Source organism: Harpia harpyja, chromosome 17, assembly GCF_026419915.1.
Source record: "Harpia harpyja isolate bHarHar1 chromosome 17, bHarHar1 primary haplotype, whole genome shotgun sequence".
In the NCBI taxonomy this organism is placed as follows: domain Eukaryota; kingdom Metazoa; phylum Chordata; class Aves; order Accipitriformes; family Accipitridae; genus Harpia; species Harpia harpyja.
In genome coordinates, this window is record NC_068956.1 from 20,079,669 (window position 1) to 20,359,793 (window position 280,125).

The 280,125-nt window shown below is 39.6% G+C and overlaps 7 protein-coding genes and 1 long non-coding RNA gene across 14 annotated transcripts; 4 read left to right on the forward strand and 4 right to left on the reverse strand.

The window, feature by feature from the left end:
- Nucleotides 1-2,085: 2,085 nt before the first annotated feature.
- Nucleotides 2,086-23,757, reverse strand: SLC35F2 (solute carrier family 35 member F2). Its single transcript, XM_052813066.1, has 8 exons — nt 23,561-23,757; nt 16,839-17,014; nt 16,154-16,281; nt 10,821-10,980; nt 8,996-9,152; nt 8,147-8,199; nt 7,312-7,466; nt 2,086-3,437 (listed from the first exon to the last, which is right to left on the reverse strand). The coding sequence occupies exons 1-8, from the start codon at nt 23,755-23,757 to the stop codon at nt 3,219-3,221; spliced, it is 1,245 nt and encodes a 414-aa protein (XP_052669026.1). The 3' UTR covers nt 2,086-3,218.
- A 27,431-nt stretch (nt 23,758-51,188) lies between these two features.
- Nucleotides 51,189-52,710, reverse strand: LOC128153467 (uncharacterized). The gene is made up of 2 exons (XR_008238966.1): nt 52,626-52,710; nt 51,189-51,675 (listed from the first exon to the last, which is right to left on the reverse strand). It is a non-coding gene; the product is annotated as an uncharacterized LOC128153467 (long non-coding RNA).
- Nucleotides 52,711-53,252: 542 nt separating this feature from the next.
- On the forward strand, nt 53,253-63,348 carry RAB39A (RAB39A, member RAS oncogene family). The gene is made up of 2 exons (XM_052812870.1): nt 53,253-53,673; nt 61,880-63,348. The coding sequence occupies exons 1-2, from the start codon at nt 53,351-53,353 to the stop codon at nt 62,304-62,306; spliced, it is 750 nt and encodes a 249-aa protein (XP_052668830.1). The 5' UTR covers nt 53,253-53,350; the 3' UTR covers nt 62,307-63,348.
- A 7,786-nt stretch (nt 63,349-71,134) lies between these two features.
- Nucleotides 71,135-105,956, forward strand: CUL5 (cullin 5). 5 transcript variants are annotated; one of them, XR_008238902.1, is made up of 20 exons: nt 71,135-71,478; nt 78,421-78,530; nt 80,875-80,974; nt 82,347-82,523; nt 85,970-86,111; nt 87,167-87,312; nt 87,389-87,469; nt 88,750-88,843; nt 92,207-92,337; nt 93,069-93,176; nt 93,786-93,850; nt 96,040-96,172; nt 96,722-96,853; nt 97,495-97,618; nt 98,367-98,542; nt 98,661-98,822; nt 99,509-99,627; nt 100,947-101,070; nt 102,273-103,813; nt 105,357-105,956. XR_008238902.1 is itself a non-coding variant. In XM_052812358.1 (20 exons), the coding sequence occupies exons 3-20, from the start codon at nt 78,460-78,462 to the stop codon at nt 102,465-102,467; spliced, it is 2,280 nt and encodes a 759-aa protein (XP_052668318.1). In that variant the 5' UTR covers nt 71,135-71,478; nt 73,849-74,072; nt 78,421-78,459; the 3' UTR covers nt 102,468-105,956. The 5 variants fall into 5 exon arrangements, 4 of the variants coding, with proteins under 4 accessions (XP_052668318.1, XP_052668316.1, XP_052668317.1 ...); XM_052812358.1 differs by adding an exon at nt 73,849-74,072 and having other exon boundaries at nt 102,273-105,956; XM_052812356.1 differs by having other exon boundaries at nt 102,273-105,956.
- Nucleotides 105,957-111,929: 5,973 nt separating this feature from the next.
- Nucleotides 111,930-128,897, forward strand: ACAT1 (acetyl-CoA acetyltransferase 1). 2 transcript variants are annotated; one of them, XM_052812361.1, is made up of 12 exons: nt 111,930-112,050; nt 114,097-114,144; nt 117,229-117,346; nt 118,301-118,396; nt 119,724-119,824; nt 122,359-122,502; nt 124,354-124,504; nt 125,077-125,172; nt 125,867-125,980; nt 126,378-126,442; nt 127,066-127,223; nt 128,519-128,897. In XM_052812361.1, exons 1-12 carry the CDS (start codon nt 111,997-111,999, stop codon nt 128,637-128,639), a joined length of 1,266 nt encoding a protein of 421 aa, XP_052668321.1. In that variant the 5' UTR covers nt 111,930-111,996; the 3' UTR covers nt 128,640-128,897. The 2 variants fall into 2 exon arrangements, with proteins under 2 accessions (XP_052668321.1, XP_052668322.1); XM_052812362.1 differs by lacking the exon at nt 117,229-117,346 and having other exon boundaries at nt 111,994-112,050.
- A 1,361-nt stretch (nt 128,898-130,258) lies between these two features.
- On the reverse strand, nt 130,259-156,799 carry LOC128153253 (protein NPAT). The gene is given in 19 exon segments (XM_052812363.1): nt 130,259-131,616; nt 132,517-132,918; nt 132,920-133,673; nt 135,783-135,840; nt 136,907-137,015; nt 137,109-137,224; nt 138,965-140,659; nt 141,450-141,581; nt 142,112-142,208; nt 143,980-144,067; nt 144,151-144,242; nt 144,741-144,873; nt 146,039-146,123; nt 146,612-146,842; nt 147,866-147,906; nt 149,902-149,974; nt 151,502-151,562; nt 153,169-153,287; nt 156,607-156,799. Coding segments are annotated over 19 exon segments (4,401 nt in total). The 5' UTR covers nt 156,644-156,799; the 3' UTR covers nt 130,259-131,538.
- A 101-nt stretch (nt 156,800-156,900) lies between these two features.
- Nucleotides 156,901-237,584, forward strand: ATM (ATM serine/threonine kinase). 2 transcript variants are annotated; one of them, XM_052812354.1, is made up of 63 exons: nt 156,901-156,953; nt 158,802-158,903; nt 158,989-159,101; nt 160,353-160,498; nt 160,904-161,068; nt 166,435-166,600; nt 166,888-167,126; nt 167,951-168,114; nt 168,503-168,672; nt 170,047-170,418; nt 170,988-171,182; nt 171,517-171,612; nt 172,634-172,859; nt 174,735-174,866; nt 175,623-175,748; nt 175,870-175,959; nt 176,953-177,124; nt 178,326-178,525; nt 179,056-179,138; nt 179,250-179,405; nt 179,864-179,939; nt 180,052-180,182; nt 181,527-181,647; nt 182,795-182,971; nt 183,751-183,920; nt 184,153-184,399; nt 184,977-185,095; nt 186,426-186,552; nt 187,762-187,961; nt 190,140-190,314; nt 192,290-192,454; nt 192,732-192,864; nt 195,309-195,404; nt 197,238-197,409; nt 197,905-198,046; nt 198,687-198,863; nt 199,148-199,322; nt 202,162-202,249; nt 202,605-202,760; nt 203,699-203,807; nt 204,598-204,686; nt 204,782-204,884; nt 205,945-206,093; nt 208,142-208,246; nt 208,747-208,866; nt 209,946-210,180; nt 212,062-212,229; nt 217,838-217,957; nt 218,977-219,194; nt 219,955-220,162; nt 221,127-221,240; nt 221,645-221,803; nt 222,897-223,035; nt 223,405-223,487; nt 224,796-224,936; nt 225,927-226,043; nt 228,565-228,714; nt 229,957-230,122; nt 231,463-231,549; nt 231,628-231,742; nt 233,309-233,372; nt 234,144-234,280; nt 234,415-237,584. In XM_052812354.1, exons 2-63 carry the CDS (start codon nt 158,832-158,834, stop codon nt 234,596-234,598), a joined length of 9,210 nt encoding a protein of 3,069 aa, XP_052668314.1. In that variant the 5' UTR covers nt 156,901-156,953; nt 158,802-158,831; the 3' UTR covers nt 234,599-237,584. The 2 variants fall into 2 exon arrangements, with proteins under 2 accessions (XP_052668314.1, XP_052668315.1); XM_052812355.1 differs by lacking the exon at nt 175,623-175,748.
- Nucleotides 237,585-259,886: 22,302 nt separating this feature from the next.
- On the reverse strand, nt 259,887-278,146 carry POGLUT3 (protein O-glucosyltransferase 3). Its single transcript, XM_052813080.1, has 8 exons — nt 277,894-278,146; nt 270,880-271,077; nt 266,506-266,792; nt 265,875-266,091; nt 264,294-264,490; nt 263,100-263,294; nt 261,381-261,485; nt 259,887-260,516 (listed from the first exon to the last, which is right to left on the reverse strand). Exons 1-8 carry the CDS (start codon nt 278,129-278,131, stop codon nt 260,391-260,393), a joined length of 1,563 nt encoding a protein of 520 aa, XP_052669040.1. The 5' UTR covers nt 278,132-278,146; the 3' UTR covers nt 259,887-260,390.
- Between the last annotated feature and the right edge of the window lie 1,979 nt (nt 278,147-280,125).

The window sequence follows — 280,125 nt, forward strand, 5'->3', positions numbered from 1 at the left end:
GCTCAGGCCCAGGGGAGAGCAGGTATAGGTAGGGGAGGCATGGGCCCACAGTGGGACCTGCTGGGGGAGCATGGCAGCTGGAGGGACCCTGGCGGGAAGCAGAGGATCTCCACTGTTTTCAGGACAACAGGATTCAGTGCCGCCTTCATCAATAAACAGGATTTCCCCAAAGCTTCCTACTCACGCCAGCAGTTTCTCTTCAAAACAGCCTCAACTCATGCATAGAGCCATGAGATGCCTTCTCTTTTTAGTCATTTCTTTCAGTTGCTTGCTGACTTGGGTCCCTGCCTTCAGCATTTGTTCTGCCCCTTCCAAACGCCTTTCAGGCTGTCACCTCTTCCCTCATCCAGGCACAGGTCGCTCCAGATGGGCACCACCGCAGATGCCTCACCCCACTTGGTCCACCCCAAACGCGCTGTAAGAGCTTGTGTTAGTTGGTGCTAATGTAAAACCTCCAGGGCTGTCCCTGGGGAAGCTGCCATGTCCCCTCCTGTTCATGCCAGCACTACGCAACACCAGCCAAGCAGCATCCTCTGGTGGAGCTGCTACAACATTAGCAAGCTGGTGGGCCAAGCGTTCCCTTTTATTCCTTGCTTTGGCACAAAGGAAACTCCCCCCCGCCCCCGCTTTTCTCTCGATGGGAACTATCAGAAGGGATGCTATGAACTTAGGATCTAACTTACCTTTACTTTTTCCATTTGCCAAGGTAAAGCTTTTACCCACCGACACCAGCCTTTGACTGACCACACTTTCCATTGTGCTTCTATTGTAACTCCAGCTGCTGCCTTGTGCTTTCTCTTCATTGCACAGCGATTCACAGTCGCCATCTGTGCAAAGGGCCCTGCTATTTTTCCTGAGGTGCATAAAATGAGACCGATTTTCATGCTGCACTGCATATGGGACATGCAGGCACACCAAAGAGCGCTCTCAACCACTGGACACACACAGCTAGCTGTTGTGGCAACCACCACAGAGGTGCTGAAATGCCACCCAGCGACCACAGAAAGAACATACTGCAGGCTGGGCCATAAGCTTCATCTGGGATTCATCTCATCCAATTTTAGCTGTGTAAAGGTTAAGCATCTAAAGTAATCACATATGGCCCCACGTGGTCATCAAGAAAGTGTTGAGTTTCTCAACCACAGGCTGCAGTGCCATTTCAGAGATCCTAGGGCACCTCATCTGGCTTCCACAATCTGCTCCAGGTCACATGTCTCCTCTAGACCCTGGGTCCTATCTGCCAGCCCCTAGAGATGCCACAGACTCCACAGGGTGTCTCAGCTGACACCGAGGCAACTGAATCGTGCCCCACAGAGAGGCACTTTAGACAGGACCTCAGTGACTTTTTTGCATAAAACACATAACTAGCTACATTTAGGAGCCAAATCCCATCATGCACCAATAGGTGCAGAGTTCTGGAACATTCACCTATAGACCTATAGGTTTGCTTGCTGCTTGCTTTGTTACCACACACAGTTAACTATTCACACAGCTAACAGTGGGTGGGACTTAGCTCCAGGTTGTAGGCCACTCAGATTTGGCATGGAGAACTACAACTTCATCCAGATGGCTCCTCTTAAGCATCTACTGCCATCAGACTTCCTTACCCCACCTGGTCTCCAGCTGCTTGTTTGTTCAGCTTTAGATGTACAGATGTCTACAGATGCACCAGTTTAGGTGTCTTAATCTGTGACCTGAATCTTACTCCAGTGGTAAAGCAAAGGACAACTGGGCCCAAATAGCTCTGCATAAAACAACAGCACCTCTTCACCCTTCTGTGCATGAACTACTCAGTGAAAAGGCAACGTTCATTGCTGCAGTATCTGCTGAACGTTTGGTTTGCTATCGCTAAATAAAGTCAGATAAGATTTTTGCTGAATTATTTTGCTTGAATAAACTATACCAGAAGTACACAAAACCAGTCGTGTCATTTGATCACCAATATCTTCAGAAAACGTCTTATTTACTTCTTACGGCAAAGCTCAGCCATTAAAAGAATCATTTGGTCAGTAAAATTAATTAATATAATTTTGAGCAATAAAGAAATTCTAGCTTAAAAAAAATAAACAAACCAAGAGCCAGCTCTTCAGCTGCTGAAAACTTTATTATTTTGTTGCTTCATACACCTGAGCTATGAAGGCTTGTACAAAAAAATAAAATCAAATAAAATCCCAGTATGGTTTTACTGATGTTAAAACCGCAGCCTCATATTTTTTTAATCATTTACTGTAAATAGGAAGAGGGGGAGGAAAACTGCCAATGAATCTACTGAAAGCACTTAACCTTTTGGAGATTATGTCATTATTGTTGCCATGAGGATTGGCTAAGGTGCTTCAATTTTTTATGAAATGCCAATTGTATTCAACTCTTTATGCAGAAATGTGTCCCATTTCAGAGAAATTCACTGAGAAGTGAGCTTCACTTCAAACCCTTTAGCTGTCTGATGTAGAAAAAACATCCAGTTCTTACTGAACCGAGCAAGGGCTTCACTTTGTCTCCTCCACCTAGTGGGAATGCACCAAACAACAGGCCACTGACAGAGAAAAAGAAGGGATTATAAAAACACATATTCAAACTTCCCTTACCAGCAAAATTCAAAATAAAATACTTGTAGCAGCCCCAGCTGCGACAGGGAGTGCAGCAATATGAAGAGATGAACATTTACGTGCAATGTACGAAGCAAATCCTCCAGTGGAGGAGTAAGTCCATCAGCACGTGGAAGCTGTATGTATGTAATATGGCTTGCAGAACCAGATCCCATGAGAAGCTGACTGGCTTTTGGATGATCCTATTTGAGGGTACTCAGCACTGAGGTGTGGGAACCATGGAGCCCTCAGATAGCATCTTGCAGATTTAGGTCCCTAATGCAATATAAAACATATTTGCTCCACTTAGTGACCTGGGACCTTGCTTTGGCTTAGTTTCCCCCCCAGGCATTTGCTGTTAAGTTAATTAAGCATTTAAAAAGAAGTGTCTCTCACTTTCCAGAGACTCCACATAAATACTACTCTGTCTTCTTCTAAGGGCCAGATTTTCTGCAAGGGTAAATCAACACAGTTTCACTGATTGAGGATCTGGCCTTAAAAGTCTATCCAGTGCATTAAAACCAGTGCAGCATGACATATGCCTTGGCAGTAGAACAATTCTCCAGATTAATATTTGAGGGAAATTTGGCAGTAAAATAAAAAAAAGCTCTATGTTGAAATGTTGCCATTTCTTTAATCAGTGCTGACCACCACAGCTTCTCCTCTTGTGAACTGTACAGTTATGGCTGGAGTTTCACTGTCATTCTCCTCGAGCTTTAGTGCAGCGTTGTCCAAGCCAGTGCTGCTGGGCTGTGGCAAGGCAGTGGGTTCTGCTGTCCGAGTTGGAGTGGAGCAATACAAGATGAAGCCCACCATGATGATAACGAAGGACAGGATATAAAGACCTGAAAACTGGCAGAGGAAAGAAAGAGATGCATCAAGTCTTATCTGATGTAAAAACAGTCAATGCTGCCTTCTTTTAAGAATGTGAAAGCCACCCTTCCTTTTTAAAATTATTTTAATGAGGATTATCACCACAATCTGTATTCAGGTCTGAAAATCAAAATTCAACAGCTCCATTCACTGATAGACTCAGGCTGCTGGCTGGTTTTCTCTGCACCTCATCCTCAACACTGTTGGACAGGGAATTTCCTTAGGTCTACATACAAGAATCTTAACAGAGAGAACAAATGGCTTTAAACATGGTGGTACTGAAGGATAGCTGTTTACACATGTGAATGCTGAAACACTGTACCCCTAAGAGAATTTTGTTTCAGCACAGCCAAATATTTCAGGTCCTGGCAAGAGATGAATCTCTCCATCCTACTGCAAGTCACCAGAGCAGCTGGTTCTCTGCACAGCTCTCTTAACCATCTGCAAGGCTAGATAAATGTTATTACTGGACCAAAACCAGTTTGCTCTCTACACCCAGCAAGTCCTTGAAGAGAGGGAGGCTGGGGCTCCTTTTACAAGATCAGCATTTGTGCTCTGTTAAGAGGTGTGTGAGGTAAGAGTATGAACTGCTGAGGTACATCAGGTATTTGATTCACTATCATTCACTTGCCTGTTAAAAGTCCAACAATTGCCGAGATTTATCCACCTTGACAGAAAAATAAATGCTTACTTCATAACATCAGATTCAATAATACAAAGTGTTCAAGTTATCCACAGCCAGGAACACTTTTTCAGCAGACTTGTTAAAATCCTCCGCACTGCCTTTGCCAAACCACACTGATTAAACAGTAGGATGAAGGACATAGCACATCCTACATCCCACTGTCAATATTCCCTAACCTCCCAGGCTTCCTTAGATGTCCTTGAAAAATATGTTCTAGTTTATCAAGCAGCAGAGCTGGATGAAATGAATGGTAGGACCTGGACAGTGGACTGATCCAAAAAAGACTGAGGCATCTACAATTAAGGCACTGCAATTCCTAGCTGGCAGTCACTTGGCTTGGAAACCCTTGGACAGCACCATGCAAAATGAAAAGCAGACTGAAACACAGTGGCCTTGCAATACGTGCCCTCCCTCCTCACCTTGCAGGCTGTTTGCCTGGAGGAGCTTGGACTCAAGCGTTCACTCTGCACAGGAGGAAGCACCAGGCTCTGAAGGTGTCCTGATGGAGGTGGCAGCAGTGCCCGTGGTCCTACCCCTGACTGACCCACTCCCATCAAATGGGCAGAGCTTGGGTCTGTACCAAGGCACCGGCACGACTTCCCTGGAGCGCAACCTAAGGCCATGAGTGAACATGTGCTCATATGCAAGGATGTGCGAGACTGGGTAGTCACAGTAACTGCCAGAACCCCTCTCGCAGTGTGTACAAGGCAGTAGGTGTCTCTGACCCTGCTCAGAATTAATTCCTCCGTGAGTGGATACACAGTCACCGAGCCAGGATGCCAAAGCTGTTGCAGTGTAGCTATGATTCAAGGCTCGCCTATGTGTTTGCAGCTATTGACACAGGTGAACCTTAACCATGCTGCTCCAACAGGCCTACGCTCTTTCTCTCTGTTTTTTTCTTTCTTTCATTTTTGGGAGGGCTCAGTGGTCTCTTCCTGGTTTTTTTTTTTCCTTTTTTTTTTTTCTCATTTCAAATATTGCAGCTACTTCATCGCTTTAGACACTGATTTCAGTCGTACCTGTGCAGCTTATGTCCTCATCCTCACTATCAAGCCTAAAGACTACTTTAAATGTTACTGGAGCACTGTAACTCCATCTAGTGTCTGTATTTGCAGTATACTCCCCTCCATAGGAGCTTATACAACAAAAGCATTTGGAGACCTTTTTTAATATCTCTTGAGGTAACGAGCTCATTAGGAACAACCACAGCAAAGATTCATTATGGAGTAAAAGAAAAAAAAAGAGCTCATCAAAACAGGTATGCAAAATTCACATTTCACCTTAAACAGACATGGTTGGGGCTGAAAAGTTGAGTGCATTAGCAAAACACCATGCACAAGTCAAAACCTTATAAATTCCTGGGCCCAGTCCCTGCTGTAGCCGCTGTATGTTTGTGCTGTTCCTGTTTCAGAGCAGGCTCAGAGCACAGCAATTCAGAGCTCTCCATGGCGCTCTCCACTCTGCAGCCCAGCCAAACCTTCAGTGGCTGGCTGTAAAATATTATCTGGTAATGGGGAATAGAGAGTGATTCCTTGCATTTTTGTTTGTAGATTCCTGTGTCCAGGACGCTTTTTAATCCAGGAAATGTCCTGCCTGGTTTCTTTGCCCCATAGGTAAAGAAACTATATGGTTAACTTGCTAATAAGATTATCTACTGCTAAGTATTATGTTAAAAGCTGTGTCAAAATCAGGCGCTCTCACTTCTTGATTCCTAAGCTATCTCAGATCCTCTGATTACAAAAATGTGGCATTATTATTGCTACCCTTTTTGCTACTTCATTGTTTCTAACCATAGATGCAAGTTCCTATTTTAATAAATATCTGAAATTCTCTCATAATACCACCCCAACGTCTTTTCTTATTCATTTTTCCTTTTTGCTACCAGAATATCCCACAATTAGTAATTAAGGGATGATCTGCTCTCAGAAAAACCTCTCCCCAAAATAAGCTAAAAATCCTGAAGAATAAAAGTTTATTATATCCCTTCCAAAGCTCTTGCTTACTTCTTCCTCTTTACTATTATGAATATAAATTTATAATCACTTCTTGAGTTAAGTTACCTGGGTCCCAAAATACATGTTTGAAAGTGACTTAGAAAGGACTTTTTTTAATTGTTAGAATATAAGTATGGTTCACTTCCTACATTCATTTTTAATGGAAGCTTTCTAGCTTGGAGCAAATTTTGGAACCCAAAACAGGAAGGAAAGCTGAGCTAAGAGACTCTTTAAAAGGAAAATCTAGCTGCTCTCAGACCTTACCATTACCAGACCTCTGTGCTGTAAAATAAATTGGCCTTCCTTTTCAGAAACAAATCTGACCTAAAAGCTTCTGGCTCTTCATAAAGCTGAAGAGAAAGCAACCACATGGAATAATATGAATTAAGTTCTTAAGCAAAGTTCACAATCTTCTCACTAAGCCCTCCCAGTCACCAAGCAACTGACTCAATTACTCCAATTGCTATAGCGAACTAGGTTCCCACGATAGATTCTGGATGAAAAGTGTAGGGTGGAATGAAATCTTTTTAGCACTGTAATTTAGCTTGAATAGACACTACCAAAAATATTTTACAGCTCAATAAAAGTAACTGCCTTTTGGAGAGCATACAGAATAATACATTTATGTGCATTTTTTTTCAGTTCCTTTAGTCTCTCCTTAGCAGTAGCACTGAGAGCGCTTGATTCTTATCCCAAGATGTTGGTAATGAACAGATTAAACTTCTAAAAGAAAATATTAATTTCTGGAAATCAAGCCAAACTGCTCCTCTCTCAGACACCAAATGCCTTTCAGGACAGGGAGATTCAAACCTTCTCTTTGGACACTTGGAGAGATGAACCAGATCTAACATCCGGTTCCACATAGGGCTCATGGCAAGAACTCTACCATTGGAACACCTCGGGAAATTATTTACTATCTCTTAACATTAACTCGTAACGTATTCCATCAAGTGTGAAATCGTTTGAAAATCACTATCTGCCTAATGGTGCAATGCTACATAATTAACTAAGTATGACTCCTCCTGACTGACATCTGCCAACGATGAACGATACAAACTGCAGAAATGTACAAGCGCAAACGACTGTTCGGAGGCTTTTAAGAACATTATGCTTTACTTACAATTTTGGAGTAAAAAAGTAACTGAAATTACAGTGAAAGAATGAAGGTACTTACCTTATAGAAAAAGAGGAAAAGCCCAAAGAACAGACTGTAGAGATCCGCAGTCAGAATACCCAGGTTGACTGAGGTTGCGCTGGTAACTTTAATCACTACTGGCATGAAGCTATACAGCCCAAACATACACAGGGCAAAGACTGTGAACAGTAATGCTGTAAAACAAGATGACAATTTACTCCTAAGGCATGGAATAATGACTTTAAAGAACACCGATATTCTTCAGATGCTTTAAAACTACGCATTTTTAACTTTTAGGATAAGGTGTCCTAAAAGATATGGGAGTGTAAATTTAAGAAAAACATGGAAGAAATACTTCTTTTCCAAGACTACTCTGTATTGCAAAAATTACTGTATCTATACAAGAAAGTTCTTATTCTTTCCTAGTTTAACCTAAGAGCTGACTGAAGAAATTTAGAGCCACATTTCTTAATAACACACAGTTCTGTTGAGGTCAAAATGTGTTACAAAATCCATTTTTCCAGTATTTTATTTAGGAAGGACAACAGAAAAATATTCTTGTGATGTTCCAACACCAAACACATCTGTAATTAAACAGGATTAATTTTTACTTATTTCAATTTATTTTGAAAAATTATTTCATGTTATATGTAAAAAAAAAAACCTGAGCTCAAAGGTTTTAATGTTCAATCCTGCAAACCTTATCTCTTTGCTGAGCTGCAAATTTTGCAGAAAATAAATTTGTGACAATATGATATGAATGCTTCTTCCAGATATCCAGAGAAAGAAAATGAAAACCCCAGCATTCAAAGTCTAAATGATTATCATTTTCCAGTGTTCTGTAAAAATGCACATCATTTTGTCATACACATACCAATTTTCCAGTTCCACTGAATTCTCATTATCTCCCTATGTTCCACAATGGCTCTAGAGTTAGAGAAAAGATATAATACAGTAAAAAAGAAAAAAAAACATATTCAAATAGAAAAATTAATTATCAAAAGATTTAGGAAATATTTTTATTTATAATACCTTAAATTTTTGTTTGAAATTTTATTGAATGACACTAACTCCAACATCTAACAAGCATGAAAAAAAAAATTGAAAATTAAAGTGCTTGACAGTCAAGAGCACTTTTATTTAATTCTTATGCTTACTTCCCAGGCTTTTTCATCCTTTTTCATCAGTTTTACTTGATATACCATTTAAGGAAATTATTAACTGTAATGATGAGAAATGAGGGACATAAAATTCATTAGACAGACTTAAGTGCACGTGGTCTGTTACTCTAATGTGGTTATTTATAAGAGTATACACGGCTTCATTTTAAACTGAAGTTTAATATGGAAGACCTTCTGCTAACAATTATCTCCTAAGCTTTTCCACAGAGAAAACCCATTAAGAAATACATTCTTGTGAACAGTCCTCAGTATACTGAGTGTCCTTGTGAAGATCAACAAAATCAAAAATACAGCCAAGTATCATATGTGTTCAATGCAGGATTTCGCTTTAGAATTGCTGTAATAAGAGTAGTGCAAATACAAAGGATATAAAACGATGCTGATCAGCAACAAAAATAAAATTCAAGTGGAAGGACTCCCATATAGGCCAAATGCAGATGTAACACAGAATTAATTTAATAACAACAACATCATTTCATGGTAGACAAGCAATCATCTGTAGAAATTCTTAATTACTTTTAAAATAAATATTAGATCCTTACAGCTGTAGACCGCTGATAATAGTCCCAAACAAGCCCACCATTCCTAGAAACTCCACTCTGCTCAGATTTTTCACAATGTACTCCTCACTCACATTAGAAATGGCATACAAAGAAGCACCAAGAAGCACTAAGACATCTCCAATCACCACGTCACTACCTGTACAGAAATATTAATCCACAATAAGGGTAATGCTGCAAACACTTTTTAACTTTCCTTAAAAAGACAAGCAAATTTATCTCTAACATGTCTACCTTCCTAGCACCTTCCAGGGTAAGGGGAAAGGAAACATCTCCTGTGTGTACAGACGAGCGGCTTGGTGTCTGAGCATGGACTCTGCTACCTGCTCACCTCACCCTGGAATGAGCTAAACCCAGCATTTAAATCCCATCCTGACCAAGCCAACTGCTGTATAGCCTGGTCTAATTCTACTTCTGCTGACCTTAGGCACTGCAGGGATCTGAGAAAACTCTCAGCTAGAGAAGCTCTCCGCCTTTCTGAATATTGCCCCTGCTTTTGCAGTAAGGCCTGATTCAAGTCTTGCTAAAATCAGTCTATTGATTTCAGCAGGACCTGGACTCAGCTTCAGGTTTACGACAGGTCTTAAGTGGGCACTGCAGATGGGTGGTACCATGTGTCCTGCTACGATTTATTTATACTGTGCAAATGGGACTCCCTCCGATACAATCACTCATCAAGTAAATGCCATTATGCATCAGCTAAATAGCAAGAGGATCGCTGTTGTTTAAATCCTTGAACTGATTTAAAATTTCATTCCCTGAGCCAGTTGGCAATCAGTAAAAAAAATATGTCTAAAATATGAGGGTAAGCAGTAGTAAGGACACCCAGGTCAGCAAATAAAGCACAACTGTCTTAAAGCCTCGGGGAAAGAAGGTCTTTCTCTCTCAGGACTGAGATACTTGTACCACGCAACATTAAAGCTAAACCTCAGTTTGTCTTGTCTTACCTACAGCAAGGCCCCAAAATAACGCCAAACAGGCTTATCCCTAGGCTGCCTGATAAAGGCAATGCCCTGAAATTTTCCTTGCTGCATACCCCCTGGGTCTGAAAATTCAAAATTCTTAAAGTAAGATTGCTATGATACAGGTTGATTTAGGTATCTGCCATAGAGAAGACGAGACCTGCCCTTATCTGCACCCAGCTGGATCCTGGTCCGCAGAGCCCAGCCTCTCTCCCAGAGGTCCCAGGAATCCCAGCATCCTGCCCATGTCTCCTCTTGCTCTCCCGTAGTAAGCCCCTGCTTTCCAGGCTGTGACCTGTGGGCCTTGGGGATATGTGGAGCATTTCTGTTGGGTCTGCCAAAGATAACTCAGAGAAGTCAGCTGTTGCTGAGTAACTTTTTATTTGCTACTTGTGCTTATAGAAAACTGCAAATCAGAGAAGTCTGGCTGCCAGCAGGCTGATATCATGTACGCAAGACAAGGTTTGCAGGGAGAGGCAGTACCTTTTATTAGACCATCTCACATAATTAGTAAAAGCGAACAAGCTTTCAAGAATGAGGGCTTTCATCAGGTCTGATGAACAGCAGCAAAATTTAAGCTTAACACAAGTGTTTCTCTTTTAAGGTGGAAGAAATAATCCAAACCTACAAGCAAAGAAATTCAACAGCTCCCTACAAAATCAGCATCTCCTCAGCCACTATCTTCTTGGACAAGAACTACAAATAGCAGCATGGCTTCTCCTCTTCTCTTTTAAAATAAAACTACATCCACTCCCCCTGCATTTGCTCCTCTTACTCCTTTACAAGTTAGCCCACCACGGGAACCGTCTCTCCGCTCTTCCCCCCCACAATAAAGGACTCCTTACCTTCACTGTCCTGCCTCCCTGCCAAAATGTCTGCACCCACCATTGTTCCTACACCCAGCAAACAGACAGCAACAGCAAGAAAATGGATCAGCCTGTATCTTGCACGGAGAATGAACCACGACAAAGCCATCAGCACAGGAATCCCGAAACAGTCCAGCAGCTGTGTGTACAGAGAAATGGTTTGCATTAGAAACCCACCCCAAATCTGGATTGCACTATCCTGAAAGCGAACGTACAGGATCTTACTTTCCATCACTATCAGATGTTATTGAAAGCCACAAAGCAACCCCAGCAGATTCATTTAAAAAAGGGGTCAGACCCACATTTTACCATTAAAAGCATTTTGCAAGTGAAGGAGGAACTGGGGTGGGGGCCCACTGTCTCCTGATAGGAAAGCACTGATCCAGAAACTCTTCTAATGATAGACCTAATCAATCTTTGCAGCTTTACAAATGAATGCTAGGATGTCGCTCTGAAATCACATTGCTCCCTGTGACACCAATGCAAGGAGGTGGTTCACCGATGTTTCCTTTTCTCCCCAGCAGGTTTCGTCTAGCTTGTCTTTTCACTACTCAAATCTCTAGAATTTAGGGCTCCATGTACAGAAAATAAAAATCTGGAACTATTGAAGGATACAAGTAATCTGATTTTACATCGAAGTGATTAGGACAAGAATCTGACCTTGCAGTTTTGGTTTTGATTTTTGGTACATGTGCTGGAAGCCATGTGCAAAATCGGTAGAAGGAAGACAGGAAGGGAAGAACAGCTTTCCTGAAGTCACCTTCCAAATCTTCCAGCTTCCCACAAAAGCACATACAAGCCATCAGTGCTTTTTCATTACTCTGATAGAGCTGACTCTCGACTGATCAGAAGTAGGTAACCCACTCTAATTCACCCATGCCCCAGCAGCAGGACACACAAGGCAGCTGGAGTTTCAAAGCACTTCAGATGTGTTTGCAGACATTGCCCCGAGCAGACTGACCAGCTATGGTTCAAGGATGCCTGCACTCCATAACAAGAAGCGACACTGACTTCTCTTTCTTTTATTATCCCTTCTGTGTTTGTTCCTAAAATCCTATGTCTCTCTGCCTTGCTGCTAGACTCACCCATCTTCCACCCATTCTCCTTTATTACAGAAAATATCAAGAGTTAGCCGTGTACTTAATACAGAAAAATACGCCACAGCATAAGATGGGCATAATGTTCTAGAATAATCAAATAATACCAAGAACATTGAGCTAATCGTAATTGGTTTAATATTTAATTGGACAAAACAGACTTTATTTCTGAATTTTTCTGGAGGAAAAAAAGGGTGTATTTTCTGACCTGCCTTGGTAGAGCGCCATGAAACTGTGTAAGGGAACAGTCTACAGCAGAACATACAGTCAGCCTTCCAAAGACTGCTCACAAATTACTCTCAAATGTCAGCCCTTAAATCTTGGCCTCTTGAAGTCCCTACAAATTGTTAGGTCCACATCAATAGGACTGGGCCATAATCATTACAATCAAGACAAGAGCCCTTAGTCTTTAATGTTCATTGCCAACCTCTGCCTGCCTAAGTGCACCACTGCAGTCATCTTCTGTGCTGGCTTCCGTTAGTTCAGCCACTGCCCCCAAGGGTTTTAACCAAACCCGTAAGACTTTTATGATACGTCTGGTTTTATTTGTTCATAACTGCATATATTAAAGTCTTATAAGCATAGCATGAAGGGAAGTTATTACAGATTAAATCCATCTATTTGTCTTTGCTCCTTGGATTGCCTCTAGCTTGTCCAGTTTGTAAAGCTCAAAAGCACTTGTATGTACTGTATTATGAGACATTGCAACCACACAAGTCCTAATAAGTGATACCACATATTCCAATACAACTTTGCTCTACTGAAAAATATCATGCTGCGAGTTTCTATCTAGTCATAGGCCTTTTTCTCTATCTTACCTTTTCTTTCTTCTCTATTCTTACCTCAAGAAAAACCTTCTAACATTTCCTCCAAATTTGACTGTTTTGACTAGTATCAAACAAGAAATACTGCAAACATTAGAAAGCAAAATGTATACCTCCCTGGTAGTAAACATCTCTTCTACTAATAAGTAAGCTTTCACTTCCCCATTAACTGAGATGTTACCACATAGCTTTCCAACCTCCAAGCAGTTTTTCAACCCAAACAGAAAGAGTGGAAGAAAAACCCTTTAAAAAAAAATTCTTAATTAGGATGTAAGGGAGTAGTACATAATGAGCCAGAAGCTCTTTCAGGAACACCAGATGGTGAATTGCTGCATCCAGACCAATAACATACTGTACAGCTCCAGCATCCTGGTTAGAGGACTTGCAGCCAGGACACACAGGCACCAAATGATGAAGAACACACTCTAGTAATCTGTTGCAGGGGACAATTATACTCAATTACAGTCAGAAGAAATCTGATTTCCAACTCCTGGATCTTGGCTTCCCTTCATCTACTATGTTACAGAGCTCTTTGGTGGAAAATGCTCTCTTCTGTACGGGATCAAGATCAAAGAGGTGCAAAGCAGATGTAATACTGCAATGAATTGTATCAATGGAACCATTTAAAAGAATAAAGTGTATTTATTCAAGTTTTATGACATTCACAGCAGTACTGCAGTGCTGATTACTACTGCTAGTAGAGCCTCAGCAAACTCTCATCTTATTCAATTCTAGCCTGTATTTTTACAAGGGAAGAAAAAAACCCTGGTGATTTGATTTACAAATGTGTTGACTCAAGCCAGGCTTTGGCCACACTGTTTATAGGAGGTTTTAAAGGCAGGGCGAGTAAATTATTAATTAATATATGGTTAATAAATTATCATAGACTATTGGAGGTCATTGGTTTGCTTATAATTGCCAGCTCCAGACAGCTTTCTGAGCAAGAAAGCTCAACAGCTCATCCTGCTTGCTACCCTGCAAGGCTCCCTTAGGGCAGCCTACAGCTGAGCCCCAGGGGCTCATCCTGCATTTTCTCCTGTTGAGGTTAACACTCTTCCACCAGCTGCTATTCTGTCAATAGCCGCCTATAAAACGCCTCCACTTAAATTATCTACAGAGCAAATGCTAATTGTGCCCACTAGCATGTTAACAACATGAAACCACAGCGATGCTGCTTTTTTTTTTTTTTTTTTGCCATGATGTATGTGGTCAAACAACAGCACAGTCAAGTCCTGCCACAAGACAGAAGGACATCAGCAGCAAGAAGTCTCCATGGCATTGCCTCAGCCACAGCCAAACAGAAAGAGTTCAGTTGTGAACCAAAGTCTTTTTCTTTGTTTACAGAGAAATGAGAGCTGCCATCCCAATGTTATCTCCTTAAAAATCTCCCAACCCCTTCCGTGCAAAGCTGGGATTTGATAACTAAAGGAAAATCAGTTCTGTTCTTGTGTGCATGTGTGAGAAAATACACGGAAGTTCCCTACTGAGGTGAGAAAACTTATCTTTGAAGAAAAGTTCCATAGGGCTGAGCTGAAGTTCCAGCCAGCCAGCATTTTAACAGTGATTACCCTGTATTCAGGAAGGTGCCATGTACTCCTGCGTTGCTTTTATACTCCCTGGGCATCCACTCACAGCCAGTACTGCAGACAAGCCATCAGGCTGGGTCCTCCAAACCACAGGTTCTGATGTAGCTGCAGAACTGCTTGCTACTGACAGACAGCAAATGCCTTGCACTAGAGCAAATCACAGGCTTTTTTTTTTTGTCCTGTATCTCATTTCTGACAGTGGTGAGAAACTGGTGACTTCAGAGAATGTGCAAGAAACCTTACGACAACAGGCAGTTACAACAAATTCGCAATTACTGAACTGACACAAAGCAGCATCAGTCTGAAGGTTACCACACGGAAAAAAGGTTCAGCAAATGCTTGAGTTTGGCAACCGGACAGGACAACCTACTCTATCTATTCTTTCTTAATTTCTATGAAAGAAATCATGGGAATAGCTTTACTACTTCTGAGAACTTGGATCAAAGTCCTGGCTTTTTCAGCTGTAAAGTAGATGATCAAACAGTGTCTCAGTTATCAGCTTAACATGATCCTGAGACTGAAATGTCTCTTAAAGCTTTGATTTCTTAGGCATTATTTGTAGGGAAATTAATGGCCCAATGAGTCATAACACATATGTATGAAGTGGAAATGTAACAATAATAATCCAACAGACACATGTTACTAGTCTTTAGTAGCACAAAGAAAAGTTACTGCAGTTCTCTAAAGGGAGCCCAGACTACAGGAGTTTATTGCTTTTCAGGTAATTCTTTTAAATATTAACCCTGGTTAGTTTGACTCCTAAACGCTCCTTTCCAACTAACAGCCAATTCTGTATGGTACGTTATTTTTCTATTCAGGTAAGTGGGGCCATGACCCCAGCCACAGATCCACCACCAGTCAGAGCAGGCACAGGCTGGCACGGCCCTAGATACACTCCCTCCTTGCTTCTGCATCGTTCCCCCCCCTTGTTCCAGCAGCAGCTGTGGAGCCACACAGCGAGCTAACTTGGGCCTGACACCGCTTGCCAACAGTCCAGCAAAAGGCAGGGTTTACTCTGACTTTACTCAGTGCCCTGAGCCAGTTTGCTCATGGGATATGGCCGTGCAAGCTCAGGAGCATACAGCTGGAAGCAGGAGGAAGGCACCAATCTTCCAGCCGCTTATGTCTGTGTAGGGTGACAAAGAAACCCCAGCCCTAGCCCTCCTGCTTGTAGAGCTATTTCAGAACCCAAGATTCATCCTAGTACGACAACGCAGCACCAAGCACTGGCGTTGCACAGGACGTCTACTGTCACTTCAGGAGCCTGGCACGCTGACCTCCCTTCCATCTCTTCCAGAGAGGGGCCTGAACTGAAGCGCCACATCCAAAAGCCAAAGGGCTGGTCCCTCACTGCATGGTCAGCAACACCAGCTAACTATCAGTATGTCCTCACGTGTGGGGTTACATCTCACAATGCCTCCCACAGCTTCTAGGACCAGGCAAGAGATCTACCTTGCTCTCATCAGCAAGAACCTGTGCTGTGTGAGTGTTACCTGGTCGTAAATCTTCGTGCCAGGAGAAAAACCCTGAGTGGCTGTCAGCAAACTCTTAGAAGTGCTTTCTATCAAAATAATTAGAGTTCAACTCAAGAGCTGGCACTGGGTAATACCAGCCAATTTTCTCTGCTTCCTGGAAATGTTATTCATGAGGCAGGATGCTCTTCCCTGTGCTGCAGGGAGAAAATAGGTATCAGAAAGTTTTTTCAGGCTTAAATAGCTTCCATGTCTGTCCTATGAATCTCATTTTAGAAACTGGTCCAAAACTGCAATGAAAGCAGCAGTTCAAAAAGAGAGATTGGTTCTTACCTGCACACTTGTGAGCGTCGTGTATTGGTAGGCTTTTACAATCATGTAATTGGCTTCAACATCAGCCAGTCCCAAAAAAATATACTTCCACCACCTCTGTTTCAAAATTTGCCAAAGACTGTCACTGCCTGTTTAGAAGAAAGCAGCAATCAATATGTGTTTCTTTCCAACCAAAAGTTGCACAGAATGTTGTTGTATGCTTTTTAGAAGCATAAATAATACTGAGATGTTCAATTTCAGTTGCCCCTGCTCAAGAAAGATACAATAGCAGCAAAACGCAGCCTGGGATGAGACAATGCAAATGGTGAAAGGCACAGAAATTCTTCCACATGAGGGAAAAAAACCAAAAGACCACAGTTGTTTAAAGAGTAAATTAATAAGAATAGGACTACTAAATGGCCTCTGGTAAAGAAGCGTGTTACAACAAAGCCTATTTTCCCTAATATAACATAGGAATTGAAACCAAAGAGCACATAATTTTAAACAGATATGAAATGAAATCAAATTAAATGCATATTTAACCTGTGAAATTCATTTCCACGTGTTATTACAAAGCAGGAATTTCAGCAGGAACTTTAAAAAACTAGGATGAGTATTGAGTTCTTTAGTTTCAAAATCTGAAAGGGAAATGTAGACAAGAAAAAAAAGTTATGAACCAGAATCTCCCGTCCTATATTTCACATACCAGTCCTAAACGCCAGCATTGTTGTATAAACTAGAAGCAGCAAAGAATAGTTGATAAAACTTTGAAACATTGGAGTATTCACTTGGTATTGTTCTGCTAGATACTGGCTTGTAACAGCAGTCCCACAGATAAACAAGGAGAGCATCTGGCCCAGAATTATCGTTTTCAGAATATGCCTGTGAATATAAAAGACAACACAGTAAGCTTAGAATTAAACATTCAAGGTTTTAAAAAAATATTTGCTAGTTGTTAAGGGAAAATGCCATTTTTTAGATTGACACTATTCTTTTTCTACTCCCTATCAAAGTTGTTCTGATTTACCAGTAAGCAGGGTTTTGTCTACACAGAAGATCTAGCCTAAGCTCATGACAGCCATATAAGAAGTGAGGCGAGTTCAAACTGCCAGTGATGGAGACTGCAATAATTTGCAAGGATCTTCAAGCAGCTCACCTGGGCAGGCTCAAACCAATGGCAGGATCTATTCTCATCAAGAGAGGTTTTGTTACATGTGGCCTGAGTTAAATCCTTCGTCCTCCACTGAATCCCGTGTTGACTTTGGTCAACAGAAATCTGCAACATGGAGATAAGGCATGACTGCCTTCAGGCCGTTCTGAGACCTGAGTCTTTGAAAGTGAGCTGAGACCCTAAGCTGAGCAGTGCTGAGGAAATACAAACAGGTCCGAGGAAGGACCTCGAAAGATCATCTGGTCCAACCATTCGTGGGAAAGGGAGCCTGGATGAGATTACCTAGCATCCTGTCCAGTCACATCTCTAAAACCTCCAGCAATGGGGACTCTACCACATCCCTGGGGAGGTTGTTCCAGTGATTGATTGTCCTCATTGTAAAAAAATGCCTTCTTAAAATAAGAATTGTTATAATTAATACTTATTGTGGATTTTTTTTCCGCTATATTCCATCATACCCTGCTGTAATTGAGGATGACGTTAAGAACACATTTTGGCCAAAGATCATGTTAGCTTTTAAAACTCCTTTTAAGTCCAACCCACAGCTGGGCAGGGCGGGTGAGTAAGCTCATACTCTTTTAGTAGCAATTCTTCCCTTAATAGAAAGTGAACTTTCCAGAGGCTCCTAGACAAACAGGGGTACACACAGATTGCTGTGTAACTTTTGGCTTGCTGTTTTCCCTGCCAGTGGAGCTATGCAGATTTGTACCACCCCAGTCTCTGCCTGCATACTCACAATATGCAGTGAGAGGGGCTCAGTGCTGTGCTGTCTGTACAGGTCTGCAAAGTTCACGCCTAAGTTGTTTACTCTGAAGACTACTGATGAGAATTTAACTGCCTGCACAACTGATTCATTTGTTCCTACTCAAAGTAATCAAGCAAGGGAAGAAACGATCCCATTAGGATTCTGGACTTGCCCTGTGCCCACATCTCTCCCTGATGATTTCTGGCAGGGCACGCACATGCCACGCACACCACGTGACAGTAACACTGGTTGTTTTCCCAACGTGGGTGACTTTAATGTAGTAAATATGAGCTCACCTAGCTATGCTGTGCAATCCAGCTGTCAGGCAGTGAGAAAGGTGTGTTCAGGGGTGCTAAAGCCAACTACAATCATACAGTCCATCTCTCCTTTTGGAAGGGAGACATCTCCTTTGCACAGATTCTATATTCAGCTGCATGAATCTCCTTTTCAATTCAGCCTGACACCAAAGCTCTTCTGACTTTAAAAATGCTGCTAGGCACATTTTTCTCTCCAAGGCCATTTTGATGAGACAGCAGATCTCTGTGAAGTCCAGCCATGCTGCACTTCTAAGAGATTCACGCCCCACGTATTGCTACAGCTTGTCTTGCCAATCGCAGCAATGGTGCATATCTACACTAAGTATTCATATATCATGTGGCAATCTTGTAAGGTCCTATCCAGCCTCGTGTGAATAACTCACTCTGGTGCATGAAAGAATGAACTTTCTCATTTCTAGCATTTTGAATGCTGAAGTAAGCGACAGAGACTGTATTTCAGCTAGAAATTTATCATGACTACTTTATAGCACAGCATTAACTATAAATGGTGCTGTAAAATACATACATGTCTTACATAAATACATACATAATATATAAACACATACATGTATTTTTTATATATATGTATTTGTATGCAAAAAAAACCCAAAGAAAAAAAAACAACAAACTTTGCAGCTACCTCACTTCTATTATATTGAACTTCTATTTATTCTGGTGAAAGATTTGATTGCACTATTTGGTGAACAAATCAGCAATGATTGTGACAAGTTCTGGCTGATTATTCTGACTGATGCAGAAAGGTCTTTTTACATTCATCTAAAGAATTAATTTAATCAGGTGCTGTTAAGAAGATTTAACATATGTTAGCTAAAATTTCAGGGATGAGTCTACCTCCTCCCTCAAACAAGCATCAACGATGGTTCCAGCTCACCCTTTGCCTGCCCTGTGAACTCTGGCTCCTTTGCAGGAGGTAAGACCACAGAAGATCCATTCAAACGTCAAGGAAGAAATAATGTGGTGAACAACACATGAAAAACGTGGTTTCAGGGATTTAAAAAATACATATATACTTTTTATTATTCAAATAGTTTCTTGCTCCAAACTAGCAGAAAATATTTCTTCTTTACCCTCAGTGCAGGAGGCACAGAGCAAGCCTTTAGCTTGCTAAAGGACTTGGACTAAACTCACCCTGTGCTTGGACTAGCTGGGACGAGGGTGTGGAAGTGGGGATCATACCTGAGCAGAACTGCTGCAATTTTACAGGAGCAAAGCTGTGAAGCCTGCATAGTCCACAAAATGAATTGCGCTCATCAATACATTACCAGGAGAGGTTAAAGCTGCCTTGGTCAGCAGAAGCCCTGCTCTCCTGGATGCAGACTCCCCTTCACCCATCTCCTGGGTGGTGGGTGCCACAGACGGGCAGAAGCACAGGCAATAAATACTACTCCACAAGCATCTGGCTTGTTTAACATGGACTTCTGTGGGGGGAAGGTTTTAAACATCTTCCTCCAGGACATGATATGCAAGGCGTAGCTTTGCTTCTCCTGAACTACAGCACCCTCCCTATAGGGGAGGCCTGGACTCTACGTGCCCAGTGTTTTGGCAAACTGGATAGTCACCATGTTCCAGCGAGAGGGTAAAAGGGGGAAAATCTACTGTCATTCAAATTTGCTAACAATTGATCAGCTTCAACCATCGTTTATTAAAAATAAGAAAGACCCAATTGCCCTCTTGCAGGGGAATAACTCCACTAAGCCAATCCTCAGCTTTTCTAATAACTAACTTTCTCCAGTTTAAAGTACCCAGGGAATTATCTCCTTGCATTTTTGCATATGGGAAGAGACGCAGGTCCAGAATCTACAGAACTGTTTGCTTAGTGGTTACTGCACCAGCAACCATTGCTATTTAGTTAACATCTGTCTCGGCAGTCCTGCAGCATTTACTTCTACAGTACCAAAGGCATCTGATAAGGCAAGCAGGCTTCATCCTGCCTCATTCCTTATTTTTCTCTATTTTAATTCAGTGATTTTTTCCTTCCCTGAATAGATTCAAAACATTAAGATCAAAACAGCCACATAAAGACATTGTTCACTGACAGTGGAAGGCTGCCTTCAAAAAACATCCTCTATGAATCCCAAAACACTACATTTCTGGCAACTTTCTCAGCTGTGTGTAAAATAACAGCCTCTTGCCTTGACAACAGACACACACACACACCACCCCCCCAACACCAGGTGCAAGCCTCAGCAGGAAGCAGCAATGGTTTCCCTCACACCATTTGCCAAGGTGTCAAAATGAATTTCTTCAAATTGGGAAGGTGACACCGTGTTCCCAGTGCAATGCACTGGGCTCAAGGCAGCAAGACAGCAGTTTGAACAAAGTAAGATGACCCTCATTAAATATGGGCTCAGGAGCCTTATTATTTCAGTGCCCACTAAAATCCCATAGCAAATTTTAAAAAGAGTATTTGACCCTCTGTAAAACTTGAGAGCAAACTTTAAATCCTATTGGTTTCATTTTGCAAGACAATTTCTTATAAGAAAAATACTTCGAAGACATAAGTTTCCTTTCATTCCGGTATTGACAGGAATATCGATGACAATAATTTCCTTATTAATAATTTATCATCATTTTTTGAAATATATTAACTTTTCTGTGCCAGAACTTGATTCTGTCCGCTTTTTTTTTTAATGCATTGGTAAGGAGTAAATCACTTTGGACTCTCAGATGACACAAGGTAACTGGTCTGAAATGGCCTTTTAGTTCTACAGTTTGGGGTTTTTTTGTTGTTTTTTACTGCTTGGTGGTTGGCTGCTAAGAAATTACTCCTCCTCTCCCTTCAGCCACCATATCTTAGCTAGCTATATCTATGGCTATGAGCAAAACTAGGAGTCATTTGGGGATTTTTTAGAACGTGAAAGTTTGCCACAAATTGGTCTAAAGCTAATGCCGAACAACGTGCGGCTCTTGACATCATGAGAAAGTCAGGCTGGCTTTCTTCTGCATTTCGCATGGAGCCAAAGAAAAATACCCCTAGATATCAAAATACAATCAGAGTCTCTATCTGAGGAAGCCAAAGAAAGTCTAATAAGCCCACAGTTAACAACTTTATTGGCTATTAGTTTAATAAATCCTATAATTTTAATGTGATTTTTTAAATGAAAATATAGCTTTTCAAAAATTAAATTTGTTTATGACACCAGTTAAACACTAACAGGCAAAGCCTGGCAACACTCTTCACAAAGAATTTACTTGCACTTCAGCTTTAACTAATGAATCCTTCCTGAATGGGGGGTGGGGGGAGGAAGAGACCGTTTCATTTGAATAATCTCACATTTTCATGCAAGTAGTTAAAGGAAAATGCAGCTTCAGACTGAAGCCATATTCCAACATGATTAGCAGATAGCTCAGGACAGGAAACCGATATTTTTAAGAACTAACATTTTTAGAAGTTAGTGTTTCAATCTTCTGCTTTGAAACTGAGTTCAATTTAATTTGTAAAAGCTAAGAAACAGAAAAGACTTGTTTTGTTTCAAGAATCAGAAAGCATACCTCCTACTGCTTTTACCCCCCCCCCCCAAAAAAAATCTAGCTTATTACATACAAGTATTAAACCTTCCTATGATTCAGAAAGGCCTCTAACAAAACTGAAGTGGCTGAGCCTCCAGCCACCTGGGAAAAAAAAAAGAAGGAAAAAAAAAAAAAGCAGCAATTCAGTATCTCAGACAACACTTTGCTAAAGTCAGTGAGAGCTCTTTATTTTCTTTCAAGTACCACCAACAGATTCACTTAGTATAGCCCTCTGGCAACATTTTGGCAAAACTACTAGCACAGGTGAGGTTACTGAACAGTTCAACAAGTTCCTATCTTGTCTTTTTGGGCATTCCTGACAGGCAGGAGGAATGAAAAGAGAAAAACTTATATCCAAAAGAGAAAGGCAGGCTTTGGCCTCTGGAATAAGACTCTGCTTGGCCAGCACACACCTCCACACAGTCCCGTCACCAGACTCCGGCTTTTGAGCGCGAGGCTGGCAGGACAGCCAGCACCCCGTTTGTCAGCCAAGGATATCTGATGCAATAGTTATTAGAGACCAAACCTAGAGCCCCCCAAAAGCCTTTTAAACAGGGATTTTTTTTTTTTTTTTTTTTTCCTCAGATGGAAACCAAAGCTGTGAGTGAACAGTAGCTCTTGCAGGCTGGAAGTCAAAGGAGGTAGTTCTGCTCTCACGAAAGGCAGTGCTTTGCAAGTACCAGCTTTGGGACTCATGCGATGCCTGCACAACTTGGCAGATTTTTTTCCTCAAGTTTTCCATGCTTAACCAGTGCTCGCATTTTAAGTTATATACTTGAACGGGTCTCTGTCCTAAGCTGATTCAAGGAAGGAGGGAAAGGGGATATTGGTCATTCTGGACTCCACACCTCATCTCAGCTATTTTGTTCTGTTATCTTCTCCGCCCCCCATGACTTGTTCCTCACGACAATGTTGATAAAAGAGGACAGAACAGATAAAAGTACAGAAAGATAGGAAATAGATAAAAAGAAAGAAAAAATAGGAAAACAGGAAAATATTAAGCCAGAATTACTAAAAAAATCAAGTGTGTGCATATGGGAGATCACACTCTCAGTTTAACAAAATCAAATACTTCACTCGCTAATTCTACACTTATCTTAGCTGGAGTGACTCTTCACACTCTCGCACAACAGCAGTTACGGGCTGCAGCCCGGCTGTGCTTCCACAGCAGCCCGGCTATCACAACACCCTCTCCCCGCAGCCCTCCACCAGCGGAAGCCAAAACTCCGCCGCCTGCCGCCCGCACCCCGCCGGCCTCACCTCTGCCAGGGCGACGGCCTGTAAAGGCTCGCCCGAAGGTCCAAAGCCGTGCTCAGCCCCACGCCCCGCTCCCAGCAGCGACCCCGTGCCCGCACCCGGGCGTCCTCCGCGGCCGGTGCCCCACGGCGGCGCTGGCTCCGGGCCGCGCATCAGCCGGCTTCTCCCAGCGGCACAGATAAGCCACCGCATCCTCACCGCCTTACCGGCCGAGGACGCAAAGACTCCTTCCCCCTTCCTTCCGCACCTCCCGCCGCCCGGGGTGGCGGAGGGGGGTGGGGGGGCGACCCCGGCCCGCGGCACGGCCCCCCCCCCCGCCGCCCCGGCCGCGGGGGCAGGCAGGCCGGCGCTGCCCGGCTCCACGTCGAGGCCGGGCCGGGGAGGGGGGGCCGTGGCCGCGGACTCACCAGGTGCAGAGCTTGGCCCCGAGCAGCGCCAGGAGCCGGCACGGAGGGGCGGCGGCTGCCCCAGGCGGCGGCTCAGCCCCGGCAGCAGCGGCCGCCGCCGCAGCAGCACCGGGCGGCGGCTCAACCCCGGGAGCAGCGGCCGCCGCAGCAGCAGCGGCAGCACCGGGCGGCGGCGCGCCGGCAGCGGCCGCCTCCATGCCCCGGCCCTGCGCCCGCCGAGACGGAGGAAGGAACGGAGGGACCTGCGGAGGCGGCGGGCGGCGCCCGCGGGAGGGAGGAGCGGCGGCAGCGGGCCGGGGGAACAGAGCTCCAGCGGCGGCAGCCGAGCTTTGTGCCCGCCGAGGGGCCGCCCCTAGGAGGGGCACGGCTCGTCCTGGGGCGGGGGGACGGAGCTCAGCCGCCTGCCCTGGGATGCCTCTCGCGTTCCTTCCGCTTAGCGAGCCGCAGCCCCGCTCCCCAGGTTCCCTTGCACCGCTGGGCGCAGGTCGGAGCGGAAGAGCCGCCAAGGGCTGCCCCAGGAGCGCTCAGCGCGAGGTTCGCGTTCCTGCTCTCCAGCTGAGGCAACCTGCGGGGCTTCCCGGCAGCAGCCCCAGTCTGGTGCCCGGGTGCGGGTCCCTGCAAGGCCGCTTTGGCCCCAGCCCCGCCGCAGGCTTCGACCCCCAAGACACGTGGAGGCCTGACTGCAGCTGGCCCCGTGTGCAGGCAGTGCAGGTCTCATCTTTCTTGCAGTTACATGAGTCAAAGAAGTTACTCTAAACCCTTAAATTTTAGTTTCTCCCTGCTTTGTGCGCAGCCTTGAGCTCCTCTATTTCTAAGGCTTCAGCTCCCACCTTTTTGCTCCCATGCCTAAGGATTTACCTCATCCTGTTTGTCTTCACCCACATCTCAGCCCAACTCACCTGGAGAACCTGGTGGCATTTTGCATACCCTGCTGGGTTTTTTTTAATGATTCTCACTTTTATTGGTGCTCTGTATGTGTCACAGGTGATGGAATTAACCCCAGAGGTGCCTCCAGGAAGAGCAATCTCCTGCCCTCGTTGGTGCATATATTTGTCACTGTCCTGGCTATGCTGGCATCCTTTCTGCCACAAGACACTGCTTCTCTCTGCCCTCGCCTGTTTCCCCCAGAGCACCATGGTTTAATCTTTCTCCCCCCAACACCACAACGTTTTTTTCAGACGTGTTTTTCTCTGTCACAGTTCTCATGCAAGCTGTGTTTAGCTCCCTTTGCAATCACCCAAATTCATCCTCGTAGGATTTGATTTAGGAGTGTAAGAGAGGCATTACTCTGCCATTTTCAGGTCATTTTTATAACTTCATGTTCTTGCCAGTCCCATTTCAGCAGCAAGGTGAATTTCAGTCTCCCACTTCCCAAGGGCCAAGCCCTAAACCAGTAAGGTATCGGCTATGTGGGAGAGGACTGGTCCCCAAATCCCCTCTTTGACTCTGTGATCGTGTAATATTAAAGCTGTAGGTCAATGTGAGAGAAAAGCTGTATAATTATATGTCTTAAAAGAGCATTCAAACATATATTTCTATATTTATAATATACATAGCCATTTCTATATTATATTGAGATTTTATGTATTTTTCCTTCACTTCTATAACAGAATAGTTTATGGATACCCCACATATTTCATCATACCTAAGCTCCACAACTGTGATACTATTATCTTCGCCTTTAATTTTATTCATCCTGTATCTGCAATCTGCTGCAGACTCTCCAAAGATGGAGAATCATGTCCTTGGTGCTTTTTCTCTCCATTTAACCTCAGCTCTTGGAATTCCTTGCTACAGATAGGCTGCAGCAGCCTCACACCAGAAAGCCACTGCCAGGCTGGGGCTTTACACCAGAGCTGCTCAGCTGCAGAAGGATTGCCATCCCAGAGGGGTATCAGTGTACCGTGAAAATATGAAACAAAGCAGTAAGAGTTTAAACAGGCAGGGACCTCTTTTTAATTTAATTTCTTTAACAAAAACAAATATTAAAAATAAAGGTTTAAAAAACAAACAAACAACAGCAACAACAATTTTTAAAAGTGCCCTTTGTTAGACTTTGAGGAATAAGTTCATTTCAGACTATGATAAACTTTGCCATCTCAGGAAATTTTTATGGCTTGTGGACAACATGGCCATGAATGCAGAGATACCTGAGATGTCTAAACATGACTTTGTCTTCAGCTACTCCTGCTCCAGGCTCCTGCTTTTACTACAATTCAGGGTTCACCTCAAGTGTGACCGTGGCTGTTAGTTTCTGGATTCTTGTCAGCCTGAGTTTGCCTCCTGCCACAGCGAAGTGATACAGCTGCCTGGAGTGTGTGCCGGCCAGGCTGCCTGGACCCGGAGACACCCTCCATTCAGCCCAGAACTGGTATTATCGCTCCCCCACACTGTCTCACCAGTGGAAACTTGGGAGCATGTGCATCCTCTTTCACATATAGAAACTCCGTTCCTGGTGCTCTACAAAAGTAACTAGTTCTGCTGTAACATGGTTTCCTGTGTCTTTTCCAGGATGAGTGAAATCCCTGGGAGTGGCTATAGTTTATCTGCATGCAGGATGTATTTGGATGCTTAATGGGCCTGTAGACTAGAAGGCATATACCTCTTTTTTGACTTAGAAAAACTGTTGACAAAGAACTATTAGCAATACATTTGTAGAATTCTTTAAAAATTAATTCTTTCTATTCAAAATTTGTATCTAAAATAGCCAACTATTTTCAAGTGTGATTGAAAGGGACTAAGAATCTAAATATTTCTTACAGTTGGTTATCATCTAGAATGGTCAAAGGATAACCCAAAAGTAATGGCATAACTTTTTTGCTGCTTTTCCCCAGAAATTACTTTTGAGCTGAGAACAAATAAAAGAATTAGCACAGCCATAACAAACAAGACACAGACATAGCTCTCGTATCCTCATCTGCTTTCAACTCCTTCTTGTTAAACAGTTTTATTTCAGTGTGTCCTATCAGGCTGTTCCTCTGCTAAGAAAATCATACATTTGAGTAGGTGATAAAAGTAGATAACAATGATAGCAAGTAAAAACACAGAACATAATTTGTAAGTTGAGAGCATCTGCTTTAAGTTTCAGGGAATTTAAAGTGCAATACCATTGTACACCTAGACACCCTACTGTATGTTGCTATAATGAAATTATATTTTCTGCATTTACCTTATCGACAAAAGGAAAGACAAAAAATATCACACAAATTGAACTTAAAATCTGAAACTGCAGAAGTGATTCCTTGTAAAATGATGAGAAGCATAGAGTTTTTATTGGAAGTATTTATGCCACTAGAGGTCCTTCATGTTCAGATTATGATTTCCTCCACAGTGGGGTTTGGGGTTTTTTCTGTACTTCTTTATCCGTGCTACATACAAGAATTACTGTCTCTAAAGAAATTTATTTTGTTTAATGTAATACATTCTTAGAATAATAGAGTGATTTTTCCTTGATTAAGCTTTTTCTGGGAAAGTATCAAGGTAAGGATTTTTCAAATAGAATTTCTTTAATAAAAGCCCCTGTTTTATTATGATATAAAATGTTATTTATTTTTTAATTCAACAACTGCACATTTTCACATTTCCAGTTTTTCATGATCTTACACCACCTCTCCAACATAACCGCTTTTCTCTTAGAAAAATAAAGGAAGGAAGCAAAGGTCAAACTAATGAGTGAAATTAAGATAAGCAACTGGAAAATAAAACAGTATGTAAGGTAGTTTTTCTCTGCTGCTTCATTATTTTCTTCTTATTTTTCCTAATTAGAAGCCAGTTAAAAATATTTGAAAACTATTTGGAAGAACTGTGCAGCCTTGGGAACTTGAATGATAGGACTGAGATTAAACTCATCACTACGGAACTCAATGTCATTTATCAGGAAACTAGTAACAAAGATTTGTAGCATAAGCTCATCATTTGGAAATTATCAGGAACTAAGGCAAAGAAATACTTGCTCTTTTCAGGATGGCCATCAGCTGAAAAGGCCTAATAGCTGCACAAAGGGCAAATGTAGTCCTAGGATGCATCAGCTGGAATCAAGACAGAGATGTGTTAGACTATACAGAATCCTGAGGAGACTTTTTCTGAAATACGGTGTATGTGCTGCTTACTCATATTCAAGAAAAATGTGCAGAAAGATGCAAAAGGATTTATAGGAGACCATGGGAGCTTGGCTTGTTAGTCTAGCAAAGGACACTGAGATGGGATAGGACCACTGTCAAAAATGCACTGAGAGCAAACCCTAGAGAAAGAAAGAAACTTCTTTAAATAAAAGACAATGTTAGCACAAGAACAAACATGTATATATGAAATATTATTAGGTTTAAGCTGAAAATGAGAAGGCAGCTCCTTACTAATATTTGCAATACAGCTGTCTATTAGGACCATCAGGGCCTGGAAAAGATTTTCCATAGGAGTGGCAGAAACAAGAAAATAACTACCTGGCAGCAGGGCATTAGCCCTGATAGCTGAAAGATTCCTTCCCATCCTGTATCTACAGAAAAAAAAGGATTTGCATATGAAGGAAATCACAATTTTAAAATTAAAATATTCCAATAGTCTTTAAAATTAGCCATAAACAAATTAATGTGAGAAACATCATGGTAAGGTGATGATAAGGGCAGAATCGTGTGCCCTTGTCCTTGTGGGGGACTTTAACTTTCCAGATATCTGCTGGAAATACAACACAGCAGTGAGTAAACAATCTAGGAGGTTCCTGGAGTGTGTGGAAGATAACTTCTTGACACAGCTGGTGGGTGAGCCAACCAGGGGAGGAGCCTTGCTAGATCTGTTGTTTACGAACAGGGAAGGATTGGTGGGAGGTGTGATGGTCGGAGGCCGTCTTGGGCTTAGTGACCATGAAATGGTAGAATTTTCAATTCTTGGTGAGGCAAAGAAGGTGGTCAGCAAAACCACCGCTATGGACTTCCGGAGGGCTAACTTTGGCCTCTTCAAGGCACTGGTTGAGAGAGTCCATAGGGAGACAGTCCTGAAGGGCAAAGGGGTCCAGGAGGGATGGGCATTCTTTAAAAAGGAAATCTTAATGGCTCAGGACCAGGCTATTCCCATGTGCCGCAAGTCGAACCGCCAAGGAAAACGACCGGCCTGGCTGAATGGGGAGCTTTTGCTAGGACTTAAGAAAAAAAGGAGAGTTTATCATCTCTGGAGGAAAGGGCGGGCAACCTGGGAGGAGTACATGGATCTTGTTAGATCATACAGAGAGAAAATTAGAAAGGCAAAAGCTCAGCTAGAACTAAATCTGGCCACTATCGTAAGGGACAACAAAAAATGTTTTTACAAATATGTTAACAGTAGAAAGAATCCCAAGGAGAATATCTTTCCTTTAATAGATACAGAAGGGAAGGTAGCAACCAGTGATGAGGAAAAGGCCGAGGTACTTAATGCCTTCTTTGCCTCAGTCTTTAATAGTGAGTCCAGTCATCCTCAGGGTACTCCATCCCATGAGCTGGAAGGTAAGGATGAAGAGCATAACATACCCCCCTTAATCCAGGAGGAATTAGTTAGGGACCTACTACGCCATCTGGACACTCACAAATCTATGGGACCTGATGGGATCCATCCAAGAGTACTGAGGGAACTGGCAGAGGTCCTTGCCAAGCCACTCTCTATCATCTATCAGCGTTCCTGGTCAACAGGGGAGGTCCCAGAGCACTGGAGGCTTGCCAATGTGACTCCCATTTATAAGAAGGGTCGGAGGGAGGATCCGGGGAACTACAGGCCTGTCAGCCTGACCTCGGTACCGGGGAAGATTATGGAACGGTTTGTCTTGAGAGCACTCACGTGGCAAGTCCAGGACAAGCAGGGGATCAGGCCCAGTCAGCATGGGTTTACGAAAGGCAGGTCCTGCTTGACCAACCTGATCTCCTTCTATGACCGGGTGACCCGCCTAGTGGATGAGGGAAAGGCTGTCGATGTTATTTTCCTAGACTTCAGCAAGGCCTTTGACACTGTCTCTCATGGCATACTCCTTGAGAAGCTGGCGTCTCGTGGCCTGGATAAGTGCACTCTTCACTGGGTGAAAAACTGGCTGGATGGCCGAGCCCAGAGGGTTGTGGTGAATGGGGTGAAATCCAGTTGGTGGCGGGTCACAAGTGGTGTTCCCCAGGGCTCGGTGTTGGGCCCCATTCTGTTTAATATCTTTATTGATGATTTGGATGAGGGGATTGAGTGCACGCTCAGCAAGTTTGCAGATGACACCAAGTTGGGAGGCAGGGGCGATCTGCTTGAGGGTAGGGAGGCTCTACAGAGAGATCTGGACAGGCTGGATCGATGGGCTGAGGCCAATTGTATGAAGTTTAACACGGCCAAGTGCAGGGTCCTGCACTTCGGTCATGGTAACCCCATGCAGCGCTACAGGCTTGGGGAAGAGTGGCTGGAAAGCTGCCCAGCAGAGAAAGACCTGGGTGTGCTGGTTGACAGCCGGCTGAATATGAGCCAGCAGTGTGCCCAGGTGGCCAAGAAGGCCAACGGCATCCTGGCCTGTATCAGAAATAGTGTGGCCAGCAGGAGCAGGGAGGTGGTTGTTCCCCTGTACTCGGCACTGGTGAGGCCGCACCTCGAGTCCTGTGTTCAGTTTTGGGCCCCTCACTACAGGAAAGTCATTGAGCTGCTGGAGCGTGTCCAGAGGAGAGCAACCAAGTTGGTGAGGGGCCTGGAGCACAAGTCTTATGAGGAGCGGCTGAGGGAACTGGGGTTGTTTAGTCTGGAGAAGAGGAGGCTGAGGGGAGACCTTATCGCTCTCTACAACTACCTGAAAGGGGGTTGTAGTGAGGTGGGTGTTGGTCTCTTCTGTCAGGTGGCTGGAGATAGGACAAGAGGAAATGGCCTCAAGTTGAGGCAAGGGAGATTTAGATTGGATATTAGGAAAAATTTTTTTTACTGAGAGGGTTGTCAAACATTGGAACAGGCTGCCCAGGGAAGTGGTTGAGTCACCATCCCTGGAGATATTCAAAAAGCGAGTGGACAGGGTACTCCAGGACATGGTTTAGGGGGCATGGTTAATGGTTGGACTCGATGATCTTGAAGGTCTTTTCCAACCGAAATGATTCTATGATTCTATGATAAGCTACTCAGTGCAAAAACACACTTTATGGCTGCACCAACATATCCTGCAGTGCAGGGGTGGGTCTGCTGTCTCTACCAAGAAGGAAATAAGAAGCAGAATGCATTTCCACATCGCAATGTCAAAAAAGGTATTAACTAAGCAAAAGCAACTGAACAAGGAGGGGTGAGAATTTCAATATGTGGAGAGTTTTATTTATGAGAAAAGATCAAGAATGGAATTTAGGTACTTAATGGTCATTGAAAATCATCAGAGCCAATGGAAATGGTAAGACAGAGGGTGGCATTCTGGGGGCAATCAATATGAGGTGATATGAGTCTTTATGCATCAGTAATTCTGGTCTCGCACACCATCCTTGCTTCTTGTTCATATGAGATGTGACCCCTTGCTTGGAACTGTACCCAAGCAAAAAAATTGGGGTTTATTTACAAACGTAGTGCCCCTGAGGTCTAAGTAAACTGATGTGGGTGCTAATTTCAGTAATAACTATTAAAATCTCGAAGGACGCTGGCTTTGCACCCAGTACAAACACAGCTCCCTCAAATCTTTAGCCTTCCAGCACTGACACCAAAATAAATGATATTGAAAGAGCTAATGGGAAAACTGGAGATTACAGCTTCAAACCACAAGCTATGTCTCAGAAAGGCAGACGTAATAAAGCCCAAGGACCACCAAAATTTAAATCTGCTTAGCACATGTTGACAGCATGATTTTTTTTTTTCCAGAACTGTCTGTCTCTGAAATGAAGGAAACTGTTCTTCAACCCTCTGACAGATTTCTTTCTCTTAAGAGAATTGTATTCTCCCGGTGGTTTCATGGAATAGCATTTAACACCTCTGGCTTTGCAGCCGCAGTCTACAATAAGACCTCTTCAACAAGCATCTTCTGCTTTTTGGACTAAACAGAACAGTTTTGATTTTTTTGTAGTTGATCACTCTGGTGACTATGAAAATAATACTTGAAAAGACCCAGCAAATTGCCTAGAGTTTCCTCTATACAGACTGGGGTACAACCCTATCTGAAAGCTTTCCACATTATTTAGCAATTATAGCCCAATGAATATTCCCAGAGTTTGGGAAGAGTTTGCATTTTGTTTTCCAGGGAGAAACTCCTGGCAATACAAATTTGGTGTAGATCACATGGGTGCACTTGACTGCATTTCTGTCAGACTGGCCAAAGCACACAGAATGGTTATTCTGGCCTGCACTATAGGCCTGGGATCTGATAATCTGGTGTGTGTTGTGTCCACCATTCAGTTCAAGCCTTCAGCATGAGATCCCTGCCCCACTCTGGTATGGGGTGTTGGGAGTCTTACCCTCCAGGAGACTGACTGGCTTTCCTTTTCTTGGATGAACCACTATGCTGAGCCTTCCACCTCTGGCTGCATGGTCCTGGCCCTTCTCTTACCTTCTTTCTTCTTAAATAAGATCAATGTGTTATTGACTCAGCTCTCTGAATCAGATTCCTGTCAAGGGGAGGACCTCCAGTTCCAGTGCAAAGGCAGAGGCATACTGGGTAAGGGGCTGGGGTGACAAGAGCAACCCTGATGTAGATCCATTTTGTCAGAATTGGGTTCTTCCTGGGGAAGCACATTTTAGCTGTGGTCCCACCTTATTTTTGATATAACCAGATTAGGAATTTTAGTCTTTAACAGAAAATCACTAATGAAGTAGTCTGTTTACTACATTGATCCCATTTTTTTACCAAAATACCCTGTGACACTGCACTCAGCCTTGATATTACAGGAAAAATACAATCAGTGTATATTTAATTGCAAAACTTGCCATTCTGAGATCTTTCTTAAGTAAGACTGCGTTGTTCCTGTAGTATTCATTTCAGATTACTTGCTTGTTTGTGATGTGATATTGTCATAATGATCTAGACTAAACTCACCGTGGCAAAGGCCAGAATCCACAACTGAGCCACCCTGCATGTGTGTGAATGCCAGACTTTGCATTGTGTGATTTACCTTTAAATCTTACCACTTGTATACAGACTAGGGCTGAGAAGATACTAATCAGGTCCTGCCAGAAACAGGCAGATGAGACCCCTGTCTCCACTCCCAACCTAGCGGAAGAGTTGGGACAGTCTTTCAAAGGTTGTTTTTACACCTTACTGGCATTATCACTTTTCCTTCACACCGTGACAAAAGAGCTGTGGCAGCATCGTGATGGTCCACCACAAACAAAACATGGTTTCCAGGCAGAAGAAATTGTTTCATTAGATAAACTAGTATAATTTGAAGACACTTTAGCCTGACACACAAGCCGTTCATCCAACTGGATTTGCACTGTTGCAGACTTGAGCTGCATCAATGCGATATTATTAAGACAGGGAACTGAGAAACTGTTTTTCTGAAAGAGCTTGCACCAGCATATTTTACCTCATCAGTGAAAGACTGGATGTGAAGTAGCATATCACGCAGATGTACAGTGTGTGATGCACGGATAAATGGTCATATCTGAGAGAAGTGAAGAAAAGCTAATTCTTTCATTCCTGTCCATTTTTGCCATACTCTTTTTTTCAAATACTGAATACAGTGTCTCTGTATTGCATGTATTTAAGGCATGATAGCTTCCCTTTAAAGAATCTGCCTATCCTGAAATGCTCTGTGTAGTATTTGTGGGGTTTATATTGTTCATACGAACCCAGATAAATCATTAGATTTCCAGTAATCACACTGTGAGTCTCTGTAGTCTCCAGTATTAACACTATCAGTACAACAAATATTAAAATATGCTCTGAATTTTATTTATTTTGCACATGAATGTCCTAATTGTTATAAGGTAAGCACATATATGTAATTCTCCAACTGTTCCACCCTAATGAATGTTCCTTTCAAAGTGTTCCTTAGGGTTTATCAAAAAATATGCATAGAATTGCAGAATAATTTTGGTTGGAAGGGATCTCTGGAGGCCATCTAGCACAACCCCCTGCTTAAAGCAGGGTCAGCTAGAGCAGGTTGTTCAGGGCCATGTTAAGCTTGTTTATCTCCAAGGTTGAAGATTCCACAACTCTCGGGGTCCCTGTGCAGTGTTTAAGTACCCTCATGGTAAAAAAATAATAATAATAATCCTTATATCTAGTCAGAAATTCTCTTGCTGCAAGCTGTGATTGTCAGCCTTTGTCCTTTTGCTGCGTGCCTCCAAGAATGTTTCTTCATTCTCTTTGCTGTTCATATCTATATTGAAAGAAGTGTTACTTATTCTTAGGAAAGACATTATTCTTAAAATCAAAACATGCCTTCTGACATTTTAAACCATACTTGGAGGAAAAGCATTCTGTAGAACCATATTAGGTGTTACACAAGAAAAAGCAGAAATTGAGTATCAACTTCAGTGTGGAACTAAGATCAAATTATTTTTTCTTCATTTTAGTTTTTGTCAATATCGACAAAACACGAGTAATACCAGACATTTGAATGGTGTAAAATAAAACTATTCTATATACAAAAAGATACTGTAGAAAACAGACACTATAAGGTTATACAAATAATGCAGAGGTAAACAGCTTTAAATTATTTTTCCTAAAATTCCTACATATGCAAAAGCCATTTCATTAAAATTTCCTGCTTGAAGAAATTCTACTTAAATAACATGCTCATGTTTCATATAAATTACTTCTTAGAAAAATAATTACCTTTTCTCAAGAACATTCTGTTTTGGTATTAAGTATTTAAAGATTTTTTTTTTAAATATGTGTTCTTTTATCTTTGTTGGAGTTTAGGTCTTGGTATTTTTATTCTGAACAGTTCCTAAACACTTTCTTTAAGTGAGAAGAGAGAGGAAAATGCTTTGTAAAAGTAGAATAAAAGTTAAAGAGGTTAGGTGTCAACCAGACCCGTGGAACAGCATTCCACTCTCTGTTTTAATCTTGGCAAGACATTCCACTAATGAGTAAATGATGTACCTTTAACATAGCATTACTTTAGTTGAACTTTCACCGTGTGGGAAGATATTGGAAGACATTTTGAACCTACAGTTTAATATACATTCAAAGGGAAATTCTTTAGTTGTTCTCATAAATTAACACAAAATAAGCAATGCTAATTCACTTTTTTTTTTGTGTGTGTGTCGATATGAGTGTCAGAAAATATTAGTCTTCCAGACACTTGCAGAGTTTAGTTACCAGGTTAGGAAAATGTTAAGTACCCACTGCGCTTCATGTGTTGAAGTGCTTTCCTAAACATTTTTACTAAGAAATGTAACCTGATAGTTGTAGCCATTCCTATTCCTTTTCCTATTCCTATTATGATTCCATTAGGACTAAGATTGATCACAGAATTCTCTTTACCTGACAGTCCTAACATATATGCAACCTTAGTAAAATCAATGTTACATTGAAAAATAAGTTAATGATTGAGGAATTATTCATCAAGTTTTGTTGGGGGAGAGTTTACAAAAATAAACTATGTTCTTAGCTGTTTCATGGTAAAGTGTTCTCTACGTTTCAGAATTCTCTCTCATTTATAACAGTGTAACATAGCAATAAGTCTATGAAATTTGCTAGTCTTATCCAAAGATTTGCAACTTATAACATTGACCAGAATTTTATTTGTTTTTTTTCTTACAACTTTTCCTTACCTGGCCTTCGGTCCTAGAAACTCCGAGCTAGGTCTTTCCACAGGAAATACATAGGCAAAGAGTTGGTATCCAAGACTGAATAACCATGTAACAGAGTACTATGATTGTTGCTTTGTCATTCTGTTTGGGTATGATAAATGTAATATCCCATGCAAGAAAACTAATTACTATTACGTCTGTGAAAGAAGAAAAAGAATGGCTAGACTGATTTACAGGAATCACTTGCATGATTTTTTTACAAAGTCACTGTTTTATGAATACTGTAATTTTTGTAGTGTGTCCTGTTTCTTTTGTTTACTTTTTTTTTCTGTGTGATATCTCTTTGGCATACAAATTTTTCAGGTACACACCCCCCCTCCCCCCAACAACCACTTGATCCACCAATATCCCTTAGTCCACCACTACCACTCAGCCCACTTACACCACTAAACCCTTTGCCACCAGCCTACCAAACCAGGCAGTGACATCAGCCATAACCTTCAGCAGTTACATCATGACACCTCAGATTACGGTGACCGCTTCCAAGACACCTTCTGATTCTATAACCAGTATGTACAAATCAGTGGTTGTTCAATTCTCTCAGCATGCTAAGGTATGCTCTCCTGTTATCTACATTGCATTAACAGTAAGTTAAAACTTTTTCAAACAGCTCTGATTACTTTTGCATTATGAAAAGATCATTGTGCTTCCTGGAGTTGGAAACAGTATAATATCTTAGACAATGCATACTTAAGAAAAAGAACTTTCTAAATTTGTAGTCAAATATGTACTTACTTGTATTTTGACCCACCTGGAACTGTCAGAACATTTCCCATTTCCTTACAAGTAAGTCAGAACTTTACCAAAAGAAAGAAAACGGCATTCTGCTATTTGGAAATCACAAACCAGGTTTTTATTTGAGTTAGATTGGAATAAATTCAGAGTGACTGCCAAGACTGTACATATACATCTAAACTCGAACTTTGATCTAGTCATACTTCAGGATCATCACAAAGGCTTGCAGAAAAAAATGACCTAAATCAAAGGACCAAGTAGCTGAGCTGGCATGGATGTAGGCAAAAAAGAGATAGCAAAAAAGTCTCTACAAATGTTTGACATAAATGCATCTCCTTGAATGAAATATGAAGACCAGATTGTTTTGCAAGACTAATGAGTCTTAATAAGTGTTGACCAAGGTAAGCTAGTTTTTGTCTTCAGGCCTGGCTCAAAGAGAGCTGGTGATTGACGTGTAATGCCAAGAGCTGCGCATGCTTAGCACTTCCTGGAAAGAGGGCCTGTGTTCATAAAATAACCCTCTTAAAAGCAGCTGGGTAGTTGTCTTCTAAACCGTTTGGTAGTCTCATATGGACAACTGCTTGTACTAAATAACATTCATTATGGTGTTTCTGTTAGGGCAGTGAATGTGATACCATCATTTCAGGAGACTTCAGAGAAGATGGTGGGGGAAATGCATCTTAACCACAGCAATTAGAGTTTATTTCTGGAAAAGGTTTTTTTGTAAAGATGATCCATCTATAAACCTGTCTGTGGATCTGATCCTGAAAAGCACTGAGAATCTCCTAGGCACCAAGGGTTTTCCCTTTGGATTCAGCAAAAAATAGTTTGTCAAAGTGTTTTTTCCATCTTAAAATGCCATTGGTCACAAACATGTGGACCCGTCTCTGGCATAGCACACCACTAGCACAACACATCATCGTAACTTCTTACCAAGTTTAATTATTGCTAAAGCATCCACATAAACCTAGTGGGTTCCATAAGACACGATGGGCTAAACACAACATGCTTTTAAGGCAAGGCATAGATTTTGTCAGGTGAAATATGGACTTTTTCTATAATTCTGTGTGAAAACGTTTGTTTTTAAAAAGTTCTACTTGAACTTTATTACGTGTTTTCAGAACTCCAGCTCGTAATCCCACACCGAGCCTCCCCGCTCTCGACTGAGGCGGCTGAGGACTCCCCTCAGCGCGGCGGCGGCGGGCGCCCCCTCGCGCTGAAATGGCGCCCCCACCGGCCGCCCGACGGCTGGGGGCGGGGCGGGACGCGCGGGCGCAGCCCGCCCTTCGCGCTCGGCTGCCCGCCGGCGGTGGGCGCATGCGCGCTCCCCGCGCCCCTGGAATCGCGGCGCCGGCTGGCTATAAACGAGCGGCGGGCGGGGCGCCCCCCCCTGCCTTTTGCGCGCGTGCGCGGGGGCGGGCTGCCCGTTCCGCGGGGCTGCGAGGGGCGGAGGGGCGTCGGCGGGCCTGCGGGCCTGCAGGCCCGGCCTGAGGTGGGCTGCCTGGGGCCCTTTGTCCTCCCCGTCGGTGTCTGAGGAGGGCTTGCCGTAGTGGGCAGCCTGGGGCGCTGCTCCGTGGCGTGGGGGTGCCCCTGCGTGGCTGGCCTTGTTCTTCACAGCGCCGGGTTTGTGCGGTGGGAGCCAGCGCGGTCCCTGTGCCCCAGCCCTGCGCGGAAGCTGTGGGAATGTCTTCCTGCAGATTCCAGGGGTCTGTGCTGCGCAGGGAGGAGGTGAAGGTAGCTTAGGAGCAAAGCCAGACTCGTGCAGGAGATGCACGCAAGCCTGTTCGATAGGAAGTCTCTTCCTGTGCCAGTGCACCTCTAGGTACCATGGAGAATGCTTTCTTCGCCAGTTTGTCATTACACGTGTGCAAGGGCTGGTGGGCTGCTTTTGGGGCAATACTGCCTATCGTGACAAATGCTGATGCTGAAAGTACAAAACTATCATCAATTGCTAGCAGCTGAATGTGTGTGTATGTATATTTATATGCATATTTGTGTGTGCCGCGGTTCACTAAGAGTGTTCAGAAAGTTGATACGTCAGTTTTAGACTTCATCCAGTTAATACTTGTTGATACGTTCCGCACTAATGGTTAGCTCTTATTAATTGTTATCACCAAATAGTCAAAACAGTCCTCAGGATTATATCCAAAGTTAGATACGGGTGTACGATATTGTGGAGCTGATAACTGTATTGTAAGCACTGATGACAACAGTAATTGACGGTCTTAGTCACCGAGGCAAGAGCGGTTAGGTTCAAGAGCTCTCTAATGAGAAATGCTGAAACCAAAGTGTGCTTCATCTTCTCCCCTCCCAGCAAGTTTAGGATCTTGTACTTTTATAAGACTGAATTTCTAGCAGTGCCACTTTTCTCTGCTTTGGCTACACTAGCAGCCATATTGGGCTATGGTCTGTGTAGAGAAGGGCCACTCAGATTCAAAGGGAGATAGAAAAATCATTGTTAGTTGGGTATTTTAACTGCTTGGGGTTTGAATTCTTTTTCTCTGGCAATAAGACACTTTGAGGCAGGGGTGAAATAAGCACTGACAAAATTATGAAATTGCAAAGGTCCTTACAGTTTCAAAGAAACCACCTTTCCTTCCAAGCAAGAAAGACAATATGCATGGCAACTTAAGTGATAATCAAGAAGATAAAAGCCCAGAGCTGTAGTTTGTTTGTGCAGGGAGAAGACACAAAAGGCCAAAGCTCAACTGGAGTTGAAACTGGCCAGTGTTGTTTCAGTTAACAAGAAGGACCAATAGTTGTTGAGGATGGTCATCCAACTAACAGGGATGAAGAAAAAGCAGAGGTGTTCAATGTGTTTTTTGTCTTTGTCTTTAATAGTGCTGATAGACCTTGGGCTGCCTAGTCCCCTGAGTCAGAGAACCATGAGTGTGGGAACAGTGACATTCCATTTGTGGACACTGAAATTGTAAGGGACCAGCTGTATCAGCCAAATGTTCACAAGTCCATGGGGCCTGATGGGATTCATCCCAGAGTTCTGAAGGAGCTATTGGATGTTACGGCAGGACCCCTCTCAATCATCTACCAAAGGTCTTGGGAGTCTGGGGAGGGAGGTCCCTGTTGACTGGAAGCTAGCCAATGTTATTCCAATCTACAAAAAGGGCATGAGGGAAGAGCCAGGGAACTACAGACCTGTTAATCTAACCTCAGTTCCTGGAAAAATTATGGAGAAGATTATACTGCATACTATTGAAAGGCATTTAAAGAATAATGCAGTCATCAGGCACAGTCAACATAGGGTCACAAAGGGAAAGTCCTGTTTAAGTAATTTGATACCCTTCTATGATAAGGTCACCTGCCTAGTGGATGAAGGGAAGGCAGTGGATGTAGTTTTCTGGATTTTAGTAATGCTTTTGATACCGTCCCTCACAGTATCCTCCTGGACATGTTGTCCAACTGTGGGATGAGCAGGTTCCCAGTGCGCTGGGTGAAGAACTGGCTGAAGGGCATAGCTCAAAGGGTTGTAGTGAATGGGGCTATATCCAGCTGGCAACCAGTCAGCAGCGGTTTTCCTCAGAGTTCAATTCTAGGACCATTTCTGTTCAATATATTTCTCAACAATCTGGATACAGGAGTTGAATTGCACCATTAGCAAGTCTGCTGATGATACCAAACTGGGAGGTGCTGTTGACTCTCTTGAGGGACAAGTTGCCTTGCAGAGGGATCTAGATAGATTGGAGCATTGGGCTATAATTAATGGGATGAAACTTAACAAGACAAAATGCTGGATTCTGCACCTAGGATGGAGTAGCACCGGGCACAAGTATAAATTGGGAGAGGAGTGGCTGGAGAGCAGCCCTGCAGAAAGTAATCTGGGGGTGCTGGTCGACAGCAGTTTCCATGTGAGTCAGCAGTGTGCCCTGGCAGCCAAGAGGGCAAACTGCATCCTGGGGTGCATCAAACACAGCATAACCAGCAGTCAAAAGAGGTGATTATCCCGCTGTATTCAGCGTTGGTGTGGCCTCACCTTGAATACTGTGTGCAGTTCTGGGCCGCACAATTTAAGAAGGATGTGAAGGTCCTTGAATGCGTCCGGAGGAGGGCAACAAAGATGGTGAAAGGGCTGGAAGGAATGTCCTATGAGGGGCGGCTAAGGACTTTGGGCTTGTCTAGTTTGGAGAAAAGGAGGCTAAGGGACAACCTCATTGCTCTCTACAGCTTCCTGAGGAGGGGAAGCAGAGAGGGAGGTGCTGATCTCTTCTCCCTGGTACCCAGTGACAGGATGCGTGGGAATGGTTCAAAGCTGCACCAGGGGAGGTTTAGACTGGACATTAGGAATTATTTCTTTACCAAGCGGGTGGAACACTGGAACAGGCTGCCCCAAGCCTGTCAGTGTTTAAGAGGCATTTGGACAATACCCTTAACATGCTTTAACTTTTGGTCAGCCCTGGATTGGTCAGGCAGTTGTACTGTCACTGTAGATGATCATTGTAGGTCCCTTCCAACTGAAGTAGTCTATTCAAAGTTCCTATAACAATCACTGGGGGGGGAGGGGGGGGGGAGAGAAAGCAAATGCTGTTTTGTTAAAAAGTTCTCTGATATTCTGAGTAAATAATGGTAAATAATAACTATTTATTTGGTAATGTTTGATTTTTAAAGAGTAAAGAGCAATTTCCTCAGTATATATCACACTTATTCAGCATGCCAGAACATAGCATAGTTTTTGAGGAAGGAAAAGTAGTTTCATTGTTTGCTTAACCAGGAAAATCTTAACATTCATCACCATACTCTAAATGTTAAAATGTGAATTCTGCCAAATCAATAATACACACACCCAGAGGGCACACATGGAAATACTACAGATACCCAGATGTGATACCTTTGTTTTATGGAGTAGGTATATTTTAAGAACTGTGAATATGTTGGACATACTCCAGAGATCCTTAATTTCTCAAGTTAGCTAAAATTACAAGTTCTGTCCCTGTGCTTCCACCCTATAAATAAATACTGTGAGTTGAAGTTTCAGCACTATTCTGCTGCATTGCATTCATAGTGACCTTTTGTTGGTGGATTAAATGGCTATTGCACATGTAATACAGACAAATACTCATCTGAATAGAGGCTCGGGTGCATCCACTTCTAGCATGAGGATGGTGTACTTTGTGCAGAGTGACTCATCTGCAAAGGCTGGAGCTTCTTTCTATATTGTGAGAGAAACTCTTTGGCTTGAGGATTGCTGAATCTGGTAGCCCAACAGAGGCAAAGCTGCCATGGCTCCATGTTGCCAGATGCAGTCAGTACTGAGGTGGACTATTGCATGTATTCCCAATAGCCCCACAGATGCTATACTGCTGTGTGTATGTATATATGTATATATAGACATATACATGCATATATACATAGCTGATCACACAAACACAGATGGCACGAACAGCCTAATCCTCCCCCCTCTTTGGCAGTTAAAGGTTTGTTAGTGTGTAGTGGGTACATATATACAATGTGGATCCCTCCAGTAGTTGGCCTTAGATGTTCAGTCTGTCCAGTAACTGACCCTGGACTCTTTGCCTTTCAGTTTACTTTGTGTGACCACACACAGACTAACATCTACATATATGCACTATGGATCTCCCAAGTAACTGTCCCTGGATGCCCTTGTCTCCCCTTGACTCGTGCTTGGAGACCTATACAATGCAGATGGGTCCCAGTTGACACCTGAGCTGATAGTCTCTCCAGTAACTGGCTTGGACCTCTTGGTCCCTCCAGGAGTCAACTGTGAGACCACGCTGGTCTCCCTGTTATCCAGCCTAGACCTATGTGAGCTCCAACACATGGCTCCCAAGCCTCTTATCCTTCTCACCAGCTAATCCAACTTGATGTTTGCAGGGGTGCATACACTGACATACACCCCTGCACAGTACACAGTCTTCTCCAAAAAAGAAGCATCCTCCCTCAATCCAAAATTATTTTGCCTGCACTTGCTCAAATCACACCTCTCAGGTGAACTTTACAAAGACCACTAGAATAGGAGTTGCCTTTCACTTACAGTATCAAGTGAGATCTCAGTGTACAGTGCAACGTCTCTGAAGGTGGATCCAGTGTCCTCCACTGCATTTGCCAGTGCTAACATACTTTTGCCTACAATCTCAGGAAAGATCGTGGCTTAGATGGACCCCACACCAGAACAGGTCTCTTATACCTTCTTATCTGCAAAAAACCCACACAAGAGCTTCTCACTATTGCTGCCTTTAACTTTTGTTCTCTATTGTTTCTTCCAAGGGCTGAATTTGCTAGGAACCATTCCAGAGCAGATCTTATCTTAAGGATCCACATTCTGCACCAAATTCCACCTTTGCAGCCAGTCTGACTCCTGAATAGAGCATAATCTTAAGAAAGATGAGCACTTGTCTTTTCTAGACTGTCCAGTTGTCATGGGAAAGTAGTCTCATGTTGGAAATTTCACTGATTTTTAATTTATTGCCAACTACATATTTTTTAATTACTGATTCAGGGCTACTGAGAAACAAGATAAAAATTAAATGCCTAGGGAAAACACCTCAACTTCAATCCAGACACCTCCTCCCCCCTTTCTTGTTTCCACTCTGCTTGCTTTTGCGAAATGTTACACTCAGTCCCTTCAGCAAGGCACCAGGTAGCATAGGAGATTGACATCAGTGCGTAGTGGTTTCCTTTCTTGGCACTCCATGTTTCTTATGCTTTTCAACTGCCCCAGTGTGGATTCCTCCCCAGGCTGCAGTCCCCTTCAGTGTAGTATCTGCTCCTGCAGGGATTCCTTCATGGGCTGCAGTTCCCTCAGGATGTATCTGCTCCTGTATTGTCTTCTGTGTGTCGTTACATGTATCTTCACACATCTCCTCCCACCAGCTGCTCTTCTTTATTAAACATGTTTTCACAGAGGTGCTATATGCTTCTCTGACTGGTTTGAGTTTTGGCACATGATGGGTTGGTGTTGTCTGTTGCCAAGCCAGCTGGAACCAGCTGTGGCTGAAGGGCAGTGCATTGACCTTCTCCTACACAGGTCACCCCTGTAGTCCCCCTGCTACCAAAACTCTGCCAGTTATGCCCAATATACCATTTTCTTTCAGTCTTGGGCAATTCAGGGTCTTTCTAGTTAGGGGCCGTATTTAGGCAGAAACATTTTCAGTCTCACCTCAGGTTTCCCCAGCCTTTCACTGACCTCCAGTGGATAGTGCTACTTGTCAGCTTTCTCTACCATGGGCACATAAGACAACTTTAAGGAGCTTTCTTTCCTTCAACACTGTATCCTTCAGCAGATAAAAAGAACATGCATGTGAGTAGCAGCATTCCAGGATTTGCACATTGACGATCGCTAAATATCTTTGACTGATTGCTGCAAAACCAGAGAGCTTTCCTTTTGAACTCAGACACATTCTGGGCCTAAGAACTGAAGAGCTGAGAGCAAAGATGCTCAAATGGTCCTTGAAAGATCTCAGACAGGTGTTAGGGTGAGGGTTTGACCTGTTGATAATAGTTTTCATTTTCATTCCTGAGGTCAGAAATTCAAAGTATGTTTTAGCTGGGGTCAGGAGCAGGACCTCACTGGTGGAAGGCTTGTCCGTATTTCTTTCTAAACCAGAACAGTCTAGTTTGGAGGGACAGTAATATCCCTGACAGTAACACAGAATGACTCAGAAGGGGTAGTGGAAGTGAAACCTTCTTGGGAGCGAGTTCAGAGAGCTAGTTCTTTAATGGAGCGCAAAGAAACCCTCATAAAAAACACACCTTCTTCCCTCTGCACACCTCTCTCCCCTCTTTCTCTTCTCCCATCCCCTTACTGCACATTGCACTCAGTCCCTTTGGTGAGGCAATGGGCAGTGCAGGAGATTGGGGTCAGTGTGTGCTGGTTCCTCCATCAGTAGCAGTCCCTTTAGAGTCATGCCTCATGGGCCCTGCTCAGGCAGCTCTGTGGCTCTGGCCCCTGCTCAGGCATGGTTTTCTCTATCCTCCTCCTCCAACCTGGTCATTTTTTCTTTTGTGCTGGTGCTTTCTGCCCTTTCTTAAATGCATCTTTAGCAGAGGTGCTACAAACCCACCTCACTGGCTTAGAGGCACCACCAGCCTGGTTAATGTCCTCAGCTGTGGCCTGCAGTGGGTCAGGTGGAGCTGTCTGGAACCAGCTGTGTCATGGATGGAGTGACACACTTCACTTGTAAGAGAGAAGGAGCAATATGTTTATTGATATAAAACAGACATTTAACAAAGTTTGATAGTAAATGTGACCATGGTTTAACAAGATTCGATGGCAAGGTTCACTTGATATTTACTGCATAGAGGACAGGGTCAGACAAAACTGTCAGGGACACCCTCCCATTGAGTCATGAGGTTCAGAAACCCCTTGCTTTCTAAACTCCTCCTCAGAGAGGAGTTTAGGTGCAGCTGGATCCAATCCTAGTCCCAGACTTGGTCAACAGTTTATGTCTAAAGTATTGTATATGCACAATCAATCCTTTATATCACTTAGCTAAGATTTCAAAGTTTAGCATGCTATCAATTGCTTACCGAGAATCTGTTGCAGCAAGGAATCTCTCAACCTTGAGGACTATCCTTGAGAGGCGTCCCTACTCAAGGGGAGATCCTGGTGTGCAGCCCGCTGCCATGCAGGAGAGCTCAGCAGGCCCTGGGCTGTCCACTATTTATGGAGTAAGATAATTAACTCATAGTCTTATTTGCATACTGAATACAGATGTTAGTTTCTTCCAAATTTGGCTTGAGTCAGACATTGACCAGCACTGTGGTTAGGTGGGTGCATTGCTTAAATTAGCCCTTGGCTATTGTGTTGTTATCTGTCTCCCCCGAATCCACTTTGAGCTGGATGCAGCCATCATGACCAGATGCATCCATTACAACTGCCACTGGTGGTTATCACTTGAGCAGGATTACGGGAAATACAGGTTAGGTTGGGGGGTGGCAGGGAGCACACTACCACAGTCCAGCATGGCTGTGGCCTTTCCACATCTGCTTAATAGACAGATATATGAAATTTTACAAATTACATAACTTCCCTGTACCATGGGAGAGATGGTGCAGTGAGGGAGGGACATTGGGCGGGCTGGCATTGTGGTTTCTTTCGCAAGCCTCTTGTTCTGCGGGAGAGATGGTGCAATCCTGGAGGGAGGCTGGGTGGTTCAGTGTGGTGGTTCCTAGCACAGGGTCATGGGTGGGTCTTGGGTTTCCCTGGGCTCTTTTCTGCTCCCTGAGTTCCTCAGAGGTTGCAGAGATGGCACTGCATCCTGGAGCAAGGTCATAGGTCCTCCCTCCCCAGGGTCTTTTTTCAGCCACCTCTAGTTAACCCAGTATCTTTCCATGTTCTTAGTTACAGGATTGGCTAGAGAATACCTCATTGATGATTATACCATTTGTTTTCTGATTTGTTGTTGTTTTCTGGTTCTTGCTTCAGTTACTTCTGGATGCTTTTGCACTTCTTGATGATCATTGGCACAGCTTGGCTATCTGTGTCCTTGAGTACACCAAAACCATCCCTCCCAGGGATGGAGCCCTGGCTGGCAAAGGCTCCGGCCCTTGCTGCACTTCAACACAAGCATACTGACCAGTAACCTCTTTACATATGTCCAGCTCCTTTTATCCCCTTTCTTCTGTATTTTTCCACACTTGTTCCTCCCCAGTCCAATTTGATCTTTCCCTTCCTGTGTCTTTGGTCCTTCCCTTAAACATCCCATAGTAAGTCTTGCAAACCCCAAAATGTTCTTTCCAACTTCCCATAGTGAGTCCCATGCTCCTGTAGGCAGTAATTCTCTCAGAGTCTGTAATGGGATTGATGCGGAGTTGATGGGGAGTGTCTTCCATTGACTCAGCTGGGGGTATCCCTGCAACCCATGGGGCTGGTGGCTCCCCTGGGCCAGCCCTGGGAGCAACCCTGTCAGTGGCTCAGCCAGCTCTGGTGCAGTTACTGGGGTTCCCCTGCCTGTCATTGTGCCTCTGCTCCTTTGTGTTCGTGGGGATGAGCCTTCAGTCGCATAAGCTAACAGTCTGTAAATTCTGTCCTCATTTAGGTTCATTTCTTGAAGTTCTTTGGGGTAAAAGGTGCATGCATAGCTCTGTGACAGCAGTCTTTTAAGCAGTACAAGGAAAGTGTATCTAACCCCTTCTGATGATTTCATCTACTATGAAAATTTAATCCATGAATGTCTGCTAATAGCCTTTTACAAACCTCTTATTCTAAATATCCTCGTGCAATGCATGCTTTTTGAGCAGAGGCATGGTCTTTTAAATTTTTAAGAAACTTTATTCACTTTTAAATGGCTTTAAATTCCCATGGGCAGAGGGAAGACTCCCTGCCCTAAAGGCACTCGGTCTACCTCCAGTGTAACCAGGTTGGGGCTCCAACTAGAAGTGTAGGGGATGGCATTCAGGGTGAAAGACCATGGGACCTACTTTGAGTTACAAAGCCTAAGACAAGCCTTTGCACCAGAAGTAGGGGTGCAGGGCAGCTGTCACTTTTTTGGAATGAAAGTTGTTTCTAATCTACACTGTGCATCCTGTGGTCACAGGGAGATTGGGGGGTGTGATACTGTACTCAGTGATACACAGTCTAATATGTATTTGCCTGAGAGGAAGGGTAAGTGGATAATGATTCCTGTTCTGCAAACACATCACAGATCAGAACTTCAGCCCCACCAGTCTAGTTTAGACCAGTCCTATACCAGTAACCCCAGAGGAACAGATCACTCATTCTGACTGGTTGACATGCTGGGTCTATGTATAACAGCTTAGCTTCTGTGTGTTGCAGTTCTTGGGCTTCAGCTTCTACATGGTATCAGATGACTATGTATGGTGGTCAATCCCAAAGGGCTATCATCTTAACCATTTATTACCTTTTATATAAGATCATTGATATAAGCTGGCAATGGCTCTGATAATCACATGGCCTGATGCCCGATCTCTTTGACATCCTCCATCCCTGAGGGCAATTAATAGTTGCCACCGCAGTTTTGATAACCCTCCAGCCTCTCGGCCAAGTAATTTACAAGAAAAGAAACATTAGCTGTGTTACCAGCTGATACCAGATTAATCTAGTCAGTTCAAGCTTGGCAGATGTAATCACAGCTCATTTGTCTGGGCAGTTCTTCCAGGTAGGCTAAACTCAGTGGCATCTACCATACATGGAAGTTCTTTGTTTAATTTTTGCAAATCATGCAGGGAGACTTGTCTGCCCATTCTGAATTAGCTCAGCAATTACATTTATGTATCAGTGTCTTCTATGTCCTTTGTGAGGCCTGCAATGGTATAAAGCATGAGAAGAGTTGCAAGCACTGGATAGGACAGAGACATTGGGAAGGCAATTAGAAATAATACTTCTTTAAGAAGTTATCAGAGAATGTGTCTGGAGCAAAAGTGGGAATCTGGGAAAAACAGATGACCATGACAGTAGGCAATGAATTGTAGGGTTCCTTCAGAGATGCAATGCTTATAGAAGAAAGTACCTCTTTGATCAACATACCCAAACGGTCCGTGGCACAAAGCTCAGACAAAGAGCGTTCTTTATTAGCAGAAATCTATATTGTTTCACACACCAGCATTTCCCAAACAGAAAAGAAATGTAGGAGATGGACCTCATCAGAGCAAGGAGAGCATAGAATCCTAGAAGGAGTCATTCCAAATGACAAATGGAAGAGTGAGGTGTAAGATTGATAAATGACAAAAAGAAAGGCATGAGAACAAATACTTCACTTGTTTTACGTAGTAGAATAAATTGCCATTTTGGGTTTGGTTCCTGGCCTAAAGACAGATTCTTACACAGTTTAGGCATTAACTCTGAAATGTCAATGTCCATGAATTCAGTTCAGTATTTTAATGGAGCAGGTTGCGCGTTCCTGTATTTTCCTGATGCTTCACTGAGCTAGATGTGCTTCTGTAACTAGGGCTATCTAAGATGCCATCTTAGATGTCTAAGATGGCAAGATTTGCAGAGATAGATACCATCTATTACACTCGGAGTAAACAGATATTTGGGAGGGAAGTACAATTCTTATTGTACGTCTCATCTAGACACAGCAAACATCAAGCTGGGAGTGGTTGCCCTGAGTATAACATAATATTACTAACATTTTGAGGGAGGAGATAGTTGGCAAAGAGAGGTGAGACAATGATGGGCCTGTAGATCAGATAGATGTTGTTTACGTGTGTGGAAGAGGGATGGCTTAACAGTTGGTGAGATGTGAAGAAAAGTATAAAAATATTTAATGGTTATAAAACGTTTATTGAGCAAATACTCAGTCCTTGGTTTTTAATATTCTGAAAAGTTATGACTTTTAGTTCCCAGGCTTGTCTTTGAAGTTATGTTGTAGGTCCTTCTGGAAGATCAGGTGTGAAGAGTTAGGAGAAGTTTTCCTTGTCCCAGCTGGGTGTTTCTGTTCTTCACTGACTGCCTCTGTGAGTTCATTATGCTGCAGAGTAGTTTCACTTGTATCATCTCCACAGAGCCATTTTAATGCCACATGAACAAAGTGGATCTGTACGTAGATATTTATTTATTTACTTATTTATATATTTATTTATCTATAAATCCATCCATGGATTCTGATTACTTAGTTGTGCAGCTTTTTTTTTTAATGTTTATACTGATGTTCTACAATGCACATACCTATCTGAACAACATAAGGAACACCCTCATCCAACAAGGACCTCTTCTAGGAGGTCAGAGTGTACCTTTGAATGAACAACCACATTATCACACAGAGACTTAGGACACTATAAAAATACCCTTACCAGTCATTTATTTGTTGAAATTTATACAGGAGATCATTAATAATACCATAAACAGAAAGAAGCTTATAGCTCTTAACCATGTTTCCCTAGAATATTCCTTTCTCCTTCACCTGTGAAGAGCTCCAGGTGTTCCAGACACAGTATCAGAAATAAACTTCCAGCACAAAGAACAAATACAATAAGATGATGCTAAGCAATAAACACAAAACTTTCCAACACATTTCCCTTTACTCAAGGTTTTTTTTCCACCATCTTGCCAGGTGAATATTCTCTCTGTGCTTCTTTGCTATCCTGTCACTTCTTACCACTGTAAAACTGGCATAGTGAGATGAGCCCCAGCATAACATGGAGCTGTAGCCACAGTCCCACAGAGAGCTCAGAGGTGAACCCTGGCACCTTGGTGCGAGATCGAGAAGTTGAACCTGGGCAGCTGGAACATCCCATTGCTCCTGTCAGTACTGGCAAGGATTTCTGTGGACTGTGGGGTTAGCAGGCCTGGTGTCCTGCAGGTTTCCTGTCCTACCCAATTGCCTTCGGTGTCTGAGGACATATGAGCACTCTTGGAAACTTTCAGAAGGCAAGGCTTACACCAAGAGTGGCATTAAAATCTTGGCCTCAACCTGCCGCTCCTGCCAACCTCCTGTGGCTCTCCCAGCCAGCGTTGGGAGCGTTAGCTTCAGCAAGGTTTGGCGTGACTCACTAATTAACACCACAGGGGGAGTGTGAAACCCATCAAATACTATGAACTGCAAAAAGTAAGAAGGGCAGTAGATCTGTTCTCATACCACTTACGAGATTTTAGGGCAGACTGATCACTTCAACATATTGCCTGTTCTGCTACTCGGATACTAAATTTATATGTGTGCATCAAAGAAGTCTGTGGAAGAAACATTACCAGAATGTTGTGGTTTAAGAAATGTCCTTCCCACCATCAGGTGAAACCTACCTGGCTTGATGACATCCTAGAGGAAGGAAAGTCATTGCTCATTAGTAGGGAGTATCCCACTTCCAGTACTACTCTCATAAAAAAAAAAAAAAAAAAAAAAGATAGCTGGCAGCATCTTCCAACAGCTTACATCTATTGAAACTTTCTCTGTGATAAAATGAGCAGCTGTATCAGCCTCCAGACCAATAGCCTCGGCAATTAAAACAGGCATGGATGGCATCTTGCTTCCACACTGGTCCCTCAGTTCTCTTAGGTTCTTGGGTGGCAGCAGAAAGCCTAGTTTCTCAGTCTCAGGTTGACTGGGGTTGAGAATCAATTACCTTTGTCTGTGCTTCTCTAAACTTCCATGTAATCATGTGCACATTCTTCAGGAGCACTGTGATCTATGTAATCCCTGGTGACCTACCCACTTACCAAAGGTTGAGAAAAATCCATGGCAAGTCAAAAATGTGAAAAGAAATGAGGAATTTTTGGATTGAAAGGTCTTGGATTTATGGCTTAGTGCAGTAATCTAGCTAATAATGCAGTAGATTTGGAAGTTTGGGTTGGTTTGGTTTTTTTATTATTTCCCAGAATTTAGGTTTGATTAGCCGTTCCTGGGAAGAGCAGGTTCAAGCTGCCAATGCCCAAGTGGTGGAAACTGTCTGCAGGAAAGTCAGGTTCATGTTGCTGCTTTAACCTCTCTGCTTTAACCATTCCAGGTCCTCAAAGCATACCCATCTTTGATTGCTTCTTCTGACTGCTGGTCAGAGATCTTTGTGATGGACTGCGTGCTGTCAGGGCTTCTGTACTCACTGGTAAACTAACAAAAACTGAATGACTTGGAGGTAAATTTCACCCAAGTTGTCCACTCCACAGCAGACACAACAAATGGAGGTTCCCTAGGTAGCATTTAACATATGACACTCAAAAGGTCCCAAATAAAGGTATAAGGTTGTCCTTTGGATATATGCAAATTTATATACCACTGTCTCTCTACAATGACAAGCTTAGCTGGACAGACCAGACTCTGGAAGCCTGAAAATACTTGCAAACATATTTAGCTCAACTGCAAATGCCATAGGCAAATTGACTTTGCTCACCTGTTAGGAATGAAATGATCCGTGTAACTCATTAGTGTGAGGTTCTTGCAGCCCAGATGTGCAAAGGACAGCAATCTGCTGTGCATCTAAGCTAGAAAGCACATACTTGAGGCTTTGAAGACCTATGGTGTTAGCCAGGGTGGTGATCCATGCAGGATTTAGGTATTATATAATGAGCAAAGTCTACTTAAAATTTTGCCCTATTCACATTTGGCAAGTATCAGAGCTACTGATATCACATACCTCACATCTCTGTTTCACATGCAAATACTTCTTGTATCTAAGTGCCACTTTTGTCAAAACACTTAGAAAAGATCCCTAGGAATCACCCATGTAGAACTGCAAGAACTGGACTGATTTTACCCTTCTGAAGGTTCATTTATCTGAGTTAACATTGTTTTATTTTAATTGTTACTCAAAGGAGCAACTAGTCAAGTAAAAGCTATGTTCAATTTATTTTTCACAAGAATAGCTGGTGAAAGTAGAGGGGAGAAATGTTCAGGGTTTAGGAGGAAAAACACTCGGAGACACATGCAAACACACAATCACTAAGTCCTGGGGACTGACTGGCCACCCAAAAGGTCCGTGGAGAGTCCAGATTCTTGGAGCAGGCAGCATCCTGCAGCTTCAGCTCAGTGTCCGCAGCAAGATAAATCCCTCTGGCAGCTCCTGGCTGTGCCTTTTATAGATTCTGGGCTGCCAGGCCAAGTCTCTGCTGGAAGCTTCTGGGGTCACCTGGCCAAGTTTCCCAGGGCCAGCCATGCTTGCATATTCCAGCCAGACTCATTTTGGGGCTGGAGGATGTGATCTCCCGAGCAGTGCATGCAAACCCCTCTTCTGACTTCACCCTGCCCTTGGCCAGGTGAAGGGCCAAGGTGCCCTTGGTCTCATCCATGCTGTGGAGCTGCAAGGTCTACCTAAGCCTACAGGGGGAAACATACTGGTCTCAGACTGGTGACCACGTAACACACTGGAATAACAAAACCAGACTCAGGCAATGAGAATACGCATCATAACAAACTGCCCCAGAGAGTTACAAAAGAAATGTGGTTTCGAATACGCCCCTAACCAGCCACAGGCAGTTATGGTTTTAGCTGCATCTGTGCCTGACATTAACAGAGGAAAATGGCAGGCTATGTGAAAAAAAGTCACCCATCTCCTCTCCCTGTCCTTTTCACTATCAAAGTGCCTATTCATATGAGTATCTACTTGCTGCTGACCTTCTGCCAGCAACAACCTACTTCCCAGCTCACCCAGCCTACTCTGCTTGGTTCTCAGGCTCTCTGGCCCTGGCTCCCTCACCCCAGCCCAATCTGCAGAAGAAGCTGCTGCAGTTCTGTTTACCAGAAGTCCTAGGATTTCTGCTTATTTGGCTCTAATGCCCTTACCAGCCATCTGAGGACTGTTAGTGTTTGTTATCCCATGTGGTTCTGAGATTTTAAAAGAAATCTGAGGAATCTATTGCTCAGCAGATTTACATGATACTTAGCTGAAGATCCCAGGGGGGCAAAGAAATTTCTCGGGTGGGCATCTCTACTGACAGGATTGTTCTGTTATTGTAGAAGAGGGTACTTTCACAAAGGCCCAATACATGTAGTTTGCTCCACTGGGAAATGAAGAGTGTATGTTCCTGTCATTTCCAGTATTACGCCTTTTCTCAAGACAGTTTGCAAGGTTCTCTCTGGGATTATCTAGATAGCTAACTCTCCTTTTCCCTTTTGCCACTTGCCCAGCCCATCTTTACCACTTGCCACTTGCTCCTCTACTCGCTGGTCTGTCTCTTTTCCAGGTCGCACTCCTGCGGGCAGCCCCTGCCCAGCTCCCACCCCACCCCACCCGACAGCTTCTTTTCAGCTCCCTGCCCCTCTTTCACCTGCCGCTCTGGTTCCTCCACTCCTTCCCCGGTATTTCCTTTCTGGTCCCGCTTTTCTTTGCAAGTCTCACGCTTCACCCGCCCGGTTCTCTCTCACCTGATTTTCCAGGCCGGCCTGGTGTGTGTCCCCCCCCGCCCCAGCACCTCCCTTCTCCTGGCCCACCCCTACACTTGTTGCCCACGGGAGGGGCTGCTCTCCTGGGTGAGCTGGACCCTGGGCACGGGCCGGAGCCGCAAGGCAGCCTCCTCGCCGCGCTGCCTGCCCGCCGCGCCGCGGGGGAGGGCCCGTCTCGCCGCGCACATGACGGCATGGTGGGAGGCCCCGGCGGGCGGCTCGGCCGCGCCACCGCAGAGCGGGCGGGAGAGGCGGGCCCCAGCGCGCACCCCGCGACGGGAGGGCCGGGCGCAGCCGGGGCGGGGGCGCGGAGCCGGGGCCCCAGGGCCGGGGCCGGCGGCGGGCGCGGGGCAGCGCGGTGCTGAAGGGACAGCGCCCGCGGGCGCCGCCCGCCCCGCCCCGCCCCGCCCCGCCCCGCCCGGGCAGCCACCGGGAGCCCGGCGCGGCGCCCCGGGAGCCGCGGGGGGGGGGGTACCCGGCCTCCGTCCGCCCGCCGCCCCGCCCCGCCCCGCCCAGCGCGGCCGGCACGGGGGCCCCGTCCTGCACCCGCGGGAGCGGCTCCCCGGGCCCCGCGCACCCCCCGCCGCCCGCCCGCCCGCCCGCTGCGCCGATGCCGGGCGTTGGGGCGATCGGAGCGCGGTGCAGGCACCGGCCGCGCAGGAGCCCCAGGAAGAGCCCCAAGGCGGAGCCGGGCCAGGCCGGGGCCGCCATGGACGCGGCGATTTGGATCTACCAGTTCCGGCTGATCGTGCTGGGCGACTCCACCGTGGGCAAGTCCTGCCTCTTGCACCGCTTCACCGAGGGCCGCTTCCCGGGGCCGCTGCACTCCGACCCCACCGTGGGGGTGGACTTCTTCTCCCGGCTGGTGGAGATCGAGCCCGGCAAGAGGGTCAAGCTGCAGCTCTGGGACACGGCGGGGCAGGAGCGGTTCAGGTACAGGACCCGGCATCTCCCGCCCTCCCCCCCCCCCCGCCCCTCCCGTCCGCCCCCCCAAACCGCCCCCGGGCACACGCTGCCCTGCAGCCCCGGCCCCCGCCGCCCTCCCGGCACCGTACGCTCATCGACCAGCGCATCTCCTGCCCCAAGGACTTTGCCTTGCCCCCCAGCACATCTCACTGCACCCACGTGGCTGCTGTGCCCCAAACAGCCCTCCACCCCATTGCCACCCAGCCTCACCACCCCATCGCCTGCCGGTGCCCCCCCCCCCAGCCCCGTGGCCCACCCTCCCTCTCCCCCCACCGCCCACCAGTTCCCCCCCCAGGAGCTTCCTCCTTCCCCACCCCTTGCCTTCACACCCGCCAGGGAACAGCTGCCCTTCCCCTCCCAGCTCACGCTAGGGGGTAACAAGTGGCCCTGTCCTGTTTCTCCTTCCCTCCCCCATCTTTGCCCTGAAGTCCTGGACCGAGGGGAGCAATCCCTCCTCTGCATTTTTTTCCTTCTTTGCAGCAGGAGGCCCCTGCTTCACTCCGCATTTCTTACTTTGTCATCACCTCCAAACTCATCCTCCCCTGCAGTATTTCCCTCTGCCATAACTCTCCCTCCATGCAATCTGGAGAGACCAGGCCACCTCCCTGCTCTTCCTCCTTGCAGCACAGCAGCACCAGTGCAGCCTTGGCAGCGTGGAAGCCACCGGGCAGCCAGCTACAGTCCCTCATTAGTGTTTTATCTGCCTTCTGCACCTGCTCTGCACTGATGGTTGCCAGGAGCCTTCACTAATACCTCTATCATTTATAGTGTAGCTAAACTAGCTCAAATGCTGCACTGAGTATCAAATCCTCTCCTTTCTCCTCTCTGTCATGAACAGGTAGTAAAACTACCCTCTTTTCCTGCCCCAAAAGAGTCACGGTCGTTCCCCAACACACAAACTGGTACTGTCATTCACTCACTCTTGTGGCTGTGTTGTATCTGTAGTGCTTGCGACTTCAGGCAAGTTGTGTATGGATTTTAGTTTGGACTTGGGGTTCAGTAGGTGTGAACTCAGGTGAGAGGCTAATGTGTAGCCCATCTATGTGGTACCTGACCCACACACTTGTTGTTACTGGGATGCTAGCAGGAGGGTTGAAATGGGTCTCTTCACTGGGCAGAATCGATTCTTTTATGTTCCCTGTATTCCACTGCAACAGTTGTGCAGATTCTTGCACTCAGCTGAAGAAGTGGGATTTCACTGTCTTACCAGGGAACACCAACCCTTTTTTTTTTTTTTACAATAACAAGTATTACAGTGAAACAACAAAAAACTTTCCTGGGCTTCCATGAGTCACAATTTCATGCATATGTTTGCAGGCAGGCCTCTGAAGGGTTAAGAAAGAAATTAACAGTGATAATAGCAAGCTCTTAGCATTTTTCACTCTTCTTGTGCTTTCCAGCAAAGAACGTAAAATACTTGTAAACAAGTGACTAAGAATGTATAATCTCTTCATTTTGAATTTGCTGACAAATAGCCGGGATGGCCAATGACAAGGCACTTGACTGAAAAGAATGCAAATGCAGAGAGTTTTGCATACATTTAAAATCAAATGATAGCCATCCTTTAACCTGGGAATGCTCAGGGGATATACAGTGATGAGTCATGCAGTCAGTTGGCTTTTAAATTTACCATTAGTATACATCTGTGTTTTTTCTAATACCCAGAAGATACAAACTGAAGGAAGTAGGTTTAAACATTTGGTTTTCTGCTAAGAGTTTCTTGTCAGTTTGTGTACCAAACGTCATGGTGTTTATTGTATAGTCTGCTTTACGCTTACTCAAGTAAATTATAAATATTTTACTAAGTTATACACCACAGGTTAAAATCGTGCACATTCTTTTCTCTGCTAGTGGAGAAGACAACAGATCACAAGCAAAGATGGTCTTGGGGAAGAACTAATTATTCCAAGAAGTAATCTAATTTTGTGGAACGCCAAGCAGTTTGCAGTTCTGATTCCCAGTTCTGCTCTGGTTCACTTGCGTTGGGACTTTAGAGGAGGTAAAACCTGTCTTTAAGGCTCCCTGGGGAGTTCCCTGTGTGCAGGGCAAACTACTGGCTCCATAATAACACCCTTCTTTTGGTCCCAGGCATTAGGGACATTCCCAGAGGAAAAGTAAGGTGTGACACACTTGCCATCCCACTCTCTTGACAGAGAGCACTTTTTTTCTTGGAGAAATTGTTTTGGAAAAATTCTTACATGTGTCTACTTCATTGATGCTGCTGTATTTGAACTGGATTTCACGCATGGTCTTAGAAATCATCTTTAGCATGCGCTATTTGCATTACTTCTCAAATAAAGTAATTCTCACCACTTCCACATGAAGGGTGAGCAGGCTGCAAACACTGGTGCCGGACAGTTTACTTATTTTGAGCTCAGGGCAGTTACTGACTATATTTACTTTGACATCAGTAAGGCATCACTAAGCAGAATCTCCCATTGTGCTAGGTGCCATATGGACAACAACAAAATAATAATTTTAACACCTTAGTGGAACACGAACCTGCAGACTTCCTTAGTATAGAGTCAGGTCCGTAATGCAGACTAAAGTAAATGAGGGCTACACCCTATGTTTCTTTCTAACTTGAAATTAGTTGTCATTTAGAGCGGTCTGCTGCTTTGGCTGTGTTTCACATTTGTTTGTTTGTTTGTTTAATTTGCCTGTATTTAAATCCAACGATATATTTAAATCATGAAACTTCCAAGGCTATAAAGTACTTGGTAGTGGCACTGAGACTGAGAGTTCATTTCAGGAATGTAGGAGCAAAATATTGTGGGGATGCCTCAATTATATTAACCCACTTTTTAGTAGACTATGATATTAGATACATTCTGTTTCTAACGCACCTTGAAAATAAAACACCACCATCCTCATTCTTCTTTTTGAGTAAGCAATATGTATTTTCAGAATTAATACCATTACAATGTAGTCCTTAGTCATAGTTTAAAAATAAGTCTTCAAAATTAGGTAAAGCTTTTAGTGAAAGTTTGGTTTGTCTGGTAAAGATCAGTAAGATCATAATGAGAAAGAAACACTATGGCTGATTTAAAGGCACCCTAAAGCCATAGTCTGATGTGATTAATACATCTTGTCATTCATTTTCAGAAACAATTGTTCAGTGGCCATCATCTTACCAAGGTTTTTCTTGAGAGTATTAATTAGGGTCTTACATCTTGAACCTAATATTTAGGTTAAGGTAAGAGAATGACTTCTGTTCTAGACCGTATTTTCCCCTTCCATAAAATGGTAGTTCAGGCAGAATTAATTAGCAGAACCAACACATGCTCTACATGGGAAGTCATAATTTACAAAAGAAATTAGGATCTGCATTTAACAAATATTCCCAATTAAAACTAAAGACTTCAAAGTTATCCTTTGGAAAAACATTCTAACTTATCATTATTGTACATCACAACATATAACTTCTTGAGGAGCAGTCTCACCTCCAGCAATTTCAAATACAGAACCATCTGGAGGAACCTTGCAGCATTCAATATCAAAGTGTCATGGTTCCCTTCTAGTACTTAGTGCAGTCTTACCTTTTTAGCATGTTCTAACAGGGAAAAACTGATTTTCTCCAACCCTTTATCTGTATTTACCTTTCATTTATTACAAATGCCAAGCATTATATGAAATGAGCAAAAATATTATTCATACAAATATTCTTCCTGAAAATAAAAACTTAGGATGGTCTTGAGGATGCTAGGACAGTCCATATTTAACAACAGCATAGTATAACGAGCTTTGTAATCTCTATTTATATGGAGTGGGGGAGAAAATAAGAATTACTTTTCCAATAATGCTTATGTCTCAATTTTTGTAACTCTCAGGCAAAGATGGTGTAATAGTTGACATGTTTAGTGTGAACCAACTGGAAGCTGTAGCACACCCATCATCAGTGGCTGGCGTGACATGCATACTCCGGTGTGACATGCATACTCCAGCGTGACGGAGGAGGAGCTGCACAGCCCCATAGGCCTCCGGTCACCAGGGAGTTACAGTCGCCTCTGTTAAGTAGGAGGGTTGTTGCCTTTCGTTTAGGGTAGCCATGGGAAGCCGGCACACTCCCTCCTCAAATTCCAGCTTGCACCTTGAACAAAGGCCCAGGCAGACACGTTGGTTTGGGCACTTCCACTAGCTATGCTTGGAGAAGGAAGGGTTCAGAGTCTAATGTGAAAGAGGAGCTGAGAGAGGAGGCAGCAAGGAAGTACTGGGCACAAAGGAATAGAAGAAAAACAAAGTGTTTTAGGCAGAGAGATAAGACACGTGAATAAAGACAGATGCAGGAATGGATTTAAGAGGTCAGTCCCCCTTTCATTCCAAGTCACAGGCAGCTTTGCCAGATTCTAAATCTGAATGAAGTTCTGCTTCCGACCAGCACCTCTTCTTAACAGTTTCCTGGAAGGAGATGGCAGGCTGCATTGCTGTCTCCCCAGGTTTAGAAGAAAGGCTGTTCTTTGGCCATTACTTTTTCACCCTAAACCCACCCTGTCCCTAACTTAAGGCTTTCTCTCTACTAAAGGAAGTACTACCCTCTACCGCCTTCCCCACAGAAAATTTATCATGGTGCTGCAAGTAACACATTCCCTTCCGTAATGCTAGTTTAATGACATTAATTAGCTGAACCAAAGTTTACATGAGAAGTCATCATTTCAACAAGAATTCTCCTGAGTACTCTGCTATCCTGTACTTTCAACTTGAGGGACTTCTGGAGACTGATGCAGTTTTTCTATCTACTAAAGCTCACTCAGTCTCTTGTTCAGGACTTGCTCAGTCTAGCATGGAATACAGATAAACTCTTTACATTCATTACATCTTTCCCAAGGAGATCTACAAGTCTACCAGCTGTTGCATGAAGAGCCTTTTACTGTCAGCCCTCCTTATCTTTTGTCAGCTACCGTGCACTCTCATCATCAAGCTTTTCGGTGAAGACATATGCAGTACATTGACATGGCCTGTAAAGTCTATAAAGCTGTGCATCTTCTGAGCAAAACCCCTCAAGCGGCCTCTGTAGCATGGGCTCTGCGAACACTGACCTGTGCCTTGTGAAGCAGTGCACGAGGAATCTATGTGAAAGACAGGTACCTCCGCTGTGCTAAAAGAAAGTTCCTCTGCATTTTGTGAGGAGCTTGAACCCACCTCATGCTGTTGGCATGCTCTGCGGACACTGTCCCAAGCAGAACCCTTGTGGGCACTCCCCTGGAGCAATGGTTTGTTTTCAGCTGGGATCTGAGCTAAGAGGGAAGGCAGGGCTGTCGCACAGAGGCAGAGTGCTCGGCTCCCCAGGGAACTTGTTCAGGCACCATGGGTAGATACGCGGCTGAGTGGAGCACAACTTCAGATGTTGGTGTTATAGTTCTGTCTAAGCCTTATTGAAGGCACTTAGAAGTCCTGCAGTCTTTAGCGATAATACTAACAAGAGGCAAAAATTGCCCTTGCACTTAGTTTTATAGAGAAAAAAGCAAACCAAAACAAAAGCAGAGAGACCTACTAGACCATCTAAGTCAATGGTCTTTTATTCTTTCTAGGTGTGATACAGGGCATAAGTGAGCAGAAGCACTTCACACAGTTCATTCTCCAAGTAACTCTAAGCTGTCTACTAAAAATACATGTCTAATACTTAATCTACTCTGATTGTCATATTTAAGTGAAATATTTTGCGTCTGTAAGATGTTTCGGATACTTCAGATGAACAACCTACCACGTTCATGTGCCCAGACGTTTTTCCCAGTTGATGGCCTAAACTTTCTGCTTCAAAATTTTCTCTTATTTGTCAGGAATAATTTCTTTTAAAACATAACTGCAAATAATAACTCACCTTAATAGTAAAACTATTCAAATATTTGTAGACCATATTTTAAGAAACATAATCCTTTACTCAGATAATCACATAACATGGTATCATATGCATCATAGGTATCTTTAAAACTTTTTGTGTTACTTTTTTCTTCTGTTACTGTTTTCTAAAACCTCTCTAGGATATTAACCTTTTTTGGTAATGAGAAAACTAATTTCAAATTATGCATACCAAAAATACAGAAAAAACGACGGCTGTCTCTCTCATATATTCACCCAGTTTTTGTGATGTACAGCCTGAAGTTACAGATGCTTTTTAATCACCTCCATTACAGGCAATACATACATATAATTAAATATAATGGCTTAGATCATCAGCTAGTGTAAATTAGCATATCTCTGCAGAAGTGATTTACAACAGATGAGGGTACCAACTGCTGCGTATAAGCACCCAGTAACATATGCTGGGCTGTTTTTCAGTACTCCTGTTCATAGATACATGATTTAACATTCTTCTATATAGAAATACTTGGTAAATGATGCACTGCTTTTTCAATACTAACCTACTTTCTCTCCTGGCTAATGCATTTCTTTGGCGTAACTGTTGTCAAGATTTTTTTTTATGAAAATAGGTTGTATCAGCTTCCACTTCTCCAAATTGAATCCCATTTTTGTCACCCATTTCCGCTCTTTCTAGAACCACTTGAATTACTTGAATGTACATTTGTGTTTGCAACAGCTCTACAGCAAAAAAATGCTTAGGAAAACCTGAAACAGATCTTTTTGGCACCTTTATTTAATATTTCACAAAATGTGACACCCCTCATTCATTTTTCATATCCAGGCTATTTGAATTAATCTGAGGGTAAGATCCTGTTGTCTTCCTATTCGAACTGTTCAGGGAGACACTCCATGGACTCTATTGCTGGGAATGTAGAAGAGATCTTTCTAAACATTAGGACAAACAATCCCTCCCTGTTATCTAAATAAAATCATTTCAAATGCCATTTGCTGTGGCTAAATGAATTTAGATATGCCAAGAAACCTAAGCCTTATCTAGCTGTGCACTTACCTATCTGTAATATGACTACTGCTGCTAATTATACCTCTATGTTCAAATTGTTATAAAACACTATATGAAATGCGATGAACTGAAAATCAGAGGGAGCTACTGTTATGGAAAGATGTGTTACTGTATACAGTTCATCCTGATTCCAAAAGTTTTGAGGCTGCATCCTCTTCATAATTATAAGATAAAATGGAATTAATTCTTGGCTAAATTATAATTTCAAATAATAACTGTGCATCTCATTTCAGTTGGAGAATACTTATATATACACTAGCTATGTGTTTATGCTAGTAACGAGTGCTTGCATCCACTCCTTGGTAGGCTGTCACTTCCTTTAAAATGTCTCTTCTCACCCTCTCCATCTTCCCGTATTGCTCGTGATTAGAGACTTACAATCATTTTTTTAGTCCCTGTATCCTTCTCTACATTCTAACAAACATTTTTTCTTCTTCCAGAGCATATTAAAAATCTTTTCAACCAGAGGAAGGGTTTCCTTCTTCCAAAATTCCTTCCAGTGAATGCTATGGAATGTAGAGGGCTCAGAAGTAGAAAATATCTGTTGCCAGTCCTGGAAGACTCATGCCAAAAAAGAGTAAATGCAATTATAAAGAGGTTTTGAACAAATGTGAGAGCAATGCTGGAGGTAGAAGTGTTCCTTGCCAATGCTTTAACAAGTGTGTGTTTGCCCAGCTCAGTTACTTTTGGACAGTTTGGTTTAGGGAGTTTCCTTTCTTAGTCTGTTACCTGTTGACTTCTGCAAGCACAAAGAATTATGATTATCTGTACAAACTTTTCTATCAAAGAATTTTTCTGCAAGGAATACAAAAGGATGTGCTTGTACATTGGCAAGCTTAGGCTCTAGGTTTCTCGACATCTGCCTACATATTTCAGTTTGAAATAATTTATTAGAACAAAGCGAAGTGCATGTTTGTATAAAACTGAAGGACTCGGACTTCAACGCCAACAAGTATTTGACAAATAAATATATATATTTTATTCTGTGAACATGTGCCACGGTTTGCTAATAAAGAGTACTTTGCAGAATAATTCAGCATTCAAAATTCACACTAGAGATGTTGGCTTCAAGAATGTTTAGAAAGTGACTTTTGAATGTAAGAAAAAAATTAAAAAGGAACATTTTTGTGTGTAGAAAGTAAATTAATAAATTCCAATTAGTTTTAAAAAAGCAAAGATATTTCATAAAACTTACAGTAGATAAAAACACATTGCCACATGGAAAAGTAATCTATTTATGAATAAAGTGAGAATGTATTTTAATTTTCCTTTTTCTTTTTTTTTCCTTCACAGATCAATAACACGCTCTTATTATCGCAATTCTGTGGGTGGCTTACTAGTGTTTGACATCACAAATCGACGATCCTTTGAACATGTGAAAGACTGGCTAGAAGAGGCAAAAATGCATGTGCAGCCCTTTCAGATTGTGTTCCTGTTAGTAGGACATAAATGTGACTTAGTGTCACAGCGTGAGGTTACAAGAGAAGAAGCTGAAAAACTGTCATCTGACTGTGGTATGAAATATATAGAAACTTCAGCAAAAGATGCTACGAATGTTGAAGAGTCCTTTACAATTCTCACACGAGACATCTATGAACTTGTAAAAAAAGGAGAAATCTCAATACAAGATGGATGGGAAGGTGTCAAGAGCGGCTTTGTTCCAAATGTTGTACATTCATCAGAAGAAGCTGTAAAGCCCAGAAGACAGTGCATCTGCTGAATTTGTAGCATGCCAAAGAGCACATCAGGTGTTCAGAAGATGATGCCAACCTAAATAACAGAATAATAATTTTGAAACAATATTAGATCATGACATAGCTGAATCATAGAATGGTAATTTGGTTTTGTATCCTTCTGTCTAGGTCATAACTTCATAAAACTTTAAGTGCTTTTTTTCTTTTCAGAGTACAATAACTTTGTGTGGTCTTCAGGAGAAGAAATTATATATTGCTAAAGGAAAAACTAATCCTGTAGCAAGACCCTGAGAAAGTGCAATAATCATCGTGACAACATCCTCTCTTGGGCTTTGTATTTTGAATACTGTTTAAAATCAAGGCTTGGTAGGTGAGGATCAGATGAGCTCATTACTTTTGTTCATCCTGCCTTAGTTTTGGACAAGAAAATATTATACCTTATACTTTTTTAATGTGATTCTTTACTCAAGTGCAGGGTTGCTAATGACCATTAAAGTTTAGAATGCTGTAGAATTTCGTAATAAAGATAACTCTAAAGAAAGCAAGCTGAAAGGTTGCTCCAATAGCAAACACTTTTGATATGACTATGAATACAAGCCTTACTAAAGAAAAAGAATGTTTTAGAAAAGATGATTTATTTGTATACAAAAATGGGGAATAGAAGCAATGAAATTTATTATTAAATATTTTCTGAATTGCCAATGAAACTAAATGTAACATCACATATGATCCAGCTGTTATTTGACTTGTGTACAAAACAGATTTCTCAACCACTGGAGTTACATTTCGGTGGCCAGATCCTCAGCTGGGTAATTATCATAGCCACACTGATGCCTAGGGAATTATGTTAATTTACAGAAACAAATTACATATTAGCTTTAAAAAATAAATCTACTTCTATCGAGAAGTAAAAGTAAGTTAAAAAGTGCTGCAATCCATGAGGACCCAGGCCTTAAATTTGAATAGAGCAAGGATTGTTTTATTCTCAGCCAGCAAATGTTAAACCATTGTCTAAAAAAATGAAGGTTTTAAAACCAAAACTGTTATGAATAGAGTGTTTGGAGAGGAGAGAATAGAGTGTTTGGAGAGGAGAGAATGTCTAAAATAATGCTTGGCTACAGAGAGCAAAGTTGGAGAACCCCTATTCTAGGAAAGCAACACATAATAGCTTTTAATAACAGTAGGAGAAATCTGTGATCATGTAGCATTTTACTGAGCTTGAGGTCATCTTCCTACTCCTCTGAATATAACACACACTAGCTTTATGCAAACTATGCCCTATATGTCTAGCACTTAAATACCAAATAAGTCTATTTCTATTTTATTGTAGTAGTATAACAAGACGACTTGATCTCCAGAGTTGATAAGCATCTACAATTTATCTGGGCATACTCATAACCACCAAACATCAAGCCAGTTATCTTCATATGAAGGTGTGTTATCATGTTACAATTCTCCATTTTCAAGACCAGGCAACAAGTCTATCTAATCTAACTTTTTTCTTCAACAAACATATAATTGGTTTTCCCTCAGGTTACTTTTAGGTCCTTTTACAATCCTTTTGTAAATATTCTGTAGTATAGAGACAGGTTGCTTGGTTCCAGTTATTTTATTCATTTAGGGCCACTAAAATTATTGACTTCAAAGGGAACTGAAAGGTTAATTTTTTCAATAGCCTGAGTCTCACTTGCACTGAGGCACAGTTACACTGTCATAGAAGGATACAGAGGCCTTAATATAAACAGGAATCAGCCTTAATTCATTAGCAATTAAAACAGTTAATTCTAGTCTCAGCATGCCACAAAGTAACTGCTGTGAGCCTGATTCTCTATTAAACTACATATATTAGTCATTTACACCAAATCAGTTTCGATTTGAGGGCATTTTAGGCCCTCTTTATGAAGTAAAGGTGACTACAGATGCCAAAAGGTATTGCAGAATCAGGCTGTGTGCATTTGACACTGATTCCCCTGTGATACTAGGCCCATGCTGTGTATCTCAGAAGATCTTCTCTTAGTTGTTTAAGAGGACAGAATGGCCCAACGAATAAAGCGGTGGCTGGGGAGTCAACAGAACCAAAGTCTACCACTGGTTCACTGTGTGTTTCTGAGCAAGGCATTTATATTTTCTGTGCCTCACCTTCCATATCTCAGAAATAGAGATGATTGTTCTTCCTTGAATTCACAAAGACTGCTGAGACCCATTCTGACTGTATGATCTTCAGTCTGGACTCTTTTCTCTGTGTGCTACCTGCTGTAGAGTGTATAGCACCATGGGATGTGGATACTGGTTTCTTCTGCCATACCAAAAAAAATAATTAAAATATTAAAACAGCTTTATAAGTACCAGGTATTGCTATTACTATGAATCTACATTTCATTACACATTTCATTACTTTCAGGTTAAAATCTTTTATCTTAAACTTTTCTTCCTGAATACTCTGGAGCCAATGAGCTTTTCATTCTGTATGAAAAAAACGGGGTGTGTTGGGAGGGAAGGGACTGGGAGAAGAGCAGAGTGGAGGGGAGGTATGCACAGAGAAATAGTCATCAGAACAGAGCCTTAATGATCTCTGCTGTCAATGTTGTACCTGTAGTGTCACATTTATTACACTGGGAATAGAGCTTTTAACCAGATTCAACTGTGTAAGGAACTGGTATTGTCAATGCAACTAGAAGAGAAGTTCACTGCATTTTAAAGTACTGTGCACATAGTTGTCTTATTTGTAATTCCTAAAAATGTAGATTAACATGTACATTCAAACATTGTGTATCTTGATGATATATTAAAACACTACTGTACCCTCTCACTACACACTTGCAGTTAATAGAAATGTCTGATAAATAGATTTGCTGAAATACATCATTTTGTTTTCAGATGTTTTGCAGTACAGTATATAAGACCGTGAATAAGCTGTAGAACAGATTATAGTTCAGTGCATGTATCTTCTTTTTTGCCCCATGGAAGGGCAAATATGGATACCAGAATGAAATTTGCAGAAATCACAGAAATTAGAGAAATCTCATTTGGCAGCCAAATTAATAAGTAGAAGTTTTTTATGAAGAAAACATCACAACTTTGCAAATTAAAGTTTGGTAAATCCCAGTTAGGAAAAGGAAGAACCTGTGGAAACAGTACACAGTTTGTATTTGGATTCATAGGCCTGATGAATGGATATAAAGTATTGTTCTGGACTCCTCGAAATGTTTAAACTTTCATTGCTTTTATTTTAAGTCTGATAAAGAGAATAAATATCTTCCTCTAGTCATTTAAATATTTTACACATGAATTCTTCAGATATTTTGGCTTGCTTATAATTGCTTCTGTCCCATGTAAGACGCAGAACCTGGCCACACACCATAGGAATCAACCAAGGAAAAATTTTTGAGGTAGCATACGTTCATACTATTCATTTAATGCCTTCGGTATGGAATAGACTTACCAATCTAACTTCAAGCTGGTGTCTGTCCTGTGCTCACAGAAAATAATACAGGCTTGACTGAGCACCCAAGTACAGTGCAGTTGCTCTGTGCTGACATCTCTTCTGCCACAGCCAAACTGTTACTGGTACCCAAGTTGCCAAACTTAAAGCAAAGATAGGTGGGTGCACCATGCTCACAGATACTTCAGTCTCAGTGTTTCAGCTCCTTTATAGAATACATGCTTCACTGGCCTCTTTTTACATAATTAACATCCAGGGAGAGCACTTTTCCCCCAGCTGTAGACCCCAGCATGTGACATCAGCTCCTCCAAGTCTCCACCCTTGCCTTTTGCCCAGAGCTGGCACAGCAGTCTAAGCAGCCTTTATTCAGCCTTGGAGAGAAAGAAGGAGGGCTGGAGGTTTATTCTCTACATGGGTATAGAACCATACCACAAGCATGCTGGACTGTTCAAGAAGTCATTAAACATCAAGACACAATTGTCAATAGCAAACATTTGCATTGCTCATTTCTCAGAGTCCAAAGATAATCTTTTAAATAAGTGAATGAAATTAAAATTCTAAAAGAGGAATCTGTAACATCTAAATCTCTCTAAAAAGCCTAATGGATAGGACTGCACAACAAATAAACAGATTCTAAAAAAACAAGGCCAAGCATTTGTGTGATGATCCTTTGCTCTAGTACTTAACTGTATGCGGTAGCACCTACAATGCCTGGGTTTCTTAAGGATGATAATGGTATCATCGAATGTATTTAAAACATAGAAGAATTCAACCAAAAATTCATCTGCCTGATCCTCAGAGAAAAAAAAAGACTGTATCTCATGAATGCATGTATACTTACTTCCCAGCTCACTTCTAGTAGTAATTCAATGTCTGGATTTACTGCTACATTCCATGAGGCTCTCCTCTGAAAACCGACTACCAACATATGCTGCCATTTTACTCAGCAATATTTCCTCCTCTGAGAAGCAAATACAGCTGTGGAAAAGATGAATTTTACTTTTGAGCATGGCAGAATTGTTTATCGCGTTTCAATGAATGTGCAAATCAGATGAAAGTAATGTGATTGAAGACATGCCAGCTGAGCATAATATAAAGACTATGAAGTTGTACCGGTTCCTGAAGACAATTTGCCTTGCATAATACTTAATTAGTGGGAGTGTAGCATACGTGTGAAGAAAACTAAGTTGGTTCTGCGAACCCAAAAATATTTTGCTAAGGAGCACTTTTGATGTGGAAGAGACACGGGACTCCACAGAGCAATTGTTTTTCTTCATGGAGTTGCTCCTTCCACAAGCAACCAGTGGAACAGCAAACACATGGCTAAAATGCATCCAGGAAAAGAACTTGATAGCACAAATCCCCCCAAATGTAATATACACATTGTGGGCTTTTCACTCCTGGGGAGACAGGGAACAGTTGTTCGGCAGCCGACACCACCACAGCACTCCCGCGACTGCCCATCACCCACAGAGGCCAGACAGGAACGGGGAGTAGCAGGCTCTTTATGTAGGGACAGGTAAATCTTCATTTAAACTCAAACTGAGGAATCCAAAATCCCAATCCTGAGCTGCTAGAATGGATCACCATCTTTGAAAGTATTTAATTGACTCATTTCTCAGAGAAAGTTGCATTTTAGGCTAGGCTTGAGCTCCTTGGGGACGGACACTTGGTGTATAATCTGCTGAGAGACTACTCCTCCATGGGAGCAGTGCTGTAAACCAGCTGACACCAACCTTCAGCAGCCTCACAGGCTACAAGGGCAGCTCAAACTAAGAGTAACCCTGATTACCTTCACAGGCTGCTAAAGGCCCACCTTGCAGCTAAAGAGCTTCTACGGAAATGTAAGAGCAGGAGTAACAGAAAGAAATTCTATGCATTGTAAATAAAATCAATGCTTAGGTAAACAAGCTGAAGTTTCAGCTATAGTTCAATTACTGTGATTCCTCATGGCTGTGGCTTCAAATCTGCTTGTGTGTGAACTGATTTTTCCTGCTCTGTGAAAATTGTGGAGGGACAGACCGAGCCTCCTGTAGCAATAAACTCAGTCAGCAGGGAAATGAATGCATAAGATAAGGATTGAAAGGAAGACACAGATCATTTCTTCCATCTCTGCACAGCCCCGGGGGAGCAGTGAGACTAACCACTGCCAGATCCCTTAAGACCCTACAGAAATTTGCATTGCTGTTACGGGACTTGCAGGATGAAGGAAAGTGCCAAGGACCTGGAGTCGGCACAGAGACGCAGGCTATTGACTCCCCAACTCCAGCAGCTCCCGAAGGATCGGTTCATTCTGCGGGACAGCTGCAGGAGAGGAGCGGTTGGGTATAACTCTACACCGGCACGACACCTACATTGCAGGCTTCTTCCCCTTTCACCTTCCCCCTCGCATGGTTTCTTTGCAGGAAGGGAATGCCAGAAGCCGTATTTGGCACCAACGGCTGACAATGAGCAAGGCAATAGCTTAAAATGTTAGTGGTTGTTGCTAAGTATCAAGGTACTAAAACTGAGGGGAGGAATTGTGGAAAATATTTCAGTCATAGTCTTAGTAATAAAAACCTTGCAGGGCTGGCACTGCTCTGCAGCACTTTTGAGAATTGTCCGTTTTGGTTAAGTTTTCAATGCCAAGCAAATAGTTGAGCTATTTAGTCATAATTTATATTAATTTGCTATTTTAAAATAATTACTGCTTATTATTCAGGGGAAAAAGCCTCCTCTGTGGACATCATTTTTCTCATTTCCCTGACATATAGCCAGTGTTATATGCATTAAAAGACCAAGCTCTGCCAGGACATATGTTTAGAAGATGTAAGTCTCAATTCCAGTCAGTCTGACCATTGAAATTCACAGTTACACTGTTCATTTTATTGGGATTTTTCTTTGCCCAGTTCTCTGTGGAAAACAGAGTCTGATTCTCACAGGAACTTTTAAAACAAAAGAGAAACAAAGCTTACTGAGCACTGAAAAAGAGCTGCATATGTGAACAAGTGTCAGAAAAACAGCCCATGAAATCATAATTTTTCATGTTGTATCCTCTTTCACTATACCATGCTTCGCAGACCAACTGTAACTCCCCGAGTATAGAGTGAATGGAACAGTAAATTTCTAGCTGTCCAAAAAAGGCTAGGAGAGGAAAAATTAGATGAGATGTAATTCCCTGCAGCGGCTCTCTGCAACATTGTGCCTGGGCATGGAACAATAGCCACATTTTGCCTGATGTCTGCCACGTGCTTCTCCATGTCCTGGGAGGAATTCGGCCTCAGCAAAAAACCTCCTGCAGGTTCTGCCTGCAAACAGTCGCTCTGCACCCTGCATCCTCAGGGCAAAAAGTGCAAAGTTTTCCAGCAAGGAAACTGCGAGGCAATAGCACGGGTGCCTAAAAATACATCAGAGAAGAATAAACACCAGGGAGAGAAAAGTTATTTAAGCTAAAGGACAATGTTGGCATAAGAACAAACAGGTCATCTTGAGATGCACAGGATAGGCGGTTCTGGTGACGCTAAGATACCAAAATCTTAAACAACTTTAAGAGAAAGCAACAGTAATCTTTACTCCCACAGGCAGGCAATTTCTCCAGAAGGCCATTGTTATTAACTGAAAGGGTGACGTGAAGCCCAGATAGCAAACACCAGAAATAAAAGTGTTTGCTTTCTTGTTGCAATAGAACCAAACACGGAAGAAGTTGTTTTGTGTGGTCACTGACAGGGCTTCTTTTTTTCAGCTACAGGTAGGTGTCGGTGTGTCCCTGGCCTTTTAAAAGGATTGTCTTCAGAGACTCTCATGGCACAATTTGTGCATAGGGTCATTGCGACTGTCCACGGCAGTGATAAACAAGACTTTCCCACTGAAGGAAAAACCTAAGTTTTAGTATCGCTACTGAACTGATTGGAGAAGAGTCTGAAACTGACTAATCAACCATCAAATGCTTTTTGCCATCATGGACTAAGTGAAGATCAGAAGAAACTATGTACGTCTCACTTGTACCGTGTGTTTCAGGGCACTAGAAGAGAACAGAGAAGCGCCTATTTCTCTCTGATGCAACTCATTCAAAGCCAACAGATTTGTGCCCGGAATCAATTCACTCCAAGACATCTAGGATATTATGCACGGTATTAATTTCACTGATAATCCAAATCTTAATGAGCTGTTGCTTGCAAATCACTTTGAACCTGTGGACAGCTCTGGGATTAAGGGTCATTCACTCTGTCTTTCACAATCCATGCAAAGGATATAAAACTGTAGGCCAATGTAGTACCATTTGCTAATCAATAATTAATATCTTCATTACCATCAGAATTTAGTAATAATCCATTTGCAATAGAATTAAAGCAAATAAAACAAGATTATGTAACACCGTGTAGCATCAAAGCACCCTGAAGTGGTACTAAAATACCGCAAAACCTCGAGGCTCATGGATGTCCTTACTTCCCAGAAAATTAACGCACAGATCTTCGGAAAAAAATTACAGTCATTATGTAAGCCATGCAAAATGAGATGCACGTTATTTTTAATATCGGTAAAAAGTACCACTGTTTCCTTGTCTCACTGCTTCTCAGGTGTTCAGGTTCTCCTTATTCCTTGGCTAGCACTACTCGTAAGTGCTGCACAAGAGCGCATTTGGGCAGGATGCAGGAACTCTCATACTCAGTACTTTCATTCCGTTTTCTATAAATAAACCCCGAAAGTTTCCAAATCCCCCCTAACAGGTACCTATACCCAAACATTCCCTCCAAGCAGAAAACTCGTGAGAACAGTTTGGCAAGGCGAGTGACGGCTTAGCCCGAGACGCAGGTGCAGGGAAGTGACCGGGCTTCACCAGCTACGGGTTTGTGCCGGTGACCGGTGACCCTCCGGTGCTTTCTGCCGTGAGGGCCCCGCCGGCCGGGCCTGCGGGGGGGCCGCTGCGGCGTCACCGTGGCCTGGCGGGGACGGGGACGGTGAGCCGGGGCGGAGGCCCACGCTCGCCAACCTCCGCCAACGGAGAAGTGGTTTTATGTCTCTGCCGACAAACCACGCTATTCAGCCGCGCTGAATTCGCTGCTCTGTCCGCGGGGGAGAAGGGGTGGGGGGGACCGGGAGGAAAGGGGGGCGGTTTGGGCGAGGGGCGTCCCTGAGGCGGGGGTGGAGCGGGGCCGCGCGGGAGAGCAGCCGCGCACAGCCGCCGCCCGCTGGCTTCGCGGGAGCTGCCCGGCGGCCGGTGCCTGCCGAAGGGGCTTCGTGCCAGGGCCGGTGGCCGCGGGGCCGAGAAGGCGAAGGCCTCCCGGCGGCGGGGGCGAGCGGGGCGGGGCGGGGCGACGGGGGTTCCCCCGAGCAGCGCGGCGCAGCGGCGGGCCGCCAGGGGGCGCTGCGGGCGGAGCCCGCAGCCCGAGCGCCCGCGCTTGGCGGCGGGGCCGGCTCCTCGGCGCCGCATCATGTGGGCCGGCCCCTTCCATGGAGCCGGGGCTGCTGCCGAGCGCCTCCTGGGCGGACGCCGCCATGAGGCTCTGAGAGGCGGCTGCGTGCGGAGGACCCAGCCGGTCGCGCTGCGGAGCGCCCCGAACCTGGCGCCGGCCTCGCCCCCGGGCAGGGGAGCCCAGCGCTGCGGCCGCCGCTACTGCCGCCGCCGCGGGTCCGGCCGGGCGGGCGGCCCGCCCGGGGCCATGTAAAGCGGCAGCGGCCGGGGGGAGCCGAGCCGAGCTCGGGGAGAGGAGCCGTCGCCGCCGCCGGCCGGGGAGGCCCCGCGGGGGGGGATCATGGCGACGTCTAATCTCTTAAAGGTGAGAGCGGGGCCTGGCCGGGCCCTGCGTGAGCAGAGAGGCGGCGGGGGCCGGGCGGCCGGGGCTGCCCCGCCGCCGGCTGGGCCGTGCGCGGCTGGCCGGGGCGGCCGGGCCGGGCCGGGCCGGGCCGGCGGGGGCAGGCCGCGGGCGCCGCTCCCCGAAGTTGTTGCCGTTCCGCAGGCGCGGCGGGGGGCGGCCGGCGGCCCTCCCTCAGGTGAACGGCCTTGGCGCCGCGCCCGCGCTCGGTGCGGGACCGCTGGCCTCGGCCCGGCCCGGCCCGGCCGGTGGCCTCTTGGCTGCCGGCACCCCCCCCTCCCCCCCGGCTCTCCCTTCCCAAACAGGCGCCGTTGGGAAACAGCGTTGCGTCGTGCTGCTAGACGGGGCATGGTGTCTTCCCTTTGTTTATTTAAGAAGACCGCGGCGTACGGAAAACGAGTTTTAAGTTAAACAAAAGAGTTGAAAAACGTCTTCGCGGTGGGCAGGTGTCGTTATTTGGGTTGCTGCCGTATTCCAGCTTTTTCGTTCACTGCAGTTCTTCTGCAAAGGAAGAACTCCTGGAGGCCTTTCGCTTGTTTTAAGCAGCTTTGCTTTTGCAGTCAGATGTTTTCAAGCACTTTCCCGGCCTTTGATGACAGATGTCAGTCACCCCAAGCTGCTGCAGATTTGAACAGAACTTTTCAGTATGACAGTCCAGTATTTGAGCTCAGGACTGCCTGTCCTGATATTTGTGGCATGTGTGTGGAGAAGACTGTGTGTGGCCTTTGAGGCCATGCCAGCACATGGAAGACGGGCCTACTTTAAACAACTGTTACTAATGCCTCCAGTGTTTCCAGAACGTCAGTGTAGTTGGGATGAAAGGCCTTGGGAAGGCTGTCAGCTTAACTTTGTCAGTTAGCAATTCAAAATACGTAGAAGTATGGAAATATACATGTGTTCAGCACCATGTATTATAGTTAAATGTGGTTCTGAAGAAGTGCTGCTTATGTTTTAGCAATCTGACCCGTTTTGGATGTATAGATTTGGCCTGAAACTGCTGGTTGTATTACTCTGAGACACTCAGTGTGAAGAAATGAGAAATAATTGACAGCCTTGTTTCTTCCTGGTATCCAAAAAAAGGTTTTAGTTTTAAAAAGATAATTAAAAAAAAAACAACTTTCTTGAAATTGAAATGTAGCTAACATGAATTTTAATTAATTTATCTATATTTTTTGTGCTGAAGTGGGTAGTTAGATTATTAAGCACATAAGACTTAAGTAAAAATCTAAAATTTAAGAACCCAAGAACACTGGTGAAAAAAAATAACGTCCCATAAGAAGAAATGTGATTTTTGTGGAAGAGCGTGGTTTTAGAGCAGGGCTCAGACAGTTTATCTGCTTGTTAATGTTTTAGTCCATCTCTCTGCTGTATGTTTAAGGATCTTTGGAAAGACCAACATGTGCTTAGACAAGACATGTGGTTGTATAGCCCATAGTAGAGAGAAGAAACGTAGGCCTGTGAGATTTGTCAGCATCCCACTTCAGCTATTTTGAAAGAATAGGTGTACAGTAAGTGAAAATAGAGTTAAAGGCCTTGATTCTGTGAGATGACTCTTGCTGAACTGAAGCCCTTGCGTTGACTAGTCATGTTTTTGCAACTGGCCTTTGAATCATTAATATTTTATATTGACAACAAGATATATATGCATAGTGTGTTTTAGGAAAAATGCTACAGAGATACCTGTTCTAAAATAGGCCTTTCTGGTCACTTGGAGTGTTTTTAAGCACTAAACTTACTAATCAGTGAGTTTTCTAAAGACAATAAAGTATGAGTCCTGCATTACAAAAGGAAAGATTATACAGTGATTTGACTTTGCTTATAATGACACAATAAACCAGTGCAAGAATTGGAACTAGATAAGGTCTTTTGTTCCCCAATTCTGCTCATCAGAGTGCTCTCAGAGAAGCAAACTGTTGATTCCAGGTTAGTGTTAATTCTTTGAGGCTGTGAAATGTACTTCTGCTTTAATATTTAGGGGAAAAAAAGCAATGTCTCGGCACAGTAAAAATCCCTGGGTAAGAAAGGAGAGGTGTTAAAATCTGTAAGGTTTTTCCATATCTTTTCCAAATAAGCCTGCATAATCAAATCTAGGCTGGGTTTAGACAGGACTTGGTTTTGCGGGGATAAACAGGAACTAAGAGTATTTTCTGGTTTTCCCCCATCCTCATTCGACTTTATACATAGTTGAGAAAATGAAGTGAAATATTCTTTTCTTATTCTAGTAACAGATACTAGCTGAATCCAAATCTGACTGGCTGTTGTAATTTTTTAAAGGTCATCATTTAAACTCCACTAGTGCATAATTTTCCTAATTGTAAATTATTTTTTTTTTAGTGAGAAGCATATTCTCAGAGAGCCTTCTTTAAATGTAAAATTAGAATGATCAATCATATGTTGAATCCTGGTGACATACAAAAAATCGTAATGTGATGAAAATATTGAAGTACTTAGTAAGAGCTAGCCATTACATGGTAAGCTAGTGCATACCCTACCTGTAGCAGAACTGCTCTCCCACGTTGAGGCTGTGGCTTTCCTGTAGATGACTGAGCCATTTCTAGGTGAGTCCCCTAGGTTTCTTCTCTCAGCATACATGTGACTCTGGCATTTTTAAAGTGGAGTGCTTTGTTTCAGGGGGCGTGTTGGACTTGTAACTTGTTCCCTTTGCAGTGACAAGGTAGTCTAAACTGATTCGCTCATGTGACATGAAGGTACGTGAGTTTTTCTGCAGTTTCTGGAACAGAAAGCACCTCAGCTTATTGCAGCACAAAGAAAACCTGTAGATGTATTCATGCTAGCAGATCTTGACACTTGTGTAGTGCTTTACTGGAGATGCCAGCAAATGCAAGAGTCTGTCTTTGCAAGATAAATTGCAAAGAAAGCAGCAGATTTTCCACAGACTTAAGTGAAATGAGAACCATTATTTACCTTTGCATTGGTTTCAACTATTTTTTTTATCTCAGGCCTCTGTCACTGGCAACTGGAAACATACCTGGAGTTTTTGAATTCTTCAACTTAAAGTACATATTTCCAGATCTGTATTTTAAGTTTGTCTATTGCTTCCTGGCTATTTCCAATTAGGATGTTCTTAAGGATATCAGGAGTGTTGCATGCTAGTTAGTTACACAGCAAAGCTTTCCCTCTGGCCACTGTTCTGCTTTGTGTAGTAGCTTCGCTACAATCATTGCACTGATTTTTAGAGCTGCTGGTAGCAGAGATTAATCAGACAGTGAATTTTAAGCTGCAATTCAACAATAAGTAAAACCAACTTCCTCAAAAGTTTTCCTTTGGAGTGAAACTTCAGAGTAGATCCCGTAAGTTTGCTGGAAGAAGTAAAAAGCTTGTTCTGCAATTTTGGGGAAGTGCAATTCAGCCTGTCGCTGAAAACAGTTGAAGATAAAACCCAAATGCTCTATCTTTGTGAATAAGACTAGTTTCACAGTAAAACATGGTGCTATTTCAGTCTTAATATATATATAGTGTCTGAAAACGGTGAAGTGTTAAAGGTGAAGATGTTACTCATGTAGATGAGATGTACAGTCAAATGTAGAGGATGTTGCTTTTTCACAGTACTGGTTAGAGCATCTGACAGATCAGGGCCGAATTTGTATGTGGCTTGAAATATATAGAGCACACAGTAAAGACGGCTGAATGTCCAAATAGACATTTCAAGGTTCAGAGGGACAGTAGCACGAAAGTCTTGTTATAGTGCCTTGCCCTTGTTATATTTCACGTTTATTTAGGCTCTTATACTATACTCTGTGCCTGCTTCTGCTCCACTTCTCTTAAACTTGCTTACAGTTAAGGAGAGGAATTTTGTGTTGTGTGATAATACCCAAATCGGGAAAACTGATTAGTGGTTAGTGGAACAATTCCACTTGCATCATTTTACTAATTCTGCATAATATCCACCAGCATAGTCTGGGAGTTTTTTTTTTACCTGCTATCCTAAAATATTGTGTTTAGGTCCTTATGCATAGAAGTGAATAACAGGAAAAAGTAAGTTTGAAGAGTGAAGTTGTAGTATATATTTCAATATAGTGTGTGAAGTAGTATATATTTCAAGTAAAGTTTAATGTTAAAACGGAACTTTAAATCTCTGAACAAATTTAGTGAAGTGACTTTTGAAACATAAAATATTTCATAAGTGGAGTTATTTTTAAAAGCCTTAGATTTTAAAACTCCTAGAATGGTTACTTAGCCAGGGTATGGCTATCAATGTAATCAAGGTAATCCATGTTTTCAGAGAAGATTTGATAAGTGGAGTAATCTTATTTTGTCACAGGTGTGACTTATGTTCCTGCTTACCTTCCTTTGGGAATGATGGTTTAAGGCAACAAGCTAAGAAAGAAAAGTTACTAAGGAAATATTGCTGAGAAATTGCATAGGTTTGTGGGTGGCTCAGTGAAGTGGGGAATGGATTTGTTGTGTTGCCTGGGTCACTGGTGTATGTGTGACTTTGGTAACAGCTAAGAATTACTACTATTTGACCTCCTCTTCTACTGTAAAATTTGGTTTTCTCGTGCACTAATGAGGTAGAATTAATGAAAGTGAATGTCACAAAGTAGGTGGTATTATGCACCCTTTCTTCTTCTAATTTCAGTACAAGAGTGTAAGATTAATGGTCATGGAAGCCTGAATCTGTCTATAAGATGTTGAATTGTTTATTGAAATTAAAGAATAGTTTAGCTGAGTAGGATTTTTAATCCATTGATTTTATTTCCTCTTCTGCTTAATTTAGGAATAAAGGAGGAAGTGTTTAAAAAAAAAAAAAAGTTTTACTCCTATGTATAGCAAACAAAGTTCTAAACTCCCCTAATGGCATTTTCTGTCAAACTTTATTTGGGGAGTTCTTTTTAAGTAGGTATATGTTCATTACAAGTGAACATGCAGTTTTTACAACTGAAATGGAGTTTTATGTGTGCTTCTTAGTATGAACTAGTAAATCGTATAAACACTGGTGTTTGCAATATTCCCCCCCCCCCCCCCGACCTCGTGTTTTACAGTGAAACTAGTCTTATTCACAAAGATAGAGCATTCGGTTTCTATCTTCAGCTGTTTCCAGCGAAGGACTGAATTACACTTCTCCAGAATTGCAGAACAAGCTTTTTACCTCTTCCAGAAAACTTATGGGATTTACTCTGAAGTTTCACTCCAAAGGAAAACTTCGAGGAAGTTGGGTTTACTTATTTTATAATGCCTTTTCTGGAACTTCTAACTGTTCAGCAGCTGGTGTTTCAAGTTCATTATCCTGCAAAGAGGGACTGGGAACAGAAATATCTGGAAGTAGAAACTAATGGTTTTTACAGGAATGGGAAAGGTTAGAGCAATGCATCAAGGTTCAGGGAATAATTGTAAACCTAGCTCTATGCAGGGGAAGCATGTAGTTGATGATTTTCAAAGATGATGCATTCAAATTATTATTATTTTTACTTTTTTTTTTTTTTACAGTGGAAGAGAACAGGAAAAACTGTCTCTCTGAATTGGAAAACAATTTCTTTTTCTATTTTTTTTTAATGTTGAAAGAATTCTAAACTTTATTGAACAGGGGCTGCTTCTGTGAGACCCATATTCAGTACCTACTGGAATGGTTTGATAATGCTGTGAGGCCTCCAGGTGCTATTGCTGTAAAAATAGTTACTGTGATGCCTGTTGCATCTTTATAACTTGAAGATGAGACATCTTTGCACTTAAGAGCAGCAGGGGATACAGTTTCCAAACTGTGCTTATCCTGAATATTAAATAACAGATTTAATTGTAAATTTCCATGTAGAAATTAATCAGAAGGAGATGGTTGAGAGAACGTGGTGTGCTGGTTGTGCTTGTTTATCTGGAGAGATGTTAGTGGCAGAACAGTGTACTTGTCAGAATTTCAAGTAGTTAGACTGTATTATTTGCTGTATTTGAAGTGAATTGTGTCAAATCATATTATTAGCCAAGACAATGATCTGTTCAAAAGTAAGCAGTGCATTAGAACATAACGCTGCAGATAACCAGTAGTCTTTCTGCCACAGAACTCTATATCAACATTTCTTTTAATTACAGGTTTTTCTTTTTATAAAATGTGGAGCTGTAACCCAACAGGATTACAACATGTGCAGTAGAACTGTTGTTTTTCTCTTAAAGTTGTTTGGTTTTTTTAATAATGGAAGACAGCCTGTATACTACGGTGAGATTTTTCAGAATAATCAGAATGATATGGGAGCACTTCGTTTCTTTAGCTTTCCTCTTAATTTGTATCATAAGTTTGAAAAAATTCACCTTGGATTAGATTTTTCAGCGTGGTGTAAATCATTTTTATCTGCACCAACTGTAGTCCTTGCTGTCAAACTGCCTATGGCCAGTTAACCCACAGGAAGGGAGTCTGTGGTACAACAGCTCCTACATTCTCTGCTTCCTTCCTCGATCTCTGCTGCGGATGCCAAATGCACAGTGGAGAAAAAGGGTATGTGGCAGCATCCACAGGTACTACTCCTGATTCCTTGCCGCCATTTTGGTAGGGGTAATTTATTCAAGACTGGTTTGCAACTCTGACTCATGAGTTTGATTGTATGTGTCTTGGCTGGGGCAATGAAGGTGACCGAGTATCGTTCATGTTGTCCATGTATAACTCCATTAACAGGTGAAGAACACTTGCTAAAACTTGTTGCATTGTAGCTAATGCAGTGAATAAAGGAAGACATTGACAATCTACTTCTCTAAGAAACAAATAATAGCTCTGTCACTTTTCAAAGTAATACTTGCTGTGAAGAGTGTTGTTCAGCTGTGGTGTTGTAGCTCAAATGCTAGCTTATGAGGGACACCTCTGAGAAGAAGGTGTTTTTACATTAACCATAGAAACGGCAATCCTTAAAGATAACTTTAAATAGGAAACTGTTTAATTAACAATAATTTTTTTGTTCCTTTTAGAATAAAGGTTCACTTCAGTTTGAAGACAAATGGGATTTCATGCGCCCTATCGTTCTGAAACTTCTTCGTCAGGAGTCTGTCACAAAACAGCAATGGTTTGATCTGTTTTCGTAAGTAATTTTTTAGTATCTTACTTCCTTCTGCATAATGGCAATACAGTTATGGTACTACTTCTGATACAGAAGTCACATATGGTGTGGACTATGTGGGAACATACAGAACAGTACTAGTTTAAGTTGTATTAAGTGGTAAGTGTGCCTTTATTACTGTAAATGTGCAAAAATAGAGTTTTGCTGAGATTCAGATCTTTGCAAGTAGGATGGAGAAAGAACAGCAGAGCTTTTGACTTCAGCTGATCATAGTAAACAAGTTTTGTACCTGCCCACAAAGCTTTTGTTAGAATTAGAGAGAAAGTGTTGTTTACTGCTTTGGCAGTAAGTTAATTTAAAGGCAGTTTGCTGAATGTTACATTATTCTGATTTGAATGGCTTTCTTCTAAAATAACTTAAGAATGCTACTGAAGTAATGGGGTAGTGCAGTTTAACTGGTATAATTTGCATAGTTTTATACCCTAAGAATAATATATATATTTTTCAGACAGTGTTTGCATTATTGTACTTTCTAAAAACCCTGCTATTTTCCTCCTTCCAAAAACCCAGAAGTTGCTTCCTGTTAGGTGATGACTTTTTTCTTAAAATACATCATGTGACCTTTGCCAACATAATATGGAAGTGAGTTAAAACATATGTATCGAAAGTATATCTAAAATAATCTTTGTCTCAACATAGTTATTTTCCCTCAAATACAGTTGTAGCTTAAATCTGTAGTCTCTCCTGCTTTTTAAAATTTGTCACAAAAGTGTTTTTTATTTAAATGTAGTCTTGTTGCAGTCTGTATCTTTATTGCTGTTTTTAATGAGGATGGTGCAGTGATTCTTTTTACACCCATCTTAACTGCACCTGTCACACTTTTCTGCCAACCAAAAGGAAAGGTAGTTTATCATGTAATGAGTTTTAATATCTTATGATGTCACGGCTGTAGTAGTTGCCAGAAGCATGGTATAGTTAAGGTACAAATTCAGTTCTGAGTCATTGCTTTCATTTTTAATAACTAGTTCAGTAATTCTGCATTGGTATTGAAACTTTCAATTTATTATTTTGCTTGTAGCTGAATTATTGAATAGAACTTAAGTAACTTTATGGCTAAATTAAGGATGTTGAGGGAAAGGATCCCACTCTCCTAGGTTCATATTTTTGGACAGTGCTCTTTGTTAAGCTTTTTAATAAAATTTCAAAACCTGTAGGTGTCTTCTACCTGCCCTTTGAGTGTAATTATCCAGTGCTGCTTTTTCCACTACTGTCAGGAAACAGTGGCATTTTAAATACAGTAATACTTTTTCTGCATGTGAAAGTTGCGTGAGTCTCACAAGGTAGGTAGACCTCTGTCCTGGGCCAGCACCTTTGAGCTGTGTCAAAGGAATTTTTTCCTTGTGAATTTTGTCTTTTCAGTTAAACCAAAAAAGATGCTTTTGTATTGAAATAACCGTATTGATTCAATAGGAACAAAGTCAGACCTTTAGAATATATAGTTGCTTTCCTGCTAAGATGTGGCCTTATTATTGAAAGGAGGAAGAACCGGAAGAAGGTAATGAGTCAAAAAAAGGCTTGCTAGGCCACATTATATGTGATGTATGGTTAGGAGTGTAACGTGCTTTATTTAGTCTTCATTATGGAAAGAAAATAGGAGTTAAGTTACACTTGCTGGGCTGTCAGCTAGGAAAACCAGGAATTTATTTGAATGTTGATTAAAACTCATTAATAGTATTTTGCTTTGCGATGCTGTTTGGTAGCTTTTCTGCAGTAGGGTTTCACTTTAAAATGCTACCGCTGTCATGAAACGTTTAAGTGATGTTGTTAAACTAATTAAAATGTCCTTTAAATTACCCGATGCCCCTGAGCTCAAATTTCTCACAAGAAAGGTCTGTTTCCTTTGTAGCACAAGAATGTTGTACTGCTTGGATTGTGAATCTATGAGTGAAGGCTGCGTGTTAATGAGAGTATTTTAGAATAATAAGGGCTGAGTACTAATGCTTCTATTGGCAAGTGATTTCTGTCTTTGTCAAAGAAAAGCTTTCAAAATTGTCCTTAATGCAGTAAGGATTATTGAATAGATACTGAAAATGGAATTGCCTTCTACATCTCCTTCTTGACCATAGCCTTTTCCTAGATAGGTTGCTGTTACTTGCTTCCAAGACTTCCTTATAGCTTCAGTCTTTTCTCCAAACATGTTTTCTTGCATGCATCACTGGGATCTAACCATGTATTGTTTGAGAATGATAGATAAAAAGTGTATTAATTTCTTAGATATACTTGAATTAGGACTGTTTAAGCCTCATACATTACAGCATTAAACTTTGAGTAGCTGATACTAAAAGCTGGATAAATTGTTTTCTAGAGATGTACATGCAGTTTGCTTGTGGGATGATAAAGGTCCAGCAAAAATCCATCAGGCACTGAAGGAAGACATCCTTGATTTTATTAAACAGGCACAAGCAGTAAGTTCTTAACGTTTCATAACTTCGTGTCATTAGAAGAATAACCAAATAGTTCTGACTTCCATTGGTTCTAAATGCATTGCTTTTTTGTTTGAAATTCGGTGATTTTCTGGAGATCATAATTATCCTGCAAACTTCAATTGACAAAAAGAAGACTTAGCCTTGAGCATTTGCCTTGGCTCATTGTTTTCTCACAGTCCTGAAACTGGGGCGGGCAATGATTTTTGTGTTATGTTAAAAAAAACCTAAACACACCATTATTTTTGTTTATCCAACAGTACTTACGGAATCTTCTTCCATTTGAAAACTTCTTGAGGCAAAATTTTCTATAAGAAATTACTGTCTGCAAAAAAAGTAGTTGTTTGTCTAGCTTCAGTGCTATGCTGACATGTTCATGGATGGCTTTAAAATAAGCCATATGTATGGCATACTGGAAATATCCATGCTATCGACTCAGCAAGCTTAGCTGTCCAGTTTTATGAGCTTCCCCCCAAATGATTGAAATCATCAATAGATTCAAAGGAAATTTTTCTGTTTGTAAAATGTATAGCAAAGGATGTTTTCTGTAATAAGGGATTTAAGACGGGGCTGTTGTGAGATTAACAAAAAAATTTAAAGTCCCATGACAAAGGTTTGGAAAGGAGAAAATGAAAGTCTATAAAATCTTTCTTTAATGAAGAGGCTAAGGCTACTAAGGCTTTGCTTAAAGGAAAATAGTTTCTTATATAGGTCTTTATATAACCAGGCATGTAAATGTTGAATTTTAAGTTCCAACAGCTTGCTTGCATACATGCATAAATGTTATGCTGAACTGGGGCCTTCGATATGGTCTGCATTGGTTGTTGTTTGAAGGGCATCTTTTTAGGCACTATGATAGCTATGGTACAATGTAGTTGTAGTTTCCAGGCATTAATAAAATACGCATGTTAACTAGCTGTCTGGGTCTAATGAAAGGTTAGTAGATGCCATTGAATTAAGCTTTTCACTGTATAGAATATAACATAGGCCTTATAGGTTTGGGTTTTTTTTAGATACGGTTGTACCAGTTACATGCCTTTGGACCAAAGGTTTTGATCTTTTTACTTGCAGATAGCTTAAAAGAAAAAAAAAATGGTTCATTTGGAAAATTTAAATGTACTGACTGCTTGTTTGCTGTTACCTTTCTTTACCCTTTAGAAACGGTCCATATGTCTTGGGTTGATAACTACTGCCCTAAACTAAATGGCACTTAAATATGTAGACTTTCTTATTCTGATAGACCTGTATATTTGAATTTTATATGGGGAGTTATTTTCAGTATAAGCAAAGTCAATCCGTATTTTGTGCAGAAAATCATTTATAAATTGCCTCCTCTTCTCCCATCCTCCTCCAGAGAGTGCTGAGTCATCAAGATGATACAGCTTTACTAAAAGCATATATAGTGGAGTGGCGCAAGTTCTTCACACAGTGTGATATTTTGCCCAAGCCATTTTGTCAATTAGAGATTACTTTAATGGGCAAGCAGGGCAGCAACAAGAAGTCTAATGTAGAAGACAGTATTGTTCGAAAGGTAAGTGATAGGTATTAAGAGTTTTGTTGCATGCTGTTCTGCCTACAGTAATAGTACAGAAGGGATTCTGTAGCTGAAGATGAAATTGCACCAATCGTGTAATACGATGCATCACTTTGCTTCAGTGTAAGGGTCAGAACAACCCTGCAACTTTTTTTTTTTTTTTTCTCTCCACAATAATTTCACTCTGTTTCTCCAGTTTTGCTTTGGCTATCAACAGTTTTGTTCAGGTGATTAAAGCACTTCTTTGTTGGGCTTTGGGTTTGTTTGGGGGTTTGGGGTTTTTTTGTTTTTTTTTGTTTGTTTGTTTGTGTGTGTTTTAATTATGACTTGAATCCTGGGATGGGAGGTAGTTGTAAATTCGCCTGCTGTTTCTATACTTGTGAGTAGCAAGTGTACTTGTATATACAAGTGAGTAGTTTTTCTACACCTAGTTTATTTCCCTAGGTGAAAATATAGCTATTGTCTCCTAATTTCCTCTTCTTCCTCCAAACTGTCAGCCATATCAATGAAAAGATTGGACGTGTAGAATCTTGTGAATGTGATCTTTTTACTATTTTATACCAAACATGTAAAGAAAGTCTAGGGTTTTGAGTATGGAGTGCTCAGTGTTCTGAGTCCCATGAATAACGATCCTTGAAATTGCTTTAGTCTTTTTATTACAAGAAAAACGGAACCCATGAGTTGTAAAGTGTTAAGTCCTTCAGTTTAACATCATTCATTATCCCTTTTCATTGCCCAAAGTACCTGTAGGGAAATGAAATTTCTTTAGCAATCTTTCAGTACTGAAGATCATTTTAACTGTCCCCCTATCTCCAGGATGGGAAGATCAGAATAGTTTGAATGCATTACTTTGGGCAAGGTTTTTTTCTTCGCCCTCCTATTTTGACGTTTGATCCTCTATACCTCTTGAAGAAAACAAAGAGAGAACTGCAGCAAAGAGAGGAGTCACCACCTCAAGTTACTTTTTTGTTTTCATTGTTGGAGAAAGCATGTGATCTCATTAGGCTGTCCAAGATCTGGGAAACTTGAACTTTTAACTCTGCTGTGTGCAGAAGTGTGGAGAACTAAGAAATTAAAGGAAAAACAAGGTGGAGTGGAGAAAGTAGTGAGGAGAAAGCGGGAGAAGGAACTGGTGTCTAAAAATTCAGATTTTGTTCAGGACTGAAGCTGATGGAGATGTGTCTTATCTCTCATATGCAGTCCAGTTAGGACCATCTCATGATTGGGACATCAAAGCCCAGAGTCTCCAACCTATTTTACTTCATATTCATTGCTGAAGGTCACTTCCTGTTTCTGGCATCTTCTCTGTAGTTTTCTAAAAAGCGCTTTGTGAAAACTTTTCCCATGCTTGAGAAGTTCATGTAGTCACCCAAAATATGTGTGTTTTCCTTCAAATATCTCCATAAAATTTCCTTATCCATAATGTCTAAGAACAGTTTGACCTTGACAAAGCTGTTAACGTGCCTCCCAGATTGCTTGACATTATCTCACTGTTTTCTTCTCCATTTTTTACTCATTTCAGCTCTTGTAAACCAATTACATAATTGTACAGCGCAACCATAATGTGCATATCAGTAATGTTAAAATAATGAAAAAATTAATTAAGGAAGCATAATCAAATAAAGCTTTGCTTCTAAGAATGTGCCAATGTTTTGAACAATAATTCGTTTCCAAGACATATGACTTCAGTGTCAGAAATGGAAATTTAGCTGAAGTTGAGAAACAGTTACGGAAAAGTTAAGAATAAGGGATGGTAAACTCTCTTGAAAGGTTATCTGACTTTTATTAGGTGCTTGGTCTGTTAAAATCTAAAACTTACCAGGCAAGAATGGAACAAGACCATCTAATCTTGAGCACAAGTCTTATGAGGAGCAGCTGAGGGAACTGGGGTTGTTCAGTCTAGAAAAGAGGAGGCTGAGGGGAGACCTTATCGCTCTCTTCAACTACCTGAAAGGGGGTTGTAGTGAGGTGGGTGTTGGTCTCTTCTGTCAGGTGGCTGGAGATAGGACAAGAGGAAATGGCCTCAAGTTGAGGCAAGGGAGATTTAGATTGGATATTAGGAAAAATTTTTTTTACTGAGAGGGTTGTCAAACATTGGAACAGGCTGCCCAGGGAAGTGGTTGAGTCACCATCCCTGGAGGTATTCAAAAAGCGAGTGGACAGGGTACTCCAGGGCATGGTTTAGGGGGCTGGTTAATGGTTGGACTCGATGATCTTGAAGGTCTTTTCCAACCTAAATGATTCTATGATTCTAATCTTTACTATTAACTTTGCCATACAGCTGTGTCGTCTTCCTAAGCTCGTTTTTAGTAAGCTTATTCACATTCATGAGATAATGTTTGAAATGGTAAATTTTATGATTCCAACCTGCTTTCCACTGCCAGTGTGGACTGACAACTGGCATGCTTAAATTACATTCATAGCAGATACTATCATATTTGAAGATATTGTAAGTTTGAGCTTTCTTCTAAAGCAATGAAATGGCACGAGTTAGAAAAAATAAAAATTATCTTTTAAGCTTTGGCATAATTTCTTTAAGTATTCTGTGGCGTATAGAAAGAGCCAGATCCAGTGTCTAAGGGCAAAAAAAATGACCACAGTAGCTTGAATTCTAAAGCAAGTTAAGATTTTTAGCAAACATGTAGCATGCTTTGAGTATTTACTGCTGAACAACTGGTGGAGCTTAGGTGGATGTAAGCATGGCCTGGCCTGCCAGTGAGCTTTTCCTGTTGCTCAGCTGCAGCACATTGGGTCTGGTGATAAGGCATAATGCAATACATTTGCAGCAGTGTCAGTAGCAATCACAAAAAAAAAGAAAAAAAAAAAGACACAATGGAATATGAAGGCACCCTTTGAGGATTTTGTTAGGAGCCTCCATAACTAATTTTATAACTTTGCAGTGCTTAGATGAGGTTTCCAGGTTTTTATAAATTACATATGCATTACTTGCATACTGAACTTTCATGTTAGATAAATGCAATCCAAAACCATCAGTCTTTTTCTTTACATAACTGTGGTGTTAACTGAATTTTTGGTTTTGTTTAAGACTGAGCCTGCCAAATAGTGAGCTCTGTTTGGATGTTTGGCTCAGAAGAACCCCCTGATATTGCAACTCCTGACATATTGCATTGCTGGGAAAGTTACTTGACTGATTACTGAGAACTGTAGAAATAATACAGAATTATGGGATTAATATATGAAGCAAATACTGATTCCCTTAGTTGTCTGGTTACATAACTTAAGCTTAGAATATAAGCTCAATATTACTTCTATAACAAGTTCAGAGCAAGATCAAGTTCTAAGGTAGTTGAACTGCTGTATATAACCTGAAAATTACATTATAAATTGCTTGATTTCTTTTTCTGATCTCTTGTATTTCTTTTGCACAAACTTAGGTTTGCATGTACCTGACAGGTTTGGTTTTTTTTCTTCCTGATACACAGCTCATGCTAGACACCTGGAATGAATCCATATTTTCAAATATAAAAAACAGACTTCAGGACAGTGCAATGAAGCTAGTTCATGCTGAAAGACTAGGAGAAGCTTTTGACTCTCAGCTTGTTATTGGAGTTCGAGAATCATATGGTATGTCTTGCACAGACTGATCTCTATTGCCTCCTTGCTTTAGTAGGTGAATTTTCATCATACAAAGTTGACAATTATGGCAGGGTTGGAATGATTATCTCAGCATTTTGTATTGATTTTTTTGTGTTTGATATGTGATACCAATTCTGTTTAAAATCTTTAACTTCTAAGTGATTTAGCTACATATTGGTTACTGTAAAATCAGTGTTTTCAAAGAGCAACTACTTTTTGACCTTTAGGGTTGCAGATAAAACTTTGTGCTCCTTTCTGTACTGTTTCTGATTGTTCAGACACTTTGAAGAGGAAATGCTAAACAGGCTGCATCTGAGACTCTCAGTCTTCTTTGCAAAACAGATCTGTGTATCTGAAACTTCTATGATATTTCACCATTGCCTCCTGCTTCTTCAAAGCTTTGCAGCCTGTTGAATTAAACTTGTGGCTAATACTCTCTCAGATGGCTTTATAGATGTCCAATTCTAATTTTTTTTTTTTTTAAAGCATATTCCATTTAAGGACTTTATTTATTTCTCTTTAACAGTTGAGAGGAAGGTGGAAACTATTTCAAATAGTGCAAAGCACTGCAGTAAGTTCACTGTCTCCATTCTTGTAAAACAGAAAAAACCCAATGCAAAAAAAAAAAAAGTCTAAAATGAGGACATTGGGATTCTAAGAACAGTGTGTAAGAAAAGTTGTTTGCTCAGTCAGGTGGAAAAGTTTTCACTTCATTAGGCATTATGCTGAACTTTTTTTTTCTTTTTCTTTTTTTTTCCAATTTTGCAGTTGTATGTGTATTTCTCGTTACCATGTTTGAATTTCTAAAATGCTGGAGATAAGTATGCAGTTCTTTCCAGTTCCCTATAGTTAATCTAAATGTTTTTGGAGCAAAACCTGGACAATTTTGGTTACCTTTAGGGATCAGAGTGCATTTGTAGGATACTTCAAATTGTTCAGTGCAACCTTTAAATACAAGACTGACTTCAATGAGAGAGATTTGCTTATTATTAGCAACATAATTTTCCAAGACTTGAGAGTAAGTTTGGACTTTCTCTTTGCAGTTAACCTTTGTTCTAATCCTGAAGATAAACTTCAGATATATCGGGATAACTTTGAAAAGGCATATTTGGATTCAACAGAGAGATTTTATAGAACACAGGCTCCTTCTTATTTACAACAAAATGGTGTACAGAATTATATGAAATATGTAAGTAAAAATTCTGTTGTAACTTTGTTCTGAAAGTGTTAGTACTTAAAATGATTGCTGTTCTACTTTTGCGCAGGCAGATGCTAAACTAAAAGAAGAAGAGAAAAGAGCACTACGATATTTAGAAACAAGGCGTGAATGTAACTCTGTAGAAGCAGTAAGTATAATGTGTAGAAAAACTGGTGTATTTTATATAGTATTATTACATTGCAATTTTTATTTTTGTGTTTGTTACAGTATTATTTGGTAGCAGTAGATTGATATGAAACTGTTAGGTTTATGTTTTTTAATCATCCATTATATTTTTTTCTTGCAAAAATCTGTATTACTTTCCAATCTGGCAATTTACAGTTTCTATAGATGTTTTAATAGTAAATGTAGATCAGAGTTCAGATTGAAGGGCAGGTTTTTATTCAGGTTGATTTTTATTCTTTCACTTTGGGACTGGTATGTTTTGTGGTTGGGATTTTTTTGTTGTTTTTTTGTTTGGGTGTGGGTTTGTTGTTTTTTGTTTGGTTTTTTTTTTTTGCTATGCTTAACAGTAGATGAGAATGATGCTTGAAAATAAGCTGGCCAGCCTATTAGGTAGAGGGTTTCTCAGTGCTCATTTAGAATACCTGGGAGAGTTATTGTTCATTGCAATCAAAAGGAGCAATAGAAATTTCACAAGAACTGTTCTAGATCTGTTCTAGATTTCCTCTTAGGCTGAAATAGGGCCACTTAATATAAAGGATGGGGGGTTTTTTCCTTCCCCTTTGCCCCCTTGAGCAGTATTCTACACAGTTCAGATTCTGGAGGAGGATTTAACTGCAATGAATAGTTCCTAATTGTGGTGAAATTAGTTCAGGAAACAGGTTATTTTAAATAAATACCCTTTAAATCTGAATTTTTTGCAGTGGATCAAAATGTATTTTATGTCTTCTGTTAAGTTGTAAGTCATTCATTTTGCACAGCTATAAATTGTAACTTGTATAAAGAGGCTGACAAAAGAGAGATGGTCCTGACACATACAAGCAGTTTCTGTGCCAGATCTAGCCATAGTGTCTTGTTCAAGCCCACCAGCCTGGTCCAAATCGGGTATGCTGGAAGGAGAACTATTCTTAGCTCTTGGATGTATACTTGGAAACTAAGTAGGGTAGTTGGTGTTCCAAAAGCGGTGGGTCCCTTGAGAGAAAAGAGGTGACAGAAATATTAAGCTCATTACTGGTTTGGAAGAGAGTTTACCACATTTACTAACCTACACATTTTTAAGAAATATGGTTTCCTGTATAGATTTTATTCAAACTACACATACTTTTATGAATCAGTAAATAAATTATTTTATAGAGCATAGCTGTAGAGAACAGACTAGATTGTGTGTCATGGTAAACTTGAGGCAGATCACACTTTGGTGTTCAGATGGCTAAATGAGCTAATTCTGTGTTTAATATATTTCAGCTAATGGAGTGCTGCGTCAATGCCCTCGTGACATCTTTTAAAGAGACTATTTTAGCTGAATGCCAAGGCATGATCAAACGAAATGAAACAGAAAGTAAGTGAAGCTTTAAGAACAGTACAGGATGATCTCAGCATCATCTGCATAAAAATAGATTTGTTTGTAGATATATCAAATTACTGTTTTTAATAGATGGTGGCAGTGTTTCGCAGCTAAAACATTACTGCCCGTGGGCAATTTTATCCCATAAAAAATGACTGTCATTGGTTAGTATTTTTTCATATGGCTTCTGAAATCTGTATGTGCAATACCCTAAGTTGAATGACTGGCTAGCTCTGATTTTACTTGAAAGAAAAGAATATTCTGCATTCTCCTTTCTTTATTTTTCTTACAACTTATTTTCTTCATGTTCACCAACTCTGGTAAATGTTGCATATGTCCTATTTTCTATTTGAATCGTTCAGATACAAACACTCCCCCTTCATTCCACCCCCACTGCCTCCTTCCCCCTGGAAAAAAAGTGAAGCATCTCTTTACAAAGCTGTTTTTCTGAAAACCAGGGAGAAAATTTTCTTATTCTGGTTATTGGTGCAGGACCAGTAGGTCAATGAACAAAATCTGCAAATTTTTCATCTGGTTTTATAGCCAGTATGTCACTGTGAGTATTGAAAGTTAGCTCTGCATGCCTTTTTAAAGTTTTGAAAAGTTTTTTTTAACTCCGCTACCATAAATCGAGAGGTTAGGGTGATTCAGAAGTCTTGTGTTGGTCCTGTATGATAAACCAAACTAGATAAGTAATAGAAAATGTCATAATTCGAGGCGGGGGGGGGGGGGGCGGGGGGGGGGGGGGAGCTGAAATCACAGGTTAATTTTTCTTTTGAAGTCTTGGTATACTGCAGCCAGGGAATATTTACTAATGTCTATATGAAGTTTTCATTTCTATGCAAATGTGAAAACTGTTTTATGACTTAGAACAGTGTAGAAAATACTTCTAAAGCTAGAATTTCAGAAAATATTTGACCTCAAAACTATGTCATACTGATCTGTTCATCTAGCAACATGATTTCTGGCAGTAGTCCAGAGCTAAATCTAGAAAGTCACCTAACTTCTTATGAGCATATGTTACAGCCTTTGAGAGAATACAGGAGGCTTATTTAAATGTAGAGCTTCAGAAGGGTTCATCTATAGCATCCAAGGCATCCTTCTTTAGAAACTTCTTGAAGTATTCACACAGTCCTCTCTTTCCTTGTGGCTATGTCTTCCTCGTGATACTGCTTGGTTGCAAAATACTTCTGTTTAGTATATAAGAACTCAAGCATCTCTTTCAGTTCTTTTTTTTTTCCTAGACCTACTTATGCTGTTTAAAATGTTTTAATGAAGGATGCAGGTGCAGGTGATTAAAAATGTATTTAAAGACTGGAGCTATGCATAGTAATATATACGTCTGATAGTATCCTCTGCTGTACTTTGCTTATGTATGTGTCTTCCTGATACTACTCACCCCAAAGAATTTCATGATGTTTTCTTTATTAAACAGCATCTGACAAAAAAGGACTGGGTTTTTTGGCTATGAGCTGGGCACTGCTGTAAAATACTCTGTTACATTAAGTACTTAATATTTACATGCTATCAAAGGAAGTCAGGTTTTCCAACTAAGAACTATAAAAGATGTCATAACTTGCAAACGCTTTCCAGAATTGGCTTAGTGCGTTTTTCTTTGCTTATAGTATTGGGGATGGGAGACCTAAATTTTACTCTTGAAGTACTTCATAAGAAATAAAAGGTACACTTGGCTTTTATGAATATAAAATGAAAACAGAACTTGTTTAAGTGCCCCAACAACTACAATACGGATTTTTTTACCTTTCAGTGTCATAATGTATGAGAGACATTCCAGTGAAATGTTCCTTTTGGTTTTGTTACTTTGAAATCTGTCTTTGAAGAATCTGGGTTTTTTGGGTTCCTGCAGTTTTTGGGATGTACCTGAAGTCTTCCTTTGCCACTGTTTGTTAGGAGAAACCACTGACTTTTTTTCTTGAATTATTTCATGCCATCACTAGTTTACAGAAACAGATATAGAACCCTTTAATACATCTTTTGGTTTCTTTTTTTCCGCCATCTCTTCCTCCCTCTCACCCTTTTTTGAAGCACAGATTAAAAGATCCAGTAAAAGTTGAGTGAGCTTTTTGGACTTACCCTGTGTAAAACAGTGCTGCCATCGCTTGCAGTGCATCTAAATTGCACTGAGAATACCTCTGACTCAGTTTTTTTTTTTTTTTTCTGGTTCCTGAAATCCCATCGTTTAGCCCATTTTGAGTTGTCTCTAGTAGCACTGCAAATCCTTACTGAAGGTTGGTTGTAGCTTCCATTCTTTAATTTGCATTGTTAAATTCTAGAAGGATTTTTTCTTCCGTGCATTGCTTTTCTATTTGGTTCTGCAACAGTTGTTGGGCTACAGAAGTTGATAACATATATTTCATCTTCATTGGTGACAGGATCTTGATGTTGCTGACAAAAGTATTGTAGAGGAGAAAACAAAGACAGGGCCTCTGGCTTTTGTCCCCCTTCACAGTAGATATAGCATTGAGGAACTAAGCGCATCTATCAACTTTTTTCCTACTGAAAAAAGAATCGGAGTCCATGATCAGTTTTTTCTACTTCATTAAGCAGAGTCCTTTGCTGTGTTTAGTTCAAATCTCTGAGGTCTCTCTCAAACAATCTGGTGGCCTTAATCCGGGTGTTCCTTTGTGGACAGCTTTGTCAAGATGATTATTGATGTTTCAGTACGTTTGTTTTTTTGTTTTGTTTTTTTTTTAGCAGTGTTGAAATACCTTCACAAAAAGTAGACAAATAAACCATATCAGTTTTTAAAGTTTCTGAACTGGTAACTTTCAGAAAAACTAAATAAACTCTTTGGGAAAACAGAATGGAAAAAAATGCTGCTTACCTTAGTCAGTTTTGGTTACTTTAGAATTTGGCACGCTTTTGATTAAAACAAAACATTGTAGATGGCATTGGAAGATACACAAAGACAGCTCTGTTTGGCTTTAATTAAAAAAAAAAAAAAATTCTTGAATCCATACAATTTTCTGCATAAACTTCTGTAGGCTTCCAACTGAGACCCACTTTTTGCCAGGGATTTTAAGGCAGTTATACTGACAACCTGGACTTAATCCAAATAGCCGTTGACTTTAGGGGTTTTTATTCAAGCTTGTGATGCTATATGCATAAGCAAGTATTACGTTTCAATAAATATCTCTCTTTGCCTTCAGAAGAATCTTCCTGTGGGACCAGAATTAGGACAGTATTCAAAACATCTTTCCTTTTAAGGGATAAATTGGATTATCTGTTCTTTACATATTCCATGTTCCACTTGAGATATCCCTAGCAGAAATGCAGTATCTTTGGTTTTTATACAGGTCTTTGACTGGTGGCTTTATCAGTATTTGTATCTTTCAGAGTTGCATTTAATGTTTTCACTGATGGATAAAGTTCCAAATGGCATAGAGCCTATGCTAAAAGACTTAGAAGAACATATTGTTAGTGCTGGACTTGCAGATATGGTAGCAGCTGCTGAAACTATTACTACTGTAAGTGTATTGTTTTTTCATTGTTATTTTATTAAAAAACAACTTCGCAGAAGTTAAATACTCTATTTGTGGCATGTACATGTGAATGGAAATAAATTTTGAAGATTTTATGTTTAAACATCAAATTTTGATCCACTGAAAGTTTTAAGTGTCTTTAGAATAATTTTTTATTCCTTATGTTTTCAGTTACAGCTTTAAAACTTGAGTTAAATTTGCAGTAAAGAAAAGGTTATAAATTAAGTGCTTGGGGTGCTTATACGGTAGGATTGTATTAGCATCTTAATTAAAAGGGCATAATCAATTTTTTCAGATTCTAACTTCCTGATGAAATCTGAAGTTTGCTTTCAATATAAGAGTGGTTGGTCAGTGTGGAAATCAAAAGCTTTTTTTCCCACTGTTCTTTTTCAGCTCTTTATCATCTTTTTCTCTGGGTCTAAGAGGCCTGAGTATCTGCAGCAATTAGGGTGTGCCTTTTATTGGTCCTTCAAAACTTTTTTTTATTTTGGAAGTTATTATACAGTATGTGAAAGTTATATTTTTTTTTTTATATATATATATATATTTGTATATTGGAAATACTATCCTGAAAGTCCGTGTTGAGGCTTACAAGCTGTAGAGCTCTTCAGTACAGAGAATAAAGATAAAATGCTCATTCATAGTATGCAGGCTTGAAGATACTAAATTCTGTAGAGCCTTATTTTTTAATTTGATTTTTGCCTCTTTAACTTTAGGATTCTGAGAAATATGTAGAGCAATTGCTCACACTATTTAATCGATTTAGTAAGTTGGTTAAAGAAGCTTTTCAAGATGATCCAAGATTTCTTACTGCGAGAGATAAGGTATGTGTTTCTGCTGATCATTTGTTTTCAGTTTAGGAATTGTTGTAATTCAAATTATGATGTCTCTGAAATCCTTGTGTCCATTCACTGTTAAATCTAGAAGCTGCTCTTACTCTAGTAAATATGCAGACTAAAATGTTGATGAAACTTACTACCAACTGATTAGCTTTTAATTTGTGTTGTAGTCATGCATAAAGTTGCATTTGTGTTCAGCTTTGTAATGTTGTAAAGGACATCAGAAGATGATCTTTGTGTGGAGCACCTTAATGTCTGATTCAGCAATATATTTATGTTTAGAATTTACTACATATTTGGGTGTAGTCTCATGACTTCACATATGCAACCTGCTCCATGTAATCCCCTCCTAAGCCGTTGCTTAAAGGAAAGTAGTATGTTAATGGAAAAGAGGAAAACGCAAAACATGAGTTAATGGGAAATTGAGTCATAGGATTTCAACTCTCATATGAAAAATCACATCTGCAAACTTCGGGCTAATAAAGAAATCCGATTAATTACATGTTACAGTAATCTAGAAGGGGATAAAACCTTTGTGATCCATATGTTAAAGAGAAATTGAGTGAAGCACTAATAAAACTAATTATTTTTCAGGCGTACAAAGCAGTTGTGAATGATGCTACAATATTTAAACTTGAATTGCCATTGAAGCAAAAGGGGTAAGCCATATAAACTTTATGTGAATCAAGGTTTTTAAATTGTTAAAGATTGAGCTTCTCTCAAAATCTCTTCAAAAATTAACACTGTGTTTAAAAGTGCTTTGTGTTCTTCGCGTTATGGAATTTCAGATTGCTTATCAACCTCTGGTAAAACACTTCACATGGCAGTGGATCAGTGAATAGCAGCCTGTTTAAAATCAAATTTATTTGTAGTAATTGGGGATCTATTATTTTATAGTAGAGTAATGAGTCAATTTGTAAGCTGAATTTAATAACACCTTCCTGGGTTATTAATTCCAAAAACCTGAGCTGTATAACTCTTCCGTAACTTCAGTAAAAGTCCTGGGGAAGACAGGCAGTAATCTTCATGGGAATAACTGTATCTGATTAAGGTGTAACCATCCACAAGCTGTTTACCGTCTCCTCTTGTGCCAGCTGTGAGTGTGACCTGTCTGGGTGTTACATTTTTGTTTTGGTGCAGCATTAACCAGGCTAGTTTAAACAACTTCCAGTAGATTAAGCAGACCTGTGTGACTCAGGAAGAAAAACAGTACTTACAGTGGCCTCTAACTCAGCCAAGAGAAGGTAGCAGTCAGTTAATTGATTGTTAACATTTAACATGTGATGTGCCACTTGAGTAGGAATCTCTCTATATATTTAGGTGGTTGGGATTGCTTATATATAGTTTGTAGTCTGATTTACTATGGAAACAAAGCTTACGTAGCTGCACTGCCAGCTTCCCTTTCCAATAACTTCTAGTTAGGGGTGACTGGGTATAAACATCTGTTCAGCATTCTGGTTCTTCCTCTGTGTTTGGTATTGGACTAATGGTAAGCTTGGAGAGGGATTAGCTTTGCTGTTTTTATGTTATTGGAGGAACGCCTTCACAAAAGACTGGATCCCTCCTTTGTGTACTTTGTATAGATGTAGGCAAGGTAGAGGAGTTTTTTGGGTCTCTGCTAATGTTTCCATTTCCCCTGGGAGCATCCCAGATCAATACCTCATTCAAACTGTGTTTCAGTCCTAAAGCTAAACCTGCCTAATGGTTTCTTGGAAACCACCATGATGGCAATGGTCTTCTGTTCAGCATTCTTCTTCCCAAGCTCTTTCAAGTTGTCTACTTATGCAGCCTGGTTTAAGTAAAATGAAACTTCATCCTGCTTAACTTGCGCTATTAAGTTCAGCCTGAGAATATGGAGTTTTGTAATTTTTCATTGCTGTCAGGATCTTGAAGACTCCTGTTCAGAAATACCTGGGAACACATTGATTAAATAAGGGTTCTGTCTTGTAATAACCAAAAGACTAGTGATCTGCTTTTACTCCAAATGGTGTTCAGGAGGGCAGAAGACACTAGCCTGCAAGCTGCTTCGTGAATTAAAAAGGACAGGTTGTCTGAAGAGTTTTAGCACTGTCTACACTAGTTGATGAGAGGGTAAGAGAACAGGCAACACTGGGTTCCTGAGCATCCCCACAGCTTCTTACCTGCTGTCTTACTTGCTGCCTTTGTTTTGGGCCCTTGAGACTAGCAATCAAGTCTGTGCCATCTGACTCTAGAAATAGGGATTGGTCCTTGGCGCTATTTTATTCACCAGTCTAGGCACGGGCTCAGAAAGCAACCTTGTGCTTGCATGCATTTTGAAGAACCAAAGTCTGTCTACTGTAGCATATTCTGGTTCAACTTTAATCTGGTTTTTATCTCCAAGCTGTTAGTCCACTGTTTATACCTGTTATAAAATAATTTTATCCTGTTACTATGCGATAGATGTGTTGGGTTTTGCAGTCTGTGAAGTGCGGTGCAGGAGGCTGTTCTTGAGACTTTTGTTGGAGCATAATGATGAGTGAAATATTTCACTGCAGCATTTGTTAATTCACTACTGGAATACTTATGGCTGTGCAATAGTTGGTTGATTCAAACTGCAGCTTCAACATAATCCTTCATTGTTAGAGTTCTAAAATTAAAAGCAGTTGGAATGATCAAGCTGTCTGGAAACGTTTGGTAGTATTTATTCTTTCAAGAAGAAAAGGGAGTTATTCCTAATTTTTCATTAGTTTAACAACGACATGAATTCACCACCAGGATCCTTGCCAAGGGGATCAGGAAAGAGTGGCCTGTCTTGTTAACAGTGTGACTACTCCAGAATAGCAGGATTCTATACAGTTTGAAGATATGTTGTTGTTCTTTTGTTTAGTGTTGGATTGAAAACACAGCCTGAATCCAAATGCCCTGAGCTTCTTGCTAATTACTGTGACATGTTGCTAAGAAAAACACCACTAAGCAAAAAACTAACCTCTGAAGAAATTGAAGCAAAGCTTAAAGAAGTGGTATGTTTTTGCTTTCTACTTCTCAATTACTCTGAAGAATGAATTTGTTTTATTTCCTTATGTGGGTTGAAGCTTTGATCTTCAAAGACGGTTATGCAAGGTGTAATAATATGGAAAAGAGTTTATTATGTCATCAAGTGTGTGTGTGTTTAAATCTTGTAAATCATGCAGTGCTTCATGTCTCTGTGTCAGTTCACAAAATTAGTATGCTAAATTAATGGCTATATCAGACTGTAATGTAGTACAGTAACGTTAGTCTAGGAAATAATACAGGAGATTTTTACATACCAGTGTCAATGTCCTTTTTGATTTAAGAGAAGATTCTTGATGGTTGACAAATGAAGAAATTGGGGGGGTGATATTATGAAAGGTTCATAGCTGATGCCTGTGATAGTATTAACACAGTTGCTCTTAAGGCAATGTCAAAAAGCCTTTTTCTACTTCATAGTCTACAGTGGCATCAGATCAGCATTCAGAGACTTGTCTGACTGACAATGCAAATAAATGTATTAAAATCTACCTTTTTTTTTTTTTTTTTTTTGGTTACAGCTTTTGGTACTTAAATACGTACAGAATAAAGATGTTTTCATGCGATATCACAAAGCTCACTTAACAAGACGCCTGATATTAGATATATCAGCTGATAGTGAAATTGAGGAGAATATGGTGGAATGGCTCAGAGTAAGTAGCCTGACATCTTTCTTTGTGCCTCTTGCTTGTGGTATGAATTCCCACTCTTGAACTTAGATACCCTTCTTGCTTAGGTGAGTTCTATCTTAAATTGCAGGCCACTCAGGATATCTTACACTTCCGTTTTATTGCAATACTTTGTGAAAGTAAAACAATTTATCTCTTTTTGAAGAGAAATGTTGATCCTAATAGTGGTAGTGATAGATTTTAAAACATTTCACATATTATCTGAAGGCTTCATATAGTCCATATGCAAATGAGCAAAATGTACTTGTTTAGGTATGTAAATAATTTGAGATGTTTCTAATTGTGAAATCTTATTGTAGATTAGAATATTGTTTGCATGTCTTAAACATTCCTTCAAGTCTCAGAATTCATTGATTTCTTAATGCATGCATATGTTCTTCAGCACTTGGATTTCTTTAAAAGAATCATCATATGCCCTTAAGGGGTAACTACTTATGATCCATGCAAAAAAACTTTATATTGTGTTGCAGATTAACTGTTACTGTAAAGTGATGATACGTGTATACTTTAATGCTTTTCATTTTTTTGAGTTTATTATTTTAAAAATAAAGCTTTTTGTTCATAGTTGTCTATGTAATAGTTTAGTGTTCTGTTTGTTTATACAGGAAGTAGGAATGCCAGCAGACTATGTAAACAAGCTGGCTAGAATGTTCCAGGATATCAAAGTGTCTGAAGACTTGAACCAGGCCTTCAAAGAAATGCACAAAAATAATAAACTTGCTTTACCAGGTATTGTTTTCAAATTATTGGCTATTTTTCATTTCTCGTAGCGAAAAATAATTCTGTTGAATCTTGAGTTAAAAATTTTATGAACTGCAGGTTGAACATAGTCTTCAGGGTATTGTTACCCCTAGATTGGAAGTGTCTGTAGACTCTGCTTTCTTTTACGGTTGACACTGAAGCTATATCATTCTGTAAGTTATTGTGGGTTTTCATTATGAGCAATCTTGTAGATACAGACTCCCTACTCTTGTAGATAAATTCCAAGCAGGGACTTGAATCAGTATCAACCAGGTGAATGCCTGAACTACCCCCTTCTTTTATGCACTCATCATTCGTCATGAGTGCTTCATGCTGTGCTCCTCCTTTATCTGCCAGCAGGAGGGCTGGATGCATGCTATGAAGAGCTTAAATCACATTTCTAAGATTAAATTTCACTGATGGGAGAGGCTGAGGAACATCCAGTTTTGGACCTGCTACTGCTGAAAACCCTTGAGTAGTGCTTACAAGCATCAGCTATAAAGCTGCATCAGGGTTTAAGGAGCTCAGCAGAGGCAAGCCAAAAAACCAGAGATTTCAATCAGTGTTGCTGGCAGAAAGCCAGTGGTGCGTAGAGTACCTTAATGTTTAAGTAGGTAGACACCCTGCTACTTTCTGAAAATTCAGTCCTCCATAATTGTATTTAGAAAAAAAAAATGCATTTTGTTTATCTATCTGTTATACCTGGAAATTCACATAATCCAATATTGTCTTACAGCTGACTCTGTGAATATTAAAATTTTAAATGCTGGCGCCTGGTCCCGAAGTTCTGAAAAAGTGTTTGTCTCGCTGCCCACGGAATTAGAAGATCTCATCCCCGAAGTTGAAGAGTTTTATAAAAAGAATCACAGTGGTAGAAAACTGCACTGGCACCACCTCATGTCCAATGGAATTGTAAGTGTATAGTTTTTGGTGTATCAGTCTCAATGACTGTACTTTCTGTGTATTTATATTAGTTAGAAAGCTTGTGATCGAGAAAGGCTTATAAGTAAAATTGTCATTCTATTCACAGATAACATTTAAGAATGAGGTTGGCCAGTATGACTTGGAGGTAACAACATTTCAGCTAGCTGTGCTGTTTGCATGGAACCAAAGACCCAGAGAGAAGATCAGCTTTGAAAATCTTAAACTGGCAACTGAACTCCCTGATGCAGAACTTAGGAGGACTTTATGGGTATTTCCCTTTATCTTGAAACAGATTTCTTCTTGATTTTTGTACTCTGAAATACTGGATTAGTATTTTTAAAGTGCTGTCAGATAACACTTTGAAACGTGAACGCCTTTATTGCTGATTAATCAGTTGTAATGCTGCCTCCTTGCACCACTGCTGAGCACACACAGCCTTTACATTAATACATTCTCTCTACCCAATATTATCTAACTTAAGCTTTGGGAACAGCAAGATCTTTTTGACCATATGCTGCCTAAAGCACACAGTTATGGTCGTGGTTTGTGGAGTGGGACTGGTCTAATTCTAGGAAATCAGTGGCACCTGATAAATAAATGTTGCTTAAAAATAACTTCAGTGTTTGGTCTATCAAACTTTTAATTACTTAGCTCAAGAATAAAGAGAGAAATCACATAAATTAGACTTAACACCACTTCTGTAGCTATGAGTTCGTGCGTTTTACTTCGTGTGATTTTACTTATGCTAACCCATTTCAGAAGGAGATTTGCTAAACTGTGTCCCCTCTCCGGTTTTACTAGTATCTTCGTGTTGCCCTCTAGCTCCAAACAAGGCTACGTGGTTCCCTCACTACAGTTCACGGCTGTGCAGACTATGTTCTTAAAAAGTAATTGTTTCCATTTAGAAAGTCTGGTGTTTTATTTTCATTCTCCCCCCTCCCCTTTTCTCTGTAGTCTCTTGTAGCATTTCCAAAGCTGAAACGTCAGGTTTTATTGTATGAACCTCAAGTCAATTCACCCAAAGACTTTACAGAAGGAACCCTCTTCTCGGTGAACCAGGAGTTCAGTTTAATGTAAGATGATGTTTGAAAAGTAAAATAACAATGTACTATTTTATAACTAAAGGAATTTACTTGAAGTTAACCCTTGTTCTTGAAAGTTTTCAAGATTTGGCTAGACACCTGCTTTGCTGCCCTATCCATACATAGTTTTGGCAATAGTCATGCTTCAGCAAGTGGATGGACTAGATGACCACCAGCAGCCCCTTCAGACAAACATTGCTATGATTCTGATTTCTGTGAAATTAAATTTCTTGAACACCTAGGGATGAGGTGCAAAATCAGAGGCTTTGCTATCTTCCTGTTACTAATGAGCCCATGAAATTTCACATAGGAAGAATAGCATGTAAGCAGAGCCCTAGTGCTGTATTGATGATTATACACACACACAAACACAGAGTTTCAAAAGCAGAGTGATAAGTTAAAAAAGGAAGTGAAACTACTTAATAATATGTTATGCTGTCAAAAGCCAGGCTTTTTGGTGTAGCTTTCACTGGAGAGGAGTGTCTTTATTTCAGTGAGAATTGCAGTGCTCTTTTACTGGTGCTTTGAAATCCTTCAGACCATAAGACAGTATAGAGAATATCTAAATGGTACATTCAGCATGTTTTACTTTGGTTTTTGCCTCTCTCTGTTATCAATGACTATGATTAGAACTGGCTCCTTGCTAGTAACCTCAGATTCTGGACCTCATACTCAGCAGCCGGATATCTGGATCTGTGGAGAGAGAAAGAGAGAGAGGTGACGAATCTGCTTTCATGGGGCTTAGTTTCTTGCCCATGGCCACGATGTTTGTTCCTGTCATCAGGATCATGGGCTTTGGGAAATGATGAGAGGGCATGACAGAAGAGACAGGCTGTACAGAAAGTTTCTGTGTGACCACTGAAGAATGCCATCAGCTTTCTTTGTTACAATAGCTGTTTTTTGTCCTCCTTTTCTGCTAGACAGACAGTTCTTTTGATGGAATATTGACTAGTCCAATTTCCTGATATTTGTTGTAAGAACTTCCTCCAAAGAACCCTAGTTTTATATAATTAAACTGAAATCTGTTTCTCTGAAATTTTATTCTTTAAAATAGTACTGGTAACTTTTCAACTTCAGACACTGTCAGTTTCAGCTGATGGATTTTTTTGTAATGCTAGTATATTCAGGTTTTATTATATGGAGACATTGGCATTGAGTCTTTTCAGCCAGTATCTCACTGCTGCAATGCTAATAGCCTATAAATATCTGATATGTGATGCTACTCCTTGCTGATGTAATTTAAGTTTAACAGGAATTCCTTAACTTAAAATGTATTTTTTGCTTATTTTCATGCAATACAACTTTTTCAGAAAAAACGCTAAAGTTCAGAAAAGGGGCAAGATAAATTTGATTGGTCGATTGCAACTTACTACAGAGAGAATGCGGGAAGAGGAAAATGAAGGAATAGTCCAGCTAAGAATATTACGAACCCAGGCAAGTAAACTGCCAGAGGAATATAAAATTACCCTATTTCTGTTGTTGTATTATCATTACTGCATGCTGTCCACATTTGGACGTTGACGTATGAAACGAATGCTTTTGAATCCTGTTGGAACTTACTGTTGCTATTTGGCTTATATCCTTTGTGAATACTGGATTTTGCACGTGTGTTTGTGCACTTTTAGTTATCAGCCTCCTGTTCTGATGTACCAGGTCATAGTTTTTAAAGAGGACAAAGCAGATATTAAGCAAGCGGTGAAGGCACAACTGTGTAGTGGTGGGTGGCAGCAGCAGATGGTAAAAGTGGACTGACTTGAGCCACCAGCACGAACAAACAGCATTGTTGATCTTCACATCTCTTTTGACTGCTCTGTATGAAGAGAGTAGAGTGATCTCAGAGATGGGATCATGCTTTAGTAATAGCAGTGTGACTTTGAGAGGCCTCCTTTTCAGAGGGAAAGTTTGTAAGTACACCTTAGGTGTACAAACTGCAGCTTCCTGCTTTGTGGTTGGTTGTCCTTCAGTCAGGTACTCATGTCAAATCTTTTGAGCTGACAGTTCTAAAAAAATTGAATTTTTTCGGGCATCAGAGATCATTACCTACAATGGAGTCTCAAAATTCCCTTTTTACCTTCAAGTTGCAGGTTTGTTCTATCAGTCAGGTTAGATTCCAGGCCATGCACATTGTGAATTGTACCACCTGAGTTAACATCTTGGCCATACTTCCAGCAGAAGGATTAATGCCTGGTTGCATTTGTGAAATGAGAACTCCTAGTGAGTTCCAATTTGACATTAAGCTTGCATTTCATGAGGTATTCACAAGGTATGTCACAAGTCACATTGGAAATGGCGACTTCTGCTCAGAGAATGAATGAACATTAGGTTTTACGGAGTAATTTACACTCTAGTGATAAGATTTAACTGCAGATTCTCCTTTGACTGGACTTGTCTTCTATCTCTTGCATCTTGCCAGTGCTTCATTCTTTTCCTTTACCAACTTCTTTGTAAAACTAGTTCAGTATCTACTTAGGCTAAGAAATGCAGCATATATCTGATTTTTAAGGCAAAATACAGATTTCCTTGCTGTCTTGCCTTACCAGGAGGCCCCTGTTAATGCTGTGTTCACTTTGTCACTTCACCCAGGCATTTCAAAAAAAAGTAACTTTTTTTTTTTTTCCCCTCTTGTCCCCTACCAGGAGGCTATCATCCAAATAATGAAAATGCGAAAGAAAATTACTAATGCCCAGCTTCAGACTGAACTGGTAGAAATATTGAAAAACATGTTCTTGCCACAAAAGAAAATGATAAAAGAGCAAATTGAATGGCTTATAGAGCACAAATATATCAGAAGAGATGAGTCGGATATCAACACCTTCATATATATGGCATAATTTGAGGACTCTGCAGGATGCTGAGAACATAAATGGAAGGGTGCTTGGACAGACAGCTGCAACAGTTTGTGCTGCAGAAGGACTTGTTTTGACTTTCGTTACGTATTAAAATCCCTGCCTTACCTTACAGAGGACTATATTTTGCCAATCTCATTCAGCTAGCATGATGGCATTCCCTTCATGTTGCACACTTTTAACAGCATGCTGTTTTGTGGGAAACTTGCATTCATGAAGAGCCCATTGTGAACTTCTAAAAGTAGATTTGATTTACACCCACCAGGAAGAATACAGGTTTGGGTTTTTAGATGACCAGTACTTGCACAAGGAAAAAATATTCAAATATTCATGCACTGAGGAACTGCTAATTAGTTTTGTTTTGGGTTTGGTTTTTTTTGTTTGGTGTCCTTTTTTTTTTTTTTTTAATGCAATTAGGACTAGAAGTAGCACTTTCACTTTTGTGTTTTGGATCAACAGAGTAATGTACTGTCCACCTTTGATCCTTTTTGTGTAATAACGTTTGAGAGACACAAACACATGCATCACAACTGATATGTATTTGTTGCAGTTAAAACCTGTTGGCTAGAGCAGTGCTTCAATCTAGTAACTGGATTTTAATAATTGACACATAAGTGACATAAAAGTAATTCCAAGTCATGGGTGATATTTTTCCTTAAGCAAGAGATCATTGTTTTTAAATTGTTTGCTGTAAACAAGTGGATATACGTTATTTGTTACCTTGTTTGGATGGATGATTTGCTACAATCCTTTTTGAGAAGGTAAAGCTTTCTTCAATGATACTTCACTCTAAAAGCAGTTTTCATGTCTGTTATACTGAACAGAAATATTAAGTGTATTTCCTTGTACATTTAATATTTGTATTCCAAATATTTAAGTATGACTACATATATCTGAATGCATTAAAGAGTAATTGATGCACAACTCCCCCAGAAAGAAAATAACACTTGAAGATCCCTGTACTAATTCCTCATTGGTAACTTCATATGTACGTGCAAGGTTAATGCAATTGGACTGGTTTGTTGCTTAGAAGTCAGCATCTTTGTATGAAAAACAAACCTTCTGGTTTTTATTTTGAAACTGGCAGGGTAGGAAATATAATTCTAATGAAAATGGTAAAAAGCTAAGGGAAGATACCTTGGTCAGTGTATGCAGAGAGAGTGCCAAATACACATCAGGAATTTCAACTTTTTAATGTTACCTCTTCTATTTTCAATCATCTTAAGTAGTCGTTTGGCACTGCCTGCCTCTCTGCTGCTCTAAAATGTCCCAGCATGTATTGGACTGATAACATGAATCACTGGAGCAGAGTGCCTGTCTTGGGACAAAAGGTAAGTTGAGCTTTACTCAGTTCTGTATGAATATTCTATAAATTGCAAGTGTGTGAATTTTTTTTTTTTAATTAACCAGTTCAAGTTCATCATCTGAAGGTCTCATTTTCTTTGATGATTGAAAGGGGGAAGAGGATACAATTAACTTTAGTCAAAAAGGAGAACCTTCCAGTAAGTAAGAGGAGGAGTTTTGCTTTCACATGGTTGCAGTAAAGTATACAATAAGAGCGGTTTAAAAGCAAACTCTGCAAGAATGGCTGTTTGCACCCTTAAACAGGCTGCATGCTCTATTACTAATGTAAAAGCCAATGTGACTGCCTGATAACAGTGTGTACTTGGACATCTATTTGGGGAAGAAATTTTTGGTAGTGAGGGTTTCATGAACAAGAGATGGAGAGAAGTTGAGACCTGGCCAATTACAATTGATTAAAATCTCACAGCTTATGTTACATGCTTTTTTTGATACTCAAAAGCAGATGCTGTTTAAAAATTGCATCTTTTATGTTGGCCCTGTAGTATTGCAATTCAGAATCAAAAGCAAGTGGTGCTCTATGTAGTTAACCAGTAAAACTATTTGAACATTAGAAAACAAAATTCTAATAAAAAACTTTCTGCTGCAAGACTTTCAGTCTTTGTAACTTAAAAGTAATAAATGCTCACTTGGGTTAATTGGGGGAAAACATGGCAGTCTGAGCACACTCTTTTCAACATGAAAAATTCCAACCCTTAACCAGAGAAGAACAAGTGTGAAACTGTCATGCAGAAAGAACTGCAAAGGGGGTAATGCTGATTTTGAAGCCATTGATTTAGATTTGAGAGAGAGAAGTTTGAGAGGCAGCATCTCGGATACAACTGTTTAGGAAGCTGGAGTGTATGCAGAAAGCAACAGGTTGCTAAAAGCTAAGGAGCTACATGTTCCCTCAACTATTAAATATAAAATAATACAACCCAAATGTTATCTATATATTTCTCAACACCTGGGATGCAGAAAGAGAATTGGTAATGTGCCTATGACATGGTCATTTTTCATTGAATACATACCGGAAATGGATGTCAGGTTTTTTATTAAATCTGAGACTCACACCAGCAAATTTGTTAAAGATGCAGAATCACATTTAGCGTCCTTCATCAGGTCACTTTCACCAATATGCACTTAAAACTAGTATCACCTGGGGCACAGGGAGATACCTGGGGTAAACTGTTCTTTTGGGGAGGGTGGAGTTCAGATCTAAATGAAAATGAACTATTCTTCACTTGCAATATGGCAACAACGCACTTTTAAGGCTGCAATTTTTAGCTATGAATATATATGTCCAAAGACCTAGCTTAAAGAGGTGCTGCATCTGAAAAACATGTTGCCACACACACTGCCACGGTGAATAGCTATGGAGTGAAATCTGGTTTAGAAGAGGTTGGGGGGTGGGGGAGGGAATCACTCTTAATGGGTTTAATTAAGAAATACTGTTAAATCTTTCTCTGTCCCAACAACTTGATGAGGATCTCGGTTTCGATTCTGAAGTCTTCCATTTTCCTCTTTCTACAGTTGGTGTCCCTAGCTTCTAATTTTATTCATCTGTCTTTCATTTGTTACGACTGTAATACAATTACATTTCCAAAAGACAATGTGACTTTCTTGTTTTCACCTTTTTAAACTTAACGCAAATGTTCTGAATGTTCATATGTTGCATTTATTTGCATTGGGATGCCATTGTCCTGTAAAGTGCAAATTTTAAAAATACAATTGGCAAAATGATTTGATAGTTTTACAGGAAGATTTGCTATCTTAAACTCAAACTGTTTTCTATTTTCATCTAAATGACTGGGATGCTATCTTTGTAATTCTTTGAGGTCATATTTGTGAAATAAACAATACATGAAAGCTTTCCTGTCATATACACTATATGTAGTCTGGAGTGTTGAGCAAACTTGAGTTCCTGAGTTGTAATATCTATCTACGTATGGTATTTACAATTTTGAATGTGTGCCACTACCGAGATAATAATGCTGTACAATTTTGAATGGTGGTAGTTTCTGTATGGCAGTCCAGCTGAACTATTTTGATGTACTGCTTAATTTTTGAATTTTATTTTTTAAGTTGTATAATTTATTTTCTTGCAAAATAAAAATGTAATATAAAAGACTACTCATTTAGCAAGATATTTTGGTGTCTTCCCCTGCAAAATTTTTTAAGTTGAATTCAGGTGCTGCTCCTGAAAAATGCTACTGTATGAAATTTGCCTGATTCCAAGTCCCAAAGTCTGTTATGATTAGAGTACTAAAAAAAAAAAAAAAAAAAAAAAAAGGCAAAGACTTCCAGTTCTTTCCTTGCTATGATTTTTCAAGTACTTAATGTTATATGTAGAGCTATTTAGTCTTCCAAATTCTGTTTAAAAATGCGCTTTAGTCTTTCAGTTTGAATGTCCGAGAGCCTGCCATGCCAAAAGTGGCTGGGGGTGCCAACTTTCTGTTCATGGCATTTTTAAAAAGGGTTATGTCTCTGTAACTCACTGGGATGTACTTGGATTGCTGAATGTTTTGGTTGATTTGTCTCTGAAATGACTTACAATGCATGTCACTGAAAATTACTGGTGGTGTCACCAGATTATTGGGACCTTCAGGTACCTGATCCTGCAGTAAACAGTGACGTGGGAACAGTCGATGGCCTGAAGGAGTGCTTTTACTGTAATGGCTTTTCTTCTCTGATTGTCCTTGCCTTTTAATGTGAATCTCTTTTTACATTTCAACTCCTTTTTTCTTTAAGTGCATCACCTAACATCGGTGTTTTATGCTTTCTGGTATATGCAAAGGTTAGAACTATTTGTATGGAATAAATAACTATTTTTGAGTGACTATTCAGTGCACATGGCAATTCGCAAACTGGCAGTTCTTGCAGGCAGAACTTTGATAGCAGGCTGCCGTTATTTCCAAACTTTTTTTTTCTCCATTAGGGCAAAGCGTAGTCTTTCACAACAATGGTTTTCCAGGTGGAGTTGTTCTCCAGAAATAAGCCAGTTGTCACAGGAGTTGCTTAGCTGAATTAACTCCTACCATTGTAAATTGGTCACAGTTTAGAATCATTGACCTAAATATGAAAGGCTCTAAACCTGCTTCATTCTTCTGATAAACTAAGAACTTGGCTTTCCTTCCTTCCTTCCTTCCTCCCTCCCTCCCTCCCTCCCTCCCTCAACAGAGAATCATAGAATCATGTCCCCAAGCACCACATCTACACATCTTTTAAATACCTCCAGGGATGGTGACTCAACCACTTCCCTGGGCAGCCTGCTCCGGTGCGTGACAACCCTTTTGGTGAAGAAATTTTTCCTAATATCCAATCTAAACCTCCCCTGGTGCAACTTGAGGCTGTTTCCTCTTGTCCTACCGCTTGTTACTTGGGAGAAGAGACCAACCCCCACCTCACTACAACCCCCTTTCAGGTAGTTGTAGAGAGCGATAAGGTCTCCCCTCAGCCTCCTTTTCTCCAGACTAAACAACCCCAGTTCCCTCAGCCGCTCCTCATAAGACTTGTGCTCTAGACCTTCTCTCTCGGTATCTCTCTCTAGGTGTAGGCATGGTGCCTGCATTTCATCCTCATTTATTCTAGTGATGGAGGTCCACTATGTAACTTCAGTTGGATCCTGTGCTCCAAGTCCTGCATGTAATCTGAAACACCTGTAAGAGAGAAGCATTGGGGGCATGTAGGCTCCTGCTTCAATCTGCTGATCTGGGGCATCACCAAAGCAAATTTCATCTCCCGAGCTAAGGAAGAGCAGCACAGTGTGGTTAGTAGTAGTCTAAAAGACTGAACACCAAAAATCAGCGACTTTGAAATTAGTACATTATAGCTGTTCTTGGTTAGAAGAGATGCTGAAAAGATTAAAGAAGGGAATGCAGTATGGTTTTCTTTCTGTTTTTAAGACCATGGTCTAATATGTACGTACAGCTTGGGATTTGCGATCAATGTGGCTGAGCTTTACAAAAGCAGAAAGGCAGAGAGTAAGGCAGAACTATTTTCAGAATCCTGTAACATCAGCACTAGGGCTACTTGATAAAACCAGCAGAAGATTGGTTTAAAATGCTAAAAGAGGACTTGTTTCCAGGGGATGCTAGGGATGCAGATCACGGGTACCAGCAGGTTCAAAAAGGGTTAGACAAATTCATGGGTAACAGATAATAAAGCCAAGCACATCCCCTCTAACATGACTAAACAGCGAAGGTGGATGCTGTGGAAGTCCAGAGACAGCACCCTGGCTCTTCTGCTCAGCCTCAAGCGGTGGCTGTAGGGGGTGCTACTCTCCTACAGTTCCTCTTGAACTCTTGAATTCTCCTAAATATGAATTGTCCTGAAAAATCTTAAAGCCCTCCCAGAAAAAAAGGGGCTGCAGAGGGAAGGAAAAAAAAAAAAAATTGACTAACTGACTAGAGGCAGCAACAGATGCAGGGGGGAGGAGGAAGATGTAAGAAAATCACTGGACCAGGACCAAAGATGTAAAACGTCGGGGAGCACCCAACCGAGCACCCTTGTCAGTGCTCACCATCTCCTGGAGGTATGCAAGCAGCCCCTGGCCCCTGCCTCCTGGGAAGGGATGTGGATCCCACAGGCAAAAGGCTTTCTTCCCTACTCCCCCTCCAGCTTCCTCCTGCCGGTGGTGTGAAAGGCTGTTTGCCCAGGGCTAGAAGGTGGCTGGCGAGGGCACCCTGCCACCGGCGTGGGGTCAGGACAGGGAGGGTATAAACGAGCAGGTGTGGGGGAAAGTGCAGGCCAGACTGGTGGGAGAGGGACTGCGCCATAGTGCGTCCCGGGGCACTCGCGTGCGCACAAGGGAATGCTGGCTGCGATGGATTTTTTTGTTGGACCTACTGAAGGCATTCTTTCTGTATTTTTTGATATTGCATTAGAGGATTTGTATCCTGAAATATATTTATTAACTGTGGGGAGGGGATATTTCTTTTTTCTTTATTTAGCTGCTCTATGCACTGGAGTTCTTATGCAGCTCCAGGCTAACTTTTAAACTAATGTTATTTCAAGAATATCTGTCATCCTTTTGGAGACTTGAAGTTGCAGAACAATTAAATAATTCTATTATAGTGCTATGTCATATCTTCTAAATTCCCACAGAGTTAATACCTACGTTGCTGAAAACTGGTGAGTTACCCAATAACCTTGCTCACCCTTTAGGCCAGGGACATGATGCTCTGTATGTTACAATAGTCGTATTTCAGTAGCGTCCTAACCAGAAGACTGTTGTACATCAAGGAGTTAATGACCCACAGACCAGTTAGCCTAAGAAGGCGCAGGTTATGTTACTGCACAGGCTATGCCGTGCTGTGGCATGGGTGCAGCTTGGCCTTCTGGCCTATCCTGTGCTGCACCTATACCCCAGCCTTGGAAAATACCTGGCCAGCTAAACATAATGAAGTAACCTGTAGGAGCTCCCTCCTGGCACTGGCAATTACAGCACCTGCATGTTGTCTTCATCTCAAAGCGAAGCAGCATGTTCTCATGTGAACATCCTTTTGTTTGGCAGTAGGAATGATGACCAGAATTGTTTTCTTCTCATAAGGTCCTACAAGAGCTCTAAAGACCAAAACGTTGGGGAACCTCTTCATGGATGGGATCTGCACCATGGGCTGTGCCCTGACTGGAGGTGTGTCTGATGCTGCACAGCTTGGGGTTCCCAGTGTCTGAAGGGAGGTAAGACTACCTTTACTGTCCTCTTTTTCCTTCTCATGTGAGCTCCAATAAATGGCCTATTTTTTATTGTGTAAGTGGTTCTGCAGGGTGATACAGAATGAAGTGCTAAGGGAAATTCTCGGTGCTTGCAACAAAGAATTGGCTGCAGGCTTACACCGGCACATCTGAGAGCAGACAGCTCTCCACGTTATGCAATTACTTCTCTCAAGTCACTCTTCTTTTAGGAGAGACAAAATACAGGGGGCTAAAGGTGGTGGTATAGCCTGCTTGCCACGATAGTAAACCTAAAACAGCACTTACATACTCCTGCTTTATTTTCTTCATCATCTGTCTAGCACACTGTGGGGATTCCCAAGTGCCTTTCTGGCTGAGATGATACGAATGTTAGTCGTGGTGCATTAGCAGGCTGTATCCCTAAAAAAGGGCCTTATACTGTAGGAGTAAAGGCAAAGTTAAATAAGAGCTTTCCCTTGTTTTGTTCTATATGTTTTTGGCATTATGCATTTCTGAAATATATCCTTATCCAACCAAGTTAGATGTCTTTCCTATGTGATACATCTATATTTTCAGGGTAAAATCTTCAGTTCTTTCTGAGTCAATATTTGTCAGTTCCTGTGTTATCTCTGGTTTGTACTTGAAAACTTTGGCTCTAAATCAAAGGTCTAGACTAGATTGGTCAAACTCTCAGAACATCAGCTACCGACAGTCAAGGAAGCAAAAGAGTACAAATGCTTCCTTCATCTGCGCCAGTCCCAATCAGCCTCTTACCGTATGTCTGGAGAATCTTTAGACATCTATGGAAAGCAAGAAGTATTTTACTTTTGAGAGCAGACAGAGAAAAAGTGAAATCCTCTCTCTCAAAGGGAAATGAATGAGATGTAGAACAGAAAATGAGCCGAAGCAGTTTTGGTGAATGTTCGTTTTACAATGTGAAGAGAAAATAATAAAAAGATCAGTCAAGATAACAAGTGGATGGTATCAAGTTGTTGAGATACTCTTGCTTTCCAGGTGCTATATCCAAAGCACGCTTCTTGGCATTTGTTCCAGTTTGTGGTTCGAAGGGAAGCAAAGGTCCAAGTAAATGCTGCTTTACCTGGCTTGTAGACATCAACTCCAGGGAATGCAGCAGTCATGTGTTACTGTAACAGATGGTATGCTAACTCCTTCAGGAATTAAAAAAGTGGCTGAGGAGAAGGTAAGCAAGACTGATCAGAAACATACAGAACTGCTGGTCCTAGACAGTGTGCAGCAGCACAATTAACAGAGAACGTCACCTTGTCTTTTGAGCCTGTTCTTCTGAGATCTAAAGCTCAAGACCAGGAAGGCCTAGGCTTTTCCTGGCCTAGTCCCGTGCATGTTGGATAGACCCAGTGGAGAGAGGCACCGTCAGGCAGACAGCTGTAGAGATTTAATACTGGCCTTCATCTAGAAATCCAGATTCAGAGGCAGAGAGCATGAGGGGGGGAAAGCAAAGTGCAGGGAAGACTGTGGAACATGTATAGGCAACCTGGGATCGAGCTGCTTTCAAGCGGGTACCAACCTTTCTGTAAAGGCAGCTGCTGAGACGGTTCTCAGCCAGGTTTGAATCCTGAGGTAACACTGTTAGATGTTTATGCCAGCGCTAGACAGGAAGGAGTTCTAGGGGAAATAAGTTGCTGGCTTTTCTGAAAACAGCACGCAGCTACAGCACAAGGGCACGCTGGATGCAAAGTGCCCCAGACTCAGAAATACTCCAGTACTTGCATCCCCACAGACCTTGTAACTGCGCAGGTATGTTTCTGGTATGGGTTCCACACGGGGATAGATTTCTGTGGCTCACTTCAGCTGAACACTGAAGCGTGGGTTGGGCGAGGGGCTGGGCCGAGGCTCGGCAGAGCGCAGCCCCGGTCTTGCTTTGCCTTCCCTGGGGAGAGGGGACAACCCGGGGAGCTGGTTCTCGCCCCGCGAGGATCTCCCACGCCGTCTTCATACCGGTCGTTAGTAGCCATTTGTCTTCCTAGCACGGAAACCAAGGTTGTCCGCCCCGCACCCGGGGCTGTCCCTCGGCAGGCCCCTTCCCTCTCCTCAGGGCGGGCTGCGGCGCCCCTGCCCCACCCCACCGCACTCCGTCCCCGACCAGCAGCACCGGCGACGAAAGCAATGCGCCTGTCACTGCAGAAGGGGTTCCCACAGAGGACGGAGGTTCCGCGGTCGGCGGCAGGAGCTGCCAGGCACCGCTGGGACGCCCACCCCCGGCGCCGGGTACCCCGCCGCCCGCCCGCCCTGGCCGCCTCAGGGGCCGCGCACCGCCCAACCTCAAGCGCAGGGCAGGCACCGCCCTCTCCCAGCTCAGCCCTGCGGCCCGCCTTCCAGCCCAGCCAATGGCAGCGACGGGGCTGGCGCCCCGCCTCGGCCCCAGGGCCAACGGGAGCTGGGAGGGAGGCGGGGCGTCGTCGTCTATAGGCCGAGGTGGGGGCGGCGGTGAAGGTGACGGGGGGCGGCCGGCGGGAGCATGGCGGCAGTGGCGATGCTGTGCTGGCGGCGCCCGGCCGCGGAGCTGCTGCGGGTGAGGCTGGGCGGCGCGCCGGGCGGGCCCCAGCCCTTCCCCTCTCCCTCCCTCGGCAGCCCCGGCCCCGCCGCCGGGCCCGGAAGGACTTGGCCAAGGTCACACCCGCGTCTGCGGCGGGGAAGGCTGCTCCCCTCCCTCCCCTCCCCCCTCCTCCCCCCTGCGGCGCTGCGCGGCGGGAGGCAGCCCCCAGCCCGGCGAGGAGCTGAGGGGAGGGAGCGGGTCCTCGGCCGGGGGAGCGGGGGCCTGCGAGGCCGGCCGGGCCGAGCCGCGCCGCTCCGGAGCCGCCTGGCCGGTGAAGGGCGGCTCCCTGCCCCCTCTGCCCGGCCCCGGTGGCCGGGTGGCGGGTACCGCGCTAAGCCCGGCGGGACCTTTAGCCGCGATCCTGAGAGCGGCTTTTTCCACTGCCTCGTCACCGCCTGTCAGCGCTGGGGGTGCAGCGGGCTGGCCAGGGCCCTCCTTCGCCGGTTCTTCAGCTCGTTCCCTCGTAATTCGTTGCCCTACAGAGTCCCTATATCCGTCTGTTATCCGCTTCAGCCATAAGGATGCGTAGCAGCCGTCAAAGGCTTTCTCTAGCCAGGGCCAGGAGAGGAATCAGGTAGGCAAATGTACTGCTGTGGTATGCATAAGGTAGGTTCGTCAGGAAGACAGCTGGGAGGTGAGATACTGAGCGCTCCTGCCCAAAAAGCCTCTGTGCAGGGTTGCATTGAGGCACTGCTGACTTTATTGGTAGGGGTGTCTGGAGCACCAGGGATCCCGTTACTGGTACAGAGAGCTGTATAGGAAGAAAAGGGCAGGTGAAACATCTGCATGGTGCTGGACTGCATCCGTATTGCTGTATGCAAAGCTGAAGGTTGTGTTTTACCAGCTGTAGAAGTGTTTTGTTTTGTTTTTTAAAAAGTCTGTAACTGACACAGCATGAACACTACTAGCAGATGCCATTTATGCTTAGTGCTGGGCTCCTCAGCAACAAACTGTTGTCTGGTTTGTCCAGTTTACTACACTTCAGGTGTTGTCCAGTAAGGGCATGTTACTTTGCTAGGGTTTTTTTTGACACTAACCCTTGAGAGCCCTGTTATTAAAGCCCTGCAGGGACATAATTCATTTCCAGGGAGAAGTTTAATTTAAACTTTCTGCTGGCTATTACAACCTGAGCTGGAAAAAAACAACAAAAGAACTAATTGAAAAACAGTAGGAAAAAAATCTGTCTTTTGTAAGTTGAAGGTTGTCAAATGAAGAGAGAAAGAGACTAAATTTTCATATTGTAGACACAATACCACAAGGCATTCTTTGATTTATAAAATTGATGGTGGTTTTGTGGTGTCCTTAAGTGGTTATTTTTAATTTGTATTTATTTAGCTGTAATTCAGTAATGATCACAAGTTTCTAGTGTGCTGAAATGTTGTCTAAGGAAATGGCTAAGAAAGTGGCTTAAACCACTAATGGAAATATCATTCTCTTAATACGCGAAATGATATCTACAGATGTATTTCTGTATCTTTATGCTGCTTGATTAGATGAAGCTAGTAGCTGGTGATTTAGCCTGCTCAGGTGATACTTTTTTCTTTTCCTTGGTTTTGTTTTATTGTCATGTTTTGTTGTAGCATTCTGAATTCATTACCCTCATTTTTTGTGAAATGCCAATGAAATGAAGTTGTAGATGCAAACTGCCACTTTTAAAAAAAAAAAAAGTTAATGATAGGACTGAATGAACCAAAGTCCAGAGAAGCAGACAGAGGGACTAGTAAACTTTTTCAAGATAGCACCACTCACTCCCTGGTTTAGACGTATATGTGTACATAACAGACTTAGCCAAAATGAATTGTTTCTTGTTTTTAAAGGAGTATCTGTTTATTTTTCAGAAAATATTTTATCACAAGTATTATGGTAACACTGTGTGCTGGTCTACACTTTTTTTTAAAAGGCATGTTATGATTTTTAATTTAATATTTTTTCCAGTGTTTCTTAGATACTATTTTTAAATAATGACTTCTATGAAAATGGTACATTACTGAAACATCATGGTATTGGCTTTCTTATTTTCAGGCTTTGAAGTATACAAGCCGTGGCTATGCATCACAGCGTACTTTAAATGTAAGTATAAAGCACCATCTGACTGCAATAAATGACTGTTTTAAATTTGTTTCTTAATCACTGAAGTTTTTAAAAAGTTATCACAAAAAATCTGCACTGAACACAATGTGACTTGTGCCAGTCACACCTTACCGCAAAATCTGGAATAAAAGTCAGATTTTCTTTCTTATTTTGGTTTGCTAATTGCTAGGTAGTGTGGGACAAAATAGGTTAGAAGTGTGTCAGATAACTTAAGCTTAATGCAACTATCTACCTGTTATTGGAAAATACAGCTGATGCTAACTTATCCCTTTGAGGTTATTTGTATGTTATCCTGCAACTTGCTGTTACAACGTAAAGGTTGAGGACAAGTATGTTACTATCACTGAAGTCAATCATGATGAAGAAGGGGTTACAGAAACAGACCTTCTTAGTTTTAAACAAGTATAATTTGCCTTTTTTGTTGTTTGTTTAATTTCTTGTGTCTAACTTCCACTGAAACCAGGACAGTTGGAGGTATTCATTGCTGCTTCTCAGTAGCTGCCCAGGGCAGCTAGAGGTCTGAAATGTGCATCTTTTTGATGCCAGGTCCTCATGCTACTCTCACAGGGTTAGCAGGTAGACATGTTCATGTAGCACTAAAGCTAAGAGGCAAAATAAGAGTAAATCTGTTTTGAGGGGCTACTAGGTATAGAGCTGAATGTCATACCATGTCTTAAACTACTGCTTACGCATTATGCTGGGACCTGGGCTTCTGAATGTCTCCAAGGATGGAGACTCCACAACCTCCCAGGGCAATCTGTTCCAGTGTTCGGTCACCCTCACTGCAAAAAAGTGTTTCCTGATGTTCAGAGGGAACCTCCTGTGTGTCAGTTTGTGCCCATTGCCTCTGGTCCTGTCATTGGGCACCACTGGAAAGAGCCTGGCTCCATCCTCTTTGCACCCTCCCTTCAGGTGTTAATATAGATGGATGAGGTGCCCCTGAGCCTTCTCTTCTCCAGGCTGAACAGTCCCAGCTCTGTCAGCCTTTTCTTGTATGTCAGATGCTCTAGTCCCTTAATCATCTTTGTGGCTCTTCATTGGACTCTCTCCAGTATGTCTGTGTCTCTCTTGTGCTGAGGAGCCCAGCACCAGACACAGCACTCCAGGTGTGGCCTCACTAGTGCTGAGTAGAGTGGAAGGGTCACCTCTTGACCTGCTGGCAATGCTTTGCCTAATGCAGCCCAGGATACCCTTAGCCGCCTTTGCTGCAAGGGCTCATTGCTGGCTCATGTTCAACCTGGTGTCCCCCAGGACCCCCAGGTTCCTTTCTTCCAAGCTGCTTCCCAGCTGGGTGGCCACCAGCATGTACTGGTGCCTGTGGTTGTTCCTCCCCATGTGCAGGACTTTGCACTGCTCCTTGATGAACTTCATGAGGTTCCTGTCAGCACATTTCTCCAGGCTGTTGAGGTCCCTCTGGATGGCAGCACGACCCTCTGGTGTATCAGCCACTCCTCTCAGGTTTGCATCATCAGCAAACCTGCAGAGGGTACACTCTGCCCCATCATCCAGATCATTAATGAAGATATTAAACTGGACTGGACCCAGTATTGACCCCTGGGGAACACTGCTAATTACTGGCCTCCAACCAGACTTCTTGCCACTGATTACCACCTCCTGTTCCTGGCTGTTCAGCCAGTTTTCAATCCACCTGACTGTCTGCTTATCCATCCCACACTTCATTAGCTTCTGCATGAGGATCCTATGGGAGACAGTGTTGAAAGCCTTACTGTAGTCTAGGCAGACAATATCCACTGCTTTCTCCTCATCTACCAAACCAGTCATTTCACTGTAGAAAGTTATCAGGTTGTTTGAGCGTGACTTCCCCTTGGTGAATCTATGCTGATGACTCCTGATGATTTTCTTGCTGTTCATGTTCCTGGAAACAGTTTCTAGGATTAGTTGTTTAATCACCTTCCTAGGGGTTGAGGTGAGGCTGACTGGCCTGTAGTTCCCTGGGTCCTCCTTCTTGCCCTTCTTGAAGATAGGAGTGATGCTTGCTTTTCTCCAGCCCTTGGGCACCTCTCGCAATTGTTGTGACCATTCCAAGATTGTTGAGTGTGACCTTACAAAGTCATCAGCCAGCTCCCTTAGCACTTGTGGGTGCATCTGAGCAGGGCCCATGGATTTATGTATGTCCAGTTTGCTTAAGTATTCCCTGACCTGATCCTTTTCCATGAAGGGTACATCTTCCTTGCTCCAGCCTTCCACCTGGTCTCTGGGGCCTGGGATTCCCGAAGGCTGGTTTTACTAGTGAAGACTGAGGTGAAGGCGACATTTAGTACCTCAGCCTTTTCTATGTCCTGTGTCACCAGGTCCCCTGCCCCATTCAGCAGCAGGCCCACGTTTTCCCTAGACTTCCTTTTGCTTCCTAGGTGCTTACGGAAGCCCTTCTTGTGGCCTTTGACATCCCTTGTCAGTTTCAATTCTAGCTGGGTTTGGCTTTCGTAACCTCGTCCCTGCGTGCTCGGACAGTGTCTGCCAGGTTCCCTGTCTCTGCTTCCACCTTTGGTATGCTTCCTTTTAGTGTATGAGTTTTGGTCATCCATGCAGACCTCCTGGCATTTTTACCTGACTTACTGCTTGTTGGAATGGGCTGCTTTTGAGCTTTGAGGGGGTAATCCTTGAACGTTAACCAGCTTGCTTTGACTCCCCTTTGCTCCAGGACCTTTGAGACTCTCGCAAGCATCATCTATCTCAAGGCTGAGCTCAATGCATTCCAGCTGTTCTGTCACATAAAGGGCAGCCCTCCCCCTTGTCTTCTTGGCCTGTCCTTCCTAAAGAGCCCGTATCCCCGCATGGCAGCACTCCAGCCACGGGAGTCACCCCACCATGGCTCCATGATCCTAAGATTGTAGTCCTGCAGCTGTACACCGATCTCCTTATGTTTATTCCCCATGCTGCATGCATTAATAAAGATTATTTTATTGCTCTGACACATTTGCAGGATAAAAGGGAAGCTGCAGCATCAATGAAAGAGTAAAAGTGGATAAATTTAAAAAATACTGGTATATGTGTGCATATGTGGGAAAGACTGTGACTTTTACTCCATGCTTCTCCTCTTAGGAGGTGGTGATAGCAAGTGCTGTAAGGACACCGATTGGATCTTTCCAAGGATCTCTTTCGTCATTGCCAGCCACTAAACTTGGTTCCATTGCAATTAAGGGAGCAATTGACAGAGCAGGTATATGTAAATATTTTTTCTGTGACAAAGAAAACCTCAAGTGGCTCAGAACAGTATCAGTCTGTGTCTTTTAAATTGCTCGGTAAACAGAAGGTCCTGGATTTTTTGTTCCTGTGGTACTCTTAAGTCTTTATCCACAAATGGTATTTAAGTAGACTGTTGGGCTTTGTTTCAATCTGAATGAAGTCCTGCTTCTAGGAGCAGAATATTACTTAAGGATATCTGTGCTAATCCGTATCTGATTGAACATGCTAATTGTTTTTCTGTGGTGGGGTTTTATGACACACCTAAGCTGATGCAAAAGCTACTTGTTGGTGAAACCAGTGGCCCTTCCTTTCCTTGCCCAGTTTTCACATGGGTACTTATGCTTGTAGGACACCCTTGTGAGTATATTGATGGATTCAAATTAGCAAAAAAAGTCTTTTGCGGGGAGAGGTGGGTTAATTTTCTACAGATTTGGCTTCTTGAAACAGCATATTACAAGAACACCAGGGCTGTTGCAAGAGATGCAGCAGGAGAGCAGGCCTCTTCTGTCTGGTGGCAGCTAGCTGTGGCCTTGGCTCACCCCTGTTAAACAAACAAACAAACAAAACTGTTTCTTTAGACATAATTATGGCAGGTAGAAAGTTTTGTGCTTTTAACCATCCATGGAAATTGAGCTTCTCGGGTGACTAGTGAGACTTGGAAATGTTTGCTTTAGTTAGCTAACTGTAGCTTGTTCTGCAGGGTAGCAAGGGAATTCTGCTCTGTGGGGGTCACCAGTTCACCATGTTCCATGAATATGAGGGTAGAGATCTGGGATGCCCCCAACAGGGGCCTGTGTGCTGTTAGCACACAGGTTGGACATGGCACATTTCATCAGTCTTTGACAGAAAACTTCAATGGGAAGGTTCGTAAAAGGGAGTTGCATCTTCCGTGCAAAGAACCCTGAATTGAAACAATGTTGTTTTATAGGCATCCCTGCAGAAGAAGTGAAAGAAGCCTATATGGGTAATGTCTTGCAGGCTGGACAAGGACAAGCTCCAGCAAGACAAGCAGTCTTGGGTGCAGGTATTCATTCTTTTGGTACCGGGGTTAAAGATTTTTTGTCTTTATATAGACAGTGTAGATTATTGAGCTATGAGTTAAAAGAGAGTGGTCCCCAGCCTTTTGTCAAGGCAGTCTGTGTATGCTTTTTTTCTCTGTGGTGGGTGAAGGGTGTATGTTGTACTCACGTAAGCAGGCCTAATTGTGCATCCTCAGGAATCAATTTTCATATGCACAATGGACATTACTGCCTATGGTGTTTGCAGAACCTGGAGAAGACGATACTGGAGACTGGGCCTCTACTTCCAGAGCACTTTACACTAATGATGGATGCTGCTCTTTGAATCTTTCATGAAACAGACTTTTTTTCTTCAGTGTATCATTACTCTTAAGCCTTACTGGATAAGGGGTCAGTGAGTTTCCTTGAACTGCAGATAAGAGTATGTCATTACAGTCATCTTCCCATGGAGTTTGGAGCTGTCACTGGGAGGATTCACGCTGTAATGTTAACTGCAACACAAATGTTATTGGGGTGCAGGAATTATTTTCTTCTCCCTTTTGCTGTGGGGATGGGATTCCATACCTTAGTGTGACTCTAGGAAAGTCTGTGGGTCAGGGAAGAACTGGATACGTTCTTGGCTATGTCCCTGTACTTTTTTGAAAGAGAAGGAAGTGCTTCCATATGAGGCAAAAGGATGAATACAGCTCTTTTCTTTCCCCTGGCTAGTTTCCCCATCTCACTGCTGGTATGGAGGTGATGTGCTGGTAGCAGAGCCATAATACTGGAGAGCAAGCCTAGGGTGGAGGCAGTGATGCAATGGTCTTGAGCCAAGCTGCACACAGCAGAGCCCAAAGCTATTGTAATGAACACTCAATAATAACTCAATAATGACTATGTGAATGACACGGACACCTAGCACTTTTGGTCTTGTTCAGTATTGCGTGTTTTTAGAGTCCCTGTACTTCTGGGGTCTGTCTTGTTGCCACTTGCTAAATTCTATAGCTTGTTTATGCCTTTTCAGTCTCGAATGCTTCTTAGAGGCAGGTATTGGGGTGTCAGGAGGAGGAATAGCTCTGGAGCTGCTTCCCTGATCTTCTGTCTTTATGATTCTTCACTTGCTTGCTCCTTTACCACAAGTCTGTTGTTGGAAGGGGAGAAACAGCAAGAGTCTCCAAGAAGCATAGTAACTAGGGGTGAGGGTAGGTAAATTGCCCTGGCAGGCTGAATAGTGCAAGCTGGACACCCTGGGCTTAGATAAAAATTGGTCCCATATGAAATATTGCTGAGACACCAATAAAGTATTAGTCTACCCTTTAAATAATAGTTGTTTGTACAATTTCCTTGACTCAGGTCTACCAATATGTACTCCTACTACAACTGTCAATAAAGTCTGTGCTTCAGGAATGAAATCGATCATGATGGCAGCCCAAAGCCTGATGTGTGGGAGTCAGGTATGTGAATTTTAGTGCTGTTTTATGGAAAAAACACACTACTAATGTTGTAGATACTGTCCTACTAATGACTGTGCTCTTTGCTTTGGGACTGTGTTTTGCCTTGGGATAATAAAGCTAATTAGCAAGGGTTTGTTTTGCTTATGCAACCTTAATCCTTAATTTTGTAGTCACTTAAGTGTGTTTTGGTTTAAAACAGAAAAAATTTGTAAGTATTATAGTTAGGAAGTTGTCAGATGTATTTTTAGAGCTGAGGAAATAAGCTGGATTTTTTTTTTTTTTTTAATTTACATCCTCTTCCTTCTGCTCTTCCCCCACCCCACCTCCCGCCCCACCCCCAAAAAATAATTAAGGGAATTTTCAACCTTTCTGGTTTGAAAAAATGAAGAAATTTTTATAGACTTAGTTTTTGATGAAATACATTTAATCTTGACTTTCAGACACTCTCAAGACTTCAATGAATTAAATATACATATTAAAGCAATGTTGTTTCCAAGTACATTAAAGATGTTTCAGGCTTTTTTTATTGTTTTAGAAGAGGAGGAATCTATTGTTGCTGAATAAGCATTTTAATTGAAGAGAGCCTGATGGAGGGGAATTGCTCATCTCTGCCAACTGTGTTCTAAGATTCTCTATACGATGGGGAAAAATAGTATCACTTAATGGGAGGATGGCAGAATACACCATCTTCAGCAAGCTGTTAAATGCTATGCAGCAAAGAATATGGGAGAAGTGTGAATGTGAAGACAGACATTTGAATTTTGTTTTTAATTCCATACTCAAAAGCGTTTTGGCAACATTTTCCCTTCTCTGAAGTGAAAATATTGTCAGTTCAATACATATTTTTGGTTTACAAAGTAAGCGGCTCATAAGTGAGAAATGTACTTACTATTCTTTTTGTTTGTTTGTTTAGAACAAAAGTAAAATATTTAAGTTTTGTTGTCCCTTCTGTGAAAATAACAGTATAGCTGAGTTAAGCTTACTCAGCTTACTTATTGCTTTGGCCTTGCTCTGCAGAGAAAGGCACTTTGTCCAGTGCCTACTGAAGTCAGTGGAAGTCTTGTCACTGGACTTTGAACCAGGCCCAGCATGTCTGTGTAAACAGCTACATTTGGATTTACTAATTTACGTCCAATTACTTTGTGAGAATGGTTGTGCATTTTTTTGGTTTGACAGATGCAGGCCATGAGCTCTGAATATAGTTGGAGTTTTCAGCTGAGCTAATCATACATGCTGTGCTGCCAGGCTCAGCAAAAGCAGAGACTTGGCCAGTTATTAGTCTCTTAGAGCTATAAATTACAGGGGGGTTTGGTATTTGTTTGTTTTTCCTGGTTGCAGACTGTGAGGTATCTGTGGTGTGAAAGTCAGTGATGGTTACCAGTGGCTTGAGTCAGCATACATCATCGTATAAACAATTGTATTAACTGTCTCCAAGTCTTTCACTTTACACTATTGAAATGCCAGGGACTCTTGTTCCTCTGATCTATTGCTGCTTCCATATCTCAACTGCCTTTCTGATTTATCTGCTTTCCCAGTTTGTCTCCCACCTTTCTTTTCTTTATTACTTCATGTCACTGTTCCTGGATCTAGTTTATGATCTATTCTGAACCAAACCATTATTTCTCAGAGTCTTAAATTAAAGAAACCAAAAAAGCTTTCATCTTTTTCTTATTGCTGTTTTGATGTAAAATCTTTTTGAATTTATATTAACAGCACTATTGAACTCTCAAAGATTCACACTGCTGTGTGTGTCTTTTTCCTACAGTTATCCATATTTCAAATATGCCATGTATTAACCCAACTGTGTGTATTCTTCACATGCTAAGATCCTAGGGATTTTGGGGGTATAGCCTGATGAACAGTAGGTGTACTTACGGTCCTTATAGCTTTATTGTTTGTATGTTTTCTGTTTGTTTGCTTTGTCTCAGCTTGAAAAGTATACTAATTTATAAATGCCCATAATGATTCAGCTTAATTCAAGTTCAGTAATCACTAATTATTAACATCTCTTTTGCTGGCCTTTTCAGATGATAAAACCATATTACAAGTCATCTCTTTTTACACAGTAAGATGAAACAATATTATGTAAAACTGCAGGTACTTGTAAATCTCTGTCTGTTCTTATTGGTCTCTTAGATTCTGACTGTTGCTTGTTCCATAGGGATATGGAGCTGTGAATGAAGAACAAAAGTGAGAAATTTACAGAAAAAGAAACTGTTTAAAGCAAAACTTATAATTTGATCTTGGAAGCTTTTGAAGTAGAAGTGCAAGAGACTGATGTGGCTCTTGCAGCTTTCTAAAACTGCATACATGACAAAAGTCCAGTTTTTCTGTCAGGGTGGATTAACTGTCTTCAGCTGTTGTTCCTGCTGTTTGCTTTTTAAATGCATAAAGATTTTTTTTCTTCTTCTTTATCTAAGACTCCTTAGAAATATAGTGTCCGTGCTTAAGCTTTTGCTAATATTTGTTCCAATAAGAAGTCATAGAGAACACGCTGCATTATTAGTAATTTTAACTCGTTGTCCTTTGAGCAGGATGTAATGGTTGCTGGTGGAATGGAGAGCATGTCTAATGTTCCCTATACAATGAGCAGAGGATCAACACCTTACGGAGGAGTAAAGCTGGAAGACCTGATAGTAAAAGATGGGCTGACAGATGCTTATAACCATATCCATATGGTAAATATTCCTGCACAGTACTAAAGTATCAGCCATAGACCTGATGCAGCTTTGAAGAGCTTGCGTGTAATTATTATGAAACTGCTTCATCTAGCAAACCTAGAAATGAGGAGTAACATTAATGGAGGAGGAAAACGTCTTCTGTTTCCAGGCTTCCTGTAGTAACTGTAATGGAGGGGCTAGACAGAAGACCAAAACAGAATAGCAAACTGTGTTAATATTTATCTGTCTCTGAAGTCTGAACAGCCTAGAGCAGGGATTTAAAAAAAAAAAATTGCTACTGATAGGTTGCTGTTGCTCTGTCTGTGGGAGAGAGCAATCAAGTTACTTGGCGTCTTTGAGGGTACCTACTCTGTACGATTCAGCAGGCTCTTAACATTTATTTTCCCTCCCTCAATGTACGTATCTCATATCTTCCATTGGAAGGTTTGAGTCAGCTGATATGCTTACTCATCAGCATGGTAACTTAAATTGGACAAACAACTGCAAACTTAGGATGGGTTTCAAAAACAACTGATATGAAGATGGTGAAGAACAAGCATCAGGGAAGAACAGTTTGAAAAGAGAATGACTACTTTCAGTTTACAGATATTTCTGACCTTTGCCTGTGGTCATTCACAACTGTCGGGTATTACTGATTGATCAGTTAGTGTTCTTGCTGGTGTACAGGAAAACATGTCATGAAGAACATTCTACTCTGATCCATATATTTGATACAGACCTCACTGCTTCTGTGTGTGTTTATTCTTTTTGCAGTATGGTGCACTCTGCTTAGGCTGTTGGTTGAAATCCACTCCCACATTTCAGCTAAAACGAGTTTGATTGTGAGGATTTTTATGGGAATGTAAATAGTGGCTTTGCTAGTGTCTGTATGTGGGGGGAAAAACTCTAGGAGGTGGTTGTAATGCAGAAAGTTTTAATAGATTGGGACAATATTTCAGAACCTTTTGTCTTCATTATAGCAGCTGTAGGTTGCTTGGAAAACCTTAACAGCGAGAATACACAGGAAGGCTTTAGGAACTTACTTTTGTCCATGTTTTGGCAATAGACTAAGTTGCTTGTGCTATGAAGACTTTAAATTCTTTAACTGCATAGAAGTGAACTTGCTTGTGTGAAGAACTGGAGGAACATGGTACTAAAGGGGTTTGTGTTGATTCATTGAGTTTTCTACAGAAAAGAGAGGTGGAACAAAACCTGTTTAAGAACAAATCTTTCAGGCTGACTGTATGAGGTTTTTTTGGTTGGGGTTTTTTTTTTTGTCATCACAGGTATTTAGTGTTGGTAATGAATTATGATCGTATAATTATGATTGACCTATATATAAAATTATTTGATTGTTTCATTCTACTTACTTCATTCCAGTTATTAGACAAAAGGTATACATACTTCTATTTGTATAGTTTTTAGAGTATCGGATCCTGAAGGCTAAGTAAGCCCTGTGTGTTCTTGTAACCTTTGGACTAGGCAAGCTAATAATGGAATGAAAACACTAGTAAGATGATGTGAACATACTGTTCTGTGGCTGAATAATGATCTTCAGTCTCTGACGACATCAGCCCTAAGCACTTTAAAACTTACCTTTGCATGCAGTTTTTTTAACGTAAAAAACAAGCCTTGTAAGGAAAGTTCCTTCGTGCCTTTAATAATCTGGATCCAGAAAACGTTCGCTAAATCTGAAGATCATATTCCAAACCCAGAAGTTACTGTTTAATCATGACTGTGTAAATTAGAAATGGACACAAAATATTAGTCACATTCAATTCTGGAAATCTGCTGGTTGAGCTTTTTTAGTTACATTTCTACTTCGTATCTCCAGAAATACCAAACCTAACGTGCCTGGTTTTCTCCAAGGGCAACTGTGCCGAGAATACTGCGAAGAAGTTTACTATTTCACGAGAGGAACAAGACACTTACGCCATAGGCTCTTACACTAAAAGCAAAACAGCCTGGGATTCAGGAATATTGAAAAATGAAATAGTTCCTGTCACTATTTCAAAAAAAGGTATTATGGAAAGGTGTGATAAAATGAATTGTGTTTCTCATTGAAAGCTGTAACATCGTCTGTGTTCAGTGCAAATTGTGTTGTTTAAACATGCAGATCTCAGGAATGCTAATTTTAGATTAGCTAAGAATTTTCTGTTACGCAGACTTTCTGGTGAATAGCAGTCAGTGACCTGTGATCTGGTTGTTTTTAAATTATTCTTTAATGTTACATACCATATCTTCTTCCTTTTTTATGTAAGTGGAAGACTAGCTATTGAATTTAGCTAGTATGGCTTGAGGACATCTGTGTTTTAATTTCCCTGTTAATTACCTTACAGATACGTTCTTTCTCCCTTTCATTCAGCCACCAGGAAGTATAAATGGATTTGCTGTGAATAAATTGGATTAAGGAACAATTTTTTTTCATTTTTCGTAAGCACATTTCTTGACATGCATTTTACCGGTGTTTACATTTTTTTTTTTTTACTGAAATAAGTTGTCTAAATAAGGCAGCTTTTAATCAAAGTACTGTGTTAGAATGTCTTAAGGTTGGACTGTTCTATAAAATACTAAACCAAATCTGAATTTCAGGGAAGCCAGATACAGAAGTGAAAGAAGATGAAGAATACAAACGTGTTGATTTTAGTAAAGTTCCAACGCTGAAAGCTGTTTTCCAAAAAGAAAATGGTAAATATTGTTAAACCAACTGCTTAACTTTCTACCAAGTGCAAGGATACTTTGTTATAGTGAAGAGTACTGTTCACAAGAGCTTGAATGCCCAACAGTAGTCCATTAACTTTTAAATGTCTGCTAAGATAAAGAAACATGCTTCAGAACAGCATGAACTGGCTTGGATTAAAAGATGGTCCAAGAACTTTAAACCAGTGAAAACCTCTGTTTTGGACATTTATTTTAAAAAGACTGAAATAGATTGGTTTCAATTTAGCTATTGCCTTGGTCTCCACCAAGTACAAGCTTTTGTTTCAGTGGGAGCTGGAATGCCTTTACATAGCTGCCTGTTACTTCCCTGACGCTGTAATTGATAAATCCTTCTGGCTAAATCAAAGTTGCCACTCATTCACAACCCTTTCTGAGCTGGAATTCTGTGTTAATGCCAGCAATGCAGCTGACATGGAAGGCATGATCTAAACTGCCAGTTGGATGAAGATACGAATACATGTGAATGTACTTGTTTAATCAAACTGATTTAAAAAAACACAACTTATTTTTAGTTACCTCAGTGCAACAGATATCACCGTATTGTTGAGACCTTATGTTCAAGGGCCTAAGGTTAAAAAGAAAAAAAAAAAAATCATTAACAGGAAGTAGGTGAGCTGTATCACACTTCCCCTCCATATAAACAATGCTTTCCCTTTTCTAGGAACAGTTACAGCTGCTAATGCCAGTACTCTGAATGATGGAGCAGCTGCTTTGGTGCTGATGACTACAGAGGCAGCCAAGAGACTGAAAGTCAAACCATTGGCACGGATAGTAGGTAAGATTTTTCTTTTTTTACCTTTGAGTACAGTCCTGGAAAATACTCCCATAGTATGCGCTCAGACTGGGAGCCCTCTTATCTGACTGACGTTCATGGGATAGAAAAGCTGAGCCCTTGGGCATTATGGCTGCATCTTCTCAATACAGTGCTTGAAATTTCAAGTGCTGTACCAGCAGGCTTGTGATCATAAACAGAATTTTCTATATGGAATAATATTAAAAATCTGAAAATGTTATTATGTGGCTCACTTAAGGCACTAAACTTTATATGTATCTATTTCATGGACCATTATATTCAGAATTTTTCCATCTTGGCTGGGTTTGCTGCTTGCACAAAGAAAAATCATGTGTGGTAAAAACAAAAGGTCTTTAAACAGCTTTTGCAATTTTTACAGCTTTTGCAGATGCTGCTGTTGATCCTATTGACTTCCCAATTGCACCTGCACATGCTGTTCCCAAGGTAGGAATAAAACTGAGTGTTTTTTGAAAAACAACAAACTTCCTTAGCACTGAGCTTTGGTTCAACCCTCTGCAGATCTTCCTGTAATTAGGATCAAAATTATGATTACTTCATAAATATGAAGGAACACGTTTTTCAGAGGATCAAGGCTAGAATGCAGTTTTTGGAGTAACAAATTTCTCACACCTATTTTGAAAGAGAATATTGTTTTATACTGCTTTGGGCTTGTTTACACTTTTGAAGCTTTGCAGCTAGTATGGCTAAAAGGGAAAATAAATACGGTTATACAAGTATAGACTAGTTCAAAAAGGAACTGAAGATAAGTATATGGCATGAGGCAATACTGTATCCGTTTAAATGTACTTACTGTAGCAGTGGTCTTAGTATTAAGTGTGATGAAAACGTATTCTTGGCACAGGGTACTCTCCATTTCTTCTTTTGTGAAAACACAAGTTTGTGCTTCAGTACCTCAGTTTTGCTTTTTCCCACCTGACAAAGGGGTTCCAAAATGTGAAGTTGAATCAGACTATGGGCAGCCTGAGTCACCGACTTCAAAATAGACCTAATTATTTCTATAATTAGCTTCCTAATTTTTTCACAGTAGTAATTATTTTTATTTCTAGATTCTAAGTGCGACAGGCCTGAAAAAAGAAGATATTGCAATGTGGGAAATCAATGAAGCATTCAGTGTTGTGGTGCTGGCCAATATTAAAATGCTGGGTATTGATCCACAGAAAGTAAATATTAATGGAGGTGCTGTCTCTCTTGGACATCCAATAGGGTAAGTAAGTAAAGCGCTGGTTTCTGTTCTGCACAGAGGCATTGTTTTCTAGACATACTGCTAACACATTTACCTTTATTCTCAAATTTAATGCAAGTAGGAAGGCTAGTAGGAATTTGCTATCAAGTACATAGTGACTTAATTCAGGTGTTAAATTTCAGGGTACCTTGAAAAGAGCATGATCCCATTTTTCTCTTCACAGTTAGTTATCACCTACTTTTATAAAGAGCTTGCTTGTTACCATAGCTATATGGATTTATGAAGTATTAAAACCAAATCACTATTAACATGACAGAATAAACAATAATAATTAATCAAGTAGTTAAGCTAATAAAATTTACAGGTAAACTTGGGAAAATAGTGAAGGATATGGTACAAGGACTTCTATGTTTCTTACATGCACAAAGTGAAATTCCAGGTCTTGTCAAAGCATTTTTGGCAATGAATCCAAAAGTCTCCAAGCACCTAATGCAGCAGACAGGGATAGTCTGGGGATGGTGGTGGGTCTGTTGTTTGAAGTTCTGTCATCTGGTTAGAGGAGTTGGGTCACCTGCTGTGTTCCCCAACAGCTGTATACTTACTCATGACTTCAGTATATCCCATTCATCCTCCCTAAGAGTGATTGTGCTGCATGGTGCTGCTCTATGAGGAAAAACCCATTCCAAAACCTCTCAGTAAACATAGATGTGAAGTAACCATGGTGTACATCAGGAACAAGTAGGAGTACTTCATGGTTCATAACAAGCAGTAATCAAGGCATAATCCTGCAAGACATGCTGAGGAGGGAATGTTATTTTTTGTGTGTGTGTGTTAAAAGTTAATTTTGACAGTCTAATGACAGAATTTAAATGTCTGATTTTGCACATTAGGTGTATCAAAGTAGGATACTGCAGTATATCAGGTTGTAAGCAAATAAAAAACCTGTTGGAAAGTAATTGTTACTATTGACTTGATTTTTGTGGTAGATTTGTTACCTTCTTTGAGAGGGCTTTGCTACAATGTAGAGATACTTTGTAGTATACAGACTGACTTAGAGGCCACTTCCAGAAGCAACTTTTGATAAACATGGAGTTTCTGTATGTATAAGAATCTTTCTGTTTGTTAAGTACTGTAGCTAGAGAAGAATAACCTGTATTACATCTAAATGTAGATGAAAGGGTTTGTTTGGTCTTTTTGTTGGTGGTTTTTTCCCCTCCAGTGAATCAGTACTATATTCTACCAAGTGTCCTGTGTGGGTCAAATTAAGATTAATTTCCTTTAGACTAAGCTATATACGTTTTTTTTCTTTTATTTAGAATGTCTGGAGCAAGAATTGTTGTTCACATGGCCCATGCATTGAAACAAGGACAATATGGTCTTGCAGGAATTTGCAATGGAGGAGGAGGCGCTTCTGCAATATTGATAGAGAAGTTGTAGGCCCAAATCGTGTTGGGAACAAAGCCTTAAACACTCTCTGATCAAAATGATGAGTGGTACCTGTTACATCTTATTTATCAGTAAGTGGATGAATTCCTTAACTGCTATTCTAAAATTTCTTAAAACATCATTATTGATACAGACAACTGGGCTTTTATTACTTTTGACTCAGTGCAAGTTTTTGTACAGTACAAATAAAAAACGTCAAATTACGATAATGTCTTGAGACCTGACAATAAAGAATGTTTGTTAACTGTAGCTCCTCTGTCACTGATGTATGGTTTCTCAAATGCCACTGACAATGAATTCTCTTGGTAACTCACATAGCGCTGCTACTAGAGGCAGCTAGTTTCTTACACTTTTGTTGCTTATTATTCCTAACTACTAAGTGATTTTCATTGGAAAAAATAACTTCACTCAGAGGTTGGTTTTCTACTGTTGCATACCTTGAAGGCAGGTCACATGCACAGAAGGAGCCCTGCTGTAGCACTTGCTTACCCTGGCCTGAGTACCCAAGCAACCTAGAAGAGATAGTGGCGTAACTTACACATGCAAGTACTAATATGGCCTCAAAAGCTACTGCTTTTTTGTTCATTTAAACCTCTGTGATGTACAGTTTTGTCAATATGCTTTGAAGTACAGGCAGATTCAGGACCAAAAGAGTACAACTGCTGTTACTGCTTCTTCCCTAGGAGCTGCCCAGTTACCTGGCTGCACTCTGGCATTCACAGTTAAGTCTTCAGGAGTAGAGGGTTAAGCATTCCTATTGCTGGTATGGGGAGCTAGAAAAATACTTTCCTGGGATAATCTTGTTCAAGACTTCAGTGAGATGCTTATGCAGTTTCTTCAGCAGGCTTTTTACCAGAGGGCAAAAATTGGCTATTTCACCAGTATAAAGCCTATTCCCACCTCACCCTTTTCACAAGGGATAAATGTCAAACACTTTTAAGTTTCTTAGCTGGGATTTAGGATAACTGCTTTCTTATTTTGACACTGATTTCAGCAGGAAGTCATCTTCACCCACTGATTGTCCTTGCATTTTCCTCCATAAAGTAGGGGTAATAAATACTTTGACTGGGATGTAGTGGGATCTGTTTCTTCTGGGAATGAATGTACTTGTAGCAAATGAACAGTGGTGTTTAAATGCTACATTCTAAGAAAATTAACCTTCATTCATGCTCTGATACCTGTTCTTCTGAAAATTATTTGCCATATGACAGGAGCTTGGAACTGAAGATGCTGCTTCCTTTGAAAGAGTGTAAGTAAGTAAGTGAACTGATTGATAATTCACATCTTTACTACTACTGGATCACCTGAATTGAAAGACTATGGCGGATACTGGCTGTCCCATGAAGAGCTACACTATTGTCTCAAATAAATAGCAAATATATTTAAAAATATCACATATCAACTGTCAGAATGCTATTACGCATAAAACGCCACCATGTAGCAGAGACAATTGTTTTTGCCACTCTGACAATTGCTGCTGTTAGAACTTTGTGTTTAATACTGAGCTCTTCCTCTTAAAAAATGACTGATCAACATAACTTTTCTATACAATATCTGCAAAGCTGCTTAGTGGACTGACTGACTTACAAAACATTAGGCAAGGCACACAATTTTTTATTAAAACAAAAATATTTATTCAAGCTGTAAATGCTATGCAGTATTTAGTTATTGGATGGGTTTAATATAAACGTCTACTGCATAATATTGGTTCCTTAGGAATCCTTGTACACTATTTATCTGAAACATTGCCCTGTTGCTGTACGGATCTCTTACAAGAAAACTTGAGTTTTTTAAGACCTCAACAATTTGAGACCAAAGGAGGAAATACCAGTAGAGAAAATTCTGCAGTACTGGAGCAAGGCTTAGTGTGGTAATTTTCACCCATGCTAATTATTACTAAAATGCAGTCTGAGCTTCTCCTGTGCCTGTTTTGAAGAGTGTTTGTATAATAGCTATGACAAATTCTACATTAAGCAGAAAGATTAGATGCAATTTCTTCCATGTCTGGCTAAAAGCATAAGTGATATTAACAAAAGCTTTCTCAACACAGCACAAAAAGAATTGACTTTTGCAACAGAACACACTGAAATTCTTGTCTGGCTATTGCTACAGAGTAAGTATTCATACTGGAGTATGAATACAGGGGTTAACCCACAACAACGTACATTGTTTGAAAAGAGCTTTTGCATTCAAAGGACATCCTATGTATGCAGCAAATACTGTAAACAGATGAAGCCCTTCCAAATTAAAGTTCTTACCTGAATGACTGGTTGGGAAAAGCTTCATTAGATGAGAAATACTTTTGGAGGTTTTATTGGCTTTAATGTTTAGTTACTGGTATTTTTCTTAACTCATTCAAAGCCTTACAACGTGGTTTTGACAGTTGCAGGAGAAGAGAGCATTAGTACAAGCCAGTTACAGCTGAAGATTTAAGTCCCTTTTGGATTCAACAAGACAACGGGAAGTGGCCAAGTTGGCTGCCCGTGTCTTACAACAGTGAACTACAAACACCGCCTTCAAATTCACAACCTTTTCACAAATCAGCTAAGCGGTTCAGATGGGTAAGTAGAGAATGCAGCAGAACACAGACAACGTGGTGTAACAACAGGAAACATACAACTTTTCTTACATTACATTTATACAAATTTACAATTTTGCAAATTCAATGGCTCTATAATTACGCAAGTGCTTTTTCAAAAATAAACATATACCAACTCAAATGATATTTACACTTAGCAACCTGCTTCAGAAACAGCATGATTTTGCTATAAAGTGAAACTTCAGTGCACTGAAAGTGCAACTCACCCATTAGAATTAACTTCTCTTCCCATGCAAAACCTCAGCGTAACACCACCTAGCTTTAGACAGTCACAGTTCAACTTCTTTTTTTTCATTCATCGTAATGCAAAGACAACAAGAACTTGTCCACATCCATTCCTGCTGGGAAAGAATTTGGTAGCTTCTTTTTCTGTAGGAGAGGAAAAGAACAGTTGTGTTTGATACTAAGAACCTGAGGATACTGAAGAGTCTGTAAGCACTCCTTTCTTCCTCATCCTTCCATCTACCTTGTAGGCATAACTGCACAAAGCTCACCTAGAAATCGGACACTGCAATGTGTATACACTTACGTGTACCCCCCAGGGTACAAATGGCATGGTTATGGGACAGGAGTAGCTGAGCTCTCGGTTTCAGCAGTAGCCCACCCAGACCAGACCGGCACAACCTCTCCACTCTTGTCATATACGCAGTAGAGTAAGCGAGCATTTTCCAGTTACAGTATTTCAGGAGTATGCTATATCTAAGTGTGGTGAATTACAAAGTTAGACTGTGTCTCCTTTTTGATTATTTACATACGTCACCATTTCATGTCTCCCACCTTTGCTATTTTCCATTAAATCCCCAAGTCAAAGGCATGGTGCTCTAGACTTTGGAGACTGGGAACACACAAAATGTGGATTCCTAGTCCTGGGGGTGAACAAGGATGCAAGAATAGCTTGAATTCTAGTAAGGCCTAGTTTGAGTTTGGCTTAATTCCTACATTCCACCTAAAAACTGAAGTTAGAATTTAGAAACTCATTCATGTTTTAAGAGAAATAATTTGATTTTCATAGGTATGTGCAGAGAGTCAGTAGGAGTTGCTTGTGTGTATCTGAAGACTATACTAATCTTAAGAAAACTGTTAGTTCAGAGTAGGCTCAAGAGGCAAAGTTAGTAAAACTGACAAATATAAACAGGATATTGGGGATGTGGACTAGCATCTCTGAACCATCCCATTATATATTATATAGAGCGAGCTATAAATAATATATATACATATGTCTAATATATATTTAGAATTTTAAATTAAAAAGTAAATGCCTGTACTTGCCTTTATTTTTTTCTTCTTTGATGGTGTTGGAGAGCTTTGAAGATCTTTTCTATTTGCAGAACGAGAATTTCTCTCACCCTCATTCAAGTCCTCCAGTTTCCTTTTCTTTACTGTGCTCCTTAAAGATCTGAACTGCTGAGTATTGTCCTTCAGGGGGGTTGCAGTGCTAGTCCTTGCAATAGCTGCCCGTGACAGTATCATCAGCGTGTGAGCAGCCATGCTGACACTATTTTCACTACCTGTTTCACTAGCCGGGCTGCAGGCAGGCAAGTCTGGCGTAGCAGGGGGTACCATTATTCTAGGGGTCGTGCTATCCTCGTTGAAGCGCCGACAGGTCGGTGTCCGTACACTGTCTGTAGTATCATCTGTATGTCTGTCCCCAACTCCAGATGGCGTACGGGGGTACCGGCAATTCTCCATTTTCAACTGTTTTACTAGTTGGGCTATGCCACTGTATGTCTTGCAACATTTCCACACATTGTTTAGTGAACGGACTTGACAGGCAAAGGCCTTGGCTGGAAACTTTAGCTGGTTCCCGCTTGGGCTCCTTCGAAGCTAAAGAAATGGACACTGAAGATTTGCCATTCCCATTCGACAACGACCCTTGCTTTTTGTTCAGCTCTTGCACCGAAGCAACCGTTTTCTCATTCCATAAGCTAACAGTCTGTTGGCCATTTGAGAGTTTGGCAGTGTCCTGGTTCTTCTGTTTTTCGTCAGTATCCCTTCGTAATTCATTTTCTTTATTTGCTGTAGTCTTGTGGAAGGGATCTAACGGAAGCCCTGCAGTTGCCACCTTCCGCTCGGGCTGTGGCTCCTTTGCAGCTGCACTTCTGTTACTACCAACTTCTGGCTTACACAGAATTCTAGGCAATGTTTTATCTTTCTCTCTCTTTGCTACCTGTGCTTTAGCAGAGGATGATGCAGAGTCAACAGCAAATAAAGTATTTTCGGTTCGTTCTTTTTGGGATAAACTCTTAGTAGTCTGAATTTGGGTGTTTCCTCCTGGAGTGGGTAGGACATTATCAAAGCAAAGCACTCTCCTGTGACTTTCACTTTGTCTTGAATTTGAGCTTGTGCTCTCTACTGGTGCAACAGGTAAGTTCTCCTCCACTTTCCTTCCTAGTTCTGCAGTGATAATCTTGTCCGAATTCCCAGTCCTGAAAATGAGATAAAAACACTTCAGCGACATACTTGTTCTTACTAGGCAAGTTCATTTCAGCTGGCTGGAAGTCCCCACCCGCCCCTCAAAACACCTGTTTAAAGCTCTCTCCATTCTCTAAATGTAAGTATTTTATCAACGCGCAAAGACCAAGAGCAAGGGGTGACAACTGCAGAAAGCTCAGGGAAGGCCAAAAAGGATGACAAAAAGGTATGAAACAGAGTCTGTACAAAGAACAATTAGGCAGATGGGGGCTCTTCAGCCTGGAAAGAGAGATGACTGAGAGAAAATGCAACAAAGCTCTGGGGGAAAAGCCAACAAAAAGGAAACTATTTACTGTATCTTCCAGCAGAAGAACTAGGGGCATCAAGTAAAACTAGTATCGGGTTCAAAACAAAGCAAGGACATTGGGACACTGCATGTAATTAAGCCTGAGAACTTTTTTTTACCCTGGGATATTTGTGGATGCTGGTAGTTTGAGTTCAAAAAGAAACTGAGCACATCCATGACAGGATAGTCCATCCCAGAATACTGCTTGTGGCTCTGGAAGTTATTGGAGCTGAAGCTGCTAAGAGGCTGCCAGAATATTCTGGGCAATATCATCACGTGTGTGCCTTGTACTCTCCCCTATGCATTTGCTGTAAGTGATGGGATACAGAGCAAGACAAAAAGCTTTCAGTGGGCATCTGGATGAGAACATACAAACTCCCTAGGGCTTGGTCTCCACCTGACAACCAGCCACATCCATGTGAAAAGGCCACCACAGCACTGTAGCGATGTCAAAAGAAAAATGCTTCTGCGCTGTCAGCTCATACCGCTTATGTCTGTGCCCTCTTCCTGGCTTATGCTGCATTTCCAAGAGAAGCTTCTGCGTATTCATCTATGCTAGTAAGACGCTCCCCATGCAGATAAGCCTTTATGGTTTGTAAGAGGAAAAGTCAAATTAACTTTGGGATGGTAACTTTGGTACCTTTGGGATGGTAAAGAAGGTATGGGTGGTAGCAGTTTGTTTTATTTCTGTGAAATGTGAGATGAGACAGAGGGTAGAGAGTAGAAATGAGAAATTACATCCCTTTACAGGGAACATTTTGCTCTCTGCTGTGCAAAACATACGTCTGGAGATCGGTTAAAATTAACAGAAAGCTGAATTATCAAAGTGATGTTATCCAAAATCTTGCTTCTGTGGCTTTTTAAAAATCACTAATTTTTCATGCTTGTATACTGTATACCTTGGTATGTGGTGGGGTTTTCTTAGGAAGTTTACTTCATACTGTTTTCCTCCACTTTTCCAACATTTTAACCGAGTTCTGAATATGTAGATTTTTTTTAACGTATGTTTTATTTTTACAATAAAAGAACATTTCACCTCTAATATTTAAACTGAACTTCTTATCTTCTCCTACACTCTTTTGCTCATTCCAACATCCTTTTGTTTCTGAAGTCCATTAACGATAAGGAGAGTTACTACTGAAGCCCTGCTTTGTTCTCTCTCACTTGCCCAACAGAAAACTAGTACCTATCTCAATTAGCAATTAAGTTATATTCATCAGTATGAAGTTAGCATGCTGTTCTCCTCGCCATCTTTCCTTTGACTTTTCACTTTATAAATGACGAAGCAGTGTTCTAATCTGCACAGCTCCAGAATCCAATCTAACAAGCTCTACTGGATTTGGACCAGAGAGTGGTAAAGGCAATGAGGCTATACTACAAAACCATGGGTACCACTCATCTGAAAAGAAAAAAAAAAAAAAAAAAAAGAAAAAAAAGAAAAAGGTTTTAGTCATTAAAATATCCCAGTAAATGTAACAGGCAATTTCTCCTAGCTTGGACTCTGCTCACACAATTTCTATTTGACAATTGAGACAGGAGAAAATAAACACAAAGCCATACAAAATTAACATAGGAACAGCAACAGCAAAATTCTAGCACAGGCTGCACCAGTACTAGCACACATCTGTATCAATACTCCTAGCAGACAGACAGGAGGAAATAAAGGGGGTACTGCGTATGCCATTGTTAAAAAAAAGCTGCTCTCCTCTACCAATACTGTATGAAGACATTCATGGCAAGAAAAAGAAAGCAAGTTTGAATACCTAGCACTACTGACCTTTGTGTTCGAGAATTTGTATGGCTCAAAGGCTCAGCTACACTTGGTACCAATTTTCCTGGAACAACAGATGAAGTATTAATAAACTACAATATTCCAAGTAAATCATCTCACTGTTAGTACAATGACATTTCACCTGACAGAGCATCAATAAAGAAAAACCCAGCAACAAAACTCCACAATTTTTTCGTAATTTTAAAGTTTACAGATTAATAGATTAGCAAAGGTCATGAACTAAGTATAAACAAGAAGCTTGCTGTCTACGCTTAGATAGTACATAGGCCTGGCAAGACAAAACCAACTATACTGGACTTACAAATGCATAGCAGGGATTTCCAAGTAGAAGGGAAATAACCACAGGGAACTCTCAGTTATCCGTCAGCAAGCCGGAGTGCAGACTAACTATACAATCCTAGCTTTTTTCTTAATTTGCAACTTCATTCTACTTTCCTTTTTATGTGTAAGCCTACTCTTTTTAAAAAAGGTAGATAGGCTAAAGCACAAGTTGTCCTTATAACTCAATTTATTTTCTATTTTGAATCATTTTTCTTTAGCCCCTCCCAACACTGAGAAATGAATGTAACTCCAGTCTTGTTTCAATTTACTATTTAAAGAAGCAAGGTCTCAGTGAAATGAATATACAGAAGCGTATCCCTGAAATGGCAAACAGAAAACAGCAGAGTGCATTTTTTTTATAAATATGCAACAGTTCTACTAAATATTTTCCTTAATAAATGTTTAGAATTGCTGACTCTTCTAATAACTTCTTTGTTACCACGTGGCTTGGCTTCAATGGCAGCAGTAAACTGTACTTATAACCGAGATGAAAAATAATCAGAAATAATAAAGAAAAGTAAACTTTTAAAACTGCATTAGAGCTTGAAACATTAAATTTTGTTAATAAGCTTGATCCCAAATCTGGAATTATTTTATATGCTGGGAGTTATTCTTTGTAAACTGAGCAAATACAGTTACTAACTGCAGATACAGGCCTCTCTCAAAGCCATCCCAGTGGTTACCTGGCAGAGGAGCATTGGTGTTTATAAAACTTTATTACTCGGAACTGACATGTCTTTAGAACCCCTACTTTTCTTCTGCCCTTCTCAAGAATGCAAGGCGGGTACCTGTATTAGACTTGTTTCTTGCTCCAGGAATCTTTTGTGATTTGGGAGGGATGGGAAGTTTTGGGACACTTCTGTTGCACACTGGATTAGCCACAGGCATATGCAGAACCTTGAAAGAATCAAAATATTCCATTACAATTTACCTATAGACTCCTTATCACTTTAGATTTAATTTTGAAAAGCTTTATTTGTGATGTGTTACCTGGCGGGCAGGTGCTGAAAATGTATTTCCATTTTGTCCTACTACTGAGAGAGGTATCATTCCCACCATTCCTTGCAGAACAGGTTGGACCGGAGATGCAATTATAATGGCAGAACCTAAAAAATATCAAAGTGTTAAAATTGTACAGAAAGTAGAAATACTTCAGTGAAAAGAAAAGCTTCAAGACAGGATTTCTTAAAATTACACATGGTCAAACCTGTGGCAAGAAAAGCTCTGGCTTTTTAGAAAAACTTCACTGTCCTTACTATACATCACTACTAGAAAAGAGGGTAAGTACCAGTGTTATTTTTAGTTTATATTGAATTCTTTAGCTAAAGTCTGTTTTCCTCTTTAAGAAATGGTTCAAAATTAAGCTTGAAGTATGACAAACCTATGTTAAGGCTTCAACTTTGAATTAAAGTGATTTATAAAAACCAGTAAAAGTAACATCAAATAGCTTATTTTGCTTCTTAGTAAAAACAAACTATTATTTGCATCCTATTCTCTACAATTAGCATGCTCAAAAGTCATTAGCACAATTATTTCTTTTGTTCCAATGCACCCATAACACCTTCTCCTTCCAAGCACACAACAAGCTGGGAAAGGCTAGCTTGGTCTGTATGTAGGTATCTAAATGTATATTCCTGGCTGGTAGGAGGTGTTAAACATAGTTACACAAAGCTTCTAGTTAATTAGTGGGTTTGAGATTAATTATTTTAAAAAAGTAAAATAAAGCACAATAAGACTAATTTGGAATAGTTAAGGCAAAGTTTCCTATTTAACTATTTAAATCATGGTTAAACCAGTTGTTTTAAAACAGTTATTCTAACAGGTTGTAAGAGTATCTGGCTGCCAGACATACGGGAATTATAAAACAGGGAAACTATTATAGCACATTAATTGAAAAGTGGAAGAAAAATTTCAAAAGTGAAAGAAAAATTTATTCCACACACTTCTTCAGTTACATGAGCACTACCAGGAAAAATATCAAATGCAGAAGAATGGGCAAACTTCTATTTCTCCTCTACGAAAAAAAAAGAAAAAAAAAGAAAGAAAAAGATAGATAACAGTTGCATAAAGAAATCCTAATGATGGAAAAGACCAGCACTCTAAGACCTTGCGCATACTGTTGCACCAGCCTCTGCCACAATGAAATGACTACATGCAGAATTTCAAGGATAACTGCAACAAGTTTTTAGTTTTGGAAAGAAATCTAAATGTTGATTTCTGATTGATTACAGCCGGTTTATAATTAGGTTTAACATTTTAAAAAGCACTTGAATTTTTTATTGCTGTAGTAATAAAAATGCTTATACCAGGAAAGATTTTATATTATTGAAAGAAATAATGTTATACTTTTATATTTGTCTAAATGTACTTCTAGTGTAGAATAGGTTTTTTGAAAATAAAACAAAACAAGGAAGTAATTTTGGAAGGACTATCTACATCTAGCCAGTTATCTAAACTAAATATGGATACCTATAAGACATAGCATTCTATTTATAACAGGAATCTTACTAAAACAAAACCAAAAAGCCTGCTTTATTTAGCCAAAACAATGGAATATTTTCTGGTCTAACCCAAAATATGCTTCCTAAATTTATCACTGCTAAAATTATACAGTTTAAGCTTCTGAAATATGAGGCTATTTTTTTCAAAGCAGCCCAGTCAATGACTGTTCATAGTTTTTATTTCATTTTTAGTAACAACTAATATACCCCCAAAATACATTGCTAGTTTCAAGGGGCAGACAGAGCAGTGTTTAAAAATTGTTTACTTTTAATGCACTTACAAAAAAAGAATAAAAACACTATATAAACACCACATTTTCAGTCATTTTCTAATAACGAGATTACCTTGTGGGAAGTTTGGGGAGAGAGTCTGGTTTGCTGCAAATGCATTGCTGGATCTGGGAGGAGTCCGTAATTGTTGTACAGCTGGAGCTTGGGCAGCAAGCGGCATAGAATTGCCAGGCAATACAACTACATTTGATGGTGTTACAGCTGTGCCCAAAGTAGCTGGATCAGTCACACAGGTGGCTATATAAAGGTTGTTTGAATTCCCAAAAGCTGTGCTTGTTGCTGGCATCAACTGTATAAACCCCCCTTCCTTGGAAAGATTTGTTGCACCTGCAACTGAAAAAACAGTGCAGTCTTCATTCTGAGTGTTAACTGAGGTGACCACAGGGTCCTTAGGTCTAAGCACAAGAAGATTTTGCTCTGCCAAAGCTGAATCCACATTTTTTTCTGTGTCTTCTGAAGTTAGACATTTGGACAGGCCTGCAGTTTTGGTTGGGGATTTGGCTGGAGAAGACAGTATTATAGTCGGCAAATTTTCTCCTGTGATGCTGGAAACAGCATTATTTAACTCCGTGTCTGATGAAATAAATGGATCATCACTGATGATGATCTTGAGGGACATTATATTAGAAGGATCAACATCCATTGACTGACTACTAGAAGATACACCGCTTATACTTTTGGCCTCGGTACCCGACTCATCTGTTGAGGATGCAGTTTCTGGGAGAGGAGAGTGGCATATTTCAGATGTAGTAAGATTATTTTCAGTGGATACTACAGAAATTTCTGTACATGTATCATCACCAGAAGAGAAATATATATTATCAGCATCTACTTTTGTAGAAGATGAAGGTTCTTGCATTTCCCCTTGTGTTCCCTCTGAGTTTGACAGTCCTGAAGGGAGGTTAAACTCTTTCTTACAAGGCTTATCAAGTGTATGCTGATCATTTGAGTAAGTTTTGTTAGAAGTATCAACAACTTCAAGCTGCAACTCTGTTTTGTCAAGTTCCGAAATCTTCACTGCAGATCTTGCAGCAGCACAGTCTGACTGCGTACTCTGTTCCTGTTGGTTAGAGTGGTGGCTAGAGTTCTCCTGAAAGATACCAGGTAAGGCAGCTGTATCATTTGTTGCAGCCTGTTCTTTTCCTGCATCTGCTGATGGGCTAGAAATTGATGAATTGTTTTTTCTCAGCAGTACACTGTGGCCAGGGCTCCCATCAGAAGGGCTTTCAGTAAGTGTTTTTTCAGATAGTGATTTATCCGGTGATAAGTGACATTTACTTCCAGAATGTGTTTTGTTTTCACTGGCTGTAGTGCCCTCTGCCAATGAAATCAAAGAAATCTGCGGACTACCAGAATGAACATATTCTAAATTAGGACTACTTTGAGCACTATGACTTAGTGGGCCTTTTTCAATTTCCATGGCTCTTTCACTTTCAGATACTAATGCAGAGGACTCTTTTTTGTCATAAGAATCTCCACAGTGTTCATTACATTCACTATCAGAACTCTGTCTCTTGTTAGGTTCAGTCAAACCAGGCACAGAGTCAAAAGTGATTTCAAGCTCTCCAATATGTTCAGGGGTAACAGTTTTAAGTACTTCAGTCTGCTTCCTTGGCCTACAATTCCCATGCAACTGTTCATTGGTTGTATTTTTCTTAGCTGTATCATCATCAACGCTGGTCTTCAAGACACATGATGCTTCTCCTAACTGAAAACCTTTACAGGATAGTGATTCTCTAGAATTATCACCTGTAAAACAGAGAATAAATTAGTTACATAATTATTAGAACAGATGATCCTTTTACAGCATTTCAGAAGCAACTTAGGAGTTCAGTGGAAAACTGTTTCACATGAGACTACGTGGGAATAATGCTACTCATCCTTACTTTCAAGCTGAGTGGAAAGTATATGAAATGTATGGTTACATACCTTAGGCAATCTGGCAAATCAGTTTGTACATAAATAATAAGCATACACATAACAAGCAAACGTCTCAAGTCACTAAACCAGATTTCCAGAAGCACAAAAAACATCTCAGGCTAAAGACCTCTTGGCTCTATTTCTCATATACTTTCACTAAATATCTGCTACTTACTGACTATTGTTAAAAACAGGGTAGACAAACTAAACATATCATTGGTCCAGAGGAAGACTCTTTTTGTGTGTTAAACAATACATTACAGAATAGAGAGAAAAGATTAATATGGTTAGATGTAAAATATTATCTTTGTGTTCCACAATGAATACTGCAAAGTATCTCTGTTTTGGATGAGAAAACAGATTTGCAGATATTCTGTTTTCATTTAGGAGCTTATCAAGTACAACTTGTAAGTACACTGATGGACTACTGTTAAGTTTAATAAACTGAAACTTTCTAACAGACTAGGTGTATCCATATGTTCATGCAATGGAAATGTCAGATTGGATATTACCATTGAAAACAGGAAGATTTCGAAATGTACAAATTGTCTGAAAATATTTTCATAATGAAAAGTAAACAGACTAGAAGATATCTTAAAGAAAAAAAAAACCAACCTACATCTACTAGTTTCTTCTGTTCCTAAAGAACTTTCAAGTGTTTCCAGGTTATCCTCATCCACCAGGATTGAATTTTCTACTCCACTCTGAACAGAAATACCAGCAGGTAAGTTCTTATTTACCTTGCTCTTTCCTATTTTCAAAATAAAGCATGAAGAATGATTAAATATGTAATTTTACACACAAATGTGATTAATACATTTTAAATGAAGCACGAAGATTTCAAATTCAAGAAATGCCATCCTAAACTCAAAGAACTATTTGTCTATATTCATTACAAATCCAGAAATAGCATAAAAACGTCCTTATATTTTATGTGAGGATATCCCTGACCAGACAAATAGAAAAATTTTACAACAGCATAGAAAAACAAGTATGAACTATCATCCTTTAGACCAGAAGAGTCTAAAATAACAGTAATAAAACAATCACTCAGCAAGCACAAAACCAGAATTTCAGCCACAAGAAAATGCTGTACTTTATAGTCATGTATAAATGTATATAAAAATCTAATTCTGAATTGAGGGGGACAGATGCTATAAAGTCCATTTCTCTTGCAAAAGAGGCCTGCTGAATTACCTTTGCTTCTTCAAGTAATACTTAGGAAAACTCATCATTTGTGATGCTTTATAGTAATGGTACAACTGAGTATAATACACCCACCATAATCAAACAAGTCAAAGAGTGCCTGAAAAGCTGGATCTGATTCTGTCTGTTCTAGAATGTCCTGTATAGCCTCTTCTGACATATGAATTTCACCCTGAGAAAAGACAAGATATACAGAACTGTGAGACAGTTACTTTCATAACTTAAAACAGACAAGAATTGTTTTCTCTTCAGGTTGTTTTTAGTTCTAGTGCTTCTGCTCAGTACAGAAACATAAAGACTAATGCTGCAAACATTTCTGCCACAAATTTAATGGCAGAATTTAATTTAATGTTAAAAAATATTAGTAATTTAAGTTTAAGAAATAAAGCCCCCCAAAACCCAAGCATCTTTGTCAGACATTACACCCTGCACATGCATATTGAAGTATTCTCCACATAATGATCAGCATTGTTTAAGAACAACTAAATCTTGGGCTACACTGGAAGCTTATGCAGATGGTGTGAATGAATGCCATGAGCCTGCACTAGCCAATCACTGGTAAAAAAAATTCCCCAAATTAACCCTAATTTCTTGGTTTTGCATATATGTAGAAGACAATGCTAAGCAAAGGGAAGTTTTATTTCATTTACCCATTACATGTTCTATAATATAACTTCCAACTACTTTTCTGTGGAAGGCAGCTGGAAGGCACAGCTACATAGGACACTGCTCTAAGGTTCCTGTTTCAAGCTGACTTGTTTGGTAGCAGCCCAGGAAGAAAATAAGGGGGGGGCACTCAGGACATATTTAAGTGTTCAAATACAAAGTTTCTCTTGACTTCCTGGAGATCCTCTAAGCACTCTATAACCTTTGATATGGTGTCTGTAAGGGTGGATGTACCACGTGATATGCTTGATTATTTCGTCTCAGCTACTCTAACTAAATCAAGAAGCCACTTTGATTTTGTTCTGCTCAGAAAAATGGAATAGAGCTTTTCAGCTCTGTACTTTGTCAAAAATTGACCTAAAAATCACCAGGTGACAGAAGAATAGCCTTTAAAAAACAGACACCTCTACTTTGTAAACAGGCAACTGCCTCTACTCTCCTGCCCTTTTCATAAGGGCCATGAAGATTTTAATTCCCTTGTTAAGAGCCCTTTATAATTCTGTGATTGCCAGCTCAAGGTTTGCAGGAGAATGGAGGGAGAACACTAGAAGTTTAGTTTGTAGAAGTAGAATGTACATTGCCTCCAAAAGCAAGAAAATATTAAATTTGAAGAAAAAGCATCCTTATTTAGCCTCCAAACACAATTTCTTTTGCTGTACTAGACAATCCATGTTTATCTCGCAGCAAATCAAAAAATCAGATCAGACTAAACATGTTTGGAGACCACAAGATATTTTAAATTCCTTTTTCTTTTACAAGGCTATTGATCAGAAGCCAGTACCCAGTTACTGCTACCAAAGATCCAGTGGCAAGCAGGCAGCTGGTGACTGTGGGACAGTGTACTTAGATCTCAGTCTGCAGGTAATATTAACAGCTAACTGCTGCCAGAAGAGGTCCTACTCCCTTGGCTTTTGACCCTGCTGCATGCTTATGCTGCCATGTACAGGCACTGGGAATTAATGCAGAGTGCTAAACTGGCTCAAAATTAACCCCAGCAAAATACCAGTATCCTGTCAGTTCAGCTTCTCGAACCTGCACACCACCATACAACAAGGTAAGAGTTAATGCCTATGCAAAGGAATTTGTGGAACCATCCCTGGGCAGATGCTAGCCATTAGGTAGGCTTAGTTGTATTGTAAAGCAAACAAATAAAAAGAAAGAAGAGGAGAGCAATCTCAGATATCAGAGAGTAAACAGAGGTTCAGCATAGTTCCCTTAACTGATCATTCTTATGTGCCTGGTCTTCAAAAAATGTAAATAGGGCAATTCACACCTACCTGAAGTCCAAGGATTTCATCAATTGAAGTCTCCTGCTCTGTGGGACCACTGTCTGTCTGTTTAGGGGCTTGAGTGACATTGCCATCACTGCAACACATTAATCATTAGTTCAGAACTCAAAAATAAATCAAATAAGAATACGTATGAAGTTTAGAGGTTCCTTTTATTACCTGCCCAGGATTTTGTTAATGTTCTCAGCAAGCTTCTCCTGAAGAGATTTGTTGCTCAAGATTTTTTCTCTGGCATTTTCAATAACCAGTTGCTGGAAAACACAGTTTTTAAGTGGTCAGGTTTCTGTTTTTATCATCACTAGAAAAGCAGCATGAATTTCCAACTTACCAGTAAAAAAAAAAAAAAATCAATTCAACACAGAGAACACTCTTTGTAAAAGAGAGACAGCCAATGTGACTGCATGACATTGCTATGAAAATCATCTCAAAACATTCCAGTACTTCTACTCTCCTAAAGTACAGCAAGGCTTATTATGATTTCTGGTTTCCATTCCCTAAAAAATTACTGTATTCTGACAGCTTACACGTATCTTAGCAAAGCCAATAAATCAAGGAAAAAACCCCTCTACATAGCTATGTCATCCTCACTAGTTTAGTACACAGAAGAGCTAGTTCAAATACAAAACAATAAATTTATCTTCTAAAACTGATTTCTATAACACCCAAGACAAACAACATGTAAAAGACTAGTTCTCCTTAGTCTGAATTTGTTTCTTAAATGTAAGTACCTTCCATAAGTATATACTCACTGGGAAGTTACCATCTATGAATTCTTCAAGCGGCTCACTTTCTTTTTCTGTTACAACTTCATCAGGGTCTTGAGAACTTCTAGCTGCTGAAAGAGGTCCAGATGTTGCAATGCTTTTCCTCTTCTGAGATTCACTGAAATGTTCCAGGAAATTTATGATGTATTTTGTGAGAACATAGCAAACAATAGATCTAATGGTCAGTAAATCAAGTGTTTCTCTTCCTCCTTAGCAAATGGAAGATTTTAATCAACAGAAAATTAACTACATACTGGACATACAATAAAAGCCGATACCTGTTTCATTATGTTGTATGCATATATTGTGTCTGACTTCACAGAAGTTACAAACAAATATACAGACTGTGGGTAAACAGCACAATGGCAAATTGAATTCCATTCCCACTATTCAGTATTTTTTCTCCCTCCAGTACACATTAATTTAACTGGTGATACAGGTTCTAATTAAGGGCCACTCAAGAAAAAGATTTGGGCATCACCACTGAAAATAAAGATCTCTCAAGGAGCAGCTGTTGTCAAAGCAGGAAACAAATGTTAGGTTGCATAAGAATTTAGATGATGAATAGGAAATGTAATGCTTTTATATGAAATCAAAGTGTAGGCTCTTCTGAAACCATCAGTCAGCAGCGGCACTAAAATCACTTATATACAAAAAAATCATGCAGGAAGAGAGAGAACTTGGAAAAGGTATAAATTGAGTAAGGATCTGGAAAAATGATAAGCAAAACTACCGACTGGGATTTAGTCAGGAATAAGGACAACAAATGGAACACAGAGACCAGTCAACTCATTAAAAACAAAAGGACATTGGTATCAAAGAATAAAAAATGCGAAACTAGTATAAGAACAGTTTTTCATACTACTTTTAGTGCGAATATGAAATTTTTTCCTGACAAAATTTAGAAATAGTTTTTCTAAGTTAAAAACAGATAAAATGCACATTTATATCAATATTGAGAATTTTTAGAATTGATAAGGATATTTTGGAAGGAATACTAAATCTCAGGCTCCAATATTATTTGCCTATGTCTAATACTGGGCATGTAAAGACCGGCTATATGCAATAAAGAAGCACAAGTAGCCTCCTATCAGTCTAATGTTAAGTTCTTTGACTTTTCTTTCCTTTGTGAAACATCATACACCAGCCACTCTCAGTGGATCTTAAATGTGAAACACTCCACCATCTAAGAAAATTTACACTAGAGGTTAGAACACCGCATAATCTCTAAATGATCTTAAAACACCCCACACCACAGCACCACCACCCTGCCCCATGTTTACCTTTTCCGTCTCCCTGGAGAAAGCAAGTTCGAATGAAGCTTTCGTTCTTGTGATGCTGGAACTTGAATGTGTATGAAATCTCCTGCTTTATAAAGGAAAAAGAAGATCACGATGCCAGTACCTTTTCCAGTGACATTGTTGAAGCACTACAGAAATCTACACATTACTTACTATGTTCCAATCAATTCTGGGGAATTCATACAAAATAATTTGGTATTATCATGAAAATGAGAACCATTCCTTTTAAATATATCCTGAGAAAAACATCCATTTCATGTGGATCATCCCTATCTGCTAAAACAAGTGTTTTGGGTAAGGGTGAGAACACAGGATAGAATAATGACAAATTAATGCACTTCTGATGTCTGAACTTACATTAGCAAGCAAGTATGCAAGAGCCATTTCTCTTTTAGGCACTCAATCACCTGAACCAGTTTGGAGAGCTAGGGGACCAAAGTATGAATTTTCTGAAAATTTTTTGGCGGAAGATCATTAGCTCTGATTTTAGAAAACTTTCATCTATATCCATAGATTTTTCACAGAAAAAAGGGTTTAAAAAAGTGGGCAACTTACTGCTGATCTTGTTTTCCTGGGTTTGTGACTGGTGCACAAACAACGTATTCAGTCTTGCCTGTGACATGCTTTGATTTATTGTTGGCCTGTGAATAACTTGAGGAGATACAATAGAAGAGGAATTCTGTGGCCCTGACTGATGGGCTACTGACAACAATCCCGAGTTTGCAGGAGCTGATTGCTGAAGCATTCTCTGTCTTTTCATTTCTACAATTCCACTTCTTGTACGTGCTGGAGATAATAAAGACAAGATGAAAATGTATGATAAAGGAATTTTAAAAGGTTGCTGATTTTCCAAGACCTAATTAAGGATGCTCCATTGAAAATTTTTTGTGCTTCAACAACTAATTCACAAAACTCAAAAAGTAAGCAACACCCATCTTTGTCTTCTGTTTGAGCCAAAATAATTCAAGAAGTACAGCCAACTTACATAGACATTGTAACCATGTTTACATCACTGCTTAAATATTTACAGGAATAAATCATACCAAAATGATATTTCATTACATAATATACCACTCGCATAATTGACCTTAACTGAAATAGCTAAACCAATGTAAGTTTGCATTTATTTATCAGACTAAATCTGACAAATTTAAACAACAGAACACCACCCAATCCAGTGAATCTCAGATCCAAGAACAATCACTACCTATATTTCACATTCTCTTTTCTCACACAGGTTACTCAGTAGAAATACTAGAGGGAAAAAAATATTTTTAAGTAAAATAACTTTTCTTTTTTGAAAGTTCAGTTGGCAGTTTTTGTAATGAAAGAAAATTCTAGATAGAACAAGTATCTTGTCATATTTTGCTTAGATATATGTTTGTATGCATAATAATTATTGTTCCAAGATTGTAATACATTTTTATATTCCCCTTCTACAGAAATGAAACTGCATCATGATTAGACTGGTTATGTTTTCAGTTCCTCTATGAACCACAAATTAACAGCTTCAAGACTGAAGCAGTAGTTTTTAAACCTTTTAACCATGTAAACTTCTAAAAAGTTTTCAGCAGAGAAGAAAATGCTATATAGAGAATTTAAGCCCCTTGCAAAAAGCTCAGCTTTTCTTAGTTTCCTTTCTTGATTGTTACAGTAATCCACAGACTGCACTGAAGACAACACACATGCTGAAAAAAACACTACAGAAGAGATCTGACAATGTTTTAAGAGTAAGGATGCGTTACTGATTGCTGCAGCATTCCCCCATTTTTTTGCCATTGATCCCATGGAATTGGCTCAGTTACTTACTCCTTTGATTAGCAGAAAATCCTGTTGAATTCTGCATGCTCCTAAAAAATAAACCAGATGGCATAAATAAAAGCAGCACAATGGAAACAGCTACACAGTGCAATGGTATCTATCATATGGTTAATGTCAGTCTGGTCCCAGCCATGCATTACTTCAGAAAGCTTCAATCTACTGATTGTTATTTTTATTCTTTCAAACAATGGTCACAGATACTTCAAATGAAGCTTACTGTTATATTTTAGATCAAGTAACTACAATGGTATCAGATTCTAAATGAGTCATAGTATATTGTTTTATTACAGGAAGGCCACATACTCACACCAATGCCCTCCTTATCTGCTAGTCCTGCCTTAAAATCTTGAAACATCTACTCAACTATCAACTCCCACATACCTATCTTTTTCACCATCTGTCAGAGGCAATAGAGAGCAAAACCATTCTCAAACAATGGTAAGGGGAGTTGATCAACACAGGGACTCACTCTTAGAGTGATATTTTACTTTCTTGATTTCTGTATTGGGTTTGCATGGCAAGGTTTTGGTAGCAGGGGGCTACAGGGGTGAGAAGCTGCTAGAAGCTTCCCCTATGTCCGATAGAGCCAATGCAGCCGGCTCTAAGATGGACCCGCTGCTGGCCAAGGCCGAGCCCATCAGGGATAGTGGTAGTGCCTCTGTGATAACACATTTAAGAAGGGAAAAAAAGTTGCAGCAGGCACAGAAACAGCAGCCGGAGAAAAGAGTGAGAAGATGTAAGAGAAACAACCCTGTAGACGCCAAGGTCAGTGAAGAAGGAGAGGAAGGAGGTGTGTAGAAGATTTTAGAAAATTTAGGACTATAAGACTGTTAGAAATTAATATAGAATGGGTTAAGGTTATTAATGACAACAGAGCTGTGCAACAGGCCATGCGTTCTCAGCCTGCCCCCCTGTATAGCCCCAATCCAGGACTGGATTAAAACCCAGTCAAGCTAATCAGCAGAGACAGATCAAACAAAAGATGAAAAATCAGCAAGATACAGGTGCGTAGCTGGGGAGTGATTAAAATATGTAGAACTTACAAAGATAAATGTGAAATAGTTAATGGAACAACCAGAGAGGTTTTTTCAGAATTGTGTAGGTACGAGACTTCAAAGTAAAGGGGATGACAAGATGACTGACCCAAGACGGACTTCAAAACCCACAGGATGACGACCGGATGGAACAAAAGAAGAATGGATGAGATAAGATGATGATGAATGATAACGACATGGGAACCAAGATCCGCTGGAAAATTACAAAGACTTCAGACTGCGATAATGGGTGGTAAAAAGGTATATAAGACTGAGAAATTTTTGGAAGGTTGCCATTCACTGTGGTGGTGGCCCAACTCTGAGCTGTTAATAAAGCAAACCTAGAGAAACCCATGACTGAAAATTCTTTAACAAGGTGCTCGTCCCTCTGCAGCCCATGGAGGTCCACGGTGGAGCAGATCTCCACCTGCAGCCCGGGGAGGACCCCACGCCGGAGCAGGTGGGTGCCTGAAGGAGGCTGTGACCCCATGGGAAGCCTGCGCTGGAGCAGGCTCCTGGCAGGACCTGTGGACCCACTGAGAGAGCAGCCCACACTGGAGCAGGGGAGAAGTGAGGAGTCCTCCCCCTGAGGAGGAAGGAGCGGCAGAGACAATCTGTGATGAACTGACCCCAACCCCCATTCCCCATCCCCCTGCACTGCTCAGGGTAAGGAGGTAGAGAAAATCAGGAGTGAAGTTGTGCCTGGGAAGGGAGGAGTGGGTGGGAAGGTGTTTTAAGATTTGGTTTTATTTCTCATTACCCTACTCTGATTTGATTGGTAATAAATTAAATTAATTTTCCCCGAGTCGAGTCTGGTTTGCCCGTGATGGTAATTAGCAAGTGATCTCTCCCTGTCTTTATCTCGACCCACAAACCTTTCGTTCTATTTTCTCTCCCCTGTCCAGCTGAGGAGGGGAGTGATAGAGCAGCTTTGGTGGGCACCTAGCATCCAGCCAGGGTCAGCCCATCACAATTTCAAAACTACATTACCTGATCTGAGAAAGCGTATAGTCTAATTTTTTCCACAGAGATGACATCATTGCTGGAACTTCATTTGTTGTTTCTAAAATAAACCATTAAAAAAACAAAACAAAACACATTTTAGATGCCTCACATGCTGAGAAAAAGTAAAATTGCAAGCAAAACAATTACTATGAGGTGTTTCAGACATCATCTAACTTTAGGTGTCTAGTCGCCTTCTTCATATTCTGTTAATTAGAGAGCCCTAACTCCTAATTTAAGAACTTTCACTGATATGAACACACATTCATTGTGGATACAGTTCTCAGTTTTAGAAGCCTAAATGAAACTGAGGCAAAGATATTCACGATAATTCTCAATGGAATCTGCACATAGTGTTGACTCCTGGGCAAACAGATGCTAACCTAACCTAACTCACTTCTGGAAATGGTATTAAGATTCCCAAGTCACACGTGTGCTTTCGAAAATTGTAAACTGGCAGACAGGCCTTTAAAAGTAATGGTTTATTTTAAGATGTCACCCAAGCTGGTAAAAACACTTGGTATTTTTGAAGCACAGAAGAACATTAAAGTATAAATGGAAAGATGTAAGCAGATCAATTTATAAAGTTTTTCAAGGTGCCAAGTACAAAGTATTTTGAAGAAAGTATGTTTGTGTCTTAGTTAGCATTTCTATTAAACCTAGTGTGAAAGGAAAAAAAGTTCACAAATATTCCAAACATAATATGTCTTAAATTGCAAGTCTTAGAACCAAGCACCACTAAAATCCGATCATACAACATGCGTCAAAAAATTGTAAGACTTGGCAACATTCAGAAGCTCAATAACTGCTTTTAAAAACAGGAAATGCTCTAACTCTGTCTCTAATATTCATACAAAATATTGTTATTCTGAAATTATTTTAATTAGTTTTAAAAACAAGACAAGAAACATTTCACACCATAGGACTCTTCCTGGTTACTTCATAGAATCATAGAATATCTCAAGTTGGAAGGGATCCATAAGGATAATTGAGTCCAACTCCCTGCTCCTCACTGGACTACCTAAAACTAAACAATATGACTAAAAGCATCATCCAGACACTCCTTGAACTCTGACAGGCTTGGTGCCGTGACCACTTCCCTGCGGAGCCTGTTCCAGTGACCAACCACCCTCTCAGTGAAGAACCTTTTCCTAATGTCCAATCTGAACTTCCCCTGACGCAGCTTCATTCCATTTCTGCGCGTCCTATCGCCGGTCACCAGAGAGAGGAGATCAGCACTTCCCCCTCCTATTTATACTATAAACAATAAACAGTATAATTTTGTAAGCATAAACCCATACATTTTGCACACTTCATTATATCTTTGTGCTTTATTACATTAGAAGTTCTGCTCAACTTTGAAGTGAAAATATATGCTGGCAAATCCAAACTAAGATAATAAATTAATTCTGCTCACAAGATGCTGATCTAATTGGCCATTGTCTGCATAATATGGAAACCTTCAACTTCTAGCATAGATGGGGGATTGCTCTAAGTCCATATATAGGTGGAGATATTACCTCTTCCTCAAGGAGTTCACAACAGATAAGTAAGAAAAATACAGTAAAATCTCATTCTGAAGGCTTACCTTTTGTTTTCATGGCTACGTATTCATTAAGAATAGTTGTCAAGTTTTTTCCACACAGGGACTGGAAAAAAAATACTGATCTTAGAATCTTCACTAATAACTTATACTTTATCTGAGCAGTTCTTTAGAACACTACACCATGCTGACCCTCAACACAAGGAACTGTACTTTATGCTGCTGGTGCCAAGTTGACTCAGACTAGGTAGAGAGCAATCTATGGAACAAAACACCATCATACAAAATCTGAAGTGCTTGATCTCATTGCACAACACCAGTATAGCAGTTAGAGCTGCATGACCTCTGCTCTCCGTTGTTATTACAGAATAAAAACACAAAAATAAGATGGTGAACAGCTGTAACAGAGTAATGAGTATGTATCATCCTGGAACGCAACTTGTGTTTAGATGCAAACATGAAGAGAATCTGTCTAAAGTAAAATTCTTAACAGTCACACAGAATTAACTTTCATTTCATATTTACTTGTTCTGTTATTTTAAGTGAAACAAAGACAATTAAGATTTTAAGGTTACCACTATCATTTGTTGTACCTTCTTGTCTTGTTTGCTAGTGGGAACTCTACCGGGTATGACAAATACAGCCGTTTATTGCAGGTATTTTGAGCTGCAGTGAGAATTTTTTCTTACACGCTATCATATTATCACTTTTCTATGAAAAACAGGAAAAATGTTTCTACTGAGAAAAGAAAAATAATTAAAAGCTTTAAAAATCTGGATAATCTATTTACATTTGGGTTTTCTAATTTTTGCTGGCCATAGCTTGGTTCTCGATACTCTATCCCCAAAGTACAAATGACTAAACACTTGTAAATGAAGTAAGTTCAATGGTCTGTTTTGAATAGGTTCATCAAGACCTCGGATCTCAGAAAAGATTTCCACAAATTTTGAATACTGTGGACAAAATCCCATATAATTAACTGATATATTAGAAGAATGAAATGGAAAACAGGAAGAAGATGCACATATAAATGTTAAAAGGTTGATACATGGCAATATCTAAACCCTGTAATTTGCATACTACATTAAAAATCCCATTTTGTATATGTTAAAAATGCAACGTATCTAATTACCCTGTAGCTATATGCATATACATATCTACATACGTAGCTACACACTGTATTTATGCACACCCAAATTTCCACATTTCACCTGGGACAAGGCAGATGATACTGATCAAAGAGGAAGCTGAGCTGAAACACAGTTTTTGTCAACAAAATTTGGTAGCCTTAGATAAAGCTGAGGTACCTTACTTAAATATTTAATATGTACTTGAAATGGAACATTACTGGCTGCCGCGCCTAGCATAGGAAAGCGATCTCCAATAAATTACAAGAGCAGCTCTGAAATCAATAAAACCCTTGCGACACCCTTGCACAAATCAATCTCAAAGCTATAAAGCAGACTAAACGTAATATGCTGAAACCAATTTGCATATTTTATGCTTAAATGTTTCTTAGTAAGATTAAATACTAGAAACCAAATAACTGCTAATATCACAGGATACAAAAAAAAACCCCAAAACCCAGAGGGGACGATCTAACTAACATTTTAAGCAGCATTTGAGAAGCAATTGTTACACTGAGAAATCTCAATTTTCTTTTCCATGGATGCAAGACAATTTAACATTCTGCTTTGCAAATACAAACTCACCAGCAAGCAGGCTGGAATAAATCCATCCTCTGTACAATGCTCTGCATATTCTTTCAAATCTGAGCTTTCCAAAATAAATTCACGGCAGGTAGCTAGAAGTTTTTCCTGTTGTAAATACCCTGCAACAAATCAGATGGAAAATTTTGCTATTTTATTCATTATTTCTGCTCAATAGGTATCAAAGCATTAACATAACCAGCTGCATACAGTGTTGAAATAATCAGGTAAAGATTTGTATATTAGACAAGGAAAGTGAAGTTATTTTGAAAGAACATGTATCTTGCAAAATATTTCTTTAACAGTTAAAACCAGAAAGAGCACAAAATATTACTGATATTAGACTGTATTTACAAACTATTCAAGACTGGAAGTGAGGCAATATGAACAATTTCTGATTGATCTTTAGTACAGACAGTACTGTACAGACAAGAAAATGAAAGTTCTTGGCTCAGGAGGCTGACAAACTAACTCTCACATGGGCTGAACAGCCCAGTTTGATAATTAAATGGAATTCTACAATATTTTGTTAATAAAATGCACTGCTATGCAACAGTAACTCTCCACGCATCCTCCTGTTTCAAAACAGGTAAAACCTGTGCAGCTATTACAACAGTGTATAATATTTATTAAAAAAATAGGCATTGTACAAAAATTAATAACAGGAAAAAGTTTTCTCCCCCCACTTACTGTAATTTTCATTTCAATAGATGTATTAGCTGCAACTTGTGCCCTGTACACACCCCAAGACTCAGTAGTTACATTAACAGGAAATAAACTGAAAAAGTTTACTTCTCCAAAATTCCATTCCTCAGCAAACACGTTCTGCTTTAATCAAACTTTTTAAGACCTGCTTTAATCTTCAAACACTCTAAACATTAAAAGATAGAAATAGACCAATCTGAATGAAGGATTCTAGAACAAAGAACCACAAAAGAAAATGTCTCTTTCTTGCTTGTAGCAGAACTGAACATGCAATGTTTTAAAGAAAGGATAAAATATGTGCCTAATTATACAATGCAGGATATACATACATTAGCATATCTATTTCAATGGACCCCCAAAATGGTCCACCTCAGTTCAGGAATGACTATAGAAAAATGCAGCCTTTAAGTTTGCATGAAGACAAATATCTTGCAGCAGATCCGAGTATAGCTGGAAAAAACCGATCATATTGCAGACACACAAGCCCTTGTTCAGGTCTTCAACAAATGAGCAAACTTGAAAGTTAAACACAGTTTGAGAATAACCACTGTGAGCTTAATCACAACGTATGAGCTGGCCTGTCTGACAGAAAACATTAATGGTACCTGTGGAAAGGAAAGGGCTGTCCTGTTTAATTTTTCAAATACGTTTTTCTAGAAATATCTCAAGCCACAATTTGCTGGAAGCTGAAAGTATATTTTGGGGAAACACAATTATATGCCAGTCTTATTCCCATCCATTATACCATCCACTGTTGGCCAGGATGGAAGATGGGGTATTAGGTAGGCGGAACTTTTATCTGTGCTGGTAAGGCTGTTCTTACAATCAAACTCATCTGGACATTTACATTAAAAGTTCCAATTTTTCTTTCTTGAATCTACTACTACAGTATTGCAAGGGATGAACAAATGCTTGCGTACAGGCACATTTGGCACATATACCAATTTCCTGCAAAATAAGGCATTCCAAAGTTTAAAAATGCCAGAATTAAGATCTGTGCAACTGAACTGCTTGTGCATACACTGTATAATGACATAACAGTACACAATCTCTAACATCACCAAAACCAGATTAAAGGCACAAAAGGTACAGTACCTTCTGAACTAGGAATGATTAAATATTTCGTTCTATCTTAAGAAATGTAAAGACACACATCTAACTCATAGTACACATTCACTCTTACACTAATTAGAAAAAGATAAATTTTCTTATGTATTTTTCTATGGGTGAGCTCATCTTATAATTTTAGTTTTGTTTCTTAAACCAGTATTCATCAACCTTCACAGCACCAGAAAGACTTATGGGGGGGGTGGGGGGGGGTGGGGAGATTTAAAAAAAAAAAAAAAAAAGCCTGTTTATCCGCCCAAATTCAGAGATGCCTCATGGAAGAGGAATCCCTATTAGAAGACAGAAATAGCTACAAGGAATATCCTGTTCTACAACCTTAGGTTGCTCAGAAGTTTTCTAGACATGATGCATGCACCTTGCCACAACAGACACAAGATCGGATGGATCATCCTTAGTACATGTGACATTGCCAAGATTGTATACTATGTCTGCAAGTCTGTGGTAAGCCTGTGAGATAAGCTTTCTACCCAGAAACTTGTAACTTAACCAATTTTTTATAGAAAAGCACAGTGAGAGATCTCCTTTGTGTGATTTTTAAATCTTCTTTTACAATGCATGGAGTTTCTAAAAGTCCTCTATTACTTCACGATAAGAAAAACATTGCATCTCTTAATAGCCTTGTTTGTCAAGACAGTAGCAAGAAACATTTCAGACAGTATTTAAAAATACGTTGTGCCGGAAGAACACTGAAGAAAAGATTCAGCCTTAATGTCTTTGGATTCAAAGAAATTGCAGACAACTGAAAACTGAATCTCACAATGCAAGCTGCCGGGACATCTTGGCAACCTGTGCCAACAGGTGCTTATGTGTGCGACTTAAATATGTGGGTCATATTTTTGATTACCATCCATTTGCTCTTATGTTTGGCAGTATCCAAACAATCCAAAGCACAAAGTCATTTAAAACATTCACTGTCTGTCGCCAATGTCCTGAACACACTTACGCTGTGCTGTCCACAGACACTGAGCAAACCTGAGCTCTCAATGCAGCCTCACAAGTGACAGAACCAGGGAGGGAAAGAAAAACCAGCTGAGCCTTAACCTAGCCTCCTCTGGTATTTTGGATCACCCTTGTGCTCCTCCTGTGACGGGATACTTTCCTAAATCCCATTCACCAGGCGTCTGTCTGGAGGTGGACACCACAGACCACCACGTTTTCTTAAACTCGTGGAGAAGCCGAGTTCCAGACACGGCCGGGGAGCAGCACAGCCCGGCCCGCACGGCCTGGCGGGCTCCCCTGCGCCCGCGGCGGCTGCAGAGGCCCCCAAGTCCCTCAAGGCCGAGCTGCGCTAGTCTCCGCTAGAGACCGGGCCGGAGGCGGGCGGGGTGGACAGCCCGGAGACCGCCGGGCCCGGGGCTTCGCGGCAGCGGCAGCGACAACCCCAGCCTGGGGGGGGGGGACGAGCGCGACGCGGTCGAGGGTCAAGGGCGCAGCCGCTTCATTCTCCTGCCGCGCCGCGGGCGCTGACCGGCGGCTGTCAATCCCCAGCAGAGACCCCCTGGCGCGGCGGCCGCCGCCTCCCCCGCCCGCCGGCCCCCCGGCCTGGGAGTCCCCGCCGCGCCTCAGGGGCGAGCGGCGACCCCGCCCCGCCCTCACTGGCTCACTCACCCAGCACCAGCCGGGCCACGTCGGACGGCAGCAGCATGGCCCGAGGCAGCGAGGGGAACGTGGGGGAGAGGGCAACGGGGGGGGGGGGAGGAGGGGAGGAGGCGGCGGGACGCAGCTCCCGGAGGCGCAGCGCGTCCGCCCCGCCACCGAGACGAAGGCGCGGAAACTCCGCCAGCCAGCGCCGCGCCCGGCCCCTTCCGCCGGAACCCGCCGCTGCCGCGCATCCGCTTCCAGGTCCGCCCGCTGCCGCCGCCGTACGCGGGCCCCGCTCCGCTCCACGCTGCCGGGCGAGGGGCGGGCGGGCCTTCTCCCCGGCCGGCTCCCGCCGCACGCCACGCCGCTCGGAGGTGAGCCCGCTACTGTCCTCCCCTTCCGACCCGCACCGGGCCGCGGTGGCGACGCGGCCTCTCCCCGCGCCCGAGGCTCCGTGGCCCTGAGGGGGCTGCTCGGCCTTCCCCTTCCCGGGCTCGAGTGCTGGCGGGAGGGTGGTGAGCCCGGCCCTTAGCCGCGCCGCCCGGCGGCGGCTGAGGTGAGGGGCCCGGGCCCGGCGGGGCGGGCGTGCCGCTGTTGCGGGGGTGGGGCGGGCGGCGGCCCCGGCCCCGGCCCCGGCTGCAGGTCCCCGGGGGGCTTCCCGCGTGGTGTGGGGCGGCCTCGCGGGGATATCGGAGAGCCAGAGCTCGTCGTCTAGGAGCGGCTGGATGGTGCCCTTTCGTTGTAATTACCTTGTACGCCTCTGCCTGAGCACCTCTGCAGCTGCTTAGTAAACACCTCTCCGTGATTTTTGGTTTGGGTTTTTTTTTCGTGTTTTGGCGGGTTCCTTCCTTGCCCCGTGTAATTTTTGTAGGGGATGAACGTGGTCATACTGTGGCAGTTGGAGAACTATGTAACAAGTAAGAGAAATAGCAGATGGATGCCGTCTGAGAAACTTTTCACTGTTGTTGTTATGGCTGTTGAAATACCATTAAGTACAAACGAGAGGAGTGACTTCTTCCCCTTGGATTCCCAGTCCTTGCAACATACAACCCGTGTTGCCACAGTTCTCGGTCAAACATTTTTCAGCCCATCAGCATTTTAGAAGCCATTAGTATTTAAAAAGTTACTTTTTCCTTTTTGGTTCCTTTTCAGCAAAAGCAGTAAGTTAGTAAAGGAACACTACATCATTTAAATGAGTTCCATTGTACAGTACAGCCAGCCTTCATGCTTACAACATTTTCCTTTTCATACGCACATATCGGTCACCATATCTCTGATCATACTTAGTCCCAGCCAGATCTTGATTGAAGCCAAAGGAAATAAATACACTCTAAGACAGTAGATATTTAAAGTTTTACTTGTCCAAGTGGATATTTTTATATTCTCACTTAAGCGCTCAAGATGTAGTGCTATGCATCATGAACACCCATTCTCAGTTGCTTATTGCAGCCTCAGCAGCATATGCTTGGAGTTATTTCCAACTTGTCTTACCTGTCTTTTTCAGACAAAGTTTCTCTTGGGTCTGCTTTAAAGGCGTAAAAAGAGAAGCATGGAAGTTGTATACAATGTCATTGTCACGACAGGCATCAGCATAACTAAAATGCAAGGTCTAGCTAATTCCAACCTCTGTTGAAGGAGATGAGGCATAATTTTAAGTGATCAGAGAAGGAAAATGTTGTTTCCACTTACGATTGATACTTGAGCATCCTTTGGCATGTTGAGTCCAGAGGGATTTGTCTATATGATAGTCCATACCTTTGAAAATGTAGGATGTGAGAGAGGAAGAGAGTTTTCAAAGTGCTACCTTCTCCTGGCAGCATCAGGTTATGACAGCTACTGATAATAGCTAGCTGCTGAAAGTTAGTGCTGTTTGCCTGAATGTATGCAGTTCTGTGTCGTTTTAATCTTATTAAAGTTTTGCTCCATATTGTCTGACCAACTCTACTGTGTTATCACTCATAAAAAGGGAGGAAGTCAGAGTCATGTGAGGGGGATCTCTGCTGTTAATCTTTACGACTGTTGCCTGTGGGAATAGTTTATGTTCTTGATGTGAGACTTCGCTTCAGTCTTGTGACCAATAAGACTAACCGAGACACAAATGAGCTTTTCAGTGAAATAACGCCGTAGTTGTGTTTGATACTGGATTTTCAATATATTGCATTCCCAGTTTTTTTACTGGTTGACTTGCCTCTGACTGTTTTATGCTTTTCTTCTGTTTGCAGATACAAATGAGTCTTCTGTTAAACTGAACCATGAGTCTTGCATTACATGATCTGCTCATTTGTTGTCGTCGCCTTGAAAATGAGAAAGCTGTGGAGCGAAGGGTAATAAGTTTTCTTTTGGTGTGTGTGCCTCAATTAGCAAAGAAGGGAATCATAAATAATTCTTTTTCTTGAAATACATTTTCAGAAGGAAATTGAAAATTTCAAGCGGCTTCTCCGTGATTCTGAAACAGTTCTCCAGCTGGACCGGAATTCTGATTCTAAACAAGGAAAGCAACTCAACTGGGATGCTGTATTTAGGTAGTTTCCTTTTCTTCCTTTGTGAATGGTCGCAATTTTCTTACATGGAACATCATTCTTCTGTTTATTGGGCCTATTTGAATGCTTATCTTTCTGCAGATTGATTTAGACTTCTTGTCAGCTTGTAAACAAGAAATGACTAATGTTAATCTCTAAAGGAAGTAAATTTGAAATAGCCCAAAATGCAACACTTATGACATACAGAAAACTGAACTGCTAGGAAACTGATCATTAATTGGGTGGTCGTTTTTCCTTGCAAAAATAATAGTTACTTTCTTTTATTGAGAATTATCCTCTGCATCTGATTTTCAACGTATATGACATTCATATGTAGATTATAGATAGCTCATTAGAATTTTTTGTGTTACTGAGTTCTTCGGGGCACAATAGAAGAAGGACCATGGCTTGTGAATTAAAAGAAGTTGTGCTGAGGTTTGTAGAGGCCCATCTTTGATATAATCTGCTTCAGGTGTACTACAAGATTGGACCGAGCACGAGTATAAGTTCTTAGAGCAGCTGGGGCCAGTGTTAAATTTCATGTTAAAAGTGCATCTGAAGTATTAGTTTTCATAGGCTGGTGTCTGGTCAGCTTTCCATTATGTGTTTAATTGGACAGCATTGGAATAGTTCTTGTTTCATAGCTGTGCCAAAAATATCTTAACAAGTGTTTGATAAATTTTTATATGTTGCTTTTGAGATGCCCAATAATATATTAGAAATACATAGGAGGAATAAAAAAATAGAGACTCTAAACTGAACACAAGTAGTAGGCCAGAAAATCTACAGTAATTGCCAGTGACAAAGCCAGTGAAGTTTAATCTATTCTTAGATTGAAATCCAATCTATATGTTAATTTAAAATGATGGAGAAATAGGACTTGAAGGTTTTCCCCAATAGAAACAATGAAGAGTACTTCTTATTATTTTGTTGGGTAATGTTGCAGCATAAATAAAATGACTTAGCATTACTTTTTTTCTAATTATAAATTTTATATTTAGCATTATGCAAAGTTTAAAGGAAAGTTTGGTTCCTATTCAAGTTGCTTCTGGATTATCTTTAAAACTTACAGCTCCTTTTATAGATTATTTCCATCATGCTTAGACTGTAATATATTTCAGTTGGTTTTAGTCTTTGATAGTTAGAATTGTGAGAAGAACAAGCACTGACATTCTAGGCTAAAACAACATTTACCTATTTTACTTTAGTCATAAATGTGCAGATCCTTGATTAATCTCTCTTTTATTTTTGAAGTGTCTTGCAGAAATATTTCCAGAAAGAAATGAAAAACCTGCAACTGACAAAACCAAATGCATCTGCTTCAACCCAAACTACCAGACAGAAAAAGATGCAAGAAGTTGGAAGTTTGGTCAAATATTTCATCAGATGTGCTAATAGAAGTCAGTAATATATGTTCATATAGAATTACTGTTTCATTTTGGTGCTTTACTTTCAACTTTGCATTTTTAGTCTGAAGTAAGTTACCAGGGTAGGGTTCATCTTGCTCACTTCCATGTATTTACAATTTAAGTATCTTCATGTGAATCAGTCCTTTGTGCTCCTTCTCTGTCCTTGCTGATGTTCACAGTGCCTTTTTCTAATTATTCAATTTGTATATAACTGAGGTATCCTCTCGTAAGTAATTTCTTTTCTTAGAAACAGTTTCTTTAAGATCGTTCCCAACAGAACTGTTTCTGAACTGTAGGGTTTTTTTTCTTTTTAAGTAAACATTTACAAACAATTAATTCCAGATTTATTTGGCACACTTTGGGTTAATTACAGTCACACATTGTTTCTTCATGTAGGAGGACCCAGACTGAAATGTCAGGAACTTCTGATTTATGTCCTGGAAATTATAAGAGATCCAACAAGTTGTGCTGCTTACGGATCTGACTGTAGTAGTATACTCCTGAAAGATATCCTCTCAGTAAGGAAATATTGGTGTGAGATATCCCAGCAGCAGTGGTCAGGTAACATTTTTAAGCCTACTTACAATGTCTTTTCCTAGTATAGAAGTATGTTCAGGTGCATTTTAATTTGTTTGATGCGCTGTTGTGTGTGAGGTACTACATAAAACATGGAGTAAAATAGTGTCAGCCTTGAAGGCTCACAATTGAAATACACAAAGCAACAAAGATTAGGAATTGATTTTTTTCTTTCTGCATACTGTTTGTCTATTGCTTGCTGAAACATATGTACTTATATACAATCAGGTTATGTATGCCTGGTCTCCACAGGGCTTAACATGTATAACAAATCCATGGAATGTGTATGCTGGAAATAGCCTCAGTAAAACTGATGTTGGTGTGCAGTTGTTTGCAAGTTATTAGGTATTGGCTGGTATAGTTTTAATATAGTTAATGTATTACTATTAAATTTTATTATCTGAGTTTTGTTGGCTTATGAAGGTCCTAAAACCCCATTGAGTTACTGTTGTTATATGCATATATTGCATATAAAGAAAAAACTAGAAAGCTTAAGATTTAAATAGACAAAAACAGTTTAAAAAGTTGGGTAATGATATAGCCTGCAACCTGAACTGAGTAGAAATGCAAACATAATTTTTCACTTTTCAGAGGATTGGATTTGACTCCAAGACTTATTTAGCATGGAGAAGAATGTTTATGTATCTTGAATCGTCTGACGTGTACTAAGCTCTCAACTCATCTGTTTTCATTTGTTGATGTAATAGAACAGTAATTTGGGAAAAAAAATGGTATTAGAAGTTTTATAGTCTAGTTTGTTGAATGTTGTATGTGCAATCCTGGAGAAAGTGTAGAAATACTATCTTTATTTGCATAATGTAGTGCTCTGAAGTCAGAGTTTGCATTTTTGAAAAGCATTTTATGAGAAAATACTCTGTAGCTTGAATAAAGTTTTTTAACTACAGAATAGAAATAAACTTGCAAGGAACTCAGAAGAGGGGTCTGGTGGTACTGGGAGTGAAAGGGGAGGAAAAAAAACCTGCCGAAGGCTGGCAAAGCAGAGTGACTAAAATGGAACCACTCGGGATGGGAGGTGTGGTTGGGTAATTAGCCTGAGGGTGAGATCTCAGAAGTTAAAGAACTTGGTACTATTTGGCCATGGAGATAGAACTGGAAGTTGAAGATTGAAGGGGAAGCTGGAACTGTATAGGAAAGCTGCCTGAGACTAGAAGCCAGTGGAGGGGGGTAGAAGACAAAGGGCTGTCAGCCTGCAGGTTGGAGCAGAATGTGAAGGCAGGGATGACCAGATAGGGAGGCTGGAACCTGGAGTTCAGAGCAATAAGCAGGAAAGGCATCTGAAGAAGAGCTCGGTACTTGGGTAGAACTGAGGGTAGGGGGGTAGGGAATGGGACAAGAAGCCAGGATGTTGAAGACCGGTAGTGAAGAAGGCAGAGAAGGGAAACTAAGGCTGAGTGTCACTGGAAAGGTACATACGGGTTGCCTGAGGAGCCTATGGGAGCTGCTGTGTGGTAGTTAGGTAGTTTAGGAAACGTGGAAGTTAGCTGAGTCTGTTTGTGTATGGACAGAAGCTGGAAGTGTGTCCTGGTTTCAGCTGGGATAGAGTTAACTGTCTTCCTAGTAGCTGGTACAGTGCTATGTTTTGAGTTCAGAGCGAAGAATGTTGATAACACTGATGTTTTCAGTTGTTGCTCAGTAGTGTTTAGACTAATGTCAAGGATTTTTCAGCTTCTCATGCCCAGCCAGTGAGAAAGCTGGAGGGGCACAAGAAGTTGGCACAGGACACAGCCAGGGCACCTGACCCAAACTGGCCAACGGTGTATTCCATACCATGTGACGTCCCATCCAGTACAGAAACGGGGAAGTGGGGGGCAGGGATTCGCCGCTCGGGGGACTGGCTGGGTGTCAGTCGGCGGGTGGTGAGCAATTGCACTGCGTATCATTTGTACATTCCAATCCTTTCATTATTGCTGTTGTCATTTTATTAGTGTTATCATTATCATTATTAGTTTCTTCTTTTCTGTTCTATTAAACCGTTCTTATCTCAACCCACGGGTTTTGCTTCTTCTCCCGATTTTCTCCCCCATCCCACTGGGTGGGGGGGAGTGAGTGAGCGGCTGCGTGGTGTTTAGTTGCTGGCTGGGGTTAAACCACGACAAAGTGTGACAGAAGAAATGTTGACATTAGATCATATGGGGCACAGCGGAATTTAGTTACTGAAGTGAGGCAGGACTGAAGGCCATAAATCTAGAGGAAGTCAGACTTAAATCCATTAAATGAAACAAGTCGCATTTATTAGAGGAGGGATATATGAGCTTTGTAAAGGTTATCATAACCTTTTTTAGTGATTCGACCTTAATGCTTGTTTATAATTCTTGGAGTACAATGGAGAAGTCTGTTTTCTATTTATAAAATTGGTGATCTGGTGCAGGAGTTGAAAGTAAGAACATGGATTCCAGCTGTTGCCCCAAAGCAGTTAGGTTTGATAAGCAAATACCGACTTCATGAGGTGCTCTTATCTGCTGGAAGTTCTGAGCTTCTGAATGTTGATAGTCATACTCTTAAAAATTATGAGGAGCTGTCATATTGTTATATACTGGCTGCATCATCAAAGGAGTCACGTGAGGCCAGTGGAAGCTGTATGCAGTAGTCTTACTAAAGGAAACTGGAAGCCCTGGGAATTGGTAATGGGACCCTGTGCCTCTTGCATCTTGGGCATTGGCTTTTTAATAAATAGATATTTTAGGGACCTGTGAGGACGTCAGTGAGCATTTGGTATTGCCACTGTAGTAATGAATGAGGACACCTCTTTGCTCAACTGTCTGACTCTCTCAGAAGGAGGAGGAGTCAGGGCTGCAACAGACTTCACCTCAGTTGGTGCTGGTTGCAACTCAGTGCACTGATAACAGTGTTGGACCAACAGAGATTTACTCAGTCCTCTACATGGTCTTATCAAAGGACTGGAAAGTTGAGGGATAGTTGCTCAAACCCATTCACTGTTTGACAGTCCCATCAGGCTCATGTAAAAATCCAACAGGGATTGGATATTAATCAGAGGTAATTGATATTTGAATGAGGTAACATCACCCTTGAAAACTGTAGTACCAGGTATACTAGAACTACAGTAGGAACTCAAAGCAAAGAGCGCTACCCAGTATATGACCATTGACACAGCTGATGCATTTTTTTCCATTTCCCTGGTCCCTGAGTGTAAACCACAGTTTGCCTTTACCTGGAGAGGAGTACAGTATGCCTAGAACCTTCTGCCACAAGGATGGAAGCATAGGTCATATGTCATGGACTTGTACAAAAGGTTTTGGAAGAGGGCAGTGCCCCAGTACGCTTACGGTACATTGATGACATTGTAGTATGGGGAGGTGTATAACACCATGCCCATGATGTGCATAACAAAAGCAAAGAGATAATTAGAATTTTACTAAATGCAAGATTTGTGCTCAAAAGAGGTAAGGTGAAAAGACCTGTGCAAGAAATAAGTTTCTTGGTGTCAAATGGTGCTGTTGGATTCTTGCTGATGTGATTTACAGCATTGCAGCAATGGCAAGGGGAGGTCACAAGAGAGCATGGAGAGTAGATGTGGAAAGAGTTCATCCAGTAAGTGCTCTGCAGGTGTGCGCAGGAGCGGTTTCCCAACCTGAGGAGGTCCCAGTATAAGAATCCCCTGCAGGGACAGGGAGCATTGGCTGTGGGCTGTTGTGACCCTGTGCTGCAGTGTACTTGCAGTTGTGTAGGGCCCACTGTTCTGAGGGTGTTGGGAGGTCACTGACGCACATTCCACTTCCACCCTTTATGCAGAAGGGACACAGTTAAACCAGGCTTGGACACTTATCACCAGGTTAAGGCTTTGTGACCCAGTAATATAGGGGTATGAACTGTCCCCGATTCCCATGCTTCAGAGAGTCACCCGAGTTCTGCAAATGACCCCTATGCCTGCTTGGAAAGAAGGTGCTGGTATCTCTATTGAATCTGAGGCCAGAGTTACGAAAGACTTGGTGAAGCTGGCATTATAGGTCCTGCTGGAGTCCAAGATGTCCATAAGTCTACGAAGGCCTGCACAGCAATGAAGCAGTAGCATTGCAATTTATAGTTGTCCCAAGCTGGCTTTTCCACAATACAGGAATCCAGAGCTCAAGGCCCTGGGTGATGCCATCGATGTCACCCATGCAGAGTATTCAAGAGAAGAGATTCTGAGACAGTGCCTCAGAGGCCTTGATCCTGACTGTCTGTGGAGAACTTACTCACCCCAAACTGATGAGCTGCTGACCGGTAGAGTTGAGGGTTGTCAGGCTCTTCTAGGTCATAGTCACTCTACAGAGCAAAAGTACAGTAACTGATCATTCTGCATCCCAAGGACTATATGATACAGCTGCTCTGAGCTCATGTCTGGTTGACTGTGAACAAAGTAGTCCTAGTGGCTGGGATTCCCAAAAGATCATTCTACCTATATTTTTCCTCAGAGAAAAGGAAGCCTGAGAGGTGGATGTCCATTCATTCAGAGTGTTGTCCCAGAATAGCTACTGAGTTCATAGGACTGAATCAGTATTACTTCCCTTTGTGGTTCTTTGCAGCAGATATTGTCCATTGGTGGACTGAGGGACAGTATCATGTCACTTACAGGTGGGATAAATGAAGTGGCAGCAAGGCTTTTCTATGTGTTGTGTTGTGTTAAACTGATGGTGATGGTTGGATCAGTAATGTGCTACTGTGATTTGTACAAGGCTGATGAAAGGACAGTGTGATGATTCCTAAATGGGCCTTGACATAAGAAAGCAAAAATCTGAGGAAGGGGCCTTTCCTTCAGAAAACTTGTAAATGAGTGCAAAGCATGGATGTGTTGGTCTGTGGGTTGGAGTGAACTAGCTGAGCTGCATGTAATGGAAATATGGGGAGCCTCAGTACCAACTGTTTTGATGTGTTTACCTGTTCCTGCTATGCCAAATTCTTTGTTAATGTATGTGTGCCTGTAAATTGTTTCTGAGTACTTTTATTATGTATTCTGCAACAAATGGAGCCCACTGTGCTGAGCAATCAATGTAGAGTAGAAGTTGAGTGTGGAAGTAGTTGTGAAAGTTGATCATGTGGCTATAGCTACTTTGCTCAGTGCAACACAAAGCAGATTGCATCCTGGCTCAGAATGAATATAACTCTACTTCCAGTGTAGACGCTTCCACATGTTTTAATTTTTTCCCCAGTTAACTTCTGTGAATAATGACATGAGGTTGAATTCAGAATGGTGGTTTCTGTATATTTAATGCAATATTTTGCCTCAAGCATTTTTTATGTAATCCTTTGTAATACATATGTTTGTTTATATTTGCATATTTACAACATATATACACACTATATCATATATACTTTTTTTAACATATTTGCAGAGTTGCTGATCCTGTATGGCCAATTATACCTCAGACCTTCTGGGAAGATTAATAGAGTCTTGGTGGCTAGGATAATTCACACACTTGTGAGGGGGTACTGCTTCCAAACTGATGGATTGAGTTCTGATATGTTTATCTTCTTTTCAAAAGCAATGCAGTATGCAAGGTATGTTGCAAGTGCTCCTCTTGTTTGCTAATGCTTACTTTTAGAGAATAACTCATTTTAAGTATTTGGGATTAGACTTGCGTAATAGCAGGTAATACCTCTTTAGACATATTTGGTTCTGTCTTTGAACACCAATTTAATAAATTCTTTAAAATATAACTTCTGCATTTGTTAGGCAAATAATATTCTGAATATGGTTACTTGCTAGTATTTACATTCAGACAATTCCTGTGAAAAGAAATAAGATTATTTCTTCTGGAAGTGTGAGTGTTTGGTTTATGTTGCAGGCAGGAAAAGAATACTGCGGGCCTGGATCATATTGTTGGAGCAATGAATATCTTCTGCAATAAGTTTGCTGTCAACTGTCGCATACGGATTTGTAAAGTAGGGGAAGAAATTTTGCCTACAGTGCTTTATATATGGACTCAGTATAGACCAAAGGATTCCCTGAAGGAATCAGTAATTGAGTTATTTCGCCTCCAAGTTCGTATTCATCATCCAAAGGGTGCAAAAACTCAGGGAAAAGGTACAATAAAAAGCTCCCTGGTTTTTTTTTCTATCACTGTATGTGATTGTTCAAATTGTTTTGCCAACTTTCTGAATTTTGATGCTGAGGCTTGGAAACATTAATGGGAGTGATGATTACTTGTCAGTAGTTTTATGCTATAGGTTAATATCGAGTGAAAGTGCAAATGAGGTTTTCAAATTGTATGCACCAAGAGAATATTAATTGTGTGAAGTCCTGTAGACGTTGATTGTTTTTTTTATCAAAAGGTGGTTTTAATTACTAAATCAAAACACGAAGTCTTTGGGGAAGGGAAATAATAGTTTAGATTGAGTTTAGATTGCCACATGTATTCATATCTTACCAGGTTTATTTAAGCCCAGAAATTACTACTATGGTCTAAGTCTGACTCTACTGTGTAAAACTTATCAGAGAACATGACTCAGTAATTGTGTTTGCCTGTCATGGCCTATTTCAGTTATAGCATCATTTTTTTTTAAAAGATTTTTTTTTTTTTTTACTTTGTCTACAAATGACAAAGAGTTTATAATTAGTCCAAATTTATCCATTGCATATCATTGTAGTCTTTCCAGTTAGATAAAGAATTGTTTATTAGAAACTTCGTTCCTACCCTCATTACTTATATACGCTGAGTAAATTCTCTCTTAACTTTTTTCACTTTTTACTTCATTCATTCTCCACTATAAGACTTGTTTTGCAGGCCTGTGTTTAAGCTTTGTATGCTTTACTCTGATTTTGGCTGTATTTTGTGCTGTCTAGGTAGGTTTGTGTGTTGTATCAAGTGGGTGTTACATGTTATCTTTTAATTGTTTTTGTGCGTTCAGGTGCATATGACTCGACAAAATGGCAGAGTATCTTGCATAACCTATATGATCTGCTGGTGAATGAAATAAATCTCATCAGTAGTAGAAGAAAGTATTCTTCAAGCTCACGTAATATTGCTTTAAAGGAAAATATGATTGAGTTAATGGCTGATATTTGTCATCAGGTAACATTTTTATTTGAATATAAAGTTGACTATATATTTACTGTGTTGTATGTTTTGCTTTTTAAAGTAATACGGCTTTAGCCTTGCCTCAAAATCATTTACTGAAGTCTTAGTACCTTTTGTCTGTGTTCTGTTGTGTTTAGTTGCTAATTTTTGTGCAGTTTAGAAATGTGTGGACTCCTAAATTATACTAGGTTTCACTAGTGTTGCTTATTAGACTATAAGCAGAGGTTCTGTTATAGTAAAGAATAATAAATAATAATTCTGGTTGCCTCTTAAGAGGCTTTATACACAGCAAAAAATGGACTGGTTTAGTTTGACGTTTCAGTTTTCCTGTAAATACTACTTTTTTTTAATTTGTGTACTATTTAATTTCTCTTTATAAAAGGTTTTTACAGAGGATACCAAAGTTCTGGAAATTACCCAGTCATACGATGTTTCACAAAGAGAGTCCAGTGATGAAACAGTACTAAGCAAGCGCAGAAGGATTGAACTAGGCTGGGAGGTAATTCGAGACAACCTGCAAAGATCCCAAAAGGATTTTGATGTCATACCTTGGTAATAACATTTTTACATGAAACAAATATCACTACAGACATCTTTTTACATTTAAGTGTTCTCCTGAATATGTTGTGCTTTCAAATTAGGTGTCAGCACATGCTGTAATTAAGCTTAGCTTCTCACAGCATTTGGAAAGTAGTGAGTAGTGTTCTTGGCACTCTTGCTTCAAAAACTTTTCGTTTCCTAAGAAATAACAAATGAGGCCTGGTAAACTGTGTTGTAGTGTATAAGATATTACTGCCTCTGGGTTTTTTACCTGTCTTTTGTGCTAGATACTACCAGTCTTTATGTAAGGGTATTTTGTTTGACATGAGGGACTTCTGAACTGGAGGTATAGCTACACATCTTCTTCCACTGACTGCTGCAGAAGAAGGAGTCTGTAGCAGAGAGCGTAGCAGGGAGTCAAGTCATTGTTAAAAGACTACAGTTAGACTTTTCCAGAACCTACCAGTTGTAGTCCTAAGCCCAAGAATGTTGATGTTTTAGCTAAAATAGATTACACTGGATGTTTTTTGCTGTTACTGTTCCTCTCTGTTTTTCTGACTTTTCTTGGAAACTGCTGTGCAAGATACCAGAACAGTGTAGCTGCTTGTGAATTGGGTCCTGAGCTGGGGCAGCAGGTTTGTGTGTGTGTGTGTGTGTGTGTGTGTGTTCATTGCTTGCAGCGTTGAGGCAAAGTGGCTGTTTAGGATCCAATTGAGAAGTTAACATGCCATTCTCTGTGGAGGTGGCAATGTCTAAGAAATACCGAGAGCTGTAATTTACTAATTTGAGTAGAGTTGCGACTATTGCTATGAGCAAAACCCTTCCAATTTACCATCCCTAGCTTAACATTTTATTCATTTGATAAATTTTATTTTTCTTATCTGCAGAGATGATGTTGTAATGTTTCCTGTTTATGGAATTTCACCCTTGAGGTCACTCCCCAGGTCAGAGTATATAACAGGCTAGTCTGGAAGAAGGAGAAAAATAATGGTTTTGCCTGAAATCTTCTTCCCTTGTGGTCAGAAATCAGTGAACTCAGCTTGTAAGAAATTAGAAATCGGTGAACTCAGCTTGTAAGAAATTAGAAATCGGTGAACTCAGCTTGTAAGAAATTAGAAATCGGTGAACTCAGCTTGTAAGAAATTAGAAATAGGTGAACTCAGCTTGTAAGAAGTTATTAGTGATAGTGAGGCTAGATGAGCAGACTTTACAAATAAATACAATAGAAATACTGAATCTTTAACCTTTGATAGTAAACAAATCAGCTCAATACTGGAAAGTATAAATGTGAAATGACAATTGGAGAACGCTTTGTTTGTTCAGTTACTTTTGAAGACACAAATTTATGTATATTTGATATTAATTGCTTCACTTTGTGTTTTCAAGGTTACAGATTACAGCTCAATTGATATCGAAGTATCCCATGAGTCTTCCTAACAGTGAGCTACCTCCCTTACTCAATGTACTTCACCAGTTACTGCCTCAGCAGCGCCGAGGAGAAAGGACCCCATATGTGCTGAAGTGTCTTACAGAGGTAGCTTTGTGTCAAACCCAGAAAACTGATTTGAAAAGCACCCACAAATTGGAGCTCCAGAGAATCTGGGCAAAGATTTGGTCTCTTACCATTCGTAGCATAAGTTTCCAGCAAATTGAAGTGGAGAGCTTTGGGCTACTTGGAGCTATGATTCAAGGAAACCTTGTTGTAACAGATAAAGAACTCTGGAAGATGTTTTCAGGACCTGCATGCAAGCCTTCAAGGTAAAATGGGAAGCAAGGATAATATTTTGTGTCTGATTCACATTGCTCGTTACTGTGCAACCAAAGCCACTGTATTGTTCAAAATAATATTATTGTTGTTGTGGCTGTATTTCTAGTTAAGAATTGCTTACATTTTGCGTTTTAAGCATTTGAAACGAGCATAAATACATACGTAAGTCTGAAAGCAGGGGCAGAAGAGGAGAGGCAAGCATCTTCAAATTTAAAATTGACTAAAAATATAAAATGGACTCAAAATTTAAAAACTGGCTGAAAGAGATGGTGATTTTTTGAAGTTAAAAAGTATGTTTTCTTCTAAATATATTTTGATTCTGAAATGAGTATGCTGGAACAGTCTTTAAAATAGACAGGAAATGTCTGTAATAGCCAAAATGTGGCTTTTGAAAATGCAAAGATTCTAACAAAGGAGTTTTCCAGTATGTGTGCTTGTTAACTTGCTTATGTACTTGATGCTCTCTGAGCATGCAGAAATACTGACTTTGCTTTAGAGTGCTGATCAACAAATACCACGTTGTTTCTCACAAATGCCCTGTGTTCCATTTTTGTTACAGTTCTGCTGTTTGTTGTTTATCATTAGTGATGTCTGCCTATTCAGTGCCAGAAAATTTGGACATAGGAATGGAACAGAATAATTGTGAAAGAAATATGGATTCTGTGTTAAAGGAGGCAATAATGAAGTGGGTACTGTCCTGCTATTTGGAGGAAGAAATGGAAGAATGTGCAGAGTTGCCTCCTGTGCTCTGCAGGTAAAGTCTCGGAGCCATAATTTTATATGTAAGCTCACCCTATAACACAGAAAATTGCCCAGGGAAAAGCAGATTTGCAGGATTGTGTTATGTTAAAGCTTTGGTAGAGTTTATAGGGTTTTTAAGCCTACTGTAGAATGTCATTCTGGGGACATAATTTAGTTATCTGTCTATAGCATAGCAGATACATGAACTATGGGTTAGAAATTGTAAGTGAAAACTTAAACTTCTTTGAAGATACAGTGTTAATCTGGTTAATGTTTAGGTGCGCTTCAGGAATCCCAAGAGCTTGTCTGATTGCAAGAAAATACAAAACAATTTTCTTTTTTTACAGTGATTTTCCTCATCTTATATTACAAAAAATTCTTGTGAGCCTTACAATGAAGAACTGTAGAGCTGCCATGATTTTTTTCCAAAATGATGCTAAATGGTATGTTTTTAAATCGATCATTACAGATACTTAAGCTTCTTATATTTTTTATTTTAGCAAGCAGAGATAATGAAATGCATAATTCCTCAAGCTCTTTTGCATCTTTCTGTACAACATCTTTCAGACACCATAGAAATAATAGTGCTTTTGCAATTTGCTAACATGCTTTGAGCAGACATTAAAATAGTCTCTTGCTGACAGAGTCAAAGCTTCAGGTACTGAACAAAACACCTTATAAGGAATATGTGTAACATCTCTCTTCAACAATACATCTAAGTATTTGGCGCTCTATCCATAAGTACATTAGGTATTTTTAATTCATTACAATTACAGTTTTCGAGTTACTTGTAACTTTGTATGAATATATATTAATGCTTTTTAACATTACGTTCCATTCTAGAGTAAGCATATATCTTAAGAGTTTTCTTGTAGATAGATGCTAAGTAGAAAGTTGGCTAGATGCTTGCTGTACATATGTCCTCATGCCACTCCACCTATATTTGTGGCCCCAGCCACACATTACTTGAGTCTGTTGGAGTCACTCTATGAATGCTGTTGCATCTTTCACTGATGGATATATTCAAGCTCTTGAACTATATCTAGGTTCCTGTTAGTGAAACTAAAATGTGTGTAACTTGTTCTGGTGGAAAATAAGACTTTCTTACTAGAAGTTAAAAATACTAGTTTCAGGGGTTTTGTGAATTTCTGCTCCAGTTGTGTAAAGTAGGTTGAGGTCATCCATCTTAACACAAAACAGATGGTGCTTTATGAACTACAGTAGAACGTATGATCTGTGTGCAGGCTTTGTTTTTCCTTGCAGTTTCTTCAGACAGAGCTAAAGTGGTAGTATCCATTCCACAATGAAGTCACATCAGAAATTAAAGATCAACCAGAGTTTGGAAGCACAAAAAGATAAAATATTTTAATTTGCTTTTGTTTATTCTTGTATTTAAATAATAGTTTTAAAAACTTCTAAGTTGTATACTGGCTGATAAAGTAAAAATTATGTCTCTTCTTCAAGCGTGCAACACTTGCAAGGGAAAGAAGATGACAATTTTTCTGACGTTGAAGAGCTGTATCTGCAGACAACGTTTGATGAAATGGATATTTTCACTAACTTTGCAGTAAATGTTGCAGAGAAAAATGTGACTGGTTCAAGACTTGCCATCAACCAAAATCTTAGGGAAACACTGGAGCACTGTCTCTTAGCAATGTCAGAAAAGCTTTTAAGCAGCTATGCTCCTAAGGTAAGTTAGAAATTACTGTTACATCCTTATATTTGTGCTCCCAAACAATATATTTTCAAGGCAATGTATATAGATTTTCTTTCCTTTGCTGGAAAAAATGAACCACAAGCATTTTAAAAACTATATCCAATAATATGAAATAGAGAAGTCTGTATTTTTTACATCATTGGCAAAATATCCATAGTTTTCATAAGTGTGTGGGAATATGTAAAGGCTGCATAGAAGTGGAAGTGTGTGCAAAGTTGCCACATAAACCACGGTTACCCTGCTTTTTGTGATGTTGGTTTCAACTTCTGTGCCCCTGTAATGCTTTAAGCTCTTGCCAGTTTTCAGCCAAGATAGCCGGAGACATAGAGGTCTCAAACAGGTTTTGTAAAAAGAGGCAGCTGTGTAAAAGGGTAATTGTAAAGAAAGCTGCAAATACAGGCTATATTAACAAGAGCACAGCCACTGCTCAAGGGAACTGATTATATCCCTCTACTCGGTGCCTTTAGATGGTATCTGAAATACTGCATCCAGTTTTGGGCCTCCCTATACAAGACAGACATTTAGTGCATTCAGTGGAGGCTACTGAGGTGGTGTGGGTTCCAGCACTTGACCTGTGAGGAGACACAGGGGAAACTGGGCTTGTTCAGCCTGGAGCAGAGATGTCTTTGGGGGGACCTACAGGCTTTGGGGCAGCCTGCCAGTGCCTATAAGATTGTCTAGAAGACAGAACCATGCTCTTCACAGTGGTGTATTGCAAGAAGATGAGAGACAGCAGGCAGAGGCAAGAGAAGTTCACACTGGATACAAGAATAATTTTATCTACGTGAGGACAGTCAGGCAGTGGCACAGGTTGCCCTGCCTGAGAGGTTGTGCCGTCTTCATCCTTGGAGGGTTTCAAGCCCTGACTGGATCAAGCCTTGAGTAACCTGGTCTGACCTCAGAAATGACCCCAGCTGTGAGCAGGAGGTTGGACCAGAGACCTCCTGAGGTCCCTTCCAGCCTGAACTATCCCGTGACTCTATTTGTATCTTCCACTTGTTGAAACACTGCACAAACAACTCCTTTGGAGAAGAATACTGACTTGTGGAGGAAGAGCCACCACATAATGGTAAAGTTTGTGAAAACAAAAGCAGCAGGCTTTTTAAACTTCCAGTTCTTTTGACAGGCTAGCTTTGGTTTTAATATAGTGGTGTGCCTTCCTTGTCCCTGGTTTTGCATCTGTAACAATGGCATGTATGCATAAGTTTTCCCATCTTTTTTTATAGATACCTGCTTTTCAAAAATGTGATAGCAATCCTTTTTGGTCTCCCTTCCTGAGAAAGTAAGACAAAAAATTATTTGTCTGCTCTTTCTCCTCCTTTGATCCAAATAATTTAGACAGGTAAAAAGGGATCTCTGAAATGCTCCTGCAGTAAGCTTGCATGCATTTACAACCATCTATGCCATTTGTTTGTTGACACAGTAGCTGCTAAGAAGCGACTTACAAATTTACCAAGATCAGAAGAGACGGCAGTAGGAATGTGATATAATTCCTGACTAGCTCATACTGTCTCTTGTCCCAGCAGGAGGTAAAATAGATAAACAGAGCATGTGGGAAGAGCTGTAAGTATTGCTATGATGGAATCTAAACAAGAGTGGTAATTTAAAGTATTGTGAAGGAAGGAAGTGTAAGGGCCATGGGACATAAAGAGAATATTATAACATGGAGAGCCAAAAGGACTTGTTAGGGAGCTGAGGCAACTGCAATGCAAAACACTAGGATGCAAATCTTAATTGATTTTGGTGAAATCTGGATATAAAAATGTTTAAAAAAGACTAAAGAATTCTGTATTTTGGTGAGAAGTTTAATGATAAACCACTGGTGTTTATACTGTGTATTTCATTTAGTTTAAGGTTGTCGCTGCAGAACACTTTGTCCGATGCATCAGTCTCTTGATTGGTGTTCTTGGTTGCTATTGCTACACTGGTATATTTAAAGAAGAGGATGCCTTTAAATCTGAGTTGTTTCAGAATGCTAGGGTAAGCAGCAATGCGTTTGGGAGCTATTAAAAATTAAATAAACCATTAAATAGAAAATATTTTTTAAAATTCTATTCATATTGACACATTTACAAAGTATGAATATTTCCACTGGTTTCTGCTTTAAAAAAGGCAGTTGAGAGAGGTTTAAATATGTTACTGCTGCTGAGAGGAGTCACTGAAATTCTGTCAGTACACTAAAGCATCAGTTTTGCGGTGGAGAGTATTCTAAATATTGATACATTTCTGAGTCACCCCTTTTAAAAAAATAAAATAATCATGGACATGTGGACAAAGGACTACTTAGAGAATAATAAGTCCTTTCTTTTGTAGGTCTTTTATTCAGGAATTTGTTACGATCATTTGATGGTTCAAACTAGTATGATGACAGCTACTATTATTAATATTATTACTACTACTACTCCTGTCTGAGGTGGTTTCTTGCTTAAATATGGAAACCCAAAACTTAAACATTATGGAGAGATACCGTATTTTTCATTTGTGATGAAAATACCAATGTTTCAGGCAGGTGTAGGCCATCTTTTTGTCACGTCTGGAGCACAGTGAGTGAAACAAAAATTTAAAAAAAAAAAAAAGTCCAGACTCATTGATGCACACAATAAATATCAAAGCTGTATATTTATGAATGACTATGAATGAGAATCATGTCCTTTTGTCTGTGTGTGTGCGCTGTGTATATGCCAGTGTATAAAGGAATTTAACTGAGGTATTTTAACTGTGTTGTATTTTTACTAGTCTCTCATTCATTATGCCGGAGAAAGCATTTCTCAGTCTAAAAACAAGCTAAATGAAGATGCCCAGATCAATTCACTGAGGACTTTGATAATGCAGTGTACAAAATGTTTATGCAATTGTACCAAGGTAAAGTTTATAAAGGAATTTATATTTCTTTATTCATTAATGAGGTCACAAAGTTGAATATCATGCATATGGTACCTGAAAAAAATGAAATAACCTGTCTGTACATCTTGCTTTCTTACAGAACAGTGCTAGTAAGATGCTGTCTAATATATTCCTGCGTTTGTTAACATCAAAATTTATGAATGATCTTGTAGATATTTGCAAAAATCTGGTAAGTGCGTTCTGTCTGTTTCTAAATGCAGTGCTCTTCTATGAGGGGATTGTTTTTACAGTATAATGATTTGGAAGCAAACCAAATGAGATACTTATTACTGAAAAATTCCTAACTGGAAACACTTCCGTCTAACATTTGAACACAGCTGTAGGGGAAAAATGAGAGCAGATGGATAACATTTGATCAAGGTTAGCATGCCAGCTCACATTAAAAAAACAAAGTATGTTATTTTTGGAAATTTGTTAATACGGTATTAAAGTATATGCAGATTTTATGCCACAGAAAGAATTTCTGTAACGCATGACATTTAACTTCAGTGCACTTTTAAAGTTTTAAAAGCTTCTTTTTATTTTGTAGTTTGGTGGACTTATGTGCCTTAAAACACTTTAAAGGTGTTTTTTATATGGGTATTAAATCTTCTAACTGTAAATGACTCACTGAGAAAAGTTATAGGGTGGCACATCACCGTGTTTAGCACAAGTCTTAAAACTTCCCTTTTTGGCATGTTGTCCTGTGGTCAGGTCTAGGTAGATAAAATCCTTTGTTTTTTCAGGTGAGGAGAAGCTGAGAGTATTACCTTCTGCTAACTTGTCATCTGATAGGGAAAGCAGTAATTAGTGTGCCCTCAAAAAGGTCATATGCCTTCCTTTCATTTCTCTGTAATTATGAAGTATAGTGAGAAGTTTGTAAGTCTTGTAGAGAGCATTATTTTTCAAATACTAACAATGTCCTTGGCACCATCTAAAACACAGAGACTAGTATCTGTCTTAAGAAGCTTGTATCCTAAAGAGAATAGTTCAAATCAAACAATTCACGTGTGTAGAAGACAAGTTTATCACAAAGGATACAATTCATCAATTCAGCGTAGCCCTTATTGTCTTCACCCGTTCTAGTTCACCGGGAAACTGTAGTGTCTTTCCTTGTGTTATATCTGTGGTGTTTCTCCTGTCCTTAAAAGCCAGCTTTAAAATGATGTGGTGTTTTTGTCAGATGACATTTACTGGAAAAGCAACTGAACTGGGAGAAGTGGATCTAATGGGAAATGATCCTGAGGAGAGTGTAATGGAAGTAGATAACCAAGTATCTGATGATCTATTTGATGATCATTCAGTGACTGACATCAGTGATACAAATGAATCTGGTGAGATGCAAAATGTAACAGGTAAGTCTTCTCCATGTCCAAAACTATTTGCAAAAGCTTGTTTTTACAGATTGCTCTTTGCTTGAAAGACAGTGAGATACAAAACTGTGCTGCTTTATTGAAGAAGTTGAAGCGGGTAGTGGTTGAACCAGGTACTTTCTAAACAATAATAATTCTTTTGTACCTCATTAGTGTTTTAAAGATGTTAATGAAGTGTTCTAGCTCCTTTGGAAAGGAGAAGTTTATTTTTTATTTTATAAATAGTAAATGCAAGCAGAGAATCTAGCTAACTTGTTTGAAGTCAGGCAGAAGTTTTGGCAAAGAAGGGGCTAGAAAGTGTGTCTGTAGGATACCTGTCTCTGTCATTAGACTGTGCTTAATTTTCTTAAAAGTAGTTCTATTTAACTTTTCTCGTTTTCATGATCAGTAATTCTTGACAAGGTCATCTTTCTTACATCTCTGGACCTGCAGAGGGACAGGAGCATGAATCTGTCTGTTTATGCCTATTAGGAGCTACAAGTATTGATGTTGTCTTTTGTTTTAAATTCTTTCTTAAAATGGTGTGTATCTTAGTTTTTAATCAGAACTATGTCTTCTGTTTATTATTGAATGGGAAGGAAATCAAGGTGTTATATTAATGCCACAAACAGCAGCTTCTCTGTTTTCCCCATCATGTTGAATAAGTGTCTTTAGAAATATCTTCTCCAACCATCCAATAAATAATTCTAATAAATAAAGTTTGCAGTTGCAGAAAGTTACAAGAGTTCTAAATGTGACCGTAAAATGGTATTTGTAACTATTTCATTTAGGTTATAATTGAAATTTCAATGAGGATATTAATATAATAGTAGTTGTCATCATTTCAATTTTGGGGAAGCTTTGAATCCATAGTTTAAAATACATCCTAAGTTATAGTTAACAACACAAAAGAACACAGCTGCAGATGGTTCTGCTGAGTTCATTGTAACCTTGATGGAGAAATCAGCCATATGTATGGGCACATAAAATTAAAAGCCTCTGTTTTAGAGAGGGCCTTTGTAGAAGTGGGAAACACACTCAAGAGGCTGCTACTGATGCAGTAACTGTTCAACAACAAATAAATGTAAAGGTTGCTAGTACTCTATTCTGAGAACTTTTAATTAGTTTTGTAAAGACCTAATATATTATCAACTTTTTTATTGTCCTTGGAGAAGCATTTCTTACATGAAAATCTTATTTGCAGGTGCTTTGAGCCCATTAGCTGAAGAACAGCTGACAAAGCAGGATTTACTTCTCCTTGAAATTCTGAGGTTCTTATGTATTTGTGTAACTACAGTCCAAGTTCAGACAGTGAGCTTCCGAGCCTCTGATATACGGAGACAGCTGTTAATGCTTACTGATGGCAGTGTCTTTGATAGTGCTAAGCCATTGCATCTGCACATGGTGAGTGTGAGATTTTTTTACAGCAGACCCACCCCTGTATTTGTACTGTTTTGTATATTCTTGTCAATTGTATATTCTTGTCTTTCTCTTGTCATCAGTCCCCTGAGAAGACATTAAAATGGCTACTTTTTGTGTTTCGAAGTGTGCTATGGTCAGGGAAAGAGCAGTTAGAATTTGTAAGCCAGAAAATAAAGACTTGAGAAGTATAAACATCTTGCCTTTATCATTAATTATTTGTTAAATATCTAGAAATGCTGTCTGTAGTAGAATAGGATCTGTGTTTTAGTTTACAAAGGAAATATTTTTGACTGCCAAAACTAAAAATTTCATGAGCCATGTTGCTGTGTGACAGTCTTTGCATGAAAAGATGGTCAGAGTCTTAACATATAAGAGCTGACAATAGGTATCCTTGCTGCTGATTTCATGTAAGAGTTACTGAAAATGTTTTATAGTTTTTGTCTACTTATTTTCTTAAGCGTTATTTTCCATTTTGGTTCTTTTTTTTTTTTTTTTTTTTTTTTATTCCCCAGTACTTGGTCCTTTTGAAGGAGCTCCCTGCTGAAGAACACTTCTTGCCTGAAGACGATGTTCTTATGCTTCTTAGGCCTCTTTCGTAAGAGAGAAACTCTTCAGCATGTATTAGAGCTATTTTAGTTGAACAGCTAGAGTATTTGGGGGCTGCTTAGTGTTTCAAGATTTTTTTTTTTCTTTCTTTCTGTTGCAGTGCTGTGTGTTCTTTGTATCGTCGAGATCAAGAAGTTTGCAAAGTAATTCTAAATAACTTGCTTCCTATAGCAGTAGGGTTGGCCCAGTCCAGCGCACATACTGAAGAGACAGGGGATGCCCAAGGACAATTTTCAACAGTTGTTGGAGCCTTTTGGTACGTTTTATCTATTTAATGCAGAAGTCTATTGGGCATAAAATTTTTAACTTTGCTATCAGTGTGAAGACTGTAGTGCTGTTTTGTGTCTTGCTCTTGGTATCTTATGATATCTTTATACAGCATTTAACTTTCTAGATTTTCTGTGTCATGTTATATTTGTATCAAAGAATTGTATCATCCTTAAGATAGTATTAGAACAACAAATGCTACACTGTTATATATTAACAAAGACTGATTATACTCTGAATTGCATCAGTAATTATAACAAGTAATAACTTCAGCAACCAAAAATGAATATTGTTTACAATTGTAGATTATCAATAAAAATGTCAAATCCTCCCAAACATGCCTACTGAGCCGAAAGAATGAACTGTGAGCAGCAGAAACTAACTTGTTAGACTTTTTCTCAAAATTGTTGGCAACTTTTTCGTTTATTCAGTTCTTCCTTGTTTTAGGCATTTAGCTCAAGGAGGGAAATGCACAGCACCAGTAAGAGTGGCCCTTTTAAACTGCATGAAAGCCCTGCTTGAGGTAATCCCAGATTTTCTGACATTCATTAGCATGTTGATCTTTTGTGTACATCAGTGTATATTCCATTGTAGGTCTTCTGTATATTTTAAACCACAATATTAATTTTCTTCAGGCTGATCCTCATTGCAAGTGGGTGATCCTTAATGTGGTAAATGAAGATCTACCTGTGAGTGATGCTTTCCCACATTTTCTTGCAGATAGTCACCATCAAGTTCGCATTCTTGCTGCAAAGTCAATTACCAGGTGATAATGTTGATCTTTTTTCTGTTTATAAGAATAACACTTAATTTCACTTAATGGGGTGTTACTTCTGCTGCTATATAGCTGCTCTTTTCAGTATTTCTGGGGCTTTAATCTTGATGGAATATAAAAGCCTACTGAGTTACTTTGGTTAAGGTTTTCAAACTTTGTCTACGTTTCAATTATTCTGTGATGTGAGAGATATATGTATATAGAGAGATAAACTATATATATATGATAGCAAATTTTGCACTAAATCTATTATGCAAAACTTGAATAGGAAATAGTTGTTTATCCTCTAGAAATAGATTAGGTACATTGTGTAGCATAAAAACTTTTTCAAAGGATCTTGTGTTTTGAATACTGTATATAGTTCTTTTGCCATACATCAGAAAGGATGTAATAGAACTGTAATAGTAGTAGAGGGGGGATATTCAGAAGTATGAAACACTTTATGCACAGCTATTGGTTGCATAAACTGGAGCCCTTCAGCACAAAAAGAGTTGAATTGCAGGAGGTATAGCATAACTCTACAAAATGTGGAGAGGAACAAAGAGAAGATTGGCAGTCCTTTCCAGTTTGAAGACTAGGAGACATGAAGTGAAGCTAACAGGTTCAAGATTCTAAGAAAATATGGTTTACTTCTTTGTATAATATTCAGTTACCCGAAGTGTTATCCTACTACTTTGAACTGTCTGGATGTTTGCAAGGGTTCAAAAAGCAACAAATTCACGGAAGAGGAAATCATTGAAGGATAGTAAATACGGTCACCACTTCTAACTGCCTAGGTCACTAGTGGTCAAATGTTATATTCAAGGAATTATTATGCATATAAGGCAAGCATATGGTGCTGTTTCTTAGGTATCTGCTAATAGTTACTTAGAAGTGGCTAGAGAAACATTTGGTCAGATCCACTGTGGTGTTCTTATTACAAAGAGCAAAGTGGGTTGGGCCTTTATCTACAAAAAAGAAATTCTTTGAGAAACTTCTTACATATACATATATACATACATTTACATATACTTCTCTTCAATAAATATATTCTCAAAGTACTTCATGACATGAAATGTTCCATTATGGTGGACAACTGAAGTTTGGCTTCCTGCATTGGCAGAGATTGGGAAACTTTTATATGTTTTCAGGCTATTCTCCACCATTCCATCCCAAGAGATTTTCTTAGTGTTATTGATAATGTTTGAGGGAGAGGAAGGAAAGACTGCTGTACAAGAAAGTTAAGAAGAAAATAATGATATTCAGAAAATCAGAATCTTATTATTTGATACACACAATATGCAGTCATTCTGTAGACTAAATGTTATGCTAATAATTATTGTTCTTTTTTTGAAGTTTGTTTCAAGATGTGAAACACAGAGATTCTTCTGGAATGTCAAAACCTCTTCCCTTGAAGCTCCAGCAAAAGGCTTTTGAGAATGCATATCTCAGAGTTCAGGAAGGAATGAGAAATCTGGTACCAACATCTAGTTATTAGTTTTGCCTAGTTTTCATCTTAGGAATAAGATGACTTTTAAAATGATCGTGTTTAGTTTTCTGAGAACATTAATTCTTCTGGGCTTCTGATAATCTGAGGTGGTGAAACGAGGTTGTAGTCAGGAAATTTCTTACACATCTAGTCAGTCACTGTTTTGCCCACAGTAGAAGTTCGTAGATTTTTTCACTGTATGTTCCAGACTGCTCTTCTCTATCATACTATTTGTTGTTGCGGGTTTCAGTACTGTAACACTTAAGAATCAAAGAAAAATGGAGCCTCAATATTCTAGACAATATATAAATAGTGATTAAAAGGCAATGTAAGTTCAAATTATGTATTTACATAGTATAAAAACAGATTTGTAAATTTCAGAGAGATCATGTTTCCAGTGGTATTAGAGCAGTAGTTTTCACAAAACCAAAATTTGCTTAAAAAATTAAACTATTCGGAAGAAACTTCAAGTGAAGGAAAAATTTTACTTCAGTGCAGTGACTGGAAATGCAATGGTGTATATTACTGTGGAGTTTCTTTAACTATTAATGTTTCTGTTAGTGTCTTTCAATTCTCCTTCCTTGCTACCATGCTAAGTCATCTATATAATTTTCCATTGTTTTTCTGTCATGCTGTCATCTATATGCATGTCATCTCTCTGCAGTGTTTTCTCTCTGTTCCCTTTGCCTGATGTCTTGTAACTTGGGCTCGCTGCTGAGCCCTCATCTCTCTGTCATCTCATTTCATCCCTCTGTAGTGTCGCCTCCAGCTCTTTCCTAGAGTTCCTAGGCAGTTCTTTCCTATATGCATCAGGGAGGAGCAAAAAGGAGATTTGTCTCGTCAATGCCTCTATCATTTCTCTGTTAAGTGTGTTGCCTTTGTTTAAACTTTCGATACTATAACATGACCTGGAGTGTATGAGGTATCGGCATGCGTGCTGGCATGCTGGAGGCAGTAACTTGTCGTTGAGGAGTGGAGCAGACAGCTGGGAGAAGTAATTTTTAAGCAACCAAAGCAAGATTTTCAGCAGTATTTATGTCAGTGCTCTTAATTTTAAAATATTTGTGCTCATTTATTAATTAGGAGATTGCTTTAACAGATATTTGTACAAGTTCTTCATTATTTCTTATTGAAGGTCAGGGGTGATGCTAGTCCTGAAGATCTTTTGGACAAACAGCGTAATGGAAAAGCGGTTTTACTGATGCTTATAACCATGGTTCTGTGCTGCAGTCCGGTCTGTGAAAAGCAAGCGTTGTTTGCTATTTGCCAGTCTGTGAAAGAGAATGGATTAGAGCCTCACCTTGTCAAAAAGGCAAGTATAAAATTCCATTTTATATTTAGGTTATAAATTAAGGTTAGGTTAAAATTGGAACAATACAAAATGCATTTGTCAGTATTGAAAGTTGTTAAATTTTGTAAAAGCGTGACTAATGTGAGACATAAATATCTGAATGAATTTGTAATTATATTTAATGACCTACATAGAAATAATGACATCATAAAAGACAATTCTAATGGTAAATCTTGTGTGTTAAAAGCACAGATCCGAAATACAAATAGGTTTTTATACATTGAAGATTGCAGATCTCATTTTAGAAAATCTTTCTACCCAGTGAAAGTAAAGTGAGTTTTGCAATGTGGAAAATATGTAAAATAAATGCAAAGTATTGGAAGATGGTATGTGTCTCGTGGACTTTAATTCTGAAGTTCACAAGGGTGTACTGAAATAATTGCTGTTTATACTGCAGCCTTTCATGCCAGTCATTTTTTTTAGTGTGCATGTTCTCTCCTTTTTATCCTTTCTTTCTATTTGTTGCCTCTTGTTTTTACACACAGTCTCTACCCTGCAAAATGTGTACTGTCTGTCCTTTTCCTGCCTCATACAGAGCAGTTGTAGTTCCTTGATTACACTCTTTTGAGATATGGCAATACAAATAATAAAAAAATTGCTTATGCTAAATAGGAGCTGACTTATACAAATATTCATTAAAAGGCTGGGGGGGGGGATGACACATGGAGGTGTAGTACTGTCAGTTTGCCATAGTATCATGTACTCTGCATGCTATTTCTGCAATCTTATTTCATGCACAGGTTTTGAAAAAAGTATCTGCCATATTTGGCTATAAAAGTATAGAAGACTTCATGACATCACATTTAGACTATTTGGTGATGGAGTGGCTGAAAATAAATGACAGTGGATATAGCCTGTCTGCTTTTCCTTATGTTCTTCTGAACTATACTAGTCTTGAGGAATTCTACAGGTAAGTTTGCTATATGAAAGCAGTTTACTTAGATTTATTTACAGTTATGACACAGCGTTTCAAATTTCTAACATATTGAGAGCTTTTAAAATGTATTCCAAGTATCTTGTTAATTACATTTATGCTGGTAAGATTTTTTTGTATAGCAGTAGCTAAAATTGCTATATTATGCTTGAATTTTTTTTTAAAATCCAATTCAAGGACATTCTGGAAATGTATTTACTACGTGTAGGTCTTGTTATAAAGTTCTGGTTCCGCACCTGGTGATTAGAAGTCAATTTGAAGATGTGAAATTACTTGCTGACAAGATTGAAAAAGACTGGAGACAGGTTCTAGCAGGCTGTTTTCCAAAAATACTTGTGAATATCCTTCCGTATTTTGCCTATCAAAGCCATGGAAAGAATGATGTAGCAGAGCAAAGAGATAAGGCTTCTGAAGTCTTCGACATGCTTAAGGATGAAAAGTGCTTAGGAAAACAGGTATCTATTTTTAAATGTGTAAATTGAGTTCTCTGTCATTTAACAGACCTGAAAGGAACTTTTATATATGCTGTAAAAATGTAAATAGTTCAAGTTTATAGATATAAAATTATTATTTTAATAAAGCCAAACTAGCCGAATTTTTATCCCAAGGTTTTTAAGTAGCTATTCAGAATGTAATAAAAATTTTTTTTTACCATTCATTACACAACCTTGAGTTTCCCTGTCATACATCTGTTTAAGTAAGTCATGTTTTCCTCTTAAAATATTTTGTTAATGCTTTATGAGGAGCCATCTTCTCCAGAGGCAGACTCTATATTCAGAACTAGTAGTAAAATTAAACATAATTTTTTTTTTTTTTCCAGATACTGTAGGGAAGTAAATTGTCTACCTGTGACTGCCATAGATAAGACTTAACCAGGCTTAATTTCTGAATGAATTGTATGTCGTGGATAATTGAACAAATAGAGAATCCAGACAGGAAAAAATGGGTTTTCTCAGAAGGAAAAAGAAATGTTAAATTATTTTAGCTAAAGTATCTTTTTTCCTTATTAAAACACTATTTATCTTCTTCTAGCAAATTGACAATTTATCTCATAATAACTTACCAGAGATTGTGGTTGAACTGTTGATGACCTTACATGAACCACCTGATACCACAGTAGAAGAAGGACCTCATCTAAGTAAATATATAAGGTACGTGTTTGTAGATTTTCTAAATGCTGAGTGTGTTTGTATAACATTGTGAATTAAAACGTGACCTTCAGGCATAAGAAGAGGTGGCCTTGAAGTTGAGAATTAAAGAATTTTGTTGTCATTAGTAATGATGTATCATAGGCATGCTTTCTCACAGTTATTCCCCAATATCAGTAAGGATAACCTCTGTAATACTTCAGTTAATGGAAAGAATGAATGGGTGGGCAAGAGAATGCCATTGTATGTTGCTGAGCTGGAGTATGGCAATGCGAGTTTAGACTAGTTCAAATTTGGATGGACTGCCCTCTCTGTAAAATTGGTTGGGTTTTAATGTCTAAATTAAAGTGATTCTTTTAAAGGTCTTTAAATATTTAGAAGTCACTGAGAAGTGAAGTGAACCGTTTCTTAACAGTTCTTGTAGTGGCAGCTCTTGCCTTTGGTAAGGAGGTTGCTTTAGCAATGCCAAGTAAACAGGTTCCTTATTAATAGGAATATTCTAATACCATAAATATATTCATTTTTATGAGCTTTTCGGTCTTTGTTGTTGTCCTAAAAATATCACTATTTACATAATTATATCTGGAAATAATTTTCCAGATTTTGTGTTTAGATACAGACTATTTTGAAAAACATTATGCTTTCTGAAGTTATTGAAGAAGATATTTTTGTTGTAGAAATATAAAGTTGAAAGAAAAAAAAGCATTTCTATGAAAATCTGCCAAAATTTAAATGGCTGAGGATTTCAGAACTTTTATTTATAAAGAAGTTTGTTTCAGTAAGTTTATTAACAGACTGTGGTGTCTGCTTGTAACCAAAGTTTTTCTTTCTAAGAAGGGAATGGTAAGAATAAGAGTGATGAAACTTAGATTTTGCTGTTTTGTTAATATCATGATGCATTTCTTTTCTTTTTGAGGTCCAAGAAAAGTTGAGTACCCTTTTTTTGTAATGGGGAGATTCATGATTACTTTTTTCTCAACCAAATTGTTCCCACAGTTACAAAATGCAGAAGTTTTATCCATGACTTGCAGTTAGATTTTCCTACGAAGTACCAGAGATGAGAAAAATGCATGGATTTTTAGCAATATGATCTTTCAAAAAATAGTAAAAGAATGTTAAGAAAGTACAACTTAGAAAGCTGCCATAGAGAGACAACAGACAGCTGAAAATAAGATGTATGTCACTCTGCTGGATGCTTTTGGTGCTTCTTACTTACTGAAGGCAGAAAAGATTTCCTAGGAGTTACGTGTTTATTCAGTGAGACTTACTTTATTTAATACATGGGTTTGATTTGGGGAAGAAAAAAAAAAAATCTCTTTTTTTATTCATTTAGGGAACTGGATCCTGCTCCTAATCCTCCTCATTTTCCATCTTACGTGATTAAGGCAGCCTTGGACTATATTAGCAACTGTCACAAAAGCAAATTAAGAAGTCTTGTAGCAGTTCTTTCTAAAAGCCCTGTAAGTATGTAATGATGATTTTCTTTTTCTGTAGAATATAAAATTTCTTTTATGGGTACATTTTGGTTTAATTGGACATTTTCGTCATGTATATGTGAGGGAAAAATACAACCTTAGAAACCTTTCTGTTCTTTTGTTTGCCTTCTGAAATGGAAGAAGTCCTAAGTTCAGGGACACGGTAACCTTACAAAAATTACATGTTTGAACTATCACGTGCATTATATAATACATATAAAATAATGTATAAATAGAGAGAATTATTTTAAAGGTTGAGGAAATCTGTGTGTACTGAACACAATTTAGATGCAATCTATTTCTTTGGCATGTGTCTGAAGAACATTCTAGAATAATTACATTTGGACAATTTTATCTAAATACTATCTACAATTAAGACACTAAAGTTTGCTTCCCTTACTGACAGTGTGAAATTTTATAGTCTGTGATGTTTTTAGACATTTGATTTTCAGTTGTTAAAGGCAAATACGAAGGCATATAAAATTATCCAGCCCTTGCAATAAATCATAAACATTTTACTGTCTTGTAACATCATTCCTTAGATCTGTATCTTTTCAAATTGTATGCTGTTTTATTGCATATGTTGTCAACAACTTACTTTGCCTATCCATAAACAGTCTAAAAATAGGAAAAAATTTTTTCTGGACCATGTTTGTCTAAATCTTTTGAGTGTAAAAGTTAATATTGCCAGACAGTGGAAAAAATTCTTTAAAATGTAACACAACTTGCCTAGTACTTTAAGATAGTTACTTCTTTTTTAAGTTTACAGTTTTAACAGTTACAATCTGTATTTATATATTCTATGAAATAATGCATTTTTGTACGTATGAACATTGTTTGAAGAATATAGATTGAAGTACTACTTGATGTTTTAATGGTTTTTATTTGATGTTTCTCCTGTTGGTGAAAACTGCCATAACTGTTCGGTTTTCTGAAAAATGTGCATAACATTTCTCATGTGGGGAAAAAGAAAAAGCAAAGAGAAAATTAGGAGGTATGGGGCTTAGGGTCCTGCTTGGAGAGTTGGTTTCTATGTAGGTCTTTTGTTTGTTTAAAGCAATAAAAATAATAAAGCCTTTTTGTCCATGTCCTTTAAAAAAAAATCTCTATTGCTTAGGTTTTTTTGTCGATATAAAGTATATCTGTATTGGTATTGTGAATTTTTTTTTTTACTCATAGTTTATTCATTTTTAGGATTCATTTCAGAAAATCCTTCTAGCCCTTTGTAATCATGCATCAGATACAAACAACATTTACAAGAAACACAGAGTTCTTATAATTTATCACTTGTTTGTTAGTCTGTTACTTAAAGAGATAAAAGATGGTTTAGGAGGAGCATGGGCTTTTGTCCTCCGAGATGTAATTTACACCCTGATTCACCACATCAACGGCAGGTAAATATGGTAATTATATCTTGTTCTTCCTGTCTGTGCTCCCTTGTTCTTGTAACCTCACATTTCAGTATTGCTAGTACATGTTAATTCATTTGTAGAAATAATTGAAATTTGCTGAAAGAAAAAATTCAGTTGCCTTTCTTTGATACTTTTGGAATTTAAATTTAGAACTCTTAGTAAAATGTGGAATGTTTTGTGCTATCCTTGTATTTAAATGTTTGCTATACTGCAGAATTTTGTATCTGGAATAGGTTATCAAACTGTAGAAACAAGAAGTGTTGGGAGATTTTGACGACAGAAAGGGTGTTTGGGAATTTAAAGTATATGGGAGAAAAATTCAAATTGTGGTGTTAAGTGCAAAGGAAGCACATGTCAAATAAAATGCACTTCTTCATAAAGAGTATTTACATTCTCACCAATAAGTAGCTAACAAAATGAGTGAGAATTGGTACATGTTATCTTAGCTTGTCTTCAGATTGAGAAAACTGGTACTTCATTAGGCTTACGATTTAAATAGAGATTCTTATCTTTCACAAGGACTAGAGATACTTTCTTACTTGAGGTTTAGCTTTGGATTTCCAAGATAGTTATTCACCTAAATGTCATTGAGTTTAAGTGCAAGTTGATTGCTTTGCTTGTTGGAAGCATTTCATACCCTGAAATACTGAAGAGAGGTGGATTTTATGGTAAATGCCATTATCATGAGACTTATTATTGTGATCAGCACTGATCATTCCTCTCTGAATGCTGAATGAAGCTGCAATAGGACCGCTGTGTCCAGTGTGGGACCGCTCCAGCCAGGACATCAGAGATAATGACAAACTGGGATGGGTTGAGTGGAGGACCCCCAACAGGATAAGTGGAGTTGCTCTAATTTCTGTTCTTCAGTTTCTGGAGGGAAAGATACCTTGTAGAGAAAGTAGAGCCAGATTTTTCCTAGAAGTGCACAGTGATGGGACAAGAGGTAGCACCCACCAAGTTGCAATATGGAAGGTTCTGGTTGGATGTAAGGGAAAAGATTTTCGCAGTGAGAATAGTCAACTACAGGAGCAGGTTGCTCAGAGGGGCTATTGATTCTCCATCCAAGGAATAATGTGTCAGAATTCAGCTCAATAAAACCCTGAGAACCTCATCTGACTTTGAAGCTGATTCTGCTTCAGGCAGGAAGCTGGACTAGATAATCCCCAGGTGTCCTTTGTAACCTAAATTTTTTTTTCTTTTTTTAAACTGTCCTGGTTTCAGCTGGGGTTGTCTTCCTAGTAGCTGGTACAGGGCTAAGTTTTGAGTTCAGTATAAGAATGTTGATAACACTGATGTTTTCAGTTGTTGCTAAGTAGTGTTTAGTCTAAAGTCAAGGATTTTTCAGCTTCTCATGCCCAGCCAGTGAGAAAGCTGGAGGGGCACAAGAAGTTGGCACAGGACACAGCCAGGGCAGCTGACCCAAACTGGCCAACGGGGTATTCCATACTGTGTGACGTCCCATCTAGTATAGAAACTGGGGGGAGTCAGGGGCGGAGGGATTGCCGCTCGGGGACTAACTGGGGATTGATCGGTGGGTGGTGAGCAATTGCACTGCGCATCATTTGTACATTCCAATCCTTTTATTATTGCTGTTGTCATTTTATTAGTGTTATCATTATCATTATTAGTGTCGTCTTTTCTGTTCTATTAAACCATTCTTATCTCAACCCACGAGTTTTACTTCTTTTCCCGATTTTCTCCCCCATCCCACTGGGTGGGGGGGGAGCGAGTGAGTGGCTGCGTGGTGCTTAGTTGCTGGCTGGGGTTAAACCACAACATAAATTAATGGTTATGTGAGAGAGAGGAGAGTTCAGAGAGCATGTTTTCCACTTTTTTCCGTTTCTCTCAACATTGTTGTGGCAAGTAATAGTCTAAAAGCCTTTTTGGGTTGGTTTGGGGTTTTCTTCCTTTTTGGAATATATTTTTCTTCAAAGCGATCTGTCAAATTTTGTGTGTTTTAGTTCTCCTCTGTGTCCTGAGCTAAATCCTTAGAGCTGATTGAGTTGATAAATTTTAAAGATTAGAATCAGTTCCTCCTATAAAGTTTATTTATATTTCCCCTTTTCCCCTATTCTTCCCTGTTGTATAATAGGTTAATACTTGAGATAATGACAATTTGTATTTCTTTAATTTCACTTTTTTTATTTCCTGTGACAGACCTGTTATTATCAGAGAAATATCCATGCGCAGCTTTTCACTTTGTTGTGATCTTCTTCATCATGTTTGCCACACAGCGGTTACGTGTTGTAATGATGCTCTAGAGAGCCACCTTCCTGTTATTGTAGGAACCCTAATACCTCTTGCCATGGACCAGCCTGAGATTCAGGAACAGGTAGTTTTGAGTTGCTGCTTATTCCTTATCTGTTAGCTTTTTAGTTAATGTTCACTGTCATGAAAGCTATATCTATACTCATGTTCAATTTTAATTCCTTTTTTCTATGCTTTGTAGGTTTATATAAAAAATTTTACTGTAACACTATACCTTTAATTTGTTAAATAAAAGTGTCTTTATTTTTGGTACTTCTATTTTGACAAATATTGTGTTCCGTATTTAATTTCCACGGCCTTAAACAGTGATGGAGTTGTATTTGTATCATAATTGCTGAGATGACTGTATCACTTACTTTCTAATTCTCTATTTACTTAGTCTATAAAAGGTCAGATTTCTTATAGAGCTTTAATGGTGTTGTAAAGTCTTTTATGTCTGCTTTGAATCTGTGCGCCTTTTTGCCCCAAATCTGAAAGAGGTTTAGAACCTTCAGGTTAAGTTTCAGAAAAATTGTTACCTTAGTTCAGTAGAGACACCAAATCAGTGGTACCACTAAGGAAAAGATAGAGAAAACATAGGCATTGCTAAACTACTGGTGATGGCAATCTAATGACTACAAGCATATTGAGTAGCCAAGCAGTTACCTACAAAGCTCTGTGGATGATTTCACAGGAAATACAATGAAAACCTTTGGCAGGGGAAGGTGCTAGAGGTCAAAGAGGAAATACATGCAAAGAACAGATTTTAGTAGTTCAGCTAGTTATTTAACAAATTATCATTAAAAATAAATGTAGCACATAGGCCTTAAAAGGGAAATGAAGCAATTTCTGTTGTGTGATAAGCCTTGTTTTCCTTCTGGTGATGTTTGTATGTGCATTCTGGAGGGGGTGGAAATTACTTGGATTCAGAGACTTATAATTAGTAGCTGAAGGTGAGAAGAGTACGCCTGTTGCACTTCAGTACTTATGGTTGCCTGCTAGCTTAATCTGATCCCATGGCACCATATGCACCTTCGTGGTTGCAGTGTAGCCCTACATTGTCCTTCTCCTTGTGATTCCAGTTCAGCTGGAGAGCTATACTAATTGAGCTGAAAATAACCTGTCAATCTTTTTCCCAGCTTAATGATCATGAACGGATTTAGAATATGTCTGTGCAAACAGTTGTACATGCACACTGCAAAGGCAACGTGTCAGGGCATCCCTGGGCAGAAACAAAGTGGGCAGGGCAGAAATTTCTCTGAATTGGAACTGATATCAAATATGAAACCTTTTCATATCATATTCCTGCAGGGAAGTCCTTCCTCTAGTGATCACTTCTCAGTTTCTTCTCTTTTTTCTTCTAGCATTGAATGGAAGTTAGTTAATAATTTTCAGGTAAATAAAAGTCACCAAATAAAAACCTCATCATTTAGATTGTAGACTCCTCAAAGCTGCCTGGATTGACTGTCCAGTTGCATTGATTTGTAAGTAAAGCATAAAAGCAGCGTTTTTGCAAAGGAAGTATGGTACCCCTTTAGCAAGCATTTATTCAAGTTGTAGATCTGTTATAAAACAAATTCTGCCAGAGTTCAGTGATTTGGGCAGTAAACTATGATATTTAGGCATTTGTCCAGATTTCAAGTTACCGGCACTTTAGTTAGTAAGAATAATAAAATCCTAATAACATCAGAAGGACTGCTTGAGTGCAGTGTGTTGCTAAATCATTGCCAATATTGTAATGATTCCATTGGCCAATATTTGAAATCAGCTTCACCAAAAGACAGGATAAAACTGCAGGCTGTGATAATAAGAGTTTTGATGTCCGTTTGGGAGGGGGAGTAGCAAAAATGCCTCAACATTTTAGAATATATCTGTGATTTCCCCAAGCCTCTAAACATTTTATAATTTTTAACAGTGTAAATAAATTATCTTACCTTTTTTTAATAGAATTCTCAGTTTAAAGGAACTTGGAGAAATACAAACTTCATAACCTGAATAAGAAATATGGCTCAAAAATGTTTCTCCGTCTTACTTGTTTTTCGTTTACTTTTCATTTTCAGGTCCTAGGCTTGTTGAAGTATCTGGTGATAGATAATAAGGATAATGAAAATCTGTACCAAGCAATCAAATGCTTAGATCCTTTTCCTGAACATCCTGCTTTTAAAGATTTGCGAGCAACTCAACAGAAAATAAAATACAGTAAAGGACCATATTCTGTTTTGGAGGTAATTACATTTTAAAATATATCTTGTGGCATAGTGGTTTTTTTGTAATGCAACCTTTCAAAAGAAAAACAATTTACTAGCTATAGGTATAGCTGAGAAATTAAATTAGATATGTGGATTCTTTTTATTGCCAGTTTCAGACACTGAGATATTTGTAAATGTCCATTCTTATTTTGCATCTATTAATATCCACATTTTGGACTGCTGAGAGCCACTTCTTTATTTGAAGCCTTTATTAGTATGCTGTATGTGATTAACACAAAACGTTGTTTTGCAGGAAATTAATCACTTTCTCTCAGTTGGTGTTTGTGGTTCACTGCCCTTAACACGACTTGAAGGACTGTATTATTTACGCAAACAATTGGAACAATATAAAGATCAGATGAAGGATCTCCTGAAAAATTTCCAGGGTACTGACATCTGATTATGTATTTTATTTCTTTTGTATTTGGTTTTAGGTGTGTAGTGATGTAACCCTATTCTAATTTGACATTTAATATTTTATTTTGTGTCTTGATTTTTGTATGTTTAACAATGTAACCTTATTATAATTTCATATGCAGAGTAGAATGGCACTTATTATGCCATATTATTATGCACCCCCCTTCCAGTACCTAAAGTGGGCCTACAAGAAAGCCAGAGAGGGACTTTTTACAAGGGTATGTAGTTTATAGGAGAAGGGGTAATGGCTTGAAACTGAAAGAGGGTAGATTTAGATTTAAATGTAAGGAAGAAATTCGTTACTGTGAGGGTGGTGAGACACTGGAATACATTGCCCAGAGAAGTTGTGGATGCCCTGTCCCTGGAAACATTCAAGGTCGGGCTGGATGGGACTTTGAACAACCTGGTCTAGTGGAAGGTGTCCCTGCCCATGGCAGGGGGCTTGGAACTAGATGATCTTTAAGGTCCCTTTCCAACCCAGACCGTTCTATGATTATTTGTGCAAAGTCGGAAGCATCTTTAGCAGAGTGTATTATAAATATTATATGATGTGTTATATGGCAGAGAGGATAAAATGCCCTTCCAGCTTTTGGCATGGGGCACTTACGATTGTGAATGACCAGGATAGTGTATAATATGAGTATATTGCTTTATGGCTGCTTAATGAGTCTTCTTATATATGAATCTCCCTACTCTTTAAAAGTAATGAAGCTAGATTTTATTAAAGGTATAGCATGTTAGAAAGCAAAGCTCACAGAACTTAAAATTATAGGATTTAGTTTAGTTGAACTTTGCCATTCATTCATTCTGTTTCAGCCCTCAGTCCAGACCCAGTTCCTTTCTATTTTGGTTTTCAGAAGCTTGTGCCAGACCATTTCACTTTTGTCCTCTACATCAAGTCTTCATCAGCTTGTATGTATGGCAGGAAGATAAAAAGAGCTGATGTAATTCATTGTAAATAAGTGCAAAGTAAAATTCAGGAAGAATAGTAGTCTGTCATAAGGCCATGGTGTAAGCGCATTATGTCCCCACATCTTGAATATCATTTACAATTTTAGTCTCGAAATTCTGCTTGAAAAGAGAGTTAGTAAAAGGGCAATAAGCTTGTGTGGAGCAACTTCCATCAGAGGAGAGCCTTGTGAGCTTGGAAAAGAGATTGAATAGGAATACAGAGAGGTGTATGAACTGGTGAATGGTATGATGAAGCTGAGTAGGGAGTACTTATCACTTCTATCACAGTACAAGAACGGATTAAATTATCTGGCAGTAGTTATACAAGAGAAAACATATTTTTTTCAAACAAAATATATACAGCATGGAACTTACTGCCACTTCTTGTGGAGATCGGAAGCATAACAGACCTTAAAAGGAGTTTGACATATCTCGTGGAGATTATTAGGTATGAAGACCTGCTCAGAAATCCCCAATCTGCTGACTGGCAAAACCTAAGAAGAAATACTCTTGCTCTGTTGAGGCAGGCTAGCAGGCTTCATGGGCCTGTTGCCATGATTTTGCCTTATACTAAAAGTCTATTAAGCACTTACAAATAACTATTATTATTATTATTTTAGGTATTAAAAAGAAGTAAAAAACCAGTTATTGATAAAGGCTCTAAAACTGTATGCTGAAAGATAACATTTAAGAAATAACTACTGCAGTTTAGCCACATATGTATTCATTTTTGTAAAAATGTCGACAAGCATAAAGCCCAATTCCAGGTTTTCGCTTCAATCAACAGGGCAGCAGGATTTTTTTTAAAGAAAATAGTGCTTTTGGTTTTTTCACATTGGCAAATCGTCATATTTTTTCCTAGACCTTGATCCTGGAAACAGCAAAACCTTTTTGTTTGGAATGTTTATTTAAAAAAAAAGACCTCTGGCAGGCAGCAAACATGTAAGGAAATATCCATCTTGAGAGTTTATAATTTGGCAAAGTTAATTAGGCAATGGAAAGCTAGTCAAATTCTGTGAAATTCCTGGCAGAAAGCCTTATTTTGGGATATTTCTTTGATTCAGATTTAGAACAGAATGATGATACTAGCTTAAGTGCTGTCAGCGGAGTCACATATTATGACTTCACTGTTTCAAATAACATTCTTACACTAACTTACACTAATATTTCATGTATTTAATTATCATTTCTACATCAAAACCCTAAAAATAATAGCACTTGTGTATTCTAGTTTTGGGGATTCTTTGGCATAGTCAAATGCATAGAAATTTTTTCAAGACCTGATGAATAAGAAAAATGAATAATTTTTTTATGTACTGTTTAATACCAGCTTGCTTCAACATTAATAATGCATGTTGACATTTGCAGATAAAAGATACTAAAGCAGTGTTTTCTTCTAATATGTTCACATTACAAATACACAATGACATTTTGGGAGTTTATTTTTCTTTCTGAATGATAGAAAAGCCGGAAGATTCTGTAGTAGTGAAACTGGTGGTGAGCTTACTGCAGCTGTCCAAGATGGCAGTTAACCATACAGGTGAAAAAGCAGTGCTGGGTAAGTTGATTAGTTCCACAGGCATATGGGGCTGTCATTGCAAACCCCAGGTTGAAACTGGCTGTTCTAAAGGTTACTTTCCCCTGCTATTTTGCATTTGCTACCAGAGGTGGCCATCAGGAATGTTAAAATGGGTGATATGTCTTCTTTTCAGTCACTGTATTTTACAGCTTTGACTAATAACTTAAATTGTCATCAGTTTAGACCCGGTCTCTTCTACACTCAGTAAAGTATGTAAAAGTAAAGTGTGTAAAATCTGCTGTTATATGGGTCACTTTATTAAGTTGAAAAATAGTAAGAAAAATTGAAGAGAACTTACCTGAAAATTTGAAAGGCATGTCTAAGTGAAAATCAGAATAGTTGTTCTCCATCTTAAAGCCTCTTCTGTATTATTAAAATTATTCTGACGGTTTACATGGAGCACCTGATTAATGTTTGATCCAAAGCTAAAATCAAAATCCCCTCTTCCCTGAGTGGGGAGTACCTCCATGAAGGTGATGTTTACTGAAACTAGATGTCTAAACTAGACAGAAACACAAGTAATGAGAACATTTGCCTTATGTTTTTTGTCTAAAAGACTAATAACTGATAATTAAAAATGCTGAGCAATTGATGCTTACATTGACTTCAGTATGATACATTCTTCAGCACCTCTGCAAGCTTTAAGTGTCAGCCTTTTCTGTACTGTGTTTCCTTAGATGATTTGTTAAATTTAATTCAAAACACAACCTGTATATTTTCAGTCTGTTCTTTACTTGCTCTGGTGGTTAAAACAATGTTGTAGAAAATTGACATGTTTTCAAGACACATGCCGAGTATGAATGAAAGGGCAGGGAAATAGATTTTGGTTTCTTTCTGACAAACATTAACATCGCTTTTTTAAAGCTATTTTCAAGGTCAATTTTGTTTTGTTTTTTCTTGTTTGTAGTCATGTGGTTTATAAAATACTTTGTCTGGAAAGCAAATGAGGAACACATTGATACATCATTTTAAGTAAAATGCAGGTTCATTCTCATTGAGTTCACAGGCTACTGCTTGTATTTATCATACCCTTAGGGAATGAAAATGAGTGTCACTTAGTGGCTGCGATTCTGACCTTTTGCACTTACCTGTTTCTGACACAAGCAAAAATGAAATCCGTATCTGATTTAAACTGCAAAATGCAGAGCCATAGGCACTCCTAGAAAATTGAGTTAGAAAGCATAACTGTATTATTTATGAGTCTTAAGCTGCAAAATTTGTATACGTGTAATTATAATCATAAAGCTTCTCAAGTGATTATTTATAAATATTTGCAGCTTTTTACCCCATAATAATCTCAGTTCTAAAAGCAGTTGTTGTGGTTTAAACCCAGCCAGCAACTAAGCACCACGCAGCCACTTGCTCACTCCTCTCCACCCTTGGTGGGAAGGAGAAGAGAATTGGAAGAAAAAGGTAAACCCTCATGGGTTGAGATAAGGACAGTTTAATAGGACAACACAAGGAGAGAAGAAGTAATAATAACAATAATACTAATAAAAGAATGTATAAAGCGAGTCATGCACAATGCAATTGCTCGTCACCTGGAACCCGATGCTCAGCCCATTCCCAAGCCTCGATCCCTCCTCCCCCGGCCAGCTCCCCCAGTTATATACTGAGCGTGACATCATATGGTATCGAATATCCCCTTGGCTAGTTTGAGTCAGTTGTCCTGTCTGTGTCCCCTCCCAGCTTCTTGTGAAAATTAACTCTATCCCAGCCAAACCCAGGACAGTAGTTTATATTAATTGCAACTTTCTAGGGTGAGACCTTGTTTTACTGTACTTAAGACTAGAAAATTACCTGCATTTGCAGAGGCTGTTGGAAGTTGCTTGGGAGAAATTGGTCCCATGGATTTCTCCACCATAGCTCTTCAGCGTGCTGAAAATGCGCTGGATTCTAAAGCAGTGGACTTACTTGAAGATAGAAAACTTCAGTGCGTCTTCATAATGTTAACTCAAATAAATATTGCTTTAACAGATAACTGGTGAGTATACTTATTTATTTATTTAGTTCAAAGCTTAATAGGAGCCATTAAGTTGTTCAAATCACCTCAGAGTAACACTCTGAAAGTGTTATTAACACCTGTTGATGTCCAACCATGTGCTTCTTCAAGGCTCAGATTACTTCTCCAGTCAAACTTAGATGTTTCCTAGAAATTCTCTAGTTGCACTCAAGCTAGAGAGTCTCTTCTGTGCTGTAGAGGATAGCAGTGCTGTGGAGTAAATACTGAGGCTTTGCTTTATAACAAAATATGCAATGGCATATCCTAGTCCAAAATTTTCTGATTTAATGCACACATTGTTAGATTGTGGAATTATTTGTCTTGTATGTTCATAAAGGTGATTTTGAAAATAAAATATCTGAATGAAATGAATAATAATGACATTGTGTATGTTATTCTTTCAGTATTGATGTTAGAGCTGCTGCTGTTTCCTGTTTGAAAAACATAATAATGACGTTGTGTATGTTATTCTTTCAGTATTGACGTTAGAGCTGCTGCTGTTTCCTGTTTGAAAAACATATTAGCCACCAAGTCTGGCACTGAATTTTGGGAAGTTTATAAAAATAAAGCTGATCCCATGTTAATCTATCTACAGCCTTTCAGAATGTCTAGGAAAACGGTACTTCTTCTGATATACCTTATTTATATGACATAAGGGGTAGAGAAAACATAAAAATATATATTAAAAAAATATATTAAAAAAAAGTAAATTTGAAAATATTTTTGAGATAGGCTTTGATGAATGCAAAATTTGGACTTTTCATCAGTCTGATTGCAAATGTGATTGCTTTTGTACATCTGATTCTCCTTTCTGTTCCAGCATTTGTGGCTTTACCAATTTGACATTGGAAAGCTGTGAACTTTCATTATTAGACAGACAGTTTTTGATTACCTACTTGGTAATCTAATACTTTTTTTCTCGGGATTGCAGTATCATTTGATGCAAAAACTTAGTGGAAAATAGGTTAGAAAAAAAGGTTCATAATTAACCATAAATCAGATATTTCCTAATTTTCAAACTTTTGATTTGTAACCTAAATGTGAGGTCTAATATGGTCTTGCTGATGTTATCAGTAAAATTTTATTTTTAATACGTTCAGATTTCCTTGGAAACTTAATATTTACATGAACAAAATTGATATTGTCAATCAATTAAAGCACAGTTAATATTTAATGTTTTAATCTGTGCAGATGTCAGTATGTTTTTTAAAATGCCATAGAATTTGTTTATATTTGCAATATATATATTTTTCTTCTAGTTTTTTGTAGTACCTGCTAATGATATGGAGGCTCCTTTAGAATCTTTGGATGACACAAACCTGTGGATTCCTCTGGGAGAAAGTCATGAGACCTGGATCAAGCGCCTAACTAGTTCAATACTGGACAGTGGAGGTGTGCAAAATGAAGTTCTCCAGTTAATGAAGCCACTATGTGAGGTGAGCTAAATTATCCATATGTATGTATGTATGTATATGTATGTGTGCTGTCATGCACAAAATTACATGATCATGCATCTTGATAGCAAATAGTAATTTCTGCTATTAAGTTACTACTTTAACTGAATGCCAGCACAGCCCTATTGAGTGGTTTACATTTTTCATATTACATGTTCTTTCTCAAGAATTACATGTTTGAGTAGTTGTCAGTTTGGTTATAACCTGAGGAAAGAAAGGCTTTTGGTTGTTTTTCTTAGCAGCTGCTATGCATGATTGTTTTCTAGGTGAAAACAGACTTGTGTCAAACTTTGCTTCCATACCTGATTCATGATATCCTTCTCCATGACTCGGATGAATCTTGGAGAAGTCTTTTGTCAGTTCATATCCAGAAGTTTTTTACAGCCTGTTGCAGATTTGCCTCATCTAGTAGATCTACTACACCTCCAAATTCTGATTCAGGTAATGTCATAATATTTTTTTCAGCTGCAAGAGGGATTCTGGTTGTGAAAAATTACCTTCTGACATCAAATGTATGATGCACACTTGTAGGTAGACAGAATTTTAGAAGCTTCTGTCCAATTGTTTGATCTTTTTCCGTGGAGATACCAGTAATTTTGAAGCTGTTCATTGGTAGCACCCAAGTAGTTTCTTCTGTATAGCTTCTTTCCTTATTCACAGCTGGATAATGTTTATTACTTGCTGAATTTAGATGTGATCCAATGTTGTGTGCTGCAAGACTGAATCTTGGACTGTCTCTTAAAATGACTAATTGGCAATTAAATTCTTCTCTTACTCAAACAAGAGTGATTAAAGGCAGTTTTCACCTGGATTTTCCCCTTGGAAAAAAGACTAACCCTTGCTCTAGCTTCTGCCTAATGTTGATAATGGTCTCCCTATACATTCAAAAGACCTGTTCCATTCCAGCAGAATGAAAGGAAGTTGTAACCAAAAGAACTGCAGCTGAGTATGAGTAGTGCAGTGAGTTCCATTACAAACAAAGCACCTTCTAATCAAGGTGGCTGGTGTCCTTTCCAAATAGATAGTGGCTGAACTTAGCAGAAATCTGTGTACAAAATAAGATCTTTGTTACTAGACTATGGGAATGGTACACGCACTTCTTTTCAGGAGCTGAAATACATTCTTTATTTGTGCATGTCCTCTACTTAACACAAATACAGTAACTTCAGGTTAGTATTTTTTTTGTGTGCAGTAGCTATTCTGCTATATCTTCCAACTCCCTTCTTCAGTGACAAATCACCAAAGGAATGAGTCTGTACAATGTCTTGCAGTCTCTTTACAGGCAAGTCATGCAAGCTTCAGGTTGCCAGAGAGTTAAAGGAACCCTTAGTATTGCAGTTTGTACTAAGAGTGGTGTAAATAAGCCTAATGATGCTAGGTGTATTTTAAGGTACTTTTTATAGACGCTGACTAGCCTGGCCAGAAAGACTAGACCAGTATTCTTTCATATTTTTGAAGTCAGGTAACAAGCTGTTGCCACAATCCAGGTATTTTTATTATTGTCCCACTTTGTAAGATAGAAAAGGATTAACAATTTTCTATTTCCTTCCTGTAAGCAGCCAGGGAAACTACTGCACAAATTTGTGCTCGGATGTACAGAGTAATCCAAAATGTTCAATGAATAATAAAAGGGATTTTTCTAAGTTTTATAAACTTGCAGTTATTTCAGTGACACCAATGACTAAATGATAGAGGCCCCTTCAAACATTGTGATTCTATGCAAGGGATCTTACTGAGGTGATATGAGCAAAGTAAAGGACATGTAAAAGCTTTAAATGGAGTTCTTCAGGTGAAAAACTGTCCTGGTACCAAAAAAAAATATATGAAGTAGCACACAGCTCGTTGTCTATGTAGTTGTTTACAGATAAACTGAAGGTACACTAGCCAACAGAGCAAGATATGTTAATTCCAAAGTTGGAATGATAGAACATCAGCAGTATTCAAAACAAAAATTTTAAACATCTGGTGACTACCAGTTTCTTCAAGGAGAAACTCTTACTCTATCAAAACAAGGAGAAAAATCTCCCTAGAAAACCTAGATAAATTTCATTCCAATCCGTAAGGATCCAAACTGTTGCAAAGACCAAGCAGTTAGACATGAGAGAGTTAGGTGCTTTTGAACAAGAGTCTTCCTGTTGATCCATTTTGACGTGCAAGTTCTAGGAATTGGCTGTTAATCTTGGCAATTTAAAGCATAAATAGGGTGAACATCATGCCAATCACTGTGCTGCCTGAGAAACCAAACCTAACTGTAAATTGCCAACTGCTTGACAAGAGTCAGACCCACCAAACTAAAAATGAAGAATAGTTTGGACTTAGTGCATGTCAGTCTGGCCAGAATCATATGTCAATTAAGTCTATTATTTTGCAGAAGAGTTATAATTTTTTTTAATGACTCTTTCAAAATACACGTTCAGTTATTTCTCCTTAGAATTTAGAACTTCTATCTCATGCCATGAAAAAACAGACACTGTTTTCTGTCTGTAAGCTTGTTGTTAGCAAGTGAGTATGAAGACAATGCTGACATCTTATAGTTACCAAATAAGTGTTGTTCATTTCTGTTTGTTGGAACACATGAAATTCCCAGATACTTCTTTTTTTTTATATGGCTTTTGCTTTCTTTAGGGGAAATTTCTAGTTCTGCGTCTTACTGTAGTGTAGCAGTAATCAAACCTTTGCTTATGCTTTCCCTATTCCTTGCTTCTTGTAATGTATAAATTGAAATGTCCAGAAAAATGAAAAAATTATTAACCCAATGACCAGAACACAACCTGTAGCCATCTAATTTTTTTTTTTTAAATCCAGAAGCAAGGCATGGAAATATAAATTCTTTAAAAGTATGTGTCTGTGTGTGTGAGGTAGTGTTTTTTATATAAGCATACATACTCTATAAAATCTGCACTAAAGCTACTGGTAAGTATTTCTGTGGCTTTGGAATAACTTTATATGGCTCAAGCCTAAGGGAAGAGGTCTGTTACGGAGCTTTGTGCAATGGTGTTGGATCATCTCTGAATTCTGTAAGAAGAAGTAGTATCCACAAATTATTAATGCAAAGATAATTTGATAAAGAAAATTGTGGTATAAACTACCGTAACATCCACTAAAATCACATAAAGGGGGGAAATACCTTTTGTGACAAACTATTAATTTAATTTTGGAAATGCCTCCCGAGGAACTTTTTAGTTATTTTCTTGAGTACAAAATACATCTTTTTATTTTATAAATGGCTATGTTATGACAAAAGTTCATTATATTCTTTCTTTTGAAATATACATCCCAGAGCAAGAAACCCATAATTCTAGAAGTTTGGATAAAGTATCTCGACGAGCCATGCTTGCTGTTGTAGATTACTTAAGAAGACAAAAGAGGTGAATTACAGCTTTCCAAAATGTTGCTTTAATTTAATTATGACTGTTCTAAGATCTGTTGACGCTATAGATTAAGGAAGAAGGATGTGGTAGAGAACATGTCAGTTAAAAGAATGAAGATATAGTAGTGACCTTGCATTTGTTAAAGAAGTGATATGGCTAACCTTAAAGGGTTCTAATTTTGCTGAAGGAGTTTTTAGAAAACTTTTTGTCTGATAAACTTTTTGTGGTATGCGTTTAGGAGGGGGCAAGATAAAATTAGCCTTTGGAAGACTTTATATTTAGATTGGATTTATTTTATTTAATGTTAGAGAGAAGGTGTGTTACAGCAATATTAAAGTCTTTATTTAATCAGATCTGTTTCAGGTGCCATTTTTGATGACAGCTTCTGGCTAGATCTGAATTATCTTGAGGTTGCTATAGCAGCACAGTCTTGTGCTGCTCACTTCACAGCCTTGCTCTACACAGAAATCTATGCAGACAAGATAAATATAGACAAACAGCAAGAAAGGTACAAGGCTTGAGGAATGCAATTTCTTGACATTTTGGTTAAAATGGATGAAGTTTTGTGTGTCTCAGTAGTGTTTTGTTACAGGAAAAGTCAAGGAAACTTTAAAAAAAATCCCTTAGGTGTGTGTATTGACCTGGAAAATATTGCTACCTGTCCTTGAATGTGATCCCAGCCTTGCTAGTTTGCTAGTGACACACTCAAAATAGTGTCGTTTTGACTTCTAACCAGAAAGTTTTCTTATAAGTGTGTGTTCTGGAGAAATTTCACTGAAACTAATGCTTCTGAATACTAGAATGTATTGAATATCACTTTCTAAATTGAACACTTTTCAGATTCTATTTCTCATAATTAATAGTGTGCTAGTGGTTAAATTACGGCCAGAACTGAATCAAGGGGAGAAAGAAACCACTGAATGATGACCAGAATTGTGTGGGTAGAGCTGAATGATCGTTGTAGAAGGAGTTTTCTTCTATAATGGACAATTATCTTTGTCTTCTGGTCCAGCAAGATCAAAATATGGAACTAGTTTACTAGCTTTGTTTTGGCAACAAATAACTCTTAAGGCAGTGAATGTATAATAAAAGTATGTCTGTAAGCATATATATTATGTAGTTGCTTTTATTCTTTCCCAGAAGAGAGCATTCTTGCTTCAGGCATTCACAAAAGCAATTTGATTTAATAAAAGATTAGACATTACAAGGTGGGGGTTTTTTTCTCTGAAAAACCACCTTGATGTTGAAATCCCTTGATGTTGATATCCTCAGTTCAGCTGATCACTTTGTCATTCTGGTGGAGAGACATTTTGAATAACCTGGGGATATGACAGGCCTGATCTTGCATTTGGTGTTTGTGCCCCTTACTTAGGTGTTGTTTCAGAATTTCTTTAGTTATTTGTATGAAATTTCATTTAACTTTGCTGGTTGAAACATTTCTTTTAGGTTTTCTTTTAAAGCAGCTAAGAGTTTGACATTTGAAGAAGAAAGTCAAACAAGAACTGTTACTATTTTGAATGAAAAAAGTAAAGGAGAAACTGGCATAAGTTTACAGGTATGTGTGTGTGCTCCATAATCTGAAAGCAAACCTTCTCATATAATTACAATTAACAGTAGGTTTCATCTGAGCTGAAGGCAAATCTAGTTGAACTTCAAAAACTGTATTCGAAAGTTCTCCTCATCTTCTAATTCAAAGTGAACTCAGTGGCATTGCTGAACAAGTTAAATTGAGTATTCGTTCACCTGACACACTAATTAAGTGGCAAATTTTAAATTGCAGGAAAGCAGACTTTGTTCCCCAAAAGAACTGACCCATGGTGGTAACCAGCCAAGTATTTTTCAGTTTGTTTTGTCAGAGAGATATGTTCATTAAAAATCAGCAAATGGCATAGCAAGTTGTAATGATCAAAACCAAAGCAGTATTATCTCCTACAAGTTTATTTTATACATAAAATCTGATTCAGTAGCCTTGTCTAAGTTACTTCTTTCCACAGTTCATTATTCCAGATCTGTGCTTGCATATCTTTAAAATGCATTGCTTAGCTGGTATGTCCGATGCTCATGCAGTACTACTGCCTTTTGGTTTTCAGTCAGTCCACCTAAGGCCCAGTGCTGCTTTTTTAATAACTTAGCAGAGAAGGTAGGTAGTCCTGAAGAGTTTTGCTAGACTATAAAACTTTTCTTCCTGTGATGAATGCAGGCTCAGATACTGCATAAAGGAAAATGAAGCAATGATAACACATTACATGGAAGGACTTGTATTTATAAACTTACATGATATGTATACAACTCACTTGAACTGGTTCCATAAGAGGTAATTCTTTGTCTTATGGTGCATATTCTAGGACCTTCTCATGGACATATATAGAAGCATTGGAGAACCTGACAGTCTCTATGGCTGTGGTGGAGGAAGAATGTTACAGCCACTAGCACGGTATAATTTATTAATGTTCTTATGTTCTTTAAAGTCATTGCTTTCATTTATTAGTAAGGAACTTAAACTGAAAACTTCTTGTTAATTTACAACAGGATAAGAACTTACGAGCATGAAGCAGTATGGGAGAAAGCCCTTGTAACATATGACCTTGAGGCAAGCCTTTCTCCATCTACTCGCCAGGCAGGAATAATAGAGGTAATTTTATTCTATAATAGGCAATGAATGTGGGAATTGATATCCATCATACTGAGAGTCATTTGTAGTAAGTGCAAAATTGTTTTAGAACTAAAAGAGATCTCTTTGGTCATCAAGTCCACCCCACTGTCATAGGCTTCCAAACTGTATAATGTAAGACAACTCAATATTTGTCCTGAAAACATTATGGCTTCTAGTCCTCTTGTCACTCACCTGTAATCCCTATCTTGGGTAATGAATTTTGTGAAATATTTCAAAATAGATCTTATACAGAATTTGGCCAGCTCCTAAAATGACAGGATATAAAAAGTAATGGAATTGGTTATTTTTGCCATCTCATTCTTTAAACCTCTCCATTATGGCAACTATCTTACCGAAACTGTTGTATTTCTGATAAAATAAATGAATAGAATTGATGTTGTCTTATTTTTATTCCTTAAAACCATGTTGCTTTTTTAGCCTAAAAATGTTTACACCAGTTCTGTAATAACATAGCACTGGTATATCTGTGTTTCACCTCATTTCATTTTCCTATGGAACTTTTCCTAGCCCAAATTATTTAGTATCATTGTTAAAATTCCATTGTGTTTCTCCTTCATAATGGCTGCACACATAACCTGGATAAGAGGTCACAATTATAAAGTCATTATGGTCTTCAAACAGATAGGAGTTTTAGGAGTTGTAGGAAACTTTTTCAAATCCCCACCAGGAAAAAGTTCATTAAGAAGTAAAACCAGTTTTGGCTTACTACCCAGAAATGATGGTATGGAGAAATGTGAGCAGGTAGTTCATTTGAAACACAACATGGAAATTTATTTCAAAGAATGCCAGCCACAGTAGTAATGAAACCATTTTTCCAGGGTTGCAGGTATCAATGGTGTGATTATTAGTCTTATTAAAAAGTTTTCATCTTACATAGTGCTGAGTTTAGAAATACTTACAGTTCTGCCTTACCTGCAAAGGCTTCTTTGTTTCCAAAGGTAAAACAAAGCTTTTTAAAAAAACAGTTCAGTTTATAAAAAGGAGGAAAACCAATTTTCAGTAATTATGTTAATTCCAGGCTTTGCAGAATTTTGGGCTTTGCCACACTCTTTCCATGTATTTAAAAGGACTGGAACATGAAAACACCGAGTGGTGTGCGGAACTACAGGAAATACGCTACCAGGCAGCATGGAGGAATATGCAGTGGGGCCACATCTCTTCTGTCAAGTAAACTAACCTACTTTTTTGCTAGTTTTTTAAGTGAAAGACAATGGTTTCAGTTCCAAGCAAAAAGGTGACATTAGAATATAATTTATATGAAGCAGGTCACCTGATTTATCTTAATCATTGAATTGAAAAGCAGCATTTTTCACTTAGACCTGTCTGTTTTGTATGCACATCACTTCATTTTCCTGGGAAACTGTACACAGTTGTCCTAGTTTCAGCTGGGATAGAGTTAATTGTCTTCCTAGTAGCTGGTACAGTGCTATGTTTTGAGTTCAGCATGAGAAGGATGTTGATAACACTGATGTTTTCAGTTGTTGCTAAGTAGTGTTTAGTCTAAAGTCAAGGATTTTTCAGCTTCTCGAGCCCAGCCAGCGAGAAAGCTGGAGGGGCACAAGAAGTTGGCACAGGACACAGCCAGGGCAGCTGACCCAAATTGGCCAACGGGGTATTCCATACCATGTGACATCACACCTAGTGTATAAGCTGGGGGGAGTGGGGGCGGGGGATCATTGCTCAAGGACCAGCTGGGTGTCAATCGGCGGGTGGTGAGCAATTGCACTGCGCATCATTTGTACATTGCAATCCTTTTATTATTGCTGTTGTCATTTTATTAGTGTTATCATTATCATTATTAGTTTCTTCTTTTCTGTTCTATTAAACCGTTCTTATCTCAACCCACGAGTTTTACTTCTTTTCCCGATTTTCTCCCCCATCCCACTGGGTGAGGGGGGAGCGAGTGAGTGGCTGCGTGGTGCTTAGTTGCTGGCTGGGGTTAAACCACGACAACAGTTGATTCTTCTTTTTGATTTTCCATAACTATAAACTGAAATTTTCCATTTTTGAGTCATATAGTAGATGCGTCTTAAGTACATATGAGGGATAGTTTTTAATGTTTAATTTATAAGCAAATGGGGAAAATATTACTCGGTAAGCCACAAGAGGTTGTCAAGACCTGGATAAGCAAACACCAGTGTTGATTCATGGCTATTCCATAAGGAGTAATCTCCTCCCTTGTGTAATGTTGGCTGCCTGGCATTAGTTATTTCATATGACTGGCCAGGATCTAGGGAACTCTATCCCTTCCTAGTACAGCTACATCATCGCACGTTTTAGGAGGAATACAGAATAGATTCACTACATTTTGGCAAAACTAGAAGTTAGGATCTTCAGTAACTCCTTCTACATTAACTTTTAGTAGTCAGGAGAATGGAAGCTGTTTCTCCTAAGACTCTTACAGAGAGATGGGTCTGGGGAACGTACTCTTGGTGTGTTCATTCTCTTCTCCTGCACTGTTTTAAGATCATTGTTTAGAAGCACCTGGAGGACTTCACAGACATATCCTGTTGAAGGCATATGTCATGCCACTATCAGAACAAACTTTATATAGGTGGGCTCTCTTTGTCCCTGGTTATGGTCTGTGTAACCCTCTTTGGTTATAAACTTCTTAGGCAAATAGAATATTCAGCTTTAATATGGGAGCAGAAAAAAAGCATGTAAGATGAAAAGAGAGAGAATGAAATGGCAGAAAAGAGGAGGGTCAGGGTGAAGCAGAAAGAATAAGTGAGAAGGGCAAAGAGAAAATTAAATTGAACACTATGGGTTTTTTCAGCCTTCTGATTTTTATTTTTTTCATTTTTAAAAATGTTTCTGATGCTAAATGTAAAAAAATGTTGATTCTGAACTGAAGTTGCATACATACAGTAATATATATCTTTCAGCTAATACTGAGAAGTGTGTTACAATAAAATTTTTATTGTGCAGTTGGTTTTGTGTCGTATTTTTGATACAACCTTGAACATATTCTCCATATTCCAAACATTTTGAGAATTACTGTTTTTTGTTTTAAATGAACAGCTTGAATGTATAAAATACGAAATTAATTTAAAATTTAAAGGGTTGCATTGTTATTTTTTATCATGCAAAACAGCAATTCATGCAACTTCAGAAAATGTACTACTGAAAATATTTGTCATAAAGATAAAATCGACTTCTTTGTAGAGAAATACAATTTTCCTTTTATTTTATGTTTCTTTTGTTTTATTTGTAAGAGATGAGACAGGAAGACCAGGGTACCATGAATCGTTGTATGATGCTCTTCAGTCTTTACGAGATAAGGAATTCTCTGCTTTCTATGACAGTCTTAAAAATGCCAGGTAACCATGCAAATATTGTGCTGTTAGAGAGAGAGGTAGAGAGTGTGTGTGTTTGTAGTCACAGGTTATATATAAAAGACTATTACAGGGTTTTATGGCCTTAAATTAAGACTCATGCATAGAATAAAATTAATGCTTCTGGACTGCAACTTCATTTCTAAGTTTTTTAACCTAAATTTGTGCATATACAATTTGTGTGCTAATCGAAGATACGTTTCCTGTATGTCCCTTACTTTGCAGTCGTCTTAAGTGGATTTGAATGCTGACTACTCTTCTTTAGCTGAGCTATCACACAGACTTTGGAGTTTATATATGCTTACCGTGTTTTCATTTATTGACAAAACTTAATTTTTTGAACTTTAATGGTAATACAAAATAATTCCAAACTGAATAGTTTTGCTGTTTAAAGTCTGTTCACTGTGTGGAAATTGTTACGGATATTTGGGATTACTTGTGGATATTAAAAAAACCAATTTACTGTTTCTCTGTTAAATCCATAGAGTGAATGAAGTAGAAGAGCTCTGCAAAGGCAGTCTTGAGTCTGTTTATTCATTATATCCAACTCTTTGCAGACTACAGCTAATTGGAGAGTTGGAAAATATAGGTCTGCTGTTCTCCAGGTATTTTTTTTAAGCTTGTTTCATACTCCTTTCTCAGTTTTCAGGATTTTTGGTTATCAAGTCTAGCACAAAAATAAAATTACCTCAACAAATTTTATTCATTAATATCTCAAACTTCATCTTAAAAATTATATGGATTTTAGCTTTACTATGTGAAGACAAATCTAGATTCTCTCTATTTCCAGACTGGATTTATTTGTGGTCTAGTCTTAATTATTTGATATTATGCCAATATTTTATTTTTAATAATCGTTTTCTTGCCTTTGTTTTGAGTTCCCTGGTATACTCCAAGGCAGTAGTCATATCTCCTAGCATTTGGTTTACTAAAGTAACTGAGTTATCCTTTCTAGTTTCCTTTCTAAAAACATTTTCCATTTCCTTGATGATACCCATAGATCTATTGAAAGTTGTTTCAGTTTGATTCACTTTCTTCATGGACCACTGTTATGATCATTATTCTACCTGAATTCTTAACATTGCTTTTTAATCATAAGAAGGTACTTATCTCTGTAGTGCTATTAACACTGATTTTCTTCTGTTACAGTTGTATCAGTTTGGTAGCTTGTAGTCATCCTACAGTCATTTAGCATGTCCATGTAACCTTATGAACCATTGCTATTTGCAGTTAATGAATCACCTGAGAAAATAATACATATAATGACAACCTACACAGCTACAATGTCACAGTTTGGAATTTATTCTTATATTAATCCATGTATGTCCTATATAATAGAATAGGAATCTTGGTCTCTGATCTTTTAAGTAGCCCTATGTTTGAATGCGATTCCCTTTGCTGATGGACCTTTAACACAACAGTTATTGATGCTTAATCGAGAATGTTTACAGTGGAGTTGTTCACCTTGCTAATGTTGATCTCTTGATCTTCATGTTTGTTAAAACTGGAAGCCTGCCAGTTTGTTCTCCATATTAACCATTGTAGGGTCTTACGGACTGTTTCTTGGTTTTGAACTGTAGACTGTGAACTACCTTGGTAGTTTACTTTTGTTACTCATCTTGCATTTCACTAATACTTAGCGAGAGTTAATAACAGGTCTTTTTTCTTTTGGTAACAATTGCAGATCTGTTACGACTCAACAACTAAATGATATTTATTTGAAATGGCAGAGACAGTCCCAGCTTCTTAAGGACAGTGACTTCTGTTTCCAGGAACCTATCATGGCTCTGCGCACTGTAATATTGGAGATCCTGCTTGAAAAGGAGAATGAAAATACCAAAAGAGAATGTATTAAAGACATCCTGACCAAACATCTGGTGGAGCTCTCTAGATTGGCAAGAACAGCTAAAAATACACAGGTAACAAATTCCAGGAAGGATCAGTGATGGATGTTTAGTGTTTTAGTTTATAAAAGGACTTCATTTTTTAACAGTACTCAAGATTAACTGTATTCTAAGTTTATTCGATGAATCAATTAGCTGGAGACTTAAACTATGTAGAACTTATTCATAAATTGTATTTATGGGCATGTTTTCTGAATTTTGTTCATAACTGTAAGCTACTCTATGAGGCAGATAATATAAAAATGAAATTTTTAGTGAAGAATGCTCTTACAGCTCTGTTACTTTCTTTTGGTGCAGTTTTATATATCCAGCTTTCACTTGCATCATACTGTTGTAGTGTTCCAGAGTGAAGCTGCAGAAAAAACTCCATTGTATCTATATATTTAGCTTTGTCTTCAAGGTTTTATACTCTCAAAGCACCATTGCACTGTCATAAATCTTTCTCTGTGAATGACTTAATGGGATTTGCAGTAGCAGTGGTTTCGGCAGCTGCTAATGCATTTAAGGTCCAGAGTCAGCCTTAGTTTGTTCTAGGTAGTGCATCTGAAGGAGTAACTCAACAAGAATTTATAGAGCAACAATATTGTCCAAGAACCTCTGCAGAAAATAGTTCCAGCTAAATATAACCTGGAATGGTGTTTAAAAATTCACACATGTGAAACTATATTAAACTTTGATTTCAGGAAGGTTCTAACTCTTTTTGTGCATAATGATGAAATCAGTAGAGCAGCTGTCTTTGATTTCATAAATTTGCAGGGTTTACTTAGTGCCTCCAGAATTGTTTGGGAAAATTACTTCTCCAGAATTTTTTTATCTCATGCCTGCCCAGCTGCTAACACTGTGGTGATGAGTGTCCTGTAAGAGCCTCAACAGAAGTAAATTTTTTTTCACTTTGATTTTTAGTTACAGAAGAAGATTAAAATTGTGGTGCTGTATTTTGGGAGGATTAGAAGGTTCTGAAAGATTGAACCAATGTGTTTCTGAAAACACTATTGTTCCAGCCTCTTCAGTGTTGCAGGTCATGTGCAACCTTTGGGGTATGCTTCTGGGCCTTATCAGTCTTTCAAACCATGGGCTGATAACCCTTTCCTTTTGGCACGCTAGTAGTTGAAAACACTAAGTGTCTGGATGTCGGAGTTTTTGAGGAAGCACTCTGCCACTAAGGGCTTTTCTTCCTCTTTGGTGCCACTACCATCTGTCAGGAGAAGGAAGAGTGTGCCATACGGAGTCATCATACTGACCGCTAATGGAAGTAACCAAACTTACATTGTCATTTACAGGCATTCTTACATTTTAATTGTTGACCTTGCTTATTTAAAAGTTTGATTGATTTGGTTATTGATTGGACAATTTGTGAAAATACACTTTAGTCTCAATCTTTGATGTTGTTAGAAAGATAGTTTGCTCTTTGTACTATCATAGTGACATTAGATTGCTAAATAATGAGGATGTTACTTCACTAGTGATATAGGTGAAGAAGTAGGCATGCAAAAGAATTCGTGTGTGATGGTGCCATTTTTCTTAATATTTTTCTGTGGTCTTTTAGGATGTAATAATAATCACTAACCTAAAATTATAAATCAGTCATTTCAGTAGGTGCTGATTGTAGAATTTCTATAGTTTATACCTCCAAATAATTCAAAACGTTAAACATTGATACTTTATTTTGGGGGTTGTGAAGTTTAATTCCGTAGTCTGTTTTTGTTGCAAATCAGGATTTTCTGCAAGTATATAGAAAAACAACTTCATCTCTTTGCTGCAAATAAATTCTCAGCATTGGGTAGGCAGAATACACTGCACAGTAGATCGAATGAAGGTGGAGTTTAAAAACAAAACTTGCTGCGAGATACATGTATTTCACTTAAAGAATTGTTTATAATGTTTTTTCAATTTCAGCTTCCAGAAAGAGCTATGTTTCAGATCAAACAATACAATCCAACAGGATATGAAGTTTCTGAATGGCAACTAGAAGAAGCTCAGGTTTTCTGGGCTAAAAAGGAAGAGAGTCTTGCACTGAATATTCTTAAAAGGATGATAAAAAAATTAGATGCAGATTGGTTTCAGGTATGTGTTATATAATGTATAAACTTATGGGAATTAAATTATTTAAGATCCTATTTTCACTTTCCAAAGTTTTCCCTTGGAAGAAAATTAAAGGGCTGTCTGCAATATTACTAAATCTGGTTTGTACTCTCAAAATGTCTGAAAGCAAAAAAATCTGTATTAGCAAATCTCATCAAGGTTTTCAAAGCAAGTCTGCAAGAGTGACAAATGTTAGAATTCATTATTTATTATTTTGCTTCAAATGCCACCACTGTGAAATGTATAGCTTTTTAAAAATCAGAGATTATTTCCCTTGATAAAAAGTTAACTTGTTTTAAACAAAACTGTTACATACAGGTGTATCATCTTCTTCTGTGCCAATAATTAAAGAAACTAATGGCCAAGCAGGCTTGTTTAGGCATAGAATCACAGAATCACTTAGGTTGGAAAAGACCCTTAAGATCATAGAGTCCAACCGTTAACCTAACACTGCCAAGTCCCACTAAACCGTGTTCCCAGGCGCCACATCTACAGGTCTTTTAAATACCTCCAGGGATGGTGACCCCACCACTTCCCCGGGCAACCTCTTCCAATGCTTGATAACACTTTCAGTGAAGAAATTTTTCCTAATATCCAATTTAAACCTTCCCTGGCACAACTTGAGGCCAGTTCCTCTCATCCTATCACTCGTTATTTGGGAGAAGAGACCAACACTGACCTCGCTACAACCTCCTTTCAGGTAGTTGTAGAGAGTGATAAGGTCTCCTCTCAGCCTCCTTTTGTCCAGGCTAAACAACCCCAGTTCCCTCAGCCGCTCCTCATAAGACTTGTGCTCTAGACCCTTCACCAGCTTCGTTGCCCTTCTCTGGACACGCTCCAGCACCTCAACGTCTTTCTTGTAGTGAGGGGTCCAAAATTGAACACAGTATTCAAGGTGCAGCCTCACCAGTGCCGAGTATAGGGGGACGATCACTGCCCTAGTCCTGCTGGCCACACGATTTCTGATACATATTATGTTGGGAAATATAATAGTGTACATGTTTTTGTTAGAAGAAGAAGAAGAATAAAGATTTTATCTCCAGTCCTTATTCTGTAAAAAAAGACTAATACAGGGATACACCAATAATGTATTTTATGCTAAAGAAGCATACCTCTGTTGCAGGCATTTTCCTGATGTCTGTAGGGAATCTTTGTCCAAAGGTAGGAGTATGAGTTGAGGCTTCTATTTCAGTGGGCCTGAAGCTGTAAAGTGTACAGAAATTCCAGGCAAGTTTTTGACCGATAAACATTCACTACTGTACCTCAGACTTCTTTGTTCCTTGAACTAATCCATTATCAAGGAACATAGATATGAATGGGGATGCTGTTTCACATCTTTGAATCCTCCCCCATTTACAAGCACACTGAGCTGTGAGTTTTATGTTGTACTTCTGAAAATGGAATCTTACCTCAAACAGGGGAATGTTTTCTCATCAAATTTGACTTCAGCAAGTGCCTCTTAGTTATCTTAGATCTTTTTGTAAGCTTTCTGAAAAATTATGTCACTTGATGTGAAGGAAATACTACATTTCCATCTCCAGTTCAGAACTGAAACAAAAATCTCTCTCTCCTATCTCAGTAATGGGCAATACGAAGTTCCTAAGAAAAAATGTGAAGACTAGTTGGGCTGTATAGCCAGAGTACTCCCCCAGACTGATTTGTAGCACAAGAACTTCCTGAACCAGAGGTAGTTTCTTTGTAGGTAATTCCTTCCAATGTTTTTTTTATACCATAAATTTGTCCAGTCACTTTTTGAGTCTGTGTAAGCTTTTAATATCCAAGCAAACCCTGCAACAAGGAGTTTCACAGCTTAATTCACGCAGGTTTAAGAGCCACTTGTTTTGTTGATTTTGAACCCCCTATCTCTGTTTGATGTTAGTTCTGGTCTTGGAAAAAACACTGAACACGTTCCCTGTCTCCATTCTCCATAGTGAGGTAACATTTTATAGTTAAATTTCCAAACAGGAATAACTGTTTCAAAGTCCATCATTGTATACAAGAAGTCTTTTTTCCCCCCTCTCATGCATCACTTAACTTTTTTTTTTTTTTTTTTGTGCTGGTAATTTCATCAGGTTTTTTTTCATTCCATTTATTGTCCTGTATTTTTTGTCTGTGGTTCTTCAGTCTGTCTTTGTTTTTATCACCTTGAATAACTCTATCATCACCAGATTTTGTGTTCACTGCTCATCACCTTCTCAAGTTTAATATCTTTTGAACAGCACAGATGACTTGATCTTTGGAGGCTTTTCACTGGAGACCTAACTCTACTGTAAAAAGTGGCCCATGTATTTCTGTTTCTGTTGCCTATCTTAGTTCTTTTTGCCTCCAAGAATCATGCATTTTAGTTCTTACGACTTAGTTTCAAGAGCCTTTTGTAGAAGAACCATGTCACATGACTGTTGGATTCTTTTGGAGTAGCCTGAATCAGACAGATCTTCCTTTGCTTGTTGAGTTCTTCAAGAAGTTCAGTTGAGTTGGGAAATGGGATACATCTGAGGATGCTAAGAGTGTTGGTGACATCATGTCAAAGCCACTTTCCTGTCATCTCTGAAAGGTCATGGAGATCAGGGGAAGTCCTGATGACTGGAAGAGAACAATCGCACCCATCTACAAAAAAGGGATAAAAGCAAGATCAGAAACTGCAGAGCAGTCAGACTCATTTCAGTCCCTGGGAAAATTACAGAACAGGTCTTTCAGGAAGCTATTGCCACGCACATGAAGGAAAAGGAGGTGGTTTGGAAAAGCCAACAGAAATATACTATCATGCTTGACCAACCTGATTGTCTTCTGCAGTGAAACAGTTTGCCCAGTAGACATGGGACGAACTGTGGATGTCATCTACCTTGATTTCTAGCAAGGCATTTGACACAGTCTCCCACAATATCCTTCCTGACAAGCTGGTAAGATACAGACTGGATAGGTAAGATCACAAGATGGGTGGAAAACTGGCTAAACTGCTGAGTTCAAAGGGTGGTTGTTGATGATTCAAAAGCAGCCTGGTAGCCAGTCAGAAGTAGTGTTCCTTAGAGCTTGTTATGGGGTCTGATACTATTTTTATGACTAAGATCTGTATGACAGGACTGAATTTCCTCACCAAACTTGCAGATAACAGCAAACTGGAAAGAGAGAGAGAGATTCTGGAAGGAGGAGCCACCAGTCACAGAGACCTCAATAGTTTGGAAGATTATGTTGATAGGAATTGCGTGAGATCAGAGGGAAGTCCTTCACCTGGGACAGAATAATCTCAAGCACCATTACAGGGAGGAGTCTGACTGGCTGGGGTATACCTTTGCCAAAAAGAACCTGGGGGTCCCAGTGAACAGCAAGCTAAAATGATTCAACAGTGTGCCCTTGTAGCAATGAAGGTGAACCGTATCCTGGGCTGCATCGCCAATCTACTGTAGCCAGTAGATTAGGAAGTGTGATTATTTTACTCTATTTGGCAGTTCTTAGCCCACACCTGAGATAATGTGTCCAGTTTTGGTCCACGGTTTAGAAAGAGACACTGAAAAATTGGAGAGGATCCAGCAGAGGGCCACCACAATGATTAGAGGGTTGGAGAACTTGGCAAAGGAATAAAGGTTGTAGGGATTGGGTTTTTTCAGCCTTAAGAACTGAAAGCTCAGGGGGATCTAGTCACAGTCTTCAAATACCTGAAAGGTAGGTATAGTGAAGATGGAGGTAGCTGCTCACAGACATGCACAGTGAAAGGACAAGAGGCAATGGCACAAATTGTTTCAAGGGAAATGCCATCTGGATATGCGAAGAAAATTCTTTACCACTAAACACTGTGAACAGGTTGCCCAAAGAAGTGATGGAATCTCCCTTGCGGGAAGTGAATAGTCAAGAGTCAGTTTAGGAGAGTCCTGGAAAACTTAATCTAAAGCCCTGCTTTCAACAGAAGCTTGGGCCAGATGGTCTCCAGAGGTTCCTTCCAGCCTCAACTTTTCTGTCGTTCTGTGATGGCCTTTTACAAAAGCTATTGTGGCTTTTCTTCATATTAATCCATCTGCTTTTTTTGTGGGGTTTTTTTGCTAATTTATCTACACCTGATAAGAATCTTATTGACTTGTGCTTGCCTGGAACTTGTTAAAATATTGGTGTCACATCTGCCACCTGCCACTCCTTATATTAAGGCAGTTTTAAGTAAAAGCTTTTATAGCTCTTTTAGTAGTTCAGTAATTTCATCTGTGAATTGCTGTAGACCTTTCGAAAAATACATTCTGGTACTGGAGAGCTGATAGTTTTCATTTTGTCTGTTTGTTCAGTAGCCCTTGCTGTTGACACTTCAATAGCAGACAGACCTTCGAATCCCTCATAAATAAAAGCTTTGCAGTGAGACTCTTGAGGCTCTTCCACAGTGAACACAAATGCAAATAATTTTTTTTTCTGCTTTATCTTCTCAGAGTGCTATTTGTTTTATAACTCTATTGTCTTTTTATCAAGTGGACTGTCTAGTGGCTAGCTGCTCCTAATATGTTTAAAAAAATGCTTTTTTATTATTTGTTGAGTCTTCAAGTTGTTTGGGTTTTTTGGACAGCCTGATGGTGGGGTTTTGTTTTATTTTTTTTATTTGTCAGGATATTTTATGATTTGTTTAATCTATTTTCTTTTTCACTTGGACAAAACTTCAGTTTTTGAACTGATGTGGTAAAAATGTCTTCATTGTCGTTATCTTTGTGTTTAGCTATGATGGCTTGCTTTGAGTATTTTTTGGAGGGTAATAAACAGTCACTTTGAATCCATATACATTATTAAGGAATATCACACTTCAGAAAAGCTAGAGAATTTTGGGCCAAGTTCTCCATATATACGTATCAGGACAAAATCAAGAGTTGCTACTCCTCTTTTGATTTGCATGACTGCTCCATGAATCAGTTGATGAGGGCATCCAAAAATTAGTCCTTCTCTCACCTTCCAGTGTTAAGTTTACCCTGTCCACATAAGGTTTTGTGGTTTTGCAGCCTATGATATCCTTCAGTATTTCACAGTCATTGTTGCTGTCTTGATCAGGTCATCTTTAATATGTACCCTATACTAAAAGTATTTTGGAAACTTGTCCTACTGTACAGTTAAAGCTGAGTTTCCAATCTGGAGGCAAGTCCTTTGGAAACCTGCTCCATCATCTCCTCAGAGCACTTTTAACCAAGTTTCCATGTAGAGGTCTGTCTGAAAAATTTAAAGATCACACATAGTTACTGCAATTCCTGAGTGTTTGCTATGGAGCGTACTATGGTACTTCAGACTAAATGGGGATATTAGAAAATACAATTCTGGAAACATGCTGTGAATTTATTTAATTTTTCTTACATTTTGTCTTTGTTTTATTCTGTTTTTCATTGTTCAAACTGTCAGGTACTTAAAATATGTGCTCTTCTTTAGTCTACATAGAATGTGAATGTGATTTAAGGTTATTGACTACTGTAGATATAGATGGTAAATGACTGTAGATATTACATATAATAGGTCCAAGTGATTGAATTATATTCAGGGTTTGAAAGCTTTATAAATTGCCTACCTCGTATGTAAAAGGTGTTTTTATTTAATGCCTCCCTTTTTTCTTTTTTTCCCAAAACTTGCTTTCTCAAAGGTTGAGAATGATCCTCGTATGAAATTGATGTATACAGAGTGTCTGAGGCTATGCGGAAGCTGGTTAGCAGAAACATGCTTGGAAAACCCTACAGTCATCATGCAGAAATACTTAGAAAAGGTGCGTGCAGTCTTTGAGATAATGCTGTGCTAAAATATGGTGTTAAAATGTCAATTTTTTCGATGCAGCCTTTATTTTTCTGGATTGAAATTATGGTTTCTTATAAAGTATTATAGTTTCACATAGTATTGTGTAACACTGTAATTTTATAAAATATTCAGAATATATGTTTATAGAATTCACAGTGAAACTTCTGTGTAATATTGGCTTAGGAGTGCAGTGATTACAACTATTGGTCCAGTTTTCCTTTCCTATTCCACTCCATCCCCATCCTTCCTTTCCTTCTCAGGACAGATCATTCACTTACCATGTTTTCAGTATGGGCATTCTATTTCTAACATTCTCTTTCCAGGTGCTGGAAACTCTTGTTCTAGTGTTTCAAAGTACTGTAATTTTTTTTTAACTCATAGTCAATAATAGAAGCATTTTTATTATATTTGTCCAGTCTGCATTTCTTTATTTCATGCTAATTTGTGAAACTCTACATAGTTGCTTTTCTCTGTTACTCTCTACAGGCTTTTTTCACTCTGATGATTTGAATCAATGACTTTCACATATAATTTCCTTTTCTTTTGGGCACTTTTTGGCCTGTCTTCTATGTTTTCTCACTATCTTGTATTGTAAGGTTGTAAAATTATTGTAAAACTTCATGCCTAGTTACTCTAAAAGATAGATAGCTGTAGGAGACTCCTGTATGGTTATTAAAGCTGTTTCATGCAGGATAATCTTTTTGACTGTTTGCACTAGAACACTCCTCAAATATTAAATTCACTTAGGAGAAAAATACTCAACCTGGTAGGTTTTATTTTGTATGCATATATATTCCATCATAGGCAACATTAAATAACCTGTTTGAGCAGATGACCCTGCTTGAGCAGGGGGGTTGGACAAGATGACCTCCAGGTCCCTTCTAACCTCAACCATTCTGTTTTTCTGTGATAATATCGAGTTTAATCAAGTATTATGCAGCACTATTAATCTGATTATCAGTCTTACCATTATTGTAACTTCCCTTTTAGGCTGTGGAAATTGCTGCAAACCACAGTGGAGACAGCAGTGATGAGCTGAAGAAAGGAAAGATGAAGGCCTTCCTGTCTTTGGCTCGTTTCTCAGATAATCAGTACCAGCGAATTGAGAATTACATGAAATCTTCGGAGTTTGAAAATAAGCAGGCATTACTGAAGAAGGCCAAAGAGGAGGTCGGCCTCTTCAGGCAGCGTAGATTTCAGGCAAATAGGTGAGCATTCACATGGAGAGGTGGTTACTATGGAGCTATCAAAGGCTCCATCTTTACTAATTCTCTGGGCAAGTGGTACAGCATGGGTCACATCTCTACAGCTGAATTTTTCCTTCTCCATAAAACAGTGGTCAAATCTGTAGTGCTTGTTGCAAATAGTTTCTGAACTGTGCCTGAACATGGTCTAGGAGAGTCCTAGACAGTGTGGTCCAAAGCTAAGCCAAGGAATGTTACAGCAGTTAAACAGTATGGATGATCATGGACCAGAATTCACATTTATTCCCTGGATCTGTTCAGTCTATTTGACAGGGAAAAGATTACAGAGTGGAAATAAGTGAGTTTGAGATTTTTCTCCATTACACATTTGGTGAAAGAGTAGAATTCATCTTAATACAGAATTCTTAAAGATTTAGTAAGAACAATTGCAAGTGAGTAGATAAAATTGAACCTCAGCTGTTGGAAACTGAAGTCTTTACACAAATGATCTGGACTGGATATTCACATTTATGCCAATATTGAGATTAAATCATTAAAAAGAAAAAAGACACTGACTGAAAATTTACTTAGAGGGGTGGGTCTGTGTGGACATACACCGAAGCAATAGCTTCCACAATTTGGTTTCTCAGTTGTTTATTTTACTGTGCTTGTACATACAAAACAAGTTTAAAAAATGTTAAATTAGTAAAAGAACTAGGGATGGCCTTGCTGTAAGTTCATTAAGAGATAATTTGTTGTTTAAAAATAATGTCTGTTCATATAGGTATACAGTGAAGGTTCAGCGAGAACTTGAACTGGATGAATGTGCCATACGTGCTCTAACTGAGGATCGTAAGCGTTTCTTGTGTAAAGCAGTGGAGAACTATATCAGCTGTTTACTAAGTGGAGAAGAATATGATATGTGGATCTTCCGACTCTGTTCTCTATGGCTTGAAAATTCTGGAGTTGATAGAGTCAATGAAATGATGAAGGTATGTGTCTGCTGTTGCTTTTCCTTATGCTTTGACATTAAATTATCCATCTTTCTTCTCCTTCTAATTCTGTGTTTCTAGAAGATGAATTATAGTACTGTGCAGTGTGCTTTCCTATGTATCTCCTTAACATTTCCCTCAAAACTTGTTTTTTTCAGTCATCATTGCTCATCAGTTAGTTTTTCATCAGTGAGAGCTGTAATTCTCAATGCATTTTAATTTAACTTAATTCAATTTAGCATTTTAATTTGACAAGTCTGTATGATTAAGCATATTTCATGATCTTTCACTGTTGTCACCTTGTTCTTTACACACCTTGGATACTACCCATCTTCAACATCCTTTAGTACATTATTCTACTTTATATAATACATACTTTTAGGTGAAAGGATATGCTTTGAGATTGTATAACACAGTAGGGACCAGTAAAGTTCTCATTCTCAGGCTTGTTCTATCATTTCTAGAATCATGCAAGAAATCTGCTAATTCTTACCTAATGATCTGTGTATAACAGAAATCTGTATAATTTAATTATTTGCTTTGTATTATAATTAACTTTGAAAAATAGGTGTTCCTTTACTCATATTTTTAACACACAATTGTTTCTTGTCTTAAACTAGATTGTAATTTTTTTTTCGATTAGGATTGTCTCTTGCCACAAAGAATCTAGAAATTAATTCTCAATCAATGTATCTAAGATCTGCTCTAATAGAATAGAAAATAGTTTTCTTATGAAGCACTTGTAGAATTTAGGACACAGGGACCAAGATGATGTGATACTCACTGGATTGCTATTTGATCACACAGCAATGATTACTCTCAATTTAAAAAAGAATGCAAAACCAAAATTGCTAGCTCTTACCTGGTATTTTGTTATTAGCTTTTTTGTGTGTGTGTGTGTGTGTGTGTGTGTGTGTGTGTGTGTGTTTAGTGCAGCTTTCTAACTGAATTTTCTCTACTACAGAAAAATGCAGAGAAGATTCCTTCATACAAGTTTTTGCCTCTGATGTACCAGCTGGCTGCTCGGATGGGAACCAAGAGGATGGGTGGTTTAGGATTTCATGAAGTTCTGAATAATGTAATTTATGCTTTTTATATCTAAAGATATTTTGCTTTGCTTAGTAGTGCATACTTCTAAAAAATATGTACCTTCCTTTGTGCAATTGTAGCTAAATGAGTTATGTAGGTGATATAGGTGTATTAAAAATGATTGATGCAAAATCAGTATAGTGGGGGGAGAAGGGGAGAGGATTGGAGACTTTTTTCCTTGCCACTTAATTGATTTTCTTGTTGTAGAATAGTCTTATGCAGGTATAGGAATATACTTTGAATGTACTTTAGTTGTGGAAATACCATCTAAGTAGTACTCTGTTTTTCTTATTAGGAACCTTAGAAGTTCAAAAGAATTAATAGTGTTAATTAAGTAATTTTTTTTCTTCTGTACAGTTTTCAATAATGGGATCTTTTTGTTTTTCTTGACAGCTAATGTCTAGAATTTCACTGGATCATCCACATCATACTTTGTTTATAATATTAGCTTTGGCAAATGCTAACAAAGATGAACTCCTCACAAAACCAGATGCAATAAGAAGAAATAAGTTAATTAAAAATGCACCAAAAGAAATCTCCCAGCTTGATGTGGTGACTACAAAAAAATTCTATTCTATTAATCACATTCAGTCTTTTCATTTTGTTAAAAAATGAAAAAAAAAAAAAAGTCAAGGGGTATTTTAGTGTAGAGCTCATCAGCTGACTTTTGTTAAGAAAGAGTAGGAGGAAGAAAGTACTTTTAATAATTAAAAAAACCTCCTTTTGCGCATACATTGGTAATTATTATTGAAGGAAGTAATTATGGGATGGAACAAATCATGATTAATGTGTCCTTGATGTGTGATTCTGTAAAAGGCAGTTTAGATGCAACAAAGACTTGAGTGGGTTTATTTTTAAAAGTACGTACCGAATTGAGTATTTTTTCTGCTTTGAGTAATAACATCTATTCTAAGTAAGTATTTAGCCTTGTGCGGTATATCTTTTGTTCCTTTATATGATCTTTATATGTTAAAAGCCATGATGATAGGTAATACTGAACTGTGCCTTCATGTTAATGTTGTTACAGCTTAATTTTTGTTGGAACCTGTCTTTGGAATCATCTCATATCTAGATTAATGCCCCTTCTTTCCCCCATCACTATAGGCCTGGCATGGCTGGTTGTCATTACACTCTTACTCCCTACACTGATAGAATTTTTCACCACATTTTTATGTGGCTTTTTTTCATCTTTCTCTCAGATTTGTAGTTCTTTTGTGGTCCCACCCTTAGGATTAGGATTGTGCTAAACTCAACTAAGTCTCTCAGAGTTAGGCATGATTTTTGCCTTTTCCATACAGGCTTTTTTTTCAGTTGGGAGGAAATAATGGAAGCAGGAAGATGGTGGAAGAACATCCAAAACTGCCTGTCCCTTTTTCTGAAGAATTTTTTGCACTTTGCCCGGACAGATTTGCTCCTTCTCCATCCCCAATAATTTTCTACTTTACTCATTATCTCACATTAGACAACACAGAACTTTTCTTCGAATTATTTTTGTTCATATCAGGCTGTCCATTATTGCAATTTTCTCTGTTTTCATAGGATGTATCTCAATTGTACTTACTTGACTGCATGTTATGATGCATCTTTAATCTTACGAGGTGTAGTTTGCAAGATCTGATATTTGTATTTTGTTGGGTTTTTTTAGGACAGAATGGAGGCTGCTAGCAATATAATCAGTATCATAAGAAAAAGGAAAGCTCATATGGTTAGAGGCATTGAAGCACTTTGTGATGCTTACATCACATTAGCAAATGTAGATGCTACTCCATGGAAATCTCAAAGAAGTAAGTCTTGGAAAAATTATTTTTGTTTTTAATAGTGAAGATATATTTTATTTTCTTGGATTAAAAAGTATATTTCTAAATATTGATGTTTAGTTAAAGGAGATACTGTGCTAGCAGTGTGTCCTGTTTTTGATAAATGTAGAACTTAGTCTGGATCAAAAGTCATAGTAATTACTTGCACTGTAAGGTTCAGACTTTGAGTATGAAACTCCAGAAAACTCCAGTTGTCCTGTGGTCATCAGCAGCAGCAGCTTGACAGATGTATGCAATGAGGTCTTGGGTCCCAAGAGCAATGTAAGCTGGGTTTTGTGAGCTTTGGTGTGTGTTTATAGTTCTGAATTTAAAAACACAAATTCCTTTTAATTACAGAAGGAATAAGTATTCCAGCTGACCAGCCAATTATTAAACTGAAGAACTTGGAGGATGTTGTTGTTCCTACCATGGAAATTAAGGTGACTGAAGTTGAAATAAATACACACTATAATATCAAATCTTAGAATCAACTTCAAATTTTTATAATGGTAGCCAGGGCATATATCTCTCCATCAAATTCCCGTGTTCTTTACAGGTCAGCCTACCAGGGGTGCTTTCCTGTCAGATGGGAGATGCAATGTGAGATGCTTTCCTTAGGCTTTAGAAGACCTTGACCCCAAGTCTTAGATTTGCTGGATAGTGGCTTATTGTGTGAAGATGGCTTTGCCGCTGTTACCACTGACTAGCCTTTCATTATCAAAGGGGGTAACAAGCTACCTAAATCCCAGAGAGGATCTTACTTTGTAAGTGCTAGCTGAGAGTTTCAGGGGGGGCACTTAATGTCCAGAAAGTTGTGAGAATTAATAGATATGCCTCTTCAGCTGTTCTTAAATGGCCAGCTTATGTGTCTTTACCATTCAGTAATGGTGAGTGACCCATTCCCATTAGCATAAGTGGTCGATTGTATGGGTGTACTCATTCTTAGATACCACATGCTCTACCTAGGAAACTTACCAGTTTCAGGAGTGTAGAGTTGCTTTTTGGGCCAGCCACCTAAAATGTACATCTCACGAAGCCAAACTTCCCTATGTTGAAGTCCCTCAGGCTATGTCTATAAAGCTAAATAAAACCAAGCCAAGGGACATTATGCCCTTTGACTTCAGAGGCCAGGAATTGCCACTCATGCTAAATAGCATTTGTTTGTAGGGCTCCTGTTGGTCCCAGGTGTTGGTCCTTTGTATGACTCGACAGTCAGTTTCTTTGCCTTTCTTCTTCTCCAGTACAAACTATCTGAAATAGTTGAAGGTCTGCGATGTAAACAGCTAGAGTGATATTTCCTTATAGCTAACCGAGTAGGGTTGCTTTGTGGCATGAGGATATGGAGGATGGCTGAAGATACAGATCCTGTAGATTTTAACAGTTTTAGGATTGTAGATTTAGTTTGTCTGCAGCCTAATGAAAGCCTAATGCCCCCCAGCTGTACACAAACATTTTCTAGAGTCAATGCTAGTTGGGACAGGCTGAAATTGTGTCAGAGCTTGTTTAGTGGAACTCTGCAGCACCGTGTCCCCTCTACCAATGAGGTGAACAAGGAGGAATCAAACTCACTCCTTTGCTCAGCATATTTTTGTAGCCTTTGTGGGTATTATCCTTGTAGATGATGGTATGCTTATATTAATATTTAGCATATAGTCTGCTAATGAGGTTTGCAAACAACTCATTACCACTTTCTCTGAGTGAAATGGAGGTAATATTTATATTAATTTTAAACTAACTTATAATTTCAGGTGGATCCCACAGGACGTTATGAAAATTTGGTGACAATAAGGTCTTTTAAGCCAGAATTTCGGTTAGCAGGAGGCCTGAATCTGCCTAAAATAATAGATTGTGTAGGGTCAGATGGTAAAGAAAGGAGGCAGCTGGTAAAGGTAAGTTCTGTCAGTTGTAATGACATCTCAGAGACTTGGCATGTAGAAATTTTTTTGAAGTTCTCATGTCAGTTTTCTCATGTATCACTTCTGTACCATGAGCAGACTTTTCACAGTTCAGTGTCAGTTTTCTCAGTGCAGGAATGCTTTAATAAAGGAAATTATAAAGTAATAATAAGTAATATAACAACAACAACAAAATAATAATAATAATATCTGATAATAAGTAATAATATTTAATATTTTTGTAACTATTTTTCAGTAATGCATGTAATATACAGTAGCTTACCTGACAACAACCAGAGCTTGTGTGGTCATGCCTCAATGAGTGACCTGGACTGTACAGCAAGTAAAAGCCATCAACATTTTGTGTTAAATACCTCCTTTTTTCTTTCTTCCCCATATAAAAAGAATTAAAATTCAGAGACAATCAAAAACATGCACATAGAAGCACAAATCTCTCAAAAAAATTTATTTCTCATTAAACTCAATTGATTTCATTCTGTCTCTCTTTGAATGTAAACATTCAGCAGCTGCTGGGAGAATTCTGTTTTGCTGTTAAGTATCGGGTAGTTTTGAAAGTTTTAAAGGGAAGCATAAATCACTAGATCTGCATCCAATAATCAGAACTGCAGCACCAACTGATGCTGCTTCAGCTGTGTGCTGGATTGCTAAATATGGTGAATGAAACATCCATTTAAACTGTGAGGCAGGTAGGTCAATTGAAACCTTAATCAAATAACATTTGTCAAAAAAAAGAAGAAAAAGGTGATGTTTTAAGTTAATGATGGTTCTGCTTAAGCAGCTGAGCACTATTAGAAAACCAAATACAGAGAAAAACAGTTGTTGATTACATTTTATTACAGGTGATTATTGTGGAAGAGTAACTTGTGTTTTGTGAAAATTTTTTAAATAATTTTTTAACGTTGATGAACAAGAACTTGGATGCTGAAAAGTGTTCTTTAACTGCTTTTTCTGTTTATGCTAAAGGGGCGTGATGACCTGAGACAAGATGCTGTTATGCAGCAGGTTTTCCAGATGTGCAATACATTGCTCCAGCAAAACACTGAAACACGAAAGAGAAAATTAACGATCCGAAGATACAAGGTAACACTAAACAGCTGCTGCAGCAGAGGAATAACTGCTACCGATAAAGCATATTTCTCCATTCTCCTCTTTTTAACCCAAAGACAATATAAAAGTGTATTTATTTGTGTGTTGTTAAAATATTCACTGCTCCTTTAGGGTATGGAATAAACAATTAATACAATTTAATTATTAAAATTACAACAATTATTACAATTTAATTTTTTCTAAATCCTTAAAAAAAAATTCTGATGCCAAATATATATTTAAATACTCTTCAAAGCTTTCTTTACATGAACTTATAATTGAAAAGAAATTGTCATGCGCTGTCCTTGAATTGTAAGTTGCTAGTCATTAAACTTGAGCATACAAGCTTGTTTATGAATTCTCATCCATTTTAGTGTTGCGATTTTCCTTAATTAATAATTAATTTTAGTCTTGCAGTATTCCTTACAATTGAATCCAGAAGTCCCATCTAGTGTCTGTTCATGCAGGATTTGAATTGCAGAACTGTTTTTGTTGGAATTGGAAATACAAGAATAAATTCTTATTGTGAATGCAGAAAGTGTATTTGAACAGGAACTTTCCCCTCCTCCTTCCTTTTTATGTGCTTGGGTTTATAACAAAAGCTATGAAGGTGACCTCTGAATTAAGTACTCTCTAAGTAAAAGTTCTTGTCTTTGACAAATGAGAAATGTGCACTCCAGAATCTCTAAAGGAGCTTATCTGGATTGCTAGCATAGTTTTAAGAATTCACAGGTGGAGTTAGAGTCACATTTTTTGACTAATTTTCAATGAAGACTCAGGTTTTTATGTGTGCAAAAATGAATGAGATAAAGACAGTTTAACAGGTAAAGGAAAAGCCGCACACGCAAGCAAAGCAAACCAAGTAATTCATTCCCCACTTCCCATGGGAAGGCAGGTGTTCAGCCATCTCCAGGAAAGCAGGGCTCCATCACACGTAACGGTTACTAGGGAAAACAAACGCCATCACTCCAAAGGTCCCGCCTTCCTTCTTCTTCCCCCACCTTTATATGCTGAGCATGACATCATATGGTGTGGAATATCCCTTGGGTCAGTTGGGGTCAGCTGTCCCAGCTGTGTCCCCTCCCAGCTCCTTGTGCCCCCCCAGCCTGCTTGCTGGTGGGGTGGGGTGAGAAGCAGCAAAGCCCTTGGCTCTGTGTGAGCACTGCTCAGCAGGAACGAAAACATCCCTGTGTTATCAACACTGTTTCCAGCACAAATCCGAAATACAGCCCCATACTAGCTACTGTGAAGAAAATTAACTCTACCCCAGCCAAAACCAGGACACTGCTACAGCAATTGAGGTAACTCAGCAGCAACCCCATGCAGCGCTACAGGCTTGGGGAAGAGTGGCTGGAAAGCTGCCCGGCAGAGAAAGACCTGGGGGTGCTGGTTGACAGCCGGCTGAATATGAGCCAGCAGTGTGCCCAGGTGGCCAAGAAGGCCAACAGCATCCTGGCCTGTATCAGGAACAGTGTGGCCAGCAGGAGCAGGGAGGTGGTTGTTCCCCTGTACTGGGCACTGGTGAGGCTGCACCTCGAGTCCTGTGTTCAGTTTTGGGCCCCTCACTACAGGAAAGACATTGAGGTGCTGGAGCGTGTCCAGAGAAGGGCAACCAAGTTGGTGAGGGGCCTGGAGCACAAGTCTTATGAGGAGCGGCTGAGGGAACTGGGGCTGTTTAGTCTGGAGAAGAGGAGGCTGAGGGGAGACATTATCGCTCTCTACAACTACCTGAAAGGGGGTTGTAGTGAGGTGGGTGTTGGTCTCTTCTGTCAGGTGGCTGGAGATAGGACAAGAGGAAATGGCCTCAAGTTGAGGCAAGGGAGATTTAGGTTAGATATTAGGAAAAATTTTTTTACTGAGAGGGTTGTCAGACATTGGAACAGGCTGCCCAGGGAAGTGGTTGAGTCACCATCCCTGGAGGTATTCAAAAAGCGCGTAGACGGGGTACTTCAGGACGTGGTTTAGTGGGCATGGTTGATGGTTGGACTCGATGATCTTGAAGGTCTTTTCCAACCTAAATGATTCTATGATGCTATTACAGCCAGTTATAAAGTGAGAAACTGTTCCCTAGGATGGGAAGCAGAGTAAGACAAACCTAATATGTTCACACAGCTACCATATATTTGTTCCAGATTTTACTTTTTGTGTGAAATTTCCACAATGCTTGTATTATCCCATTCAAGCATAGCAAGCTGTTGGCAATCACAGGTCATTCAGAATACCAACGCAAACATGCAAATTGAGTATAATCAATAAGTTGTATTGAAGTACCTAGTGGAAGGTTCTCTGGTCTAGGAAGAAATTTGCAAGTATTTGATGATAGAAGAACCTTGAGTGTATTTTATATATGTGTATTTAGAACATATATTGTTGTAAGCTGTATGGTTTGGGGGGGGGTTTTGTTTGTTTTTTTTTTAAAAACAAACACAAATATACACCCATGCTCTGTGGCATGCATATTCATAGTTGTGTGCGTATAACCCTTCCCCATGTAGCAGTGGTTTTGTTTTTACAGGTGGTTCCCCTTTCTCAGAGGAGTGGTGTTCTTGAGTGGTGCTCGGGAACAACTCCCATTGGGGAGTTTCTTGTCAATGTCAACGAGGGAGCTCACAAGAGATACAGGCCAAAAGATTATTCCAGTTATCAGTGTCAGGAAATAATGATGGTGAGTCAAAATAATTAAAGAAAAATATCTGGCTTACATTCTTTTACACAGAGGGTTGAGTTTTTTTACATATTTATGGAGAATTATATACTATGCTCTAAGTATATCATAATGAATATGACCAGTGGCGTGAAATTAGTAGTTCTTCAAACTAATCTGAATGCAGCCTGGGAAGAGTTTTTACAAAATCAAAAATTGCTAAATGAATGACTGTTGCAGGAAAGATTTGAATATAGCTGAATCTCCAAGAAGTCTGTGAACTCTTTTCTGGAATATAAATCTATTGGAATTCCAAAATGATCATTACAGAGACCCAACAGTGTCAGTATAAGGTTATCTGACAGATTTAAGTTATATTTGTCATGTTTCTCGTTGCATTGAAAAATCATTTTACTTTCATGAATAAACCGAAATTCTAAATATTAGTCCTTGAAAATAAAAACATAGTTTTAGAATGCAGCTGAGATGAATGTAACATCTTAATGCTGTTAGACAGTATGAAGGGGTCTGGCTTCTCCTCCACCATGACAGCCATGTACCTTACACCCCCCACAGTGAGTCAGCGCAGGGAGCTAAGCCGAAGAAGACTAACTTTATGTAAACCGGCAGAAAAATACCTGGTTCAGTAGATACAAGTAGGGGAAGGTTCTTTCTTCTGATGGTAGGTAGCTGCTATGTGGATTCAGCTGGTTTAGTTTAGTTCCACAAACCACCTCACCATACATTTAGAAAATTGTAAATTTTACTTTATATCACCATGATTGTGCAAGAAATTATTTCCTTTAAGTTGTATAGTACTAACAGGATGAAAGTATATTTAAATTTGGCTTTGTGCAGCTTTTGCATGTGAATGAGTGAGAAAAACTTTCTCGCAGTGACATGAGCCATCAGATAAGCAAAGGTACCAGAACAGAGTGCAAGAGGAAGTATCTCCCAACGAGATGTGCTTACCTGTACCTGCATATAAAATACACATGCTGAGCCAAAGAAATGGGAGTGTGTTTTTTACATGTAGCCCATGAGTTGTGTATGAAAATTTAATTTAGTAAAACAGATAGATAGGTGCACTAAAGATTGCTGTAAAAAAGACATTAATTCATAGCTCAGAGAGGGAAAGGAGTGAGAACAGCATTTGATGGAGGGGAGAGGGGTAGAAAGGAGGAATGTATTTATTTCAAAGGAAGAGGTAATTTCCTTTCGGAGCAGTCGGTCATGGGGAAAACATCTTGTATTTGTTTAAAGGGTGCACAAAAGAAACATTCTGAAGAGAAATACAACATCTTCGTGAAAGTCTGCGAGAACTTTCAGCCTGTGTTTCGTTATTTCTGCATGGAAAAATTCCTGGATCCAGCTGTGTGGTTTGAAAAACGATTGGCGTACACTCGCAGTGTGGCCACATCTTCTATAGGTATTATATTGGATTATTAACATGGACTTTTTGGATTCTTTAAACAAAGAGTTTGTACCATTTCAGAGGTAATGGCTATTCTGCTTTTGCCACATGTCAGAAAAGGGGCAGTAGGGGGCAAAAACTGCCAGCGAGAACACCAGCATTCTTTTTGTAATTAAGATTTCTGATTCATCCCCCCATTCCCACCTGCCCCTTTCTGCAGTAGAAAAACCGAATGAAATTCTGTGTTTCTTTTTTTTTTATATAGTGGTTTGTATTTTTAGGTTCTGGTAGGTTTCTTTAAAGTTTCTACCTGACTAATTCTGTTGTTTTGATTTATCATGTACTCATTTGATTTCAAATGTTTTAACTGAGTTAAAAAGCTTAATCTTTTACTTTCTTTGTACTGGCATCATTAGCCATGGCTGAAATGTTTTTTTAAGCTTTGGCATTTTCCCCTTGATTTTTGTGTCTTAATAAGGAGATATATGTACTTGGACTGTGGATTTCCTTTGGATGACTCATTTCTATATGGAGTCTCTGGAAGACATTTGATAGTAGATTGTATACATTGCAGTAGATCCTCTTTTAGATGTTAGCATGTTGTTTATACACCTCTTTTTGCTGAAAAAAATGAGGTAAATGTATAGTTCAGGAAAATTCAGATGAAAGATTTTTGTAGCAAATACTACTGTTATCCATGTCCATTACCTAATAGAAAACAGTAATGGGTGTAATTTGCAGCAAGGGAGATTTAATTTGAAGGGTTTCTCCATTTAAGGACAGTAAAGTGCTGAAATAGGCTTACACAAAAGATCTTATAAATTGTGTCACTGGAGATTTTTAAAATTGACTTAGACAAGAATCACTCAGGAACTATTTAGGTATGGTTGAGCTGCCCCTACTGAATTATGTGCAGTCCTGTTTTCTGGATTACATGATACTGTGAGTTAAAAGGTTTTCTTAAAAATAGTAATAATAAACTCTAATTTTATTGTGCACGTGGTTTTTATCCTTTTTTTTTTTTTTTTTTAAAAAGCTGTGAAATTGTTTGGTTAACCTGTCTACAGAGAGAAACGGGAAGAAGTCTGTGGAGTAGATGAAACAATACACATCTGTATGAGAATAACCTTTTTATAACCTTTTTACAACTGTATTCAGTTAACCTTTTGAGTTTGGATTTGTGGAATGGCATTTGCTCTTTGCTGGAGTAATATGTATACACGGGGGAAGAAACAGTCTCACTTTTAATTTGTTTGCATGTGTTACACTGATTCTAATAATCTTCTCTTTGTTAAATTTTCCCTGGTTTTTATGGCATGTAAATATGGTTTCAGCACTTAACCTTTTTGTTTTAGTTGGCTACATTCTTGGACTTGGAGACAGACATGTTCAGAATATCTTGATAGATGAACAAACGGCAGAACTAGTGCATATAGATCTGGGTAAGTGGGACAGGCAAGAGAACCTTAATTTTTCTTTACTTTAACATTTTTTAAAACACTTCTTATCCTTTCATTTAGGGGTTGCTTTTGAGCAAGGTAAAATCCTTCCCACACCAGAGACTGTTCCATTTAGATTAACCAGGGACATTGTGGACGGAATGGGTATTACTGGCGTGGAAGGAGTCTTCAGAAGGTAAGTGCTCCTGTATTGCATAGGGGTAAGGAGGCAGCAGAGTACCTTCGGCATTAAGATTGTTACATGTTAAATAGTTCCAATGCTTGAGAGGAGACTCAGATTTCTGCTGATAATATCCAAACCTAAATGCTGTCCTCTAATTCATACACTCTTATTTATATAACCAATTACAAGTTCATTATTGTTGCTCAGCTTTTCATATTCTTCACTAACTAATGGGTTATTGTCACCCTCTTGTGGAATTCTGGGATGGCTCAGTGCTTCCAAAGGCTCCACAGCTAAATTTCATCCCTTGATTTAGACTGCTGGATTTTTTTCCTTCAGAACTATGTATTTCTTTCAGAGCTATACTATATATTTGGAGCTAATAAGTTTCTTTGAACCATTTTGTTCTGTCTCTTATTTCTGTTCAGTTCTATGCAAGTAATTTGCAGTCTTTTTCTCTTTTGGATCATATATTTGATATTACTTTGCAAGTGCAATATCTCAATCCCACAATAGATTTGAGCTGGAAAACAGAAGAATCCTAAAAGGGCTGAGTTTCTGTCAACCTCCATCCTATCTTCTGTGAATGACCCAAGAGAGCCCTGAAAAGGAGGACATTTCTCTCTTCATGATGTTTGCAAACCCCAAATTTATGGTCTTTAAAAAAGTACATAGTGTTGTCTTTGTAAGGTAGCAATTAATGTTAATAAGTAGTTCTTAATATACCTTTGTCCTGTGAAGGAACAGTCACTGCCACTTCTATTCTAAACATGATGCTGTCAAATTCACAGTTCCGTGTTACTTCTGAAACTTTTGTCCGATGATACAGAAAAACATTAATTGTTTGGCTGCAGCTGAAGTAAATACAGTATAAAAGGCACTGGTGCAGGTAACTGTTTCTGCCTCAGCCAGATTGACTTGTAACTAACAGTTTAGGTGTAAGTGCATAAAGAAGTCCTCTCAAGATGGGGTGTGAACCTAGTTAACTTTCTTGGGTGTGTTCTCATCCTGAAGTAGACAGGAGGCCTAATCCCTCTTTCACTGGAGTACCTGTCCTGTAAGGAAAGTTTTGTATTCCTTCCACAAGCTTAGTTTGCTTGGGAGTGAATGGAGTTAACCACTTCTGTATCTAAACTCATTGGAGAGATTTCAGAAATAGTTTAAAGTCTGGCTACTGTGCTCATTTCCTGTTAAGGAACCCTACCAAGATTCTCCAACGTGTTGCAGAGCACATGGCACACACGTTTTCATCCAGCCAAGCAGTTCTGCCATTGTGGCATACCTGAACAGTCAGTGTTAACTCAGTAGTTAATTCTGCATGTAGAAACATTCCAGGCGGTGAAACGGGTAATCTCTTTCCCAGAGGGAATATATTCAGTGAACTACCCAGTCTTCTTCTGGTCTTACATTTCTAAATTTTTTTTTTTTTTCCCCCCTCCAAAATGAAAATATCAAAGAGGTTACTTAAATGTTAGAAATTAACTTTTAAGAAGGGTACAGATATCTGTTATTTAAATGATGAAAATACCATTCTATTTTACCAAAATGAACCTAAAAATACAGTAAAATTTTTTCTAGATGCTGTGAGAAAACAATGACTGTTATGAGAAATTCTCAAGAAGCTTTGCTGACTATTGTAGAGGTAAGCATTTTTTCATTCTTTCTGCTAGTAACCTGCCAGAATATCCTCAGTTTCTTGTCTTTGTCTTCATATGCATTACTATACCAAATATTCATGTAGGGGTTTTTTGCTGAATTTGAATGTAGTAGTGTTGGCCAGATTTGTTAATTCATGTAATCTTCAATAAAATCAAGACCAGCTTGCATTTTCTATGGTAACTATTCTTTTCTGGCATATGCTGTTTTCCCTCTTCAGTATCTAAATGTTTCTAGCCATAGTGCAACATTCCTAGCATGAGTAGTGCTGATTGAATTAAGTCCTCTTTGCATAAGTCACAAAGAGGAGAATTAAAGTAATTTTTTAAAGCAGCTTACACTATGCATTAAAAACTAACGATGATATTTAGTTCCTAGAAGAGTATTAAAAAATTACCTCTTCATTGCTGAGATGGGACTAAGTGGCAAAACTGACTCTAGTATGAACAACGCAAATACCTGGAAATGACCAGATGCAGTTTTATTGTTGGATTGTCTACTAAGCAATTTAGCCCAATTCTATAGGATTTAAAAAAAACCCGCAAACCTCCTAATATTGTGGTTAGCGTGAGCATTACCAACTGAGTATTTCTCTTCCTGCTAGGACACTGAACTAGCTGTAATTAACAGTTTAAATTAAATAGAGGTTTATTTACTGTGTAGGTGCTGCTCTGTGATCCTCTTTTCGATCCTGCTAGGACACTGAACTAGCTGTAATTAATAGTTTAAATTAAATAGAGGTTTATTTACTGTGTAGGTGCTGCTCTATGATCCTCTTTTCGACTGGACCATGAACCCCTTGAAAGCTTTGTATTTGCAGCAGAGACCGGAGGATGAGGCTGACATGAGCTCTACACCCAATACTGATCCACAGGAATGTAAAAGGAAAGCCAGGTGCAAGATTTTTTTTTTTCTTGCTGTCTGCCTACTGCACTGTTGCCTTGCTTTATGTTTTTCTTACTCAATGTTGCTCACATTGTTCAGGATCCATATCTAGTGTGCCTGTTTTTCTTTTTTTATTCTGCCAGCAATGATGACCAGAGTTTTAACAAAGTGGCTGAGCGTGTTCTGATGAGACTTCAGGAGAAGCTGAAAGGTGTTGAGGAGGGAACAGTGCTTAGTGTGGGAGGCCAGGTGAACCTCCTCATACAGCAGGCCATGGACCCTAAAAATCTGAGCCAGCTCTTTCCTGGATGGAAACCCTGGGTGTGACTTGGAAGGATCCAACACATTTTTAGAAGAAACCTATTTTTATGCACCAAGTGTCTTAACATTTCACATTGGTATTTCACAATTAAAACTTGTATCAGGCGTAACCATGAAGGCTTATACGTATTAGGATTCAGTGGATGTTTGGGGTTTTTTTTTTCAATAACCTATTACTGAGAAAACTTTTTTTTTTTTTGGTCCACTTATCTTCACCATACAGTATAAAACACCAACCAGTACTTTGATGTTCCTTGTGACCTGCAAAGACTTTGCTTGGGCATACTGGATGCTTTATATTCTTAAAGCCTGAGATTCATCACTTTTGTGTAGTGACTGTGTAGAATGGATGAAACTTGGAACTCTGAAAACCAAGAGTCATGAAATAACTAGCTAAAGTGCATTTCAAAAGGGGGGTTATACTTTAAAGATAATGCTACAGTGAATATAAAAGAAAACCAGAGAACCTCATGTTTAACAAACTGAGGATTCTTGGGTTGTTTTTTAGCTTAGTTAAATGGACAGTTCTTTATATAGATACAGACTTTGAGCCAAGTATAATACGGCTGCTTTTTTTCCTGTTGTAAATGAAATTATGTTGGTACTTTATTTTTATAACATTACTTTAATAGTATAAAACAATTTAAAATATTTAGCTTTTGTAGCTCAGACTTCCTTGATGAAATAGACTGACTATATAATGAAGCTTAGCATACCAGATATGCCTCTAAAGCAAACAGTCATTCTGTATCTGGAATAAACACCTATCATAAACATTGCACTTGTATTTTGAGCACAAAAATTTCATTCTGATTGCACACAGTTTTACAGAAGACATTGTTCCTTCTGAAATAAAAAGACCTACTGTAATTGGATAGTCAATGAATATGGATAATAAGAGAATCCACTCAAATAACAGTCTCACTGGTATATTTAATAAATCTTCCCAAATCATATTCATATTTAAAAATATGAATAAAATTTGGCATACTCTCACATTATCTTAGTTTACACTTTATGCATTTTTATAGCAGTATAAGTGAAGAATTTCTGTTCTAACTAACATTTCATTGATTTTTATTAGTACAGTGTTCGCACAATTTTTATGCTGTATCTTTGGTTTTTAAGTTAATGTCAACATGGCAAGATGGTTCTTTTGTGTTACGTTTTCACGAAGCTGACATAAATGTCTATTGATCCTTGGAACCAAAAGCGCATCCTGGCTTTTCTGTGGGGAAGAACTCTCATCCGGGGATAAAGTGATTTGTTCTCTGAAAATGACACTTACCTGACAGAGCACACACTCTGTATGTGAATTTGAAATGACACTTTAGGAAAGGGAGAAAAGTCCTACCAAGCAATTACAGAATGGCAGGTAGGAAAGAACTAAATAAAAAGCACTTAAAAACTTAAACACAAATTTAAAAAATCGAGTAGCATTTCTGGAATTTTTTCTCATGCTTCCTATGGAGGAAATACTTTAGGCATTTTGGGGGTTATTTAATACTAGAACTCTAGCTAATCATATAAATGAATATTGCATAAAAGCCCTTGGCAGATCCTGTCCTTCCTTCATGAGCTACTGATGTTCCACTTGGATACTTTCATCTTGCTCGGCTGCAATTTAGAGTTTTTTACTTACAGCCAACAGTGAAATCATTAATATTGATACCATTTTCTCAGGAAAGTCTAACTTCAGAGGAAAGAATTTAATTATTCCTCTGCAATGCTGTTAACTTGGTGTTTAGTGCCTGTATTTTGAATGTCCATACATTTTAATTGTTCAAGCTGAATGAAATGCAAATAAAAATGCATTAAATATTGTAAATGTAACTGAAACCTGCTTACATTATTTGTAAGTTCCTGCAGCAGTGAAACACCAGTTAGCTGACAAACATGAAAACAGTTTGAGTTACTAACAAACCTTAGAGTCTCCAAAACAGTCAAAATGTGTGACACAATCCTGTTCCTGAGATGTGTTCAACTAATCTAACATTCTTGAGATAATTGTCATCTGTGCAAAACCTCATGTAGCCAAATAGTAATTTTCAGAGACTGTGCTTTCTTTTTGTTCCAGTAACGCCTTAATTTTTAACAGTCAAAATCAGAAAGTGAATGGTTTGCAAAAATGTATCATCTATAGATACACACTTTTCCTTGTATAAGAACAGAAAAATAAAACCTGGGTGGAAATGCTGTTTAGTTCTGAACAGTGGTTTTGTCACAAATGCTACTACTGATGGTAAGGTGGATTAGTATTTGAGAGCCTCAAATATATTTACTATATTAGTAAGCTAGAAATATGTGAAGACAAGTATTAATTTCAGTATTATTTTTTTTCTTGGAATGCATCTTAGTAATTTTAAACATTTACATTTAGAAAAGATAATTCCTAAGAAAAATGAGTCTGTGGTCTAGTATGATGGGGAAGAGTTTTTAAACAGCAACATATTTATTTGAAATTAGCTTTTTCTGGTGAAACTTCTGTTGGAGAAATGTCCTCAGGAGTATGAACTGTAAAAAAGTTAAGTGTTAGCAGGTAAACCTATTTGAATTACATACCTGACTGAACTTTTCCATCAGCAAAGAACTGTCCCATGAATAGGAATCAGATTAAACTGGCCACCTGGTACATCCAACTTAAATAAAACAAGGATGTCAGTCTTCATGAGTGCAGATCTGAAAACTTCTATTGTTCTTAGAGATAAAACCACCCGAAAATCATTTTCTCAGTAACTATGAATTAAGTAGGTCACTATTCTATGTTACTATGAAACTCTTGAGTTTATATAAAGCATTCACTACAATTTACTAAATATACTACTAAATATTTTTAAATGCACTAAAATGTTAGGCTTCATATTTTCAGGGGATAATGCACTCTATTATACATTGTTACTAATTGTACTCTTCATGAATATTGTTATTCCATACCTGCACAAGTGGTAATGCTTCAACGACAAAGGGTCAATAAAGATACCTTTGTAAAGAGGTGATTCCAAAATCTGCCCAGGCAATTTGGTTGTGTGATTGGTAAGTGATGACACTATACTTTTTTACTGCTACTTTCATCCCTGTGAATTTAAAGCTAAAGTAAGGCAGTCGTGTTGTCTTGTGGAACCTGTAGATAGCCTGAAACAGCTCTCAGGGGGAGATTACCTCATACCAGTACTTAATGATGACACCCAAATATTAGCATTAAATAAAACTGTTCATTTCAGCAGGTAGGTTGAAGAGTGAAACCACAGTGAGAAAGACGGGAAGTGTGCAAGGGAGGTTTTAGGTTCTCTTCCCGCCACATTTCAAAGTCTTGCCTGTATCCTGATTATAGGAGAAGACTAAGTGTTGTTCACGTAACACATGCTCTCATCATTTATCATGTACATTAACACTGTAAGTACACCTGTACTTCAGCTTTCAGAGCTGCATAGTGAATAATGTCAGTAATATCTTTAAGGGTGCACACAGCTGCTGCTTTCCCCGCTTCCTCATTCTTTCCTCACTACTGCATGTGTGTCCACAAAAAATGAGGCACAAAGTGACTACACCCTTGCCTGCCCTGGAGAGTTCCCACTGCAGCATCCATAGCTGTTCCACCCTCTCTCCACACCCATTTTGCCAAACTACACACAACATACAACAGATTTCAGCTTATTTGGTTGCCTCACTTGCTGTATACCATTTATGCTGGATGCAAAGCAGAAAGGATTATAAGAAAATGCAACTACCTATAGAAGATCCTCCTGTTGAAAGAACCTCTATTCTTGGATTGAGTTGTGAAGAAGTCCTCCACTCTTAAAAATTCCTCGGCTGTGTTGCACCACGTCTTCCCTGCAGATTCTGGGATGGAGCAGTGTTACAATGTGGGTGCTCAGTGGTGACTGACTGCTTCTTGAAGATTGTCTGATAACTAGCAGAATTTGACCGAGTACTATTTTTCTTTACAGACAAGGGGTTTTTTTCTGTGATTAAAATGGAACTGAAACAGTGCTGGGCATATTCCTCATATGTTCACACATCAATGCATGCTTTTCTAACTACTGCAAAATAAAGTTTTCAAGTCTCCAGTCACAGGGCATATGCTGTTTGACTGTGCATCTGGATTATAACTAGCATCCTTAATGCTAGTTATTGCTAAGTCACCTCGCTGTTCCCAGAGCACTGTTCTAGTAGTGCAGGAAAATCTTGCCACAGAGAACACATACTTGACTTGCAGAGACCTTTTAGTATCTTGATTTGTTCACCTAAAGCCCCTGTTTGCACCCCACACACACACCATGTTTGCTTTCACAAAAGCAGAGAAAATTGAGCTTATGGATTGGCAATTTTGTGTTCTGGAAATTAAACAAGTGGTATAGCAAGAATGAAGCCATTTCCTAAAATGTAGTTCTGCTTCTGCATCACAGCTATAACTTGTTTTACGGGAAGTTAGACAGCTATCATGCATATAAAGTTCTTCAGCCTGTGATGCCTTGGAATAGATTTTTCTGGTGGGCAGGATTAATTTCTTAGTATTTGGGAAAATTCCTTTATGCTGTGTGAGATGTCAGCACCTAAAGTGCCAAAATGGCAGTTACTTAAGCTGAGTGAAGTTCATACAGTTGTGATTTTGGTGCATCATTTAACAAGGGACAGATAAGTAGTTTTGCCACATCTGTTTTATAAGCATATATATATATATTATTGAAGTATGTATTTAAAATACTTCCATCTGAAAAAAAAGTCTAATTCCACCAAGAAGCTTTAATCTTTTCAGTTCTCACCAGTCCCTCATATAAACACATAGCATTATGCTTCCCACTTTGTATTAATTATTATAGTATTTTTGTACAGTATATAACCTCAATAAAGGGAGAGTAGATTCCTGCTTTTATGTGATTATTTTTTTCCATCTAGATAAGGATCTATTAGTTTCTCACTGAAGGTGTTAAGACTTACATATGAAAAAAAGGTTTGCATCCACATACGCTTTCCCCAAACTACCTGCGTCTGTGATAGAGAGTTCTTCAGATTTCCCAGAGCTGTATTTTTATTTCCAGAAGACAAAATATTTAGTTGTAGGTGCTCCTCAGGTCTCTGTGGCCACTGCAGAGAGAATGATGGCTTTGGAAACTATCCAGAAGTGCTCCATACAGAGTTCAGACTATAGTGAAATAAACGATTAATAAGGTAGTTGTACTTCATCTCTCATGACTTACCTGGAATTTCCAGAAACCTTCCAGTCATTGTAGCCCTGAGCTTACTTTGACTGAACACTACTGTTGGATTTTGGCCCACCAATAATTAAATGTGCATACAGTCCATCAGCCAAAGGACAATCTGAAATTACATAGTTGTACAATAGCTAAAACTTGCAGTATGTGTTCCACAACGTATCTTCCACCCCCACTGTGCTGTTCTTTAAGGGAATTTAACTTTCTACCAGCAAGGTCATACATCATAAATTTTATCAACACAACCATTGTTCAATAGAGAGTTACAGTTTCAGTCCTCAAGTCTCCAGCCCTGCTTCCAGCCCCCTAATGTGCTGTGGAAGTTGTAGGTAACACTTGTCAGCAGGGGAGTCTTTGCTCGAATGAGTACTTCCTGTGAGCAGTTTCCAAACCAGATGCTTTCATGGAGGAGAGACTCTTGGAGTGCTCCTGACCTGTGTTCAAGTGGTTGGCACTTCAGGACTAGAGCAGTAACTCCTCTTTCAAGATTTTCCTTCAGTGAAGTTTGCCAAGCTATCTGAAATAACTTACGTTATGCAAATCTTTAACTTGAAAGTAACATCAGCTTATTCAATTAAAATTTTAAAATTAAGTCAATTACTCTAATGAGAAATAAAAAATGAAGCAATATCTAACCACCCTCGCTAGTATCTCTTACTCTGCTTGTCTTCGCATTGGTTTGTGTTTCCATTTTCCAGCAGACTATCTGACTGTGCCCACAGACCAAGTCCAAGGATGGATCCCTGACTGGGGCTCTTTTGGCTACCATGTACATTTATTGCCTTAGGAGGAAATTTTTGGTCAGTTTCTGAAATACCTCTCTGTTGCAGACCAATCTGCAGTTGTTTTAGGATGACGCTGAATCCTGTGTTGCATGAATGGGGTGTAACGTGAGGTTATCTGGGAGAGTTTGAGGATATAAAGCCTGTTGGGCCAGTGCGCAGTTGGGAGGAGCCAAACCTCCTGCAGTGCTATCCACTGTCCCTTTTGAACCCTGTTCCTGGAATGAACTGTCTGTCAAACTGAAGCCAAGTATTGCTCAGAAAGAGCCAACTGGTGCTGTCCAAAGCAGAGCCAGAAATACGATGATTATTAAGCAGCATAGAGAATCAGGGATACAGCTTGCTTGACCCATGGCTCTCGAGCATGCTTCCTAGCCACTTTCGTATTTAGCAGTATAGACAAAGACTTTAGTTAAGCAAAATCCAAGATGAATTACATGGTTCTTCAGGGCTTAGAGCTAACGCCTCGGACAGGTCCTGTAGTTAGGCTTCATCTTCCCTAAAAGCAATACTGACTGCAACAAAATATCCCCTTACAACATCCTTTCCTGGGCAGTGTTGCTGTGTTCAATCAACTGCCAGAAGTAAAGCAAATGGCCTTGGACAGAGAGAGAGAATAATCACAGTTTACAGGTGGACTGCAAAAGGTATTTAAGTAAATGTTTTCAAAACAGGTTAAAGATTAAAATTCCTGGTGATAAGTGCTAAAAATAAGTATCACTTTGTAAAAGCTTTTTCAGCTTTCAGTATAAAGTTTGAGCCTAAATTCAGCAATCTACTGTGCAGAAGCATTATGGTGTGCTCTGAAGAAACGCATTCTGAAAAGTGAAATTATTGCAGATGTGACTTACAGCAGAACTGGAATACATTGCCATTTGTGTTTATAAACAGCAGAGTCCACTATAAAGCAGCTGACATTTGCTTTTTCAGTCAGGCAGTGCTTGTTTAGTCAGCTTCTATTGCTGAAATCACAATGGAGTAGAGCAAAATATAAACAAATATTAGCAAAATTACCATTTAGGATTTGTATCCATTTGAAAAATGTCTTCCTCAGAGAAAAGGTGAACTCGCTGGTGTTACATCTGGTCCTGCTATGAAGTCTGCTTCTCTTACATGAAAGGGAGTAAAAGTTTCAGGACAATTCATATGGATCATGCAGTGACTTAAGAAACTGGAAGTCTAAACAAAAAAGAGTGGAAATGTAAGTAAAGATATAATTTAGAACTTTAAAATTACACTATCTTTACCTAAACCTGCTACAAATCCTTATAACACTAACTTTAAAAAAAAAAAAAAAATCAAAGCTAGAGACAGTTCTATTTGTGTTACACAAATGGAGATAGAAGAGAATTAACCTTCCCTAAGAGTGCACATCTAACAAGCTAGTTTCTGTAATTATGAGATGTAATCTGATATCGATGCTCTGGTTTTTTACTTAATAATTTCTACTTAATATTGCTCTATTGTTAAAAAAATATTATTTCTCACAAAATCAGTTTGTTGCCCAATTTTTTTCCAGACAGCAGTGTAGCTCCTAAATTACATCAAACAATTTCAATTATGTAAGTGTAAATGAGAAGAGAATCTGGCTCTTTATATGATTTTGTTTTGGTTTTTTGACTTGCCTCACCACCCTAATCGGTCAATAATGTATGTTAACACACCTATACATTGCATCAAATGTAAGTAGATCATACACACTAAAAGCCCCTTGGCTATGTCAAAAGACAGAAACTGAGGCCTAACTGATTCCCTATCAGCACACACAGCAGTCCTACTGGTGTAATTAAAACCAGTTTAAAATCAATTTACTTAGGTCTGTGAAAACCACTATGGGTGCAAACCTCCATGTGACACACATCTGTTTATAATTACCTCTTATCTGTTTATCTTAATTCTGTCATTTACACACAAGGTCTCATAAAGCAATGACAATACATGAGGTATTGTGTTAAGGTAGACATTATATACAGAAACGTAAACACAGACCTCTGAGACTGTGGTTCTCCTCAGGATATATGACAATTACTCAAAGCAAAAGTGTTCTGTCATCATTCAGTTCCAAATTACCAGCTTTATTTTATGTAAAACACGGAAGTAAGCTTGTGGGCTCCTGGTTTGCACTGTTCCCACTGTCCTTCTCAACTGCTTTCCTTCTCACTCCTACACTATTTTTTGAGTCTTGCTTCTAATGGTTTCGAAGTATCCTTTTTTTTGACTCCAAAAGCCCTTACCGGATGCAGCTTTCAGCCTGTCTCTCCAGTACTTCACTCATTGTTTCCTGTTTTCATTACAGCATCTGCATTACAGATGTAGCTGAGGGGTCTTTTTATAGTTTGCTGCTGTGAAAGAACAACTCATCACTTAATTATAGGCATGCTTGAAGCTTCTAAAGTTCAATAATGCTTTAAGAAATTGCATGTCTGTAAAATACTTTTAATAAATTAATCTGGTGGTATAAAAATTCTTTTTACATTTCTATCCTATTGCATTGTCCAATTACTCCTTATTAGAAATACGAATGTCTCGGCAAGCATTGATCCAATTGACTATACACCGAAGAGTTTAATGGATTTCTTAGCTGGAGGAGGAGGCTGTTACAACATGTTCCATATATAAAATAAGTCATTTACTTTAAATGCTGGCTGTCACAATGCATTTAACATATCCAATTTATTAATAACTCATTATTTTCATGTTGGTCTTCCAAGTCTCTCTATAAACTAATTAGAATTTACTGAAATAATGCTTTATCATCTATTAAGAAGAAAATTAGAGCTTCCTTTTGTAGAGCGCTCAATTTTTTTATGGTCTGAGAGTGATTTATGCTTGTGGCATAATATGAACCAGCTGTTTTTCCTGAAAGATTCATGAGATCACTCCCATGTATTGATGTCTGGCCTCTGTGACATTTTTTGTTATGTACAAGAAGACACACATTTCCTAATACTGAAGTGCTAAATATAGACAAAAAGAAAGTGCTGCAAAGAATCGCATTTACCTTTATGAGATTGTCTGTTTCTCTTCAAAAAGTACAGTCAGGAACAAAATAAACTTAATTCTAAAATACACCAAGTCCACATGCACTTATATTACTACCTTGATTAGCAAAACCATATGCAAACAATAGAAGACAATAAAACCATTTAATTCTTAGAGTAATTCAAAAGTGTAGATGAAGTATACAGAAATCTTGATGACTGCAACATTTGCATATTTCAAACCATGCTTTAGTGGACTGTTCAGGCTTTGGGATTCAGCTGACTGATTGCCTTGCTATGTATTGCTATAGAGGAGGGTTCTTGGCAATAATTGCATATGATATTTCACTGTGGAAAGACACTTTTCTTAGACAGTGTCAACCTACAGGATAAGAGTGACTAGTATTTGCTTATTTTCTCAAAGATGAACACCACCTGTGTCTGGAGCAATGACCACTGAACTTCAGAAATAAATCCTGATTCTTGTTGGCAATGACAAGTCCAGCACAAAATATTTGCCTTTCATAAGTACTTTCATCTGAAGTTCTAACTCACTGCACAGATGGTACGTGTATTTTTTTCTCTAGAAAGTTATGAAATGGTTCTCTAATTCCTACCTACATACTCTTTCGTTACTTCATGCTAACTCTTACTGAAGGGGATCATCTTGTAAAAAACAAAATAACTTTTCACCCTGGCCTCTACACTATAACTTGAACAGAAGTCTAAGTTGTGTCTAATGCTTCATTAGCTTCATGTGTAATTGATGCGAGATATACTAATGACGTTTTCTTTGTAAGGCAAAGTTAAATAAGGAGGAGAAGGTTTGTAACAGAAACCAAATAATTATGGAAGAAAGCAGAAATTTAGTAAAAACGCCAGACAGCTGGGCAATAATTTTGGCAATAAATTAGCTCCCTTCCAGCAATTTCAGGTGTTGTAGCCATAATTCTTAGCTCTTAATTACCTTAAAAGCGTGAGACATTTACATAGGACTATGATATTTCAAGTTATTTAAATATCAAAAATCAAGAGGCAAGTATCTTATGCCTGAATCAAAGCAGATGCATGTATCAAGACATTTCAAGTAAAAGAATATTTAAGCATTTCATACAATTTTTCAAATCTCACTGTAGTATCTAAGTCAGAAGCCTATGCACTAGAGGCTCGCTCTGTAGCTACCAGAGCTAGAAAGGTACTTCCCCAGAGCAATTTTACAACAGCTAAGATATTAATTGCCATACAAAGATAACAAATTCTTCCTGTTCACTACACAGGGACCTTGAACAACTATACTCCTTGCTGATGTATCTCTGCTAAGTGACCAAAGACAGGTGGAATAAATCTGGCCACTAAAAGTCTGCCATAAAAAACAGGCTCAACTGAAATCAACAGAAAAACTAAGATTGAGATAAAAAAAAGCTGTGCTCTTAGTAGAAGCAGACCACCCACAAATCTCTGAGTCAGTAAGATCGACAAGTGCTTAGGACTGCAGAGATTGTGGATTTAGAAATCTAGTTTTATCCACCTTGACTTGCTTAGTTGAATACATTTAATGTATGCAAGTATACTTAATACTTTGATGCAGTGGCAATTTTTTGCATCCAGAATGAATACCACATTGAATATCATGTACCGTAAAATGATACTTACAGCACTTAGTCTGAATTTGATGAAGGCACCTGCTGCAACAACTAGCAACTCTGCCTGCAAGTAGAAAAATAATAATCTACAATGGTTCCATCCTACTGAGAAATTAAGTCAGAAACAGTTTATTACTGTGAATACTCTGTTTCAATTACTTGATAGTACTTGCAGAAACAGGCTCTTGATCAGGTTTAGGTCCTTTACTAGAGAAACTAGAAAACATGCAAAACATAATGAGGTTTCTAGCAAGTAGACAAAGCTGCTTAAAGAATACATCTACAGTCTCCCAGAAATAAGCAAAGGAAGTCAACTTGGCCTATAAATATTTTTATAATTATCAAACAGCTTTCAGGTGGCTTGTAAGAAATGAGTTCCAGTCCATTATAATTACTTATAAAAGACAGCTGCCTTCCACGTGCTTAGTTTCTTCCTTTCTTTCTTCACTTTTGTTTTGTTTGTCTTTACTTTGATGTTCACCTTTGTTTTCCCTTGGATCACAGTTTCAGTTGTTTTCAACTTCACAATGCACCTGTAACTGTGGGACCCAGAAAAGACTGGGGGCAATCAAAAATACTGCCTGATTTATGTTACTGTAATGACCCTTGTTTTACAACACTATGCCACAAATAGAAAACAGTAAGACAAGCCACTGATAGGACATAACAAGCCACTAGTAGAACGCAAGTATCTGACTTTGCACTGTACTGTGCAACTTGTACAGCCCTCATCTCCTGAGGGTAAATGCTCTTCACCAGAAGAGCAGTATCTGTTCCTCTAAAACTTGTAAGTTTTTTGTTGTATTGAAATATATGCACATCCTGTAGAGAAGTGCAAATACACCAAAAAAGCCATAGTCTTTGTATTTTACAGTTTTGGAAAAAAGCTGTGAACAGGTTTTCCCATGTCTAACCTTACAGAATTTAAGAATCACAGTCTCTGAAATAGTCTAATAAATTGTATTTGTGTAAGAGAAATTGAACACAATGTTAGAAGAAATAGTTTATATTAGAATAAGCTGATAGTGAAAGAGCTTTTAGAGAGAAATGGATATTGGTATAAAGTACAGTCCCACATTCATTACTTAGAAAGGATGTTGCAATAGAGCATCTAGATCCCTCGATTTATTTGTCCTGAAAAAAAACCACTGAGTAAAACTCAGCTCTTCTTCTCCAGCTTAGATTTACAGAGCTACTCCTAAAAATAATGTTTTAATCCTACCCAACAGCTTTTTTTTTTTTTTAATAAAATCAGGTCATCATATCCAAATCCTTCCCTGAATTCCTGTCTAGCCATCAGTAACTACTAGTGACTCTTGAAGAATGCTTTCCTCCAGCAATTCAGCACTGTTGTCCTAATGAGGGCTGTTCCTCTGTACCCGAAGTCCCGATAATGTGTCCTTCACCTCATGCTATGGACTAAAACAAAAAGGAGGGTATGTAATACCATAAACCCCACTGATCCATGGGTTGATCTGTGTCTAGTGGTAGAAGAGCCGGGATGTTCTGAAACACTGCAGTGCAGCATATTAGGGTAACTGCCCTGAGCTTCTAGATTATTTTCTTCTCCTCCTTGATGCTTGTCAGTGAGTTCTTAGCAATGGATATAATGTCAAAAACCAATGGTAATTTGTAATTCTGTAAGGACTTTGAGATCTGCCATGGGAGTGAAAGTAGATTAAAAACTGGCATTAAAGACGTAAATAAAAGGTAGTAAGTAAGTAAAGTGATGCCAGACAGTTTTCAGCAGGACCTCTGCTCCATGTATTCTGTCTCGTAACAGCCAATAATCAAAAGACAACAAAGTGAGATTGACACTGCAGAGAGAGAGTGCAGCTTTCTAAGTAATAACAGAAGATACATGCATAATTGCATTACAGTCATCCATTGGACAAGCAAGCATGTAGGACAGTCCTGACTTATGGAAGAATGAGCTCTGTAAGTACATGATCCTGAAGAAAAAAAAAAGAATATACACAGAAGTGCATGGAAGGAAACAAGCAGGGATAACGGAAAGCAAAGCAGGAGGGAGCAGGTCTGTGAGCGGCCTCTCACTAGAGCTGATCCAGAAAACAGACTTAGGTATCACTAGACAGCAGAAAGGAGAGGAGAGGTGGACCTGAGGCTGAATAGGATACCAGTGGGTGTTGGGAATAATTCTGTTATCATCCTTAAGGTTAGGATACACATGATTTCTTATCCAATGTTGATTCAACCTATTTTATCCTGTATACAATGACATGGTCTTTAATTACATATTACAGACCTTTTTTTTTTATTTCTACAGGAACCCCTTGTCATCTATAAATGTACCACATATCTATGTTGTTCTAATGCCTCCTATACTAGTAACTGTTACAAGGTTATACAAGGTGAGATAAAAGACCTCATTTTTAAAGGTCATTTGTAACTGCAAGCAGATCATTCCCACAGTCACTCACCATGACTACATGTACAATTAAACTAGTTTGGCTGTGCACATGACTTGCAGTTGTAACTGTCTTTGCAAATCCCTCCTATGAACTTTTCAGAGATCAAGCTGGCATTGAAGAATCCAGCAAGTAAAAACCAAGGAAAATAACATGGCCAAAGGAATACAAAATCCTATCACACATTTTCACCAAATCTGACTTGGGACAAACAGAGCTGGACATAGTACTGTTCCTGCCTGTGGCCACATTTGGTGACTGATGCTTGTATCACACAAAATGATCAGAGCAGGAGTGCATCTTTTCCAAAAAGCAGCAGAAAGGATTCAAATTGAGAGAAAGATTTGCAGAATAAAATCTTGATTTCTTGAAAACATAAATGGGATGGACATTTCTTAGTACAGGGAGGAAAAGACCTACTTAAGACAAATCAAAATTATTGCTAAAACCAGCAATAAAGGTAAGAAGCAAGAACAAACACCGCTTAAACTGAAAATCAAGAATAGTTCCTGGAAGACTTAAGCACTAGACTGGGAGAAGTATCTAGCAATGAACAAATCTGCATTATCAGTGACACAAAAAGCATGAGCTAAAGGGACTTTTAGAAGTCTAAATACTATGATTCTGATCCTCATAAAATAGAACATGCTTCCTCTTATCGCTGGACCAACACAAAAGATACACCCTCTGGTTAAAAGAAAAAGCTATCAATGTTTCTGCTTCAGCAGGATTAATCACAGGCAGTGATTAAATTATTAATGATCTTTTCTTTTTTTGATGTATAAACTTGATTTCCATTATTACTAATGAGATTACACATTTTTCAGTGAGCAAGGAACAGCCCTATCAGTGATGATACCTACATAAACCTCCTATCAGAGCGGAAAAAAGAGAACAAGGGTTTATGTGAGGAAGGACACAAGATTTTCTACTATGTGTAAACATCTCCAGAACAAAACATCAGAAAATTAAATGTAGAAAATTATCCAAAATGTTAATGAGATGGCATGCACGCTGAGTCAGTATCTCTTGTTGCTAATTACCTATGCTTAGACCTTCTGGCTAAAAACATTGCCTGACATCACCCATCCAAGTATCTGGCTTCAGGGAGTATTTCTAGCCAACCGATTTATTTTACCTGCATACTCTTTTTTCTTCTTTGTTAACATGTGATCAAAACTCCACCATATACAAAACTAAAACCCACTCATCTATAAAACTGCTTACTTTCCAAAATGTATTGGTTTAAGAAAGCCCTAAGGGGAAAACTGATTATTTAAGATCCATGGCTCCCACCTCTCATTTTGGTCTGTACTTTTGAGTATACAAAAGGTGGTGCTTTTAAAAATGTTTGTACTGTATTAAAAGCTAAGAAATTACTGAAAAATCCCAGGGTTGTCCACTCACTCGCCCTCGTTTATCAAACATAGTATTTCCTTCAAAAATCTTGACAGCTTTCCTGAAGACCACAGAAAGCTATCCCAATGCCTGAACGATGAAACGACCTCCACTTTACATTTCTGGATTCATTTACCTTTCCACGGCGCTTATTTCCCCCCCTCAGTCTGACAGACAGGTATTTTCTCAAGCTGAAATTCCTGTCACTACATGACAAACGTGCTTCCCGCCAAGCTGGGTCGGTCGGCTGGGGGCTCCGGAGGCCCGTCCCCGCCTCAGGCGCCTCAGCGCGGCCGGCGGGGCGGGCCTGCCGCCCTCCCCTCACGGGGAACACGACCCGTGAGGCAGGGCGGCAGCGGGAGAGGGAGCGAGAGCTCCCCGCAGACGGAGGGGCCTGCGGCCGCCGCCAACCACGGCGGGCCGGGCCGGGCCGGTCTTCTCCTCCGACGGGGAAGCGCTCCCTGAGGGCCCGCCGCCCCCGGGCCAGCCGGCTCTCGGGAACCGTGGCGGTCCTCCGCTGGTGGGAGGGACGCTGACAGCCCCCCCCGGAAAGGGATGGTTTAAATAAGTGTTCAAACCCACGGTAAACACGGCGTGTTCGTGTCGCTAGCCCCGCTCTCCCGCCCCTGACGGGCAGCCTGTAGGAACAGCGGTTTCCAGCAGAGGAGGTAAGAGCTTTGTTAGTCGGATCCAAATTTAAGGTCGAGCTTGTGGTAAGGAAGCACCGGTAAGAGTGGTGTCCCACGGAGCAGCATGCAGGGAATGAGAGGAGAAATCTGCCTTTTTCCTTGAGGAGCAAGAAAAGAGGAGAGGGTGGCTCCCTGGGAGCTGGCACTGCCACAGCAAATCCAGCCGGCTGCAGGCAGGGAAGGGCTTAGTGGCAGCCGGCGTGGGTGGCTCTCGGTGGGGAGACGTGGGTGTTTGCAGAGTGGGCAGTCTCCTGTAGCAACAGGCTCCCTGGCGGGGTTGCTGGAGAGAGCTCGGCCCTCCCAGGCTGCAGCAACCTGAGATCAAGGCCACTGCAAGCTCCTCAGGAGGAGGAAAGTTAAAGAGAGACTCAGAAAATTTCTTTGCCAAAGAGAGCTACGAGGGCGTAAAGACAACTATTTCGGAAAACGAATCACTGTGAAATGCAACTGCTCTGTGTTTATCGCCCTTGAAAAGACGGACTACAAAGAAATCGGTGTACTGCTGAACACTACAGGGGGCAAAACAGACAATTCCCCCTTCCTTGCTAGTTTTAAAACATGTACCAAAGTGAGATGACAGTGTTTAGGGCTTTTGATTACTCTGCTGACTTCTGTCCACAGAAGCAGAAAAAAGGTGGTCGTGGGTTGTTTTTTTAATTTTATATTTGCTTAGTATGATACTTCCGTTACTGAATAGTTTAAGAGTGTAAATTATCATTGAATCATGAACATTCAAGGAACGAGAACATTGGTGAGTATCCTCCCTGTCAGAATATCTCATTTCTTAAAGAATAATGTAAGAAGAAGGAAATAATACCCACTGTCAACAAGGTAAGTTTTGTCACTGATTTCAATGGCAGTTGAAGACATGCAACTGAATCACTTGATCAATCCCTTTTTAAATGGATATGTATGTCCCTTTGTATTTTTATGCAATGTCCATCACTTTGCTAAGCAGAATCTCTGTTTCTTAAATCAGAGATTACTAGATAACTTAATCAATTCCTTTATTTCTGGATAGCCTAAATTGTCCTGTGACCAGTTAGATATTGTAGCAGCATGTGTACTACTTTGACTTTGTCAATAATGGGAAGACCTGATAGGTAACTTTCATATTCACACTGTAGATCCAGTCCCAGGTAATGGGAATTTTTAAATTAATCAGCGGAAGAAAAGACTTTATTTAATTTTGATTTATTAATCGTTCTTATCATGTAGCGTATTATCCTCTATTTTTTATCAAGTGCAAAAAATAACTAAAATATTTTAAAATAAATCTTTTAAATATGGTTAATGCTGTTAGATCAGCTAGACAGATAAAATCAGGTACATAAAAGAGAAGGAAAGAATGCCCGTACTGATTAAGCCAGGAGATGCTGTTTCACCAAAACTTTTGCCTTGTATGTAGCGAGATTCAAAATCCTTGAATGAAGATGACATAAAGCACAAGAAGAAACCCACCCTAGATTTACTGATGATATTGCAACTTGATTTCAAAGACTTTGAAACAGCAATCAAAAAGCTGTGTCAGTAATATGAATTCTGTTTGAAAGTAGGCCCAACTATGCCAACTCACAAGATAGCTTTTGAAAGGTGCTCAGGCCAGTTTTAAGAGCCAGATGTTGCCAGAGGCCTTCATCTTCATCACTACTCCAAATTAAAATTTATTACAGAAAGTAATTGCATGTAATGTCATATTAAATTAAAATGCAAAGCTAAATCCAGACAAGTATTAGTTTGACAATATAGGAGGAGTACAAATGTATGTACATTATTATACAAATAGGTAGCTATAAACAAATGACATTGTTCACTGGAAGAACAGAGAGGACCCTGTAATAAGTGCTAACCTAACTGAAAATACAGGGACTAGTTTCTCTGCTGTGAGTGAATTCTGCTTGGGAATAGAGAAATGCCAGGAGAGGTGCATTGGCTCTCAGATCTTGAGATGCTAAGCTCCTGCCAGCTCCATGCCAGGAGCAAGTGTTCTTGTGAAGTCAGAGCACTAATTTTGCCACTCAGGATTTGTTTTCTTTGCTTGTTTTCTTTCCCAAAGGAAAGACTGTCTCAGCAATGAACAATTGATTCTTCATGAATTGATGATTTTTCAAGAAGGGAAAGAGAAGAAACTTTACAGATTTTGATTCAATCCAATATACAATACTTCTTGTGTGAAAGAGAGCCTTAGCTTAGTTCTTTCTGTCTTCTTTTTCAGGCAACCCACTTTAAGTCTTTGGGCACTATGAGAATATATTTATTTAATTAGAAAATATTTATTTCCCATTAAATTGGTGAGTTATGGGAAAGGGATTTTAACCATTTATTAAGTTGGGACAATGTAGCGTAGTGATACACTTCAAAAAGTCCAAAATTAATAAAATAGTTAATTAACACAGTTTTGCAATAGAAGCCAATCCATTTTAAGCAAGAAGCCCCAGAAAATTCTGAATTTATTCACTTATTAAATTGGGTTACTTAAGTGACCAGTATCATTACATATTTTGTCTTTTTCTATAGAACTGAGAATTGTTTAGGAACAGATCATTTTGTTCTCAGAAACATGTAGGAGACTACAATCTGATACGATGTAATTTTCAAGGGCAATTTTATGAGTTCAGTGAGAGTTGATGTTGCTCCTGTTGCCCTGAAAATTACATAGTTTATATCAGCCACATTCATTAGGCTCTTCATATCTGGGCATAGATTGTTAAAATTGTACTTGATGGTGTAACAATAAGAAATATACCTAACTGGCAAACAATAAAAGTTTCTTCTCCATAACTTTGCCAGTTTTGCATATAATTTCTTACTTGCTTTAGGTTTTTGTCTAGTCTTGACAAATGATGAAGTGGTTCAAGGGAATTGATTTAGGGGACAACTTGTCAAGGTCCCTAGAAGTAGAAAACTGCTTAGCTACTCTTAGATGTCCTGTGTCTCAAACCCAAAGATATTCAAGGTAATTTTTCATTTGCCTATGAACAGTAGGTGGTTTTCCCTCACTTAATTTTTTCATTGGATCAGCTAACCTTCTAGACTTTGTGTTTTATTACAAATATGAATGCACTCAGCAAAAATCCTATGCCATTTACTCTAGTGGGACCAGAATCTGGCTTTTCTATGTGAATATCATTTGTATACCCCATCAGAAGTGATTTTATAATGGCTTCCTTAACAAGATAATCCATCAAGGAACTGGTGACAACTGCACCTAGTAACCTACTTAACAGATCCAGTTTGACAACTATTACACTTTAGTGCATGTCATCAAAGCGGGGTGTAACTTAGTATTAAATTAATACAGCAAACACATTTGATAGTGGACCATAGTTGTTTGAGAAGGTTGAAGGTGATAACTTACAAGCAGAATTGTTTGGCTTTTGAGTAATACTATCTATCTTGTGACTGGAACGGAGAAAGCACCTACTGCTTATGAGGGCAGTTCGATCATCAGATTCAAGTAAACGCTTGAATTTGTTTGCTAATGGTACTTAGAGCTGCATGTTCATGAAGGGCTTCCCCAAGATTTCATTTCATTTGGTTCATGAACTGGCTTATGATAGTAACTATCCCTAGAGGAGACCTCATTCCAATTGGCATCTTCCAGTGCACAGATTACCTGTTTTGAGTTGATCAGTTCAAGTTTTACAGGGAAAAGCTAATTTTCCTGTGTCTCTGTTCATTTTGAAATAAAAGATTCAATTGCTAGTGTGTGTTTCTGTGACTGGAATGGAACCGTGATGAGTGAAATTTATTATCTTGTGAAAGAGTAAATAGCAACAGCCATGGTCTTAATTCCAGTGAACGATTCACTATAGATGTAGTAATATTAATAGTCAGGAAAAAGTTGCAGTTTTTCTGGATCCTTGGAAATATTTTTTATTTGACACAACATTTTATCACAGGAAAATTTCTTTTCCAGCAGGTAATCAGAATTTAGAAACTATTTCATAAGAAATGCTCAGAATTATTCTGCATCTTATATATGCACTATTTGCATTTAAGTATTGCCAGATATTTAGAATATGTTATGAAGTCATATCTACGTGATCTGTACCACCTTTAAATGCCTGTTTTTTTTAAAGAGTGAAAAGATAATTAAGTACAAATCAGGCATTTCAAATTTACACCTACTTTTCAGGTTCAGTTACAGGAATTTCTGCATCAGTGTGACTGTTGATTACCTTACAGACACAAGTGAATCTTTCAGGGAATAGAGGAAATGCCAGAGTCTGTAAATAAGATGGAATGGTTGTAGTGTGAAAAGGCATGCTGGAGTTGGTCAGCGGGGGCTAGTCCACGTTAGAGTAGCTTTGTTCATAGGGCAGAAGAACACAGACTTCATTGGCAGAGATGCAGCTTCCATTAGCAGCATACATTCCTGACATTTTTTAAATAACTCACCTTACCAAACATTGTAAGTAAACTATCTTAAGGATGAGTTGAATGCCAGAATGAGTTGAATCTCTGTATAGGATTTTGCTTGAGTGGTTATGTCAGAGATATGATGTTTTCTTGCTTCTTCTGTATCTCATATTTTAGCAGATATAATCTTACTGTATAACCCTGACTCTTAATTTCACTGTTGTGAATTAACTAGTCTTGGAGTTCACTATTAGTGTATGGTAATACAGTATAGACTATTCCTGAAGTATCCCTTTAAACTTACCTTGCTTATAAAGTTCACTTCATGCTTTGCCTTCCCTACAAAGAATAGACCAAAGTATCTGTAACAGCCATCTTTCTTTACAAGAGTAACAACTTTTACCAGCAGAGTGGTTTTTTTATTTGGTTTGGGATATTATTGTTTGTAATTTTTTTAAAATTCATTAAATGAAATTAACTGTACTGACAAAATTACCTTCTTCCTGAGGTAACAGCTGATGGTTTTGAGCATAGGAACAAAAACATCACTTGGAAGCAAACCCAGTTTTCGCTCTAAACCGTGTTCACTCTGTCAGCAGATTTCCATGTTAAAATTAACAAAATACTCAAATCTCATTCTGTTGCAACAGTGAAATATTTGGTGAGAGTAACATGCAAGATGAAATCAGGTGTCGGACCTGCAGGATGCTAACTTAGTAGCAACCATTTTGGTTTATCCTGGCTATCAGTCATAAGGTGGCATATCTCTACAGTTGGAGCGGTATAACAGCTTGGCTAGACCTTTTGGGAGAAAAAGAGTAGGTAGAATTATGGTTACTGTTGACCCAAAAGTAAGCAACAACATCTAATGCTAAACAACCTCTTTGAGTAGCATAAGCTATAATGGAAATTACGGTCTCACAAGTATAGCTTGAATAGATTGGCTTTTAGACAGGTTCCATCCAGAATAATGTATTCCATGGGTTTTCAGCAGGAAGGTAACCATGTGAAGCTCTGTCCTATTTCAGGTAGGCCCTTCTGGTATTCTGCTGAGCTGTCTTGAGTATCTCTATGCAACATTGCAAATTTGTGGTACAGATGGATCCTGACTGATTTTTTTAGTATTGGGAGAGGGATGGGAATATGTCATGCTCACTCACCAGTGGCCTACAGAGTATGCTGGCATTTAAGCATGTGTATTACTTATAAAGTACCTTAATATTCCCATTGACTGCTTAAAATTAATTACTTTACAGTTATGAACCATCACTTAAAATCTTTTGTCATTGTCCTATATGTGTAAAGTATATATTCAGCTGCTTGAAAGAGCAGGTCTTGCACTTTCAATCAGTCCAAGCATGTAATGCCAAATCAATGTATCCTATTTCCGTCAAATCTTCTGTGTACTGCATGACTATGGTATATTGTGATAATATATAGTAATAATATATAATATTAATATATACTTTTATAGCCTTGTAAGCCAACATTAAAATATCTGCAAAGCTTAGTCAGTATTATCAAGGGAGACATAAACATGATTAGTGTCAAAAGTGTCAGCACAGAAAGGCTCATTTCCTTTGGGAGACACTCAAGAGCTGGATGTTTTTATCCTCCTGCTATATGACTAGATAAATGCTTGTTGTATGACCAAAATGTAGTTCATAGAATAATGAACATCTGGACGTCATGTAGGCCAAGCTTCATCTCCTTGGGGATATCAGTGTGAAGATTTTTTTTCACTTATCTAATTGGAATTTCCCATGTTGCAGCTTGTGTCTGTTGTTTGTAGGCCTTCTGCTGTGCACCTCTGAGAAGCCTAGCTTCATCTTTTCTATACCCTCCCTTCAGAGTTCAGCAAGGTAATCCTTCCCTTGCCTTCTCTTTTTAAGGCTAACCTAACCCTTGCTCACTCATCTTCTCCTCGTACTTCATGTGCCAAACCCCTTTATCACCTTGGTGGTCATCGGCTGGATCTGCTCTGCTATGTCAATGTATTTCTTGTATAGGTGAGTCCAAAACTGAGTACAGTACTCCAGTTGCAGTCTCACAACTGCCAAACAGAAGGGAAGAAACATCTCCCTTGACCTGCTGGCTAATACACCTCTTGCTTATCACCACTCACACGATGGGACTCGATTAAGGTATGTGCTACAGCTGTCTCAAATGTCTTCAAACAGACATGCAAAATAATCCTTTTCCCTGATTCTTACAGCAAAATACAAAATTAGTGCCATAACTCTCTACAGTATAGATTTTCTTACATTATTAACAACTCAAAAGCCAAGCATTAGTACTTATATAGCCTCATTAAAATTCTATAAAAGTATTCACAAACAAGAAGATTCTAGGGGTTAATCCTGTGAACTTAAACAATTATATATTTATATAAAATCTTGCACTTCATCACTGCCCTTACAGAGAACAATTTTGAAAAACTGAAGCAGTAAAGGGAGCCAATAGGTTTATGTAATACTTCTTTTCCTTATTATCATTTCTTTGCAAGCTTCTCAAACGTGCTCAAACAGGTGATATATGTTTTCCTTGTCAGCTCTCCTCCCTAACTAACTAATTTACTTTCTAATGTAATGAATGTTGGGCGTATGCTTCCCAGAATGGATGCCTGAATCTAACATTCCATCAGGCAAGCTTTGATTATAGGGGTTTTTTTAATTATGAATCTACAAGGTGGATCTGGCACAATACTGTCATGAAACTACTATATTAGTTAACTTAATGTAAATCTCAAAAAATACGGTCTAAAAATGTACTGAATTTATATCTCCTTTATGTTCAACAGATTTACTAGTTTCCATTTCTAGATGAAATTGAGGTTGAGTATTTCCAAATGTGGGTGCCCAAATATGTTAGGACATATATATGGCATAACATAAAGACTAAATTTCTGGAGTGTTCACTGTATGAAACTACTGTTAAGGTTAAAGGGATGTGAAAATAAGGAGCTTTAAGTAAAGGCTCTGCATGACCAACATTTTTGGAAGTCAGACCACTTCTATGTAGATTCCTATGTTTGAAAATATTGGCCCTGGACTTCAGGACATACTATTTCAAAGAAACAAACCTGTCTCCATCATCAGTGGTAAGTTCTACAGTGTGTTAAAAATTACTACCTTGATGAAAACGAGACAGATTTTACTCTCTCTATTAAATCCTATGTTATGCATTAAAAGCTGAAATTACTGTAGCAAAAGTCAGTACTGTGGTATAGTAACTATTTTTTGAAATTATCACCAACTGCTAGGTGTACAAGAGATTTACTCAGTTGCTGTTCAAGAACTACTACAGAATAATAGAAACTAGTGTATGTATGTCACTTAAAAATACTGTCTAATGTATGTATTACACTTGTACAAACAGGTTTTACTGAATATTTAGCAATTCCTGCAACACACCAGGCCAATGAGTATCATCCTGTCATCAAACTAAAATAGATCTGACATCTTTTCTGGCCTGGAGGTGCAATTGTTATGATTGCTCTTCATTACAATTTAAATTGCATATAGTACCACCAATGGAAGGAAGAGAGGCTCTGCCTTACCTTCTTTTATCTTTGGAAGATCTGTAGTTATAAATTGAATCAGATTTTCTCAAATGACTACGCACTTCTAATAAAAGTTCTACCATGTCTCTACTGTTTTTTAATTTTGGCAGGAAGATGAATGTGTTCATATTTTTCAGGGTATTTCTTGCCTCTAAGCTACAAAAGCATCTGTAAAGCATTCTGTGACAAACTAATCTTTGCTTTGAAGGGATGCTTATTACAAAAGCAAGGAGGTTTTTTTTGGCAGAGAAGAATTTAGAATAGTTTTTTTCCCTTTTTATGAGGGAAGAAAGGAGGGATGAAATATTCACATTTATTTATTTTCATGACCATTTAAATTTCATCTGATTCTTCTTCCAGTTTGAAAGGTTTCTGTTTCAAGCCAGGCAAGTTTTCCTACACAGGTATTTCCAAAGAACCCTAAAGTATGCATCATGACTCCCCCTGTTCCCTCCCATTTTTTTAAATATAAACAGATCATTTTTGGACTTTTGGTTTGAAATATGTGTGTGAGACATGGAAAACTTTGTTGCTTCAATCATCTGGTATACTTAATTGCCTCCGCTGAGCACACCACTTCCATAAATACTGGTGAATATAAAATGCACTTGGTATAATGGATAATATCACAAAATAAGATCATATCATACAGTAAAAAAGACTATACACAGAGAAGGAAAGAGGAGCACATACTCAGTTTTAAGTGTCAGCTTCAGCAATAGAACCCTGTTCCTGAATTTTGATGTAGAAAATTTTATGTCAGACGAGCTGAACATACATTTGTAGCCTGAAGTTCTAGGACTGATTGTCACACTAAATAAAAATACAACCACTATATATATTAGTGTTAGAACCAGAACAAAGAGGATGATGGGTAGAGCAACTTGTTCCAGTTTTTTTCTTAACTGACATAATGTAATAAATGACTGACGGACAGTTGCATTAACCTCTTTAAAAGCCTGAAGTTCTTTCCATATTTAGCATACTGAAAAATCTAGTCTTTCTTCCTGTTCTAGTGCAGAAATGTTGTTTTATGTATTTCATGAGTAACTTGCAGTGTAGAACCAAGAATGAAGCCTGCGTGAGGTGTTGAGCACTAAACTTTGGGTACTTAAGCAATCAGATGAGTCCACAGTCTTAAGACATTTCCATTCCTTTTTGCGCAGGGAGAATTTGGTATCCAAGACAGACATCCGAGTGTAGCTGAATAGGAAGCTGCTCAGGCAGGCTACATTAGCCAAGACGAAAATGCAGAGGACAGAAATGGGTGCTTCTGGGCATTGGTCCTGGTATTGGCATTGGTGTCTCCTTCCAGGTTTATGCATTTTGAAGTAGACAAACTTTGGTAAAAATCAACAGAGGTATTGGGAACCACATGCAGGACTAGGATGTTTCCTCTGCCCCACCCAAAGGCACACTTTATTGCAATGGTATGACCAGCTCCTTCTGGCCCTGTGAATTTTGTATTAACTTCACTGCTGCACAACTTCAGTGGAAGACTTGAAGACCTCTTCTCCAGTCTGGAGCTAAGGCAGTCTCTGGAAAAATGGCTTTGAATCAAACCAAGGAGGACAATTGGCTTCCCAATTGCTTAGCATGGTCTCTAACCCTAGACTATTACATAGAAAGCACAGCATAGGTTTTTCTGTCATGTTTGAACCAAAAAAATGAAGTCTGATCTGCTGTCTGATCTCACTGTAAGGTTAGGTATGATCTACAGTCAGAAAATGGCTAAGATCCCTTTGGGGACTTAGGCACAGGAAAAAAGTAGTTCATGAACCCAAGTGAAAAAGATGGTGGTATCCTTAGCTCTACAGAGAAGCTAAACCTAGGCGGTCTAAAACTCTACTAACAAATTTCAGGTGTGTGAATACTCAGGTAGCCTAGAATACTGTAGATTGTGTTGTTGAACTAAGACACCAGTATATCAGCTGGCCTTACCTGAAGTTCTAAGTCCTTTTGTGGATCTGTGCCTATATTGCCAGACATGGTCATTGGCAGGGAACAGATCTTCAGAATGAGTGGTGTCTTGGCACTCAAAGCACTGTGATTGTGATAGCTACACAGTCTGCTTTAAAGCAGCATCTAATTTTGGTGATTCACAACCATGGTGCTTATAAAAATATTATTCTGCTCTCTCGTCCTCCTCTCCATTTTCCTCTGAAATTGATAAATATTTTATCATGTTCTCTATTCTGTTATCTACCATAGACCGGAAAATAAAGCAACACCAGATTTGATATCTGTAAATCTTAATTATTCATTTTCTTTGTCTAGTTAGAAAATTGTTTTGTATACAAGGAACAGTCTAACACAGAGGTAAACTTTATGAAGAAATCATAACACTGTTTTAGTATGTTGCAAATGCTCCATTAGAATAACTTGCACTGACTCATGGAAGATCTTTTGTGGATGACTGGTTCCTCATAAAACTTGGATAACTAGATCGCAGCTGCAACATGAGCAGTACTGCACTCTTCTTCCTGATGATGCAGTACATCAAACAAATCCCCTAGACGCTCCCCATTACAGGCTCAGTATCTGTCTGGTGGTGGTCACGGAGACAAAATTGTGGGAACCAACATTGTAGATCAGAGTCAGTGTGAAAAAGGCTATGTAAATACAGGAAGAATACATAACTAAGAATGTTTGCTAGTGCATAAGTGTCTTAGATTTCACAGCTTAATTCCTATTTAAATTCTTGCATTGTAAGTGGGTGATTTTCTCCATCCGGTACAGTTATAGATCTTCCCTTAAAGGCTTTTTCCTGTGGCAACTGCATACTGAGTCTCTGTCATCAGGCTGAGGTACAAGTTCCATTCCATCCCGTATTTCAGGTTTGCTGGCTTGGCGTTTGGCATATTTCTGAAATATGTAAACAACATTTAAGAATGCTATAAGCACCAACGTATAATTCATGAAACAGAATTTTCCTCCTCCCTTCCACTCAAAAGCTTGCCTTTATCCAGGCTCATGTAATTGTTTACAACCTGTTTACAAGGTGTCTTTATAACACACCTACTAATAGGCTACATTGCCTCTGAAAACCTCCTTTAATGTTTTCCCCTGTCCTATTATTAATGGTAATTTGAATATTGTCCTTATTTGTGCCTCTAACCACTTTAAGCAGATAATGCTGTCCTTTTTGTGCACTGAAGTGTTCCAAACTTTGTGTCAGCCTGTGGCTGCTGAGGCTGAGATCTAACTCTGCACAGCAAAACAGGAAAAAGAAATGAGTACTTACAGAGAACAGAAACTTCTTTCACTAGAGATCTGCATCTCCTAGGGAAGCAATGACTGTTTGCCCTGCTTCACCCCTTCCCACTCTACTAGCCATACTTCCGGAATTTCTTTTCCATGTATTCATTGGTTTGTAATACAGCGGAGTAGCTCATGAGGGGATAAGAATGAAGGGAAAAAGGAAGAAAGTTGTGTACAGATTATCACCTACGTCTATTAGAAACCACATACCAAGCGACACTGAAAACAGGTCTGACTGTGGGGATGGAGGCAAAAAAAATAAAATCTCTGATTCTGTAAAACAACTACGATGTCAGGTTGCCTCTTTAATGATGAAGCAAGTTTCAGCAAAGCTCTTCACACTGATCCCCTGTGAATAATATGAACCGTGTCTGCTATTGATATAAGTAAGGACTGAATATGAAATTTGTAGCATTGGTAGCAGTAGCAGTTGGGGTAAAGTAATAAAAAGTGATCTACTGTACTAACCTGGAGCACTTTATAATAGTAGCAGTAAAGCCTGTGAGGCTGAAGCAATTCTCTTGCCATTAATTGTCCTTCTTTAGCAATTTTTCTTGCTTCTTCATCATTTTCCTGGAAAATTGAGACGAAACGAATGAATAATAGAGCAATCAGTGAGTTACTCAAAGCCTGGCTGGCATTAGAAGTTTTATTAAAGAGGCTATTCAAATCTGTAACTGTATGTGCAATTACCAGTAGACTGCAAAGGCACACTTTAAATTGCAGATTTTTTTAAAATACTGGATTGGTTTTATGGTCACAACTGGTACCTTAGGGCTATCAATAACAACTTTCATGGATAATTGTACAATTTTGAAAACTCAATTGATTACTGCTCTACCGTTTTGTCCAAGCCACAAGCCTCTTCAAAATCAGGTCTGACATCTCACAGACATACCTAGTTTTACAGAAGACAAAGCCACAACTGTTGTCCTCTCCTATGCAATGCAATTCAATGTCTTCCTTTTCAAAATAACTCTGCTTGAATTCATGTACTGACTCTCAGGTTTTTTAGGTCTATATTTCAAAGCTTTTAGTATTCTCATCTGACTCTCTATGAAGAACTACAGTACTCTCAGAACAGAAACTTTTCCTGTGTTTTCTAACCTAATAGCTAAACTTAAAGCACAAATAGTGTTTTCAATCACACAATTATATTGGTTTGTTTTGTTACAGAATCCCAGCCTCTCATTCTGAGTGTATTACAGAGCAGTGATTTTTTTGTACATTGAAACAGAACATGCAAGGACTTCTGTTCTAGTCATGACCTAAAAAAAGTGATAGAATCAATTAAGTACTACCTAGGATTCTGGCCATTTCTTTGAAAATTACCTGCATTAGTCACTGTCCTGGTTTTGGCTGGGATAGAATTAATTTTCTTTCTAGTAGCTGGTATAGTGTTATGTTTTGGATTTAGTATGAGAATAATGTTGCTAACTAACACACTGATGTCTTCAGTTGTTGCTAAGTAGTGTTTATACTAAGTCAAGGATTTTTCAGCTTCTCATGCCCAACCAGCAAGAAGGCTGGAGGGGCACAAGAAGTTGGGAGGGGACACAGCCAGGACATCTGACCCAAATTGGCCAAAGGAATATTCCATACCATGTGACATCATGCCCAGTATATAAACTGGGGTGAGTTGGCCTGGGGGTGTGGATCGCTGCTTGGGAACTAACTGGGCATTGGTCAGCAAGTGGTGAGCAATTGCAGTGTGCATCACTTGTTTTGTATATTCCAATTCTTTTATTGTTATTGTCATTTTATTATTGTTATTATTATCATTATTACTTTCTTCCTTTTCATTCTGTTAAACTGTTCTTACCTCAACCCACAAGTATTACTTTTTTTTTCCGATTCTCTCCCCCATCCCACTGGGTGGGGGGGAGGTGAGTGAGTGGCTGCATGGTGCTTAGTTGCTGGCTGGGCTTAAACCACGACAGTCAGTATACTAAGGCTCTGACTCACGAAACACTTCTGCACATACTTAAAATGAATTCTTAAGAATTTCCCTGAATAGAAATGGTTACTTGAATTAAGGCCTTCCCATCTCATACTAACAATAAAATGGACTTCCTTTATCCCAGAGTTCATGCAAAATATGTGGAAACACAAAAAGCAGAGAGTATTAAGATAAGTTATTTACATGTTTGTTTATCACTTTGAACTTGAATTAGTAATGGAACTTACCTTAGCCCATTTTATTTTCTCTAGCAAGTCATCTAAGTTTCTCTTAACTGGAACATAATGTTTCCAAGGTTTTAATCCAATATAAAAGTGTTCATAGTACTGGGAATCTTGCTTCAATACTAGGCTGTCACCCAGCAAGAGGTATGGAAACCTGTAAGCTGCTACGGTCCCGTCTACATTCACTTGGTATTTGTACTACAACATGAAGATAGAGGAAAAAAAGGTGAAAGGTTTTGAATCGGAATAGGAACACTGACTGTATAAAAGATTATTCTCACAGGCAAGATGTAATTGTGTTTATTAATTCTCATCTTCAAACCTATTTTAGTGTTAAGTAGGTGTAGTTTTGTGGTATTCTGGATAACATAATGGAAAAAAGATTTGTTTTCAACCCAAGACTGACAGTCAAGAACTTTTGTGTAACATGAACTGCCTGATGGGTATTCAATTAAAGTATCCTGGGATAGAGCAAGGGATACAGCTGGAAAGGAAATAAAACTAATCTATACTTAAATTCAAAAAAAGTAAATTTATTCTGACTTAAAATTATATTATTATGTAGAATAATCTGAAACATATATTATTATATAAAATAATCTGAAACATTATACTAAAAGTAACCATGAATGTACTGCTCTGACAGATGCTCTTGGCTGTTACAGCATTTCTGATATATTAATCGCTGGAACAGAACTTCAATTGCCATATCTTATAATTGCTTTTTACAGGACTCTGTCCCCTTTACTTTTTATACCTCTGTTGCAGTGGAATTTGTGTGTTCAAGTGCAACAAAAACATCCATCTATTTTCTAACTTGTTACTACAAGGACTCTTTCTGACATCTATAACATACTTGCAATGGACATAAATAGTGTCCATTGTTTTCATATTTACCACAAATAAAAGAAACTGTGATGGTGAGAAATTGAATGTCTCAATCTATTTAAAAACAAAAAAAAAATCTCCAAGAACTGTCTCTAAGGGACTCCACAAAAAAATCCAGTGGCTTTCTTTAGAAGTGTGTCACGCTATGACTTTGATTAGAGGTGGTCTGTCTACCCTGCACGGACCAGTGTTCCCAGTGTAGCATAACTGTTTTGTTTACTGAATGGAATTGGCAAAAGTAAGCCTTGTCTTTTCAGTTGGTAAGAACTTGACAGCAAAATTAATCCAAGACTGTAATTTGCTTGCTACCTTAAAGAAGTCAAAGAAGCCCATCAGCTGAACCTTTCCCAGCTCTTTTTCTTTTTCTCTGAAGAAGAAATATCCTGTTATTCCAGCATCTAGTAGTTCTGGATTTTCCTTGGATAGCTTGACAAGATGGAGACGTTCTTCTCGGCTGTCTCGACCTCTAAATAAAGCTCGCTCAGTTTTGTTTTCCCAGAACGGGCCTACGAGCATTGAGTGATAAGGTGAAAGCAAGCAGTAAGGAAATGTTCATGGTATGTTTAGTGCAAATATGGAGCTTGCTATGACAGTGGCATTACAATCAGAGACACAGTAAAACAAGCATGGTTTCTTGTAGTGAATCCATAATCACTTATTAATCACAGGGTTTAAACTCCCAGCTCTGGCTTGAATTTTGGGATGAGAAACTGAGCCACTTATAAAAGGAAAATCACAGAATTGCTTTTCCACTCAACAATTTTATATTTTAATAACTTGAATTATCTTGAAAGTTACATAAAGGATTATAATCAAATTATGTAAGTAAAATACTAATAATTAAAGTAATTCTCCATCCATAAAGCCTGCCAAAATAACCAAAATTTCTTTAGTAAAACCCACTTCTGTTACCCAGCAATTTAGTTAGGTCCTTGAGGAATCACTTAATGATGACTTAAAGAGGAAAAAAAAATGGCTATACTGTGTCCTCAGGATACTGAGCAAGAGCCTGAAAGACTTCGTCTCTGCTTCCTGCCTGCTTTTAAAGACATTAAATATGTCCTTCCTCATCCTTCTGCTTGAAATTTCTTTAAAGGACCTACTAAAGTGGAGTAGGCTCTTACCATCTCCTAATTGGAAAAGCAGCTGTACTAAATCAGTAACACAGAGTGCTTCAAAGTGATATTAAAATACTTCATTTAAAAACTAATAAAGAAAAGAGAAACTGCGAACTAATCAAATAAAAAGAAATACCTCCTCACTCAAGTTTTACTCCTTAGGTATTGTTCATGGCATTTGTCTGATCCCTAAGTATTCATGAATTTCCTGGGCAGGGAGGAAGACACCTGTCAGTAAAACTGACTCTTTCTTCAAAGCTAGAAAAACAATTCAGAAGATCCCACTCTGAGGTATTTTTTTATACAGACAGTATTTTCTTATTTGAAAGAGGCTGCAGCATAGTACTAGTTTATTTCTTTCAGAATTCAAATTCATTTTTATGTAAACAAAACATTGGGCCACATCACTGTCAGGAAAAGAATTACTATTTGATTAGAAGGAACGTATTCAAGTCCTTCACTGAGGAGAAAGGCCTTTTAATTATATTTCATTTTCTTTTGACAGGTCACGGTAGCTATCTTCTGGATACCTTTAAGTTAAAATTCACCACTGTTGTAAACTGGACTTCTTAAATTTTGGCTCTGAATCCGTATTAAACACCTGCTTAGTAGCAGTGTTGAAAGTGTTTACAACCTGTAAAGACTAACCTGCTTGTATTAAGAGACCTCCTAAGGCACTTGTGAACTGAAGACTGACACATTATTTGAATGCAACTTGCTTCTTTGATGGAATTTACAAATCCTTTTTTTAAATCCACGCTCTTGAATTTACCTGTATTTCCTTGAATAGAAAGGAGATCATTTGTGACTCCACGTAGGGTTTCAAGAGTTGAGTGAGTTACATCATACGTTGGAAGTACTATATCTTTTGAATCTGCAGAGCCACACCATGAAATGACAGGTATAGGACCAGGTGTATCATTAGCTTTCCGATACTCAACTGGCCAATCTCCAACATTAAGATAAAACTCCACGTCAGGAAGATGAACCTAAATGTATACCCAGGAAAGGATAATAACACAAAGACAGAAGCTGTTTGTCACTCTTACATACATTTCTCAGTTCTCTTATGTCATGCAGAATCAATAAACCTACTAGATAGTTAATAGATTTAGCTGAGCTTAAGGTATGAATTTCAAGTTTCTGCCCTGCAAGCAAGTATGAAACGAACATGCACAGGAAAACGCTCACAGAGTCAGGCCTTAGTCCCTGCAGCTTTCCTAGCAATCTCACTACAGTCAAGCTCAGCCCCCACACATTATCTCTAAGATACGCTGTCATCTTGATGAAGAAACGAAAGTTAAATCTTACTTCAGGAATTACAAATCTGAAGATACAACAACAAATGCAGTATTGCCATATTAGAATGTGGCTTAATAGTCTTAAATGATCAAAATTGATACCTTTCTTGCCAGTGACAGGAACATTTCATCGGAGAACATTTTGAAGTCTGTATACTTCCCTAAGGAGCGACGGTAGATGTGATTATTCAGAATAGTGTAATGAACAATAGCACCTCTTGTTTGACTGAACTTTGTTGGTATTTCCTTAAGCATTCGCTGAAGGTCAATGGTGGGAAAAGAAATTAAGTCCTTTGTAATCTGAGGTTCTTGGGATGGACAAGACATAATGTTCTGCCAGATCTCAGGGTCTTCTTCAGGACAGTCACAATATTCGTGATAAACTGGTCCTGCAGAAAACAAAGCACTGAGAGTCTATATTTGTGATTCTACATCAATCATAATTCCCCAAACACATGGGCATATAAATGTAGACATGACAGTGGCTTGACATTTTTTATTCCAAGTTTTTTTAAAGTTTTCCTGGGAAATCATCCTCCCTATAACATTTCTGGGGTTTAGCAGTGTAATTGAGAAAACAGCAACATTCTTCTCTTTTCAGAAATCAAAATACTCCATTTTTTGTTATTCATCTGCAAAATGAAGCTCCATTATTGTGCTACCTGCCAACCACATAGGGTATTCAGAATTGTTCTAACTGTCCATAACTACCAAAGCTCAGGTATTACAGTTTCAATTTTAGCCTAATAATTCAGAACTTTGAAACAGTAGTCTACCTCTGCCATAAGGTGTTTTATGTATAATCAACTATTCTTTCTGTCCTTTGAAGCAGAGAGCTTAGGTATAAGCAAGAGCCTCATAGAGGATGAAAAAAAGCCCTTATTTCATGGACTTCTAATCAAAACAGGTTCTGTCCTGTGTCATAGTTTCATGGCTGCTGGCAGATGTGCAACAGCAAAAAGAAGGCATACTACCAAGGACAGGCAGGGGAGATGAGGAGGGGGTGTTGCCCTCTATGTCAATGACCAGCTGACATGCATGGAGCTCCACCTGGGGATGGATGAGGACCTGACCGAGAGCTTATGGGTCAGGATTAAAGGGAGGGCAGGGACAGGTGACATTATAGTAGGGGTCTGCTACAGGCCAACTGACCAGGAAGACCGAGTGGATGAGGCCCTCTATAAACAGGAGCAGTGTCACGTTCACAAGCCCTGGTCCTCATGGGGGACTTCACCCACCCTGATATCTGTTGGAGAGACAATACAGTAGGTCATAAGCAATCCAGGAGGTTCCTAGAATGCATTCATGATAACTTCCTTCCCAAAGTGATGGAGGAACCAATAAGGAGAAGTGCTATGCTGGAACTTGTTCTCACCAACAAGGAGGGGCTGGTTGGGAATGTGAACCTCAAGGGCAGCCTTGGCTGCAGTGACCATAAAAGGGTGGACTTCAAGATCCTTAGGGCAGCAAGCTCACCACCCTGGACTTCAGGAGAGCAGACTTTGGCCTCTTCAGGGATCTGCTTGGTAGAGTACCACAGGATAAAGCCCTGGAGGGAAGAGGGGCCCAGGAAAGCTGGTTAATATTCAAGGATCACCTCCTCCAAGCTCAGGAGCGATACATCCCAACAAAGAGGAAGTCAGGCAAAAACACCAGGAGGCCTGCATAGATGAACAAGGAGCTCCTGGACAAACTCAAACAGAAAAAGGAAGCCTACCGAGGGTGGAAGCGAGGACAGATAGCCTGGGAGGAATACAGAGAAATTGTGTGAGTAGCCAGGGATCAGGTATAGGGAAGCTGAAGTCCTGATAGAATTAAATCTGGCCAGGGACATCAAGGGCAACAAGAAAAGCTTCTATAGGTACATCAGTGATAAAAGAAAGACTATGGAAAATGTGGGCCTTCTCTGGAAGGAACTGGAAGACCTGGTTATCCGGGATATGGAGAAGGCTGAGGTACTCGATGACTTTTTTGCCTCAGTCTTCACCAGCAAGTGCTCCAGCCACACCGCCCAAGCCACAGAAGGAAAAAAGGCACGGACTGGGAGAATGAAGAACCGCCCACCATAGGAGAAAAATGAGGTTCAAGACTGCCTAAGGAACCTGAAGGTGCACAAGTCCATGGGACCTGATGAGATGCATCCGTGGATCCTGAGGGAACTGGCAGATGAAGTGGCTAAGCCACTATCCCTCATATTTGAGAAGTCACGGCAGTCCAGGGAAGTTCTCACTGACTGGAAAAGGGGAAACATAACCCCCATTTTTAAAAAGGGGAAAAAGGAAGACCTGGGGAACTACAGGCCAGTCAGTCTCATCTCTGTGCCCAGCAAGATCATGGAGCAGATCCTCCTGAAAACTATACTAAGGCACATGGAAAATAAGGAGGTGATTGATGACAGCCAACACGGCTTTGCTAAGGGCAAATCATGCCTGACGAGTTTGGTGGCCTTCTACAACAGGGTAACAGCGTCAGTAGATAAGGGAGGAGCAACTGACATCATCTACCTGGACTTGTGCAAAGCATTTGACACCATCCCGCATGACATCCTAGTCTCTAAATTGGAGAGAAATGGATTTGATGAATGGACCACTTGGTGGATAAGGAATTGGCTGGATGGTCCCACTCAAAGAGTTGTGGTCAACAGCTCCATGTCAGAGTGGAGAGCAGTGACGAGTGGTGTTCCTCAGGGGTCCATATTGGGACTGGCGTTGTTTAACATCTTTGTCGGCGACAAGGACAGTGGGATTGAGTGCACCCTCAGCAAGTTTGTCAATGACACCAAGCTGTGTGCTGCGGTCAACAGGCTGGAGGGAAGAGATGCCATCCAGAGGGACATTGACAGGCTTGAGAGGTGGGCCTGTGCGAACCTCATGAAGTTCAACAAGGCCAAGTGCAAAGTCCTGCACATGGGTCTGGGCAATCCCAAGCACAAATACAGGCTGGGCGATGAGTGGATTGAGAGCAGCCCTGAGGAGAAGGACTTGGCAGTGTTGGTTGACAAGAAGCTCAACATGACCCAGTGAAGTGCGCTTGCAGCCCAGAAAGCCAACCGTATCCTGGGCTGCATCAAAAGAAGCACGACCAGCAGGTTGAGGGAGGTGATTCTCGCCCTCTACTCTGCTCTCATGAGACCCCACCTGCAGTACTGTGTTCAGCTCTGGGGGCCCCATCCTAAGAAGAACATGGACGTGTTGAGGCAAGTCCAGAGGAGGGCCATGAAGATGATCAGAAGGCTGGGGCACCTCTCCTATGAAGACAGGCTGAGAGAGTTGGGGTTGTTCAGCCTGGAGAAGAGAAGGCTCTGGGAAGACCTTATAGTAGCCTTCCAGTACCTAAAGGAGGCCTATGAGAAAGCCAGAGAGGGACATTTTACAAAGGCATGTAGTGATATGGTAATGGCTTGAAACTGAAAGAGGGTAGATTTAGACTAGATGTAAGGAAGAAATTCTTTACTGTGAGGGTGGTGAGACACTGGAACACATTGCCCAGAGAAGTTGTGCATGCCCCATCCCTGGAATTGTTCAAGGCCAGGTTGGATGGGGCTTCGAGCAACCTGGTCTAGTGGAAGGTGTCTCTGCCCATGGCAGGGGTGTTGGAACTAGATGATCTTTAAGGTCCTTTCCAACCCAAACCATTCTACAATTCTGTTATTCTACCTTGAGGACTCAGGACAGTTTCCTTTCAGATTGAAGACATTTCTAAGTTTGTATTTAGGAAATTTTATTTAAAAAAAACATGACCAAATTCTGGTTAGAAGTAGTGGTAAAATAAAACAAGACTCTCCAGAGAAGTAACTTTATATTATCTTTTTCTTTGCTAAACATCTGTCCATCTGAGAGCAAGAGAAGGAAGTTAAAGAAGCAGATGTGGAATGAGAGAACGATTTGCCTTGTTTTCCCTGCTTTTAAGTAGTTCTTCCACAGTATAGACCTGCACTGAATTAAACTGGGCTAATGGAAGACAGTTAAATATTATCTGGTTAAAGAAATATTGTCTTTGTTGTTATGAAGGATCACACTTTTTAGAAATCACAGACATTTTAATTATAAAGTGTTGGGAACAACACAAACTCCTTGCTTTTGCAGGTAATATTTTCTACTTTAGATAAAAATAACACAACGTTTAAGTGAATATGTGCTTGAAAACCGTAAAAATACAAGCATTGCTCTCTTATTCCCTACCAAATATGAAGAGATCCATTTCTGTATGCATGAGGGAAAAGGGGCTGTCCGGACACATCACCTTAATGTCAGAGGACATAATCTATATGCTTATGCATCTAGGTCCTGTAACTTGGCAATGTATAGAGATTGTCACTGCTTACTTCTCTATATAAGGAGAACGTTTGTGAGGAGACTACATGAACAAGGGCAAACAAACCTCTAATTTCCCACCTCTTCCTCTAGCAGTATATTAGTCCCTAGCATTTCTATAGCTACCATCATACATTACATTAAATGAAAAAAATACCCTTACCTTTCAAAATATAAGGAGATTGAGCTACATGCTGATCACCATAAAGTATCTCAATTTTTAACCCTTTTCTGACGCTCCCATACATCCGATACCGCATAAGAAATGTACCATCATTTCTATCCAAAGGGAGAGGGGTGTAAATTCTGGTGACTTCTTTTGGAGAAAGTGCTTTAATTACCACTTTAAACTGTGTTCTTCCTGAAACGAGGAAAATAAAACCAGATAAAACCACTTTAAGCAATTAGAATCACAGATATGAAATAAAAGTGAGAGCAAACTCTACTGGATTAAGTCCATGGAATTTAATTTAACTTTGCACTAGAAATTTTTTTATTATACCAAGCTGATAAAAGTAATTTCCAGTGATGGAAGGTCATCCTACCAAATCTTCTTGATCATCACGTACCTAATAAATGGAAAACCTGTAGATGGAGATAAAGAGTTAAATAATGCTTACAAGATAGAAGGAAAGGCTAACGGTATTTTGAAGCAATGATTAGGTTTAATACTAAGTTTTCAAGTTAGTGCTCTGACGAACAATCATCTTTTCCTCTAGAGTAAGAAAGATAGGAAACCAAGTTAAAGTAACAGGGAAAAGAATAATTGCCAGCCTGTGGAAAGGCAGTTGCAGCATGCAGGAGTCAGATACAGATTGTTCACCTTTGCAGCTGACTGTCTTGCAAATTTAAAGTCCCAGCTACTGAAAAGCAGGGATAAGAGAATGATAGTAGAGATGTTTCCTGGACATCTGTCTGACCTGTGCTTAAAGATCACCAGCGTTTCATCATTAATGCACAGTGACTTTTTAACTGGGCATAGAGTATTTTGTGGACAACATGAGTATGCATAAACATAAATCTGTTATATTCCCTTATTTCTGTCACAAATGATCATCTTCAACTTTATTCTTCAAAAAAGAGAGGGACAGATTATTCACAAAATGTTATAGTCGAAGCATTGCAAACCAAACAAATGTAACGAATGTTAGCACAAAGTAGTATACAGAAAGAAAGGAAACTGAAAAAATCCAGATAAAATCAAGACGTTACTAAAATTCAAATGTGTCCCAACAGCACTACATGATTGAGATGTTACAGTTAATTCTATACAATCCATATTTTAACATACTTTGCATCCACAAATAAATGCACCGATATGGTAAGTACCACAGTTGTTTAATGATCAATCACATCTTCCTTAGAGCACTGGATCTTGAAAGTGGATTCAAGTCAACTACTGTGCAAGAGTCTCCAGATTAAATTAGGCAGAAGCCTTATGATATCAGATGTGTATTTCCTGACATGTCATGCCTTTTCACAGAGAGAATAGTTACCCTGAGTAACTGGGATTCTTCCAGATACTGTTGTCAGAGTTGATCCCTCAATCAATAAGCATATGGTCAGTGTCCGTGAGCAGAAGAATCTCTCATGGCTGAACACACCCCCACTTCTGCTTTGTGTTCCAATGTAAGAATATAAAATGTGGATTATTTGTAATCATCCCTCAGTTTTCTTACTATTCAAAGTCCATGCCAGCTAAAGATGCCAAGAACCAAGTCAGAATACCTTCATTTGACAACATATTGAAGAAATAAAATGAAGCAAGCATTCATTCCTTCTTGGAATGCCAGTGTGGCAAGCATCACTCCCACCAACTAAAAAATGCAGAATATTGTCTTCAGTAGCTAGCAGATCTATCGTGGGAAGCCCTCATTTGATTAAGTTTCTGTCCAAAATGATTTCCAGAAGTGCACTTCTGACTTCTGAGAAGTAGAGGAATATTGAGGTTGCTCCAGATATGTGGTACTTCCTTTTCAGAGGAACAATGAGTGGACACCTCCCTGCTTGCTTAGGCAGTAGGCTGAAGATACGTTAGCAGTACAGTTACACAGTGTGACATTTCCTTGGTCAACTGTTCAGTATAGCTCAAGCAATGCTAATAGACTTAAACTCCAGAACAATTTCTATGAATGGTATATTGGGTTAGATCTAAGACTGTCACAGCTTGGATCTATGTGAGTAGAATTGATTCAGATTGGCTCCCAGTTTGGGAGCTCCTCAGCTTGCTTTGATGTATCTGCAATTGGAGTCATCATCATCAAAGAGGCAGAAAAGTATAGTTTTGCCCCCTTCATGTATTTTTGACATCTAGCTGCTGATTACCTTTCAAGATGGCATAAAGTAGAATTAAAATGATAATGTAAGAATGGCTGTATGATCATAGGCCATAAATTGACCTTTAAACCAAAGGCCTGCTCAGTATCTTGCACCTTACTGTCACTAGCAGAGATGTGCAAGATAGTAAGAACAAAGAAATTAGAGGAATACTTGTAGAATCCTTTCTTGTTGCCCTCCACATCCCTCACCAGATTCAACTCCTGATTAGCTTTGGCTTTCCTAACCCTACTCCTGCACAATCAGACAGCATCTCTATATTCCTCCTGGGTCACCTGCCCCTGCTTCCACCTCTTGTATGCTTCTTTCTTCTGGCTCTGTTTAGTCAGAAGCTCCTTGTTCATCCTTACAGGCCTCCTGCTGTCTTTGATTTCCTGCTGGTAGGGATGGAGCATTCTTGAGCTAGGAGAGGCAACTCTTGAATAACAGGCAGCTGAGAAGGCAACAGGGAAATAATTCCTCTTCAGAAGAAAAGGACTATTTTAATTTTCATTTTTCACAATGATTCTGATGAAATTAAGACTCCTCTTGGATTTGGATTACAGAGAAAATTAATAAATGCCAACTAGGATGACACTGCAAATGCTTGAGCCTCTGTGGTTAAGACTTGGGAACATTTTTATTAAATGAGAAGGACAACGTACCCAGGTCTAAGACAGCTGGGACAGCATTTTATTAATTTCCTCATGTGATCTGTATTTTTATGACCAAAGTATCTGCTTTTCACTCCACCAGAGTGAAGAGACTTCAGAGACTCTGAAGACTCTGAATCTCGTGCCAGCACAAACACTTAAGACTGTGGTGAGTCTTTTGAAAGGCTCGAGAAGAAAACATCAGGGAGTTGGTTTCCTCATGAATGCTCTTCCACATGAGGACAGTGTGGAGATGTAGTCCAAGTAAGAGGAAAGATGCATTTCTCCAAAGGTGAGTAACAATTTCTGTTCCTCATTCAACTAAATACTGCCAGAGGTCTTAACACAGGAGTGAGTCCGCCCCTTTTGAATTTGGCAACTGATTCCATGAATGACTCTCACGAAGGAATGGACATCTCTGCCTCTAAATGTCACTGCCGGTCACAACCACCTTTTCAACTTGCTTAAAAGCAGCCAACTTAAGCCAAGTATCCTCTCCTTATGACTATCACCTACTATTATTTGGATGAAGAAGCCTTCGAATCCAGACCATGTCATGAGGTAGGATCACAAAGAAAATAGTTTTCTGTTGGTATTACGTCTTTGTCTCTTTCTACCCATTTTATAAAACAACATTTTAACCGGGTATAGGGATTTCCTACCAGAGAAAATAAAGTTTTCAGCTATCATAAAAATGAGTGAATATTGAGAAATTACAAGTCAAATACTAATTTGATCTCCTTGTCCTCACCTACAGGAAATAACTAAGCGGGTCTTTGTTCCCCACTGGTTATGTACTTAGCTGCTTTAGAGACATGAGGAGCTCTGGATCTACCCAAAGGATATGTTAGTTTTGGTTGGTGGCAGTTTAAATGCAGGAAGCATTTGATAAGGGAAGAGTGACCTGATAACAAAGCTCTCCGGAAAAAGGTAAACCCACTGAAAAGGAGGGGGATGAAAAGGGAGACTGAATACTTAATTTAAGTACAAATTATTCACTGGAGGAAATAGGATTTTTGTTTATGATTTACAACATTCATTGCGTAATGGGGCCAAGGCCTCTAAGTACTACTGCAGTATTTAATTATAACAGCTTTTTGCTGATTTCTTTTTTTTTTTTAAATTGGAGGAAGGTTTCCATGGTACTTTCACTCATGTTTTTCTGTTTCTCTCAATCCAAAGAAATGATAAAGGAAAAATGTGTCCTTGTTGAATCGTCACCACTAGTAACACCACTTCTGTGTTACCCTGAAAACCTGTCTGGGACAACATTTTAAGTACAAATTAATTTTCCACTCCTGAAGAGAGACTAAAATACAGACACAGTCAAAATGGGATACTTTAAGAAATCCAAATGATGAAACTTGCTTTATGCATTTTTTTTTCTCTTGTGCAGCTTGCAAAAGAGGTATTCCATGCATGGATGAATGAGGGAAGAAATGCAGGAACGGAAAGAGAGAAAAGGTAATGTATTGATTTAAGCAAATTGTTAGAGAAGAACAAAAACCCCACTCACCCTATTTCTGACATGTATGCAGACAAGAAATTAAAAGATCTGAAGAAAAGGTTTTTTTCCTGAACTGTTTTACTGAAATCATTGCTGGTTACTTTCACAGATGGAAACTGCAAAATCAATAGGGTCAATAAAAAGGCAGCTGAACAAAACAGGTTCAATGGGCTCCTTTGAATAGCATACACTTTGAGGGCATATATCCAGGAACAAAGAAATATAGGTTGTGGTAGGAAGTTGTGTGTGACCATCACAAAAGCCCAGGCATCGTGGTCAACAAAAGACCTGACAGGAAGTCCTGCAGTGCTGCAGGTACAAAGGTGAGTGTAACCGAGAGGCACCCTGTTTAGCTACACTGAAATGAGTGCTGAAGAACTGTGCCACTTCTCTTTGAAAGTATTTGGTAAAACCTGCAAGAATACCTGGGAGGCCTTGAAAATATTCATTAGCAGAGTATGTAGATCATCTGAAGAACAGTTAACAGCTGACTTTGTCATGGTCAATCGTACATAAAGACATGGTGGGCGGTTGTTAAACCTAGGGGAAAACCTAGCAGAAAAGAAGGATAAGGTGAACCAAGTATCCAAAGAAAAAATCTATGCAGTTTATACTAAAAGTAAGTTCTATATTTTCAGCAGTGATTTTTTAATCTTTGGAATAATTTTTCTAGGGCAAGAGTGAATTCCGCATCATTTGACATCTTCCCTAAAAAGACAAGCCAAAGAGTTACAAGCCTGTAGGTCGAAATTACTGTGTGACGTGCAGTGGTGCACATTAATTCTGGTGATTAGACGTGACACTGAGAAAACTCATCTGGATTTAAAAGCTACTAATTATCCTATATAAGTTTCATACTGGATACCAGTAAGTACTGACCTATTTGACTGAAATTCTAATCCACACAAAACACGATTTAATAGATTTGGAAAAATTTTACAAATAGGAAGCCTTAAGGCTTAAGGAGAGCTACAGCTCTCCTGCTTTGATCGCAGTATTCTTGTTTGTGCAATGGAGGTAATAATGCGGATTTATTTAGCTATCCCAGCAGGGATATTTTAAGATGTATTCAGTTTATATTGGAAAGCAGTGCCTTAATAAATATTATTAATTGCAATTCTTACTGACATTTTACAAATAGAATTTGAACACTTAAAATCATTTGAGAACTGAAATCTATAGCCCGTGTCTATATGAGTACATCAAAGAGTACTCCTGCACTGGAATATGACCAGCTGTACTGCTAAATTGTTAAAGAATCCTTGGCACTCTCCTAAATAATTCTTTGGCATGGCTCAGCAGTTAGCACGGGCTGAGCCAACAGCTCTTCCCTGTCGGCAGCATGCATGCACCGCCTTGGTTTGGAAGCTACAGAATGTCACGGTATGCATGGAGACCACTCCATGCCAGATAGCATCAGGACCTGGAAACATTCCAAAGACACTGAATTTATTAATATAAATACTAACATACACGAACACACTGAGGTCAAAACTAGGTTCTCAGTACCCACGTCCTATCAGTTTATCTTGGAGGATTTATACTAGCATGAGAATCCAGCTGAGCTTCACACCTTTATACCTTTAGCAACCTGTTTTTTGAACCCAAGCTCTCCCTGCACAGCTGAAATCAGCCTCTGCTTCGCTGGCAGCAAGTGTGCAGTTGCATTCTTCAGTGCCACTACAAAACTGTGCTGCAATCCAGCACCAAATTGCAACACCAGCTGCAGAAAGTCCAGACCTGAAGCATCTGGGGTTCTGTCAGACTGAAGACATAACCTGTATGTCTGTTCTTTAATTTCACAAGCAGCAGCCTTCTAACTATGAGATGTGAAGAGGCCGTGCATACTTGGGAGGTATCTTCTCAGTACCATCTATATGAATAGTAACTAATAGAGAGCAAAATATCCTATATAAATTAGCAAGAGGATTTCCGGTGGGTGGCTATCTCAGGGTTATCTTCACTATGAAATCCGCGATGCAGAAGTTATTTTTATTCTAAATTATTAATATGGAGCGTGTGGAATTAACCTGCAGCAGAAAACAGCCGACAGGCAGCATACTGCTGGACTGCGAGAAGAAACCCCAGTTCCCACCCGCAGAAGTGTCATGGGACGGTTTGTGCTTGTGCTGAGTAAACAAGAAATGAAAATTACTCCTTCTTAATGGAGCAGCAGTAGGATAATGGACCCCAGAGTGCCGTGCTTACCAAGACAGAAATTTTAAGCAACTGGTGTGTGTGCAGCATTAAAGATAATTACGTTAGCGCTTCTGAGCAGGGTACTGGGATTTCTTTACATCCGCTAGCTCCAGGAGCACTGGTTTATTTTGAGCTTGCTGGTTTGTTGCTGTAAACCACCTACTGTTTAGACGAGGCTATGGGTGAGAAGCAGAGCCCTGCGGAAGGAAGCAACTCAGCCGTACCAGAAAAAAAAGGAGGGGTTTGACCATGTGCCCCGCTCACCACCGGACCTGCGTGTCCCGGGCGATGCGGGACCGGGCAGGATGCTGAGAGGGGCGGGAGGGGGCGGGGGGCAGCCAGGGACCCGCAACGGCACAGCAAGCGCTCGGGAGGGGGGAAGGAAGGAAGGAAGAATGAAAGGGAAAGAGGGGAAGGGGGAAGGGGCGGGCAGCTCCGGGCAGCTCCTCCGCGGACATCGCTGTCCCTGCCTCCCCCCCCGCCCCGAGCGCACGCACGGTACCTGGCGGGGAGCGGGAGAAGTTGCGTCCGGCCGCGCTGACCGCCTGGATGTAGAAGTACCGCACGGGCAGGGTGAGCCCCGCGGCCAGCCCGGGGCCCCACGCCAGGCTCCGCTCGGCGCTAACGGGGTCCGCGGCGTCCGCCGACTCCGCCGGCCGCAGCAGCGGCGGCAACGCGGCGCCCAGCAGCAGCAGCAGCAGCGGCGGCGGCGGCGGCAGCGGCCGCCCGCGGCTCCCCATCGCCCAGCCCCGCCGCGCCGCGCTGGCCGCGCCCGCTCCCCGCGGGGGGCCGCCGCCTCCTCCGGGCCTGCGCGGCCCCGCGCCCGCTCCCCGCGGGCGGCCGCCGCCTCCTCCCCGCCCCGCGGGGCGGCCCGGAGCAGGGCGCGGGAAGGGCCGTGCTGGCCCCGGGCGGCTGGAGCCGGCGCTGCCGCCTCCGCCTCCCCGCTCGGCCCGGGCCGAGCCGCAGGACGCGGGCAACGGGCCGTCCCGTCCCGCCCCGCGTGGGAGGACGGGGAGAGAGAACCTTCCCCGGCAAAACCCGTGTGCGCTTGACCGTGCCGGAGGTGGGGGCCGTGCCCTGCCGAGGGGGGGGGCTCAGGCAGCCCGCACCGGTCAATGGCCCGCGGTGCCCCGCTGCCGCCCCCTGAAAGGCCGCGAAGGTCGCGGGGGCCGGGGGGGGGGGGGCGGTGCCTGCTGCGGGCCGGGCCCCGGCGGCGCTTCGGCTGTGCTGCAGAACAGGGAGTGTGCCGGGTCCCGGCCTCCCCGCTGGGCTGGGGGCCAGCGATCTGTGGGCGCCGAGCCTGTGCGCTTTCAGAGAGTCGGGGAAAATACGGTAAAGCCGGTGTGGGAGTGAGGAAGGAGCCTCAGACCCACTTGTCTGCGGGCAGGCTGCGCTGAACCCCGCCTTTTCACGTCCTGGGAGGTTTTCTTTGCCATGTCTATGGGCGCTGCGCAGGCCAAACCGAAGAGCAGGTAATCTGTGTGTTCCCCGCCCCAAACAGCACCTCACCTGTCTTTAGGATGCAGTTCAGCCGGCAGCTGAATAGCTGGTCTGGAATGTAAAGACGAAAAAATCGTATTTCTCTAAAGGCAAATAAAATAAAAATTATTATTTGTTACTGCCTATATCAGCTTATGTACAGGCAGAGATTGCTGTAAAAGGAAAAAAAAAAAAACCAACAACATAATTTAAAATTCCTCCTTGCTGTTTCTAGGATTTCCCACAGTGACTGTATTTAAAAGACAGAGCAGGGACCCTGTTGGGACATACTGGCAGGTTGTTCCCTGCCCCTGGGCTCACCTTCCCATCCCAGGGAGGAGGCCAAGCTCACACTTCTCAGCCCAGCACCCCGTCCCAGGATGGCTCAGGCACGCACCCACGTTCAAGAGCTGAAGAGTGCTCTGGGGGCCTGCGGCTGAGCTACTGCAGGTGGCCCTCATCACCACCTTGGTAATGCTTGGTGATGGGGAAAGAGGGATCATGGTCTTGCTCTCTAGAAAATGTAACAACAAAGTAATTTCATGGGTTTAGAATGATGGAATGCAATTAAACAGGGACCACCTCCAATGATTTGTCTCCTAAGGTGGTTGTATCATTTTTATCAGAAGCATTTGCTGCTACTAGGAGATATTTCAGGATGTTGGTAGATGGGGGGCTGACAAGGCTGTAGGAGAATTAAATCAAGCTTCCATGCAAGCCTGGACTTTCACATGCAAAACAATGAGAGCACAAATTAATGCTGCGTGTTTTTGAATAACATGATCTTCACGTCTCTGTGCATAGAGACCATGAAAAACAGGTTCCTTGGAAGTGGAATTGTCGCGTCTGGTTTCTTCCTTGCTTTTGTCTTTAGTCTCCTAAACTCCCTCACCTCAGGTAACCACAGATCTCCACCGACATGTGGACAAATAATGTGTGATACTCCCAACAGACAAGAGAGAACATGTATAGTGTTAATCTGGAGTTACGTATGGCTTCTTGGCTTTCCTCTCCCTCTGCAACAGCTGGGAGCACATTTGGAGAAGAAGGTGACTGGGAGTGGTCAGCGTGGATGTGATGGAGAGCTCCATCCCTGGGTTTGCTGATGACGCCAAACAGGGGGACTAGTCAGTGTGCTTGAGGGGAGGGCTGCCATCCTGAGAGACCTGGACAGGGCGGAGGAATGGGCCATGAAATTCAACAAAATTCCTGCACTCGGGTGCCAGGGAGCAGCGAGGGTGGGCTGTGCCCTGGG

Coding starts and splice junctions, on each gene's coding strand:
- SLC35F2 (XM_052813066.1), bottom strand. CDS start 23,757: ATGGAGGCGGCCGCTGCCGGCGCGCCGCCGCCCGGTGCTGCCGCTGCT. Junction 10,981..16,153: donor CGACGCTCACAAGTGTGCAG/GTAAGAACCAAT, acceptor CTGTACACACAG/CTGCTGGACTGTTTCGGGAT. Junction 8,200..8,995: donor ATTATCAGCGGTCTACAGCT/GTAAGGATCTAA, acceptor CTCTAACTCTAG/AGCCATTGTGGAACATAGGG.
- RAB39A (XM_052812870.1), top strand. CDS start 53,351: ATGCCGGGCGTTGGGGCGATCGGAGCGCGGTGCAGGCACCGGCCGCGC. Junction 53,674..61,879: donor GCGGGGCAGGAGCGGTTCAG/GTACAGGACCCG, acceptor TTTCCTTCACAG/ATCAATAACACGCTCTTATT.
- CUL5 (XM_052812356.1), top strand. CDS start 71,455: ATGGCGACGTCTAATCTCTTAAAG. Junction 71,479..78,420: donor CGACGTCTAATCTCTTAAAG/GTGAGAGCGGGG, acceptor TGTTCCTTTTAG/AATAAAGGTTCACTTCAGTT. Junction 96,854..97,494: donor ATATGGTGGAATGGCTCAGA/GTAAGTAGCCTG, acceptor TTGTTTATACAG/GAAGTAGGAATGCCAGCAGA.
- ACAT1 (XM_052812361.1), top strand. CDS start 111,997: ATGGCGGCAGTGGCGATGCTGTGCTGGCGGCGCCCGGCCGCGGAGCTG. Junction 118,397..119,723: donor ACAAGCAGTCTTGGGTGCAG/GTATTCATTCTT, acceptor TCCTTGACTCAG/GTCTACCAATATGTACTCCT. Junction 127,224..128,518: donor TCTCTTGGACATCCAATAGG/GTAAGTAAGTAA, acceptor TCTTTTATTTAG/AATGTCTGGAGCAAGAATTG.
- ATM (XM_052812354.1), top strand. CDS start 158,832: ATGAGTCTTGCATTACATGATCTGCTCATTTGTTGTCGTCGCCTTGAA. Junction 159,102..160,352: donor AACTGGGATGCTGTATTTAG/GTAGTTTCCTTT, acceptor TTATTTTTGAAG/TGTCTTGCAGAAATATTTCC. Junction 220,163..221,126: donor GAGTCAATGAAATGATGAAG/GTATGTGTCTGC, acceptor TCTCTACTACAG/AAAAATGCAGAGAAGATTCC.
- POGLUT3 (XM_052813080.1), bottom strand. CDS start 278,131: ATGGGGAGCCGCGGGCGGCCGCTGCCGCCGCCGCCGCCGCTGCTGCTG. Junction 264,491..265,874: donor TTCTATTCAAGGAAATACAG/GTAAATTCAAGA, acceptor CAATGCTCGTAG/GCCCGTTCTGGGAAAACAAA. Junction 260,517..261,380: donor ACTATTATAAAGTGCTCCAG/GTTAGTACAGTA, acceptor TACATATTTCAG/AAATATGCCAAACGCCAAGC.